At 45.0% G+C, this 287,219-nt stretch overlaps 7 protein-coding genes across 11 annotated transcripts; 4 read left to right on the top strand and 3 right to left on the bottom strand.

Annotated features, from left to right (window-relative positions):
• The first annotated feature begins 44,114 nt into the window (after nt 1–44,114).
• LOC111153350 (lactase like) lies at nt 44,115–57,076 on the top strand. Its single transcript, XM_022512333.1, has 13 exons — nt 44,115–44,232; nt 44,617–44,780; nt 45,387–45,474; nt 45,751–45,860; nt 47,280–47,408; nt 47,511–47,606; nt 49,203–49,257; nt 49,346–49,507; nt 52,475–52,749; nt 53,706–53,832; nt 54,019–54,218; nt 55,243–55,306; nt 56,781–57,076. The coding sequence occupies exons 1-13, from the start codon at nt 44,115–44,117 to the stop codon at nt 56,894–56,896; spliced, it is 1,704 nt and encodes a 567-aa protein (XP_022368041.1). The 3' UTR covers nt 56,897–57,076.
• LOC111153349 (zwilch kinetochore protein) lies at nt 55,082–94,275 on the bottom strand. The gene is made up of 19 exons (XM_022512332.1): nt 94,122–94,275; nt 89,619–89,670; nt 87,118–87,213; nt 83,887–84,005; nt 80,241–80,440; nt 79,010–79,080; nt 78,515–78,670; nt 77,031–77,102; nt 73,116–73,209; nt 72,574–72,623; nt 71,832–71,937; nt 71,237–71,316; nt 68,389–68,545; nt 67,206–67,234; nt 65,170–65,306; nt 63,922–64,017; nt 62,366–62,478; nt 59,076–59,190; nt 55,082–57,029 (listed from the first exon to the last, which is right to left on the bottom strand). The coding sequence occupies exons 1-18, from the start codon at nt 94,172–94,174 to the stop codon at nt 59,102–59,104; spliced, it is 1,770 nt and encodes a 589-aa protein (XP_022368040.1). The 5' UTR covers nt 94,175–94,275; the 3' UTR covers nt 55,082–57,029; nt 59,076–59,101.
• A 224-nt stretch (nt 94,276–94,499) lies between these two features.
• Nucleotides 94,500–99,407, top strand: LOC111153186 (ribosomal protein L4). Its single transcript, XM_022512042.1, has 10 exons — nt 94,500–94,730; nt 96,131–96,302; nt 96,490–96,596; nt 96,920–97,058; nt 97,509–97,633; nt 97,925–98,054; nt 98,325–98,481; nt 98,707–98,790; nt 98,895–99,015; nt 99,099–99,407. The coding sequence occupies exons 1-10, from the start codon at nt 94,728–94,730 to the stop codon at nt 99,321–99,323; spliced, it is 1,263 nt and encodes a 420-aa protein (XP_022367750.1). The 5' UTR covers nt 94,500–94,727; the 3' UTR covers nt 99,324–99,407.
• Nucleotides 99,408–101,363: 1,956 nt separating this feature from the next.
• Nucleotides 101,364–107,646, top strand: LOC111153159 (small nuclear RNA activating complex polypeptide 5). 3 transcript variants are annotated; one of them, XM_022511969.1, is made up of 4 exons: nt 101,364–101,471; nt 102,834–102,923; nt 103,748–103,876; nt 107,422–107,646. In XM_022511969.1, the coding sequence occupies exons 1-3, from the start codon at nt 101,382–101,384 to the stop codon at nt 103,868–103,870; spliced, it is 303 nt and encodes a 100-aa protein (XP_022367677.1). In that variant the 5' UTR covers nt 101,364–101,381; the 3' UTR covers nt 103,871–103,876; nt 107,422–107,646. The 3 variants fall into 3 exon arrangements, with proteins under 3 accessions (XP_022367677.1, XP_022367676.1, XP_022367678.1); XM_022511968.1 differs by lacking the exon at nt 107,422–107,646 and having other exon boundaries at nt 101,376–101,471; nt 103,745–104,528; XM_022511970.1 differs by lacking the exons at nt 102,834–102,923; nt 107,422–107,646 and having other exon boundaries at nt 101,376–101,471; nt 103,748–104,528.
• LOC111153158 (mitogen-activated protein kinase kinase 1) lies at nt 102,709–184,906 on the bottom strand. 2 transcript variants are annotated; one of them, XM_022511967.1, is made up of 13 exons: nt 184,422–184,906; nt 146,185–146,395; nt 144,685–144,831; nt 135,556–135,633; nt 134,948–134,999; nt 114,550–114,674; nt 112,360–112,561; nt 110,983–111,047; nt 108,420–108,481; nt 107,980–108,025; nt 107,524–107,637; nt 104,890–104,891; nt 102,709–102,719 (listed from the first exon to the last, which is right to left on the bottom strand). In XM_022511967.1, exons 1-11 carry the CDS (start codon nt 184,499–184,501, stop codon nt 107,524–107,526), a joined length of 1,182 nt encoding a protein of 393 aa, XP_022367675.1. In that variant the 5' UTR covers nt 184,502–184,906; the 3' UTR covers nt 102,709–102,719; nt 104,890–104,891. The 2 variants fall into 2 exon arrangements, with proteins under 2 accessions (XP_022367675.1, XP_022367674.1); XM_022511966.1 differs by lacking the exons at nt 102,709–102,719; nt 104,890–104,891 and having other exon boundaries at nt 106,609–107,637; nt 184,422–184,556.
• A 27,838-nt stretch (nt 184,907–212,744) lies between these two features.
• Nucleotides 212,745–228,333, top strand: LOC111153262 (TIMELESS interacting protein). The gene is made up of 8 exons (XM_022512173.1): nt 212,745–212,799; nt 215,489–215,629; nt 215,754–215,832; nt 216,255–216,330; nt 220,192–220,314; nt 220,542–220,605; nt 225,237–225,443; nt 227,784–228,333. Exons 2-8 carry the CDS (start codon nt 215,497–215,499, stop codon nt 227,963–227,965), a joined length of 864 nt encoding a protein of 287 aa, XP_022367881.1. The 5' UTR covers nt 212,745–212,799; nt 215,489–215,496; the 3' UTR covers nt 227,966–228,333.
• A 1,310-nt stretch (nt 228,334–229,643) lies between these two features.
• On the bottom strand, nt 229,644–262,403 carry LOC111153270 (DIS3 like exosome 3'-5' exoribonuclease). Of its 2 annotated transcripts, XM_022512184.1 has the most exons (17): nt 262,265–262,403; nt 260,743–260,896; nt 250,131–250,259; nt 248,110–248,245; nt 244,985–245,161; nt 243,763–243,841; nt 242,680–242,859; nt 240,441–240,610; nt 239,199–239,360; nt 237,290–237,537; nt 236,633–236,725; nt 234,474–235,007; nt 232,745–232,899; nt 232,465–232,643; nt 231,191–231,336; nt 230,322–230,496; nt 229,644–230,234 (listed from the first exon to the last, which is right to left on the bottom strand). In XM_022512184.1, the coding sequence occupies exons 1-17, from the start codon at nt 262,401–262,403 to the stop codon at nt 229,926–229,928; spliced, it is 3,165 nt and encodes a 1,054-aa protein (XP_022367892.1). In that variant the 3' UTR covers nt 229,644–229,925. The 2 variants fall into 2 exon arrangements, with proteins under 2 accessions (XP_022367892.1, XP_022367893.1); XM_022512185.1 differs by lacking the exons at nt 240,441–240,610; nt 243,763–243,841; nt 244,985–245,161; ... (2 more) ...; nt 260,743–260,896; nt 262,265–262,403 and having other exon boundaries at nt 242,680–242,733.
• Nucleotides 262,404–287,219: the final 24,816 nt, after the last annotated feature.

Below are 287,219 nucleotides of genomic sequence, written 5' to 3'. Positions count from 1 at the left end.
TTTTTTTTAAAGAATTTATTTATTTATTTTACAGAGAGAGAGTACAAGCAAGGAGAGCAGCAGAGGGAAAGGGAGAAGCAGGCTCCTGCTAAGGAGAAAGCCCCATATAGGGCTCGATCCCAGGACCCTGAGATCATGATCTGAGCCGAAGGCAGACTCTTAACCGACTGAGCCACCCAGGAGCCCCTATTTCCAGTTTTAAACACTATTTAATGATAATAATAGCTACCAAATATCGAGTAGTTAATACATGCCAGGCACAGACGCACACATGTTGTGTATATTACCTAATTTAACTCTCACGACTGTTAGGGGGAAAGTTCTAGTACGTCTTTTATTCTCTCAAGATCACACAGCTAGGAAGGAAGTGTTGAAGCTAGGATTCTAATCTAATCCAATACTGAAGGACTCAAAACTCTAAGCTCTTCGCCACCAGATGCATGTTCTTTAGTATTTACGAATATGGCGTGCGATAACCCCAGCTTTCATTTCTGTAAGGATGGAGAAAGGAAAATAAACATTTTTTATTTTCTTCCTCTACCCAAACCCTGTACTAGATGTGTCACAGGCTGTCTCCTATAATTCTTACGAAAGTCCTGGGAGGGGTGGGATTCTCCACTTTCCAGAAATGAAAAAGGAGATTCAGTGAGGTGAAGAGGATCACTCAGGTTTGTGGGTGACCAAGGTGTGTTCAAACCCAAGTCCCAAACCACTTGTATATTCCTACTTTGCACTTAGAAAGATAGGCGTACTAGCTTTACAAATAACACATTGATGAACCCGTAGTTTTTTTTTTTGTTTTGTTTTGTTTTCTTGTGCTGCTGCTGAACTGTTTCCTTGGGATCCATTCCCAGAAAGAGATTACTGAGTCAAAGGGTATGAATACTTTTATGGCTTTCCATTTATACTGCCAAATTGTTATTACAGAGGTCTGCACCCACATTCTCTGCACCGTGGGGGGGCCCGGCATGTTCTATGCTGTCAAATATTCAGGTGAGGAAACTGAGCTTCCAAGGGGTGCTGCCCTTAACACACGGAGCCCTGAGTAGAAGCGGTTTTAGAAAGATCTGGTAGATAAGCACTCTGGTTTCTCCGGACAGCCCTCCTCTACAGCGGGTGTAGAAGCTGGGTGCTTTTGTTTTTTGTTTTGTTCTGCATAACTTTGCATAATCCTTCAAATCGTGACTAAAATGGGGTTAAGCATAGTTCGGCTTATCTTTTAAGGAAAGGACAAATCTGACAAAACCCCTTTTCTGATGCAGTGCCCCTTGGGGACGGACTCCCAGCAGCGTGGCCCAGAGGGGGCGGCTTTGGGAGGAGCTGCTGGAGGAGGGGGCATCTTGGGGAGGGGGGCTTGGTGGGGAGGAGGCATCCTGGGGTGAGGGCGGGGGAGGGGAGCGGGCCCTACCGCATCCCCGGCGCCCGGGGGGCCCCCTGCGCCCTCGCGGGGGCGGCCGATAAGACGGGAGCGGCCCGTCGCCGCGGTGGCCCCAGCCCGGCGGGAAGGCGGGAAGAGGCCCGGCCGGGCGAGAGCAGATAACGCCCGGCGCTCGGGCGGCCGAGACTGGGAGACGCCGTGGCCGCGGGAGATAGAGGCGCCCCGGTCGGGCGCGGCTCCCGGCTCCCAGCTCAGGCGCCCGCAGCGGACAGGCCCGGGGGCGGCGGGGCGGCCCCGAGGGTCCGGGGCGGCGCAGGGTCCGGGGCCGCCGGGAGATCTCAATCAGCCCGGCCCCCCGCCCCCGTCCCCACGGGCGCTGGGATCCTGGCCGCCGCCCAGGTCTGCCCCCAGGGGCCCCAGACAGAAGTCATCCCTGGGACTCCACTCCCTCGTTGGTAAAACCAGGGCACTGCGGGATCGTTAGTAACCTCTCCACTCGCAGCGGCTCTCGGTTCCGAGCCTGGCCCCCCCAACAGCTCGACGGTGGTGACATCGCCCCATTCTCAGGGGATGGGGCTTAAGGAACCTGTCTGGGCGCCACGGGCAGGGTCCGGACCCCTGGACTCCACACTTGTCTTCCACTGCCCCACAAACAGGGGGCTTTTCCCCCTCGGAGGCTGACGAGGCAATCTCCACCAGTGGCATTTGCATTCTGCCTTTTCAAATTCCTCAAATTCCCCACATAAAATTCAGCTGGCTGCCAGACAGCCAGGGAGGAGGAGGGCTGAGAGAGGCCGCCCAGGGGCAGCCAGGAGCCATAAACGGGTGGCTCTCTGACAGAGAAACAACTTTGGGAGTGGATGGAAATTCACACACAGAGACACACACACACACACACAGACACACACAGGGAACCTCCCTGAAACACCCCATTGCCAGAATCACATCTCCAGACAGCAGCAAGCGGGTCCTGACTTTACCTGGCATTCAAGGCCCTGCGGGTCCTGGCACCCACCCTCCTATTCTGGCCAGGCCTGCACAGCACACCTTCCACAGTATACAGTCTGCCTACCATGATGCCTTGCTCACCGTATTGGCTCCTGGGCAACCCTAAACCCTTCCTCTTTCTTCCCCACTGAGCCCCCCAATAAGGATTTAACTTAATGGTATCTTTATAAAGGATTTTTTTTTTTTTTGCATTAAGCTGCCTTAAAAACTGTATCCCAAGTGAAATTCAACTCCTCTGTAATAGGGCTCCCATTAATCGCAGGCCTACTGGGTGCCAGCCTCTCTCATACAGCATCACATCTCGTCAGCAACCCCAGGAGATAGGAGATATCACTCCCATTTTGCAGATGAGGAAAACTGAGCTTAGAGAGGTTCATTAACTTGTCCAGGGGCACAGAGCCAGAAACTGATTTGGCATAACTTCAGATTCAGGCAGAGCATGAGTAAAATGCAATAGAGTAGGACACTCTGGTTGTCTTCTAGGCATTCTGGCACTCAGTTGACCACTATTGGGCAAGCCCCTCTCTTTCTCTGGGCCTCAGCCTACCAGGAGAGAAATGGAGATGACTTTACAGTTCCTGCTTCGCGGGCCAGTTGGGAGGCTCTGCAGGGAGATGGATAAGACTGGGCCTATTGGTCAACCCTTCCTGTTGGAGAAATTCTAGGTCACAAGAATGCTTCTTTCTCCTCCCCCTCCCCCACCCCATTACCAAATGACTCAGGGAGACTGAGTTGTCTGTGCCCTCTGCAACTCAGCCAGGCCTCTCCTGAAAGCAAATCTCCCATTTCCTTCTGGCAGGTGGGCAATACGGGCAATCTCTGGGGCTCTCTACTTCCAGTCTCTGTGCACACCCCCAACCCTCTGCCCTGTTCCTCCCCATCCCACTCCCAGGCTCTCAGGGCCCTGCTTTCTCTCTTCTTCCCCATCCAGTCTTGCTCAAGGAAAAGCCACTCCCTCGGCCTGTTACAGCTAAGTATGAATGAATTCAAGTTACTAGCATGTGCTTCCCAATATATGCACCTTATCAGCCTGGATTCTGGACAGTTACTAATATGGGGTAATGTGCACCCCTCCCCACCCCCAGGCAGGAAGCCTGGTCCTGCCCAGTGCATCTGGAATTCCATATTTTTATATTTTTATTGGTTTTCCCCCTGTGCCCCACATCCTGAGCTAGGGGAGAGGGTTTTTACATGAGCCCACTAATTAACAGAGAACAAAAGCCTTATTTCATAAATAAAATCATAGATACACTGTATGAATAGAAATGTAGCATGTTCCTGGAGAGTGTTTAAACTTTAAAATATCCCCCCCGCCCCCCAGGGTCTGGGCAGGTGAGCCCTGAGGGGTTTTTCCATGGAAGACCTGGGGTGAGGGAGGGCTGGAGAGGAGAGGGGAGGGGAGGTTCCTTGGGCTCTAAACTGAGCCCACTTGCAGCCTGGCCTCCAGGGCCTAGTGGCCCTCTAATGTGCCCATTTCTGCCCCAGCTGTATCAGCCCTTCCCCACAAGGGTTTCTTTGCTGGGTCTCCGGGCAGAGAGAAGAGTTCATGATAGCCATCCCCCAGGGTTAGGGGATGTGTGCTGTGGTGTGGTCAGGTGGGACTGTGAGACCTTGGGCAAGTCACTGGCCCTGTCTGGCCTTTCCTCAATTTGAGGAATGGATCATACGGGTGAGATGGGCCCTGGGTGTCCTGTCACTTATAAAGTAGAGTTTATAAGTGAGGTCGCTCCGGGAGCTGAAGGCAGGCCCAGAGCTGGGCGGCAGTAGCCTGGACTCTGATGTGCAGGCTAATAGCCTCACAGCCCTTGGATGTGGGGAGCCGTTCGTACCCGTGACAACATATAACAGCCTCTACCATTAATAGCGGTCTCTCAGTCGAGGCAACCGAGAGCCTGTGTTTGACCTGACATCCAGACAGACCCCCTGAAGAAAGCCAGGCAGAAGTGACTCGCCCTTTTCTGCACACCTGGAAATGGAGGTCTGGAGAAACCCAGCAACTGCCACAGTCCTGTGGCCTTGCTCAACCAAGGTAACAATCCCTGGGAAGCACAAAGGGGGAGCCAAGCGGCCTCAGCAGGTCTCTTCTCCTTGTGCTCTCCGTTTCCTTGGCTGCAGTGGAAGAATGAACACACTTGGAGGAGAGCGGCCACTCTCAGACAGACACTGGACAGAGGACAAGTCTCTTCCTTGACAGCACGGTGGCCTGTGTAGCGCCATCTGGTGGCCATACATCATCATTGCAGGATCTCCAGAGACCCTGGAGGCTCAGGGTCTTCTGGTCAGAAGTTCCTGGAGTTTCCAGAGACAATCTGCAAGAGTTTTGAGCCCAGATCATGAGGTGGCCAGAAGAACTCAGAGGAAGCCGATCTGGCCACTGAAGCAGCTTCCACTCCAGCCCTGTCATAGGAAGGGCTCCTTCCTACCTGGTCTCCAGATTCCTGGAGTGCTGGGTTGCTGCTGAAGCATCTCACATCCTACCCCAGAGATCCCTGTGCGAACAGCGCAACGGGGAGACTGAGGCCCTAGCAAGCCCAGGCTTTGATTGCAATGAACAGTGATTATATCTACCAGGGACAGGACAGGCCCGGAATTCAGTGCCTGCTCTGGGCAGAAAAGCCTAGCGTGGCGTGTGACAAATCACACACGGTCTCTGAGGCCGTTTCCTCGTTGGGAAAGGAGAGATGGGGTGCAGGCCGAATGACATAATGTGTGCAAGTTGCTTTGCACATGATAATGAGCCGTGCTTATTATTATTATTCCAGCAGATGTTTCCAGTTACTTCTCGTCCTCTCCACAGTGAGGGGCCCTCGCAGTCCTGTGTCACAGAGGGGGATGCAGGACTCGAACGGCTCGCCCTGGAATACACGGAGTCAGTGGTCAGTCAGAGATGCAAGTACTGGCTGTTTCAGGAAACGCACACTGGAGGCACGGGGGCCACAGAGGGGTGATGCTGGAAGCCTCTTTTTAGATGGTTTGGAATAAAAAATATGAGAAAAAGAATGGAGAAGGATGATGGGACAGAACATAAACAACTGATGAATCTGGTTACAGGTTATGCAGGGGTTTTCTGTCTGATTTTTTGCAACTTTTCCATAAATTCGAAATTATATCCAAAATAGGTCTTCAAGCCCGGATGTTGCAAAATTCTACCTAGCTTCTTCTACCACACTCCGGGGGGCAGGAGGGGGAGGATGAAAACGCAAGCCTTGCAGAGTTCCCTGCTCCAGACCAGTGGCCTAATTTCCAAGTCCTCTGGTAGAAAACGTGACTGCTGGCAGCAGCCCAGCAAAGCTCTTCCCAGCCAGAGATGCCCCTGCCCAGCAGCCGGCAACACCCAGGTGCCCCCCAGGGCATCCTCAGGGCCTTGCCACAGCCTCCCTGTTTCCCAAGACCCCCAGGTCCCGGCCGGGCTGTGGTACGAGGCTGTGGTGGGGTTTATTTTTAAGTTCCCGCTGATTATGAATCACTGGAGGAACTGCCCGCAGACTGGAGACAAAAGTCTGGGGCCGCCTGGCTAGGAGGAAACACTCTTTACATTCGACTTTCCCCTTGGCACGGGCCTCCCCGCGCCTGGCCTGGCCCGGCTCTGCCAGCCTCTTCTGTTCTCAGAGGCAGAAGCACATTTGCCGCCAAGTCCTGCCGGCCTGTCCGCCTTGCTGTGTAAACAGGACCCGGGGCTGGCGGCCCGGCCCCGCACTGGGAAATGAGCCTGCCTTCCGCAGCCTGGCCACTTCCTCCTGACATCCGGAGACTCCTCAGAGTTCAGAGGAGGGCTGGTGGCGGGAGTGAGGAGAAGCTGGGGGTTTGCCCTACTGTGGTCTTCATCGGTCTTGACAAAGAATCAGTGGACAAATGGAAGAGCAGAGGACTCTTAAGCAGCTGTCAAAGCCCTACATAAAAGACCCACCCTGGGTCTGCTGCCTATTGAGGCTCTTAGCTCACATTCAGTCAACATATACTGAGCACCTACTATGTGCTAGGTAGCCATGATGCAGGGGGCGTGAAGAGATCTTATTCATATTATCATTACTTCTTTTCACTCAACTGTAACCTTCTTAAGGGCAGAATTAATGTCTGATCCATGATTTACCTGATCCTACAAAGTACCTAGCAAAGAACCAGCACATTGTAAAAGCTCAGAGAGTTTCTGTTGCACTGGCCTGGATTAAACTAGGGTAGGGAAACCAGAAGGAGCCCAGGGTCCGGCCTACTCTCCTTTCAAGCCTCTGTCTCCAACCTGCCTGGGTATTCTGACACCTGAGAGCTATGCTCCTCCGTGGAGCAACTTGGTTTCGCTTGAGGAAGATCTGAGCCAAGTTTTCTGAGTAACTAATAATGCAGGTGACTCGATTTTAGAAGCTGCTAGAAACCCTCCCCCAAGCTTCACCACGATGCATCTTTCCCATTGCTCTGGGGTGCCACCAACTTTGAGGCATTCCTCTGGGTTGAATGTTACCCCCTCTATGGTGACTCTGACTCTCCCCTCTGTGGGTAACCCCTGCGGCTGTGCGAGAGGAGTTCATTCTGGCGGTGGGCATTATTTTGTAAACGAGAGAACTGCGGGTCACAGAAGTGACAGACTTGATCAAGGTTGGTACAAGAGAGAGTCGGGTTTTGAGCCCAGCTATGGGCAGCCAATGCCCCAAATTCTTGACGCAGACTTAAACCGCCTCCCCTTTCTCTGATACCATCTCCAAGCAGGCAGGGGGGAAGCTGCATTTCTTCAGAGGGAGGAGAGAATGGAGCCAGCTGAAGGGCTTTGCTGTGCCAAGTGTTTGGGGCTGTGCCCAATGCGATCTTCTTGTCAGCCCAGTTATCAATATCCCCACTGAGCAGATGGCAAACTGGAAGCTATGAGGTGGTCATGAGGGCAGCCAGAAGCCTGCTCAGGTCCCCAGAGCTATCCAGACAGTCTGAGGCTGGGGTTATTCCATGGAGAAGGCAGCCTGTCGGCCCAGGGGTTTTAGGGTGAACATGATGCGGGACTTTCTTCCTGTTTTATTCTGGTGACTTCTATTGTACCTGCCTCAAAGATTTTCCAAGAGCTCCACACCACTGTAAAAAACAAGGCCTTCTCTTTTTCTCTGAGGAGAAACTGCGGCCTCCACTGCCTGGTTCTGGAAGCCTCCCCAGGGGAGTCAGAGACTCCCACACACTCATTCGATCAGGGCCCTTGGGTCAGTCGGTCCAAGAGTCATTTTCCTCATCTGCTCATGGGTAGACTAGGGATGCTATCAGCAATTCACACAGCTGTCTTTGGGATAAGATGAGTTAAGACATGCGGTATCTTCACAAAGCAAAGTGGGAACAAAGCTGGTCATTATGGCGGCCGGCACCAGTCTCTTTAGGTCACATAGGATGGTCCTTTCTCATCCCCAACAACCTCCAGTACCTGAAGGAGATAGGAAGGGTGATGGGCTGCCGTGTCCTGCTCTTCAGCTGTACCTTCCTCCCTTCTCCCTCCTCCTCACCTGGCCCTTCCCAGTATGCCTAGTCAAATGGTCTACACTCTATCAAATCTTGCTGATGACCTGGTTAGACCTAGAGGCAGAGAAACGGGCTCAGGCCTTCTCCAGGTCCTATGTGGCCAGAGAGTTCTGGGAGGCAAAACCCTCTGAGCACAGTCTAAGAGGCTCCAAGAAGAAGCAGGGCTCCCAGGAGACAGAATGCCCAGGCAGGATGGAGATGGTCTCAGGGAAGCCACTTCGCTCCAGGTCCTACTGTTCGTGCGAGTGTGGACCCAGACTCAGATCTGGGTCTTTCCTGACTATGAAGAGCTCAGATACTGAAACCAGTGTTAGCTGAGCCCCCCGTCTGTTTGAAGCAACCTACTGGTCTAGTGGTTTGGGGTAAGCCGCTTAGTCTCTCTGAGGCTCAGTTTTCTCATCTATCAAATGGGGTTCATGGGGTCTCGTTGGTAGGACTGCTAAGAAGGTTGAGTGGGTGTAAAATGGGAGTCCACATTGCCTGCCCCCAGCCGAGGTGAGGCAAGAGGCCTCGACTGTGTCTCTGTAAGCGAGGGTGACCTATTGACTGTTGGGGGATACAGACTCCCCAGCGCAGCAACTGAGACTGAGTGGGGCCAAACCCAAGTTCGCAGGCCACCCTCCATCCCACCTCTCGAGGGCTTATCTACTCTAGGGACTCCTCCTCATCTGGGATGACCTCACTGCCCCCACCAAAAGAGCACACAAGGAGATCTGCCCAGCTCCAGGGGCAAGGGACTGGCTGGGAGAAGGTAGGCCCATCGGCCACTAAGAGCCGTTCTTTGAGAGCTGCTGCCTGGCATGGTGCCCGCGTGAAGTGGGTGCTCAGTCAACACTGTTGAGTGAAAAGATGTTGTTTCAGAGCTGAAAGGTCCACACTACCACCCGTTTGCGGTCCCAGGGGGCCAGGGGATGGGCTATCTGGCATGGGGGCTGTCCCCACATGTCTGAGGGGTGAGGTCACTGGGCTTGTGTGCACTGCTTCCAGGAAGCACGCTAACTCAAGAGCGCCTGATGCCAGCCGGCAGACATTTCCTGGCTGGCAACGGTCCCCTGCCTCCTCCTCTTCCTCCTCCCCTCGTGACCTCAGGCCTGCCCCCACCGCCACCCGGGGCAGGGCAGGCGTCTCTCCTCACATCAGGTCCCACCCTGGGATTGGAATGCCTGCGGGTGCCCCAGCATTCTCGCCTCCCTCCTCACCTTCTAAGGACTCAGGAGCCCCTTGCCCACAGCAGAGTCCAAGCAGAGACAAAGCCACAGTCCTCTCCAAGGCTACCTCCTCCCTTGAAGGTTTCTGGGACCCCTCTGGGAGGGGCTCCCCAACTTGACCCCTTCCACATTTAGTCTCATCCAACCTAAGCCTGGTTCCAGTGGGACCACTTTGATGGACCCTTGGGTCATTCCATGAGAGGTGCTCGTGCTTCAGAGGCAAGGCACTTCCGGCAGCTCCCTCCATATGACAGACAGAGGGAGAAACTGAGGCACCGAGAGGTTAAAGTAGTTTCCCAGGACTGCAGAGTACACTGGGAACTCCTGCCCAGAGCTGAGACAGGCTCCTCTTCTCCAATTTTGGGGCAAAACCCTGCTCTGGGCTACTTTCTCCTCCTCTGAAAAATGAGCGGGAATGGCAAGACCAGCAGAAAGACAAGTCTTCTGCCTGGAAGCACATCCCCGTCTCCCATCCCATGCCTGCTCCTGTGGGAGCTGCCAGAGCACCTCACGCACTCTCTCCTTGGGCTTTTCCTGCTTCGGTCACAGAGACTTGGGAGTTGGGCTCCGGTGTGTTAGTGATGCCTCCCTCGCATAAATCGGTAATCGCTTCCAACATAGTACTTGATTTAACTTTCCCTTTAACGCCCCATTTGACAGATAAGGAAATTGAGGTCCAGAGCTGTCCCTGCAACTGGCCAGAGCCAGAGCTGGGATTTGAACCCATGCCTGTGTAGAGACTGTGTCTGATTCATCCTCCCTGCTCTCTCAGCGGGGGCGCAGGGCCAGGCACAGATCAGATGCCTGGGAAACCTATGTGGGTGTGCGTTAGCCCTTGCAGGCTCTGGTGTGAAGCACCTTCTTCACACCAGAGTGTAAAGGTAAAGAAGCACCTTCCAGAGAATGTGTTGGACTTTCGAACTCACGGCGAATCAGGAGGCACTTCCGCCTTCCTACCTACCTTGGTGATCCCCAGAGCCGGGGAGCAACTCTCCTAGTTTCCCTATCGACAAAATGGGACTAACAGCCATGCCCATGTCTTAGGGATGGTGTGAGGAGCTACCGGTGCCAAGCTACCTCCCTCCACTGGCCCAGGGCAGCAGGGCCCTGCCAGGCTCTGGGGCTGAAGAGTAGGAGCTGGTCCTGAGCCACCAAGGCCAGCGGGGGGGGGCCCCACACCTCCATCTCCCAGCTTCAACACAACTCACATCAAAGCCGAGCCACTCGCCCTGCCCGCCAACCCAAACCTGGCAGGCCAGAGGGGCTGCATCCCAGGAAAAGGTGGGGCGAAGATATTTGCTCTCCAGCGCTCAGGGATCATGTGTAATGACCGCGGTGGCCAGGAGAGTCAAAAGGGACTCTGTTCTCTGAAGCCAGGAATCCCCCCAGGGTACACAGAGCTGCTGGCTCTGGGCCTGGCTCTGGCTGCCACACTTCACACACGTGGCCTCATTTAATCCTTATGACAACCCTGCCAAAGTGGTTTGACTCTCTGCACTGAACGGACCAGCAAACTGAGGTGCGCGGAGATGAAGTGAGCCCCAGTGGGGGGCAAATCAGGTCTGTCCAGCCTCCCTAAGCACAATGCGTGGCCCCAGCACCAAGATCTGGCCGCAACCTGTTTTCACAGGAGGCCCCCACCGAGGGCTGGATTGGCTCGACTTGAGCACCTACTATGTGCCAGGTCAGCTGCTCTGCTTGAAGGTTATTTGACCCAAAACTAGATAGCTTGGAGAAGGAGGCATCATTGACCCCACTGTACAGATGAGGAGACTGAGGCTCACCCAAGATCCACTTTAAATGTCCATGGGCCCAGGGAACTCCTTGGTAGCCAAGCTGGACCCCTTCAGTCCCTTCTTCCTTCTGTGTTAGAGAGCAAAAGCACACATCAGCATCATCAAGCCCTTGGTGCCCAAATACTATCTGTATGTGCATGCCCTGGACTGCAAAGTGCATTCACATCAGGGTTCCCCAGCCTTTTTGGGGTTTAGAATAAGCTGTCCCTTTCTCCTTGGCAAGATCATAAGTATACAGCTTGATGAATGATCAGAAAGCAAACACAACAGTGTAACTCCAAAGCCCTGTGTTTGAAGATAAGTATGTTTACCCAAGCAGCCCAGAAGCACTGTGGGAGCCCAACTGGGGGATCACTCCGAGATTGCATTTCTTTTCTTTTCTTTCTTTCTTTCTTTTTTTAACATATAATATATTATCTGTTTCAGGAGTACAGGTCTGTGAATCATCAGTCTTACACAATTCACAGCACTCACCATAGCACATACCCTCCCCAGTGTCCACCACCCAGCCACCCTATCCCTCCCCCCCAACCCCACAGCAACTCTCAGTTTGTTTCCTGAGATTAAGAGTCTCTTATGGTTTGTCTCCCTCTCTGGTTTTGTCTTGTTTCATTTTTCCCTCCCTTTCCCTATGATCCTGTCTTGTTTCTCAAATTCCTTATATCAGGGAGATCATATGATAATTGCCTTTCTCTGACTGACTTATTTCACTTAGCCCAGTTCCCTCTAGATCCATCCATGTCATTGCAAATGGTAAGATTTTGTTTCTTTTGATGGCTGCATAGTATTCCATTTTGTGTGTGTGTGTGTGTGTGTGTGTGTGTGTGTGTGTGTGTGTATATACCACATCTTCTTTATCCATTCATCTGTTGATGGACATCTAGGCTCTTTCCATAGTTTGGCTATTGTGGACATTGCTGCTATAAACATTGGGGTGCAAGTGCCCCTTCAGATCACTACATTTGTGTCTTTGCAGTAAATACCCAGTAGTGTGATTGCTGGGTCATTGGGTAGCTCTATTTTCAACTTTCTGAGGAATCTCTACACTGTTTTCCAGAGTGGCTGCACCAGCTTGCATTCCCTCCAACAGTGTAGGAGGGCTCCCCTTTCTCCTCATCCTCATCAACACCTGTCATTTCCTGACTTGTTAATTTTAGCCATTCTGATGAGTGAGGTGATATCTCATTGTGGTTTTGATTTGTATTTCCCTGATGCCGAGTGATGTGGAGCAGTTTTTCATGTGTCTGTTGGCCACCTGGATGTCTTCTTTGCAGAAATGTCTGTTCATGTCTTCCGCCCATGAAGACATGGATTTTTTGATTGGATTATTTATTCTTTGGGTGTTGAGTTTGATAAGTTCTTTATAGATTTTGGATACTAGCCCTTTATCTGAAGACTGCATTTCCAAGGATCAGCCCCGGGGCTGCTAATTGTCCTGGGTGGGGGGCCCGGGTGCCTCTGAGGTATGGAGAATGTTGGGAGACTCAGCTGTGGAGTCATATCAGAGTTGTAAAGGACTGGACCCTTCACCCTGTTCTACCTCCACCTTTTTTTTTTTTTTTTTAAAGATTTTACTTATTTGGGCTGCCTGGGTGGCTCAGTGGGTTGGGCCTCTGCCTTCAGCTCAGGTCATGATCTCAGGGTCCTGGGATCAAGTCCCACATCAGGCTCTCTGCTAGGCGGGGAGCCTGCTTCCTCCTCTCTCTCTCTCTCTACTTGTGATCTTTCTCTGTCAAATAAATAAAATCTTTAAAAAAAAATTTTACTTATTTATTTGAGAGACAGGGAGAGACAACATGAGTGGAGAGTGAGGAGGGGCAAAAGGAAGGGAGAATCAGACTCCCCGCTGATCAGGGAGCCCAACGAAGGACTTGATTCCAGGACCCTAAGATCATGACCTGAGCAGAAGGCAGTTGCTTAACTGACTGAGCCACCTAGGTGCCCCTCTACCTCCCCCTTTATGGAGGTCCAGAAATAATTCCCAAAAGGGGCAGCAGCCCGTCCGGGGGCATACCATGTGTGAACAGACTCATCAAATGTTAAAACAGGAAGTGACCTGGGAGCTAAATTTTTTTATCCCCCTCATTGTGCATTTGGAAAAACTCACACCAAGGGAGGACAGGGCAGCCAGGGAGAGTACTAAAGTCTGGACTTTTCTCCATCACCCCATGTGGTCTCTTGGCTGCCCTGGATATCTGCAGATCCTCTCTGCACCTCTTACTCTTCCCTGCAAATGGCAAGACACTTCCTCCCCTAAATCTCAATGTGCAGACTGAGGACCATCCCAGTTACTGGGGATATAGTATTAAAAATGCGACTCAACAAGAAACCAGGACTCCACAAAGAGAATTCTGGAAACTGTTACTATGTAGATTTTGGAAATAAAACATAAATCAATAAAACACACAGAAAAAGAAAAAAATATTTGCCAGTAATTAGGACAAAACAAAAATTAATTTGATGATGTCCTTCATATGTAAAGCTCTTTTATAATCAATAAGAATCAGACAACTTAAAAATGGGGCAATGGATATCAGCAGAAATATAAAGGCCCAAAATATAAGCAACAGTGCTCAACTTCCAGTTGAAGAAATGCAAATTAAAACACTGGGATACAAGGCTCTCCTATCAGATAGATACTGATTGGCAAGATAGCCTAGTCATCAACTCACTTGGTGCTGAATTAAGAAATTGCACACTGTGGTGTAAGCCTGATGATTCACAGACCTGTACGCCTGGGACTAATAATACATTATATGTTAATTTAAAAATTAAAAAAAAAAGAAATTGCACACTGTGAACATACAGATTGACAAAAATTTGATTTTGACAGTTTGGTGAGATCCATAAATATTTTATTTATTTTTTTCAAAGATTTTCTTTTTCAGTAGTCTCCACACCCAACGTGGGGCTCAAACTCTTAACCCCAAGATCAAGGGTCGCACATTCCACTGACTGAGCCAGTCAGGAAACCCTCTATGAATATTTTAAATTTATATATTCTTGGATTTAGTAATCCCTCTTCTAGAAAGTTGCCTTGCAGATAAATTCATACAAGTGCACAAAGATTAGGTACAAAGTGTCACATCAGCACTTTTTGCAATAATGGAAAACTGGAAATCACCCAAATGTCCGTTACTGTGGTCACGCAAACAACAGGGGAGACTCACATGTTCTGACTTGAAGGGCATATACGTTACAGAATGATATGTAGATTATTATTTTATTTGTACAAAAAATTACATAAATGTGTGCATAGTTCATATGTCCACAGAAACATCAGGCATGATACACCAAAATGTTCCTGTGACATGGAGAAGAGAGAGTTTTCATTTTTAAAAAATCTCATCTAATTCTGCAATGTTCACCCAAAAGCACATCCAACTTTTGTCCTAAGTAATTTTTTTTTAAGATTTTATTTATTTATTTGACAGAGAGAGAGAGATCACAAGCAGGCAGAGAGGCAGGCAGAGAGAGAGGGGGAAGCAGGCTCCCTGCTGAGCAGAGAGCCCGATGTGGGGCTTGATCCCAGGACCCTGAGATCATGACCTGAGCTGAAGGCAGAGGCTTTAACCCACTGAGCCACCCAGGTGCCCTGTCCTAAGTAATTTGTAATGCAGTCGGGTTGTATTTACTACTATTTCAGTGGTTGCTGGAGACAATGCTGGTTGGGGTGGGGAGTGGGCAACGTGCTAGAACTTTCTCAGAAAGACATTTCATTTTAATAATTGTCGGTCGCGGGTGTTATAAAATCCATGCTTTATTGTTGGTGAAATCCACTGCTTAAATTAAACAGCAAATTATGTCTAATTATAATGCCAGGTAGGTTTTTCTATCAGGCTATGGTCCCAGAAGTAACTCAGAAAGAGAAGACAGAGAAAGGAGAGCAGGGGTGAGGTTGGTACTGAGTGGCTTACAAACCAGCACAAAACTAACCGAAGGGGGTGGGGTGGGGGTGTCTGTGAAGACCATTTCAACCCAGGGCCAAGGCTGGAGCAGGGTCCCAGCTAGAGACAGGACCCCTTTCCCTCAGAGCTTCCAGCAGGACTGGTGTGGGGAGTGTTGGCCTTTGCCTAGTTTGCAAAAGGAAGAAGAGCCAGTGTTCCTAGAGCTCCTCGGGCTGAGCAGGTGAAGGGCTGGGGGCCCGTGAGGGAGCCCATCTTGTGGGTGGCAGCAGACAGCTTTCCGCAGGCCCCAGCTGCTAAGGTCCCAGTCTAGGTCTAACCACAGAGTGCCCCCCTGTCCTGTCCCCTCAGAATTCCTGGGTCCCTCATGCCTTCCCTGATTCCCTCTATCAAATCATGCTCTCAAGATGGTGTGGTCGTGAGGGCCTGAATGGAGCGTGGAGCCCCTCTGGGACAGCCCCTCATTTTAGAGATGGGAAAATGGGCCTGGAGAGGAGAAGGGCACCCTGAACCAGGGCCTTTGGATGGGAAAATGTTACGGCCCCTCCCCCCAACTTCTCCTGCTACCCCTTCCCCACAGCCCCAACTGCTGTTGGACAAATACTTACTGAGCGCCTCCTGGGTGGGACATAGTGTTCTAGGCCCTGAGTACAGAGCAGAGAGCAGGAGAGACAAGCTCCCTCCTGGTTAGCTCACATTCTAGCTTAATTCCACCACCTGCCTGTTACAGGGGGACAGATGCTTTCCTGCTGCAGCGGGGAAGGCCTGGCCGGCAGAAACACTCTGCTCCTGTCTCTGCTCTGCAGGAGGAGGGCCTGGACTCTGGAAAAGGAGGCTCAGCCAAGAATGGCCCAGAAGTTCCCAGGTATCAGCTCAGCAGAGGTAACAGACCCCTGCCCACAAGACTTAGCTTTGATGCTGAGAGGACGCTACAAAGCAGGCATTCACTTCTGCCCTTTTACAGTGAGGAGGCAAGTAAGCAACAGGGGGACTGGGCTTCCTTCTGCCCTCAGGCACTCCTCAAGCTGGGGCAGGATGGGTAGGGCGATTTCTGCAAGTCTCCCACTTTTGGAGAAGAGACTTCTTCTCAGCGTGCTTAGAGCCCCCAACATGGCCTGCCATGCTGGGGTGATGCCAAAGGGACCAGCCATGGTTGGGAAGGGAGCACTCCTGTCCTGGGATTCTGGTACCCAGAGCAGAGTTCCTAACCATGAAGGTCTACCAGCCTTTTCTGTGATACTTGATGAAAACTATGGGCTCTCTCCTTAGAAATACCCACGAGTCCCCCTCACTTCATTTTGTACAGATTCCCTGAAGCCCATCACTGCACCTCTCTGGGGGGAGCCTCTGCTCATGAGGGAGGAGCCATACCGTGGAGCCCAATGTTTGGTGTCCTACTTCTCCAGTATCTCCTGCCCCTCCCCCATTTCGCCACCCTGATGCTGTCGGGGAGGAATCCCAGGCGAGGCTTGCCTCCTGGATGGGGCGTGAGTGCCCCCTGGGGGCAGCCCAGCCACATGTTCCAGGAACTACAAAGCCAAGCAGTTTAATTTGATGCCAAGATTTGGTCCAAAAGGGCTGTCATTTAAAACACCGTTTTTAGGGGCGCCTGGGTGGCTCAGTCATTAAGCGTCTGCCTTCAGCTCAGGTCATGATTCCAGCGTCCTGAGATCAAGCCCCACATCGAGCTTCCTGCTCCACAGGAAGCCTGCTTCTCCCTCTCCCGCTTCCCCTGCTTGTGTTCCCTCTCTCATGTCTTTCTCTGCCAAATAAGTAAATAAAATCTTTTTTTTAAAAATGAAAAAAGAAAACACCGTTTTAAAATTAAAATTGTCACCACTGGGTGTTAAATGCAAACTCTGCCCTAAGTTTCAGAACAAGACCTTCGGCGCCACTCAGCCTCCTGGGAATAGGAATTCGAACTCGCTCCCTGCACCCTCCCATCTTCAGTGAAGTGACCACATTTACGTCGCTCTGCCTTTCTTAGCTGTAAAATGGTCACATTACTACTACCTGTCCCCCAGGGCTGTCGTGAGCGTCAAATGCACTCAAGCATTCAGAACAGAGCCAGGAACAGGGTAAGCACCCAATGAATGGAATCTTGTATTATTATTATTACCGCTGCCTTGCTATTATTACTGAAAGTATTAGGTATTCATGTCTGATAACCTCTGCAAAAGCCAAGCCCCCCACTCAACAGAAGGACCCAGATTCAAACCGCACAGCCATCGGGGCCCCAGGCTTTGCACTCCCTCCCCCAACTCCCCCAGCGGCTCCCTGCCTCCAACCTCCCCCATGCTTTGGGGCAGCATCTCCAGCAGCTGGCTCAGAGGTGAGCCACACCTACCACCCCCTTGTTCACGGGGTCCTGCCAGATCTGGGGATCTAAGTGCTGCAGCCTTGGGAGGCTGAGGCGTGGGTGTGCTGGGCAGGAGGGGACGTTCCACATGGAGAGCACTTCCTAACATTAGTGGTCCTAAGTAGGAGTCCAGACAGCCCTGGGGGGAAGCCAGGGGACCAGGTGTCTAACACCCCTTGGGTCACACACTTGCTGTGTTCCTTTGGGCAATTCGATCTACTTCTGTTTGCTTCCAGAAGTGAGGAAGGTCGGCGGACTCACTGGCTGAGTCCAAGTCCTGGGGGCCCTAGCTCTAACCACTGCCCTCTTGGTGCAGGACTAATTTATTTCCTTTGTCCAGACCATCAGGACTCTGTCCTTGGCTTGCCCTTCCCAAAGTCTAACGGCTCAAGCTGCTGGTCTCCTGCAGGACTTTCCAGGGCTACATAGCAGGATCAGGGTCAGAGTTCTCATCTGTGTGGGCTCAAAACAATATGAGAGGGGCCTCAGCAGACCTTCTAAACCCAACCCTCTGTTTCACAGCTAAGGAGACTGGGGCGAGAGGGAAGCGGAGTGACCTGCCCAAGGTCACAGAATGAGGCAGTATGGGCCCAGGGGCATTGGACTTATGGGCCTATGCCTTCAACAGGAGGCCAGGCTTGGCTGCAGCGCCGTATAAAGACAGGGAGCACCAAAAACAAACTTTACTCCTTTACTGGGACTGGAGGCAGTGGGGAGGGCTGGGGATGAACTTGCCAAGGAGTCTTGTAAGACCCCATGGTTGAGGGGTGCCTGGGTGGCTCAGTTGGTTAAGCAACTGCCTTAAGCTCAGGTCATGATCCCGGAGTCCCAGGATCAAGTCCAACATCTGGCTCCCATCTCCATGGGGAGTCTGCTTCTCCCTCTGACCTTCCCTCTCATTCTCTCACTCTCTCTCTCTCTCATATAAATAAATAAAATCTTTAAAAAAAAAAAAAAAGACCCCATGGTTGACCTAGAATCTTATCCCAAGCACAGAATATAGAAATGAAGGTCCTTTGACCTTTCCTTCCCTCCCTGGTCCAGCCATAGCAGGCTGAAGACAGGAGAGAGAGGAAGAGAAAAAGACAGGGTGTCAGCTCACCTCAGTTTACCCAGTACCCAATACTATCCTAGTTTTAGAACTGAAATTCCTTCGTCCTGAGAACCACCCCCCATAATTCTGGGCAAACCAAGACTCCCCACTCTCCTTCAGCGAAGCCAGTCTGCCCCTTGTGCCTAGGCTTAATCAGGGAAACCAGAGGCCCAGAAGGTTCCTGGAACCCAGCTGGGCCACAGTAACCCCCATGGCCCTGGGGACTCACAGTTGACTGATAATGGCACATGCCCCCCAAGAAAGAGAATGGAAGGCTACCTCAACCCCCAGGGACCCTCACAACATGCCACATTGCCCCCATCAGCAAAGCAGCACCCACTGGTGGTCAGTCCAGAGGACAACCTCTCCACATCCCTCACTGCCCACCAAAGCCCTGGGCTGCACAGAAGTGGGACGATGGAACCCACTGAGGAAATCTGAGACATCCCTGGAAACTGAGCTCGAGCTGTACCTGAGAGGCCAGGCATGAAGGAGAGCCTCCCTTAGAAGGGGGAATTTCTGGGGGAGCCTGTCTAGACTGGAGGAGATGTCCAGAAATCTATAGAAAGTTCTATAAGCGAGTCTCAGAGATTTCTGGGTCTCACCAAGTCTTCAGAAACACAGAAGGATCCTCAGGTCCCAACAGAAGCACTGATGTGAGGAACAAGCTGCCCACCAAGTTGAAACAAGCCCTTGGGGAAGGGCTGCCTGAAGTTACCTTCGCACCGTGACCCCTTCTGCTTCCCCCACTCCCCAGAGAGGGCTTGCGATGGACAGTATATAGAAGGATAGAAAAATAAAATTTCTTGCTCACCTCAATTTTTGGCCCAATACACACCTGTTACACTGACCAGGTCACTCCCTGATATCCCCCTCCCTGTCCCCAAACTCGGTCAGACAAAGCCCGGAGGGAAGAATAGAGAAGCTGAGGGAAAAGGGTTCCCATCGAAAGGCACAGCCGCGTCACTATCCTGGGGGGGGGGGAGCCCACCCTGCTACCCCCCTGCCCTGAGCCTCTGTCAGGCTCATGAAGCTTTGGGACCTTGATTTTTCCATCTGTAAAAGAGGGACAACAAGGCCCACGTCAGTGAGCTACTTCGCATAGACCGGCCCTCAATCAGTCTTCACCCTCCGTGCCACGTGGGGCCTCAGTTTCCTATCTGGACCACGAGCACCCTGTATGCACCCGCTGGTCACCCAGGTGATTTGGCTCTGTGGTCAGGTGCCTCAGGCTGGCTTTCTGCTCCCCACACAGGGTTCCAGTGACCCCTGCCAGAGCCCGACTCCAGCTCTCAGGAGGGAGGGGCCCACCTCAGGCCTGATTAAATCCTGCTGAAAGCTCTGGCTGGCCCTGGCCAGGCCTAAGCCCAGCACACACCTGTCAGGAATGAATGTCCCTTTATGCCAGACCGGTCCTGGAGACCCCAACCATCAGCCCTGTGCCCCAGGTGGCCCCACTCCTCCATCAGTCCCAGTCCCCTCTGCACACTCACACACATTTTGTGAGTGACTGAGCGGAAGGGGCTAGTGTCCGAAGCCACGGGCAGGTGGGCTGGGCCCCCTGCCCCGTCCCAGTGCCCAGGTGGGGAAGGGGCCATCTACAGGTGCGCTCAGGCCTCCAGGTGGCCAGTATCCAGCATCTGCCGGCCACCTCTCCCAGGACGCTCCTCTGGAGCCTACAGAAGCTTGGCCATTCAAGGGAGAAACAGGTAGACACAGACATTTACAGCGGGGGCATTCAGCTCATTAGCTCAGGGGGGCAAAGAGAGGAAAAGAGGGACCAAGGTGCTAAAAGGAGAAGAGGAGAGACCCAGCTCAGACACAGCCCCCTCCTCCAGCAACATTCCCCCCCCACCCCCCTAACAGGAAGTGGCAACTCCCAGCAGGGACCCCACAGGGTCGCAGAGCTGGGTTCAAAGCTTGGCATTGCAAGAGCCCATGGCACTGTCCTCCCGAGTCCAAGATGCCCCGGACAGCCACCTGGTTTCCTCTGGGGACCCATAGCACAGCATCTGGGTTTTGACTTGCCCCAAAAGGGCAGCCCATTTGCCACTTACTGGACATGACTTGCTTGTCCCCTGTGGAGCTTCCAACGGGCACGATCCCCCTGTGTCAAGGTACTACTGGAGTCCCAGCCTGGGGAGCACAAATTCCAGGCCGTGGTTCTCAGAAGACCAAGCATCACCCAGGAAGATGCGTTCCCAGCCACCTCGAGAGTGAAGCGAGAGAGAAGCAGATGGCGTTTCTCTGAAAGGAAAGTACATCCAGGTGGGGGAAGGGACTCGGGGCTTCCTGGAGGAGGGAGCTGTCTGAGCATGGGCTCAGCAGCAACACTCAGGCCACACTGAGAAGGGACTAGGGAGAAGGAAACAAACGGAGGTCAAGGGAGAAGAGGAAGAAAAGAGGGCTGGGTAGAGGAGACCCATCAAAAAGAGAGAACAGAGGAAAGAGGAGCTAGCATTCAAAGAAGCTTCTCTGGAGAGTAGTCCACGCGTTCCACACGGGGAGGCAGGTTTCAAAGAAAATCTCCCAGCCCCCTGTCTCCCAGAGGAAGGCAGTCCCGGGGGATGACACCGCAGCCTCCTGCAGCAGCGCCGGCAGGTCTCCCCTCCTCCCCTACCCGCCCTGCCACCACCTGAGCTGGCCCGGACAGGACCGGCACAGAGGCAGGTTTGGAACTGGTGGAGAACCGGGCATAAGAAGGGCAGTGTTTGGAGGCCACTTCCTGCCTCGAGAGAGAGCCCAGTTTCTGGCCAGATTTGGAAAGGTCAGGCCCTTCAGAAGGCTGGTTTCTTATTAAAAAATGAACCATGTCAGGACACCTGGGTGGCTCAGTTGGTTAAGCATCTGTCTTTGGCTCAGGTCATGATCTCAGGGTCCTGGAATCAAGTCCCACGTCAGGCTCCCTGCTCAGGGAGAATCTGCTTGAAATTCTCAACCTCTTCCTCTGCCTCAATAATCCCCCCACCCCGTTCATGCAGGCATGCACACGCTTACGCTCTCTTTCTAAAATAATATATCTTTAAAAATAAATAAATAAAAATAAAAATGAACCAGGTCTTCAGAAGGGGCCAGGACTTAACAGGGAACGGCCAGTTACCCCTTACCCCCTCTATTCTGGAGACAAGCATCCAAACAGTGAGGGGCAGGTGTTAGCCTTGTGGCTGCTGGTGTCAGGGGAAGGGGGGACAAAAACCCAGCCGGAGGAAGGCCTGAGTGCCAGTGGTCCCTTTTCTGGTAATCAGATCATTAGAGGGGTGGGTGGGATGTCCACAAGCTACAGCTCAGGTGCGAAGTACCACCAGTGCTCGTACAGGCTGAGCTAAGCATGCTTTTACATTTTTAAATGGTTGGGGGGGGGATCAAAAGAGGAATAAAATGTCACAACACATGAAAATTGTATCGCATCCGGATTTCAGCGTCCCTAAATTATTGGGACACAGCCCGGTGCATTAGTTTACGGCGTGTCTGTGGCTGCTTTCACGATACACCGGCGGAGTTGAGCGGACAGGACAGATGTCGAGTGGCCCACAAAGCCTGAAATAATTACTCTCTGGCCCTTTACAGAAAGCGTTCGCCAAGCCCAAAGTTACTGGGGAGAACTGGCTTCCCGCTCTGCACCTCCAAACCTGCTCCTTCTCCTGAGCACCCCGTCTTGGCTGGCCGGGGAACGGAGGGAAGAGTTGTTGAACGTACCGCACCCTGATTCCCGAACACTGCTAAGTCTGTGGTAGGCAGCTCGTATTGGCCAGTGGGCGAGCCGGCCAGGGCTTAGCAGCGAGATGATGAAGGAAAGATGAAGATGAAACAGGAGGGATGTGTGCAGCCCTGCCCTTTTACCAGGAAACCCGATGATCCTCCCAAGTCCGATGGTACTAAGGACATTTTACAGATGAGAAAACTAGGGTTCAGAGAAGCCAGGTGACTTGCCTACAGCCACACAGCTATCGAACAGCAGGATGAGGATATAGATAATACATTCACATAATTGGAGGGGCGCCTGTGTGGCTCAGTCGGCAAAGCATCTGCCTTCGGCTCAGCTCATGATCCCAGGGTCCTGGCTCCCTACTCTACCAGGAATCTATTTCTCCCTCTGCACCACCCCCACTCACACTTATGCACATGCTCACTAATAAATAAATAAAATCTTTTTTAAAAAATAGATTCACGTAATCCGAAATTCCAAATGTACAAAAGAGTGCAGTAAAAAGTCTGCCAGCCAACGGTGCTGCTCAGTCTTTTAACTCTCTGTCCTGCAGGGTACATCTTGTGTGTCCCTTCCAGATATTCCATGCATATACACACAAATATAAAAAAAAATACACAGATATATTTAGAGAGATATCCTCCCCTCCCCGCCTTTTTTCTTTACCCAAATGGTAGTAAATCCTACACACTAAGCTGTGCCTTACTTTTATCACCCACAACAGATCTTAGAGATCTTTCCGTATTAGTACAGAGAGAGGAACTTCCTTCTTTTTCACAGCATAAATACATCATTTATTTACTCAATCCTATATGGATGGACATGTGGGTTATTTCTAATCTTATTGCAATTCCAAAAATAATGCTGCAATAAACAGCCTTGTGTGTGCTTTGCTTCCCCCGTGCATGGGTATTATCTGTAGGATAAATTCCTGGAAGCAGACTGCTGGGTTGAGGGATATGGTGATTGTAGCTCCCGTAAATAATACCAAATAGTCTGTGACGGAGACTGACCCAACTATGACTCCACCAGCAACACGTGAGCACAGAGGCAGGATCTGAACCTGGGTCCATCTGGTTCCAAAGGGTTTGCTCTGCACCAGGGTGCCCACAACCATCACTAGAAAAATTTTCCTGATAATGTGGGCCACCTCCAAGTCTTGGGTCCTTCTGCTTCTTCACCTGGAATGCTTGCCTCCTCCTCTAGGGGAGCTCGGCCCTACCACATAGCCCCATGCCCAATGGCAAATTCTGCTTCCCCTGAAATCCTGTCCACCCACTGTCCACCCTAACTGGTTTCCAAGCATCTGACAGTTCCCCTGCCTTGTTTCCTGGGGGTGAATCTTTCTCCTCCAATGTCCCACGAGGACAGAGTTAGTGCCACACTTCTCCAAGCTTGGTACCTGCCGTGTGGGATCAAGTCCATAAACGCTTGCCAAATAAATGTGCCCAATTTCCATGCCGGATACACAGAAATTGCCCCAACCCCTCCTACTCCTTCCCCCTCAATATTTAACTAATACCAAATCCTATGGTTCTACCACCTAAATATTTCTTGAATCCCTCCAACTGTGGTTTCACCCCAGCAACCTCCTCCTGGTCCAGGCCCCCACGGCTCCTTACTTGGATTTTAGTACAGTAGCCTCTTACATGGCCTCCCTGCCTCCACACACAAGCCTCCAATCCACCTCTTGCTTTGTGGACAAAATGCTAATTGCTGTCCAGAATCCACTCTCGTTTTCTTCCTTTAATAACAGAATCCCTGTCCATGAGCCAGGCACCATCAGCCTGTCTTGTCGCTAGGTGGGACCACAGGATTGTTCTCTGGCTTCCTGGGCGTGAGCGCCGGTGATCAGCCCGGATTCCACCTGCCCTCGGAGAAGAGAAGCGCACCTTCTGCTCCCATCTACCTGCCCCACCACTGGGATGTGCCCAACACTCCGTTTAGAGCTTGGGATGGAGATTGGACATCGAGAACGGCAGAGCCACAAACTAAAAGGACCCTCAGGAGGCCTCTGGGCAAAGGGCAGGGTACCTGGTGGAGACACTCCGGACAGGAGCCCTGGCTAAGCATGCCAGTGGCGCTGCCCACCTTGCCTCAGTCCCTGAGTTCCAGGCAGCCAGCTGGTCATTCTCAAGGGCACTGGGAATCCAGCAGGAAGCAAGACCAAAAATAGTGTCTTTTAATTTTACATCTTCTTGGGAGCTGACTTGGAGCTCAGCCATTGGAATGTCATTCTCCTGGGTTTCTGCTATGCACACGCGCATGCATACACACACGTGTGCTCACGCCTGGCAGCTCTCTGCGAGGAAAGAATGCAGCCTTTTCCCTTCTGTCCATCATCACCATGATTTCAGACAGCTTGCATTCCTGCTTCCTGAGGTCAGCAGCCTCTCGCGCTGGGCTGTCACAGAGAACCCGCACATCCTCAGCGATCCACTCTGCTGGGCCTGCTCTCTACTCTCCGGGCCGAAAAGAAAAGACAGTCCCCAGATAGTTGATGAGTGCAGTGCGTACGTAGGCACATCTTCTTTATCTATAACTGTGAGTGTCTGCTAAGGGCTAGCAGCAGTCCCTGTTCTTAGAGGAGGAGGGGGCCCCCCACCGGTGACATCATGTCATTCAGAGCTCATATCTATGTATAAGCAACCCATCCATGTTTCCCAGGCTGTGGTCCCCACCTGCCAAGGCCACCTGTAGTTCTCTGCCAAGTTCTCTGAGGTTTTAAGGCTCCCAAAGCATAGCTCATGATCTCACAGGAAAGAATAGTTAATAAACGTGAATTCTCCACCCTTTTAAAAAATGTTCTTCCTGGGGTGTCTGGGTGGCTCAGTCGGTTAAGCACCGCCTTCAGCTCAGGTCCTCATCCCGGGGTCCTCGGATGGAGCCCCACATCAGGCTCCCTGCTCAATGGGGAGCCTGTCTTTCCCTCTCCCTCTGCCTGCTGCTCCCCCTGCTTGTGCTCTCTGTCAAACAAATAAATAAAATCTTAAAAAAATAAAAAATGTTCTTCCTCCATGGTCCTCTTGATCAGAACCAAGAAGTCTCCTTTCCCAGTGACAACCCGAGGACCCCCACTGTGCCTAGGTGACCCTCCTATCTGAGAGCCAAGCTTCGTCTTGGCCCACGTCCCTCAATCTGACTCCTGTCCAGGAGCCTTCTCTGTCCTCAGATGCCCATGTCAGCAGTCCCTGCCCACCACCCCGCAGCTCTCCATTGCAGAGTGTCTGGATCACAATGGAGCCCCAGCTCACTCTGGGGGCCCCCACCACATTGAACAGAGCCTCCCCATCAACGCCCAGAGGAACAGCCAGGATTCAGACTAGCCCTCTTCTTGCTCTGCTCATCAGCCAATTATTCACTCCTCAGACATCTGTGAGGCGAGGTGGAGGGAGGATTTTCTAGGACTGGGGAAATGGTGAGGGTCCTTGAGTTTGGGTGACAGCGGGCAGTGAATTAGGACTGGAACTGAATATTCAGGCGAGAAGGGCATCTGGGGCGGGAGGGGCGGGGGAAGCGGCAGATGTGCACAAAGGAGCCCTTTAAGTGGGACTCACAGGGAGAGGAAGGTGAGAGCTTAGGCCTTTAGAGCCACCACTTGAAAGCAAGAGCCTCTATACTGGCCTTGGTTTTCTCTAGGGTTGGTGGTGCAGGGGCCAAGGCTGAAACTGACAGGTCTTCAATCAGTTGCCCCCTCAGGCAACTCTTCCAGGCAGCCCTCTAGCCAGTGACCAGGAATGGCGGTAAGTTATGACCCCCCCAGTGGAGTGGTACAGGGTGAGGCGGGGGGCACTATGTTGCAAGAGAGAAGCAGGCTGGACTGTAGTCACCCAAGAGGGATCATGCCTCGCTGTGGGTAGTCTGGGAGGGCAGCCTGGAGGAAGCACAGCACATCGTGGACAGTTAGTAGGTATTTGTCTTAATCACTTTAAATATTCCAGGAGACATCTGCAGATGAATTCTCTGCATCCTTGGAAGGAGCTGATGGATAGAGATGCTGCGGCTGCCACCACTTTGCATGCCTGAGCTCAGGGGAGGCAGCCTGTCCTCCCAGCAGTTAGGAGATGTCTGCTCCTGGGTCCGGGGAGGGTGTGAGAGGTTGTGCCAGACAGCAGGGGGAGAGGGATGACGAAGGCATGAAACGTCAGCCCCAAGCCAGCAACTCTGTGACTGCTGCCCAAGCACAGGCTGAGTCGTGCTGCTGGCCCTTCCCGTATGTCACCTTCACCTGTCATGTCTGCATCTGGATGCCTAGTGCCCAGAGCGGCCCCCAGCTCAGAGAAGGTGCTTGGCAAATGTTTGTTCATATATATGGATAAATAAATTTAATTCTCACCATATGGTCATGTGATACAATTATCTGCACTTTGCAGAGGAGGAAACTAGGATCAAGGGCATTTGGACCCAGCCCTTGTGGGAGGGAGAATTCTAAGAATGATCCCCACTGACCCTTGACCTTGTCAGACCCCCTCCCCTCTAAGTATGGGTGGTACTTATGGATATGATGAGATATCACTCCTGTGATTATGGTGTATGGCAAAAGGGAGATTATCTGGGCAGTTTAATCTACTCACCCGAGCCCTTTAAAAGCAAGTTTTCTGGAGCGCTGGATGGCTCAGTCAGCTAAGCTAAGCTGAGGAACATAGAGGGGAGTCCATCCTGTTTCCTTTGCCTCCCCCTGTACCCCAAACAACCTGAGGACCACTGTGTTTGGCTCAGACCCCAGGAGCTCCACCGGAGTTCAGAGTGTCTGTAAATTGGGGGTGCCGTGGGCCCAGGCTCCAGTGCAGGGAGCCAAGCTGGAGGCTGGGGGTTCCGGGTTCCCCATGTGGCCTCCTTACGCTGACTCTGACAGAGCACATATGGCTCCAAGACACATTTTATAGAATTGTGGGTAGTGATGGGGCAGCAGGGCCCCATGGGTGGACAGGGGGATGGTCCCGCAACAAAGAACTGTCCCAGGAGCCCTACTGGTGAAAAACCTACTTACAAATCTCCAAGCCCAGACTCTAACTTGGTTTTACATATAAACACAAAATATAGTGTATGGCTCGAAAAGCATACACCAGGTTTCCTAGGAGGAAAACTACATAAATCCAGGGAAGACCTTTACTTTGTTTAGTTTGGAATTTTATCAAGAAATATTCCTTTTTCAGGGGTGCGTAGCTGGCTCAGTGGGAAAAGCGTGTGGCATTTGACCTTGGGGTCTTGAGTTCCAGCCCCAGGTTGGGGGTAGAGATTACTTAAAAATATAAACTTTTGATTTTTTTTTTTTTTTTACCTTTTCCAGAAAATCTTGGCAGGTATTTTACCCAGCTGAGCCACTACCCTGTACGCACCTGCAACTGACCTGTCACATTCAGTACTTCTGTCTACAGCTAAAAGTCAGAGGTAAATAATTACACATGGCAAGGCCTTCCTAGTGTAGCTGTGCCTAAATGTTTACAGACTGAAATACATTTCATTTTATTCTCAATTGCTTTCTTTTCATTTTTCCTTTCTATTACAATTAAAGCCATACATTTGTGTTTTATTTGTCTCTGGGTTGGTGGTAATATGTGTGAATTTCATTTCAGGATGGTAAAAAGGGCATCCACAATATTTTATATCAGGAGGTGGTGGGTCTGACAGATTATGAGCCTCTGACCTGGGTGGGTGCCCTCCTCCTGGGCCTGAACTTTACTCTAGCCTCATCGCATCACTCCCACCACCACCAGCACCGTGGGGCGAGGACGCCCTCTGCAGGCCAGCAGCCCCTCTCCCCAGGAAACAGGCCCAAAGGCGGTCTGGATTAGATGATTCAATGTCAGAGCCATCGGGATCCTTCCTTGTCTTGCCATGTCGGTTTCCAGAACTACTTCCAGAATCACCATCACTAATTCTGAGCCCTCCCACCATCCTGGAGACCTGGGCAGAGGGGTGGGCAGGCGGCAGCGGAGGGCAGGGGTGGTGTTTACCCTCTCCCCCTTCCATGGGAGCCTAGAGGGAGTCAGAGCCTAGAAGGAGGTCTCTCAGCCTGGCCCGCTTTATGAGGGCACCTTCAGGCTTCCTTCCCAGTCACTCTTCAAGGCAGCCACCCCTTCCTTGCAAGGTTTCCCTGGATACTTCCGCCACTGATGCTCTGGGCCCAGGTGGGAAACCTCCCAGGCAGAGGCAGAAACATCAGTGTGTCCACCAGGGGCATGAGCGTGTCTCAAAAACTAGGAAAGATGCCTGAGGCCTGGGCAGTAGGGTTAGCAGGTAAAATATAGGATGCCTGGTTCATTTAGATTTCAGATAAACAACAAGTAATATTTTCAGTGTAAGTATGTCCCATGCAAATCTTGGAACATACTTATACCAAAAAAAAAAAAAAAAAAGCCAAAGTTGCTCATCTGGAATTAAAATATAACTGGGAATTCTGTCCAAACCCCAAAGACACCGTGGGGAAGGCAGACCTGGAGAAGAGCACTATAACCAGCACTGGGCCTGAGGCGTGAGCCTGACTGTGAAAGGGGGTGTGTCAGGGGCAGTCCATGCAGACCCAGACTCAAGCTCTGAGTCTGTTATGAACTCCAGCGAGGCTCCAGGTCCCTGGGGATCCGATTCCCAGAGCTGTCACACCCTCAGACTCTGGTCCGTCCAGTTTAGTCTGGAGTCCCACATACCCCTCACCGGAGGTTGGTTGCCGGTTTTGTCACCAGTGCAAGTGAAGGCCTGGGTCGAGGCCTTGAGGAGGGGAGAGCAGACAAGGGATGTCCTTGAGGGGGCACAGGTCCCCAGTGGCTCCACTGGCTATAGTCAGACTTACCTCCCTAGACATACGCTGTCCTCCCTGCCCTTCCAGTGGCCTCCAGCCTCCCAGTGAAGAGGAAGGTTCTAGCATGAATAACGCTGTTTAGATGAAGAAACTGAGGCACAGACAGGTCTGGGACTGAAACCCAGCCTGCCTGAATCCACACTGATGGAGGAGCTAGGCTCCAGAGGGATCCCCACCAGCTCCAGCCTGGGTCTCCTCTCTTCCTCACCAAGGGTCCCCAAGACATGGCAAACTTTTGTTCATGTTTCCCAGCTGTCAATTTCAGTCCATGCGCTGTCCCTTCTCAGCCCCTGTGTCCCAGGTTGCCCTGACCAACCCTTCCCACCCTCCCTCCTCTGTGATGGGAAGAGGTTCCGCACGACTAGCTGTCCCTGCACGTACCACACCACATCATGATTGTTCTCTGCGGCTGTCACCACCCATGTCCTGGGGACCTGTCTCATATAATCGCTGAGAGAAGTGACGTCTACAATGGTCTTCAGGTGTCTGAATGTCAAAAAGCCCCAGTAGCTGCAGAAACCACATTCCAAGAAGCTAGGACTGTCCCCTGTAGAACATGAACCTGTCTGATTAGAAACAAACCCAAACGATCACGTTCAGTAAGTGCTTACTTCGTAGCCACACGGAATGAAGGATAGTGAGGAACAGAGCTTCCCATCTCCAGTGGAGGGTGCTGGGCAAACACAATTGTGTAGTTTCCCTTTATCTTGATAATCAGTTCTGTTGCTGCCATCATTCAAAAGTCCTTAAAATTCGATGGAATGGATTTTACATACCTTAGGCTGGTACTGAATTCAGAAATCTTAGGGTTAAGTGAAGATTTATATATATATATATATATATATATATATATATATATATATATATATATACTGTATTAGTTTCTTAATGCTGCTGTAACAAATTACCACAAACTTAGCAGGTTAAAACAACACAGATTTCTTATCTTACAGCTCTGGATGTCAGAAGTCCCAGATGAAATTCCCTGGGCTGAAACCAGGTGTTGGCAGGACTGCATTCCCGCTAGAGGCTCTAGGGGAGAATCTGTTCCCTGGCATTTTTTCAGCTTCTAGAAGTGGCTCTCATTTATTGGCTCCTGGCTCCCTTTCAGCCAGCAATCACATCACTCGGGTCTCTGCTTTGGCTATCACCTCCTTCTCTGATTCTCTTGCTCCCTGTCCCTCATAAGGACCCTTGTGATTACACTGGGCCCACTTGGATAAGGCAGGTTACTCTCCCCATCTCAAGACCTTACCTTAACCACACCTGCAAAGTCTCCTTTTGCCATGTAAGGTAACATATTCACAGGTTCCGGGGATGAGGCTGCGGCTCCCTTGGGGAGGGAGGATCTTATCCTGCCTATCACACCTAGCTTAAGTGTCAAATACAAAAACCAATCAGGCTGCCTGTTTGGGAGGAAACTGCACCAGAAGATCTGGGAAGTGTGTATAACATTTGGACCCAAGGATGTGGGCTACTTGACCCTGACACTGGTATTTTTGTGTTGAGGTAAACAATGTGTATTTGTTACTCTATAATGCTTGTAATAGATAAGGTAATGTGGTCTTTTAGAGCAACAGCCATAGAACTATTAATTGAACATATATAACTGAATAATTTAAGCTGAGCATCCTATGAGTTTATGCATCATATTAGAACATGTAAGAGAACTTTAAATTCACGGTATTTTTATCTTTATTATTTAATTCAGATTTTTTTATAAGTTTAACTGACAGTTTTATAAAGATTATTTAATACTGAGGACGAAAGCTCTTGTTGGTTCAGTCAGAAATTAGACTACTGGAATAAGAAGTCTAATTTTTGAATAAAGGTTAAAATATTTTAAGGGGCACCTGGCTGGCTCAGTCACTAGAGCATGCAACTCTTGATCTCAGGGTTGTGAGTTCAAGCCCTACATTGGGCGTGGGGGGAAAAAAATATATATGTATATATATATGCACATACATATATATGTATATGTATAAAATAAAATATTTTAATATGTTTGATTAAGTTTATAAACTGGACCAAAGGTGGGAAGGTAAGTGCATTCAAGACTTCCCATGGCCATCTTATTCAAAGATGTCTCAAAGGAGATTGTTAAAATTTAACGCTTATAGAATAAGATTTGCAAGTGAATTTAAAGTCTAGAAGGATGCCCCCAGTTTTATTTCCTCTGAAAGAAATAGCCTCGACAGAAGGATGTGGCCCTGGGGCACAGCCCCAGCAGCCTGAGGATAGAAGGGAGTGAGGTCCCAAAGAACCGCACAGACCCAGGCCAAATCACATCAGGTGGGTGCAGGGCTCATGCCCTGTTTTTAATCCATCTTGGTATTATTGTTTTGAACATTTTTTTTGTATTGTCAGAAAACGCAAGTAAGTATATGTAGTTGACTATCAATCTTTTTTATTTAAAAGAAAAAGAGGTACAATTATAGGATTAAACAATTAAGCAGGAACACAATCATGGTAGAATCAAATTAGAGGAGGATCTTTATTTTCACTAAAGGCAGATGTCTGGACCAGATCTGCTACTGAAGGCAACTTAGAAAAACTGGCCACGAGAGATTAAATAATCTTAAAAGCATCAAAGAGCCAGCAAGATATCAGGAAATTGCCTGGCCAGTGAGACCAGCATCAGGAGGCCACAGTGAAGTTGGCCAATCAGGAGAAGGTGACCAGGAAGCTGGGCAGGGCCTCTGAGAGCCGGGAGGGGGTCAAGGAACAGAAGTCAGGGCACAGAACTGGGAACTAGCCCCCATTCAGGACAGGGAAATCCAAAGGTTTGCACTTTCAGACTCAAGCTGACCCAGAAGCAAACTGGCCCTTGTAAGCTCTATACTCTGGCTTTGAACTCCCCGAGGGACGGGGTGGGGAGGGGCACGAAGTCTTAGGCTGGAAAACTGAACTACCGAGCTCTGAGACTACCAGTGCCCCAGGTGCCTGGCAGATGCTGACGGAAGGACCTAACGCAAGGATGGTGACATCACTTCAGGTGTCAAGTAATTTCCAAAGGTGACGTTTCAAACAAATGTTCAACCTACAATCAAAAACAACCAGGTACAAAGACTTAAAGAAATTTAATGGAGCACTTGGTTGGTGTCTGACTCTTGGTTTCAGCTCAGGTCATGGTCTTATGGGTCGTGAGATCAAGCCCCGTGTCGGGCTCTGCACTCAGCAGGGCACCTGCTAGAGATTCTCTCTTCTTCTCCCTCTGCCCTTCCCACTGCTCATGCTCTCTCTCTCTCAAATAAATAAATAAATCTTAAAAAAAGAAAACAACTTAAAGAAATTTATAAATAATTTTTAAATTTAAAATTTTTAATTCAAAAAAAAAAGGCACACAGGTGACAAGACAACGTAGCCAAGGGCCAGCAGAAACCATCAATATCAAAAACAGATACTAGAAAAAAAAGATACCTAAAATATGATCAGATCATGCCATAAAATAAATGTACTTCTTCATAATGGAATAATATTCCTTCATAAATGGAATAATACAGTATATACTTGTGTTCCCAAGGGAAAAGGGCTGGAAGGGAAGGCTGGCCTCTGCCCAGGTGACGGGCCTCCTGCCTTTCCTGTTCTCTCCATGCTCACTCTTGCCCCCAGGTGGCCCTGGGAAGTCTTGAATGCACTTTCCTTCCCACCTTTCTGCCTTTGTTCCTGCATTTCCCTCAGTCTGGAGTTCCCAGACCCTGCATGAGCCCCCTGGTGTAGATGCCATCTCCTACAGGAAGTCTTCCTTACTCCCTCCAGTGAGAACACATCTCATTGTCAGCTTTTATCTTCTCTTGGAACGCTTTTATCCTTCTGCCTTGTGTTTGGAGCCTTGCTTGTCTGCTCTTCTCCACCACTGGACCAGCAGCTCATTGGGGGCCAGGCCTGGAGTGACACCTGCTATTTGTCCCCTGCATTTCCTCTGCCCAGGTGCTGGGTGCTTTGGAGCACAGCCACAGGGGGACGGGAGACAGGCTTGCTTGTGCTCTTCAGCACATTCCTCGGTGTCTTGCCACTACCATCTTGACCTGGGTTCTTGAGACCAAGGGAACCCTCGGGGTAGCCCACTCCCACCCAAGCCTTTCCACAGGTGGGCACAGAAAGACTTCTCACACTAGTGCTTCCCTTTCAATGTGCCTGAACGCACCCAGGATACCTTGTTTCTCAGCAGCTGTGGAAAGTAGGCATCATGAGCCCTAGGGGACAGGAGAGAAACTGAGGCTCCGGGAGCGGTTTCCCAAGCCTGACTATACTTTGGAATCACCTGAGGAGCTTTTAAAAATTAAACTGGATCTCTGGGGCTGGAGCCCAGGGTTCAGTCTTTTTTTAAAACACTCTGGGTGATTTTAATAAATAACCAAGCTTGAGAGCCACCGGACAAGCCCAAGTGTCCACAGCTGTGGGGAGTGAGACAACTCTTCAACTCCAAACCTTGAGGTAGTGCTCTTACCTTTATCCCAAGAAGAGCTGGGGAGATTCCTAGCCCACAGGTCCCCCTGGCTGGAAGGCAGTGCTGGAAAACTGACATTATCTTTTCATTTTTGGGCTCCACAAGACAATTGGCATCTGTGAAGCCAGCCTCTTCCCTACTTGTCCTTCCCTGACTCCAGAACTCGGGCCCAGACAGCCAAAGCCCAGGGGACAACGGGTGACTCAGACACTTCCTGTTTTCTTGGCTGTGGTGACAGGGGGATGGAAACAATCGGGCTGGGGTTCATGGCCTAACAGAGGGGCTTGGAGAGAGGAGGAGGCTGGAGCCAAAGGGCCAACCAGCCTTGAGATGCAGGCGTGAGCCGGGGAGAGCCACAGGGGGAGTGGAAATGAAGGAAGGGGGTTGTCGGATAGCCAGAGCAGCAAAGGGAGAAAGGATTTGGAGTGAGCTTCTCTTAAATGTGCAGATTTTCTGGATCCCCAGGGAATGCAGGAGAGACCTACAGTTCTGCCTATCTGGTTCAGGTGATGTGAGGGGTGGAAGCTGAGTCCAAAAGAACAGCTTGAAGCAGGGAGGCAAAGGACCTGGGTTACCTTGTCCTCGCCCTGCCATGAATTAGCGGTGACACCGAGCACACCCGTGGTCATCTCTGAGCCCCTGCTTCCTCTCCTATAAAATGGAGGAGGCTGGGATAAGCAGAGCTCCAAGAAGTCCTATGATTCTGAGCAAAAACCATATCCTCTCCCAGTCTTACAGAGAACCATGTGGAATCCAGGGGACTTTTGACTGACATGATTTTGATTTCAGGTTGGACAATGACCATGGGAGGTAGGTGGGGAAGGTCTCATTACTATCTGATCACTGCTGGAAACACTGATCATCAGGAAGACTAAGGAAGGTACTGGCTAAAGCTGTATGGAAATGGGGACCAGGGCACTACTAATGACCCCATTTGGTCACCCCTTCCTTGGAGGACAGCAACTTGGGGATGTTGATGAAAAATTATACATGTCTCAATTTTGACCTCCATCGTCTCCTTGATGGAGTCACCCTCTGGAAATAATGCTACATTTGGAAAAGACTCATTGCACAGGAAGATATATACTAAAGTTAATTTTGTATTAATGAGAGGTAAAACACAGCCCAGATAGCCACAAAAGGAAAATTTTTCTGAGAGACAAATTACCCTCAAACTTAGTGGCTTAACAAGCATTTACTGTCTCAGCGTTTCTGTGGCTCAGCTGGGAGCCTCTGGGTCAGTGTTCCTCAGGAGGCTGCTGTCCACCTCAAAGCTAGGCTGGGAAAGGATCCACCTCCCAGGTCACTCATGTGGCTCAGGTTCTTGTTGGCTCTTGAGACATCGGGTCCTCAACTGTCGCTCCACAGGACAGCCCACAACATGGCAGCTGGCTTCCCTCAGAGCAAGTGAACAACCTGGAAGGCACATGGGCCTCTGTAACTTGATCTTGAAAGAGACCTCCCCTCATTTCTGCTATATTCTATTCATTCTAATTCAATTAGAATATTTCAACTCTAATTCTAATTCTGTTCATTAGAATGGAGTCACTAGGTCTAGCCCAGGTTCAAGAGGAGAGGGTTAAACTAGCATGTGAATACCAGGGAAAAGCTTTCCTCCCCCCTCAGGGTCCTTGGCTGGCTCTGAAAATTAAACTGAGCAGGACAGATTATCAGGAGAAGAGCATACAAATGTATTTAATATAAGTTTCATATGATACGGGAGCCTTCCTAAGGAAATGAAGACCAGAAAAAGCAAAACCTGAGTATTTCTATGCTAGGTATGATGAAGAGTGGGCAGGCATTCCTTCATAGGAGTATGATGGGTCAAAGAACGTAGTAAAATGGGGGAAACTTAGCAAGACCTGTTTGTTCAGATTCTTCGTGGTGTTTCTGTCTTTGCAGATAATGGTGGTCCTTTCTTCCCAGACGGGGAGGGCATCTCTCTCAGGAGGGTTTCTGACTTGTTTCAAGGGAGAGGAGCAGAGGGAAGGTCAGAGTGACCTTCCTGCTTCTGCTGTCTTCTCAGACTCAGCTTAAACTCTTCAATATGGCAAGGTGCCACATCTGGAACCCCATCCAGATCGCCCGGTGCCATCTTAGAGGCCGCCTACCATAAAGCATATGTGACATGTGGATGATCTTAAGTGAAACGAAGACAACAGGATTCAAAACTGGATACCCAGGGCGATCACATCTGAGTGAAAATATGACAGGGAAAAGGGTGGGAAGAAATTGGTTAAAAACACATTTACAGAGGCGCCTTGGTGGCTCAGTGGGTTAAAGCCTCTGCCTTTGGCTCAGGTCATGATCCCAGGATCCTGGGATCAAGCCCCGAGTCAGGCTCTCTGCTCAGTGGGGAGCCTGCTTCCTCCTCTCTCTCTGCCTACCTCTCTGCCTACTTGTGATCTCTGTCAAGTAAATAAATAAAATCTTTAAAAAATATATATATATATATGTATATATATATAAAAAACACATTTACAGTTGATCTTTGAACAACATGGGTTTGAACTGCGTGGCTGCACTTATACACAGCTTTTTATCAGTGTAATATATGAGAACATTTTTGGAGGTTTGTGGCAATTTGAAAAACATCAGTTGAACCACGTAGCCTAGAAATATCGAAAAAATTAAGAAACTTAGGTATGTCATGAATGCATAAAATAGATATGGATACTAGTCTACCATAAAGTACACATCAATTACAAAGTTAAAATCTATCAAGCCTTATGCACATGAGCACAGATCAGACATTATCTTTTCATTTTTGGTGCCTCACATCGGTATGTCGAACACTTACAGCACTTTGCATCACATAAGACACTACTGATGTAGGTATGGACAGATTATTCATCTTGTAAACAGTATCAGTAAACCCAGAACAGCACTCTTTTCTCTTCCTTATGACTTTCCTAACAACATTTTCTTCTCTAGCATACTGTATTATAAGAATAGAGTATATAACACATGTAACATACAAAATATGGGGTAACTGACTATTGATGCTATTGCTAAGGCTTTCCAATCAACTGTAGGCTATTATTAACTATTGAGTCAAAAGTTATACATGGGTATCTGGCTGTTTGGGGGACAGTGCCCCTAACCCCTGCATTGTTCGAGGGTCTACTGCACACACTAAAAACCTAAACGGGTTCTGCATGATGAAGTACCTTTATAACTTAGGTCTTTTGCTTTTCCCCATGTGTGTTAACCTATGCATCTCCCCCCAAACAATTATTTATTCTTCAAACTTAAATAATGAATTTTCTGGCCCTGGAGGGCGAAGAGGCTGGGTAGAAGAAGCCCAACTCCTACCATCTGTCCTTGAGCCTGTCTGAGCAATAAGAATCCGTCAGTTCGGGGCACCTGGGTGGCTCAGGGGTTAAGCCTCTGCCTTTGGTTCAGGTCATGATCTCGAGCCCCATATCGGGCTCTCTGCTCAGTGGGAAGTCTGCTTCTCCCTCTCTCTCTGCCTACTTGTGATCTCTCTCTGTCAAATAAATAAATAAAATCTTACAAAAAAAAAAAAAAAAGAATCCATCAGTTCTCACCCTAGGGACAGGCTCAGAGGTGTATTTCCGGCAAACCCTTACCAGCTCTCATCTCATTACATATTCCGGGGTCTGCTGGAGCCTGAGAATGTGGCTTGAGGATTCGTCCTAAAAGCAGCATTACTTGGGGAGGATTTGGTGTAGAGAGGGTTGCAAGAGTGGAGAGACACAGGAAGTGACCTGGACAGAAAGGAGAAAGCAGTTGAAACGGTAGAAAAATGCCGGAAAGTTGGAGTCTCAGAGCCTGAGCATGCTGGTCCCTTGAGTGTGACTCTTTCAACCTCCGTTTACTCATCCACAAAATGGGATGAAAATAGGTCCTTCCTCATTCAACAGGGTTAAGGGAAGCTTATTAGACACAGAAATACACTCTGTAAACTGTAAGGCTCTGGACCAGGGATGGTTTCTTCATGTATAGCTGGAGCAAATACAGCACTGAGCTCCCCGCATGTGCCAAGCCGCTCCCCAGCCACCAGCCACCAGCCACAGGCCGATTTGGCTCCCACGTACTGAGCCACGGTTCCGTTCTCATCTCTCTCTAGTTACGCTGGTTAAATGTTGACACTGAATATAACCGTTTATAAAGAATGAGGCTTATCTCTAATGAAGGACGAGTTGGCAACACCCATCAAAGTCACAACTAACTCGGCAATTCCACTTTTAGGACTAGATGTGCACAGGCAGGGATGAAATTACATGTACAGGCACATGCACTGCGGTGCTCTTGGTGAGAGCAAAGCATTGGGGAAAAAAAGAAAGTTCCCCACAGGGGACTGGTTAGATCAATCAGGGAACATCCATCTGATGGAACACTGTGAAGGCATTAAAGCAAATAAGCTGGCGCTGGGTGCATTGATCCAGAAAGATCGCCAACATACACTATAAAAAGAAAAAAACCCAGGCTGCCAAACACTTCTACCTATCTATCTCCTCTGATGTAAGTAATCAAAGCGACCTATATGTATAGGTACCTAGTTTGTACGAAAACACAGAGGAAACACAGGGAGAGATGTGGCCAGTTGCCGGAAATGGCCATCTCCAGGAGGGACGGTGGGAGAAGGGGACTAGGAGAAACCCATTCTTGTTCCATTTATTTCAGGGATGGTTGCCATTGCTTTGTATGTGAATCTATTTGGGTATTTTCTTTCTTTTTTTTTTTTTTAAGAATTTATTTATTTATTTATTTGACAGACAGAGATCACAAGTAGGCAGAGAGGGAGGCAGAGAGAGAGAGAGGAGGAAGCAGGCTCCCCGCTGAGCAGAGAGCCCGATGTGGGGCTCAATCCCAGGACCCTAGGATCATGACTTGAGCTAAAGGCAGACACTTTAACCCACTGAGCCACCCAGGCGCCCCTATTTGGGTATTTTCTATGTAATTTTTTAAACTTAAAAGTTATATATATTTTTACACATATATTATTTTTATACCACACACACACACACACACACACACACACACACACGCCTTAGAATCTTCCAGTCTTGAGCTGTCTGGGTGGCTCAGTCGGTTAGGCATCTGCCTTTGGATCGTGTCATGATCCCAGAGTCTTAGGAGCAAACCCCACGTCGAGCCCCATGTCAGGCTCCCAGGTCAGCAGGGAGCCTGCTTCTCCCTCTTCCCCCTGTTCATGCTCTCTCTCAAATAAATAATCTTTAAAAATAAAGAAAAAGAAGAGAAGAAGAAGAATCTTTCACTGGCACCCTGGCTACTGTTCCAGAAACTTTCTGAGATCATCATTGGGTCTCGTGGGTACTTCCTCCTTAGGAGGGAGTCACCAGCATCATTCCTTGACATGCTCCCTGTAGAAAGACCTAGGCTCTCCTTTCCTAAGCTGGTGACTCCTCCCCAATGAGGTTCTCTAAGCAGCCCTGAGGTCCATCCTCAAGGACACCATCCCCAGCCCAGGCCTTCTCCTGCCCAGGAACGATCCCCTGAACTTGTTCTCACACCATCTGTGTGGGGAGGAAGGCAAAACCCAAAACACCTTCATTCCTTCATTCCTTCAACAAATCATAGTCAGTCATGAATGAAAGTAGATGAGATTAGAGTCTAGTGAAGACAGACTCTGATCAAACAGCCTTCTCAGTAAACGTGAGGTGAGGTCGGTGATGCAAGTTAAGGGAGACAGACCCCGACAAGGTTCGGAGCAAGGAAAAGTGATGGAAGCTTTTCTCCCACTTTCGCTGAGAGTCTCCGCCTCTCCCCGCTCCAGTCCTCACTCTCTCCACCCTCACGGAACTAGAACCTGCTCAGCTGGGGTTTTCAGCAGCTGGCCCCAGGGCGCCCCAGGAGTGGAGCTGGGGGAGAAAATGCCAGGCAGGACCCGGGAAGCCTCAGCAGATGAGCTCAAGCCAAAGAGCTCTCCAGAGGGAAAGGGCTGGCCCATGGGGCAGCCTGGTTCCAGAACAGCCATCATCATCAGGACTTGTTTGCAGGTGCTGACCTCCAGCCATCCGAGGCTGGCCCCTCCCCAATGTCTGCTCTGCAAGGGTCCTGGCCCCTTTGGGTTTAGAATCGGCGGTTTCACAGTGAGTGCCAGCATCTGGACCACAAAGAGTATTCGTGTGTGTGTGTATACACACATGCACACTATACACACAGGTCCATGCTCTGTGGCGATTCCTTCCAAACGTACTGGAACAGCCTCAATTTCCCATATTCGGATACCACAAACCATTGAAAGCTCCTGCAGATTCCAATATGGTTATTTATGTAGCACTCCTTTGGTCTTGTTCCAGGAAAAAGGATCTGAGAACCAGCTTGCAGAGCTGTAGATACCTCAGGATTTAAAAATAACAGGCCAGGAGATCAGGGGAAGGGAGAGTGAGATGACACGGAAATGTATAGGTCAAGTTCTGGGCACAGGTTGAGGCGGGCCATAGATGTAGCTCAGCATTTCCAAGCGGTCAGAGCTCAGCCGGACAAGGCATGGATTCCTGCTCTTCAGACCTGCAGGAATTTCCCCCAAAACCTCTCAGAAGATGCAGCGACTGAGTCGGGAAGTGGTGATTTGGCAATACGCGACCGCTTTTGTCAAAACTCACAGGACAGTGCATATGAGATGCGTGCATTTCACTGGGAGCAGATCTTGCCTTGAAGAGAAAAGAGCCCAAAACAAATATAGTTGATGAGAGGTCTATGAAGTGTTTAGGGGTATGGGGACCCAGCATTGGCACCTTACTGGGAAAGGCATGGGAGAAGCGGAGGGGCTGGCTAGCTGGCAGGCAGAGAAGAGAACGAGATAAAGCAAAGCAAAGTAAAAGAGCCTCAGCAGACATTCAGCAGACACACAGTGTGAAATGTGCAATTCCTCCAACTTTCCTGTATGTTTGGACATTTTTATGATAAAGGGTTGGGCACTCCAAGAAGTGAAGTGGACTATGGACATTAACCATGCATACCCGAAGGCAAAAGGCCCTATGTTTTGTTCTCATGGCCCAAGCTAGCAGCCGCCCTCCAAGTCCACACCGTGGGTAGTGAATGGGGATCTAGGATGCAGAGGTCCCCTTCAGCGGGGACAGAGGCCCTGCAGAGCCCACAGCATGGCAGGATTTGGGCATCTTCCAAACAAACAAAGCCCTCAGATCATGGAAACCCCAGGTCAGCCCAGCAGGCACTGTGCCTCACCCAGAACACCCCCCTATGTGGGGTTCAGCCTTGAGAACATGATGGTGTTGAGGACAAGACCATTTACTGGGGCCTTTCTCCCTGCCAGGCGCCGCAGAAAACATGTCTATCATGCCTTTTAACATTTAAGTGATGCTGGGAAGCACGTATCCCCATTTATACATGAAAAATGGCTCAGAGATGTTCTGGGACGTGTGCGTAACACTCAGCTGCCCGGTGCTGAGCTGAGAAGCGAAGTTAGATTTGCCTCCAGATTCTCTGAGCCTAACCACTACCCTCTTCTGCTCCATGAGCTACTCACCCCAGCCCTTCCACCCTCCTCCCCAACCCCCTCCCCTAGAGGCCTCTCTACTCCAGCCTCCAAAGGAAGTCTGATTTGGGCCCAGAGTGCGCCTTATAAACCAAGCATCCCACTCCTGGCCCTGTGTTCCTGCTCCCCTGGCGAGATCTACACCCTGAGGTGGGCTCTTTTCCCCAACATTCCTTGGACACACGCACATGTGCGCGTGCACACACACACACACACACACACACCCCGCAACCTCCTGACGTGCTCCAGCAAAGCAGCCCCACCGTCATCCCTGCAAACCTCCCACCTCCATCCCAGCATCAGCAGCACTGCTCTGACCAGTTCCCTGCCTCCTACAAAGCCCAAACCAAGACAACCTGAAAATAGCCTATCACCTCTTTAATAGAACCCCAGAGCTAAGGAAGACCAGACAACTAGTGGCCAGACTCCTTTGTGGGGTTTTTTGTTTTCTTTTAAGATTTCATTTATCTATTTGACAGAGAGAGATCACAAGTAGGCAGAGAGGCAGGCAGAGAGAGAGGGGGAAGCAGGCTCCCCGCCGAGCAGAGAGCCCAACGAGGGGCTTGATCCCAGGACCCGAGATCATGACCCGAGCTGAAGGCAGAGGCTCAACCCACTGAGCCACCCGGGGGCCCCTGGATTCCTTTGTTTTTACAGGGGGGAAAACAAAGGCCCAGAGAGGGGCAATGGGTGGCCCAATGTCACACTGCACCTTGATTCCTGGGACTGGTTCCCTCAGGTCAGGGCTGAATAGGCTGAGTTGGGCTGTAGGGCCAGGGGTGGTGGTAGATGGAGTCTATAGACCTCTTTGGAGAGGGAAAAACTAGCCCCTATGGCCAGGGAAGAGAATTTTGAGGCCCTACAGTGCCAGCCAGAGGACCAAGAGAGACCTGTTCTCATTTGATAGATAGGGAGCCTTGGTCCCAGAGAGAGAAAGTCACTGTCACTGGATCCCACAGCTACTTCTTGGCTACATGGAGGCAGGGGTCTATTTTCCTGAATCCCCAGTGTCTTTCCCACTCCAGCCCCGCTGTTAGCTTTGAAGGGTCCTGAGCTACAGGGCAGGCTGAGCTGGGCCTCTCCCATATCCAGACCCAGAGGCCACCAGTGCTGCCCAGATATTTTGCCTTTATCAAGTCCCTTCCTAAAAGTCTCAGAGCTTGGGCTCCATGCTGGATCCCACAGGGGCTGTTGGCAAAGGGCCCCCACCTCTGTAGTCCCTGGTAGGGAGAGAAAAGGAGGAGCTACATGGGTCCAAAGGCCACCTGCCTCTCCCAACACACCTGCTTTTCAGCCAGGCCTGGCCCTCAGGGACCTCAGACCCAAAGGCAGGGTCCTGCCCTGGTTACTGCAGACCTCAGGCTGGACCCAAGCAGCCGGGGACTAGAGGGGGAGGGGGTTGGTACAGAGTCACCCAGCTGTGAGGCACAGGTCCTTCCAGCCAGAGCCAGGCTCGCAGCTGGTGGAAGGAGAGAGAACAGAAATAGGACAGTAGAGACAGAGCCCCCAAGCAGCCCCGGCCATGCCAGGCTGACCATCCCCTCCAACACAAACACCGGGCCCCTGGCTCTGCAGGAAGGGGGCATTTTTCAGAGATGACATCAGCTCTTAAAGTTTTATGTATCCTGCCTACCTCAGCCCAGCAAGCAGAGTCCCCAGAGCCCTGAGCCCGGTGAGGCAGGCACCAGCCCTGGCACAAACAGCACAGCACTGGCCTTGATGCCACAGCAGTCCACCCAGAGGGGAGATGGACACTCAGGTAGCCTGTCCAGCGGCCTGCTCGCCCTGAGGACACAGCCCTGCCTGCCTGGACACTGCATGACACATACAAGAGTAGAGAAGATACCAAGCTCCCAGTTCCCCAAACATACCTCAGGACCTTTCCTCAGGCTGTTTCCCTTGCCTGTTCCCATGCCTTCCTGGCTCCATGCCACATAGCCAACGCCTCTGCAGCCTTCAAGTGTCAGGTTCGATGTCCCCCTCCCTGTGAAGACAGCTGCACCTCCTTGAGACTCTACAATGTCCTGTCCATCCTTCCATTAGATTCCTTATCTTCGTCCCCCAACCCCGTATGGTGTTTAGAACCACTTTCCCTCCCTCCATCCACAGCCTTCCTCCCCCACCAGACCTCGAACCCCTGGAGGGCACAGGCCAAGTCCCATTCCACTCTGGCAGAAAGAGATTAATCAACCAAGGTCAAAGAGGCACCCAGTTGACAGAGACCCAGTGAAGCTCAGTTAAAGGCAGAGGAGCCAGGTGAATGGGGTGAAGGGAGTCGCACTGGGGGACCTGGGCAGCCAGGATGGGAAGCCAGAGGGGCTGAACCTCCAGGGAGGGTGTTCCAGCAAGCAATCCGGGTTAAGCGAGTGAGTGAAGGAATGAATGAAGGGCCCAAACAGAGGAGATAAGGTGGAAAAACCAACTTTACCTTCTGCCGTGAGTTTTCTCTGACAGCACAAAGAGGTGGACACAAGGAGGGGGGTCTGCAAATGCTGATCCCCACCCCGCCACCCCCACCTCCAGCTTCCCAGGCTAAGGTGAGTAGATGTGGCCCAGCAGGCCGAGAAAGGGTAGGGGGGCCTGGATCCCTGCCCCTCTGCCTTCACAGGGGGCCGACTGGATGTGCCAGGGCCCAGGGCCAAGTTGTCCCTGCAGCTGACTCAGGCCCCACCAGCCAGCTCAGCATTCCTGCCCTCCCTGTTGAATGGGGCTATTGAAGCTCTTTGCAGGGGGAGGTTAGGCCAGTGACCACACCCCCAACCAGAGCCTTCGCTGCACTGTGGGCTGGGCTCTCAGGGGCAGCACAGGCCCTGGGGTCAGTCTGAGAGCACTCTGGCTGCCACCGCTGCTCTGGGGGTGTCTGGGACACAGGACGATCCCAGGTAACCCAGCTTGGCTACATTAGAGAGGGAATCCCAGTGGGAGGGCATCGTCCTGACCCTCAGGACTGGAGGCCCTGGGATGGCAACCCTGCTTGTGATCCCCGGCTCGGAGAGAAGTCTGTCCCCCATACCCCAGCCACAGTGTACAGGTGGGGTGCTTCAGCGGATCTGTGGGTTGCCTTGCCTCCCTCGTCAACTGGAGCTGCCCTAAGGCAGAAGCGGTTTCCTCATCCAATCAGGGCCTCTCACAGGCTGGGAATCCCCCCACAGACAGGGAGCAGGGGTGGTTTGGAGCCTGGCACATCAGCCCCAGAGCCCACCCCCCAAGCCCCATGTTCTTCTCCTCCTTAAGTGCCCAGCATCAGCCTCTGCAGGTAGCTCCTGGGGGAGCAATGGACCAGAGGCCCTAGCTGAGTCAAGGTTGCTCTAGATAACCCTCCCCTCCTTCCCTCCTGGCCTTCACCCCCAAACTGGGATCCAGCCCCCAAGCCCTGGCTGTGTGGGCCTCCACCTGTCAGGTGTGCTTTTTCAGGAATGGGGGAGGGCCGGGTGCCATGAAGCCAGTGCGGGTTGTCACACTTTGGTGGGTGCTACTGCTGGTGTCCAGGCTGGGGGCCACCAGGAAGGGAGCCCCAGAAGAGGCCTCCTTCTACTATGGAAGCTTCCCACTTGGTATGTCCATTCCTCTGTTGGTCTGTCTGTCTGTTTGTCAGTTTGCCCACCTTGGCTGGCTTGCCAAAGACTTTGGTGTTTTAGTTTCCTGACAGGTAGGATGGGAAAAAGAACTCCACATAGCTGTTTTAATATAGAAGTTCCTAGCAGATTTTTTTAAACTTACACAGTGAATGTTAATCAGAGCTAAAACTGTGCAAATGAAAGCTTTAAATGTGTTAGGTCCTGCCCCGCCCTCCCCCACAGGCTCCCACTCCTGGGGAGACAGGGACAAGCTGTGGGGAGGGGGCCTGTCCTAGGGCCCAGGAGGCACAGCCCAGAGTCCAGGGACTGGGTGGGGAGTAGGAGGGGGCCCAGGGCCCAGCTTGGGGTCTCTACTTGCAGGCTTCTCCTGGGGTGTGGGCAGTTCCGCCTTCCAGACGGAGGGAGCCTGGGACCAGGATGGGAAAGGGCCCAGCATCTGGGACGCCTTCACTCACAGTGGGAAGGGAAAGGTGCTTGGGGATGAGACAGCAGATGTGGCTTGTGATGGTTACTACAAGGTGCAGGTGAGTGACCGGTGTGTGTTGGGGGGGCACATATGTACCCAGCTGAAGTGGACGGTGACATAGGAGGGGATCTGGGGGACAATGTCAATTTGGCTCTCTGCTAAGCAGCCCCTATCCCACTGCAGGAAAAACGGGCGGGGCCGTGGGTGCCTGGGGATTGGTGGGCTGATGGTGCAGGGAAGGATGTGCAGAAAGGAAAGGAAAGCAGAGCCCCACCTGAACGAGGGCCTTAGCCCAAGTGATGGACACCTGAGTGGCTGATACCATGACCCCAGGGTCTATAAGCCACGTGGCCTGAACCCTTGTTCTCTGCTTGTGAATCAGCCCCTGTGGAGGAAGTCCCTCTGCTCAGAACCCACTTTTCCTGTCTGGGCTAACTTCTTGGGGGATTCATCCCCCAAGTTTATTAGGAACACCCCAGTGGACATCTCAAAGCACCCCCCTATCCTTGGCAGGAGGAAGCAGGGCAGGTGCCTTTACCCCTATTGAATAGATGAGGAGCTACAGACAGGAGTGAGCATTAGCCCAGGCCCCCAGTGGGACCCCCGAACCCCCACCCTAGAGCTCTAGGTGACCCTACCCTGTCTCCCACCCCTGTCTGCACAGGAGGACATCGTCCTGCTCAGGGAGCTGCACGTGAGCCACTACAGATTCTCCCTGTCTTGGCCTCGGCTCCTACCTACCGGCATCCGAGGTAAGACGGGGCAGCCCCTACCAGGCCCAAGCATGGTCCCTTCTGGCCATGTTGGCTTTGCGGGGACACCACAGAGTGCTGGGGAGGGACAGCAGCCCCAGAAAACATGGCTACTTTGGCAGCAGCCCTCCCAGGTTCTGCAGGCGGCCGGACACCCACGCCGTCCCCCAGACCCAGGATCGGGCAGACTGGGGGCACCTTTAGGCCGGAGAAAGACCACAGGGCCAAGGAGCACTGCACTTAGGAAGGTCACGGCCCCTTTTATCTCGCCTTCAGCTGACAAGGTGAACAAGAAGGGAATCAAGTTCTACAATGACTTCATCGATGCCCTCCTGAAGAGCAACATTACCCCCATCGTGACCTTGCACCACTGGGATCTCCCACAGGTGAGGCCTGGGGGTAGGGAGGGGGTGGCTCAGCAGGGGGCACCTGAGTGGGGGATGGGGCTTGCCAAGGTGGGGCAAAGGCTGAGGCTGGACCCAGAGATGGGAGGGAGCCAAGAAATCTGACTCATCCACAGAGGGATGCGGTGCTGATTTCACTAATGTTTGTAAATAGGTGATAAGCGGATTTTGATGTTTTCCCAAAACATTTGGCCTAAAAACAAATCAAACTAAGATGAAGCCCTTTTTGAGTAAGATGTGATGAAATGGCATAATTAACAAGTCTGTTTGAGCCCCATCATCTGGGCACAGCCCCCCCAGACCAATTCCTACTAAGTCTCAAGGTCACTGTCAGACATCACTATTCAAGCACTTCTTCCCTTCACTCAGCAAGGCCTCATGGGATCCCGGCCTACTGGGAGAGGGGCTGTGTAGGTGACCCTCTGTGACACAGGCTGCAAGAGGTCAGAGAGTAGAGAAGTGGCCTCAGGGAGCTGCTGGGGAGAGGATGGGGTCCGGTCAGTGCTTTGAGGGTTTGGGATGTATGAAGTGGATGGGGTGTTCTGGATGGAGGGAGCACAACAAGGGGGCAGATGACTGGATTAAGAGTTTGGGGAGCAGACAGGAGTGAGAGGGGTAGAGGTAGGAGGTGTGGCTTGGGGCCAGGCCCGGGAGGTCTTGACTGCAGAGCTGAGGTGACTGGGATCATTCTGTGGGGAGGTGAGCTGCCAGAGGCCTCTCTAAGTTGGGGTTGGGGCGTAGAGCCGACTTTAGGGAGACAAACTGGAGACCACGTTCCAGTTTCTTCCCTAGTTAACGGCTTTCACTCACTGGGCCCTTTAGCATGTCCTCAAACCCACCAGGGAGAGCTCAGTAGGCATTTTCAATGGAATGCTGAATTTTGGGAAAATCCCTTCTTCACAAAGCAGATGGCTTTGGTCGGAGAAGAGTCCTCCACAGAAGGCAGAACCCACCCTCATAAGAGTTTCTAGGGTCTCCCATCTGCATGGCCCTCAAAATCCTAATCAGAGCTTCCATGTCCCACACCATGTCTTACTTCTTCTGCATGAGTAGTTGAGGTTCTTCTTCCAATAGAAGACCTCTCTGCCTTGGCCCATTTCTTAAATATTCAATCTATCACATTCCTTTGAAGCATGAGTCTTAAACTTTCTCTGTTCCCTCCCTCTTGATTGTATATGTCACATAGCCTGTCCCCACTGATGTTGCTTCATGGGGCTTCGCTGGTCACCATTCTCAGGTGGTAACGCCCAAGAACCCGCATTTGGCTCTCCGCTGCCCTCTACAGCCTCTGTGGTGGCCATTGCCCTATTTCTCCCACACACCGGGCCTATAAACTCCAGAAGTCTTTTCTCGAGACACAGCCCTGGGGTAGCCGCCTCCCTCTGCACTATCTGTCTGCAGCTACTCCAGGTCAAGTGCGGTGGCTGGCAGAACGTGAGCATGATCAGCTACTTCCGTGATTACGCCGATCTGTGCTTTGAGGCCTTTGGGGACCGGGTGAAGCACTGGATCACTTTTAGTGACCCTCGGGTAAGCAGGGCCCTTCTCCAGGTGGGAAACCCCCCTTCCTGGACCAGAGCACTTCTTCCCCCTTCTCACGGGTGCTGTGGTCCCCACTTGCTGTCCCTGCAGACGATGGCAGAGAAAGGCTATGAGACGGGTCGCCATGCTCCAGGCCTGCAGCTCCACGGCACAGGCCTGTACACGGCAGCACACCACATCATTAAGGTAAGGGGGGGGGTCCTTCTGGGAGTGAAGGCTGGGTTTGGGGTGGAGGGACAGACCGCAGCATCAGTTCAGCTTGCCCCGGGGCTCTGAGCCTGAGTTCAGTCCTCTGTGATTCCGGCATATTCCATCGCACCTTGGCATGGTTCCCTTGCATTCCATGAGGCTCTATGGAGGCAGTGCCTGGTCACCCAGTGCTGGACCCCACCACCGAGACAGTACAGTGGCAGCTCTCTACAGATGATGGTCCAGTCAAGTGGATGGAGCGCATGCGTGGGAAAACTTGTCACCTACAGCTCTAAGCAGTCTTGTGAGGAATGGGAACAGGAGGAAGGGGCGGGATGACAGTGAACTAGGGGCTGAAATCTCCAGTGAATGAGCAGCAGTAACTGGGGTTGTGAAGGACAGCAGTAAGAAGGGGTTAGGAGTGCTTGTCCTACAGGGTGGACTTCAAAGGCCCCGGGGTTGTGGAAGGAGAAAGAGTTTGCAAGCAGTAGTAATAAAGAACAAGGAGGACACTACCCACAACCGCGAGGTATGTGGGGGTGAGGGAAAAACAGCCCCTTCTTGGAAGAGCTGCAGTGGAGGTGGTCTTTGGGGCAGCCAAGCTCAGTAAGGGCTCAGAAGGGAAGGAGACAGAAGATGCTTCAGGGTGACTCGTGAGTTACAAGGCCGCTGGGAAGGCTTGAGCAGGGGGAGGGGACTGGGTCACAGTGTAGGACACAGATGAGGATTCGCATGCCTGGGGAGCAGGGATGTGAGGCACGAAGCATGGCCCCAGTGGACATTTAGCAGAAGGGCAACAATCTGATCAAGCAGGAACCGGGGCCCTGAGTGACATACTAGACTCTCAAATTCCTGTCAAGGAGAGAACTTCCTCATTCTTTCTCCATTTGGCTTAAGAGTTCCTAAACTGTGAATATTGTTTCTAAGATTTATTCATTTATTTGAGAGAGAGAGAGAGGAGAGAGCAGAAGGATGGGCAGAGAGAGAGAATCTCAAGCAGACTCCCCACTGAGCGGGGAGCCCAATGCAGGGCTCCATCGCAAGGCCCTAAGATCATTAACCTTAGCCGAAATCAAGAGTCGGATGCCCAAGTGGCTGAGCCACCAGGCGCCCCCTAAACTGTGACTATTTAAAGGGTAGAGCTCTGAAGGCCTCAGTGGGTCACTGATGGAAAGTATGGAGAGAAGGCAGGTCAGCACATTTTGAATTCCATTCTCAAGACTGTTTCAGATGTTTGGTATTTTCCAAACTTCCTGAGCACCTATGGTAAAAGTACTGCCTAGTTACTACAGAAGACAAGCAGGAACAAAGCAAGAAACTTTAGCAAAAGTCTGTGGAATAAGAAATCACACCAAGAGGTAGTTTTGTTTATGCCAGAATTAGACCAAGTTTCTCTACAGAACAAAGAAAACAGGTGCCTCTGGAGATCAGAGGAAGGGAGACAGGGGATCGGGATCATCAAGGCCGGACTCAGGGAAAAGATGGGACTCCATTAACTTGCTCTCTCGTCAGAGAGACAGAGGGACAGAGGGAGAGAAAGGCAGGGGAGAAATGTGCCAGCCCCGCACCTTTGATGCGCCCCTCCATTTTCAGGCCCACGCCCAAGCCTGGCATTCCTACAACAGCACATGGCGCGGCAAGCAGCAAGGTGAGCCCCACTGCCCAACCTCTAGGACACAGCCCCGGGGTGGGGGCAGCGCCATTTGCACCTGCCACCCCCTGTCCTTCCTTTTAAGGTCTGGTGGGGATCTCACTAAATTGTGATTGGGGGGAACCCGTGGACATCAGTAGCCCCAAGGACATTGACGCTGCTGAGAGATACCTACAGTTCTGCCTGGGCTGGTTTGCCAACCCCATCTATGCTGGAGACTACCCTCAAGTCATGAAGGACCGGATCGGTGAGCCAAGTCACATTTTTAAGCTCCAGGCACCAGAACAACAGTGCTGAGCACAAGTGAGGTGATGGAGAGGCGGGGGGATGGAAGAACACACGGGGTCTGGGCAAGGCACTCAAAGGGAGAGCCCAGTCCCCTAGGGACTGAGAATGGCAAATTTGAATTGGGGAGAGGGGAGGAACGACCCCCAGACAAATCCCCAAACGTGGAGATTGAAAATTTCAGAACCCATTCTCTGGACTGTTCTCTTTTCTGTTCTGCTCTCCTGTCTCTTTCTCACCACTCCCCTCCCTTACACTTGAAGTAGGAGAGAGAAGTCAAAGACACGGTCTTGGGCAATGCCAGTTCTAGTGTTGGTTCTGTCACTTGAGAAATGCTTTCTGAGCTCTGGTTTCCACATTGTCAGAGAAGAGAATAAAGATGCATAGAGCTTACAAGGCTCTATCCATTTGGGTGCCTTTAAGTGCCATGTAACAGAAAACACCAACTAAAATGGCCTGAAAAGTAGGGAATTTATCATCTCAGGTACCAAGTCCAGAAAAGGGTGATTCAGAGCCAGTTAATCCAGCCTTCAGGGATGTCTTTGAGGAACAAGGCTCATTCCATCTTTCACTCTGGCACCAGCCCATCAAACCACACCCTATTGTCACAAGATGGCTGCAGCAGCTCCGGCATCATATCTTGACACGTCAACACCCAGAGGCAGAAAAATGGAAATAGCTTGGTCATACCTATTTTTAAGAACAAGGAAAATCATCCCAGAAAACAGTCTCCACCCACAACTGACTTCCCTTCAAGGGAAGTCCTCCAGGGACGGAACTGTCACATGCCCCAGAATGTCCTAGACTACTAGGACTAGAGCCTCAGAGGCTGGGGGAGCCAGGACTTTCTAAAGAGGATGAAGAAGAGGGAGAGAGAGCCATGGGACTATTGATCGGGTGGGCAACCAGCAGTGTCTGGCCATAGGAATCAGAGTATTAGCTCTGTTTACTTAGAGGTAGCAGTCAGCTTCCCCCTATAAAGAGAGACAAAGGTGGCACTCACACAACCCCAAGGCTATTTTGGATGTTTGACTAAGACCTGTCAACATTCTGGGGCGCCTGGGTGGCTCAGTGGGTTAAGCCTCTGCCTTCAGCTCAGGTTGTGATCCCAGAGTCCTGGGATTGAGCCCCGCATCCGGCTCTCTGCTCGGTGGGGAGACTGCTTCCTCCTCTCTCTGTCTGCCTCTCTGCCTACTTGTGATCTCTGTCAAATAAATAAATAAAATCTTAAAAAAAAAAAAAAAAAAGAACAGTCAACATTCCAAAAAATTCCCTTTCTAAAGTACCCTTCATCAGACTTACCTGGAATAGAAGCAGCAGGTTCTAATTCCAACTCTGCTCTAACCAGTGAGCGACTCTGGGCAAGGGGTTCGACTGCATTGGGTGTCACTCTTGTCATCTGAAAATGAACGATCAGACAAATCATCTCTAAAAACCTCTCAGCAATAACCAGTTCTGGGACACCTCTATACTCATAGGTTCAAAGTCCTGAGAATGACATCAAGATGTCCGGGGGAAAAGCGCTGAGGATGGGACACAGCCCATCATTCCCCCAGCATTCACTCCCGGGCTCCTTGGAGGCCATGGCAGGAGCCACAACAGTATGGCACTAAAGAAGTCAAATTGATTGTCATACAAGAGTTCAAAGGCTTCAGGCCAATTGATTCCAGACCCTGCCAATGCCATCTTTGCGGTAATCCAAATGGAAACGGGGCTGAATTTTTCCCAGTACAAGGGGGATAGAAGGATCCTTTGAGCAGGTAATATTTTCTTCTGCTGGAAGTCTTGTATACCAGTTACTTGCAGGCATCTCATAAGTGCAATATATGAACAAACATGATTCTAGACCCATGTTGTCCAACAGAACTTCCAGCGATGGTGGAAATGTTATCTGTGCCGTCCAGTAGGTTAGCCTGTAGTCACTTGGGTCTATTTAAATTTTAAAGAACTAAAAAATCAGTCCTTCAGTGTGACTGAGGATGCATCAGCTACGGGCCACATGTAGCCAGTGATTACTGTATTAGTTCAGGGACAATGCCTTGTGGTTTTCAAGTAAAGTAATAACACACTAGGATCTTAAAGGTATCTAATAATACAAGCTCTTCACTCAGTTAATCTAAACCAACAGCCTCTTTGGAAATATGTTTATGGTTATATTTTAGAACAACTCCTACAAATGTTTCCTTTTTTTACTCATTTAAAAGCCCCCTCTTTTTCTTTTTGCAGAGATCATAGGAAGGTTTTATGCATGTTTCAAATTTTTTAAATTACAAGAGATAACAAGGTGAAAAGTCAAGTTTCCCTCCCTCCCTCTTTCCACTGCTCCCATCCTCCCCAGCAGGAAGCATACTTACCAAGGATTGTACACGTGTGAGCAAAAATACTGCCGCTCTGTGTGTGTACTTGCATCTTTCACTGAAAACATGTATCTTGGCATTCTTTCCAAGTTGGTATATAAAGGGCTGCGTCAGTCATTTCTCATGACTGCAATGTTGTACGGAAGAATATCTGATCATTTATTTAACCAGTCTCTCCTGATAGACGTTTAGGTTGTTTCCAATCTTTTGCTACTTAATCTACAATGACGGTCCTGGTACACACATCCTTTTACACATGCAAGTAAGACATAGGATAAACAGATCTAGGAAATAATACAGGAACCCAACCCCATTTTCCAAAACCATTTACTGAGTCCTCTATGGAAATACAACTTTCAAGCAACATAAGCTTTTAACACTGTGAATAGTATTCAAATGTCAAAATTCCAGATAAAAAGGCTAAGGTTATATTTTTCATACAAACCAATCCCAAAGCTCAGGATCTGGATAACAGTTCTTACGTCAACATGCCAGTATCGTCGTAGTACAGAACAGCAAAAGGATTGTGAGAAGGCCAAACTCTATTAAACTCCCTTTTTCTCTCTCAATAGGGAAAAAAAGTGCAGAGCAAGGCCTGGATATGTCAAGGTTACCAGTGTTCTCACTCCAGGAAAAGAGCTACATTAAAGGCACATCTGATTTCTTGGGATTAGGCCATTATACTACTCGGTACATCACAGAAAGGAACTACTCCTCCCGCCAGGGGCCCAGCTACCAGAACGATCGTGACTTAGTAGAACTGGTTGACCCCAACTGGCCTGATCTGGGGTCAAAGTGGCTGTATTCTGTGCCATGGGGATTTCGGAGGCTCCTCCACTTCGCTCAGGTGATGATCACATGAAGCTATTTAATGAACTTTTTTTCCTTTAAAGATTTTGAGAAAGAATGAGTGTGTGATTGTGTGTGTGTGTGCATGTGCGCATGCAAGCACGCGCTGGGGAAGAAGAGGGAGAGGGACAAGCAGACTCCCTGCAGAGCTGACATGGGGCTCTATCTCACTATCCAAAGACCCGAAAACCTTGACCCCAGCTGAAATCAAGAGTCGGACCCCCAACTGACTGAGCCACCCAGGTGCCCCTAATGAACATTTCTGACCTCAATTCATGACCTTCCAGCTTAGGCTCAGATGCCTACATTTTTTAAAGTTTTTTTTTTTTTTAAGATTTTATTTATTTATTTGACAGACAGAGATCACAAATAGGCAGAGGCAGGCAGAGAGAGGAGAAAGCAGGCTCCCCGCAGAGCAGAGAGCCCGATATGGGGCTCGATCCCAGGACTCTGGGATCATGACCTGGGCCGAAGGCAGAGGCTTTAACCCAGTGAGTCACCCAGGCGCCCCTTTTTTAAAGTTTTTAATTCCAGTTAGGTGCGTACCTTTTGAAGTCAAACTCAGTCACCTCCACTTCAGAGGCTCCTAGATATAGGCTTTAGGGACTAATGCTGGCTATGAGTAACCACCTCAATGTGGAGAACCATAGCTACAAATTCTCATCCCACAGTTACTTGGCTGCCCTTCTCACTTGAAATGAACTATGTGGGAAAGAATAAGCCCTGAAGTATATTTTCTCTATAATGATGCTGATTCACTGAGAAACGTAGTCTTTTGTACTTGCTCCTGTCTACATTCACCTCCAAATAAATGTGTGAACTGGAACTTACTGAACGCTAAATACACTCAATTCGAATATGGCGGCTTGAATACTCTGCTCCCCTATGTGCCCCAGACTCGGAAACTCACCTGTAGGGTAGAATTTTTAAGATATTCCTATGACTCACTTCCAGACTCAATACGGCAATCCTCCCATCTACGTGACAGAAAACGGTGCGCCTCAAAAGTTACACTGTACGCAATTATGTGATGAGTGGAGAATTCAGTACCTTAAGGGCTACATAAATGAAATGCTAAAAGGTGAGCTGCAAACCAAGACTGTCTTCACATATTTTCTACTTAACTTGGACAGAATTTGGTAATAGCCATGATTGACTGAAGCTTATTTCTGAATCTCATAAATGAATACATTAAAAATTATCTTTACAATGTTATTTTTCCAAATAAGTGAAATGTATTAAAAAATTGAACAAAATGTCTTTGCAGCTATAAAAGATGGTGTTAATATAAAAGGGTATACTTCCTGGTCTCTGTTGGATAAGTTTGAATGGGAGAAAGGATACTCAGATAGATATGGATTCTACTATGTCGAATTTAACAACAGAAATAAGCCACGCTACCCAAAGGCATCCGTTCAATATTACAAGAAGATTATCACTGCCAATGGGTTCCCCAACCCAAGAGAGGTAGGACTAATTATTGATGTTACTTTTTCTAGATTTTTTAAAAAAAATTTCTCCCCCCAACAGGGGGCTAGAACTCACGACCCCAAGATCAAGAGTCAGGTCCTTTTCTGTCTGAGCCAGTCAGGTGCCCCTTACTTGTTCTAGATTTTTGAAGAGCTAAGCATCTTGGGGTGTGCAGTGTAGCAAACCTCTCGGCTCTGTGGAGGAGGATGGGGGTTTGTGGGAACTCGTCCCTTATGACTTTTCCCCTAACTTTTGCCACCTCTTTGCTCGTTTGCTTAGAATATGGTAAACATGCCTTAAATTTCAGTCCTCACTTCAAATTCAATCCCTAACTTGCAGAGCATGAAGGACACACTAGAGTTATGTAGAAGTCCTATTTGTTTTAGGTTATGAGGTTATAACTAGACACTTCTAGTTAAATGTTACTTTAAATGTTATATCTTAATGCAAACAAATATTGCCTACTTACTCTTCAACATCCATGGAAAGAGAAGAGGTAAATTAAATGTATAATGACCATAACTTTCACTTCTTTTCCCACTAGTTCCAAAATGATATTAAAAATAATCAAACTTAGAATTGATAATCCTTTACAACATACCAAACATTTTCAGTCACCTATAAATTTTTCCATTCGTTCTCTATGTTGCTATTGATGGTAGGGAATAAAAAGCCTAATTTAGAATGTCTCAATAAAGACAAGTTCTAAAAATAAATCTCACTTGTTTACCAACACCCTTTTAGGATGAGCCCAGGGGCACCATAAATGAACAGTGACTCATAGGCATTCAGTAGTTTGGCACTTCTAGAAAAGGGCTAGATTCTAATCTCAAGAATAAAGACCAGTTTGGCTGTTTCTTTTGACTCCCTCACAATGATGCACATAGGCATTTAATAAATATTAACCAATTTAAACTCCAGGCAGATTTAAATTCTTTTAATCCCACATTATTTCAAAAATGATTTGGAACAGCAAAAATTAGTCTAAGATGACATTACTTATCTAGTGGGTTTTTATTAGGTGGAAAGTTGGTACCTCAAAGCCTTGGAAACTTGTTCTATCAACAACCAGATGCTTGCTGCAGGTGAGTATATTTTAATTTCTCCCTCTGATAATTAAGGCACATAATTATACCTATAAAGATATTACCAAAACCTCGAAATGTGGATCTATCCAAAGTTGATCATTCCAAAACATACAATTAAAAATGAATTTATTCCTTCACTTTGAAACAGTGTCAGATTTCTGTTTTATAAGCATTTCAAACAACATTTTAAAAATCTACCACAAAAGAGAAATACTTTATCCACCCTCGTTTTATTCTTTCTGAATCATACAGCCAGTTTATAAACCTATTTTTGTTATAGTGGGCTTTGTGGAAGGAGGGAAAAATACAACCATATTTGAATAAAGAAAAGGCAAAGAACACTCCAGATATGATATTCTCATCCAGAAAGTAATTACTGAACACCCACTATTAGCTAAGGGGTGTTTTAAGCTCAGCAATAAACTAAACAAAGTTCCTGACCTCACAGAAGCAAGGTTTCTTGTGCAACAGGATCAAAAAGGCTCAGAGATGTAGAGTAACAAAGATGCTTCTACACACCAACGAATGCCAGCATACAGCATTTATTTCTTTGAATTCTGTCTTTCCCTAAGAGCAATCAGAGAAATGTACTTCCTGTTTTAACAAACCCATCTTTAATGTGGTATCAGAGGTGGAAAATGCTAGATGAAACAAATCCTACCAATTCAGCTATTTTTTTTTTTTCTTTTTCCAGTTGAGCTATTTTTTTTATAGGCCAATTTTACAGGCCACTACCATGCCCTGCTCCCATCTAAATAACCAGGTAATAGCAAGGATGCATATTCCTTTAAACCAAAATAAACTTATATTTTATTACCTAGACACATGATGTGGGATCTACTGCTGAGTCTATGAATTCTGTGGGACCAGGGCCTCATGCCTTATTTATTATGGTAGCCAGGGTGCCAGGCACAAAACCTAAAAGTAGAAACTATATAAATGTCCACTACTATAATCATGTACGTGAACAGTGCTCATTGTTCAACTCTTCGAGATTATTACTTAACTACACAAGAGTTGCAAACTTTCACACAAACTTTCAATATGGAAATTCCTACACCTCTTAAGTTACACAGTGACATCTTTGAAGGGTTAGAGATGCTTCCCAAGGCTTTTCTTTCACAAACCCCCCCACAGTGAAAATTACAAAAACCAGGGAACATGCTTTTTAATATCTTCACATGAATTTATGGTAAGTATAACATACCGTTAGGCTTTATTCCAATACCTCTGGAAGAACCAAATGTAGGCATTCTTTAGCCCACACTTTGTGAAATATTTTATAAAGCCCTCACATATTTTTAAGAACATTTAATTCACCATGTTCTCTTTTGGAGCAAGTGAGAATAATTACAAAGCTTGATGATGCCATTTTCCAAATTTTTGCAAGTATGGTTGAATCTTTCAGGATGAGGCTATATTCACTGAAATGATGACCTGCTCATTTGTGGTGTTCTCCCTCCTGTTTCAGAGCCTCTACTAAGTCACATGCAGATGGTGACAGAGATCGTGGTACCTACAGTTTGCACCCTGTGCATACTAATATCTGCTGTTCTCCTGCTGCTCCTGCTTCGGGGCCAGAGCTGAGAGAGGGTTGCCCATTCTGTAGATTCATCTTTCATCAGGAATCTTCAGGATCTTCCTCCTTTCTCTGCTTTGAAGGTTTATATACGATTCTGTTTTCAGGCTTTGTGATAAAAAAATTTTTTTTGGTCTTGTGCTGGGATTTAAAAATTAGAAAATAAAAAGAAGCAAAAATGAAATAAAGACCATCTGTCAAAGTCAATGTTAGTATTTTGCTGTTATGCATCTATTTTCACTTTGCAAAAAAGGAATCCTAGTGCACAAACTGTTTTTGATACTTGGTATTTTTTTCCTTCTAAACTCTATTCAGAGGCGCCTGGGTGGCTTGGTCAGTTAGGCATCCAACCCTTGATTTTGACTCAGGTCATGATCTCAGGGTCCTGGGGATCAAGCCCTGCTACAGGCTCCTTAATCAGCACAATGTCTGCTTATTTCCCTCTCCCTCTGCCCCTCCCCCTGCTCATGCTCTCTCTCAAATGAATAAATTTTTAAAAAAATAAATAAAAATAAAAATCTCTTCAGAAACATTACTTTAATGTGAAAATAATTGTCATCCTAGCACTGTCCTACACACAATGGACAGAGTCATTCATCTACAGATAACAATCCCTTCAGGTTCTAAATTCTATCGAGCAACTAGGAAAATGCATTAGGTGGGTACCAAGTAAGTGAACACATATACTTTCCTGAGATACGCTAAACTCAATTAACCTCAGTGAAATATCTCAAAGAAATATATTTAATGTCTTTTCTGTAATTATATATTCGGGGTTTTTAAATAAACGTCCATTTTATTCTTTAATTATGCTAAAATGCAGAAGTTAAATAACATCTATTTATTTGGGGTTCAAACATGGCTTAAGAAAGAATGATATGGGGGCGCCTGGGTGGCTCAGTGGGTTAAAGCCTCTGCTTTCAGCTCGGGTCATGACCCCAGGGTCCTGGGATTGAGCCCCACATCAGGCTCTCTATTCCACGGACAGCCTGCTTCCTCCTCTCTCTCCCTGCCTGCTTCTCTGCCTACTTGTAATCTGTCTGTCAAATAAATAAATAAAACCTTAAAAAAAAAAAAAAAAAAGAAAGAATGATATGAAGCATTTTATTCATTACCTGATTCTACCGTTTCTAAAACACAAAAACAGTAAGACAGTAGAAAATGCTATCGCATTCATTTTCTTGGTTAATACTGTCTCAAACATTTTAAAAAATAGTATTTACATCTGGGGCTTTAGTGCTACAATCAGGCTGGGGTAAAACTGTTTTGTTCTTTTTGTTTTGTTCTTTTTAAAATTTTATTTAAATTCTAGTTAATTAACACACAGTGCAATATTGGTTTCAGGGGTAAAATTTAGTGACTCATCACTTACATATAATACCCTGTGCTCAACAAAACAAGTGTCCTCCTTAATGCCCATCACCCATCTAGCCGACCCCCCACACAACTCCCTCCATCAACCTCAATTTGTTCTCTAATGTTAAGAGTCTCTCCTGGTTTGCTTCCCTCTCTCTACTTTCCCCCACCCCATATGCTCATCCGTTTTTGTTCTTAAATTCCACGTAGGAGTAAAATCATATGGCACTTGTCTTTCTCTGACTGATGGATTTCACTTAGCATAACATAATCTAGCTCCATCCACGTCATTGCAAATGCCAAGAATTCGTTGTTTTTGATAGCTGAGTAATAATCTATTATATATAGATATCATATCTTCTTTAACCATTCATCAGTCGATGGACACTTGGGCTCTTTCCATGGTTTGGCTATAGTTGATAATGCAGCTATAAAATAGGGGGGTGCTGGGGTAAAATTATTTTTAACAGAACTTGGCTTTCAATGTCAAACTGACAGGCTCGTTCAGGGTTTTTCTCTCCTATCGTTTTTGAAATCAAACTCTCTACCACATATACAGATTTAAAATGAAAAGATATTACCACTCAAAAAATTGTTTTTATTTCTCTGGTTTTAGGATTAACCTGACCTATTCAGTTGACTACAGAAAGCAGAAAGGAAATTACAGACTTGCGTTGCTCAGTAACATCTGGTAAGCCTCTTGCAGGATTACTGAAAAATAATCCATATTCTAAATGGACTAAATCAACATTTCTGTTATAGAAAAAAACGGAAACATAAGCTACTTATACATGACAAAGTATTTGGGGGGAATACAAAGCAAACATGTACCTTACAGAGGACCCCATCAGCAGACTTCACTTGAAATGCACCTGGCCGCAGGTAACCAGGTTAGTAAAGGACATCCTTTCTTCCAGGCTACTGTTCAATGTCAATTCAGAGACATCTGTAACCAGACAGAGATCAGAACTGCTTACCAGCCTGCTGGCCTTTCTACTTTCTACTGCTGAATGTTATAATAATCAAGAAGTAATCTGAATGACATGTGTCTTCTACTTTGAATTTACGAGACAAAAACCAGCAGGGATGAGTCAAACCCTTTGAGATGCACTGAAAACATGATTGAAGGAAATACAAGGCAGATATTTTTTTAATCCTGTATTTCGATTTGGGAACCTAGTGCTTCATCTTTCTGCCTCATTCACTATGGTTAAACTCTTTTTCCAATCTTAACACATGTTTCAGAAAACAATTTCTTTCTACTTGGGATTTCTGGTCTTAGGGCCAGACACATATGTATTTTTTCATCTGAAGACAGCAGTATTTAAAAAAATAAGTGGTACAATTAACATTTAGATGAGATTATGAGATTCTTGTGGGTCAACATTTCGGTTTCCACATTCTCACTATTCTCAATAATCATTTGTGGAGAGCCCCGGGCAAGCAGCACTCTCCCAGATACTGTTCTCCTCTGTTCGCTCCAAATCATTATACTCTTCCCCATGACATTGCTTCTCAAGCCTTCCTGCTTTTGATCTCAATGTTTTACTAAACAGTATCACATTAGATATCTTGAAAAGCTAGTAGTTGACCTAAGTCTTCAGTCCAATGTGGCAGAAAGTCTAACCTCTGAAATGCGTATGATGTTTGGCAAAAATAAATCATGACTGGGCTTTAATATTTACAACTGGTCTTTGCATAGCCCATGATGCTTACAAAGGAGGGCCTCCTTCACCAGTGGGTCTTGCTTTGGGCTGGAGGTGACTGAATAATTTCTAGATAAACACACCAAGAACATAAGATGGGGAGAAGAGGTTGTAAAGTTATAGCCAAAATGGAGTATGAGTGCTTTTCCAAGCACAGAAATATATGATTTCATAAGAATTCTTAATTTTTTAAAAATTCCTTATTTTCATAGGCAGAGTCATTGGAACAATGCATCAATGAATTATTTTAACTCTAACCAAAGTAACTTTCACTCTTTTTTGAAGTAATCTGCATCAAAGACTCTAAAAGATATGTTCAATTTATTTCGCTTATTCAGCATCATTGAAAAAAGGTGTTTAATCTTGTATGAATTTCCTCATAAACAGGTTTGATTTTTATGTGATATTAAAACAGCATTTTCCAAAAATGTTTCACATATGTTCATAGCTTTAAAACTTTATTTTTTAATCATAAAAAAAGAGGTCTTTTTCAAAAACAAACCAACCTGAAACAACATATGTAGAGAAACAAAATGCTTAAATTAGTGGTTCTCAAACTAGTTGCCCAACAGAATCCCCTGGACAACATTAAAAATCACTGATGTTCAGGTACTAGATCCAGAGATTCTGATTTACTTGTTCTTGTTATTAAGACACTAAAAGCTCCCTAAATGATTTTAATCTTCACCCAAAGCTGAGAACAACCACTGCTCCCAAGAAGCCACACCTCCAGCTTAAAATTTCATTGTCTCCTTCCAGATCTTCTCTTACGCCCCATTCTCCGTACTTTTTCCAGGCTTTTGCTAATGCAAACAGTATCACACTTGTTCATAGGTCTTTTTCCACATGTCTGGTTTTATGTAAGGAATAAATCCCTACTAATAAAAGTACTGGCCTACAAAATGTATTTTAAATTTTGGTGGATATCGCTCTCCACAGGAGCGGTGCAACCTTACACTTCAACTGGCAATGTGTGAGGCCACCACCTGGCTCACATCCTGACTGTACTGTGACACCAAACTCTTTGATCTTTGCTAATCCGACAGGTGAAAGATGGTGTCTTTGGAATGTAAATGTGCATTTCTCTTACTATAGGTGGGGCTGAGCACCTTTTATCTTGAAGATGACATTTGAATATCCTCTTTGCTAAACTGTTCAAGTTACCGGACCATTTTTCTGAGTTATTAATATATTTTTCTTACTGATTTAGAAGTTCTTTATATACTAGGCAATTTTGTCCCTTTTCTGTGCATGAGCTGCAAGTTGATTTTCCTAGTTTATCACTTGTTGTTTTGTCTCTGGTATTTTTTGTCATGCAGAAATTCTAGTTTTCTATGGTTGATTTTCAAGCTTTATACCTTCCAGGTTTCATATCACACTTAGAAAAGACAGCATGACTTTAGCTGATGGTTCTTAGGAAAATTTTTCAGTTTCTTTAGGACTTTTACCATTCAGCCATACGAATTGAGAAGTTTCCATTCTAGCTGAGAGAAGTTTCCATTATGCTTGAATCAAAAAATATTTCAGGGAGAAAAACAAACATTTTCTGGAAATAATTTTGCAAGGTATCAATCTTTAAAACAGAACTATTTGCAGAGTCCTGCAGTTCAACAACCAGCAGTGGCTGACTATAAGCTTTTTGAAATCTTTTCAGATTCTGTCTTAAAACTATCAGATTTGGGGCGCCCGGGTGGCTCAGTTGGTTGGGCAACTGCCTTTGGCTCAGGTCATGATCCTGGAGTCCCAGGATCGAGGCCTACATTGGGCTCCCAGCTCCTCAGGGAGTCTGCTTCTCCCTCTGACCTTCTCCTTTCTCATGCTCTCTCTCACTGCCTCTTTCTCGAATAAATAAATAAAATCTTAAAAAAAAAAAAAACTATCAGATTTGATTTTGGACAATCATTGCAATATCTGAAATGCAGCCATTTAAGATGTACAAAATGAGAGGAGAGCACCATGCAATCCACACACATGAAGATAACAGTTTTACGGGTACTTGCCGAAGTAAAAATACTTGGAGCCAGCATATCATACCAGGGGCTCACACACATTCTCTGACTGATGTGGACCATCTTTGATAGAACATTAGAAATAGCAACCCTCTTCCAGCACCCCCAGAGAAAAGATATTAGGGCAGAAATATCATCATGAAAGAGTGCATAGAAGAATGAGCTGGCATTTCAACCTCATAATCTACTTTTACGCCCTGTATCCCTACTGCTCAACCTCTTTTAATAAAGGTTCCTCTATGCAGGATACCTCTTCCAGGTTTTTTTTTCCAGAATAAATATGTTATACACTTAGAGTTCAGGAAAATTATTTAAAACAGCGTGAGACTATCATACTATGCCAGTAAAGATTCGATTTCTCTTCTGTTAGAAGAATTTATCTGAACAGATGACAAACTATCTTTACCAGGTTTATGGAAACTCAGGTGGTCTACCGGTGCGCTGTCACTCAGCTGCCAAACTGTTTTCACCTTCTTCTGACCACCACTTATTTCCACTTTCCATTTCCGTGGCTTCTCACTAAGGAAAGAAGAAAACATCAAAGGGGGAAAAAAAGCCCAGTTAGTTATTTCCTCCCTCCCTCCCTCCCTCCCCACTCATGAGTGAAATCCTGGATGTCAGAGGCACGGAAGAAGAAGAAACGGGTAGGCCACAATTCTAAATTATGGGTTTTGAGTCAGAACTACCTACAGGACATTGACGTTGGGCATTCACATCTAACATGCATCTAGAAACATGACTCGAAGCTCAGAAGATAGAGACATGAGTTATGAATCATCATTAGCACAGAGGAAGCAAGGCCTTAAGTATGAATACAATCAACCAGGAGAGATGGAAAATAAGAAAAAGACGCAGAAGGTGGAGTTCTGGTGAAAACCCATATGAGAAGCAGGCAGAGGAGAAACACGAAAAGAGATCTACTCTCAGTCTTGGAGCTGGGCCAGAGAGATAGAATTAAAATTAAGACAAAAGCTACGTCACAGAAATGAAGCGGGGGGATAGGTCCAAGAAAGGAATAGTTTTAAATGCCAAACAGCCTTGTAAGTGCTTACTTATAAAGAGAACAGAATTGGTGGGCCAGCTAATGACACAAGGAGCTAAAACACACTCTTTTACTGGAAAGTTGTCCACTGGATTTGGCAATTAGGAGGCCACTGGAGACCTCTGTCAGAGCAGTTTCAAGGAATGACCGAGTTTGGCTGAGAGGGAACCAAACCAAGGAAGGGTATAATCAGAATGACTTCAGTAGAAGAGAAATTTTAAGTACACTGCATGCAGAGGGAAGAGCTGGGGAGACCATCATTGGAGGCAACCTCAGAGTCTATGTGGATGGCCAGTTTGTCACTTTAGCGTCACGGTCCTCATACCTCCTCAGTCCCAAATCCTCTCACTCCCACAGCCATACCCTTGACTTTGTCATCAATACCCTGATCACTTCCTTCCCAATCTGTCATTTCCCTTCTGGATACATTTTCTGCCCTATACTGTGAAGGAATTACAGACTGAGAGAAAAATGAAGACTAGAGGCCCACAGGAAGGAAGAGAAAAGACAAAAGAAAGGACTGGGAGAAGAAAGACGGGGAATTCCTATCAGATGATAGTCAAAAAGCAGGAGAGAAGGGATTAAGGTTTTGGAGGTGAAGCAGCTCTTGGTCATAAGATTCCCCAGGGAAAGGACACAGAAATTGACCAAGAATTATAGCCAGGCTTAGAGTGTAACTTTTTTTTTTTTTTAAGAGTTTATTTATTTATTTGAGAGAAAGAGAGAGAAAGAGAGTGAGCATGCACAAGTAGGGGGAGGGGCAGAAGAAGAGGGAAAGAAAGCAGCAAACTCCACACTGAGTGGGGAGCCAGGCACAGGGCTTGATCCCAGGACCCCGAGATCACAACCTGAGCAGAAGGCAGACGGCCACCCACACCGCCCCCCACCTTAAAGTATGATTTAATTATTAAATTGCTGACCTTTGATATAAGCTTTTTACAGCAGTTGGTCTGACTGGTAGCTGAAAAATGTGTTGTTCATCAAGAGGATTTTGTTTGTAGTATTTTACGCAGGACCTAAAACAAACAAACAAAAACAAACCCAAAAAAGGACATCTTTTGGGGGAAAAAAATGCCCCTTAGAGATAAAGGCTTTCTGATAATCTAAAGCTCTTAAGGGAAACATTTCATCCAGGACCACTAACCAAAACAATAACAAAAGAATAATTTCAGGGCCACAAAAGTAAACAAAAAATGCCCCCTCCCCCGACACAAAAGTTGGGTTGTTTTTGATTCTGAAAGCAAATCTCATTTAATTTTTTAAAAAATTTTCAAATCAAAAGAAGACATATTTCTCACAATGTAAAATATATTCAAGTTGAGCCAAAGTAAAGGCATGAGTGGGGAAGAAAGAGGTATCAGAGAAAGAAAAGCAAAAAGAAGCAAAAGAGAGACAATGATATAGCCTCCATGGTTTTCAAACTCTAGAGAATTAAAGAGTTAACTCATTTACACTCTTCATCTTTAATGACAATAAATCTTTTAGAGTCTGTAAACAACAACAATTTCAAACTTTTCCCTGTACAACTGAGACAAATTCTGATTTCGGGAAAGGCCCAGGGAAAAAGCCAGCCCTTCCACCAGATGGTTCACTCATTTCCAATCTGAGGCTTCAAATACACGTAAGACGCCAGCCACCCACGTAAGAGGATCGTTCCAAGCTGTTTCTAGTCAAACTCATCAGTGGAACCTCTAAAATTACAGCAGTGCTATTGACAGAGGTCTGGTAATAACAGTTGGTTCCACTCAAGTACCGTATGGAGATCTAGCAATGCTTAGTTTGGCTGCAATGTATAAGGACAGAAAGAAAAGAGAAGGAAGTAGTCAAGAAGCACCTATTAGGTGCTGGGTTCTTATACACATGCCATCATTTAACCCCAACAAGAAACACATAAGGTTATTAGTTCCTGTTTCTAGAGGAGAAAACAAGATGCAACAAGAGGAAACTTCCCCAGGAAGGCAGAAAGTGCTAGGCCAAGTGTTGAACCCGAGTCCTTCTGAATCCAGAGCCTTTCCCTTCCTCCGACCGGGACTGAGAACCATTCTGCTGTGGAGACAGGCTGTACAGAGTCTAGCCGAACTGATAATAAAAACTGCACACATTTTGGCTCCAGCTATTTCACAAGAGAATTCATGTGTATGTGACAGGACCAAGAGAGCAATACTTACTGTGTTAAAGCAAAGAGGAGCTCATGTTGGGGCTTAATGAAAAGCATGCAACTGACTAATATTTCTAGAATATGGTGGAGTTTTTGAACACGATACACCTGTTCTTGTATATCTACTGATGGAGTAATGAAATATTCCTGGAATAAAAAACAGTACAAGCAAAATAAGAAGTTAAAGAATGAGAACAATCTTTACAAAGATTGCTATGCTTGCTAAACCTTAACTATGCTTGATTTAGGGAAAAAAACTGGAGGCAGCCAGAGAATGTGCCACCTTTCAATATTATTCTCTAGACTAAACCATAAGTGAAGTCGTTACTGAGAATGTTCCCAGCAAACCGTTACATTCTTTGGTCAAATCAAATCCGAGAACTGCCCTACCAAGAAGGCCTGAGTGGGTAACTAATACCACCCTCCGAACTCTCCAGATGGAGTGACTGGCAAATCCACAAGATAATTCTTAACTTCAATACCCCTGCCCACCAGAACTGTCCACCTCTAAAAATAGGTAACAGTACCAAGAGATTAGTCAAGTGTGCTGATAAGCGTCCACTCAGCTATTATTGGCAAACTGGTACAACCAGTTTAAAAAAAAAAAAAAAAAAAAACTTGGCAATATATGTCAAGCATCATAAAATGCTCAGACCTCATCCTATTTTTGAGAAAAGATCCTAAGGAAGTACTCCATGGTAAATATGGAAAGTGGAAGTCTATGACAGCCCCCAAGATTCCCACTGCCTGAAGTACAGATCTTATATAATCCCTTCCCCTTCAGTGAGGCCAGAACTTGTGAATATGATGGGATGTTACATCCATGATAAGGTTACTAAATGACTGACTTTGAATTAATCTAAAGGGAGATTATCACCTGGTCATCACTATGATCTACCTAATGAGGTGAGCCTTTTAAGAGAAGGTGATGCATTAGAGATGCCCTCCTGTTGGCTCTGAAGAAACAAACTGCCCACCATGTTGTAGAGAAGGCCACATGGCAAGGACCCATGAGCAACCTCTAAGACCTGAGACTGGCTCTGGGTCAACAGTTAGCAAGAAAATGGGAACCTTCGTTATCGGACCACAAGGAAATGAATTCTGCCAACAACAAATGAGAAAATTTAGAAGAATATTTTTCCCTAGTCAAGGAGATGGCTGACACCTTGATTTCAGCCTTGTGAAACTCTAAGCAGAAGATCCAGCTAAAATGTACCCAGTGTCCAACCCCAGGAAACTGTGATCTAATACAGCTGTGTTCATTTATAGTTCTCAGTTTGTACTCCAGGAGTACCCCCTTATCCAAGGTTTCACTTTCCACGGTTTCAGTCCTCCTGAAAGGTCAATAGTGGTCTAACACTAGGTCATAACACCTACATCATTCACCTCAATCTCATCAGCATTTTATCATCCCACATCACAAGATGGGTGAGTGCAGTAAGATATTTTGAGAAAGACAGAGACCACACCATATAACTTTTATTACATTATATTATTATAATTGTTCTATTTTTAGTCATTGCTGTTAATCTCTGACTGTGCCTAAACTTTAGGATAGGTGAGTGTGTATAGGAAAAGACACAGTATACATAGGATTTAGTACTACCCATGGTAGTCCCCCATGGGTAGGTGGGGACTACTGGAATTTGTTATGCAATAATAGAAAACAAATACAGTAAGGAAAAAGCATCAGAATGATTTGAATTAAGAGAGGACTTGTTTAAAAAGACATATTCTTGAGCCCCAGGCCTATGGAGTCACTAGGGCCCAGGAATTAGTAATTCAGTAAGTCTTCAAGAAGATTCTCCAAGTTTAAGGACTATTGTGTCAAAAGTTTGGAGTCAAACCATATTAAAATAAAAACAGGCAAATGAAATTGCTAGGGGGTATTCATGAAAATAAAGAGTACTTTATCTGTTATTTATTTTTATACTTATCTGTTTCCTAGATCCTAGGACAGAAGCTGACACAGAATAGGTATTTAGTATCTATAGGTAGAACGAATAAAAGAAAAATCAACTTTAGAATAAAAAAAAAAAAACTCACCAAGTGATTCAAAGATGCAAGTTCCTGACCTAGTAAGAAAAAACACATAAATGCAAATAAGCTTCAGGTATTATCTATTAGTTGCTAAGGAACCTAAGTAAAAAAAAAATTTTTCAAGATTTTATTTATTTACTTATTTGACAAAGAGAGAGAGAGACACCACAAGTAGGCAGAGAGGCAGGCAGAGAGAGAGGAAGAAGCAGGCTTCCCGCTGAGCAGAGAGCCTGATGTGGGGCTCGATCCCAGGACCCTGAGATCATGACCTGAGCCGAAGGCAGAGGCTTAAGCCACTGAGCCATGCAGGTGCCCCCTAAGTAAAATTTTTCAGAGTTCATATATAAAAGGGATGCTCAAGCTAAATAGTTCCTCAGAAATGGCCAAATTTTATGGCACGTTACACCATAAATATATATTAACACTATTCTAGAACCATCACAGCTTGCCTCTAATAAAAACAACCAAGTGTTTGGTATTAAAACAGCATCCCACAAAAAGATTTTTTTATTTACTACACCAACCTTATAGGATCTCAAAATGTTTGAATTGAAAACACAAGCAAACAAAAACTAGAGTGCTATTTAATCAAGTATCTTTTTTTTTTTAAAGATTTTATTTATTTATTTGAAAGAGAGAGAGAGCATGAGAGAGAGAAAGCATGAGAGGAGAGAGGTCAGTGGGAGAAGCAGATTCCCTGCCGAGCAAGGAGCCTGATGTGGGATTCGATCCTGGTTTTCCAGGATCATGACCTGAGCCAAAGGCAGTTACTTAACCAACTGAGCCACCCAGGCGCCCTTAATCAACTATCTTTTTTTCTAAAGATTTTATTTATTTATTTAACAGACAGAGATCCCAAGTAGGTGGAGAGGCAGGCAGAGAGAGGAGGAAGCAGGCTCCCTGCTGTGCAGAGAGCCCGATATGGGGCTCGATCCCAGAACCCTGGGATCATGACCTGAGCCGAAGGCAGAGTCTTAACCCACTGAGCCACCCAGGCGCCTCTTAATCAACTATCTTTATCAAGAAGGAAATTAAGTGCCAGAAAACAGAAGTGCTGATTTCACAGTGAACCAAGGTGAAAGCCAGGGCTATAACTGACAGGGCCAAGTAGAAAGAGAACACCTGAGAATGCCTCTGGCTGAAGACTGTGAAGTACTTTTTAATTTTTTGAGCTGGGAAAGGGACTCACCTATGAAAAAACTGATATAATCTTTCTTTAGTTTGTCCAGACCAATTTCCAAAAGCATCTTGACTGGAATAGTCCCACTGAGAGCAACTGAGTCCATGGTTCCATGATAAGACTGATGGATAAGCTTACTTAGTAAACTGTTACTCCCGCTGTGGAGCTAGAAATTTAAAAAAAAAAAAATATATATATATATATATATATATATATATATATAAATGTATATATATATAAATACATATTTATATATATATATAAAAAACCATAAGTAAAAACAAACAAATCCAATAAACAAAAGAGAAGCAAACTGCATTAGCTACAAGCTGAAAATGATAAGCATTTTCAATCTCTTGATACCATAAACTGTTTGAATAAAAAGCCCCAAGTTATAAACATGTCTGTTCCTGAAGGGTCATTCCTGTATGATTTGCTTTAGCCCAAAGCAACTATGAAGAGGTTCAACTGATCACCCCCAGATACAATTCCACCAAGGAGACAGGGTGGTCCTCTGGCGCTTTGTAAGTAGGACTTATTTTCTCCTAGCTGATTAAGTGGTCCTGGGCATCCTTCCCAACACTGAACATCTTCCTCTGCACAGAACACCTGCTACTTCGGGACAACTTCCTCCCTCGTTGGTCTCTGTGTCAGAAGGAGCTCCTTGGCTACAATATTAACACACTAACTAGATCATCTGCAAATCAAGAGCTGTGAACATACAGAGCTAAAGCAGGTACCAAATACTAAACACTTCGTTTTAAAGGTTGTTTTTTTTTTTTAAGATTTTATTTGTCAATGAGAGAGAGAGCACAACCAGAAGAAGCAGGCTCCCCAATGAGCAGGGAGCCTGATGTGGGACTCGATCCCAGGACCCTGGGGTCATGACCTGAGCTGAAGGCAGACGTTTAACTGTCTAAGCCACCCAGGTGCCCCAACACTTCATTTTAAAGATACCTGAAATACTGGACGTTTTCTCACTGACGTCTATTTTCTCTAATCTCCATCATAATCTCTGGCATTTCCCTTGTTTCAGTAAAAACGATTTCCGTACTGTTTGCACTCATTTCACATGGCAGGGATATACTCGCAAACATCTCACAAACACAGAAGTCATATGAGAAAACCTCCATAGCAGAGGTCACACTGTCTACAGTCGCCACCGCCCAGTGAGGGGCAGCGCTCACAGGCCTTCGCTGTGCAGTGGATCTTTGCACTCACCCACAAAAGTTTCTAAGTTTTACAGTTATGAACTGGCAGCTACCCTAGTTCATAGAATTCCTATGAAATGAGGAATCTTTTGGTGTCCAGTTTTTCTTAACTTAGCTTTTTCTTGATTGTAAAAGCACAAGTTCATTGTGGAAAATCCATAAAGTATAGAAATGTAGAATGCAGTTGGAAAAATTCATTTGTAACCCTAGCACTAGAGGCGACTGCTATAACATTTTGGTATATTTATTCCCAGGTTTTTCTCTCCAAAAGTTACTTTCTTTATGCAATAATGTATAGTCCTTTCTTTCTACTGCAGATTGTAATCATTTCTCCACATCACCTGCTGGCACCATTTTAGCAACCATCACACATGCCAGTATGTGACGGGATCATTATTTACTTAGTCCTTTAAGGGGGAATTTAGGTCATTTATAACTTTTTGCTACTATAAATGAGGCTGTGGTGACTATTCCAATACATAAAATCTTGATATGTTCCTAGGTATGAGCTTAGGGTGGATCCTAAGAAAAAAACTAATGATTCAAAGGGCAAGCATGATACACTTTGAGGATCTCAATGCATTATCCACAGTTGCTTCATAAAGAACATTCCAATTGTGCTCTCATCAGTAGTATATGAGAATGGTCACAGCAACAACAATGACAGTACTAGTATCTTACACATAATGAACACCTAATTATGAGCTGGGTGCTAGTTGTATTACATGAATTAAATTATTTAGCACTAATGGGGCACTGGGTGGCTCAATGGGTTAAGTGTCTGCCTTCAACTCAGGTCATGATCTCAGGGTCCTGGGAATGAGCCCCACAATGGGCTACCTGCTTGGCAGGGAGCCTGCTTCTCCCTCTCTCTCTCTGCCACTCCCCCGTGCTTGTGCTCTCTCTCTCTCAAATAAATAAATCAAATCTTAAAATGAAAATTTTTTTCCAGGACAAACAGAAACTAAAAAAATTTGCAATCACCAAACCAGCATTATAAGAAATACTGAAAGGGGTCCTCTAAGCAAAGAGAGAGCCTAAAAGTAACACAGACCAGAAAGGAACAGAGACAATATACAGGAACAGTCACCTTACAGGCAATACATTGGCACTAAAGTCATATCTTTCAATAGTTAGCCTGAATGTAAATGAGCTAAATGTCCCAGTCGAAAGATAGAGAGTATCAGATTGGATTAAAAAAAAAATAAGACCCATCGATATGCTGTCTGCAAGAGACTCATTTTAGACCCAAAGACACCTCCAGATTTAAAGTGAGGGGGTGGAAAACCATTTACCACACTAATGGACATTTAAAAAAAAGCTGGAGTGGCAATCCTTATATCAGATAAATTAGATTTTAAACCGAAGACTATAGTAAAAGATGAGGAAGGAAACTGTATCATATTTAAAGGGTCTATTCAACAAAAAACAAAATTTTTAGCTCTACAACAACAGGTACTTTTCCTATCCCTACTGTACAGATGAGGATGTTGGGGCACAGGGACATAAAGAAACCCGCTCAAGTTTACATAGCTAAGAGAGCAACAGGGCTGGATTCAAATTCAGGCAGTCTGTTCCCAAGCCCATGCCTTAAGCTTCAGGCTATCCCGCTGAAAAAGTGTTCTCACACACACTACTAAACCTACCCACGGCTGGATATCACCACGCTGGAGACTCTGGATGACCAACGTGAAGCACTTCACCAAATCTTGATACGAAATCACGCCTTAGAAAACAAGTCAGTGCAACATTACTTTCATGGTATTGCTGCAGATCAAATATATCATCAATCTTAAGGAAAGACAAACAGAAGACAAGTATCTATATTTTATGGGTGGGGGAAGGGGAAAGAAAATACAGGCAAAAAGAAAGATTAAACACATTTCTAAAGAGAGTAAGCTCACTGTCACAAGGTAACACAGTGCAATATTAAGGAATATCTTTCCCTTTTTCTAATAATTATAATGTCACTAAGGTGGAGGTTTTGAAATTTAACATAAAAGCCACCTATGTCTTATACTCAAGGCAGGAGAAAAGAACAGACTCTATGAATTGCCTTCTCTTAATACAATTCTTGAGTAGAACGTGCCAATACATTATTAGGAGTGAATTTGAGAAAACAGGAACCAGCCTTCCATAGAAGACTAGTAGTACACTAGTCCTGTATGATCTTCAAAGACTTAAAAGTAAACCTAACAAATGCAGGAAACATTTTATTTCACAATCACGACAGACACGTACTACCACTCATTTTGAACCACAGCTGCTCGGCAAAATCCAGATCCCCCCGTACTGTGAAGAGACACTCAATGGAGCGGTCAACCGCAGCACTGTCATGCTTCACCGTCTGAAAAAGCAGTGTCAGAGAGTGACTCAGTTTATCAAACAAAGGAATAGTTTAAGCCAGTGAGCTTTCAAATGCTGCCCTGAGAAAATTGGGGATCCACAGATGGGAATGAATTTTCTATACCTTCATTCATTCATGACGAGATATAAATCAAGTGACAGTGAAAAATGGGACCCCTAAAATTGTTGTACAAGTATGATGCCTAAAAGCAAGCATTCGACTTTCCTTTGATGCAAAAATACCTAATGAATTGACATTTGTCTCCATTTTCCTGTTTCATCAAATGACAACCTATTTAGATGAATTTAATGATACCAAGAAAAGCATATTAACAAACCATCTCACAGAATATTAGTATGATAATACCATCTTATAGCATAGTGACATAGTCATTTCTGCTTCTTTGCAATTGATCAATTAATAATACATACACATTAGTTCTCTTTGAAAGCATTTCTTAGTTCTTAAGTAAAACAACCACCAGTGCTGACATTAAAGACCAACAAAAAACTACCCTCAAAATGCTGCCTTAGCTATCCCAGATCCACTTGAAATAATATGACATGAAGGACAGCAGTGCAACCAAATTTTAAAAGCTATTTCAGTGCACATTTCTAACTGGTAAGAGTCGCTTACCTCTGTGTCTTTTTTTGTAGAATCAGTAAATCCATCCAGCTTATTTAAGTCTAGAAAGTAGTAAAAGCTTGTTAACTCTAGATTTTATTTTCCTGCTTTCTAAATTAATTTCTATCCTAATCCTGTTTTCAAATGGTAAATGAGGACAGTAGAAGTATACCAGGGATTTTAGCAAATTATTTGACCCTCTACTGGCAGCTTTGAACTGAGATACAGTGAAAGTCACTGACACACAACATTGGGCACATGGTAGGTGCTCAAAGGTTTCTGTTCCATCCCTCTTTTCCTACAGTCTTAAATACAGCTGTGGTATATAAAATTTAAATTCAGTACTATTCTTAAAAATTACCTAGACCTCTACCGTTAGTAATTCAGAACAAATCTGTCCCTCTGACCATGAGAGACCTCACAGCTTTATAAATTTCCCAACCAAAAAGAATACCAAACCTAGAAAGACAACTTATTTTTAAATTTAGAAAAGTATAAATTCTCAACAAAGAAAAATCAACAATATACACAGCGTGAGTTAGAAAAACAAAGACCATTCAGAAATTCCTGCACAAGTTCAACAGCAGATTTTACTTCCAGAGGCTCAGGCCATTCGGTTACACCAGTCCGCAAACCATCAGCCAAAACCTAAGGGAGATTTTAAAAAAAGAAAAGAAATCCAATATTTTTTTAAGAAAAAAAAAAAAAAAAAACACTTCATCAGTAGGAATATATTTAATACTAATATTAGTCATTATAACATTTCTTGAACATTTCATGAACCACATGCCAGGAACAGTTCTAAATGTTTTATATGTCGTATGGTATTTAATCCTCACAAAAACCCTATCAGGCAGATATTACCATCATTCCCATTTCACTGAGGCCAAGGGAGGTAAAGTAACTTGCTCAAGGTCACACATTACTGATGTGCCAAGACACACACCCAGCAGTCTGGTACCTAAGATGGTGTTCTAAGGGTGATGCCATGTGCATCAGTGCTACCGAGGATTCCAGACTCATGAGACTGCCCTGAAGACACTCTTGTAATTTTGGTTAAAAAGGACCAATAATCCAGGTACAATAATCAGGGAGCAAAAAACGTGAAACCGAATGGAAGTTTATATAAAAATAATTTAAATGTATATGTCTATACATTTAATATCTATACCAAAGGAAAGGGAGACTGGAACAGCCAGGGGAACAATGTGAAGCATCAGCAGCACTCAAATGTGGGAAGCAGGAGCTGCAGAGAAGGAACATGGAACAAGATGGAGAGGGTGGGGCAAGGTCCAGCCACGGTGGAGAAAACACCTACGGAACAGTGAGAAATGAGGGCCCCAAAAGATCCTAAAACCTCTAGATTTTTTTTTTTTTTTTAATTTCATATGAAAGACAGTAGCCGTTGTCAATGTTTTGGCAGGAACATGGCATATCAAGGACTTAAGAATTTGTGTTAGAAATACCCAGGATGGATTCTAAGGAAAAGAGAAAGTACAATGTTTCTCAACAGAGGTGATATCAATTTCTACCCCTTGAAGGGGGGAGGTCTTTGGAAAAATGTGCAGATAGTTTTTGGTGACACAATGACAGGGGGTACAAGGGCACTTTGAGTATTTAGTTTGGTAGGGGCCAAGGAAGCTAAACATCTTGCAATGTTTACAATGGTCCCAAAGCACAAAGAATGGTTATGCCTAAAATGCCCATAGTGTCCCTGTTGAGAAACAATAAATGACCATTAGAGTGGTCCAGGAGGCAGGGGATAAGGGCTTTAACTAAGATGGGCAGTGAAAAAAAGCTTAAAGGAAAAAAAGAACAGTTTATTAGAGAGAGAGGGAGGGAGAAAGGAAGGGAGATGTGGAAAAAATAAAAGAAAAAAAATCCTAGGTATTTACAAAAATACAGGGGACTGACCTTGGGAGAGACTGTGGCCATGGGCACATCTAAGATTCTGTGAATTTACAAGGGAGGTTTTAACAAAACATGGACTTTCAAGTCAGACAGACAGGCATGCGTTTGAATGACAGACATGTATTTGAATCAGGTCTTCCACATAGCAACTGCTGATGCCTCCAGCAAAATAACCGAACCCTCCAGCACCACATCCCTGACACAGAGTGGCAGCTTCTAGTTGTGGCAGTTCTGATGAAGGGATAGTTGGAAGGCAGATAGGGGCAGGGACAAGGGGCCCTGCCTTAAGAGGAAACCACCTTTAAAAGGATTTTATACCACCTTGGAAGGAGCCCTCCACTCTTTCCCGTGTGACAGATAGGGACAATAACCCGAACCTATGACAGGCGTAGGGAGGGTTAGTCAGATTAACAGCCTGCTAACAAGCCCATAAAAATCCCTTGACTGAGAAACTCAGGTCCCCTCCCTTTTTGGGAGCTTTGTACCATAAACCTTGCTTTGCCGCCCACCACTCTGTCTACCTCTTCATTCTTCTAAGTGGTATGACCAAGAACCAGGGCACAGAAGGAGAAAAAATCCTTCTGTGTTAGTGTGGTGGTAGCAATAGTTCCTACTAACCTAAAGTAGAAGGATTTCTAGCCTGGGAAACTGAAGGAATAGTGGAACCACACACAGAAATGGGGGGGGGGGTTTCCTCTGAGGGGATCTCGCCCAGAGAAAATCTCAAATTTCATTTTGGAAATATTGTTTGAGGCAACAGCCCTCTACTCAACTGGGAAATGATTCGGTGGAAGTGGGAAGGAAGGGGAATGGTATCAGCTTAAAGAAGAAGAGTCTGGAGTTCCCTCATAAAAGCATTAGCCAAATCAGTGAATGACAGGGTTTGAAGAGAGAAGGGCAGAAACATGAGGATAGAAGTGTGATGGAAGCCCACAGGTAGGGTCCTAAAAGAGAAGTTTTCCAGAAAGAAAGGTGAGAAAAAAATACCAGGTTTTATACAAACAGGGAAATAATAATCGGAGGTAAAAGTATTAGAAATGCTTGGTACTGTGCTAGCTGCTGTAGGCACAGAGTACCTGGCTCTCAGGTCTAGAAGGGCAGACAGAGAAGAAAACAGATCACTGTGTTTGATAAACACTCTGACAAGAGGTGTGAGGAGTGAGCTTTCACAACACAAAACACAGGCAGCATAAGCCACTCTGGGGGACCAGTGCAATCACCCTAGCTAAGGACGTCACAGAGAGCTCAGGGTGCGAGAGGGACACCCCGGGCAGAGGAAGACGCACTTACCACAATGGGACAGCATGACAGGACCAGGTACAATAAGCAGGCCAGGGTTAGGGGATCAGTGGGAGCAAAAGTAGGGCAAGAGTTTAAAGAAAGAAATAAGTTGGAGCTAATAAGAACATGAAAAGAAGCTCCAAGTCGGTAAGCCATCCGGAAAATGCAAGTCAAAACCATCAAATACCACCTCATTCCCACTAGGATGGTAATAAAAATTAATAATAATCATAATAAAAAGACAATATCAAGTGTTGGCAAGGATATGGAGAAACTGGAACACACACTGCTGGTAGGAATGTAAAATCGTACAGCCACTTCAGAAAACAGTTACAGTTTGGCAGCTCCTCCAAAGCTTAGCAACACAGTTATCACACTGCCCCAGGAACGCCACCCAAAAGATGTGAAAACGTATGTCCCACAAAACTTATACAAGACTCTTCATGGCAGCATTATTTGTAATAGTCAAGTAGAAACAACAGAAACACCCATCAGCCGATGAGTGGATGAACGAGATATGCTATAGCTATGTGATGAACTGCTATTCACTGATGAAATGGAACAAAGTACTATAAAAGCAGACCAGCAGCTGCAGGGCTGGGGGGTTTGGGAGGTGACTGCTAATGGGTACGGAGTTTCTTTTGAAGAAAATGCTCTGAAATTATATGTGACCACAGTTATACAACTCTGTAAGTATATGAAAACCCACTGAATTATGTATTTGAAACAAGTGAATTTTATGGGATGTAATTTATCTCAAAGCTGTTAAAAAAAAAAAAAAAAGTAAGTAGGGCAAATGACTGAATGTAAATGGCTCTCTATCCCAGGCAAGGACATTTTGAATTTCTACTGCATTAAAATGAGGCACCCCTTTGGATTCGATTTGTAGAATAGAGTAAAACTCACTGAGACATAAAATTCTTGAAACATGCTAGCCTTTAGCATAAGTCAAAATCCCAGTTATTAATAAGCAGATTATACATGCATTTGGGATAAACTGGCAGCCGACCCACCTAAAGAGGGGAACCTACTGTCTGGATAAAAACTGAACACTCTAGTAAAAAGGCGGAAGAAGTGTAGCTCTTAACTAATGCTCCCTGTGATTTTAAGGACAACCACCATGCAGTAAAATCATATCATCCAAATTGCCCAGATTATCTACTGAATACACAACAATTGGAACAAATTTTGAAAAACTAAGTAACAATGACATTAGCAAATATTCTTATGAAAACATAAGATTTAATACAAGTCACAAATTCCAGAAGGATACTCACAAGGAGAAATTTCAGTTCTCTCTGAAGATGATTCAAAGGACCTCTGGGCTCTCCCGATTCCACTTTAATATTCTAAAAAGTTCCCAAAGTCAGTTTTCACTAGTAATCCCATCTTCTCTGCATAATAGTCACAGTTACTTGCATTTCAAGCTCCCCACACATTAAAAAATATATTTCGTAAAGCACTAATGAACTGAATAAGTAGAGTAATACTGCATTTAGAACATCCTCCCCAGAGACACCATAGATCCTGTTCATCCCAAGACAGTAACCTAAACTCATGCCACCAACCCCTCTCTCTATACCATGATTGTGCCTACGTTGAACGACTGCTCTCTTCATACCCTCTCCTGCCCTTTCCCACTGAATTTCCAAAAGAAAGAGAGAGAAATGTAAATAAATACATCTTAAGACCCAATGACAAATTCAGCATTACCACATACCCAAAATAACCACCCCTAGTAAATATGTTCAATAGACTCCTTCTAGCTAAACCAACGATGTGTTGTCTTAGCCAGAGGTCACAGTTTTACGAACTTTCTAAAACCTTAAAAGAAGTTGGGGGGGGGGAACCACAATTAACACTATCAGGCTTCTGTGTAGAGTTTTCAAAAACATAGTTGAGATTCTACTATATATGCAATTTTGTATATTTTCCTTTTGTTTGCCTAACAATAAGCATTTTTATCATTAAAGACACTTTAAATCATGATATGTAAAGAATGTATAATATTTCATCAGGGAGATCTATGTTAAGCACTTCCCTATTGAACATTCGGGTTTGTTTTTAATATTTTGGAAACACAGTCATTATCACGGTGTGGAATATCTTTGCACATATATTCTCGCTACCAATTCTGATTAACTTCAGACAGATTCCTAGAAAAGTAAATATAAGATGAAAAGCCTTAATAGTATAATGGTTCTGGATGTGTTGCCAATATCTGCAATCTTTTAAGAATAGCAGAGATCAGTCACTTTGATTATTTCACTTGGGTCCCAATTCAAGAGACTTTATTGGGGTGCCTGGGTGGCTCAGTGGGTTAAGCCTCTGTCTTCGGCCCAGGTCACGATCTCAGAGTCCTAAGATCGAGTCCCGAATCAGGCTCTCTGCTCAGCAGGGAGCCTGCTTCCTCCTCTCTCTCTGCCTGCCTCTCTGCCTACTTGTGATCTCTCCGTCAAATAAATAAATAAAATCTTTTTTAAAAAAAAGAGAGAGGAAAAAAAAAAAAAAGAGAGAGAGAGACTTTGTTAATCACTAGAAAATTCTTAAGTTACATAACCACCACCATGGGCAACTGACAGATGAGGTCACCTGGCCAAACCTCCAATGGCTGCCCCTGTGAGACTTCGGGAGTAAGCTGGGCCTCTCAGAACCATCCAGCAGGCAGGGCTGGGGCTGGAAGTATGCGGCACCAGCAACAAGCTAGTTAAAAGTCAATCCACACTGAATAAACTCAAAACAAAATACAGTTCACTCCTACCAGAGTTGCAGTTGAAGAAAGAGGAGGGATTTGAAGAATCTCATCAACGGGACTCCAGGAAATATCCAAAGTGATTGTAGTTTGCGACGCAGCAAGTGTGTCATCCAAGGCTGTGGACTTAAAGAGCTCATACTGGGCGAAGCCCCTGGCTGTTACCTGAAAAGAGCACACCAGCCACCATTAGCTACACTTTGACACAGCCAGAGGCCCATTACCAAAACTACCTTGGTTCTTTTCCCAGCAGAAGAAAAAGCACCACACTTTTCTCCCAAATGGAAAAATAAGACAATTCTTTTTCATCACAAAAAGTGGTTACAAGGCAAAGGCAGCATCTATTTTTAGTCATTAACTTAAGTGAAAATAAACATTTCGATACTTAAAAAAAAAAAAACAAAAAAAACTTGTCATATTATGAGTGAAAAAACCCACTAAACTAGGTTAACAGGTCCATAACAGTCTGAAGAAACTAATGTCACAGAAGAAAAAAATACTTACAGTAGACAAATGATGTCTTTTCTTATGTGAACTTTTCAGGTCTTCAAGATTTACAGAGTAATTTTTATCAGCTATAAGACATAAAAGAAAAACAATTTTAAAGGTACAATTCAAAATTATACTGTTAGAGTTGGAAAATGACAACCCCTCAAATTCTGAGGGCAGCGCAACTTCACACTAGTCATTGCTGAAATTAAGTTTTAAATCCAGATGAAATGTTGACAAGGGAAGGAAAGTGGAACAAAGGTCAATACTGAAACCATGCCCCGTAGGGTTAATGAGGTTGAAACACAGCAGAAAATTTAAAGCTGGTTTTTCAGAGACCTGTTTCTCTCTCATCGGCTATTCCATCTTTTCGGACCCCACTAACGAATCCACTAGCTGCTTGTGCAGAAGCCTGGACTCGAGGTCAACTGATAACGACTCCAGCCTACGAACAAGCAAGGATCTGCATCCCTTACCCAAGATAATGAGCCCAGACCCTGTCAAACAGTTTCCAGGGGCTCAGGGATGCCCATAGCTCCTGCTCCTTGTCCTAAGATAACTTCCTGGTGTCAGAGACAGAATCATGCCTTGTTCTGGTGTTAATCTCCACCCCCAAGTGATCATGGGATAGATGTTACCTATGTTTGCCCAATGCACAGGCTCCATCTTTCCACATGAACAGTCACAAGCTTCCCATGCCCTTTTCATCAATATGTATGCAATCTCAATCCCTCGGATCATAAACTTGCTCAGTCAGGAAGACAGATTTAGGAATATTCCCCTGTCCTCTCTACGGGCTGCCTTTCTGATAATAAAACATTCTCTGCTTCAAACCCAGTGATTCAGTAGAGATTTGGTTTACTGCACACTGGACACAAATCTGATGTCAGGGTTTAGTAAGAATGCTACTACCAAAAATATAATTAAACATCTACTATGAGATAGGAATTATATGGTTATATTCCATTTTTTTAATCCTCTGATGAAAATTTCCAAAAATACACACATATAAACCAAATGAAACCCAAAGAAAACTAACAAAGCCATAAATTCCTGTTCAAATTTTTGGAGCTCTGTTTCTGGAATACTTCCTATATGCCACAAGTCACACATCAGAGTAGGTTCCTGGTGGGTGACAAGTTCCACTTCTTTCTTCACAATATGTTTTCAGTAAAAACCACAACACAATAATAGTACCAATAAATAAATATACACCCCCACAAAAGTAAGATGAGTGAGCTCTCACCTTTACAACTGACTGTATATAAGACAATTCCTGTAATGCTGTGATTTGTGGTGATGAGCTCAGCTCCAAGCCAACAGGTCCCTTCAGGATCTGAACTGTCGCACCTTACCCACAGGGGAGGAAGGGCAGTAACCGGCTGATTAATCTTCAGGTGGGTCATATTAGGATTGTGAGCCATGGTGTAAAGTCCGATTAACTGCCTTGAAAACAAGAGTAGGAAGAACAAACTGTAAGTAGAAATTGTCCATCAACCAAGTTTTCATTTCCAAAGATATGATGAAGGGCACCTATGATTCTGACACTGATCTTCTGGTCACCAAATAAGATTCTGTCCCCAACTCTAATGTGTGGGGTTTTTCCTCATACCAAGTAGTTCTCTGACACCAGCTGGGTGTCCTACAATTCAACTCAATTCTGACATCATCTACCCAGAGACAGCATCAGATGCGACAGGTTAAGGTCTCAGTCCTATAAGACGCCCCCCTCCCCACTGCCACCCACCTTCCGATGACAAATGCAGGTCCAGGTTGTCACCTGTGCTTCTGACTGACCAGCTATAGTCCTCCTTGGGTTCAATTAATTTGCTAGGGCGACTTACAGAACTCAGAAAAACACTTTACTTACTAGATCACTGGTTTATTATGAAAGCATATAACTCAGGAACAGCCAGATGAAGAGATGCACAGAGCAAGGTATGGGGAAAGGGTGTGGAGCGCCCATGCCCTCTCTTAGTGAGCCACTTTCCCCAAATCTCCACCTGTTCACCAACCCAGAGGCTCTCCAAACACTCTCCTTTTGGTTTTCTATGAAGCCCTAGTCACACAGGCATGAAATGATTAACCACCAGCCATCTGGGACTGAACTCAACCTCCAGGCCTTCTCCCCTCCCTGGAGGTAGGGGTTTGGCTGAATGTACTAACTCTCTAATCACAGGGTTGGTACTCTGGCAACCCCACCCCCTCAACCCCCAAGTTACCTAGGGGCTTTTCAAAAGCCACCTCATTTTTTTTTAAAGATTTATTTATTTTAGACAGAGAGAAAGCATGTTAGCAGGAGGGCAGGGGGGCGGGCAAAGGGAGAGGAAGAGAGAGATAGAATCCTCAAGCAGAGACCCTGCTGAGCAGAGAGCCTGATGCAGGGCTGGATCCCAGGACCCTGAGATTATGACCTGAGCAGAAAATAAGAGCAGACTGTTCAACTAACTGAGCCACCCAGGTGCCCCCAAAAGCTACCTCACTAACATAACAGAAGACACCTTCCTCTTTCTCCTCCCTTAGGAAACTCTAAGGGTTTTAAGAACTCTGTGCCAGGAACATTGGACAAAGACCAAATATGTTTCTAATTATAAATTCCAATACCCTAGTATCCCAGAAACAAAAATCTGGAAATTAAGTGGCAAACTACATAAATATTTCATCCAGTGATGAAGTGGGAGAAGGACACACCAGGCATACACCAGAAAGTGACGAGAATGTAGCTATCTACAAGCAGGGAGTGCAATAGGGTAGGGTAGAGATTCAGTAGGAGTCAAAGTAGGCTGTGAGGTGAAGCAGAAGTAATAGGTATGATACGTTAATTATACCTCAATAAAGCTGGGGCAAGGAAAGAAAAGGAGCCAGTAAGTACATGAAAAGATGCATGAGGTCATTAGGCACTGGAACACTTAAGGAAAACTGAATAGTCTGTGAATGAGATAAAAGTACTGTAACTGTTAAACTTCCAGATTTTGATCATTATTCTGTGGTTACATAAGAGAATAACTTGTTCTCAGAAAATGCATAGTGAAGAATTTAGAGGTAAAGGAGCACAGTATCTCCAACATTCTCTCAATATTTCATTTAAAAAATGTGTGTGGGTGACAGGAGTATGTTATATAGGTGGCAGAGTGCGGGAGGACTATGAGGAGGAGGAGGAATGAGAGAGAAGATGACAAAGCAGATTCGGCAACATGTAAATAACTGGCAAATCTGGGTCAAGGGTATACAGAAGTTCCTGTGCTATTCTTTCAACTTTTTTGTAAATTTGAAAGTATATCATAACTAAAACTTACCAAAAACTGTAGCTGGAAATTTTCCAGAGATGAAAACTTAATTTATTACCAACAGATGTTCAACAAAGGAAGTTCTAAGGGATTGTGCTTCAGAAAGGAAATACAATAACCCCAAAAAGAAGGTCCAAATGCAAGGCAAGGCAATGATAAGCATAGGGATAAATCCAAACAAGCACTGGATGGAGAAAACAACACCGATAAATAATGTTTATGTTGCAGGGGAGAAAAGAAAAAAAGGTCAAACATGACTTAAAATCAAGAAGCCATAAAAGACTGATAAATTTAACTACAGAAAAATGTCAAAAGCTTCTACCTGGCAAAATAAACAAAAACCACCTCAGGGAGTCACTTTGTGAGTATTATTATTAGAGTCCTTATCATCCGCTGTTATTATTTATATAACTTATATCCTCCAGAACTCCTTGACAGCAGTAACTTTGGTTGTGGAAGTGAGGGGGGCCAGCTCGGGAGTGCTGCACTCAGCTACACAGCAGGTAGGCAGGAAGCGAAGGTGGGCTGGTAGACGGGGCAGCAGGCTTTCTAACAGGGGCACTGCTGGCATCGGGGTGGGATAATTCCTCCTTGAGCAGGAGAGCCCGGTACACTGTAGGACGTTCCCTATCCACAGCCCAGGCCAATCGCTCCCCTCAGACACTGTAACAACCAAAAAGTACCCCTGTGTATTTCCAAATGCCCACTGGCTATGGCTCCCCTGGTGGTGGAGCTCTGGAGTAGAGAGTGAAGGTTCCTATGTGTCATTCATAAGAAATTTGGATTGTATCATGAAGCAACAAGAACCAGCAAACGACTTTTAAGCAAGGAAGCAACACAACCACGCTTTCAGTGATTTCTAAAGATCTCTGGTGGCAGTGAGGAAGAAAGACCAGAAGGGAACCAAATACAAAGTAAACAATTAAAAAGCAATGGGGCACCTGGATGGCTCAGTGGGTTAAGCCTCTGCCTTCGGGTCAGCTCATGATCTCAGAGTCCTGGAACCGAGCCCCACATCGGGATCTCTGCTCAGCGGGGAGCCTGCTTCCCTCAACCCCCTCTGCTTGCCTCTCTGCCTACTTGTGATTTCTCTCTGTCAAATAAATAAAAATTTAAAAACACACACACACAATTAAGAAGCAAGAGCAAATGGTATGGGGGAGTGGAGAAAGGGACCAGGACACAGTCTTCTTGATCATGCTTCAGACACCTATGGGATATTCAAGTAAAGCCATCCCTGAAGATTTGGGTATCATGTCTAGGGAGAGGGTTAAGAAAGGAGGGAAGGACCTGGACTACATACATATTGTTTTCCCCAATGTTTCTAAGAACACTTCCATTTTTTTAAAATTTTTTTTTTTAAGATTTTATTTATTTATTTGACAGATCACAAGTTGGCAGAGAGGCAGGTAGAGAGAGGGGGGGAAGCAGGCTCCCTGCTGAGCAGAGCACCTGATGCAGGGCTCAATCCCAGGATCCTGAGATCATGACCTGAGCCGAAGGCAGAGGCTTAACCCACTGAGCCACCCAGGCGCCCCTAAGAACACTTTCATTTAAATCCAAGCTTCCAGCCCTTCACTTAGCCCAATGCTAAGAAAAACTTACCTTGCTCTCCCAACTGGTAAAGGAAGTGGTCCAACATTCTCCCCAGTAGAGAAATCAGAAATAGCTGTTTCTTCACATTGTGGTTCTTCAACATGACTTGTTTCTTCCTTGTCTAAAGGCTTAAAAAATATTTTTAAATTATTTAGTCAGGTGAAAGAACACTTACCAGCCAATTCTTCACTATGCTAGAACATAATGTACTGGTTTCCAAACCCTTAAGCACAAATGACTGGGTGATGGCAAGAAATCACAGCTACAAACCAGTCTGATACCACCAAATCTTGCCATCAGAAGCACTTCCGCTGTCCTGTAAAAAGATAATGATCTAAATTGCTACTGACAGAGGAAGCATCTGATGCCACTGGAAAAGGAAGTCTCCAACATGTATAAATGATGAACCAAAGACAAAACACCAAGGGAAACCCTGCGGAAGACTCCTGATTTTTCACTCCCAGAACTCAAAGGGCCAGAGCCCTTACTCATTAAATCTACTCCTTTTAGGACTAGCAGCTCTCATTTGTGTTACAAGGTCTGAACCTATGTGTTTCTAATATCTCCATGTTTAAGTAGTTACATAATTCAGCCTTGCCAATAATAACAATAACCCCAAGAGTTAATATTTCCTGAGCATTACTATGTAACACATACTATTCTAATTTTTTGGTTACTTTTCATAAAAATCCTGAAATAGCTACTACTATTAACTCTTTTTTAAAAGATTTTATTTATTTATTTATTGGGGGGGGGCAGGAGAGGAAGAGAGAGAATCTCAAGAAGGCTCTTATTGAGCACAAAGCCCCAAAGGGCTTGACCTCACAACCCAAAGATCATGACCCAAGTCAAACACTTAACCAACTGAGCCACCCAGATGCCCCATTAACAACTCTATTTTTTTTTTTTAAAGATTTTATTTATTTATTTGACAGACAGAGATCACAGGTAGGCAGAGAGGCAGGCAGGGAAGCAGGCTCCCCACTGAGCAGGGAGCCCAATGTGGGGCTCGATCCCAGGACCCTGGGATCACGACCTGAGCCGAAGGCAGAGGCTTTAACCCACTAAGCCAACCAGGCGCCCCAACAACTCTATTTTATAGATGAGAAAACTGAGGTAGCCAATGGCTAAATAACTTGCCTAGAATCACACCCAGTGAGTGGCAACTGCAACATTTGAATCTAAATAGTCTGACTTGACTTCAAAACTCTGGATCTTATCCATTAAGCTCTTCGGGCAGTAAATACTCTGCCCACTTAATAGGTATCAGACCCAGAAATTTCCTCAACTTTGAATTTCTTTTGCAGGATCACAGATCTCAGTCCCTTCTAGGCCTGGCTTTCCAAAGAGGTCCTAGAACAGGTGGTACCCAAAATGTCATTTTTTTTCTTCTATTTAATACCCTACTACCTAAAATTCGTGCTTTAAGCTCTACTGATCTTTGCAGAGACAATGGCCATTTTGACCTGCTCTTCATCCAAAAATGCCAGGTCCCCAGTGAATTGCAGGGACCTTCCCTAAACTGTGAGCTGCATCCTCACTAGAATCCTAACCCACATTCCCACATCCCCCTTGGCTCATCCTTATCTTTTCCTAGGTGACTCATCCTCACCTGAACATCTTAATTTTTTTTTGGCTTTACTCTACATACATTTTCCCTTCTCCCCATAAAAGAAGTCTAAATTCAACCACATAATTCACCTATAATTATTTTCTAAACATCTGTCTACTATAGATAAGCAGTAATAACGCCCTTTCATTAACATAAAAGACAAAGTTGCCCCTTTTCCTCAAAAGGAGCTTTTGTATGCATTCAAATGAAAAGCTCCCTGTTCCTTCACCAGACAGCATGAGGATCCTAAAGCATTAAACAGAAGAGTTCCTTCTAAAAGCACCTCCACTTTCCCCTATTAGAGTCTGTTCCAATCTACTTCAGGAAACAATGTAGTCAAAGGAATGGGTTCTGGCCCCAAAGCAACCGTGTAACCTGACGGCATTATCACCACTCAATAAAAATCATTATAATTACTCTGCCAAAACACCATAATTAAAACACAAAGGTTTCAAGCTGGAATTATAAAGTGATGCAAAAGATAAGACGTTTTCTGTTACATTTCACAAACAAAAATTCATGTAGAACTTCATGAGTCATAGCTACTTATGCTGTGCTGTTCAATACGACAGTCACTGGCCACACGCAGCTCCTGAGTACTGGAAATGGGACCAGACCAAATGAAAATGTTAAGTGTAAATACGCACCAGATTTTGAAGATGCAGCATAGGGGAAAAAAACGTAAAATATCTCATTAATATTTTTACATTAACTGTGCTTTGAAATGGTATTATCACATTTATGAGACTAAATAAAAAGCATTATTAAACCTAATTGCAGACAACCCCACGCCTCGGTATTTGCCATAAAGAAAAAACATGTTTATGCAAAAAAATGTGTACAAAAATGATTATAGCAGCTCTATTCATGATCATTGGAGACAGAAAAAAGCCCAAACGTCATTCAGAGGGTGACTAGATAAATAAATGATGGTCCATCCATACCACAGAATCTACTCAGCAACTACAAGAAATGAACCACTGATATGCATACAACTTGGATGAATCTCAAAGGTATTTATTATGCAGAGTGAAAGAAGCCAGACTCGAAAGGTTACACACTGTGTGAGTCCATTCACGACTTTCTTAAAAAGATAAAACTACACCAAGGGAGAAGAGATCAATGGTTGCCAGGGCATTTTCAAGGGATAGCATGATGGAGCTGTTTGGGGTGATGGAACTGTTCTGTGCCCTGATTGTGATGGTGATTACCAGAGTCTATACATGTGCCAAGATTCAAAGAAGTGGACAACAAAAGAAAAAAGTCAATTTTATTGTATAATTAATTTCACTTTTTTTTTAAAATCAGGCTACTATAAAATTTTAAATTACCTATACAGTTCTCATTATATTTCTATTGGACACCACTGTATCTACTTCTGAAAGAATTAGAATCCACTTTCCTAGTATGCTGATAAAAAAAAAGTGCACAATTGAGATCATTTGCAAACTGAATTTGGCTACTAGGAATTAAACACAGGAGTGCCTGGCTGGCTCAGTTGGTGGAGCATGCGACTCTTAATCTCTGGGTCGAGCCCCACATTGAGGATAGAGATTACTTAAAAATAAAATTTTAAATAAAAAAGAAAAAAAAGAATTAAACAAGTGCAAAGCCCAAGCACTACTTACCAATTTCTCCATGATGAATACTAGGTCATTTTCATTTAGAATATTTTTCAAAGGATTTGGTTGGCCTTTGCTGATCAACTGCACTTGAATATCAGCCTATTAAATATAGATAATGTCAAGCAACGTTACATATACACATATACCTATTAGTACGAATCTTTAAACACTTAAAGACTAGTTTTATGCAAGCGGCCGAGAATGAGAATTTGAACAAGACATAATGTTCTAAAGAGAAGATTGCATTTATTCTTTGCCGTGTTTTTTCATGTTTAGACAAACCTGGCTCTATTCACCTCTACACATGCTTCAAGGCCTCCCTAAAGTGCATCCCGATTGTAGAGCTTTCTTTTGATTAGGATCACACAGACTTATTCTTTCGTGACTCATACTGTATTTACTATATTGTACCATGTCATTAGCAGTTTATAAATATGATCTTTTCTTCTGATTGTACTATGGAACTTAGGACTTTTATCAATCTCTAGGAACTGTATATTTTTTCACTCCAATTGCAAACAAGTTTATTGCAGAAAAGTCTGAAAATACAAAGCTAAGTCATTTTTTAAAAATACACATATAATTCGATTAGCCAGGATAATCACTAGTCACTAGCATGGTTCACACCTATTTTGTCAGATCTTTTCCCAGACGCATAAATAAATCCCCTTAAGTAGAAATGTATTAAGTATTAAGATATCTAGATAAGATTTTGCTTAATAAAAATATGACATCTGTATCATACACTTCTTTCCATCTATTAAGTGTTCTTTGGCTCTACCATCATATAACTAATCTCATTTTGTTCAACATTTGGGTATTTTTAAGTTACCTGCTGCAATAAACAATAACAGACATCCTTGAATTGCTTTCTTAAGATAAATACTTAGAATCACACCAACTTTGCCAAATTGCCTTGCAAATATGCTGCCCCCATATATTTGCATTCCCATCACTTACGGCAACACAGAGTATTTTCACTGTTTATTTTCACCATCTCACAGCAAAAAATAGTGTCTTTCTTGTTACTGCTTTTTTCAAATTTATTCTATTATTAATGAAGGTGAGCAGTCTCTCAAAGGCTTATCATTGACAAGTAACTCTCATTACTTGGATCTGTTTCATTTCTCAGTTTGGATCTTAAAGCATTTAGATACCAAGTTCAGAAAGCAAAGGATGCTGTACTGTTCTAATCTACTAGGTTCTTGAGTTTCAAGTACTGTTGTGGATTGAATATGTCCCCAAAAGATACGGTGAAGTCCTAACCCCTGGTTCCTCTGAATGTGACCGTTAGAAAAAGGGTCCTGGCAAATGTAATCAAGTTAAGGATTAACTTGGATTGTGGCGGGGGGCTACTTCCAATGACTGATGTACTTATAAGGAGGGAAAGATTTACGGACATAGACACACATAGAATGCAATCTAGTAACAGCGGCAGAAATAGAGTGATGTGTCTACACAGCAAGAAACTCTAAGGATTGTAGGAAACCACCAGAAACTAGGAAGAGCCGAGGAAGGATCCTTTCCTAGAGCCTTCAATAGCAGCGTGGCCCTCCTGCCACCTCCATTTCAGAGTCCTAGTCTCCAGAATAGCAACAGAATAAATTTCTGATGTTTTAAGCATACCAATTTGTGGTTACAGTAGCCCTAGGAAACTAATATATGTATTAAGCAAGAATTCCAATGAGGAAGGATTAATACATTTACCTAGATATACTTAATTCCTGCGTTTGGTTAGTGAAAAGTCCAACAGTAAGAAATAACTCTACTTGTAATTTTCTTTCTGGGCTTATTTATTTATTTATGTCTTTTGTCTATTCTTCTATTACAGTTGTCATTTTTGACTTTTAAGAATTTTTTATGTATTTTATATATATGATATTAACCTTTATCTTATATGACTATTTCTCTACAGCTTATTTGTCTTTTAGCATGTAATTACTTTTAGTTCACTAGTTATTTTATAGATTAAACCTTACGGGGACTTTCGCTATGAAACACTTGGCATATATTAGATGCTTAATAAATCCAGGAATATTTATAGCAGCTTTATTCGTAACTATGAAAAACTGAAAACAATTCGTGTGTCCACCAGCTGGTAAGTAGATATGCATCACACATCCATATAATGGGATACTATCCAACAATAAAAGGGAATGAACTACTGATCCACACAAAACATAGATAAATCTCAAATGTACTACATTCCTTGATAGAAGCCTAAAGATTACATACTGCGTGATTTTATTTATATGACATCCTGGAAAAGGACAGAAACAGAGGGCTGATTATAAAGGTACATGATATTTTTGGAGGTGGCAGAAATGTTCTAGATGTTGGTCATAGGGCTGGTTATATGACTGAATGCATTTGTAAAAACTCATAGAACTGTACTCTAAAAGGGTGGGATTTACTCTAAATTAACTTCAATGAACCCAACTTTTAAAGAAGCAGAATGTTAGGATTACTGAGTTGTGTTTAAAAACGAAATAAATTGTTCATACCTCATAGATAAATGGATCTTTATGAACTCCTTTCTTTTCTTCATAAAACTCCCTGAAATGAAGAACTACATATGAAAAACAGAGCTACAGTATTCTGACATTTAAATTCAGTAGTCATCACTTTACCTTTGCATAACATGTGAGAAAAGCAAAATGCAAAGTAGTCATGGCAGCCCTAAGGCATGGTTGGGAAGAGGGAAAAAAGCAGGAAAAGAATATGAGAAGGGACTCCTGGGTGGCTCAGTCGGTTAAGCTGCCTTTGGATCTGGTCATGATCTCAGGGTCCTGGGATTGAGTCCCACATCGGGCTCTGCTCAGCGAGGAGTCTACTTCTCCCTCTGCCCCCACTGCCCCTGCTTGTGCTCTCTCTCTCTCTCTCTCTCTCTCTGACAAATAAATAAATAAAATCTTAAAAAAAAAAAAAGAGTATGAGAAAAAAAGAGATGTGGCAGAAATTAATAGACTGCTGCCCACAACTGGGCACAGTGGCTTCTCAGACGCAGAAGGAAATCAGGTTACCTACCTGTACTCTCTTATCTTATAAAACACATCATCAGTTACTATTGAAATGTAATTTAGCATGTAACTCAAGGTAAGTAAAAATCACTGGATTTTGATCTGCACTGAATCAGTGGGTAACCACAGAAAAGTTATTTAAGGTTCCCAGCCCTAGATTTCTATGGTTAAAATAGAAACATCTATCCTCCTCTATTTTTATGAGCTGTCACTAAAAACTTAGTATACTAATTTGATAAGCACAAAACTCTCAGATATAATTAATAATTATCATTTCATTCAAGAAAGTTCTAAAACAGTCATCCCAAAGCATCTGAACAATAAACCATTAAACATACCAAAATGCACATCAGCCTGATCTACACTCTGAAAGAGACACAATCTTTAAAGACCTAAAGAAGCCCAATGGAATTGTTTCAGGATACCGTTTGTTATTTGATCTACTCTGACTTACTGAAATAAAAACAGGAGAGCTAGGCCTGTGAATGATTCACTTTTGCCATTTTGGACAAGACAGTGATTTATTTTTAAAGATATCTGTCCTTTGTGTATAACTGAGGGATGTCATTCAATCAATTATTCAACAATCATGTATGTTATAGTCAGGCGCTCTTTATAGGAGTCCAGGATATACAACAAAAACATAGTCCCTGGTTCCTAGTCTTGACTGAAGCCCAAAGAGCCAACAGCTAGAATACAAGGTGATGGGCACTCCAACAGAGGTGAGTGGAGGGTGCTGTGTTGGCACAATGGAAGACATGTTGCTATACTAGTAGAAATTCATCCTGAAAGCCAAGAGGAGCTCACTAAAAGATTTTATTTTAAAGATTTTATTTGAGAGAGAGAGAGAGACAGCATGAGAGTGAGCATGAGCAGGTGAGAGGGGCAGAGGCAGAGAGAGAAGCAGCAGGGAGCCCTACATGGGGCTTGATGCCAGGACCCCGAGATCAGGATCTGAGCCGAAGGCAGACACTTAACTGACTGAGCCACCCAGATACCCCACTAAAATGTTTTAAATGGGAAATACCTTTCTGATCATGAGATGGAGGGCATGACCTTGGAGGCCAGAAAAATAGCTGTGAGTAAGTGACAATGGCCTGAACAAAAAAGCAGTAGAGATAGAGGGGAGACAAGTGCAAGAGGTGACTGATTAGATGGAATGGGGCAGGGGAGGGGGTCGGGGGGCTCGAAAAGACAAGTGAGAACCTTGGATTTGGAACTCTAGTTCAGAGAAGGGATTCAGAAGCAGAGTGTTGTTGTTGGGAAAAGATGAATTCGGTTTCGCAGATAGAGGTCTCATGGAAATTTCCAGTAGGGAGCTGGATATGAAGGCATTGTGAAAGATTCAAGAGAAGTAAAAGAGACTTTTATGCTTACAAGTAGAGAAAAAGACTAAGCTTCATGAAACAACTCGGAGCTATAAAGGGTCCAAATAAAACTGTATCAATGGGGAACTGGTTAAATAAACATAAGACAGGCATAGAATGAAATATTACACAACAGTTAAAAACAATGAACTAGAGCTATAGGGTTTCACACTAAAAGCCATCCAAGACATTATTGAAGAACCTAGTGCTCAGTCTATAATGTTCAAAAAATTGGCAAGCATTACTACTTTTTTTTAAAAGATTTTATTTATTTGACAGTGAGAGAGAGAGAGAGAGAGAGCACGTGCGCACAAGCAGGGAGGAGTGGCAGGCAGGAGAGGGAGAGGCAGAGGCAGGCTGCCCTGAGGGGCTGGATCCCAGGACCCTGGGATGGTGACCTGAGCCAAAGGCAGATGCTTAAGGGACTGAGCCACCCAGGCACACTACTTTTGTAGGAAAGGAAAAAAATCTATAAAGAACTTAGCAAACTCAACACCCAAAGAACAAATAATCCAATCAAGAAGTGGGCAGAAGACATGAACAGACATTTCTGCAAAGAAGACATCCAGATGGCCAACAGACACATGAATAAGTGCTCCATATCACTCAGCATCAGGGAAATACAAATCAAAACCACAATGAGATACCACCTCACACCAGTCAGAATGGCTAAAATTAACAAGTCAGGAAATGACAGATGCTGGCGAGGATGCGGAGAAAGGGGAACCTCCTACACTGTTGGTGGGAATGCAAGCTGGTGCAACCACTCTGGAAAAGAGCATGGAGGTTCCTCAAAATGTTGAAAATAGAACTACCCTATGACCCAGCAATTGCACTGCTGGGTATTTACCCTAAAGATACAAACGTAGTGATCCGAAGGGGCACGTGCACCCAAATGTTTATAGCAGCAATGTCTATAATAGCCAAACTATGGAAAGAACCTAGATGTCCATCAACAGACGAATGGATAAAGAAGATGTGGTATATATACACAATGGAATACTATGCAGCCATCAAAAGAAATGAAATCTTGCCATTTGCGACGACGTGGATGGAACTAGAGGGTATCATGCTTAGCGAAATAAGTCAATCAGAGAAAGACAACTATCATATGATCTCCCTGATATGAGGGAGAGGAGATGCAACATGGGGGGGTTAAGGGGGTAGGAGAAGAGTAAATGAAACAAGATGGGATTGGGAGGGAGACAAACCATAAGTGACTCTTAATCTCACAAAACAAACTGAGGGTTGATGGGGGGAGGGGGGTGGGGGGGGTGGGGTTATGGACATTGGGGAGGGTATGTGCTATGGTGAGTGCTGTGAAGTCTGTAAACCTGGCGATTCACAGACCTGTACCCCTGGGGATAAAAATATATTATATGTTTATAAAAAATAAAATTAAAAAAAAAAAGAATGACAAAATAGAGATGGGGAGGCTGGGGGATGGACACTGGGGAGGGTATGTGCTATGGTGAGTGCTGTGAATTGTGTAAGACTGATGAATCACAGACCTATACCGCTGAAACAAATTATACATTGTATGTTAATAAAAATAACTTTAAAAAAAAAGCAATAAAAATAAATAATGAAAAATTATGGCATTTAGAAAATAAAGGCTTAGATTACATCAGTGGTTCTCAAATGTGGTGTGAGGCCAGCAAGAGGTTTCACCTGGAATTTGTCAGAATTCTTTGGCCCCACCCAGATTTACTAAATCAGAAAGTCTGGAGATGGAGTCCAGCAATCTTGGGTTTGGACAACCCTCCAGGTGATTGATGCAAACTCAAATTTGAGACCTGCTGGATTAGATTTTAAAGTTGGATGCAGAACTAGATGGAATCCCCTTTTGTACTAGCAATTCACTTTAAGAATACTCTTTTTTTTTTTTAAGATTTTATTTATTTGACAGACACAGATCACAAGTAGACAGAGAGGCAGGCAGAGAAAGGAGGAAGCAGGCTCCCCGCTGAGCAGAGAGCCTGATGCGGGGCTCCATGCGGGGACCCCGGGATCATGACCTGGGCGGAAGGCAGAGGCTTTCACCCACTGAGCCACCCAGGCGCCCCTAAGAATACTCTTAAAGCACAGTGAAATAAAGGTGCTTAAAAAAAAAACAAAAAACAAAAAACCAACACACTATTACGTTATTATTACAGCGGCAGCACGAACAGTTATTCTGAATAAACACTACGTTACACTCCGGAAAGGCTTTAAACAGATGAAGGAGGCCGACATCTATTTTTCCATCTCCTGAGAGGTGTCGTCAGCATATCCTAAATTCCGTGCACTACCCGCATGAATAAAGCGCCTCTTGAAAAACTTGTCACCTCCCACCCCGACTGATAACGTAGAGTTGTTTTCTTCTATAGGAGACTACAAGCAAGCCCCCACAGGGCCAACCCCACAACGGAGCAGATAACCGACCTTCCCCAATTCCCAGACCCCAGGAAAGCTGCCTTAGTAACTTAGGCGCCCCCGAGAACTGACTAGGCGCCCCCGAGAACTGACAAGGCGCTTCTTCCCAAAGCAGGGGCAAGGGGCTGGGGGCGGAGACCGAAAAACATGCAGCGGGAGAAGTGCTGCCCTCGCACCCTAGGCAACATCACGGGCTACAACTCACTGCAAGAGACGAGAGTAAAACTCCTCCGCCGCTCGGTTTATTCGGGACCACATCACGCCCCACTTCGACTGCAAATGCGAGACCGCCAAACTGAACTGCGCGCCGACCGCTGACGTCCGGGGTCATGACCCTCTCGCCGGGACTACGTTTACACCCCACCCACGCCCGCCAGGCCCCGTTTGTCCACAAAGTTAATCTTTTGTTCTAGAGGACACAGGGGTCTTTTCCGTCCCCGCAGTTTTCCATTCCCTAAAGAAAAAGTTAAAATAAGTTGCAGTGGTCGAAAGGGAAAGGAAACCTCTTCTCGCGAGAGTTGCCACGCCTCCTTACGGATTATTCCGCGAAAAGGAGTCCCTTGTTTCTAAGCGCTTTTCTTGGCTTTGAAAGTCAGTAGATACCGTAATTTGATACATATAAAGAAATAATGCTCTATTTTTTTATTTTTATAGAGTGGAAGAATGATATTTTGTGTCTCTGGATTGGTTCTGAGGCGGGGCGTGTTGGCGGACGAGTGGAAGCTTACATATGGAGCGGAAGTGGTAGGTACTTCCTTTTCCTATAGGAGCCGCCGGGTTGAGAGGAGCGTGGCTCTCTCCTCTCCCCGAGATGGTGAGTGGAAGCTCTCTCTGGTGGGCTCTTCCCTGCTCTCGGGTCCCGGCGGGAATGGGTTGGGGGCTTGGGGCATAAAGTCTTCAGAAGAGAAAGCGAGGAAAAGGAGACGAAGGTCAAAGGCATCTTGTTTGTGGCTCGGAGTTGACTAGGGCGGCTTTATGGCAGCCATTTTAGAGGCAACGTGGGCGTCCCAGCACAGGGCGATTCCAGATCGCTCTCAGGTGCAGAGGAACCTTTGGGATTTTAGCTTTCCGTGGATCGTAGAAGGCATGGGTTCTATTGACAGTTCGGAAGTTCTTGGGGCCTAACGCTAAATCGGAGTGAAAATCAATTTGGGGCCTTGAATTTTCACGGGTGGTTCAGTAAGGACTATTGCTGTGTTTCGAGATTTTTTGAAAGACTTGCATATCCACTTCTTAATTCTTGTCTGTGTTCATCTAAGAATAGCCTCTACAAAAGCTTCCCGACCCTCTTACTTTAAAAATTGTTCCGTTTGGTGCACCATAAATCTTTGAATTTTTAGTTCATAGTACGACTGTCACATGTACTGCATTCCACAAATAATGTGTAGTGTTTTGTGCCATGGAGAGTTCAGTGAAAAAAAGGGACAAAAAACACTTGTGAAGTTTGGATCATAATTTGAACAGAATAACACCTAAATACTTGTTGGTCATGATTGTTGGGAACATGGGGAATGGGAGTGGAGGCAGTAGTTGGGCCTTAAAGTGATCAGAGAAACTTTCCAAAAGGTGGCCTGAAGGAGTGTGAGGAGGCATGCTGAGCCTTTTTAGGATGAAGACCACTACTTCTGAGGCAGAAGGGCTGTTATGGCCCTGAGTGTAGGAACAGTGATGTCTGGAAAAGATTATGGGAGATGAGGTTCAGCAGATCACATAAGCCATCCTCAGAACTTAAGTAGGTTTATTTTAAGGTGGTACATCTTTGGAAAGATTGAGAAAAAGTAATACGACCAGTTATTTTTGCTGGTAAGTTTCTTGTGATGTGTTGGCAATGAAGGGGGCCAGGGGCATAAATTTTAAGTAGAGCTGTGGTAGACTAGATTTGTTGACACATGGTAAATATTCAGATGGTGGCATTAAATAGCATTTTTGCAAACCTTCCAGTATGCTTTTGATCATTTTGTACAGTCTGGGTTGAAAGATGAATGGTAAATTTTGTGGTAGATTTTGAGGTTCTAAATGTCCTGTAAGTGTAAAAATTTATTGAAGTTAATAAACCTGATGTGTTAGCAACAGCCTTGGTTTCAGCTCTGCGTGTTGTGTACCAGCCCAAATACAAATCTCTTCTGTAATTCAGTCTTTAAAGGTATTGTTGATAGGGGAGAATAGTGTCTCTGACATCGTCTGTCAACATAAACATCTTTTTCTTTTTCCCAGGCGTGTGCTCGCCCATTGATATCTGTGTACTCAGAAAAGGGGGAATCATCTGGCAAAAATGTTACTTTGCCTGCTGTGTTCAAGGCTCCCATTCGACCGGATATTGTGAACTTTGTTCACACCAACTTGCGCAAAAACAACAGACAGCCATATGCTGTCAGTGAATTAGCAGGTATGGATTTTTTAAGGGTTGATGTTTTAAGACCTGCTTAACAGCAGTGATGAAATTCCACTCCATTGGTCCGTGTTTCTGAATCAACATGATTTTCCTGGATGTTCTGATGCTGTTGCTATCATGCATGATAGTCCTAGATTGGTATGGTTGAGTAGCTAAGACTTGTATTTTTTCCCAATTTCAGGTCATCAAACCAGTGCTGAGTCTTGGGGTACTGGCAGAGCTGTGGCTCGAATTCCCAGAGTTCGAGGCGGTGGGACTCACCGCTCCGGCCAGGGTGCCTTTGGAAATGTATCCTTTGTTTCACTCTGGATTGGTCAGCTGTTGTGGAATTTATCAGACATGACCTGGTTAATTCATATGAGCAGTTTTTGAAATTTTTTTCAGCATACTAATAGTGTTCAAGTTAAACCTTGCCCTGGGCAGATAGAGGCTTAGTGTGAGGAAGTTCTGCTTGCAATGATGTCGTAATTTGCGTCTTACTCTGTTCTCAGCGACAGTTGCCTGCTGTCAGTAAGCTGGTTCAGAAGGGTGACGAAAATTCTTACTGAGCAAGACATAAGTCTTCTAACCCTTAAATTCCTACGAAATGTGATTCTTAACTGCGAAAATAGATGTGTCGTGGGGGCCGCATGTTTGCACCCACCAAAACCTGGCGCCGTTGGCATCGCAGAGTGAACACCACACAGAAGCGATATGCCATCTGCTCTGCCCTGGCTGCCTCGGCCTTACCCGCACTGGTCATGTCTAAAGGTTTGGATATTTTGTATTCTAGAAATCGTACAAAATACTGTTACTTTTCTCTCTCTCCACCTAACCCATTTTATTCATGCTAATAATTGTATGGATTCTATTCATCCCAGAATCCCTATATTAAATAATAGTTCTGACTACTTCAATCTATAGTAAGTCATCGGTGAATACTGTGTAATAACTGGTGAACTAAATGGAATGTAGTGATTTCATGTATTAGAAAACTTTTCCACTCAGACTTCATCATGTCCATATTCTGTTTTAAATGGCCAAACTGATTAGATTCCACTTAATTGGTCCGTGTTTCTGAAACACATGATATTTGTGGAAATTCTGATTTGGCATATTGTACGCTATTTTGCTTTCGTGGAGTATATGAAATGTTTGTTGATTTTTTTTCAAAACGTTCGGGGTAATCAGATATTTCTTGGTGTTACTTGGCATTGTCAGGTCATCGTATTGAGGAAGTTCCTGAACTTCCTTTGGTGGTTGAAGATAAAGTTGAAGGCTACAAGAAGACCAAGGAGGCTGTTTTGCTTCTTAAAAAACTTAAAGCCTGGAATGATATCAAAAAGGTAGGCTTAATGAACAAATTTCTATTTTGGTGGTCCTTGACACAAATCTGCTATCAGATTTTTAAATTTCAGAAGGTGTCTGGAGGACAATGTAACTTCAGTGGATAGGAGAAAAGGACTCTAAAACCTTATAATTTGGGTTTTGAATCTTGATTGCCATTTGCTGCTGTGTGTTAATGTTGGGCAGTTAGTTGTGGCTCCTTTTCATCATCTGTAAAGTGCAGTTTAACTTTGAAGTTCAATTGCAGGGTTTGTATCTTAATCTAAAAACTAAATGTTCTCACTTTTTAGGTCTATGCCTCTCAGCGAATGAGAGCTGGCAAGGGCAAAATGAGAAACCGCCGTCGTATCCAGCGCAGGGGACCCTGCATCATCTACAATGAAGACAATGGTATCATCAAGGCCTTCAGAAACATTCCTGGTAATTGTACTGCTTATTTCAATTGCCCATATGATGCAAGCTTCCTCAGCTTTTATTATGATGAGATTCCACTTTATGGTCCGTGTTTCTGAAACACATGATTTTGTGGAACTTCTGATACTCAGCTGAATAAGTACTCCAGTGATGGTTGAAACTGCCTAATTAGTGACATAATTTTCAGGTACCTTATGTAACACATAAGTCATAAACATGATTTGTATTTCTTGTATTTAAAATACAGGCTCCCTAACTCTGTTTTCCCTTCAAAAGGAATTACTTTACTTAATGTAAGCAAACTGAACATTTTGAAACTTGCTCCTGGTGGGCATGTGGGACGTTTCTGCATTTGGACTGAAAGTGCTTTCCGCAAGTTGGACGATCTTTATGGCACTTGGCGTAAGGCTGCCTCCCTCAAGAGTAACTACAAGTGAGTGTTCTTTGTGTTCATTATGTTGAACACAGATGTTCGTGCTGTGAATATTTACATTCAGAATTGGTTTGCATGTTTTCTAAATAATGTGACCTTTATGTTCAGATTCAGTATTGTGAAATGGTGAGATACTCTGAACAGCGGTAGTGTAATGGAAATTCTGAGGGAATTCTGAGAAATAGGAATTAAGCATCTTACTGTTCAGCATTTTTTTCTTTTCAGCCTTCCCATGCATAAGATGCTTAATACAGACCTTAGCAGAATCTTGAAAAGTCCAGAGATCCAAAGAGCCCTCCGAGCACCACGGTAAAGTTGTGATACCTTCTGTTGCTAAAGCCTCATATGCATATTGTTGGCTATTTCAGAAATGTGGGTAATGTGAATAAGATACTAATGTTCATTTTTAACAGCAAGAAGATTCATCGCAGGGTCCTGAAGAAGAATCCACTGAAGAACTTGAGAATCATGTTGAAGCTAAACCCCTATGCAAAGACCATGCGCCGGAACACCATTCTTCGCCAGGCCAAGAATGTGAGTGAGAGTTTGGTTTTTGATGATAGATTAACTTTTTTTGAAAGATAGGATTCTTAGGTTTTTGTGTTAATTTGTTGCAGCACAAACTCCGGATGGATAAGGCGGCGGCAGCCTTAGAAGCCAAATCAGATGAGAAGGGAGTTCCAGGCAAGAAGCCTGTGGTAGGGAAGAAAGGAAAAAAGGCTGTTAGTGTGAAGAAGCAGAAGAAACCTGTGGTGGGGAAAAAGGCTGCAGCTACCAAGAAACCAGCAGCTGATAAGAAGCCTGCAGAAAAGAAACCCACTGCAGAGAAGCCTGCTGCCTAAAAACTTAACGTTTATTCATAAAAGTCAAGTAATTTTGGACAGCTAATTTTGAATAAAGACATGATCAAAGCCATTGAGAAGCAAGACTTGTTGGATGTTTGTGAATCTTATTCAGAATTTTGTTTGTTCCCTCATAATTTGGGCCTCTTGTTTTCCATTTTAGAGTCTGGTGTAAAAACTGGTTTACAGTCCATGCCATTGGATGGGAAGAAGAATGCTGCATAAATCCAGATTAAAAAATCAGTTTGTAATGTTTTGAGATGCAGGTGGTTAAAAGACTTCTTAAATGTGCAGAATCTGTTAGAAGATTTAGCACTCCTCCAGGCACCTGGGTGCCTCAGTGGGTTGAGCATCCATTCTTGGTTTTGGATCAAGTCAAGAGCTTATGGGTCATGGGGTCAAGCCCCAAGTTAAGTGAGTATTCTGGGATTCTCTCCCTCTTCCCTCACTTGCAGGCTTGCTCTATAAAATCTTTAAAAAAGATATATCACTCCTCCCTCCAAAACCAAAAACTACATCTTGGAAACAGGTAAAATTACATAAGAGGTTTTTTTTCTCAATACCACAAGAGGGCAGGATCTATGTACTTCAAGGCACAGCAATAAGAAATTGATGGTTCCTGGGGCGCCTGGGTGGCTCAGTAGTTGGGCTCAGGTCATGATCTTGGGGTCCTGGGATCAAGCCCCAAATCGGGCTCTTTGCTCGGTGGGGAGCCTGCTTCCCCCTCACTCTCTGCCTGCTTGTGGTATCTTTCTGTCAAAGTATTTTTTTTAATTGATGGTTCCTCCACAAAGGTTCCTATTAACTTGCTGTGATAGAGTGCAGTTATTAGAGGAAATGCTACCCTCAGTATTTTGACCCATAGTATAGGGTGTCAGAAGCATTTTCCAGAACTACTTGGGTTTTTGCAGTTTTAGTGAAGGGATGGGTACGTTGAGTATATCGCAGAGAAGTGTGTCCAAAAGGACATTGTGGGGGCGCCTGGGTGGCTCAGTGGGTTAAAGTCTCTGCCTTCTGCTCAGGTCATGATCCCAGAGTCCTGGGATGGAGCCCCGCATCGGGCTCTCTGCTCAGCAGGGAGCCTGCTTCCTCCTCTCTCTGCCTGTCTCTCTACCTACTTGTGATCTCTGTCAAATGAATAAATTAAAAAATAAAACAAAAAAAAAGGACATTGTGGGGGTGCCTGGGTGGCTCAGTGGGTTAAAGCCTCTGCCTTCGGCTCAAGTCATGATCCCAGAGTCCTGGGATCCAGCCCCACATTGGGCTCTCTGCTCAGCAGGAGGCCTGCTTCCTTCTGTCTCTCTGCCTGCCTCTCCAACTTGTGATCTGTCAAATAAGATCTTTAAAAAAAAAAAGGACATTGGGGTTTTTTCCTACCCTGTTTCGTCAGCGTATCTTGACCACCTTAAGGGTTGACCTGTCTTGACCTATGTTTCGTCTCTTACCAGGGTGGTTTTGCATCTGGTTTCCTTTGATAACCTTAAAATCCAGATCCAGGTTATCTATCTCCATCCCTTAGCGGTGAAAGGCACCGCGTCCCAACTGAATGTTAGCAATGGTTTATTTTCCTGTTATAACTGGCGTTGCCTCCTGGGAACCACTATCCTGTGACCAGGAATCCTTGCCTGCAAAAATCAACAGGGCTCGTGCGCCTCTGCCTGCAGGTGCGTCTGCAGGTTTGTGGAGTTATAAAGAGCCATCTGTTGCAAAAACACTGAAAGTACGATGCTGGGAGTACTGCTCAAAAGCAGCATTTAGAAGTGGGTACTTGACCGTTTTTACCTCTCAAGTTCTTTATTGCTCCACGCCCTGTGCTTTAGGATTCCTGATGATTACTGAACTCCAGTGTTTTCGGTTAAAAACCCGGGATTGTGCTGGGCAGAGCGGGCACACCCACACGCAGCAGGCGGTAGCAGCGAGCGGTAACGCGCAGCGAGCCGGAAGCGCCTTGGCGCACGTGGCTCCAGCCCCGCCCAGCCCGCCGCTCGGTTTCCGGAAACGCGGGGCTCGTGACGTAGTTACCGAGCGCCAGGCGGACGGCGGGCGGGAGGGGACGCCATGCTTAGCCGGCTTCAGGAGCTGCGCAAGGAGGAGGAGACGCTGCTGCGGTTGAAGGCGGCCTTGCACGACCAGTTGAACCGGCTCAAGGTGACCCCCAATTCTCTCCCACCCCTCCGCCGCCGCGGGAACCCTAGGCGTCGGCGGCGTCCACCTGGTGGTTGACAAGCCCTTGGGGAGGGTGTTTGATATTGCGAGCCCACTCGTGTCAGAATCTGGATCCTGCAGGTCTAGGCTGAGGTCCAGCGATGTGTACGTGCGGCAGAGTCCCCGCCACGCTCCCAACACCCGTAAATGCAGGTTCTCCGCACACCATGTGCGGACCGCTTCCTCCCGAGCTCCTTCAGTATGTGCTAGCCACCGTTAACTGGCTCCATTTGGCACTTGAAACAGCTCCAGTATTGTTAAGCCAGAGGAGACTCGTAGATCCGTTGTGCAAAGAAAGCAAGCGAGGCCCTGAGGAAAGAGACTTGTCGCGCGCCATTCCCAATAGCTTTTCTTCTGGCAGCTGCTGCGGATTCCACGGCCCGGACGAGATTTAGGTGCACCAGGGCCATTTCCCACACCTGTGCCTAATCCACCCTCTGTCCCAGTGAGATGATGTTGATAAGGGCGGCTTAGAACTCTTCTTCAGGATCTTAAGTCCAAATGGGATGCAGGTTATGAAGGCCATTTTTAAGCTGAAAAGCACAGTACAGCTGCGACGTAATCTAAATATTACTTTGCTCAGGACAGTTCTAATAGGCGGCACTTAATTATGTTCTTGTATCACTAGTACCTGTATTAAGTACCCGGTGGGTGTGTGTCCTGTATGATGGTGAGGACGATCTCCAGGAAACACTTGTACTTTTCTATTCTTTGTGTGTGTGTGTGTGTGTGTGTGTACTTTTTATTCTTCCAGCCTTCCCTTTCTCATTACTGGGTAGAATTCCATAGTCTGGGGGCGCCTGGGTTGCTCAGTGGGTTAAAGCCTCTGCCTTCCGCTCAGGTCATGATCCCAGGGTTCTGGGATGGAGCCCAGTCTCTACTCAGCAGGGAGCCTGCTTCCCCCTTTCTCTCTCTGCCTGCCTCTCTGCCTACTTGTGATCTCTGTCAAATAAATAAATCTTTGGGGAAAAAAAGTCTGGGGAATTGGCCTTCTGTGGAATCAGAAGATGGCTTGCTTTTTTAAGGGCACGCTTGGCTTTTCTACCCAGATCTTACCTATCTAGGGGAATGAACGTCTTGCCACAGCTGAGGTATCTGTACACCCAGGGGGAAGGGGCTGGAGGTTTTTCTTGGCTCCTTTCCTTAAAATGTGGGAAAAGAGTAAAAGCCCCATCCTTCCCTCTAGAATCGCTGTTTTCACTTCTCCTCATGCTGTAAGCCTTTGACAGCGTGTTCAGCAAATTTTACCCATGTCAGTAGTCCAGTGAAATAGTAAGCAAAGTGTCCTCACCTCTTCTTTTCTAGGTTGAAGAACTAGCCCTCCAATCAATGATTAGTTCTAGGAGAGGGGATGAGATGTTGTCTTCTCAGCCTGCACCTGAACAGTCACCTGATGTAAGTTGAATCAGGTGTGGGCCTAGGGAGAGAATGCAAAGTGCATTCTGCGCTCGTGCTGCCTGGAGACCAAAACTTTTTGTAAATTACATTATCACGCCCAGAGGACTCGGGGAATTGCTTGTAAGAATGTTCTAGTGTTATAAACTGGCTATTTCAGTATCACTGTTTTAGACAGGGAACAGCCTCTTTTCTACCAGCTAGTCAGACCTTGATTTCTTAGGTACTGTGGTATTGCCTGCACCCTCCTAGTCATCTGACCTCTGTAGTTACTCCAGTGAACCCAGGGAGAGTTGGAGAGCTTTGCAGGAGTTTGTCAGAACTTCCACTGCTTCATGAATAAGTAAGCCTGGGATTTAAGAACAGATTGTAGCTTCAACTACAAAGCATAGTGCTAAAAAGTGAGTTCCAATCCTCAACATCGCCTTCTACTAATGCCCTCAAGTAAAATAGTATAATATTCTTCTTTCTAAATTTATATCCCATATTTGAGCACTTTGTCTCCCAGGTGTATTTAAGCCATTTAAAACCATTTGAAAGCACACCTAAGCCAGCATAATTCTTAATGCACGAACCATGGTTGTAGACATTTGACATTCTGTCAAATCCACGGCATTTAGTCTCCTCCCATTTTGGCAGTGGGGCGGGGTGGGGGTAAGAGGGTCAGGGTAGAAATTGGAAAAATAGGAAGTGGCCTTACCTCCTGATGATAATTGTTGGGGATGAAGGTGCAACTGAAATCTGATTTTAAAACATATTTAAGAATTTGCTGGTTTGAGGCCAGTGTCTTTTCTACTAACCCATAATGTCCTTGCCTAAAGCAGATGTTGGTTCATGTTGACAATGAAGCATCAATCAACCAAACGGCACTGGAGTTGAGCACAAGGAGCCATGTGCCTGAAGAGGAGGAGGAGGAGGAGGAAGAGGAAGAAGAATCAGATTCCTGAAGCAGGGTAGGGAAGAACCAAGCTTAGTTACAGGAACTAAGTTACTGCATCTGAGGAACTTTTGTCTCTTCAAGAAAATTTTCTTTCCATGGGCCCTCTGGTCGGCTTTAAAAGGAACAAGAACTTTAGGAAATGGTTCCATCAAGAACTCAAGTTTCAGAACACTAACAAAAATTAGTGCCATGTGGAAAAGCAGACATGCAGTGTCTTAGCATTGAGCAATACGGGTGGTACTGTAACTATATTCTGGTCAGATTTAGTAATTATGCTCAAAACAAAGTTTCCTCTAAAATACTATTGAGAAAGTCTGGCATTTGCACAAAGGGCAGAGTTTAAATACAAGCCAGCCTTTCCAGTCAGCAATACCTCTTTTAAGAAAACCAATTAAAGGTTCTGTGGATGCCACTGAACTATTGTGAGCAGAGCAAAGCTGAGGTCTAGGAGAGAAGGATGACAAGTGAGGAGCCAGAGGGCCACTTGAGAATACAAGCTGCTGCCAACTATCGGTGGAGCAGGTAGGAACTCTCTACTGTAGAGGGCTTTGTGGGGGCTGCCATTACCTGTAGGTTGAGACATCACAGTGGAAAAATGTGCTTAGAAATAAAGTACAGATAGGGGCGCCTGGGTGGCTCAGTGCCTCTGCCTTCGGCTCAGGTCACGATCCCAGTGTCCTGGGATTGAGCCCCGCATCGGGCTCCCTGTTCAGCAGGGAGCCTGCTCCCCCCCCACCCTCCTGCATGCCTCTCTGCCTACTTGTGATCTCTGTCAAATAAACAAAATCTTAAAAAAGAAAAAAAGGAAGAAAGTACAGATAAAGAGCTGTCCGCGCAGCTTTCTGGTTTCCAGATAGCAACAGAGGAAAGGATTAGTTCTTCCCCTGGGGCAAAAAAGTAAAGCAGAATGGTTTAAAACCCATTTCTGGACTTGGGGAATGTGCCATTAGATCACTGTGCTTGGGAGATTGGGGTTTCGTACTGATGACAGTTACAGAATAACAGTTGTTAAAACTTGCTACTTACAGCTGAGATTCACTTCTCCATACTGTCCCTCTTCCAGTGAATATATAGTTAAGTAGTTGCTTAATTTTATAAAAGTGATTTGCCCTGCCCAAGCAACAGAAAAGCCAAACAAAACAGAAAGAACCTCCTCAAGCAGAACTTGTTCTGTAACCGTTCCAGAAGAGAACATGAGTGTATTTATTAATCAACATTTCATTAAAAGTTATTTTGAGCTACTCTTAAATAGAAGTTTGAATGAGCATGTTTCTTGGAGAAGACAGTGTGCAGACTGTTGTGCAATGAAAAGCAATCAATCTATACACTTAGGGGTTTTATTTAAAATAGGAGCGTGGGATTCTGAGAGCTAGAGAAGTTGGCTCTGAATTGTAGGTCTGCCGCTAACTGGTTGCTTGTCTTCTTAACTCTTTGCAGCTCTCAGAGTCCTGTGGGTAAAATGACTATTCCGACAAGGCAGTATGTAAAAATCCAACTATTGTCGGTGTCTCAACAAGAGGAAGTCTAAGGGAGGGACTTGACAAAGGGAATGCAAAACAGCAAGACTGAGGCAGGTGACCTCATTCTTGAGAACAAGATCATTCTTGGTAAAAATTACTAGGAAGAAACCTCTTGAAATATGTAACACACATTTGCATGTAAATAGGGAATTTAAAACACCCCTCAAAAGACACTGAACACAAAAGCATTCAGATCCTGATATTAGACTACAGGTTACACCTTCCTCCTAAGATGAAGTTTGCACATTTTAATGAGACCTTCTCGGTTCATATCCTCTCCATTAGCAAAAGACGTAAATTGTGAGTCTTAAACCTCGGTTTGAATGGATGTTGAAACACGTAGGTTACTGTTGACTTCGAACATATGTTAGCCTCCTGGCAAGAGAAAACGGACTGGCCAAAGCTGCCATGTATATACCACAAAGCGGTTTTTAACGTCCTGGCTGCCTTCCAAGCTCTAGGAGATCCAGAGTGGAACTACCTACTCAGGAGATTTACCCAGGTCCTGTTTTTAGTCTAAAAACAAAATGGGCCTTTTGTTTTTAAAGATGTGTTTATTTTGGTTTTCTATAACCTGCCCTCTTGAAGAAAATGAGGAAGGAGGTGCTGACCAGGCATCATCACAAGTATCTCAAGTTCTGAAAGTCACTTGGGCAGCAAAGGTCAGTGGGATATGGCTTTGTTTTCTGTGACTTCACTGCTACCTCACAGGCAGGACAAAGCCAGTATCAGGTCCATTCCTCTCCAAGAAAGTGTAAAGAAGTCACTGGTAAAAGACGGGAGAGTACTGCTCAGTGGAAGAGAGCAGCACAGGATTGGGTGTCCCAGGCAGAGGCTCCCACACCAGTCAGGCACGGCAAGCCAAGAGCAGTGTGCCCCTGGGAGCACACCGGTGACACTGCAAGCCCCACCTCGCCTACTGCTTTTCCCTGTGTTGAAATGGCAGGAAGAGATGGGATCTATTCACAGGTCCATAGGAAAGGTAGCTGGAAGATTCACACATAAGTGGAGGAAAGGGCTGGACAAAGTCCAAAGCCTGGAATCACAGGAAGATCCATTAGTCCAGAGCACGGAACTTGTCCTCAGTGTGGCATTTCTGCCTTCCAGCCTCCTTCCTGTCTCCACCTGTGCCCTCACTATAAGGCTTGGCCAAATCGTCTGACTTTGTGTATGTGTATGTACCAGAGACACTGAAAATCCTACCACAAAAGTAGACATTTTTCCATCCTTTTAACTTGATAGTATATTTATTAGAATAAGAGATTAGATTTGTTAAACATCTGGACTGAAATGGTTAAAAGGATTTTCATACAGTTTTTAGGCACTATACACACTTGTTTACAATAGCATCAGTGCTTGGATTTGGGGAAAGAAATCTCATACATTTTAATGCCTTGATCCATTTGTAACATTCAAAGTAACCACCATTTTAGAAACACTAATTCAAAACTCAAAGAGACATAAACCACTAAATATCCCACATAATATATTTAAAAATAAATATAGAAATACAACCAGAAGTCTACAATCATCCCAGTAGACAGACTGGTGAAGCCCCAGCTATCATGGCAGTGAAGGGCTCTGGCTAGATTTTGATAGAAATTGCTTCATTCTACACCAAAAGCAAAAATATAATAACATGATATATACTTTCTGATGTTCTTTATCGTAGCAGCAAAGCATGCTTCACATGCACTGCCTGTGAAGGATCTTACAAGGCCCCTTCCTGCTCAAATGGAAGGTCTGCCTGGCAAGAATGCAGTACCACCAAGTGTCAGAATCCTGAAAATACAGGCAGCTAGCCAGTCACGGTGAAGAAAGAGCAGTGCAATTTTCAGTAAGTAAGAATGACTACCCACAGTCACCAAAGTTTCACTGTAATTCCACATTGCGCGTGTGTTGATCGACATACACAAAAATAGCCCCAAGCACAAAGCCAATCCACTTAGGGAGAGAACAGGAAGAATAAAGACAATAATATTAAAAATGACACAAATAGAATTTTGGCACATGCTGTGTTCTTCATCCCTTGTCATAGGTGAGATGCACGTCTGAACAGAGACAGGCACGGGCAAGAGGCCCGGAAGCGACATGGCACACCACTGGGCAGGGGACTCGCTCTCTACCACTTCCCACATACTTAGACGCCAGCTGCGTGGGTTGGTGTGCTGGGCTGGTTAAGGCCAATGGTGGAGCAGAGCCAACCTGCAAAATCCACTTCCTCCCCATCAGATCTCTTGATAAAGGCATGAACCTGTGTGCAGGGAAACGGAGAGTAAGTGGTGTTAAAAAACCTTAAAAAGAAAGGTCAAGAGTCCTGGGGCTAGAGCTTCGCTTGGAAAGTACCCCTGGAGCCCGTCCTGGGGCAGCAGTCAGGGCGCGCTAAAGTGGCCAGCTGCTGCCAGAGGGGCCCCCGCTTGGCCTTTACACTGCTGGGGGGACACAAGAGGCTGACGTTCAGGATCCTGCAGCCCCTGGGGCAGCAGGAGCACAGCAGTGAAGGCAGAGCAGGGAATGGGCTCAGGGAGTAGTGGGCAGATGACTGACCGAGAACAAACGAATAATTTGTGTACAAATTGGAAATCCGTGGCCTTACCATGAGTTGCTTCAGATCTGCTCTCTCTGCTGGGTTTTTTATTAAGCTGAAAGAAAAAGATAATGTGAGAGAGACTGCCTGGCGCTGGTTCCCACTCCAGTTACTTAACATTTACATGCCTGCCCTCCCCACGCCTTGTAGCTTCTGAGGGCCTGAGCCTTCTCCAAGGCCTTCCTGTTCAGCAGAGTGGCCTGCCTGCAGGTTAACGGATGCTTTTGCTGAAGTAAACCACCCAAAGGCAACCTGCCAGTCCCTGTAGAGCAGGTGCCAAAAGCAGCAGTTCTGACCCACTGCTGTAGTCAGACCAGTCCCTAAAGTTGGGCACCCCAAAGTGCAGGGAAAAGGGCAGAGCTCTGCTCCCCCAAGACCGGGGGCTAGGGGGGTGGTGTGTGTGTGACAAAACCAGCATAACTCTTCTAGAGAGCAAGTCGCAGACTTACCATTTATTCACAAAATCTTGAAATTCCAGACTGAACACTCCACTGGGCAGTTTTGGAGGAGGCTGCAAATACATGTCAAGACATAAGAAAGGCCTGGCTTCCTTCTCCAGCCATATTCCCCACCAGCTCCCTCCCCGCAGACCTCTGGGCAGCACTGCCCTTCTCCAGCCACGGGAGGACAGGGCTGGGGGGGCCGGGGGCTGCCTGCGGGGTCACCCAGGTGGAACCGCTGGACAAAGCACACTCAGAATTGGGGCCCGGTTAGTGCTCTGCCACTCACTTGTCTAGTGACTGAACAAATCACTGTTTCTCTGTGAGCCTTAGTTCATCCTCCTGTGAGATGAGCAGGGCCTCAGGGTCTCTGGGACCCTTTCCCACCGACACTGCCAACTGTAAACCTTGGAGTGTGGCATGGACACACACCAGCAATTACTAGCGGCAGCAGCTATAGGGGGGCTGTGTGGACGTAGCCCAGGCCGGTCAGCACTGTGCATGTCCCAGAAGCTACCTGAAGAGTAATAAAATGCGTCTCCCTTTTCTGAGCCCCGAAGAAAGGGTGCAAGATGGATAATAAAACAGTAGCAGACAGAAGGCTGGGTCTGCAAGACCAGCCAGGAATGCAGCCGTGTGCAGGCATCAGCGCGAGGACACAGGGTACGCAGTAGAGGCCACGCAGGGTCACTGGGACAGAGCCCTGGAACAGGTGGCTCATGCGCTGCACCCTCACATGACCTGTGCCGGGTCTGAGTGGAGCTCCAGGAGCCGACTCCAGACCGTGCCCGAGAGGTCGCTGCTTCGATGTGCAGCCCAGATGAGCAGGCGAGCTGACACTGAAAAGCAGACACCGCCACTGCCTAGAAAGCCCTGCCTCTCCCCCGCCCAGGCCTCACCGGCACAGCAAGTCAGCAAGCCTCATCTGAGGGACTCAACGTCCCAGCTCTCAGGCCACCCTGGAGAGCGTCATGCCTGCTGAGGTAGAGGGAACACTCAAGGAGAGACGGACAGCTTGGCCTCCTGAGGCCAGGCTAGTAGGATGGGGGACAAAGGGGTGACAAAGCAGAGGCCGTGAGGCTCCTGCACCTGCTGCCGTGCAGCCCAGCGGCCTGGGACGTGTGGCTGGTAAAGACGGAAGAGCACTAGGTGGGAAGGACCTGAGCTACTTTTCATCCTGGAGCCTGAGCTTTCTCACCTGTGTGAAGAGGGTAATGAAGCCAGCTGCGCACCCCTCCCCCAAGGCAAGCAGGGCCCAGCAGGAGACTGGCAGCGGCTTACGGGACCAGCTCCTCCCTTAATGTGGTTCCCCCCACCACCCCACCCAGCACCCGGCTCAGATCCCAGCAGTAGAGGGTGGCCTTCGAGAACACCACGGACACAAGGCACTTAAGCAGCCGAGGTCACATCCTGAACTTCTGTTCCATGTCCCAGGGTGCCTGGCATAAAGCTGGACAGTAAGGAGAGGTTAGTTAACCTCCCTGGTCAGTGATTTATTAACTGCTGGAGGGAAGCAGGATTTCCCTGTTGAGTTTGTAAGGGACAAGGGGACCTTTCTGAGGTCTGGTTTTAGAGCACAGTAGGAAAAGTCACTCTGCTAGTCTGAGGAAGAAGAGCACAGGGCCATGCCTTTGACCGTGCACCCCAGCAGCTTCCCCAACATCACAGAACTGGTCGTTTCTCACCCACTATCCATGCTGCCCCTGAGGCGGCTGTGCTGGCCTTGCCACCCAACATCCCGTCCTGAAGCCCTGCTCCTCCAGCCCTGCCCCACCCACCCCTGCCACACCGCTTCCCACCCCCTCTAACCCGGGTTGGAGGACTGCTGGTCCTTCTCTTCCATCCTCTGTCCTCTTTTCACTTAAACCTACTGGTGTAGGTGTTACACAAACAATGTGTTCTTTGCATTAAAGTCAGTCAGCAGCAATAAGTCAAAAGAAACTTCCGTCACCCCAAGAAAACCACTGTTTCCTAATTTCCAGACTTCATATGCACATACATGCATAGATTTTTTTCATAAAGACTTTTTAAAGAATTGACCACAGTATACATAGTACTTTGTAATATTTTCCACACAGTCTATAGTGAATATCTTCCATTTCTACACTGTCATTTTTTTTTTTTTTACACCTACTGGTTTTTAAAGGCACTTACCAGAGAAAACCTTACCCTACAGGGATGTATGTATTTGCCTTTCCTCCCAATGGAGCTAGTGGTCTTCGCTACCAGGGACTTCTGTTTTTCCACCTGTGGACCCCGCCTCATCCCTACCTTCAGCCCGCAGTGCCCAGCCAACAGTAAGTGCACAAGAACTTCCTGATGAATGCAGCCGCAGGCATGGCATGGGCACACTGGGGGCTCCTGACTGAGAAAGGGACAAACTCAGAGCTACCCAGGGCTGTTCCCTGGGGAAGGGACACCTGCCCCCGACTCCAACAGCACGATGCCCCATGAGAAACCCTCAGGGCCCAAGAAGCCCCACTGCGCAAACGACTAACAGGAATCCCAATCAAATTAACTGTTTGCTTAAGAGAAGCAAATACAAAGGTCAAAGAAACCATGCAGCACTTACCTCGTTGACTATGTAATCCAGCAGTTCAAAAATCGCCATGGGAGGTCGGCTGTCCATTCCATAAGCTACATATTTCACAAGAAAAAAGAAAACACTTCTCAGAAAAACAATAAGTTATTTGTCAACATGAGGCTAGGGATTGGAGCATGGGTCCTGGGGACCGGAACAGGGTCATGGATAATAAGCAGAGACACAGATAAGGCCGAAAAACAGAGCGGACCAGCAGAGGCCACAGAGTTGGTCAGCCAGGGTAGGATTCTGGGCTCTCCCACCCCCCAGGTCTAGGACCTCGAGCAAATCCACTGACTGCTGAGAATGGACTCTGCTACAGTGGAGATGGATAATCATGCCTGCCCTTCTTCCCTTCCTTACACTGAGAGAGGAGAAAATGAAGTAATAACTAAGTAACTCAAGGACTGTTTTAGTTCTCCCTGAACTTGGGTCTCTTCCTTCTATCCTCCAGAGTCCCAGTCCAGCCTCAAAGGCCACAGCCACAATCCCTCCAGTGACCCACCACCATCAGCTATCCATGCCTTCCTCTATTTCTCCCTTCATATATGCCCTCTCCTATGAGGGCCTCCCAGGGACAGATACCAGGTCGTCCTGGTCACAAATGTCCCAGCAGGAAGTACATCAGAAGATGGTGGCTGGGCCAGGATCTTCCGAATACCAGGTTTAATTCTCAGTATGCATGATCAGAGAGGCAGGCCGTGCTGCACAGCGCTCAGCACCTAGGACTCCGGCTTGGCCACTTATGGTGTGCAGTCTTGACAAGCCAGGCACTTTGTGCCTCAGTTTCCTTGACTCTAGAGGTTATAATAGTGTTCATAAACATTCACTATTAAAATTAGATAATACTCAGCAAATCCATGGAGACACAGAGTAGATCAGTGTCTACTGGTCCACTGGGGCTGGGGGTAGGAAGAGACGGAAGTGATTGCTCATGGAAGTGAGGTTTCTTTTAGGGTGATGGACATGTTCTCAAATAACACAGTCATGATGGGTGCATAACATGAAGAATATACTAAAAACCACTGAAATGTACACTTCAAAATGTGCATTTTATGTTGTATGAATTCTATCTCAAAAAAAAAAAAAAATCTACCTAAAAAAAAAAAGTCATGGTTTTTAAAAATCAGACAGCACCTATAAAGTGCTAAATGCCATGCCAGGAACACAGCCAACACTCAACAGAGGGGGAGAAGATGTTGCTAGTAACAATAATCTAACACCCACCTGGAGACCTCCGCCTACTCTGCCTCCCGCCCCAGCCCAGCATCCAGAGACAGGCAGGCAGTCTCGGAAGAATATCCAGCGAATCAGCCCTCCCGAAACCCAAGCCCCCAGTCCAAGCGGGGGCCACACCAGGCCACTCACAGCTGAGGGGCCTTCCAGGAGTCCTGGGTCTGGGTGGTGTCTCCGCCGCATCTCCCTCCACTGGGCACCCAAACACCAGCTCCAGCTCCTTGGCGTCTGGGGGAGGGATGGGATACCTCCCCACCGCCATCTCAACCAGAGACAGCCCCATGCTCCAGATGTCCGACTGCACCGAGTAGTGAGTCCCCTGGAGTCTTTCCGGCTGCACGAGAGACAGACACAGTTCTGATCACCTGTGAGCTAATCCGGGCCCGTGAGGCTGAGGGAGAGGCCCACCCCGTGGAGGCTCAAAGGGGGGCCTCAGGCCTCCCTGCCTCTTTGAGGCCTGTGTGCACTGTAGGGAGTGGGCTGCCCTGCTTGGACTGGGCCCCAGCCCTGGATCTACTGATGCATTTTATCTTCTTTGGGACCTCCACTAACTGCTTTAATCTGGTCTCTGGCCTGCCTCCAACCACTGTGTTCAAATCCTACCTGGCTCCCATGGCTCTGACCCATGCCTCCTCCTGGCCCTCAACTAACAGCCTCCGGCCTGCCTGGACCCCAGCTGCCGCTTCAACTGTACCCACAGTTTTGCCCCGCCTTGTCACTGTCTTGGACATGCAGAGTAGCTGGTTCAAAGCCCAGCCTGCAAGGCTCATCTTGTCACCTGGGTGTGGAACATGCTTCCAGAACATGGGTCATGAACAAATTGTGCGGTGGGTCGAAAGAACAGTGGCCTTGAGAGTCAAGAAAGTTGAGCTCTAAGACCAGATCACCACAGACTCACTGACTGTCCTTGGACAACATGGAACAGTAGAAAAGGCAAAGGATCTGGGGTCAGGTTCAAGTCCCAATTCTGTGACTTATAAACTATGTGATCCTGAGGCTCAGTTTCCTTCATCTATAAAGTGGAGCTGATGAAGGTGGTGGTGAGGACAATACGGACATCAGAAAACACCCGCTCTCCTAACGGGGTTATTGAGAAGGCCAAACCCAATGGGAACAGATGTTAGATGTCACAAAATGCTATACAAATAAGGGCTGTTACTGGCAGGAAGAGTTAGGGGGGAATGTACATATTACTATACAAAGCATTATTTTTATCCAGCGTTAACTGAAATAGCACATGTTATTTCAAGAACTCCACAAAAAAAAAAATCTCATCCTGACCACTGTATGTGTTTTTGGACATCATTAATATTAATATCTCCCATAGGAATTTTCACTAACTCAAACACTGGACTATTTTGGAACTGACCACGTAACCACAAACACCTAAACCACTAACCCTGATCAACGGGTCCCAGGGCCTCCTGACAGATTTTGAACTTTGCAGCGGCAGGTGAGTGGCCCAGAACGCTAGCTGCTCAGTTCTTAGACACTGAGGGAAGAACCTGAAGAGCCCTGTTTCATGTTTCTGAAAGACTGTGTCACTCGAGTGGAGGGGGCAGAAATGTGGGTCAGCGCTGCGCCAGTCATGCGGACATGGCTGCCCGGGTGGGGGCAGGGGACGGGCGAGAAGGAATGAGGATGTGGGCATCAATTTCCACACATGGAGGCCGGAAGCAGGTGTGGAATCAGACCCAAAGGGCAAGTGAGGGCGTGCTGAGCACAGGGGACTAACTGGCAAGGAGAACTGGCTTTCAGTCCAGGCTCTGTATCTGCCTTTCCTCATCTCTAAAATGGGAGCGATAATCTGCTCTTCATGGGGCAACCACACAGATCAGATGAGCTCACTCAAGGATGTGGAAGAGAACTCAGAAAACACCCTGTGTGCCAGGATGCCCCAGCCTCTGCCTCCCCACCGGATTAATCCACGCCTGGATCTCCACGGAGATCCCCACTCACCCAGAGTCACATCTCCCCCTTTCTGAATCCTTCTCTGGAGCACACTAGCCAACTACCACCTGTTCAGTCAACCAAACATTAGCCTACTTGCCAAGCACTCCACGGGCACCTACCACATGCCAGGCCCCAAGCCAGCCCCTAGGGACAACTGAGACCCCCCCCCCACAGTCCCATCCCTGCCCCTGTGAAGCTTGTGGCATGGGGGTGAGAAGAGAACATGCCGATGCAGCCACCGATGCCTCCTCCCTCATTTCCTTCTCCTCCCTGCCATCATCCAGCCCCTGGCACCATGGGGGAAGCTACCCGCTTGGCTCCTATCCCCACCAGGCAAGATGCCAGAGAAACGGAACCCACTGCTCATACCGACATGTAGGACCTTGTGCCCACGAAGGAGTTGGCCATGGAGTCGATGAGTTGCCCACTGACCCCAAAGTCACAGAGCTTGATCTCCCCACGGGAGTTCACGAGGATGTTGGAAGGCTTGACATCTGCAGGGGAGAGAACACGGAAAGGGAGGGAGTTGACACGGGTGGACTGGGGAGGGAGAAGGGTCAACATTCTCCAAACAGTCCAGCCCTGACCATAAGTCCAAGCACCTGCGACCTTCACAGAGCCAGCCCCTGGCTTGCAAACGCTGGACACCAAGGTCTCTTATGCCCCCTTATTCAGGGTTTGGGAAATGATTCTCAGGAGAAGAAATGGCCACCTGTTGTACAAGGAGGACAGAAAGGCAGCAGATTCCCACTCTGAGAATCCGAACTTGAACACATGACCCATAGGAGGTAGTCAGTTATCACGAATAATCAAGATTTCAAACTTCATTGCTTCAATCACCCTTACTGGCAAGACTGAATATCTATGATTGGATCATGAGGCAGGAAGAAAAATAAAACTAATAAAACCTGTATGCTTGCTAAGGCTACAGACCAGAGACTAAAGGGAGATGGGATGGGGGCAGGAGTTTCAATGCTTGACCTTGATACCAAGCACAGAGCATCATTTTCTGAATACGTGTGGCAGAGGCTGGGAGTGAGGCCTTATGATTGCCTTTCTCGGAAGTGATTTCCCAAACAGCCTACAGAGCTGAGGCCCACTGTCAGTCAAGGAGAGCCCCTCGCTGCCCTACTGGGGCCAGGCAAGGCAGTGCCTCCAGAATCAGCCCCAACCCCTTCCCTGCACTTGGACCCTCCCCACTTCCCACCGGCTGCCCCCATGACTACTAGTTCATCAGCCTTTCCCTTTGCAGAGGGAGGTTAACTTTCAAATGTTTTTCTTCCCCCACTTCCCCTGATTCAAACCACTGCCCTGTCAAGTGGGCAGAAGAGTCCAGTGTTCTCATTTACAGGTGGGGAGATGAGGCTGGGACTTGGTAAAAATCCCCAGGCCAGGGTTCTGTGGGCAGACATCAGCAGTAGGAGCCACGCAGTACGCAGGTCATACCCAGGAGCAAAGCATAAACCAGACAGACAGTCTTTGACAGAAGTAAGAGAGACACTATTACAGAAATTATAGAATATCTGGAAAATAGAGGAAAAAAACCAATCCCCATAAGCCAAAACTGCTAGAACCACTATTCCCATTTTATTATTTTTCCCTTCAATACTCAGATGAATGCAGGACAGGAACACTTCTGAGATCTGGCAGGTTCAGTTCCAGGCCACTACAATAAAGTGAGTATCACAATAAAGAAGTCAAATAATTTGTCTGGGTTTCCTGGTGCATATAAAGGTTATGCTGGGACACCTGGGTGGCTCAGTTGGTTAAGCAGCTGCCTTCAGCTCCAATCATGATATCAGGGTCCTGGGATTGAGCCCCAGGTGGGGGGACGGGAGCTGGGGAATCCCTTCTCAGCAGGGAGACATCTGCTTCTCCCTCCCCCTCTCCTTCTGCTCCCCACCCATGCTCACTCACTCCCAAATAAATTTGTTTTAAAAGTTATGTTTACACTAGATGATAGTCTATTAAGTATACAGCAGCATTATGTCTTTTAAAAAAAAGATGTACATACTTGAATTTAAAACGTTATTGCTAAAAAATGCTAACCATGGTTAACCTGAGCTTTCGGCAAAGTATAATCACTGATCACAGATCACCGTAACAAATATGATAACGAGAAAGTTTGAAAAATTCAAGAATTACCAAAATGTGACCAAGAGACATGGAGGGAGCAAATGATGTTGGGAAAATGGTATAGACTTGCTCAACACAGGAATGATGCAAACCGTCATTTTGCAAAAAGTGCAGTATCTGCAAAGCACGATGAAATGCTACATGCTTGCATTTATCCTTAAACAGTTTCGAACAAGTCTTTGTAAGTTTCTTTCCAAGGGTAAAGTGGGAAAAAACACCACAAAAACACCCTCTCCTGGGGCGCCTGGGTGGCTCAGTGGGCTAAGCCTCTGCCTTCGGCTCAGGTCATAATCTCAGGGTCCTGGGATGGAGCCCCGCATCGGGCTCTCTGCTCAGCAGGGAGCCTGCCTCCCCCTCTCTCTCTAACTGCCTCTCTGCCTACTTGTGATCTCTATCTGTCAAATAAATAAATAAAATCTATAAAAAAAACAAAAACAAAAACCAAAACACCCTCTCCTATTCCAGTAGGTCCTTTCCCTTGCGCCTCCCACCTCAGCCCTCATTCCCGCTCAAGCGCCTCTGTGCTCACCACCCCCTCCACCAGAGGGCCTCACCACTGTGGGCCAGGAGCCAGGACTGTAACCAACATGCACCAGGGGCTCCAAAACCCTTGTGACAGAATGGCTCTGAACTCACCGTGAACACACACGAGCACTCAGAGCCACTGGTGTGGTCCTCCCAAGATCCAGCCCTCACCATGGCACAGGACATGAGACCTTTCCCAACCCCTGGCACCCTCCCTGTGTCTCCTACATACAGACTTCTAGAATGCAGGCATCAGAAGTAACGTGAGAGGGAATCTGGCTTCTCCCCTTCAGTCTAATGCCCAGAAGGGTCTAGGAACCTGGCCCAGGTCCCACAGCAGAAACTGGGTGCAGCTGGAACCAGAAAGTCAGACCTCTGATACCTAGGCCTGTCCTCTTCTCGCCCACCCCCCTGTCACATGACCCAACTCTACTCCCCTCAGCCACTTCCTGTCGTGTAGCCTCCTGCGCAACCCCTTCAAACACACTGGTTAATAATGTTCAGGATGCAGTGGGCTCCGTGGAGTGGCAGGACAGAGCTGGGGACAGATAGCTGGGAGATGGCGCTGTGGGGACAGCACACACCGGACACTCCAACACTTGCCACCGGATGCCCCAGCCCTTCACTCCTGTGCCTCCTTCACCTCCCAAATGTGCCCAAGGCAGGTTGGGCCTTGTTCTCAAGTCGAAGAGCACCCCTGGCTAAAGGGACCTATATTCAAATCCCTGCCCTGCCTGTCCTCCCACCCCCTCCGCCCCCCTCCACTTGCAGCCTTGAGCAGGTCCCTCTGCAGCCCTGGCACCCACCCGCCTGTCAGTGCCGCGGTGCTAATAGTCACGGCGCTTGTGACCTCACCCGATGGTAACCAGGACCGACCTGGTGCAGGGTGGGCATTTACATGGCACACGGCACCCCTGCCCCTTACAGGACAAAGGATTCTTTCACAGGCGACCCTCCACAATGAGCACGATGAGCAGTTCACGGCACCAGAGCCCTGCTTCCTCCCTCCCCAACAGAGGGCAGCCCCCACCCACTTCCACCCAAGCTTTTTCTTTTTTTAAGATTTTATTTATTTATTTGAGAGAAAGAGAACACAAGCAGGGGGAGCAGCAGAGGGAGAGGGAGAAGACTACTGCCCGCTGAGTAGGGAACCCGATGCAGGACTCCATCCCAGAATCCCAGAACCACAACCTGAAGGCAGCCACTTAACCACCTGAGCCCCCCAGGTGCTCCCCACCCACTCTTCCTTCCTCTGCTGGCTCAGAGGTTCTCTCCAGGCCTCAGATGCTGCTCAGGAGTGGCCACATGGCCTCTGTCACTGCTGGGATCTGATTTCTATTCACATGGCAAGCAAGCCTCTTTTTCTCCAAACTTATGTAACACGGCTTTCCTCCATCCCTGGCTGTCAGCTCCGGCCTCCCCCACCGCCAGGGAAGGAAACTGCCTGGGAGGCTGCAGAGACCATGGGGGATGGGTCGAGGAGCAGAGGGAAATCCTGAGGGCTTTTCCCTGCCTGGACCACACCCTGGGGCCACAGGCAAGGCACACAGCCCTGCTTGGTGACCTGGAAGGGCAGACAAGAAGCTGCTTGCAGACCTGGGCCTTGAAATCACTCAACTCCAGAGCAAGCGGCTGAGCCTCCAGGCCAATGCATGCTTCCCCTGGCGGCCCCCGCCCCATCAGGCTCTTCTCTGGGGGCAGAAGAGGTCCATGTCACCCAAGTCCAGACAGACTGTTTCCTCCGCCTGTCATCATCCCCCCCTTTGCTCTCCACAATGGCCGCCCTCCCTCCTCTGGCCTGTGCTCACTGTCCTTCTCTGGCAGGACAGCCCCTGCCTCTCAGCTGGTCTTTCCCAGCCTGCCACTGCTCTGGCCTTACCTCCCCAGCTTCCTGCTATGACCCAGGCCCCAAGCTCAGGCCTGCCCCCCTAACTGTGCTGGTCCCTGCAGGTGAACCGTGCACCTTTCCCACTCACCCTCCCCTCAGCTTCCCGGGTGCCGAGTTCTTCTGCACCCCCTTCCTGTCCTGCTCCTGGAGCCCTGGGAGGCTTGCTTCATCTTGCTTCCCCCCACAGCTTTCCCAGCAGCAACCTCAACCACTGCTGAAATCACAGGCCCAGGTCCCCTCTGCTTCCCAAGGCCCTTTCTCGCCCCCAACATCAGGAGGGCGAGGCCGGGAGGAGCCCCAGGACCTGGTGGGCTAGGCTGCATTGTGAAGGAAGCATCCAGCATCCATGAGGCCCGCAGGCTGACAAGCTACCCCAGGAAACCTATGAGAGGTGAAGGTTTGTGGCCCTGATCCTGCTCAGCCCCCACAACAATGAGAACAGGTAAGCCCTTTTTCAAACACAAACAAGGAGGTTTTATGAAACCTCCTTTTAGTTTTTCATGAAAAAACTAAGTGGATGAAGTATTTTCTTCTCTCCTATTTTCTGCCCCAGAAATAACTACTGTGCAAAGCCTTCTGATTCTTCCCCCAAGAGCAAATGATTTTAACTTAATTTCTGAGCATTCTCTACCCCTGTAAAACAAAGGGTTTGGATTAAATAATTCAGTGGGTCACTGGGTTATTCTATAAACACTTACAACTGAGCTATGAGTAAAAAGGGACCCAGTTCCTGTCCGTGTCCTCAAAGCCATCACCACTAGGGGAGACAGAACACGGAAAGTAACAAGAACATGTGCCTGTGGGTATGATGGTAAGGGCAAGGAGAGAGGGATGCTCAGGGCACTGGGGACTGTGCCCTGAATTCTCCCAGCCAGCCAGGCTCAACGCCAGCCTGACTAGTGGGCAAGGTCCTTCGCAGGCAGATGGAGCAAGGAGAGGGTCAGCCCACCAAAGGGTACTATATTCGAGGAACCTCCTTTTGTTTGGCAGAGAAGACTATTACAGGAATCTGCATTCCCTATGGGGGCGGGGTTGGGGACACAAGATGGAAGGAGATGGGGCGCGAAGGAACAGAGGGCAGAGATGCAAGGGAGGGACTGGGGAGCACAGAAGCAAGAGGAGGAAGAGGAAAGAAAAGAGAGCTCCGGAGAAGCAAACCGAGTGACCCCTGGAAGCCACACTCTGGCTCATCTGTGACAAAGGCTAAAACCAAAAGGGAGAGGACTTTGGATAAGTGAGGGAGTCAAAGGTTAAAGAAACAGAGGCAAAGAGATTTTTAAATGGTTCCTTTCGGCCTCAAATGACCTCTTCTTAGCAACACCAGCAGATCCCTATTAACCCTTCTCTTAAAGGTGAAGAAACAGAAGGGAAAGGTGGCTGACCCTGGTATGTCAAATAATGGTCTCCACAGAGCCACCTCCAGTTACCTTATCCATGACCTCAGGGAGCCAATTAAAGAGCAAAGATAATTAACATTCAGAGAGAATCCCAAACCTTTCAGTTAGCCATGAACTGTAACCTTCTGCCACCCAACCTTCCCAAGAGCACAGCTTTCCCCCCTCGCTGCCTTCCCCAAGCAAAGGAGGACGGATGTGGCTGCAAGGCTAGGGTGGGGGGATGGGGCGGGTGAGCCCAGGCCTGGGAAGACCCCACAAAAGCTCTGGTTCCACGAAGACCTCCTATGCCAGGGCTTTTAAATACACAGGCCTCTCTAATCCTCACAACAATGGGGAGAAGCAAGCCCCATACACCCCTGTGTACAGATGAGAAACACAGAGGCCCAGAGTCAGGGAGCCGTCTCTCAAGATGACATATGAAGCCAATGGCAGAGGCTACAGTAGCACTCAGGCTCTTCATTATCCAGAGCCTCGATAATTAAGCTCTAAATGACAGGGCAAATGTTGAGCTGTACTCCAAAGTTCCAGAAAAGTCCTTATTCAGGTGCAGGGGACGGTGGTCAGAAGGTACAAACTTTCAGTTGTAAGAGAAATCATCCTGGGATGGAACGTACAACACGGTGACTAGAGTTAACAATACGGGACCGTACACTTGGAAGCTGCTAAGACAGGACATCTTTTTTCTCTCCACCCAATCTGGGGCTCAAACTCACAAGCCCAACATCAAGACTTGCATGCTCTACTGACCGAGCCAGCCAGGGAGCCCTCCAAGGACATCTTAAAAGTTCTCATCACAAGAAAAATAAATGTAATCATGTCACGACGAATATTAGCTAAACTTACTGCGGTGATCGTTTCCCAAAAGATGCACCCATTCCATCGGCAGACCGCACACTCAAAACACAATGTTCTAGGTCAATCTTATCTCAATTTTTTTAAAGTTGTGGTTGGGCAAGGGGAACACTCACGTTATAGACATAACAAGCTCTATCTAGGAATGTGATCTGACTTTGGGATGACAAATCCTTTAAGTCTGGCAGTGAGGAAAAAGGCTTCTCTGCTCCTGGTGAGGAAGAGTTCACTTCCTTCTCCTGCTCTGGGAAGGTCCTGCCTGCAGAAATTTGCTAAAGGGGAACCCGAGGCTGCTTCCTACCTCCTTCTGCCTAACAGCAGAGTTCAAGCAGGGAACTTTCAGAGCACAAAGTCCAGGTCCTAACATGCAGCTCTTTCCTCTCTCCACTTCTTACAACCAAGGCCACCAAGTGCAATTTAATTTTTTTTCTCCCCTCCCAAGATTCATTAGTTTTGAAGTGCTTTCATTTTCTACCTTTGTGCACCCCTTTCTGCAAATTCAGTGTTCATCTCCAGACCCAAAAGGCATGCAAATGTTAACAATTAAATGAGACATTACTGGGAGCGTTCTGTATCCATTTCTCTTTTTCAGAATTTGGTTTTCATTAGTACATGCCATTCTAAGAAATGATCAACATTTTTAAAACAGGATGTAACAAAAGCCACAGCAAAAGGTATAGGATTATACTCAAGAGGATGGGGGGGCGGGGGTAAGAGACAGCAAAAGGAAAAGAAAAAGGGGAAAGGCAGTCATGGGAAAAGCTGATTCTTAGTCTCTTATTTTCAATGAGCCCTTAATAATAATTGACAGAACAGCCCCATTTTACAGACAGAGAAATCAAGGCTTAAAGAAATGTCCCTTCCCAAAGATCACAAAGTAACTTTTCCATTAAAAGAGAATGCCTCTGGGTGCCTGGGTGGCTCAGCTGGTTAAGCGTCTGCCTTCGGCTCAGGTCATGATCCTGGGGTCCTGGGATTGAGTCCCGCATAGCATCGGGCTCCTTGCTCAGTGGGGAGCCTGCTTCTCCCTCTGCCTGCTTCTCCCCTTGCTTGTGCAAACCCTCTTGCTCACTCTCTTTCAAATAAATAAATACATAAAATCTTTTAAAAAAAGAGAGAGAGAGAAAGAAGAAGAAGGAAGAAAAGAAACTGCCTTCAAGCACACATTTCCCTTTGCAGGATGCAGGCCAATTCAGAGGCCAGACGATCTGTGGTCTATCACAAAGCCAATCACCCACCTGCAGGCAGGAAAACAACACTGACTTGGATGCTTAGCATCCACAATTCAAGAAAGGGAAATTAGCTAAAAGACCTGTTCTGACCTGCTGAAGGCTAACTTGCTCAGCAGCAGGAGGTGGGGGGAGAAAAGACACTGGAAAAAGGAAAAGTAGAGAGAGCCGGAGATCTGCTCGTTTTTAAATACCAAGTGAGAGAGAATTTCTAGTAACATCACTGTATTTATGGTAGCCAAAACTCCACCAGAGTAAGGCACAACCGTGGCGCCTGGGTGGCTCAGTTGTTAAGCAGTGGCCTTCAGCTCACGTCATGATTGGGGGTCCAGGGATCAAGAGCCATATCCAGGCTCCCTGCTCGGCTGGCTGCCAGCCTCACGCCAAGATGTACCACTAGATGACGTGGTCACTCTGTGGTGCGGGGCCGCAGAAGCTGGGCTCCATCCTGAGCTACAGTTAATGACATCTGCTCTTCGCCTGATCACCTGACTTCTGGCTCAGGCATGCTCTCCTGGGCCCATGGTCCTCCTCAAGAAGTTATCTGTAACTGAGGAGAGTGCCAGTCCCAGCCCCAGGCTTCCCTTAGAAATGAGGCTTTGTGCCTTTGCCTTCGGCTCAGGTCATGATCCCAGGGTCCTGGGATCGAGCCCCACATCAGGCTCTCTGCTCAGCAGGGAGCCTGCTTCCCTTCCTCTCTCTGCCTGCCTCTCTGCCTGCCTGTGATCTCTGTCTGTCAAATAAATAAATAAAATCTTTAAAAAAAAAAAAAAAAAAGAAAGAAATGAGGCTTTGTGACGTGAGAAGGAACATGACACAGCTCTTCCAGGACCCTCAGCCTGGCCCAACAGGACTCTCCTAAAGGGATCAGGTACAGCCTTGAGGCACAGGCTTGGGCCTCATGCTCCCTTGCACCACAGCCGGCTTGGGACCAGTCCCTGGGCAAGTCTTCTAACCCTTCTCCCCCTTCCCCATCTGAATGCACTGCACGTGCCCTTGGCTCTCCAGGGGCTTCCCAGAACAAACCCTGACCACATCCCCCTGTACCTGTTCCCCTCTCCCCCCACCGAGCTACTGTCCTGACCCACACTTTCTCTTACTAGACCATGCCAACGGCCTCCTAACTGACCTCTCCCCCCTCCAGCTCATCTTAGCCACAACAGCCAGGGCTCTCTTCTTCAAAGGATAGCTCACCTGACTTTCATGTGTAGGACCCCTCCTTTGTTCTCCGCTGCCTAGGACAATGTCCAGCTCCTGGGCAGGACCGTGAAGAACCCCCTTGAGTGCTTCAAGCATCCCTTACCGGACTCCCACCACTTGCCATCAGGAACCCTAGACAACCCAAACAACTTGCTATTTCCTGTGTTTTCTGCCTCAGTGCCACGATCCTGGGCTCCACTCCACCTGGTATTCCTTTCCCGGATGCTGCCACCTGTGTACCATCTCCCTGCTGTAGAGCTCGGCACACATGACACCCCCTCCACAGTGCTTCCCCCAGGGGACTGAGGAAGCACTCTCCCTCCTCCAGCAGCCCATCTGCCTCTCCTGAAGAGCTAAGAGACACTCATCTGGAGCCATCATCCATCGCCGTGGGTCTAGCAGCTGAGGTAATTCTAGAGAGAACGTGACTCACATTTCTCACCAAGAGACCAGCATACTGGATTCTAGCTACTAATTAGCCACTCTCTGTTTCTCTCCATCTGTAAGGTAGAGCAGTCTAGAGCGAGTTCAAAGGAATCGGTTATTCCCGTAAATTCACTGCCCCCCCGAGGCTGTCACCACATGACTGGTGGATAAGACTGGCCAGCAAAGGAAGCAGGAGCGCAGCCCGGCCACTTCCTGGACGCCCGGGACAGCCTACAGATGGAGGCCACGGGACACACCCTTGCCACCCAGACAGGGACTGTCATCGGTACAGAACCCCGTGTGCAGCCTCAGGGGCCACTGTGAAACTTTGTGCTCAGGGAAGCCTGGCAGGATACCAGAAGAGGACCAGCAGGTAGGACAGTGTCTGCCAAGGGTCACAGAAGAAGCCATTCAGAAACTCGCCACAGGTGAGTCCGCCGCAAACAGCTTGCAAAATGACAACAACCAAAAACATATTTGGGCCACTTCTGGTCTTGCCTATCAGTGCCCACAGCGACAGGAAGACGTCAGGGGTCTAAACCCCGACCCTGGCTGAGGACATGGTTCCTCCAGGGACTGTTGCTAACACACCCACAACGTGCTCTGGAGACCCCAGCTGTCCCCAGGACTGAGATCCAAAAGCACTCTTGAAGTCTCGGCAGAAGACTTAACTCTCACTCACACCTGACCGCTCCCTAGGCAATAAGGAACTTGCCCAGAGTGCCCTCCCAGCAGGAGGGCCCCCAGTACAAACTACTCTAGCTTTGAAGAGAGCCACTGGCCGTGCACCCCCCTGAGAAATCAAGGCTGGCTGTGCGGGGGCGCTGCTGGCCAGGGTCCTCATCCAGCACAGCATATCATGATGAGACAGGCACACTGCCCCATCTGACTGAAGGAAAAGAAAAACGAGTTGAGGCAACATTTAAAACTATTCTTGGCATTTATTGATCTTCACTAGCCAGCAACTCCGAGGGACAAACAATTTATGGGCTAAGCTGTATGAACTGTCTATCACTTTAACTTACATAATGTTTCTTCAGAGTCTCGATCAAAATAAGACCTTGATTAGTGGAGCAGGCTACGAAGAACAGGCTGGAAACACAAATCACTGCTTTAAGTGGCATGAAGTGGAGCTACATCCTTAGGACCCAACCTTCTACCCTGGAACTCAGCCTAACCACAGGAGCCAGCTTTTACATGCACCAGATCTAGGAGCTCCTTCCACAGGGACTGGAAAAACTGCCTCAAAACCTTTGTGGTTAATTCCTTTCTGAGCTTCAGCATCAGGGAAAAACCCTCTCTCCTACCTACGCCATCCATGTTTTCACCAAGCACTCAAGGCTGAAAACCTTAGAGCTGAGTCTTGTGCTTAAATTCTAAAGTTTCTTCAATCGGGGAATTCATCTTCCCCTTAAAACTCAGTAGTCAGGAAGCTTTTTCTGACAAAGATCACAGAGCAAATATTTTTAGGCTCTGAGGGCCATACGGTCTCTTTCACAAGCAACCACTCACCTTTGCCATTATGGCACAAAAAGTCACGGAAAACACTTAAATAAGCATGCTATGTTCCAACAAAACTTCATTATGGACACCGAAATTTGAATTTCACACAATTATCACATGTCACAAAATTCTGAAAAACAATTCTTGGCTTGCAGGCCCTACAAAAATAGGCAATACACCATATGTGGCCTGTGGGCCACCCGTCTACCCACCTCTGCTTAAATGTGTAATTACTGTTTTGATCTGTTAACAGTTTTTGTCTCTCTGACCCAGGGCTTAATCGTTATTTGTAGCGAAAAATAATTTTTCTTCCTAATTTGCTAGCTTTCAGCATCTGTTCTTCCTCCCCACCCTCCAGTAATCAACCCCCTCTTTTCTTTTGGGGTTTCTGCTAGGGAGTCAACCAAGAAGCCCCATCTATCTCGCCAGCGGGTGGGCTTATAATCCCAGATGGCCAACCAGACTACGCTAGCCCCTGGAACACAGTGATTGGCCCAGTAGTGGGCGGGCACTGCTAGCAGACCCAATCAGTGATTCAATCCCGCAGGAGAGGCAGATCTCTTTCTGGGGAACACAGTACTAATCCCCGGGGCTGGGGGCGTCTATGTTGCCCCCAGTGAAAAGATTCCAACTATACAGGGGGCCCACAACACGAGGCTTAAGGCCGAGGGGTAACAGGGTCCTAAAACTGTCATTTCAACCCCATGTTCATCCCTGCCTTCTAACAGGTAACCCACGCCAATACATACCCTCTTTTCATTAAGTGATCTTGCATTGGATTTCTGACACAACCAAAGAATCCTGACTAATTATATCACATCAAATTCTATTTGAAAGTTGGCAGGGTAGCGATTCATGCATAAAAAATGACACTGGCTGTGTTCCACCATGTATTTAGAGTCACTTTTCCCCTGTTAAACTCCAAGCTGCTGGAGGACACAATTATTTTTCTGAGCCATCTTTATGCCCTCTGTAGTGATTCACTCAGTACCTTAAACTTGGTAGGTAGTCTATGAATATTATACAGATACTACTTTCCTTGGATGGAGGAAGCCAACGGGGAGAAGGGCAAATAAACATGGAGCAACATGAACACGTACCTAACCATGACCATACACCGGGACGCTACTCAGAGATTCCAGACACAGCTTATACTCCCAGGGGACTCACACAGCTAACCCCCACTCCCCAACCAACAGCCCACAAACCACATACACCAGGCTGAGCCACACAGGCTTCTCCGCCCTTTGAACACCCAAGGGTCTCTACCCAATGCCAGGACAGACTGACAGAGGACTTCTACTACCTCTCTGACCTCAGTCTGTTCTTTCTAATAATGAAGTTCTTCTTTCCAGCTCCTCTTCTAACTCAGGCAAAAGACCTGGAGGGAAGAGCATCCTGACATGGGAACTATCCCCTCAAGCAATAAGGACTGCCCTGATGCCAACAAGACCCTGTGTGACTGACCCCAAGACAATGGCAAACCTGACCTCTGTCCCACATTTTCCTTACATAAACCTGAAAGTGGAGCACCTGGGTGGCTCAGTCAGTTAAGTCTCTGCCTTCGGCTCAGGTCATGATTCCAGGGTCCTGGGCTCGAGCCCCACATGGGGCTCTCTGCTCAGCGGGGAGCCTGCTTCCCCCACTGTTTGCCTCTGCTTACTTCTGATCTCTGTATCAAATAAATAAATAAAATCTTAAAAAAAAAAAAAAAAGACGAAGAAAGAAAGAGTTTCCAGCACTTTGGACACGCTAGTCCATTGTCCTCCTGGTGTGGCCTCACTGGAATAAATTCCTTTCTTTTTTCACCACCAGTCCTCTCTCTGCCCTTGATTTTGCCAGCGGCCAGTGACCAAATCGGGTCTGTTTGGACCCCCCAGAGCCCAGTGCTCTTGCACCCCTGTGCCCTGGCTACAGGATCACAGCACACTGCTTCCCTACCAGTCTTTTTTTTTTTTCTTTGCCACCCAGCATCCCAGGCGAGGGGGCAGGGGGCAGGCAGGGAACTGGATTTGTGGGCTGGTCCCAGGACTTAGTGCCCCTCTCCACCACCCACCAACCCAAAGGCAAGTGGGACAAGCACAGTGATGGGTCCTGAGCTCCCTTTACAGCCTAAGGCTGTGCGAGGTACAGGTGGCTCCCGGGGTGGGAGGCAGGGTAGGGGGGCAGGGAGTTTGCCTTCCGAGCATTCCCTACAAATGAAGAGTCCAGAACAGCTGGCCATCACTTCAAACACTGGGAATATCAGCTGTACCAGTCCTGCCCACGAAGTCCCACTCTGTGGCAGCAGAGACAAATCACTCCAGGAATGAGGGGGAGAACCTGGTTTGCACCTAGCATGGACACATCAGTAAGGCAGGAAAGCTAGCCACATGCAGGCCCAGGCAGGGTATCCCACTAGCACCAAGGGTCCTTCAATTCACCCAGTCGACTAAAGATAAACAAAAAACTTTCAAGAGACTGCTACCCATCTGTAAAAGCAGGACCTAAATGGCACGTGAAAACAGTCAGTTTCTCCCCAACTAACCGTATGGCTCTTCCTCTCCCTGAAAAAGCAACTGGTGAGTATTAGTACCACACCCACCATGAGGCTAAGAAAGCCGAAGCAACCCATGGAAGCTAGCGGCTTTTCTGCTGACACAACCCAGCCTCCCACAGAGCAGCCCGGGTCCCTGCCCCACAGGTGTGTGGGTCCAGCTCTTCAAAAAATTCTCTGAACTTTCCCAGGATCTCAAAACTTTTAAGTGTTTTGAGATGCTTAAACCAGTGTCTGGCAATCATAAAAACCTACTAATTCATCTGCTAAGCGGCCGTAACATATATGTCAACTATGTCGGTCAAGCACCTTTTTAAGTGCGTGTAGGCATCGTCTCAATCCTCAGAGCCCAGGAGGAAGGCTATTCTCTCCATTTCCCTGAGGCTTGGAGAAGTTAAACAACGCGCCCAAGGTTTCACAAACGCTGAACTTCTGGCACCAGGATAGAGTGAAAAAACTGTGGCCATAATATTTTGTAGTTGCTTGCAACAAGACAGAATCTGTCCCTCTACATTTTAAGCCCTGACTTGATCACATGACTTTTTCTTTTTTTTTTTCCCCTCAGCCAAGAGGACATTACCAAACCTGACGGAAGCAGAGCTTTAAATCGTGCTTGACTAGGGTTAGCCCTCCTTCTACATCAGTAGTAGTTTCAACCCCAAGGCCACTGTGGAAAGAAGCCAGGGCATTAGTGTCTCAGAGGATGAGTGAAAACATGAGGAGGCCCAACCAACCCACAAAATAACAGAAAGTAAGACACTGCTGTTTCTCTCTCTCTTTTTAAAGATATTTGAGAGAGAGAGAGAGAGCAGGGGGAGAGCCAGAGAGAGAATCTTGAGCAGACCCCACACTGAGCACGGGGCCCCACATAGGGCTGGATCTCACGACCCATGAGATCATGACCTGAACCAAAACCAAGAGTTGGATGCTCAAATGACTGAGACCCCAAGCGCCCCTATACACTGCTATTTTTAAACTACTAAGTGCTGGGACATCTGCATGGCTCAGTAGATTAAGCACCTGCCTTCCGCTCACATCACAATCCCAGGGTCCTGGGATCGAGTTCCACATCGAGCTCCCTGCTCAGTGGGGAGTCTGCTTCTCCCTCTGCCTGTCGTTCCCCTAGCTTGTGCTCCCTTTCTCTCCGACAAATAAATAAAATCTTTTTTAAAAATGAAAAAAAATAAAAAATAAATAAACCAGTAAGTGTTAGGCTGGTTATTCCACACCAAAAGCTCACTGAAATAATCACTAAGTTATCACCAGTAAATCAATATCGACAAGTGGGAATAAAGAATGTGAGGCAAAGAAAAAACCTCTTCACTTCTTCCCCATTTCTCTCAAGGGCATAATGAGAAGAAACGGAGTTTAAATTTCATCAGGAAAAGAATATATTTAGACCAGAGGGAAAAAGTACTGGTAGCAAGGAAGCCTAAAGGCAGAGGCAGGGAGACTGAGTTGTCCCACTGTCACCCTTACTCAGGTTTCCAGGAACCATCCACTCATTGTTCTTGCTCAGGAATCACATTGTGCAAGAATACCATTCCACAGCCCAGGGCTCCCAGTGAATTCTTTCAGAGCTTCTGAAGAAGACGCACGACAGCGGGAGTCTGAACCGCGGAGAGCCAGGCCAAGCTGCCTGCGCACACGGCTCACTGGAGCCAAAGTCCCAGTGACTTCCCTTTCTTGGCTGGGCAAGGAATGAACTCTCCAACAAAGGTATCTGTCCAGAGACCCGTCTGGCTCACAGAGCAGCTCTTCATGCCAAAGAGCGGTAACTGGTGGAGCCAGAAAAGAAATTCCAGAGAAAAGTGGGGGCAGCACCAGACAAAGGGAAAAGCAAGTTGGTTATTCCAGGAATAAGCTGAAACTTTCCTCTCTCTGGAACGGACATAAAGTTAGAGCTCTCCATCAAACACACAGCATATGGTACGTGGAAGGCAGCGGGAAGAGAAAAACACTGGCCTAGATGAACGACTGTGTTAGGAGCAGGAGACACGGCTTCTTGGCCCGGTTCCACTGTTGATTCCTGTGTACAAGTTAATCACACTTCCACCGGTTTAACAGCCCTTGAAGGGCGAGCCACTCTCTGCCGTTCCGCTAGGGGCTGCGGACACAGAAAGGAATGAGACATGGCCCCTGACTTGCAGACACTCACAGACCAGTGAGAGGAAAACAAACACCGAGCCATGGTTTCCACATGTGGAATACAGGCAAAAGAGACCTATCACAAGGTCGGTGTGACCAATAAATGAGAAAAGTAGCGAACGCACATGATACAGCACTTGGTACATAACAGGCCCTCGATAAACAGTCATTACTGATTATAGTAACAAAGGGATGGACACTGCCAGAGGAATACAGACGCAAAGCCCTTCATCTGCTTTGGGAAGGGGTTGGTTCATGGGAACACTTCTTGGAAGAGATGTCTGAACCAGTCACATTATTACTATAGTAACACTGTAACTAAGCTAAACAGTAACATTATTTATTAATGATTTATGTGAGGCAGCCCTTTAAGCCTCACAAATATACAAAATATGTGTGTAATTTGCAATTACTGCCCTTTAGCATGAACTCTTCTCATTTTACAGATGAATAAATACCTCACAGTTTATACACCCTGTATGTAAGAGACTTAGGATTTGAATTTTAACTGGCAGAGTCCCAAGGCTCGGGGCTATACTTGAAAAGATGAGCAGACTTAGCCTAGAAAAGGTATGAGTATGAGGGAGGGGGTGGGGTTGGGAAGCAAGCATTCCCAGGAAAGGCAGTAACAACAGAAGGGAGCAGCACACAAAGGTCCAGCTCATAAAAGGAATTCCGTCTCATTGGGTCTCCATTTCTTCACAAACTACATAAAGGCAGAAGGAAGGCAATCCACCTTTGTTAGGCCCCTCTTTCTGTAAACCATTGTGCTAGTTGCGTTCTGTGATTTCCTAAATCCTCACAGCAGCCGAGGAGGAGGCAAGAGGATTCTGTTTTATAAATGACACAATGGCCTTCCTCCACCAGATCCTCTTACAACACTGATGGTCCCGCATGGGTCCATCTAAGTGAGAATTTATGTCATTTGCAGCCCTCAAACACAGCACCACACGCAGGAAATGTTCACTTCACCTCTCCTTTCAGCTACTCCTATTTCCTAGAAGTAAGTACACTAGAATATTCTATCCCGGAATTCAGAGGTCTGGGAAAAAAACAAAAAACAAAAAACACCCCAGATCAAGGTCTATATACTGCTGGAAAACTGTTCCCCACACAAGTCGCACTGTATCTCCTTACTGCTACTAAAAAGGACAAAATGGTAGATAGTGGTTAAAAGTAGGAAGCCTTCTACAACTTTGCATTTTAAGTGTAGAGTTTGACACATTCCGAACGAAGTGTACATCTGTGAACCCACCACCAAAATCAGGATTTAAATTTTTGATTACTCCAAAAAGTTCCCTCATATCCCTTTGAAGGCGATCCCCACTCCAGCCCCCCACACCTTCAGGCAACCACTAATCTACTTTATTTTATTACTGTGTTACTGTGGATTAATTACGTCTGTCCTAGATAATCACATATGTGGAATCCTACAGTCTGTATTCTTTTGTTTAGGGCTTCTTTACTCAGCACATTTTTGAGATTCATCCAAGTTGTATCAACGGTTTGTTCATTTTTATTGTTGAGTTGCATTCTGTTGTGTAAATATATCAAAATTTGTTTATTCACTCGTCTGGTGATTAATATTTTGTTTGTTCTAGTTTGGGGCTACTGTGAATAAAGATGCTATGAACATTCGTGCGCGAGTCTGTATGTGGACAAATGTATTTATTTCTCTCTCTCTTTTTTTTTTTTTTTTAAAGATTATTTATTTATTTGACAGAGATCACAAGTAGGCAGAGAGGCAGGCAGAGAGAGAGCAGGAAGCAGGCTCCCTGCCACGCAGAGAGCCCAATGTGGGGCTCGATCCTAGGACCCTGGAATCATGACCTTAGCCAAAGGCAGAGGCTTTAACCCACTGAGCCACCCAGGCACCCCTGTATTCATTTCTCTTAAGTCAATGCTGAGATGTGGGGTTGACGGACTGGTTGTATGGTTTAACTTCAAAAGAAACTACCAAACTCTCTCCCAAAGTGGTTGTCCCTTTCCCTAGCTGCTTTTAAGAAACTTGCTTTATCACTGTTTTCAGCAACTTCACTGTTTTGGCGGGGGTGTTTTGTTTTTTGTTTTTTTATTTTTTTGCTTCTTGGTTAACAGCTTATTAGTATATAATTTTCTTCTTTTTTAAAATATTTTTTTATTTATTTGACACAGAGAGATTGAGCATAAGCAGGTAGAATAGCAGGCAGAGGGAGAGGGAAAAGCAGGCTCCCCAATGAGCAGGTCCCAAAATGGGACCCGATTCCAGGACCCTGGGATCATGACCCAAGCCAAAGTCAGTCCCTAACCAACTGAGCCACCCAGGAGCCCCTACAATTTTCTTTTTTTAAGATTTATTTACTTGAGAGAGAACGAGAGAGAGACTATAATTTTACTTTTTTAACATTTATTTACTTGAGGGGCGCCTGGATGGCTTGGTGGGTTAAGCCTCTGCCTTGGGCTCAGGTCATGATCTCAGCATCCTAGGAGCGGGTCCTGGGAGCAGGTCCTGGGATCGAGCCCCGCATCAGGCTCTCTGCTCAGCAGGGAGCCTGCTTCCCTCTCTCTGCCTACTGCTCTGCCTACTTCTGATCTCTCTCACTCCGTCAAATAAGTAAATAAGATTTAAAAAAAAAGATTTATTTACTTGAGAGAGAACGAAAGAGAGAGAGTGAACAAGTCTGTGAGAGGCAGAGGGAGAGAGAGAATCTCAAACAGACTCCCTACTGAGTGCAGAGCCTGAAACAGGGCTCGATCCCACACAGGACCCTGAAATCATGACCTGATCTGAAACCAAGAACTGGATGCTTAACCAACTGCGCCATCCTGGAGCCCCTACTGGTATATAATTTTCATACAATAAACCCCACATGTTTAAAGTGTATCATTTGAAGAATATATATATGTGATCATCACCACAATCAAGATTATAAACATATTACCCCCAAAAGTTTCTTTGTGCCCCTCTAATTCTTCCCTTCCCCCCTACCCTCACTCCCCACACGACCACTGGTCTGCATTTCATCACTACAGATCAGTTTATAATTTCCAGAGTTACATAAATGGCATCACACAGGGGGCGCTTGGGAGGCTCAGTCATTAAGCGTCTGCCTTTGACTCAGTCATGATCCAGGGTCCTAGGACCGAGCCTCGCATTGGGCTCCCTGCTCAGCCAGGAGCCTGCTCAACCCTCTGCCCCTCCCCTGCTCAGTGCTCTCTCCCTCCCTCTCTCAAATAAAATTAAAAAAAAAAAAAGTACAAACTATTTCCACTTATATAAAATAGAGAAAGCAAAAACAAGTCTACAGTGATAGAAAGCACATCAGTGGTTGCCCGAAGGTCTAAGGAGAAATGAGCATCAGAAGCGCAAGGGTACATCTGGGATGGTGGAAATGTTCTATCCTAATTATGGTGGTAGATGCAAGTGAGGATTTATCAAACATCACACATCAAACCTTCCGCTAAAGTGGCTGTCTTTTATCCAATATAAATTACACCTCAGTAAAGTTTATCAGGAAATTTAAAAAAGCTGAAGAAGCCAGAGGCCAGAAAAATGGAGAACATAGGGCTGTGGACCACGTCCGTTCAGCCACGGTGTGTTAATGGTGACAGATGTGAGAAGGGAGGGCTCAAGAGGAGTGAGGGGGGCTGATGGAATCAACTGGCCAGCTTAGGAGCCACTTCTAAAATTGGCATTTTTTTCAAAAATTATAAAATATGAGTTAACATAAAATTTACCATTTTAACCATTTTCAAGCATACAGTTCTGGCAGTGAATACATTCATGTTGTTATGCAACTACCCCCACGGTCAGGGTTGTTAAGGTGTCAGTTTTGCTTTAACTGATCTGTAGATTCAAGGCCATCCCACTGAAAATCCCAGTAACCTTTCTGTGTAGAATTGACAAATTATATCTAAAACAGAAATGGAAACACAAAGGGCCTAGAACAGACAAAACAGCTTTGAAGAAGAAAAACAAAGGTGGGGCACTCAGACTACCTGATTTCCAGATTTATTACAAAGCTGAAATAATCAGCAGTGTGGTGCTGGTGTGAAGCTAAATATAACAGATTAAATAGAACAGAAGGAAGAATTCAGAAACAGACACGTACACATGTAGTCCATTGAGTTTTGACAAAGATTCCGAGGCAGTTCAATAGAAGAAGAATCATCTCGTCAACAAACGTTGCCCCAACGGCTGTGTATTCTTATGCAGAAAAATATACCCATAAAGAAAAATGAGCTCTCGGTGGATCACAGGTCTAACTCTATGAATTAAAGGCACAAAGTACATTCTGAAAGAAGACAGAAGACTATCGTGGTGACCTCTGTTTCAGCAGAGTTTTTATACGGGACACCAAAGGCACAACCAAGTCTAAAGGGAAAAAAATCAAGAAACTGAGCTTCATCTAAGTAAAAAACATTTGCTTTTCAAAAGACACAGAAACGAAAAGGCAAGTCACAGACTGAAACCAAATATTGGCAAAACATTCATCTGTCAGATAGTCTGTCTAGAGGATATAAAGACCTCTTAAAATTTAGTAATAAAAAGATAACCCAATTGCAAAAATGGGTAAGCCTTTGAACAGAGGCCTTACTAATGAAGATATCTGGGTGGCATAAAAGCACATGAGAAGACCATGAACACAGTGAGTCACGAGGGGCAGGTCAATTCAGATCACGGTGAGACACCCCTCCACACGTACTAGAATGTCTAGAGACTGCAGGTCAGTAGAACATGCAACTCCATCTCAGGGTCATGAGTTCAAGCCCCATGTTCAGTGTAAAGCTTACTGCAAACTAAATAACTAACTAGTCAAAGACTTGTTATAAAGATTAAAAACACTATTCAATAGCTTTCACACCAAAATAACACACACAAGAGCATGCAACAACTTTTCAATTTCAGCTAAAATTCAAAACATAGTAACTAGCAGGTACTTCTCACCTCTGTGCATAATCTTGTGCTTCTCCCTCAGGTACGTCAGCCCTTTTATTACCTAGAAGAAAGACAATGTCACAAGACGGGAAATTGAAATGATGGTGGTTAGTCAGCCTCCGTATTTTAAAATGATCTAGAAAATATTTCATCTAACATCACAAATTTGCCTTCTTTCCTTATTTTGTATTCAATTTTTAACCTGTCTTACCAAGAAACCATCTTTTCACATGGTACAGAGTTAGTTTAAGCAACATTGATTATTTCAGGTTTAGACAACTTTAAAAACCCTGGTGCTTGAAGTCCCTTTTTTTCTAAAGCTGCAATATAAAAAGAGGATTTTTCATGCCACAGTGGGAATTCTTTTGGACACCCTGTCCTATTTCTGTAGACACAGATTTTAATATAAAGAAAGTCACTTTTCAGGTTCTGACAAGAGAAAGAGAGAGAGATATTGTATCTAGAATCTAGACAGGGAAAATTCTAGCAAGAAGACCCGACTCTTCTTACAAACTTTCCCTTGATTGACTTACTATCTTCCTCCCATGTCCATTTCCTGCCAACTCATTAACTTCCTGATGAGGAGGCTTGGAAGAAAAATTGCACAATATACTCACAGCAATGCTAACTTTTCCTAAAATTTGCTCAGGAATTCTTCCAGCTTTCTTCAGGACTTGATCCAAGGAACCCCCATCCTAAGAAAAAGAAAACCAGCCCATTTAGTGACAGTGTTTCTAACTATTCTTTCAAGTGTTAAACTTCAGCAGGGAAGGATATGTCACATGTGGCAAATCCCCCTGGAAGGGTAACGTTTGATTTGTTCCAGACCTCAAAGACAGAAATGCAAAACATTGTGGGAGGGATCAAGTAACCAAAAACTCAAATCATATGAATAATCATTAAATGAACTACCAATCCAGGAATCAAAAAAAGCTGTGTTGGGGGCACTTGGCTGATTCAGTCAGTAGAACACATGACTCTTGATCTTGGAGTTGACAGTTCAAACCCTACATTGGGTGCAAATATTACTTAAAAATAAAATCTTTGGGGAGATAAAAAAAAAAAGGTTTGTGCTGAACTGAAGGAACAGTATATGGTTAGGACCAGAGGCTCTAGAGGCAAACTGTCTAAATTCACATCCCACCAACTCTGCCACTTACCATCAAGGGAACTTTGACCATGTTACTCATTTGTAACTTGTAAAATGGGGGTGATATTTTAAGGCTACTATAATAACCACAGGGTGACTATAAACATTGAACAAGCTAATACATGCAAAGCACTCAGGACAACATCTAGCCCACAGTAAATGCTCAATAAATGTCAGCCATTTTATCACCAGCATATAAGTCACAACTTGTATTTGATATTATCCTAACAAATCATAGTTAATAAAATCAAAAGAAAAATGCCACAGAAAGTAATAATTCATTCCACAAATCCTACCAAGTATCATGAAGTGGTATTAAGTTCTATGGAGGATAGAGATATAAAAAAAGACCTGTTCCCATCCTCAATAAATGTACAGGGGTACCTGGGTGCTTCAGTCGGTTAAGCATCCGTCTGCCTTCAGCTCAAGTCATGATCCTGGGGTTCCTGGGATCGAGTCCCACATCAGGCTCCCTGCTCAGCAGGGAGTCTGCTTCTCCCTCTCCCTCTGCCCCTTCTCCCCAACCCCCTTCCCCAATCATGTTCTCTCACTGGCTCTCTCTCAAATAAATAAGTAAAATCTCTAAAAAAATAAAATGTACAAAGTAGAAGAGTAAATATACAACTCCTAATAAAACAAGTGCTTAAGAAAAGTGTTACAGGGGCACCTGGGTGGCTCAGTGGGTTAAGCCTCTGCCTTCGGCTCAGGTCATGATCTCAGGGTCCTGGGATTAGCCCCACATCGGGCTCTCTGCTCAGCGGGGAGCCTGCTTCCCCCTCTCTCTCTGCCTGCCTCTCTGCCTACTTTTGATCTCTGTCTGTCAAATAAATAAATAAATAAATCTTAAAAAAAAAAAGTGTTATACATGCAGAAGAGAGAAGTAATTCTGATTTTGCTTTATAGAATGGCATTTGTTGGCTAAAATTAACAACTCAGGAAACAACAGATGCTGGAAAGGATGCGGATAAAGAGGAACCACCTTTCACTGTTGGTGGGAATACAAACCGATGCAGCCACTCTGGAAAACAGCATGGAGGTTCCTCAAAAAGTGAAAAATAGAGCTACCCTAGAACCTGGCAATTGTACTACTAGGTTTTATCCAAAGAATACAAATAAAGTATCTTGAAGGGGCTCATACCTCCCACTGTTTATAGCAACAATGTCCACAACAGCCAAAATATGGAAAAAGCCAAGATGTCCATCAGCAGATGAATGGATAAAGATGTGTCTGTGTTCCCACCATGTGTGCACAACCACACATGCTCGAACATTATGCAGCCATCAAAAATAATAATAATAATGCCATTTGCAATGACATGGATCAAACTAGAGGATATTATGCTAAGTGAAATAAATCAATTAGAGAAAGACAAATATCATATGATATCACTTACGTGGAATTTAAGAAACACTGATGAACATAGGGGAAGGGAAGGAAAAATAAATTAAGACAGAAACAGAGAGGGAGACAAACCATAAGAGATTCTTAACCCTAGGAAACAAACTGAGAGCTGCTGGAGGGGAAAGGAGTGGAGGATGGGGTAACTGGGTGATGGGCGTTAAGGAGGGCACATGATGCAGTGCACCAGGTGCTATACACAACTGATAACCCCTCAATTCTACCTCTGAAACTAACAATACACTATACGTTAATTAAACTGAGTTTCAATTATAAATTGTAAAAAAGAAAAAAAGGCACTCGAGGGGCACCTGAGTGGCTCAGTTATAGGTCCAACTCTTGATTTCAGCTCAGGTCCTAATCTCCCTCTTCCTCTTCCCCTCACCCTGTTCACACTGCTCGTATGTGCATGCACTCTCTCTCAAGATAAAAGTCTGGGGTGCCTGGATGGCTCAGATGGTTGGGCATCTGCCTTCGGCTCGGGTCATGGAAGGCAAGGGGTAGAGGGAGAGGGAAAGAGAAACCCAAGTTGATGCCCCCCTGCTGAGCGCAGATCCCGCTGGGCTGGATCCCACAACCTTGAAATCACGACCTGAGCCAAAATCAAGAGTTGGAAGCTCCACCGACTGCGCCATGTAAGAGCCCCATTTTTTGTTGTTGTTTAAGTATCTGAGAGAGAGAGAAAGAGTTAGACTGATTTTTAAAGTATCTCATCTACACTGAGCAGTTACCAATGTCATTTATTAATCACCTCTGTGAAAAGCATAGGCATATGTGAAAAACTAGGGATGGAAAAAACTATAAATACAGAAACAAACACCCTCTGCTTGGGGAGAAAGAACATTCAATGAGGCAGGGCACCTCAAATCCTCCTCTGAAACAAGGCAGGGAACAAATGGTTGAATGAGGAGAACAGACATCACTACAGGTGCTCAGAGGAGGAAGGGGCTAAGGGAAGAGCTGGCAGCAGGAGGGACATAGAAACTGCATCTGAGGCAGCAAGACATGGCAAAGCAGGGGGACATCTCTGTAAGCTTCCTGCCTCCAAAACCACCTAGCCTCGGTGACACACCGAGCATAGGTCACAGAACAAGGCACACATGATAAACAGAAGGACAGAACATGTTCCCACTTTTTTTTAATATAAATGTTATTTTTTAAAATTTTACTTATGTACTTGTCAGAAAGAAAGAGGAGAAAGCATGAGTATAAGCAGGGGGAGCGGCAGGCAAAGGGAGAAGCAGGCTTCCCACTGAGCAAGGCGCCGGGTGTGGGACTCGATCCCAGGACTCTAGGATCATGACCTGAAGGCAGACACTTAACTGACTGAGCCACCCAGGCACCCCATAGTCCCACTTTCATACACATAAAAAAAGTGTTTGCATACACACACAAAGCCAGAACATCCAAAATGTTACCAATGGTTACTTCTAGTCTAGATGGTAAGACAATGAGGGATTTCTGTTGCGTGATAGTTCCTTCTTTGTGCTTTTCTTCTGTTTGCAAATTTTCCACAGTGAATAAATGTTTTACCTTTTTAAATTACTGAACTCCTTTATGAAAGTGGAGTATTAAATCTACAAATCAATTAACTACAGTATTTACTAAATGTCCAGTTTGTGCAACAGCACTCTAAGATAGATAGAACACCACTTTCTTTCTATGGGAGGTGAGAAAATAACTAAGATTCATTCAGGGATACAGACCCCTCAAGAAATGTCTCCTAAAACAACGCTAAAAACAGATTATCCACTTAAAAATCCTAGGCTTATAGAAAGGAGCATTTAGACCAATCACTCTCTATCACAGTCAACTCTGAATCACAGATGCTGAGGGAGAAGAAAGCAGTACAAGTGCGAATTCCCAAATACCCTCGAGTACCCCCAAACAGGTTGTTTGTTTGTTCTCCTCAGAATTAATGGTGGGTGGGTGGGTCAGTCAACCCAAGAGCACGATGGAAGATTCTGAAATTCAACCTAACATTTCCTATGTGCCTGAACTCCCACTCACACATGAGAGTGCAATCATTAATCTAGAACCAAACAGAGCTCCCCTGTAGAGCCATTTATTTTCTAAGAATCCTTGGAAGAGCCCTACCCAAGCTGTGATCCAGGCTGAGTTTCGAGTCACCCTGTGGACCTGGCTGCCTTCACAATGCCGCAGGCCCCTGGTGGCCAAATCAGGACATCAGAGCCCAGGTAACCACATCTAAGTCAGCGGGCTTCTAGAAACATGAGTGCACCGCTCAATTTCCTTTACCAGTGGGAAGAGGGACTCCGTGCAGAAAGCTTCCAAGCCATTTCTCTCCTGTTTCCAGTTGGATGTGGTTTCAGATCCTTTGTCTGATCGGCTTTGCCTCTAATTATCAGGGAGGACTATGGAGTTAAAACTAGGTAACAAAGCAACTCTGTCAAAATCGGACTCAAATAAGGTAGAAATGCTAACTCCTTGGTTCTCAAGTTGCACAGCCTAAGACAGAGGGCAGCCTGGCTCACGCTTTCCCTGGGGGGTTGGGATAAATATTTCTATTAAAAAGGAAGAAACCCTGGCTCTCTTTCCTTTCACCTCCTTCCCAGCTGTGAGCAGAGTTACAGCGTGAACGATGGGATTATTAGCAACATTTACGAAGCATGAACCACAGTCAGAATTACCCAGAGCTGCCTACAACTCACCTTACAACCTTTTAATTTCACTTCACTGTTGCCAAGGACTTGCCTTCCTTGACTAAAGCTGCTGAAATTGTACTTATTTTTAGAAGCCAATTATTAAGTAAATCAATGGTGCTTTTGTGAAGGTTTTCTATAGAAGAGACAAATGCTTTATGGAAAAAAGGAGCTCAAAAGCTTTTACTCCTGCCTGAGAACCATTCCCCTTGAATCCTCAGGTCCCCAGTTCCTCAGCTACCACGTGAGCAGGAATCTACTTCCCCCAGGGCAGGAGATTCCTATCCTGATCAGGGGGCACCCATTCACCCCTGGGGTCTCAACCATCCAGACTGGGCAGTGCAAGCACAGCTTCTTTCTAGCAGAGGTCAGCCCTAGGCTGAGCGCTTTAGAAGATGGGTGAATTTGTCCCATGGATGCCAAGGACACAAATTCATTTTAAGATGCATCTTAATGATGTGGGCCAGGGATAGATGGGCAATATGTGGTCAAGCAAATATGGCAAAACCGTAAGTGCAGAATCCGGGCGCTGGGTTTACAGTGTATACTACACCTTGCTGTGTTTAAAACTGTCCTAATTAATGAAGTGTTGGGGGAAATGTTAGCCACAAAGAACACACAGAGACAGTGACAAAGACAGAAGCCAAGAACCTCTGAAGTTGGGACATGGCTAACGCACAGGGTCTAAACAACACCACCTTTGAAATGTGGAAGCTGAGACAGAAAAGAAATCCCCAAAGAGAAGTGGCAATGAGCAGTCAGAGAGCTCTTCTGTCAGAGGAGGCCAGGATAGGCGCACTCTTGGAGGAAGGGCTGCTTAGGGGCAAAGAAGGCATGAGCGGGTCCGGGGCTAGAGCAGAAAGCTACTCTGGAGCGTGGCTGCTTAGACCTCAGGCCATAGAGCCTCACCACACGGTCCTGCCTCTGGTCCCTCTGAGCCTCTCTGTCAGCATTAACATACTGTTCCAGCTGCTCTCGGTACCTGGGGATACCTAGGAACAGAAAACCCCAGGCCTAACTCTCTCCCACCATGCCCCAGGCCTGACCATGCCCTCCACATCTGGGCCTCCTTCACTCAGCCACTCGACACATTTCACTCAATGGGCACCAGACACTGTGTTTGACCCTCAAAAGGTTCTGACCCTCCCAGCTTCTGAAAGCCAGGTTTCTAGGCTCAGGCTCCCTGGGTAACTCCAGAGATATCTTCTGTTTCTGTGGGAGGACCCTACCGTGCCCACAAAGCCAAATCCATGAGAGGAAACCTGACCTGAAGATACTGGAAATGGACTGAGAGGATGGGAAACCGACCCTTGTCCCGTCCTGAGTCCTTGCGTCCTCCTGGAGGGAAAGGTTGGGTGGGAAGGTCAGAGCAAGAGGCACAAATGTTGTGATCAACAGCCAAGAATCCGAAGTGAATAAAGGGTTCCAGAATAAGGAAGCCTCACTACGGGTACATTGAAGACAAATAAAAAGACTGAATTCCTCACAGCAAGAGGCGACAGAAGGCTAACAGAACAGGTTCCAGCAAGTTCTGAATAAACGAAAAGGCCGCTGCCTATCAATGTCTGGGGCCTAATCCTAACCTCTGAGGCAAGCACCCTGGAGTTCAACCATGCTCACTCGACACATAGCATCCTTGTTCCTCTAACAAAGGGAGAACGCTGAGTGGCACAGACGTGGAGGGAATTCAGGAAGTTACCTGATGGCTCAGAAGACAGCAGCCATGAGATGACATAGAGCCGGTGCTCAGGAGCCCTTCTGTCCACACGGACACTCCTCACCTAAGAATGCCCTAGAGCACAGCCATCCGGCCTGCGACCAGCTCTGGAGAAGAGAGAGGCCACTCACAGGGTCTCCATGCCCCAGCGGCTCCTGTGGCACCCTTCACATCACAGGCAACGCAAGTAAGTGAGTGTGAAGCTGAACCCATGCTAACTAACATAAACCCTGACTGGCTATAAGCGCCAAAAACCACAGAGACACAGGTGTTAGCGGGAGGCAGGACCCCTAGAGAAGAGCTGCCTGCTCCAAACATTTCTCGGCACAGACGAGAAAATCCTGAGAGAGCCTAAAATTTAAAGAAAGCAGACCTGGTCAGAGACACTAGTCAGAACTGAGCTCACCGACATTTACTCGTTATAGAACTTGGACTAATTACTAAACTCTCAAGGCCATGTTCCCTGCATCTACCACCTTAGGGAGGGTGGTCCACACTGTGCCTCACAGGAGAGGGCTGATGGGATTAATAATTTCCACGACATGGAAAGGACTCGCCAAGTGATGGAAGATGGGAGAGCTAGTCACTATTATGTCTAGCCATGCGGCCACCTGCCTTCCATTATTGCAGTAACACCTACGAGGGAAAAGTCTCCTCTGGCCATTACCCCCAGCCTCTCCCCCTTCTAGTTCTCAAGGACCTCCCCTCCCAGTTACCCATCTTCATCCAAAACTCCGGGCAAGAGCTAGAAAACCAACCATCATCAGCACAAAGCACCCAAGAAACCCAAAGCATAAGGGACAGCCCCCTCCCCCTGCTCCACACCCCGCCAGAGGGAGGCTAAGACCCAAGGGGAAAATATCAGCACCCCAAGATTGAGGGAGGACCAAACCAGACATATTTACGTGCTTCCCAGAGGCTGCTGCACTCCCGTTCAAGCAAGAGGAAGGAGAGCTTTCTCAGTGACCTTCAGGCACGCAGAAGATGTTTCAGGGTCTGCGTTCCACACGGCTCCCCACCAGTCAGCAGATGCCTCCAAAAGTGTGCACGGCACCCCCCAATCGTTCCCATGAAGAGAAGTTCAAAGTAATGGGGCACCGGCAAGGGACAAACCTCCCTGGCAGGTGCTCCTGGAGTTCATTAAGGCCAGGCCCCGGGGCTGTCCTTCCAGAGGTCAGGGCAGGAAGGAAGTGCAGCTGCTGAGGGACACTTGGCCTGCCCAAGAACTGAAAGCACGGCAGCCAGAAGTGCGCAGACTGGGTCTCGTCAACCCTCGTCTCTGAGCTGTCAGCTCCAGTGAGAATGAAGTGGGCGCTACTGTTCGCAGAAGCCAGGCCTGGAGTCAGTGCCCCAAGACTGACTCCGTTATCTTCCCTAATCCTTGAGGACTCATCTACTAAGAGGGAGGTAGACGAATGGCCATTGTACAAAAGGAGGAAACAAGAGAATCAGAAAGAAACATGCCCGAGGTCCCGAAGAGAAGGTGACAGTCTGTAAACAAGTCATTATTGAGCACCTGCTGTGTGCCAGGACTATTCTGGGCGCTGGAGACACAGTGGCAAACAAGACAGTGTCTACTTGGATTTTTGTGGAGAAGGGAGATATGAATAAACATCTCAGATTCCAGGGCACCTGGATGGCTCAGTCACTAAGCGTCTGCATTCAGCTCAGGTCATGATCCCAGGGTCCTGGGATCGAGCCCCGCATCAGGCTGACTACTCAGCGGGGTGCCTGCTTCTCCCTCTCCCACTCCCCCTGCTTGTGTTCCCTCTCACTCTGTCCAATAAATAAATAAAATCTTTAAAAAAATAAAAAAAAAAAAAAAACAGCTCGATTCCAAAGTCCCCTGTTGCCTCATGGGGACAGGGAAAAACAGCGATCACAAAGCCAGCTTCTCTCTCTGAAATTCTAGCATCCAGGATGGAAACAGAGCCTCAATCACTATCCAGGGGATTCAACAAAGTACTGGCGTTGGGGTCCAACAGCCTTGGTTTAAATTCTAATTCCATTAACTAGCTGCAGGACCTTGGGCTAGTCATTCATTTTTCTGGGCCTCAGTCTCCTCATTTGTAAATCGCAGATGATCTACCCAGCCAATGAGGTTGTTGAGAAAATGCAGTGAAGTATCAATCTGTGTTAGGCAGTACATGACGGGATATATACCCGACACAGTAATCCGTATTAGTACTGCTAACATTATTATTGCTGTGCACTGTTACTGTTACTATTACTATTACTGTTAGGCACTGGGAAGACAGGAAGGGACTCCAGGCAGCTAATGGTACAAAGACTGGTAACTCAGGTCCACACAATTAATCTCTAAGCGCCCCCTTATTTGCCCCCTCTGATGTGTACCAGGTGGTGTTACTTCTCTGCACGCCAAAAGAACCCCTCCAGACTGTCCTTAAAGCAGATTACAGTCTCTGAGCATGGGAATTTCTCATCTCCACAACCCCAGAACTGGGTGCCTAGCACACAACACTGCACATCATAAATGGATTTAAACTACACTAACCAGATTTTACAGACATCAAAATCTTGGGGGCAAGAAAATTGGGAGATGTGCTCTGGGCATTCCCACCAGGGTTACCTGGTTGCTGTCACCTCTCTTTGCAGAGAGGAGGGGATCTCAGAAAGAGGCCTGTTGTCTTTGGTTATTATTCCAGGTTCTACAGTCACACTTCCCAGATGTCCAAGACAGGGATATGGATGCAAGGAGGAACAGGGAGGCAGCCAGTCACATCCCAAACCAAAGACGAGCCCAGAGCCATCCGACTCCCAGGCCACTGCCCCAGAGCCTGGAAGACTGCCACATACCATGTGCTCCATGCAGATACTGATCTCGCCATCGCTGTAGAATGCACCGTAGAAGCCCACGATGTAGGGGGAGTTGCACTCGTGTAGAACCTGCAGCTCCCTTATGATCTGGTTCCGGATTGCAGGTTTGATCTCCAGGTGAATGAGCTGGGGAAAGAGAGGTGGGAGGAAAAGAGTCTTTAAAAATACACAGAGGCATGAATGCATGGATGGATGGGAGCGTTCTTCAATGCTTAAGCTCTTAAAGGCGGCAAGAGAGAAGACGGGCACGGTGTAACTAACAAGTTTCCACCTGACCAAAGCACTCAGTGCCAACCTATCAAGGCAGGTATTACTACTGGAGTAGCTGGAGCCAGGGGAAGGCGGCTGTGCCTCTGCTCCTAAAGCCAAGAGTGAGGAAGAGGGAAGGAAGCTTACCCCTCCCAAGAACAAAGCTGAATGGAGAGTTCCCTCCAAAAGGACCTGTGAAGCTGAGAGATGAGGGGGAAAGCAGCCTTGAGGACCCGGGTGACACCCAAGGGCTGTGGGAGTGGAAGGGTATAAGGAACTGGGTATGTGGACCTCAGCTGCCCAGGAGATTGCCCCTTAAGCTCTGGGGCCTGAGGTGGTGGACAGCCAGCCGGGGCCTCAGGTGCCACCTTATGACCCCCTCACATTGTCCCTGGTTTCATCCAGGAGACAGGTTGACAGACACATCCGCCATATGAAATGGGTAAGGAGTAAGACTAAGCCACCAGCAAGGGTCACAGACAAGGAGTGCCAGAGGACGCGGGAGCCGTGGTTATCGCGGTGGGCTGGAGCAGCTAGCAGAAGCCAGACAGGAGGTGGGCTGCGGAGAAGCCAGACAGGAGGTGGGCCGCAGAGACAGGCACTGCTTGAAAGAAGGAAGGAGGGACCCAAGCAAACATTTGCCGACGGGATTAAAGCTGGTGGGCCAGGAAACACGCAAGAGCCGGGCCTTCCTATAGCAGGGGCCACATTCGGAAAGAGGAGGACCACGGGTGGACAAAAGTCCACCTCCAACACCGCGGGCTACATGGGGCCATGGCAGGGAGCACAGATATCACACTGCAGGGAGATGCAGGAGAAGTGCCCACAGGGCCGGAATGCAGGCAAACAACTTGAAATCAGTGTCTAGTGCATCGCTTCCTGGCTAAATGAAAGTGTTTTCTCCTGCACGGGAAAATGGCAAAGAGGCGCCCTGCATTCTTTCCAGAGCACGCAGAAGGCTAAGGAAGGTCACCAGCAGTTCTTTTCCAGTCTGGGGGTGGGGATGAATACACTGACATGCCACCAGTTCATTTATCCTATCAACTCACAGATAACAGGAGCTCAAAATTCAAACAGCACAAACAGGTACTGAGTGAAAAGTCAGTCTTCCTCCCACTGGCCCCAGGCCCCAGATCTTTCAAGAGCTAATCCAATTACCTATTCACCAAGGCCAACCTGATTCAGCACCCCCACCTTTTTTAAATTTTTTTTAATTTTAAGTGGCCTCACCTTTCTGGCCATGACCAGGCCTGACGGCTTGTGGGAGACCTTGAACACCACACCACCATTGCCCGCACCCAGCTCACTGATCTTCTCGAAGTCGTCATCCTTCAATTCCCCGACCTTCTGCTTCTGGGTGAGAAAGGCCTCAAGGCGCTTCCGCTGCTGCTCATCAAGCTCCAGCTCCTCAAGCTTCTTCTGCAAGGCCTCCAGGTTGGTCCTGTCCCAAAGTGGGAGCGTGAGTTAGAACCGACATCAGAGGGGTTTCCCCCAGAGAAGTATCTGTGTGGTGGAGAGTTCCAGCTCTGGGGCCAGACGGAGAGCGGACGCAGGGGTTCTGGGGGAGGGTTCCATGAGCGGTGGTTCTGGGGCCTTCACTACACCACCTGACACCCCTCGCCAGTGACACCCTTCTCCTTTCAAGGCCTCAGTTTCCTCATTTGTCAAACGAGGGAATTAGATCTCTCTCACTATGCTGCAAGTCTACAGAAGGAACCAAAGAATCTGCTAAAATCCTGAACGAGCCACCTTCATCTGCTTTAAAATCCCCCTTCCAAAGGTCCTTCTAGTATTGGATTTATTAAGCTAACACCCATACACAAAATAAAATCTATTTCCTAAAAAAAATCTATTTCATTAAACTGAAATCAAACCAAACCATAAAAACAGGCTCTAAACTGAATGGCAACAGCAGAAACTCCTCTCTAATGCAACCAGGTCAGGAGCCAGGTTAATCAAAGCAAGGAATCCTAAAAATATATACCTAAAGTTTTTATTTTTGCATAATATATATAAATGTGCATTTATTCACCCATCTTCTAATGTAGGTAGGACAAGGCCCTCTCTTTGAATAAAATTCCACTGGTAAGAGCCCCAGACCATCCTCTCACATGAACCAGAACAATACACTATCATTTCCAATGCCTGATTCTTTAAAGTAGAGTAAAAACGTAGACACAGAATATCAAAACAAGGGGCGCCTGGGTGGCTCAGTGGGTTAAAGCCTCTGCCTTCGGCTTAGGTCATGATCTCAGGGTCCTGGGATCGAGCCCCGCTTCACATCGGGCTGTCTGCTCAGCAGGAAGCCTACCTCTCTGCCTACTTGTGATCTCTGTCAAATGAATAAATTAAAAAACCTTAAAAATATATATATAGCAACACAAAACTGTTAGAGTTTTAGGATTTCCCCCCATCTTAATGCTCACCTAATTGTATAATAATATTTAGTGAGCTAGACTTACTTAGTCTTTCCAGGGCTTTTAATTAGTGGTCAAAGGGGGTGGGGAACCCACTTCACCTACAGGTGTGTTTCACCAGTTTATCTAATATTTAAGTATGTTACATAATTACAATGCCAGCCACAACCATACAAACGACTCTGGGAACAAACCAGCTCTTGGTAAGCACATAATTTCACCAGTGGGTGCAGAGGTGAGTGGGCAGGGCAGAGTGGCCTGCGAGCTGTGCATTCAGCACGCTGGTGGGCAGTACTGAGTTTACAGAGAACAGAAAAGCATTCGTTACCCCGGGGAACTCGTGAAGGAGACAGTGGTAAAGAGCTTCCACTGTGTTTCGGGTGATTTTAGCCCTAAACAAACACGGCAACAAGACCATCATTACACATCAGAAGGCTGGAGCCTGCTCCCAACATACACGCCCCACTTCTGAGCTTCGTGGGTGGGAGTAAGCATCATCTTCCACCCTTCATTCATCCTCTTTTCCAACTCTCAAGAAGGCAGGGAGATCCAAACCCTCCTGCCTCCCTGGTCTATGGGAAGATGCAACACACCTTACAAATAACAGTGTACTAGCCACAGAGGGCACCAGGCTGTTCTCACCAAGCGTCCTCACTAGGGGCTCTTGGGGAAGGAAGGCTGGTGCCATGGACTGAACTGTGTCTCCCTCAAATCCGTATGTTGAAGGCCTAGCCCCCAATGTAAGTATGTTTAGAGACAGGACTTTTAATAGGTGATGAAGGTTAAATACGGTCATGGGGGTGGAGTCATAATCAGATAGGACTGGTGGCCATTAAGAAGAGAGGTGGCCTCCCTGCCTCTGGGCACACACCAAGAGAAGGGCGCTATCTGCAGGCCAGGCAGAGAGGCCTCCCCAGAACCCAACCACACCAGCACCCTCATCTCAGTCTTCACGCCTCCAGGACTATGAAAAAATACCTGTCATTCAAGCCAACCAGTCTATGACATTTTGTTATGCAGCCCCAACAGACTAAGACAGCTGGTAATTCTCATCCTGCTGAAAGGCTCAACTATGTCTCACAGCTGCCCCGGCCTCTTAGGGGTAGGGGCCCAGAACCAGTATGGCTGGGAGGATACTGTGCACACCTTCAGGTTTCCTGACTCTCAAGAACCCATCAATGACAACGTCTGGAGACACCTGTCAAACGCGGACAGACCCCACAGCTAAAATTTCAATGAGGTTCCGGCTGCCTATAGGGCTCAGCAGTCTACTCCAAGGGCTTCTGTTAAACACGCATGCATGCTGGGCAGGTGATGGGGCGGGGACTGAATGGAAGGAAGACATTCTCCTCACAGCACTGTGTACTGTTACACTTGCTCATGCGTTTAAACTTCAACAGAGGCCAAACGCAAGCACAGATGGGTAAAGTGACTTGTCTAAGGTCACACAGCTACTAAGCAACAGAGCAAGGATGGAAACCTGGGCAGAGAGAATCTCTAATTTTAACCATAATGCTAGACTACCTCTTCAAAAAGTTCAATACTTTCAAGGAAGGCAACGTGTCGACAAGGGTAAGATCCTAGCAGGGGCCTCTGTGACAGAAGGGCTCGACTGCTCATAAAGATGGGGCACCTCCACAAAGCGCCCTTTGCTCCAGATGCCATCCTGCCTACCCTGCATGCACATCAAGTTCAATGCTGCCTTGCAAGTTAACACTGGCCACAAGAAACCCCACCCAATAGGCAAAAAGAAGAAATGCTAACTCTGCTCATTTTCCCGACTTTGTAGAAACCAGTAATTCTCCCACCATCCGGAAGAAAAACTTAATCTGGCCTTCCTCTCTCCTCAACCTGTCTAACCACCTACCCCACCAGCTAAGGAGCTGGCTCCTCACTGTTGCATTCAGAAGGCTGAGCCACAGAAGGACACAGTAAAGACTCCACACTGAGTTGCCCTGACTTTCCTGATGACCGGGGGTGAAATAGCACTGCCAAGCTGACAAGTCATTAGTAATTGGGAATCCCAGATCCTTACCCTGACTGCTAGCTATGCGAGCACGGACTGCTCATTTAACTCAGACACATCTCCGTCTTCTCTCCTGTCAAATGGAATCACAACTCTATGCTTCCTTCACCAGGGGAGGACCAGAACAGAAAACCATGGGGAAGAACTATGGGATTCTGGCACGCTTCTACACTAGTGTCAGGGCAAGTGCGGGTAGGCTGGAGGTCGAGGAGGGGCTGCCAAGGCAGCAACAATGGAATCCAGAAGTTACTACCTTTTCCCTTAACAATTCTTAAAACTCTTGAAAAGTTTCTTAAAAGAACTGTTGCAGAGGATGAAAGACAAAGGGTTTTATCTGAAGGTGAAAGGACAATCCTGGCATCTCAGCAGCTTTCAGTACTCATTAAGTAAGAAATCAATCAATAACGTAGCTGTGTTTAGTACTGTTTCCTCCCGCTCGGGGAGTCAGTGATGTTCCACATGGTTCCTGCCCCGCCCTACCCCAAGCTGAAATGCTTCCAGCAAAGGAAAAGGGGGGCCTGTCACTCCTCAACCACACCACCAGTCTCCACATCTCGGAGGACCAGAACCTGTCTCTTGCACAATCTTTGGTTTTAACTGAAATCAGCAAAATCAGGACTATGGTTCAAAACAGGGCACTGGAGCTCAAAACAATAAATATATCTCTCTATCTCACACTCACACACACACACACAGTCCTCCAGGGATCAGCTGTGATGTCTGCCTCCCAACACCCCATGCACCACAGCAGAGAGAAAATAACTCACAGCAACATGAATTCTGCACCGTGGCTGTCTTACAATAAACACAAGTGCATCAAGATACAAGAAAATTATAGGTTTGAAATGGGAAGGCAGAGAAGAGCAAGAAATGTGGAGAAAAACAAGGGTTGTCATTTGTGTTCTGAAAACACCAAGGAGGCACAATGAAGTGGGTGGAGAAAGGACGATCCTATGGGCAAGAACATCTCCTTCCCTCTCCCTCATCCCACCCATCTGCTAAGCCTAAGGGTGCTGCCACAACTGGAATCTTGCATTTGTGGCTCCTGCATTTAAACCAGGAAGCAGCATAAAACGTAGCACAGGGAGGGACCTCTAAGACCCTACTGGACCCATTCTACAGGTGAGGAAACAGAGGTCCAGAGAGGACAAAGTCACACGACTTATGGGCAGCTAGCTCTCCCAATTCCTAGAACAGAGCACCTTTCAAGGCCCCACACTGCCATCGCCAACCCTGATGGTCACTGAGATGGAAAGCTGACCTAAAGGAATGATTTAAGGGGGAGGGAGATAACATCTGGACAACAGAAAGGGGTCGTCAAACTGCCACACCCCAACAGAAATGGGCCACAGCAGCATGTCAACACCAGCCAGTGGTCTGTCACCAACCTGAGCCTTGCTCTAGCCTGGGTGGCAGGCCCTGCCAGGAAGGAGTCCAGAGGGAAGAGCAGAAGATGACAATCCGTGACCGTGCTGGAGCAGAGAAAGGGTCCCAGCACAGGCAGGGGGTGTCCTCAGGGAGCTCAGGGACTTGGGAAGTTCTCTCTCCCTGTGACATTGGGCAGGGAGGAATGCTACTGTGGCTGGGAAGAAAGAGGGCAGGCAGAAGACCCAAGCCAAGGGCAAACAGCATCAAGAGACTGACTGCAACCCCTCCAACCTCACCCTGTATGACCGCCATCTGTGAGATCCTGGGCAAGCTACCACCCTTCCTGGCACTCTGTTTCCACACCCAGTTAAAAAAAAAAAAAAAGTACAAGGGGAGGAGGAGAGAAGGGAAGGGGAGAGTTGTCTAGTTTGCTGTCTCTGGGATCAAACCACGCCCGTCAATGTGACAACCAGCTGAGGAAGTAGAGTAAGACTGAGTGCGTGTTCAGGTTGAAAAGCCAAAGATCTTCAAGAGAAGGGATATGGGGGGGAGGGGAGAGAGAGATGAACTGGCTTTGGGTTCTCTACAGAGTCGAACATGGATGGAGGTATGTGGGGGTTACAAAGAAGGTGCCTGGGTGGCTCAGTTGGTTAAGTGTCTGCCTTTGGCTCAGGTCATGATCTCAGGGTCCTGGAATGGAGGCCCACAATAGGGCCCCTGCTCGGCAGGGTGTCTGCTTCTCCCTCTCCCTCTGCCCTCCCCTGATCATCTCCTCTCTTTCTCTCAAAAATAAGTAAATAAAAGTATTTTAAAACAAATAAACAAACAAAACAACAAAGAGTCTAAGAGAGGAAAGAATGGGCCTGAAGGGGGAAGGCAGCGAGGGCCAAAGGCACAGCTAACCGATTCCAGACTCCACCCCAGGCTAGCCCATCAGTGTTAGGGAGTGCAGTTTAGGCTAGCCCCAAAGAGCACGGTGGAGAAGGGGTTCTATACCCTTACCCCTCAAACCTACAGGCCGCTCTGGGAAGGGCTGCTCAGCTCACTAGACAATAAAATTCTAGGGTTACATAAGAAAGAAGCCAGATGGAACAACAAAATATGTGTTCTTCTGCATCTATGTCAAATTCAAGGAAAGGCAAAACTAATCTACGCAGTTATAAAGCATAAAAGTGAACACGCTTTTGGGTGGGGGGAGTAACCAGAAGGGGACATATAATGGTTAATTTTATGTGTCAGCTTTGGCAGGGCCACAATGCTAAGGTATTTGGTCAAACTTTATTCAGAATGTTTCTACAAAAGTGGGCTTTGTGGGGAGGGGAAAGAGATAAGAATAACATTTAAACCGGTCAACTTTGAGTAAAGCAGATTACTCTCCATAAATGTGGAGTGGGACTCATCCAGTCAGTTTAAGGCCTTAAAAGAACAAAAACTAACCTCCCCAAAGAAGGCAGTGTGCCAGCAGACTGCCTTTGGACTTCTGTGCAAGTCTTCCATGGGTCTCTAGCCTGCCAGGCTACCCTGCAAACTGTGGACTTCTGTAGTTCCACAGCCAATTCCTTAAAAAGTTGCAGTCAGGTCAGTGTCTGTCTGTCTCTAATCCCTCTCTCTCTCTCAATTTCTATTTCTTCCTCTATATATATGCATATATCTTGGATGCTGTGGTCTGATTTCTTTTTATTCCTTTCCTCCTTGTGTCTCAGTCTGGATACTTTTTTTTTTTCCTCCAGTTTAGATTATTTCTACTAACCTATCTTCAGGGTCACTGATTCTTTCCTCAGTTGCCTCCAGTTGGCTGACAGACCCGCTGACCTCCAAAGTCATGTTTTTAAAAATTTTCTAGCATTTTCACTCATCTTTGGTTTCCATCTCTTCTGAAATTCCTCATTTGTTCATGCATGTTGTCCATAATCATAGGTTATTTTAAAGCCCCCGTCCATTCATTTCAACATGTGGGCCACCTCTGAGTCTAGTTCTATCAATGGTCTTATCTCTTGTAAGTTGTTTTTCTCTCTCAATTCCGTGTCTTTTAACATTGCACTAAATGGTACACACTGTACTTGGAGAATACAGGACTGAGGGACATCCTCTTTACGCTCAGAAATGGGCACATTCTTCTGTCGTGCTGTTAGCATGTATTCGCTGGGAGCTGAACTAGGTTTGGGTTTTCTGGTGAACACTGGTAATCTCCATACACCACAGGCTGCCGATTTCTCCAGCAATGAGTTTTATCTTGCGCTCCAAATGGAGCCTGAGCTGCAGAGAATTCTTACCCCCACTCAGCGTTCCTAATCCTCCCTCAGCTTTAAACCGTCCCGTGATGCCTGGCCACAGAGTGAGATCTTTCCTCATGCCTCTGCCCCTCCTCCAGAGATTGAGCGCAATTACTTTTACATAACGCCCTCACATCATCTCTGTGACCACCTTTTATTTCTTATCGCATCATTGGCTTGAAGTGCCTTTAGCTGTCTGTATTCCTCTCCCTGTGTCACAAAGGACCTTCTGGTGCCGAAACGCATGCATCCTCAGAGAAGGCCTGCAAAGATAAAACAGTCCATATCATCTCAAACAAAAAGGCAGTGAGGATGAGAAAAGGGTCAGTGGGTTGTACATGTGGACAAGAAGAAATGACCAGGGCCTCAAGCTGTACAGCCTGGGAAGCCAGACACCATACCTATGGTAGCGATAGGGAAGTTCTCTCCAGTCCTGGGTCAGCCTCAGTCTTAAACAGGCCAGGCAAACAGGGACTTGCCCTCCTCTCCATGGCAACCAAAACGACCTACCATCTGTGGCAGTTCTTGGGCAGGAGAAAGCTTCCTCCTCCACCTCCAGCCATAGACCTCTACTTTGTGTTGGTGTTGAACCCAGCTTTGGGCTTAGACTCTTAAGCGCCTATGGGAAGACAAACTTTAGTACAGCCGTTCCCCTGCCTGGTTCATAATGTGCTTCACTGAATTTAGCAGAAGTAATTTTTTCCCTTTTCCTTGATGCTGGCTGCTAATGTAAATCGTTTCTTGGCCGCCTACTCTCCACTGCTTGCTGACAGACATATAGGTGAGCAAAGTCTCACAGTTGTTCTGGAAAGCAGCCCCCAGATCCACCTCCAGGGCCAGTGACATATGTAGGAATCAGCTGCTTCTGGGTCAGCACAGAGCTGGTCTTTCACAGTGGGACATAAAACTACTAGAAAGAATAAAGAAAAAAAAAAAAAAAAAAAAACATGGCATGTGGCTGCCATTTACTCTTTGCTGCAGAAATTAAGTGTGAAGGCTCTGGGAGTCAGAAGACTTGGGTCCAGCTCAGAAAGCACTCAGTCTGTCAACTATTCATGTTACTTTACCCTCGCCTGTTCTCACAGGTAAAACTAGATGGTCTTTAAAGTCCTTTTCAGTGCTAAAGTTCTCTGATCCTAAAACCAGATTCATCCTGCAGTTTTCGAAGAACAGAACTTTACAGCTAAGTCCAAGGGCCATGCGTCTCTGCGAACATGGCGGCTGCTGGCTTCCCAGGCCGTACAGCTTGAGGCCCTGGTCATTTCTTCTTGTCCACATGTACAACCCACTGACCGTTTTCCCATCCTCACTGCCTTTTCCTTTGAGACGATATGGACTGTTTTATCTTTGCAGGCCTTCTCTGAGGATGCATGCGTTTCAGCACCAGAAGGCCCTTTGTGACACAGGGAAAGGAATACAGACAGCTAAGGGCACTTCACGCCAATGACGTGATGAGAAATAAAAGGCTGTTGTTGATGGGGTGCCTAGCTGGCTCAGTCGGTAGATCTTGTCTTGGGGTCATGAGTTCAAGCCCCACAATGGGTATAGAGCTTCCTTAAAAAATAAATATAAAAAACAGTTGTTGCAGAGATACTTAAGAATGGAATGTAAAAAAATGCTGAAATCATTTAAGGTGCTAAACAAGTATTTAATAGTATTGGTTAGTAAGGGTAACATTTAATTTGCTAGTCCTCCCTATTGATTTACTGAGTACTGTGCGGCCAGTATTCTGCTAAGGTAGATGAGGCCCTTTCATCTAACACCACCATGATGTGATCACCACTGTCAGCCTCATTCTACTGATGAAATTCCTGCATCTTCATGTTTTCATGTAATAAATAATCTGGCAAAAACATACAATGTAGTTGAATACTGCCCTGGGGCGCTGGTGTGGCTCCGTCAGTTGAGTGTCTGACTCTCCAACTCTTTGATCTCGTGTGAGTTCAGGCCCAGTGTGGAGCCTACTTTAAAAAAAAAAAAAAAAAAAAAATACCGACCGTACGCCTTTCACTGGTTTCACCACCACGCCCAAAAAAGGACTGGGGCAAAGACAGTTTTGCAGGTCCCCTAATTTTCTCCAGAGGCCTGGGACACAGCTCTGCAGTGCGGGAGATGCTGGCATCATCAGCCTAAGTCTTATAGGAATAGAAGCCCTGAACTGGTTTGCAACGATAAATAAAATTTAGATAGCAAAAAAAGGAGAGGGGCGCCTGGTGGCTCAGTGAGTTGGGCCTCTGCCTTTGGCTGGGGTCGTGATCTCAGGGTCCTTGGATCGAGCCCTGCATCTGGCTCTCTGCTCAGCAGGGAGCCTACTTCCCCCTCTCTCTCTCTGCCTGCCTCTCTGCCTACTTGTGATCTCTGTCAAATAAATAAGTAAAATTAAAAAAAAAAAAGAGAAAGGGTGTTCTAGTGTGGTCTGCCCTATAGAAAATGGAGAGTAAGGCTATGATGAACAAAAAAGTGTTAGAGGAATGTCACGTTAAAAAGAGGGTCCTGGGGGGCGCCTGGGTGGCTCAGTGGGTTAAGCCGCTGCCTTCGGCTCAGGTCGTGATCTCGGAGTCCTGGGATCGAGCCCCGCATCGGGCTCTCTGCTCTCTAGGGGAGCCTGCTTCCTCCTCTCTCTCTCTGCCTGCCTCTCTGCCTGCTTGTGATCTCTCTGTCAAATAAATAAAATCTTTAAAAGAGGGTCCTGGGAGCACCTGGGTAGCCCAGTAGGTTAAGCCTCTGCCTTGGGCCCAGGTCATGATCGAGCCCCGCATCAGGCTCTCTGCTTAGTGGGGAGCCTGCTTCTCCCTCTCTCTCTGCCTACTTGTGATCTCTGTCAAATAAATAAAATATTAAAAAAAGAAGAAGAAGAAGAAGGTCCTAAGGGTCAGGGTCAGGACAAGTGTTTCTCTTTAATTTCATTTTCAATCAAGTAGCTTCCAGGCCAATCAACAAATGTGCTTCAAAGTCAAGAAAACAGGTTTAATTAAGAAAAGATAAACAGGGGCGCCTGGCTGGCTCAGTCGGTAGTGTGTGCAACTCTTGCTCTCACGGCTCTGAGTTCAAGCCCCACACTGGGTGTGGAGCCTACTTAAAGAAAGAAAAGAAAAAGGATAAATAATCACATATTCCTACCCTTAGAAAACCAAACAAAAGCAAACAAAACCCAAAAACACTTCCTGGAATCAAAGAGCCTTCTGAAATGATACAAACTGCCTTTCCATAGCGTGTTTCTGCAGAGTCACGCTGAAAAACACACGCACACACCCACACAGAGGAACCTCTGGAGTGACAGGACCACCCACTCACACAGACTCTTCTCAAATATTGAACAACATCCTGAATCGGAGAGGGGGTGTTGTATTGTTGCTTAGAAGAACTGACAGACTATGGTTTCTTCAGCTCCAATGGACAAAATTTGTTTCTTATTAGCCACATATGAATTAATTTCTAAAGGATCAGTCTTTCGGAGAAGTACCAAAAAAAAAAAAAAAAAACAAGTGATGAAATTTGGAGACAGGAGAGTGGGGTTGGGGGAGGCGGTGGGAATCAGAAGATGGAGGATGAAAAGGAATAATGCTGTTACTTGATGAGGACAAAAGAGGGACATAACTGTCTGATAAAGAATGAAATTTAAGAGATTCTTAACTGCTCACCATATTATTCCCATTAACTCACTTTTTTATTATCCTCACAACATTAAAAATTATCCTCAACATCCTCACAACATTAAATTATCCTCACAACATTAAAAATTATATATGTTGTTCCCATTTTACAGAAATGAAATGGCGGCCAGGAATGGTTAAGACCAGGTAGGCCTGGAACTCCAAAAGTTATCTTCTCTCCACACCTTGGGCAGAAGAGTTCAGGTCCTTCAAATCATCAGCCAATCACACCTGTATTTCCTGTTAGTGACTTATTTCCTTGAGGTTCCTGGAAAGGCAACAAATTAAATCTACCCAGAGAGGAATTCCTTTCAGAGGAACATCCAAGGCTGAGTCATCTGGAGGGGGAAGGGAAGGACATGGCCCAGGTGAAGCACACCAGTAGAATGAGTAAAAATTCAGATGGCCAGAAGACAGCCAGGGGCCTACTGAGGGTGGTAGGGTGGAGAGGAGGGGCAGGAAGTCCTGGAAGAGAGAAAACACCATGGACAACCCAAGTGAAACATCCATGAAATATGTGGTCACCATCCGAGGAACAAGGGTTGCCTTGGGTCTGGTGGTGGCCACACAATAGGTGTGTTCCTGAAAGGACCAGCTGGTTGATTGTGGCCTTAGACAGACGATGTATTTGACCCCACCCAGTCCCTCCTCTTAAGATGACTAGGATAAAGACCTTTTTGAAACTGCCTATAGGGGTGCCTGGGTGGCTCAGTGGGTTAGAGCCTCTGCCTTCCGCTTGGGTCATGGTCCCGGGGTCCTGGGATCAAGCCCTACATCGGGCTCTCTGCTCAGCAGGGAGCCTGCTCCCCCCACCCCCCACCTCTCTACCTGCTTCTCTGCCTGCTTGTGATCTCTGTCTGTCAAATAAATAAATAGATAGATAGATAGATAGATAGAAAGAAAGAAAGAAAGAAAGAAAGAAAGAAAGAAAGAAACTGCCTATGTAGGGGTGCCTGGCTAGCTCTGCCAGGAGAGCACGTGACTCTTGATCTCAGGGTTGTGAGTTCAAATCCCATATTGGGCATGTCACCTACTTAAAAAAAAGAGAAAGGAAGAAAGGAAGAAGGAGACCGCCTATGTAGTAATAGCCCATGCCACTCTATGACTCAGCAGTGCAAAGCTGCTCTTCAATGAGAGACAGAAGTACAGGACCCAATGTGACAGTCATCTTGGACCTCATAACCCAGAACCATCAGATCAGTCAGGTCCCCAGGACAAAAAGGGACAGAGCCAATGCTCAGAAGCACAGCTAAGGCAGGAAGATACAGTCAGAGGAAACACAGACTGAAAATCTGTCTCCAATTCAAGTCCACACAAAGAAATCATCAATTCTCCAGACCTGTTCCTTCCTTAAATACATGAACACACGTTTATGACAGCTTGGCCCTTCTCCTTAATCAAAGTACCCACAAGAGGGGTCAGCAAACCTCACCTCTGAGAACACATCATCTCTGGAGGAAAAACCCCACTCCCTACATCACTGTCTGGCAATGAGCAACAGAAGCTGGTCTCAAGACCACAACTAGAAGTCTGTACAAGTGCTCGCTCTGGAGAAAACTACTAGTCAGGCCCTCAAATCAATAGCAGTTGGCCTGTCAGGGTCAAAACCTACCTGGCAGAAGGAACATCACAGACAGAGAGAACCAAAGCTGACTGCGCTGGCATCTGTATTCTGAAAGTGGGGGAGGTAAATGTTTGTGCTAACAAACCCCCACACAACAGAGGCTACCAGAGGACCAGAAGGCTTGCCCATAGTTTAAAAGGGCCTGATCCTCAGCCACAGCACAAGCAGAAGCAGGCCAGAACAGCATGTAGAGTGGAGCTGGAGAAATGATTTATGCTGCAGAGTAAGATGGGAGAAGCCTATTTGGAGAGTGGCTGTAAAGTGAACCAAGAGGAAAGGAGGCACCACAGCGAAGGGGCAAAGGTCATTTAAGACCAAAGCTAGTTACCACCACCAGATGTTAAGCTGTCTGTACTGCTAGAATGTAATACACCCTCCCTACCCCAGACCCTCAGTCCAATCTGCTGTGCACGGAAATAGCTTTGTGTTTATTTCATTCTTATTGTTGTTTGGTGGAAACCAGGAAAAAAAGGGCCAAATTCCAAGCTGATTCAACACAGAGCAACAAGAAGAGAAAAAACAAAAAACAAAAACAGGAACCACGGGTCCCAGAAAAGCAAAAGTGACCATGAGAATGTAAAGCTGCAGGACTGCTCCAATCTAGAGGAGGGCAGGGGAGGTCGAACAGACATCTGCCTTATACCCATTGATACCCACAGCTGTGAAAATGCAAGGCGGCTTTATCACGGAGCCGCCACTGTGGGACAGGCACGGTCTGCTCGAGGCTAGGAGGGTACAGATGAGGAAGACTTAGGTCCCTGCCCTCACCAGGCATTGTGCGTGAGTGTGCGTATGTGTGTGTGTGTGTGTGTGTGTGTGTGTGTGAGAGAGAGAGAGAGAGAGACAGAGAGAGAGACAGAGAGGGTGACTTGACTGGGAGATAAAGATATAGAGATGATGGAGCGCCTGGCTGGCTCAGTCAGTTAAAGTATCTGTCTTCAGCTCAGGTCATGATCTCAGGGTCCTGGGATCAAGCCCCACACTAGATGACTCCCTGCTCAGCGGGGAGTCTGCTTCTCCCTCTCCCTCTGCTGCTTCCCCTGCTCATGCTCTCTCTCTCTCTCTCTCTCTCTCTGTCAAATGAATAAATAAAACCTTAAAAAAAAAAAAAGGTAAAGATGAAAGAAAGAAACAGGGATCACAGTGCAAGCCAAACACATGGAAGGATACCAATGACTACAGGGTAAGGTAGACCATAAGGCTGAAAGTGAGGAGGGCAGAGGGGCCTTTGAGAACAGAGGTAAGCCTCCCCGTTTCATATAAGACGAGGAAGGGAAAGAGAAGGTCAGCAAATGTAATGCCCAGGTTTAGTCCTGAAGGATAACCCAACTGTTTGCAGCACGAGAAAAAGCACTGCAGGCTTGGGCACCAGCACGAAAGTTACAGGCCATTCCAAGTGGCCAGAGAGTAGATGCATCCATCCAGAAGGGTGGACAGATGAGGCCAGAGGGTAAGCTGGGGCTAGACCACAGTACACCAGGCTAAACAATGAGGTTTGAGGAAAAGGAAGGGATGTTGGGGAGATGTTGGTCAAAGGGTACAAACCTGCAGTGGAAGATGAATAGGGCCTAGAAACATCATGCACAGCATAGTCAACAATATTGTATTATAGACAGCAAAGTTGCTAAGAGATTAGATCTTAAATCTTCTCACCACAAAAAAGACATAATTATGTGATATGATACATATGTTAGCTAAGGCTATGGTGGTAATCATATCACAATACATGTATCAATCAGCATGCTTATATGTCAATTATACCTCAAAAAAGTAAAAATCTTATGTTTAAAAAAAAAATTAAAAAGAGATGGTCCCAGCACACCAGCCTAGAATATTCGCCTCAGGGTGTTCAGGGTTCAGCAAAGAGCAGTCTGACATCTTAGCTCTAAAAATGCTACAAGTTTTTTGTTTTTATTTTTGTTTTAAAGATTTTATTTATTTGACAGACAAAGATCACAAGTAGGCAGAGGGGTGGGGGGGGGGGTAGGCAGGCTCCCCGCTAAGCAGAGAGCCCGATGCGGAGCTCCATCCCAGAACCCTGAGATCATGACCTGAGCCAAAGGCAGAGGCTTAACCCACTGAGCCACCCAGGCACCCTTTTTTTTTTTTAATTTTTAAAAAAAAAAAATTTATATGCCATAAGAACACTTTTTATATATTTAAAAATCTAAAATACATGCAAACATCACAATGTGAGCAGGATGCAATTTAAGTGCGTGGTTTTGGAGTCAAATCACCTATAAGGTATACTGTGCTTGGGCAAAATAGACCTGCGGATAAGTGCGAAAATTCTATTTTGGAACCTTCACAGAAATGGAGTCAATAGCTCTGCATCTCAGAAGACATACAAGTTTCCTTGAGACAAAGAGTATGTAGAAATCTGAACTTTAAAAGCAGCTGAGCTCAGCTTTCCAAATCCTTGGAAGCCCACAGGGCTCCTCTTCCAGATAATTAAACTCTCATTACCTTGTCCAAAGACAGACTCAAAGAAGCCTTTACTGGTATTTCTCACACTGATCTATTGTCCTGGATCCAATTCCTAAACCCAACAGTGATCTGCATTACTGCTATTTATACAATCCATGTACAAGTGGTGGCTGCTTTTCCAGTGATGCCTGAAGCTCACCAAATTCAGTTCACCTGTTTTCTTTCCTACATGCCTTATGAATCCCAGAGGCTATTTTTATTCGCAAAATTGCACTGTGAGTAATTTACCTCCAATGTACAAACCATGCTTTTACCAAAAGGAACCAAGATTATGGAAACAACCCTAAACTTGGAGTCAGGAGCTCTGGAGCCAGTTAATAGGCCATCTAACCCTGAACCTTGAAATAAGACCACACTCTTGTCCCTGTATCATGAGGGACTGTTAAGAGCACCTGGACAGACAATGGGTGAGAATGTGTTCTAAAACAAGTAAGTAAACACATCAAAGAGACAAAAAAAAAAACCCAAAAACCTTTCTTCTAAATTACTCTAGGTTAGGGGTGGTTGGCTAGAACGTGTGACTCTTGATCTCAGGGTTCTGAGTTTGAGCCCCATGTTGGATGTAGAGATCACTTAAAAATAAAAGCCGATAAATAAAATGATTCTTGGTTAGAATTAGAAGACTGTGACTGTGATGACATTTCACATTAACTGTGAATCCTCAAATAGCATTAAATAACCGATGATCAAGATTAGAAAACAAAATCTACTAAGACAACACTCCACTGTGTATTAAATTTGAGGTATTGTGGAGAAAAACCAGAAAACTGCAAGACCATCATCATTCAGCATTCTTTGGGCCTTGGTCGCCTGGGGTTAAAATTCTACAGGCTCTGGCTGGCATTCAAAGGAGAAGCTTGTTCTTACAGTAGCAGATAAAAAGATTTGTCCACCGAGCTCTTCCTCTTCACTTCTCCCCACCCACTTCCTTTTCTTCCAAAGGAGAACGCGCTCATTTACACACTGGTTTGCCACATCCTGCCTCGGAAGCTACTTCCTAGGAGCTGCTTGGGCTATTCTGAGAGGAGCTTTAACTCCTTCAGGCCCCCAAGCCACTAATATATTTATGACATCCTCACCCACCACAGTCATTTACAGTCTAGTAACTAGAATCCATACGATCATATAATACTCCCAACTTCCTTCATGCTGTGCACTAAATGTAAACATTTGACCTACAGCAGAGTCCAGCAGGAGCCACATCCCTTGGTCCCACCTGAGGGCTCCAATTGGTCCAGCTTTGCTTAATCAGTCAAAAAGGACAAAAAGAAGAAAGCAACTGACTCTTGATTTCGGTTAAAGTCATGATCTCAGGGTCCTGGGACCAAGCCCTACATCAGGCTCTGCACTCAGTGCGGAATCGGCTTGAGGGTCTCTCTCTCTTTCCTTTTGCCCCTCGCCCCACTCACACGTGTGTGCATGTTTACTTTCTTTCTAAAATAAATAAATAAAAATATTTAAAAAAAAAAAAAAAAGGATTCAAGAAGAGCTATAAGAAACTCAATGCACATAACATTTTATTTGATATCAGGGAAAACCCAATGAAGCAAATCCCCTGTCCCACATGAGCTCTGTAAGCTAATACCAACATTTATTCATTCCACATTTACAGACCACTCACTACACACCAGACCTGGACTACAGATGGGGCATCAAAACAAAGCTATTAGTCTCCAAAAGCTCACAATGAAGATAATGAAACAACAGATATACATGAAGATCACACAAGCACACACACACTCCCAAGTAGTTCATGGACAGTTCCACCAGAAGTTTTTTAAGGGAGACCAGGCAAAGTTTCATGGACAGGATAATACTGGACTTCAACCTTAAAGGAGAGGGTAGACTTACAAACAGTGGCAATAAACTTGACAGAGAAATCCCAAAGGAAATGTACAAAGTCATGGGTAACATTTTATTGAGTGCCTACTATGATTTAGGTGTTATGCTAACGACTTTACACTTAACCCACAAAACAACACTGTAAGTTAGGTATTATTACCTCCCCCACACTTAACTAATGAGGAAGCTAGGGATGCCAGACCTTAGAAGTCCAACTGACAGAGCTGCTCAGGGGTGGAGGGCTCCAGCCTCGGCAGTCTGCCTCTAAGGATCACTCCTCCAGCACAAAGCAAGAGCGCCCACTAAGTTCCAGAACAGAATCTGTAACTGTGGGGAAGCTGGTCACAGAATTAGAAGAGGAGCAGGGCACAATAAAGCTACTCTTTTCCCCTTAAGGAGGCTTGAGATCTTTGTAGTCAAGAAAGAATAGAAAGATACATTTTTTTAAATCAAAAAACACTAACTACCTCTACATGTAAGATCCTGTACAGAGAAAATTATCTTCTGCTGTGTCACAACTGGCTTCCTGCTACACACATCACCCCCGTGCAGGTCGACTGGGCCCCACTGGCTGGCCAGGCATGTGTGTCCCTCTCAAAAGGTTTCCACTTAGACAAAGAGTATTGCCCCGCCCCCCAACAGGGGAGGACCAGAGAGCAGTCAATGGCACACCAGTTGCTGAGCTCCCAGCACACCCCAACTCCAATAACAGGAGAACATAGAACAATGAAGCTTCTATGAGAAATGAGAAGTATTTTTCAAGCTCCAGGCTTGGACCTTTTGTACGTTTTAAAAATCTTCAGCAGTTCTTGGGCTATATGTCTTATCTGCCGTATTTGAAACGTCAATATATGGTGATTTTTAGAGTCGAAGAGCCAAACATATACTGTTAAGAGAGAATTTAACAATATATTTTTCTCTCTCTCTCCACATAGTCTTATCATTCCTCCTTTTCTTTTTTTTTCCTAAAAGCTAAATCCTATCAGTCCAACCCGAACCAGGTTACCCCTAGGCTGCCGGTGACCATACAGAAATCTTCAAGACTTTCATGGCCCTTACCAAAGACATGTCAAGAGATGCTGTTAAGGGTTTAGAGGAAATGAATTCACTCTGTGCTGGGGGCATTTAACAGTAAAGAGGTCCCCTTTATTCACTCTAAACAGAAAACACAGACTCTCCCCCAGCGGTAAAACAGAATCAAAGGGCAGTAAAACAGAATCAAAGGGTGGGTGGTAGGGCAGGGTTGAAAACAGGAGCCCGGCACTAGAGAAAAGTCAGGAGTCCTGGATCTCCATTCAGGCTGTGGCTCAGTAGCCATGAGCCGCCTGGCCTCTCTGGGCCCCAATCCCTTCATCACACATGCAGGAGGACGACTATGAAGACCTTCTCCATCTGTAACATTTAAGGATAGACAAGCAGTGATCCTCAGGGGAGAAAGAATGAAAGGTGTTGGTGGTGAAAAGGATGATTAATACAATGTAATGCTATCCTGGGTCCAGAAATAGGCTGGCTTAGAGCTGCATTCACCTTATCAGCCTACATTTATTAGGGGGGTGGGAGGGCTGGTGGGTGGGAATCACAGCCACCCACAGTGAAATTAAACTCTGTTCCCAGATGAGTTCTGCTGAAGTGTGATTTATCCGGAGAGTGTTAAACAACTCACCGGCAGTATGAAACCCTGTTACCGAAATTGCATTACTGCACAAACTTCATTTTTCCCCAAATGTGATTTGCAGAGAAGATGCAGAGCTGAGAATCCTGTGTCCATGACCATCTGTCCTATCCCAGTCCCTGGAGAGGCGTGGGGGGAGAGTGTGAAAAGCCACAGGTGCCGTGTATATTCAGCCACCAGTGTCACATATCCATCAAGGAGCCCAACATTTGCTGGGGATAAGTGTTCAGCCCAGCAGGCAAAAGAGGCTCGCTGATGCATCCGGCTCCAAACATTCCCTGAGCCTGCCCTCTGTGCCAGGCAGGGGGGTGAGGGAACATCAGAGAATAGGGAAGATGTCACCGCGAGTATATGCTCCCCAAATGTCTCCCCTCTGGGCAAGGAAGGGGCTGTTGGCTGAAAAGGAAGTATAGAGGACTATATGCACTCTTTGCTGCTGGTGTGAAATAGACAAGACCCTTAACCAGAATCAGTTTCCTATCTGTTGAGTAAAGGTAACACACATCCCACATGCCTCATGTGGCTGAATGAGGAAACAAAGGGATTAAAAACGATGAGGAGCGGGGCACCTGGCTGGCTCAGTTGGTAGAGCATGGAACACTTGATCTTGGGGTCATGAGTTTGAGCGTTGGACAGAGAGATAACTTAAAAAAAAAAAAGGGGGGGGGGCGCCTGGGTGGCTCGGTGGGTTGGGGCCTCTGCCTTTGGCTCGGGTCGTGATCCCGGGGTCCTGGAATCGAGCCCCGCATCGGGCTCTCTGCTTCGCCGGGAGCCTGCTCCCCTTCCTCTCTCTCTGCCTGTCTCTCTGCCTGCTTGTGATCTCTGTCTGTCAAATAAATAAATAAAAAATTAAAAAAAAAAAATGAAGATTATACAAAGCCTCATGGAACAAATGCTATGATTATTACCAACACTGTGACCTTCTTGTGCCAAAATATTAAACTGAAAATAATCAAAATAAGTCAAAGTCAGGATTGCAAGGATTATGAGCAGAGCCTTGACCTCTGGAGGAGTGTCAGGACTTAGTCGCTCGGCAAAATTTCACCAAACCAGACAGCAGGGAGCATGCCATGCACTGGAAATAAAGATGAATAAGACCTAGTCCCAGGTTTCCCTACTTTCAGTCCAACTGGACAGAAGTTCCACACACAACTATAGTGTGATGGGATGTGTACAGAGCACCCTGGAGGGTGGAAAAATGACCACTGCCTGGAGTCAGGGGGAGGCCAGGTCTGTGATAGATTTTCACAAAAGGTGACCTATGGGCACACCTGGATGGCTCAGGTCGTGATCTCATGGATTGTGGGATGGAGCCCCGCACCAGGCTCAGCAGGGAGTCTACTTGAAGTTTCTCTCCCTCTGTCCCTCCCCCAACTCATGCTTGCTCTCTACAATAAGTAAATAAATCTTTTTAAAAAATAAGATGAAAGGTGACCTACAAACTGAGTTTTGACACAAAATTAGGATTGCAACATGGACTGAAAGGTAGAGAAGGGAATTCCTAGAAGGCAGTCTGAGCAGAGCCCTGGATGCACTGGGGAAGCCGTCTGGATGAACTTTGAAAATATAGAACTCAAGAGCCACCTAGAGCAGAAGCCCCAACATCTGGCTTGAAGCAAAGGAGTATTACCTTCCTTTTATGTCAGTGTCTACCCCTCCCTATTCCTACACATACACACACATACGTGTGTGCGCACGCGCAGCTCAGGAAATCCTCTTTAAACTCTCGAAGAAAGCACAGCCGCTTCTTGTCAGGCAGATGGTGGATGGAGAATAAGGCACCCTGCCAGGGAATCTAGTCCTGGCCCTTATCATCAGTCCTAATAATCATAAAAACCAGTTTACACACATGGAGTGTCTACAAGTCCTTTCTGCTGGGTATGTGTCATTATGCCCATTTTACAGATATGCAAACAGACTCAAGGATGCGAAAGAACTTGCACAAGATCACTCAAGAGAGTAATAGGCAGGGTCAGGATTCAAAGGGACGCCTGCAGGCTCCAAAGCCTTTTCCCCATGTCACATTGTCTCCAGGCCATGATTACTGTAAAGACACCTTCACAGTAGAACCTACTGTGTGAGAAGCCCAACTTCCCTTAACCCTTCTTTGCAGTCCTGGATTCTTCATCTGCCAAAAAAGAGGACTGCCAAGAGAGACCTCCAAGATTTCTGCTGATAATAAAATTTAATCCACTTGATACCTACTGTGAGCTTGGAAATGTGCTCACTGGTGACCTGGTATGGTCATGTGGACTCATTATATAAACCCTGAAAGGTAGGAAGCCATTCCCATCAGCCCACTTGGAAGAGAAGCAGGCACAGGGTGGTCACGTGGCAAGTTAACAGCTCTCCCAGGGAAGGAGCTGAGCTCTCACTCTCCCTCCACAAAAGGCACGGTTATTCAAGAGTACTGCAGCCTGACAATTCTCAAGCCTGCACACTTGCAGAGCCCTCTGGAAAAGAGGTTAATTTCTGGATTCAAATGAAACACCTGGAGAGGTACAAACAGTTATTTAAAACCTGACTGGGAAGCTGGGCTCTTCACTACATGGCTAGCATCCACAACTCCAAGAAGGGACTAATATGTGCTTCTCAAACTGCCCTGCCTTTGGGGCCTCTTCACTCCAAAACTCTCATAAGCTCATTCCCAACCTTCTAGAAATGAGACCATACTCTATAAAACTAGACAAGGAGTCGGCTGGGTGCTCTGCCCACACACTCCCCCCAACACCACCACTACCACACCACCTCAGGCAGTTAGAGAAAGACTGGACATCAGGTCTCCCTAATACTTCTTCCAGCTGTGCCCACCATCTTTAATGTCCTGTCCACCTCTGCCTTCCTACTCTCCGAAAAGACAGGCACTGGAATATCTTACCATCACTTCAACTTGTTTTTGATTTCTGACCATACTCACACATGTGACTTTAACATTTCTTTAGGTAAAAAACCAAACTTTGTTTCTAAAAGACAACTTTCTAAACCAATGAGTGTGATATACTGAAATCAAGTATTACATTTAAGGCTTCCTAAAAATAATACCACAGTACAATGCCTCCTTATTGTTCCCACGTGCCCATCCCCCCCTCCACACACACATACACTTTAGACTGTCATTTAGACACTGGCGTGTATAATTTAAATGGCTTTAATAGCATCTACTAAAAGGACATTTGCACATGATTCTTCACTTTACTTCAAACCAATGATCCAAGCTGGAGCTTTCACTGCATTTCAGGACTAAAACAGTATGTAAATAGACGGATGGCAAATGCTGATAATAAAATTCAGGTAAGATTTTAAAGTGCATTAGACTCGCCCAGAACACTGACATCTTTTCCATCTTCAGCGAAAGTCCATTTCATCCATTTCTCAGCCCAGTGCCTGGTCTATACCAGGTACGTAATAAAATACGTAATAAGTATCAGTTAAATGAATGTTAATACATCTCAGTCTTTTTTATTTTACAGATTATATTTATTTGAGAGAGAAAGGGAGACAGCAAGAGCAGGAACACAAGCAGGGGTAAAGGGAGAAGCAGGCTTCCCACTGAGCAGGGATCTCTGTGCAGGACTCCATCCCAGGACCCTGGGATCATGACCCAAGCTGACGAGAGACGCTTAACGACTGCGCCACCCAGGTGCCCCTGAATATTCTTTTTTTTTTTTTTTTTTTTTTTTTTTTTTTTATTTATTCGAGAGAGACAGAGTGAGAGAGCATGAGAGGAGACAAAGGGAGAAGCAGACTCCCCATGGAGCTGGAAGCCTGATGCGGGACTCGATCCCAGTACTCCGGGATCATGACCTGAGCTGCAGGCAGTTGCTTAACCAACTGAGCCACCCAGGTGCCCCGCCCCTGAATATTCTTAACCCAGAAGTATGAAACCTACTGTTGTAATTTTAGTCATAATCTAATCTATTTGACCCTCACATAAAAGCCATTCGAATCACAGCAAACAACAAGCAGCTGCTTCTATTCAAAGTATACATACCTCTGTCATCTGAACCGTTTTGAAGCTGGCCTTGATTGGAAGACAAATGGCAAGCAGCTGCAAGTTCAGCTACAAAGTGCTTGGTAGGAAGGCAGAGCACGAACGGGGGAATCAAAGTGCTGTTTCAGACATTTAGTATGGAATTCCTTTCCAACAAACCTCTCTCATTTTCCTAGAGGCAACTAATCCGGATATGCCCTTTGAACTTAGGAAAACACGGGGCTGCACTCTGGGAGAAAGAATCTAGTTTGAAGGCTAGGCAAGGCTGGGACAGTAGGGCAGTCACTCCTCTTGCACACCTCGGGCCTGTTAACTGTTTTTAAAGGAGAGTGTGGACCATGGGAAAGCCACCTGGCAATCAGCCCAAAGGCCAAGATTAATCAGACAAAGGACAACGAACACGTTACCTCCTTCCTTTGTCCCTCATTTTCTCCTTCACAAAATAAGAGGCAAAAATAAATAAAAGGGTAAAATTGGATGACCACTAGGCACTCATTTTCTGCCAACAGTGGGAAATACTGGAGCCACTAGTAACATGCCACCCCAGTCCCTTCAAGTGTGGCTTGTGCAACTTAGGAACTGATTTTTATTTTTAAACTTCACTGAATTTTAATACACTGAAATTTCAATAGCTACATATGGCTAGTGGCTCCAGTTTGGGCAAGTACAACTCTAAAAAAACCTCTAGTAAGGTGCCTGGCTGGCTCAGTCAGTAGAGTATGCAACTCCTGATCTCAGGGTTGTCAGTTCAAGCCCCACACTAGGAGTAAGGCTTACTTTGGAAAAACAAAAACAAAAAACAAACTGGTTTTTTAAAGACCTCTATCATTTTACATGATCTTTGGACAGCTGTGTGGGAGAAACGTGGATGTTCAAGTAGGCCAGACCTGGCTTCTAAACTGAGTCCCACCACTTTCTAAATGTGCGAACTTCGTAAATTACTTAACTCCCCCGAACTTCATTTTCCTTATTTGTACAACAGAATATTAGGACCTTTCTTGCAGAATTTTAATGCAAATTCAAGATAATACATGTAAATAGGAAACAGACAGGCTCTCAATAAATGTTAGTTCTTTTTTGAGTTATGGTGTCCTTCAGGGATACAAGTTTCACGTCTTTGGACTTCATCCTATTGTTACTTCCTGATCTTGACCCATTCTTAATTATTACCCCGCAGATTAACAGCTGTGCTCCTACAGATGCAGCCCTTGTCTTTCCAGACTGCAACTTGCTCAGGAATTGATTCAGGTCCTCATCTGTGGGCGAGCCAGCAAGCCAAGTCCTCTGCGCCTCCGGAACCGCTGACTTCCGCTTACTCTGGGTCCGCCCCCCCACCTCACACCAGCATTCAGGAATTCACAAAACTCTTCCCCATGATTGCATACCAAGCTGACACTTTTTTCAATGCAACCAGAACACCTGTTGGTGGTTCTGGTACTTCCCTCCTTAACTCTCCCCTTGACTTCCCCTAATATTTGATGGTTTCTTTATTTGGAAACGCTTTAGGATAACCTTTCATTTTGTAATTGCTCAGTGATTCAGAATACTCAGAAATAGAAAAGCAACAAACTACATTTATGGCTAACCCAGCATTAGTTTAGTTACCAAAATAAAACAAGGCAAAAGAGACTATGTTTTAGAAGGTAGTGTTCCAATAAAATTTTTAAAAATGTTGCAGTCCCTATCTAAAAAAAAAATTTTTTTTTTTAAGATTTTATTTTTGAGACGCCTGGGTGGCTCAGTTGGTTAAGCATCTGCCTTTGGCTCAGGTCATGATCCCAGGGTCCTGGGATGGAGCCCTTGTCGGGCTCCCTGCTCAGCAGAAAGCCTGCTTCTCCCTCTGCCTGCTGCTCCCCCTGCTTGTGCTCTCTCTCTGAAAAATAAATAGTATCTTTAAAAAAAAATTTTATTTTTAAGTAATTTCTATACCCAACATGGGGCTCAAACCTACAACCTCGAGATCAAGAATCGCATATTCTACTGACTGAGCCAGCCAGGCACCCCAGTCTCTACTTAAATTAATATGTGTTAAAAGCCTGGTCCAAGTGTTCTACTGGCCTGTCCTCTAGTGAATGGAACCTTTCCACGGCACCAATGACCAAGTTTTATACTGAACCTAAATGAATGCCTAAAAGCAGGATTAATTTTCTATTAATAATTATTGGAATGTTAAGCTGCTGCCTTCTTCCTGTTGGGGGATGGGAGGAAGAAGATGAAATACAGGCTGGCATTTTGGTAGGATTGCAGTCTGGGTTCCAGTAAACCATCAGACAAAAGGTTTACAGTTGGCTTGGAATTCTTGCTAACCTCTGAGGCCTCCCCCGACAGGCCATTCTGGAAGGACCGTTTTCTGAAGGATGGTATGAAATCAAATTGGGCAAATAACTTTGACTCTAGACTCTCAAACGTGGTGAAGGTCTAATTTTTTAAAACTAACTTGGAAATGTAACTTACAACTCAATAAAGAAGGGACTATAATTATCCTGGATCCAGACAAGCCTGTAAGTACAACAATACGATTGGCCCGTCATGTCTGCTTTCAACCTCCCATATTCCTAGATTTAACCTGAATCTGGAACCCATGCACATCATTCTCTCAACTTACTGTTCTACTTTGTCTGAAAAGTAAATGCACGTAAGAGCATTCAAGATTCTGAACCTTTCTTGGGAACAGTTAAACTCAAAATAGGTCAATTCCAGAACGGCATTCATTTCAAGGGGACTTTTGTCTGTGGTTATTTTGAAAACCACTGCTTTTAAAACTGACATTATGAAGCTTAAAAATAGGCCCTCCTACTAAGGATCCTGGACTAAAATACCCTTTCCTCCCCTCATTTCCTTATCCCCTTTTCACTCAAACACCTAAGAGAATGGTGATACAGAGGGGTGCCTTCTCAAGAGCTTCAGATTATTACCTGAAAATTTTTCGATTATTTCTTTAAAAAATTCCAATTATTAGTTTTAAAATTTTTTTTACAATACCGGATACAGTTACCAAAATTTAGTGGTGGGCAGACCTGGTTAGAACATCTTCCAACCAAGTATCCCAAATGAAAACATGTAATATATACACCATAGAAAAATCAAAGTCTGAAAACCAACTCCTCCATTCCAGCTGTGTGAGCTCCCAGCAAGTTCTTTCTGCTCTCTGGGTCTGGTTTCATCTCGCAAATGCAGGCAGGGGGGCTAAAGGATCTGTAAGGTCCCATCCCGCCCGAACAAGCTCTGCTTCTATGAAGCTAGGCAGCTGCTTCCTATTTGCATGGCTCTTTGGAAAAAGCAGAAATGTTCCTTGCCCAGAAGGTCCTTGGGAAGCATCATTATACTTAATAATGTTCCCCTGGGACACAAGAACTGCTATTGAGAGCAAAGCAAGATGGTTATAAAATATAAAGATGTTCAGAGGAAAAAATAAGTTATGTTTTAAAAAGGACACCAATAAATCTAGAAATGCATATACAGTCAACCAAAAAAATTAGTAGCTATGAGTGAATTTAACAAAGCTGCAGGACATAAACAATTCATACAAATCAAATCATGGTCAAGATAGAAAATACAAATTAAAAAATGTTCAGTCACAATGGCATTAAGAAAAAAATGACATCAAAATGTTAAGCCTTTGAAATATTAATTCAGGACACACTAGAGTTACTCAGAAGAAACTAACACAATAGGAGAGAGAGAAGAGACATTAATAAATGGAAAGGTACACCATGAGAGTTGTTAAAGTTTTCATTAGGGGCACCTGGCTGGCTCAGTTGGTAGAGCATGCCACACTTGATCTCAGAGTCATGAGTTCAAGCCCCAAGTTGGGTGTAGAGATTACTAAAAAATAAAACCTTTGGGGTGCCTGGGTGGCTCAGTGGGTTAAAGCCTCTCTGCCTTCGGCTCGGTTCATAATGCCAGGGTCCTGGAATCGACCCCCACGTCGGGCTATATGCTCAACGGGAAGCCTGCTCCCCCCCACCCCGCTTACTTGTGATCTCTGTCAAATAATCTTTTAAAAATTAAAAAAAAAAACTTTAAAAAACTTTTTAATTAAGTTTTCATTAACCCTACCAAACTGAAAAAAAAAAAACCTATCAACACTACATAAGCGTTAAAAGGCAATTTTATAAATACATCAAAATACCACCACTACCAAATAAAAGTAAACCTGAAAATACAATAGATAGATATTTAATAAATTCCTATAAGATACTAGAACACACTGTGGAGAATAACTAGACCCATTCCTCACACCAAACACATTAATAAATTCCAGATGGGACAGAATTAACCATACGAGAAAGAAATGGCTATAAGAAAAAGAAGCCACATCCTCCCGCAAAGTTGTGAAGAGATATGTCTAAATACTAAAGAAAAGTAGGGCTATCTCATACAAGACATGTTTTTAAAGAAAAAAAAAATGTTTTTCTTAACACGACATAAAAGGAAAACCTCACCAACGAGACAACGTTGCAGCCACATAATTGATAAAACTTTAAAATACAGAGCATAATTACTTCAACAAACCACCAGACAAGTAACTGAGTAGATTTTAATAAAAGACATGAATGAACAAATAAAATACAAAGCACATAAAAACTGTTTAGACACACCTCTTGAAAAATCATCAGAGAAGAAAAGTTTGCATGTGACTTTTTCGAAATATGTAGTGGGTATCAGAAAACCGGCCCACCTACCTCTCCAGCTTCATCTCCTCCAACCTGCACCCATGCACCAGCGCACTCAAAAACTTCCCAGCTCCTCCAGGCATCCCAGGCTTTCCCACTTATGAGAAGCCACTCATCCTCTGCTCTCTTCCTGCCATGCCCTGCCCCCCTCCATTCCCATGGAAATCCTAGCTATCCTTCAAGGCCCAGCTCAAATGTCATCTCTTCCGTGATGGCTTTCCTAATCTCCCCCACTGGATGTGCCTTCTTCCTCCTCTTCTTGAGCTCTGACAGTACTCTCTTTATACATCAGGGCACTTTCCTTCCTGGGCAGCCGTCTGTTTCCTTCCTGGGCCCCTGCGACCTCTCCCCGTCCTCCTAATGGGGTTTTAAAATCCCTAGAGACAAAATCTTACTCAACTGCCCGCAGCTCCTAGCACAGCAAATTACAACAAGCATTCAATAAATATTAGTTCAAACGAATTGGTGAAATATAGAAAATAATCCCATTTTAAAAACACAGCCTGGCTAACACCTGAAGTAAAGCAGATTGACCTTCAAAGGAGCCCTTTCCACCAACCAAACTATCAAAAAATCAGAGCTTTAAAAAAAAAAAAGAAGGAAAAAAACCTTTCTGCAGCTTGAGGAAACAGTTAAATATAATTGGTTCCATCTTTTTTTGGAACATATTCTGTTAATACGTAACAAACAGCGGCAACATGGTTCATTGCCTCTGATTTGGTGTATGAATTCATTTAAAAGCAGAACAAAACAAATTGGTTCCGAACATTTGCCAGACTATCAGTACATAATGAAAATCTGGGGGAGCCTGGGTGGCGCAGTCGGCTAAGTGCCCAGCTCTTGGTTTCGGTTCAGGTCATTATCTCAGGGTCTCGGGGTCTCGAGATGGAGCCCCAAGTCAGGCTCTGCACTCAGTGGGGAAATCTGCTTAAGATTCTCTTTCCCTCTGCTCCTCCTGCCCCACCCCCCTGCACCTTCTCTCTCAAATAAATAAAATCTTCAAAAAACAAAATCTGGAAGCCACCTCATCAACAAAATATCATTTATAAAGCCAGACTCAGCCAAAAATATACGACAACCAAGAGGATTATGTCCATGAAAAGTTGAGAGGGGGCTGGAGGGTGGAGGGAGACTTCATCAACTGATCACAGCCACATATACAATGGAATGTCCAAAAAAAGTTAAACTGGGAAGTTTAAAGTCTGTAGTTTCCTTCTTTAAAAGGTGTTAACAAATATTCAAAGAAGAGGTGAGGGGGAAAGGGGTCACATTACCCTTCTCCACTTCTTCTTAACGCCCTGTAACCTCTTCTTAATCTGACTCCCTTGCTGACATCAAAGCAGGATGCCCCTGGGAACTACACTGAGAAATCAGAGGCAGGATCAGCAATTAGAGGCTGTCCTGCGCCAGAATCCAGAGAACACCTGCTGCTTTAAAACAAAACACCATTCATCCTGGGAGGGGTTAACTCAGCAAACAGGTATTGGAGTCTCCAAACAGCTCTCACAGGCTTTTGGGCAACAGAACGAGGACACCGGATGCGAGGTAATAACACAATCAAGCAGCAGTAAGACAGATGATTTTTGAGAATTGGAAGCTTCTGGAAGAAAAGAGAAACAAAACTGGGACTTTAAGCTTTCCTCTCAGGCTCAACCTCATTTTCTGCCCAGCCTGTGGGTTCTCAGGGTTTGTTTTCTCCACATGTCAGAAACATTCACCATTTGCTTGACCTGTGCTTCCTGGGGAGGTGGTGGAAATAGGACCAATTCATACTGAGTAAAGCTAGCAAAGAGGTTTTTTGTGGTTGTCAGTTTATTTCTGATTTGTTGTTTTGGGTTTTTTTTAGATTTTATTTATTTATTTGAGGGGAGGGAGGAGCAGAAGGGGTGGGAGAGGGAGGGGGAAAGAATCTCAGACTCTGCACTGAGCCCCACGTGGGGCCCAATCCAGGACCCTGAGATCATGACCTAAACCAAAACAAGAGTCTGATGCTCAACCAAATGAGCCACCCAGGTGCCCCAGTTTCATTGTCTAAACGTAATTTTGGGCTCCCTGAGTGTTGCAATCAGAATCTGACAGCTCTTGATTTCAGCTGGGGTCTTGATCTCCGGGGGATCCAGCCCCACAACAGGCTCTAAACCCAGCATGGAATATGCTTAAGACTCTCTCTTCCTCCCGCTCCCCACACTCTAAAATAAAGAAAGAAATCTTTTTTTTTTTTTTTTTTTTTTTGAGTGAGAGAGAGAGCAAGCGGGGAGGAGGGTCAGAGAGAGAGGGAGACAAAGATTCTCTGCTGAGCAGGGAGCCCAATGTGCAGCTCGATCCTACAACCCTGAGATCAGGACATGAGCTCAAGGCAAACGCTTACCTGACTGAACAGCCCAGGATCTGCCCCTAAATAAATCTTTTTAAAAAATAAATAGGGGCACCTCAGTGGCTCAAGGCCTCTGCCTTCAGCTCAGGTCATGACTCCAGGGTCCTGGGATCGAGTCCCAAATCAGGCTCTCTGCTTGGCAGGGAGCCTGCTTCCCTTCCTCTCTCTCTGCCCGCCTCTCTGCCTCCTTCTGATCTGTCTGTAAAATAAATAAAATCTTTTTAAAAAAATTTATCTTTAAAAAAAAAGACATAAGGGGCGCCTGGATGGCTCAGTGGGTTAAGCCGCTGCCTTTGGCTCAGGTCATGATCTCGGGGTCCTGGGATTGAGTCCCGCATCGGGCTCTCTGCTCGGCAGGGAGCCTGCTTCCCTCTCTCTCTCTCTCTCTCTCTCTCTCTGCCTACCTCTCTGTCTACTTGTGATCTCTCTCTGTCAAATAAATAAAATCTTTAAAAAATATATATAAAAAAAAGACATAAAAGGCACACTTAGTGAATAAGAAAGCATTATGACTTTAAAATGATACTATTTAATGTGATATTCATTACACAACATAGACCAGAAGTACAAAAGGGTTAAGAGAAAATGTGAGTTAACATTAAAAAGGGCTTAAGGGCGCCTGGGTGGCTCAGTGGGTTAAGCCGCTGCCTTCGGCTCAGGTCATGATCTCAGAGTCCTGGGATCGAGCCCCGCATCGGGCTCTCTGCTCTCTAAGGGGAGCCTGCTTCTTCCTCTCTCTCTGCCTGCCTCTCTGCCTGCTTGTGATCTCTCTGTCAAATAAATAAATAAAATCTTTAAAAAAAATAAAATAAAAAATTAAAAAAAAGGGCTTAAGACTCAGGATGAATTTTGTTCTTTGGGAACTCAAGTATTTTTTATTAATTTTTCCAAACATACAGAAAAATGGAAAGAATAAAACAGGGAAACTCATAAACTAACCAACTAAACAACTGCAGACAATTTGCCTCATTTGCTTTATCTATGTGTGTATGAGCATTTTTTTCCTGAACCATTTCAAAGTGAGTCTCATGCATCACCTATGAAGAACTTTTTCCCACATAATAATACATAACATCTAAAAAGTTAGTAATTCTCTATTCAAATTTCCTAAATTGTCCCAAGAACACATTTGGTCACTATTTCATTTTTGATCTGGCATCCACCTGAGGTTCATGCATGACATTTGGTTGGCATGTCTCTTTAGTCCGTTATTCTAGAACCACACCACTCCCCCTGCTTATGCCCGTGACACTGACTTTCTAAAAAGACTAGGTCAGTTGTCATAGAGAATGTTCCACATCCTGGATTTGTCAGATGGTTTCCTCCTGGTGTCATTTAACTTGTTCCTCTGTCCCTGCATTTGTTGTAAACAGGAAGTTAGGTCTCAAGGCTTGATTAGATGCAGATCTGGCTTATATTTTAAAAGACAGGCAGCATATAAAATGTCCAAATTAACATGATTTATCAACATTTGTAATTTGGTATTAAGAGCAAAAGATAACAGCTTTCTGAGAAGGAAGAATTCAAAGGGGCATCATTAACAACACTTCCCCCTTGAAGAGCATTGCAGTAATGTAATAAAGTGTTTTCATATACATTATTTCAGATGATGCTCATCTGCCAGCCTACTTCACAGGTTTGTTACATTATCGCCCTTACTTTCCTAATAAGGAAAACCGAGGCTCAGTGAAGTTAAATGACATAGCCAAGATTAGCAATTAAGAAGCAGTGTAAGTCTTGAAGACAAGTCCTAGAATAACATGGAGTTATTCAGAAAACACTATATAATCTCAGGATTACCTAGATGTATACGTGGGAGATGAAATTTATGCCAGGTCTTGAAAGATGGGACAGCACTCACTCATTCCAGGCACCTTGCTAGATGCTGGAGAAAGATCAGTACACAAGATAGTCATGGTCTCTGCCCTCACAGAAGCTAAAGTGTGATGGCAAATAAAAAACAAAAATACAATCACACAGGAAAGCAGAGGAGGGCATTCCAGACAAAAGAAACCATGTGAGCAAGACAAGACAGAGGTAGGAAGCAATTTGCTGGGGTGAAGGGAAGACAGTAAAGGGGTCAATGCGGACCACAAAAGGTGAACTGGGAGAGAGAAAAACCAATCTAGGTGGGGAAGGCAGGGCCAATACCTACTCTACTAACGTATCCTCTCCCTTTCTTTTTTTTTTTTTAAGATTTTTTTTTATTTATTTGACAGACAGAGATCACAAGTAGGCAGAGAAGCAGGCAGAGAGAGAGGAGGAAGGCTCCCTGCTGAGCAGAGAGCTCCATGTGGGGCTCAATCCCAAGACCCTGGGATCATGACCCAAACTGAAGGCAGAGGCTTTAATCCACTGAGCCACCCAGGCGCCCCCTCTCCCTTTCTTTCAAAGACGAACTAGTTCATGAAAGTAGAACGTTCTAAGCGTTTATGTTCAAACAAGGGCCCCCCCACATCTCCTTGCCACGGTGAAGTCATCTGTAGGAATCTGTGTGCCCTTTCTGTATCAGCTGCGACAACAGCACAGGCATTCCTCCCAAGACCGCAGACTATTCACCTGCGGCTGTTCTCAAATGACAGCACCAGTATTCGTTACTGCAGCAACAAAGAGGGAGACACGTCCAAGTTCAAAACTACAAAATGAGTCAAAACCACCTGAAAGGCTCCTAGTGATCATGGTACACAGCCCAAAAAGGCCATCAGAGACCCCCGAAAAGCTCATCAACCTGTCGTAACCTTGCTGTCCCCTTCCTGAAGGGCCTTCACATCCTAACAGACGTGCGTCCCAGACAAACCTGGCGGAAGTGCTGATGCCAGGAACTATGCTCCAAGAGCGCAATTGTGAAGTCAGTCTGCATGTTTTAGGGTTATGGTGAAATCGTTCGAAAGCCAAAATCTAAGGATGCCACCAAGGCCAAGCAACGTACCCTCCCGTTTCTTCCCCACTTTATGGCCTTCAAAGCTCTTTTACATGAGTTTTACATGAGTTACCTTGTTTAATCTTCCCAATACTCATTCAGGGTAGGAATGCTTCATTTCATCAGCAGGTGTCTACTGAAGAGCAGACACTGTTCTACTGTTCTACTGTTCTACTCACTGACCAAGGCAAAGCCAAGCCCCACCTTCGTGAAGCTTCCACATTAGCCGGGCAGGGACCACAGAGGAACACACACCGTGCAATGTTAGTTAGTGGTTAAGTGCTTGAGGAAAGACTGGGCACAGCGAAGGGGCAGAGACAGGAAGTGCTGTGTTATAGACTAGACAGAGTGAACAAGGACAACCTCCGTGAAGAGACATTTTTGCAGACAGAGGTCTGAAGGACGTGAGGAAGCAGGTTTTTTTTTAAGAGCTTCCAGGTAGATGGAATGCCAAATGCAAGAGCTCTGAGATGGGAATGTGCCCCACTCACCACGGACCAGATACCAGCGTACAGTGGGGCTGAAGGGCAGGTGTGGGGGGGGAGGGGCAGAGGAAGAACACAAAGGACCTGATAGGGTGGGACCCTGTAGGCCATTAAGGCCAAGATTCTGTAAGGCCCGCCTTCTACTGAACACAGAAGGAAACAAAACAGTCAGGAAGTACAAAGGACTTGCTTGAAGTCAACCAAAAAGTGACATTTTGGGAAATGCCCTATGCTGGGATTTCTTCTCAGGGCTCAAGCTTCTCCTCATGGAGATGAGAAGTGCTCTTTAAGGGGCACCTGGCTGGCTTAGTTGGTATAGCATGCAACCCTTGATATCGGGGTTGTGAGTTCAAGCCCCATGTTGGGTGTGGAGATCACTTTAAAATAAAATCTTAGGGGCACCTGGCCAGCTCAGTCGTTAGGCAACAGCCTTTGGCTCAGGTCACCATCCCAGGTTCTGGGATAGAGCCCCATACCGGGCTCCCTGCTCAGTGGGAAGCCTGCTTCTCTCTCTCCCGCTCCCCCAGCTTGTGTTCCCTCTCTTGCTGTCTCTCTGTCAAATAAATAAATAAACTCTTTTAAAATAAATAAATAATAAATAAATAAGTAAATAAAATCTTAAAAAAGTGTTCTTTCAGAAACAAAGAAAGAGATAAAGCAAGTGCTTCATCATGGTAGGAGACACGTGGCAGGAGACACACCCCAATCAATCCCATTTAAGTACACCCTAGGGAACTCTCACAAGGGTCCAAAGGGAGCCATGCGCAAGGATGGTCATGACTGTACCGTCTGATGCAGCAAAAGGCTGAAAACAGTTGTCTCATTCTAGGGGAATTGACATAGAATAAGTAAAATGTGGTACATGTCCAAGACTGCTCTGCAAAGACAAATAATGAATAGTATCATGTAGCATCATGAATAGGTCAGAAACATGGTATTTTGTTTAAAAAAAAAAAAAAAAAAAGTAAAGACAAACTGGAAGAAAAGCTGGGGGTGGTCACTGCTTCTGTTTAAATATTCCTGGTTCTCCTTCCAAGAAGCCCCCGCTCCTTTGAAGGTCAGCACAGCCGTATGATTTGCTTCAGCCAGTAAAATGGGAGCAAAAGCAACCTGTGTCACTTCTCAACAAAAACTTTAGGAGCCAGAATGCGATTCACAAGACGCCCTTCTCACGTGAGCATATATCAGAGATGGTACCTCCATAAGCCTAGATCCCTAATGGAATCCAGTGAACAGAGACTCCCACTGACCTGCAAGTGTGTTCAACTACTGATTTTCTGGTTGTTTGTAACCTCAACATAACCTAATCTATCCCAACTGAGGCATATTTACAGCACGAAAGTAATTTTTACAAAATCTGAATATATTTAGGGTGTACAACATGAGATTTGATACACATACAGAGAAACAATTACTATAGTCAAGCTAATTAACAAAAGTATTTATTTCCTTACATAGTTACCATTTTTTTATGTGAGCACCTGAAATCTACTATGTTACCAAATTTCCAGTATTTAATACAGTGGTATTAACTATAGCTGCCATGCTGTACATTAGATCTCTAGGTTTATTCATCCTACATTAACTACAGCTTTGTACCCTCTGACCAATACCCCCACCTTTCCACCCCAGGTAACCACCTATCCACTCTCTGTTTCTACTTATTCCCCCCTTTTTTTAGATTCCACATATAAGTGAGATCACACAGTATTTTTTTTCACCTCTGTCTGGCTTATTTCATTTAATCTGTCTTCCAGGTTCATCCATGTTGTCACAAATAGCAGGATCTCCCTTCTTAAGGCAAAATAACAGCACAATCGCATTCAGCATTCTCTGCACAGAAACACACAAAACAATACCATCTACCTCCCAAAGGTACATACCAACAAATGGGTGGAACTGTAAGACCAAATATTAAATACCCTAGAGTGGGTGAGTGCCTGTGAAAGAAAAGGAAATGGGGAGAGGGAAATGACAGCAAAGGGTAAATAAATGAAAAAGTACAAAAAGATGTGTTAAACACATTGTGCAAGTATTAGAAATTTAAGACACTCACTGTTTTACTCAAGCATTTTTGCACTTACTATATGCCAGCTACTGTGTCCCAGGGACTACTTACAGAACACTGAATCAGAAAAAGGCAGTACTGGGGTGCCTGGGTGGCTTGGTGGGTTAAGCCTCTGCCTTCAGCTAGGGTCATGATCCCAGGGTCCTGGGATCAAGCCCCATGTCCGGCTCTCTGCTCGGCAGGGAGCCTGCTTTCCCCTCTCTCTCTGCCTGCCTCTCTGCCTACTTGTGATCTCTCTGTCAAATAAATGAGTGAAATCTTTAAAAAAAAAAAAAAGAAAGAAAGAAAAAGGCAGTACTAACCTTACAGTTTATGGTGTACAAAAAAGAGAGATATTTAAGATATCCTAGTAAAAAATTATAGACAGTGAATAAATGTCATTAAAAAAAAAAAATCAGGTGATGGGGTCGTAGCTGGCTCAGTTCGTGAAGCATGCAACTCTCCTGATCACAGAGTCATGAATTTGGGTCCCACACTGGGTGTGGAACCTACTTAAAAAAAAAGAAAGAAAGAAAGAAAGAAAGGCACTCTTAAATGCCCTGTCTTTAAAAAAAAAAAAAAAAAAAAAATCAGATGACATGGGAAAGTGACCTCCCTTACAGATAAAGTGGTCTGTGAACACCTCGGGGCAAATGGCATTTAGGTAGAGATGATGATTACTTCCTTCCCAGCTTGGGAAGAGGAAGGAATGATTCATTCTAGGCTAAGGGAACAGCACGTGCAAGGGCCTGGAGGGGGTACAGACCATCCCCAGGAGGAAGTGAAAGAGGACTAGAATGGTGGAAGAAAGTAGCAGCAGGAAATGTGGTTAAAGAGATGGGGGGGGGCTGCTACAGGGGGCAGATCTCTGGGTCTCACAGCCCAGTAGGAGTCTGGATTTCATTCTAACTGCAATGGAACCATGAAAACATTTGAAACAGGGGGCTGATATTATCTTATTTCCAATTTATTTCATGCTAACACTTAGTACCCGTGCAGTACGCTCAGACATTTTTGCAAAAATTTGCAAAAAAGGTACTTTTGCACTCTTTTTTCTTCAAGGACCCTGGCAACTTGCATAAACTTCAGGTCCCATGTACCCAGCTCCACCTGAATGTGTTAAGTGCTAAATTAGAGGTAAATCCAAAGTGCCAAGGAGCCACAGAAGAGAAACAACCTTGCCAAGTTAGTACCAAGAGATCCTTTATGTCTACGGATTTTTTTTTTTTTTTTTTGCTTCCTTAGTTTACTTGACATGATAATGTTGAAACCGTGCCCTGGTCTAATCACAGAAATCACGAGAACAGCAGCCTTACTTGAGAAACACTCTCGAAGGTGAAAGATGAATATGTGTACAGCTTTCCTCCCTTTAGTGCCAGGAAATGTAGGGGAACAGTCCCTGTTTGTCTCAGGCAGCCTACACAAAGATGCCTCCTATTGTAACACAGCAATGAGTCATGGAGGTAGATGCAGATGGCACAAAAAACTAAGCAATTTTGGGGATTCGCTTATCCAGAAGCGAAGGCACCTTTACACACATATCCACCACCACGAATGGAAACTACCTTCTAGTTTCTTTCAGCTTTCTCAACATTTATCCAGTAGCAAAGGCACCAGAAGCTAACATTTATGGAAAGTTTACTACGTATTAGCTCATTTAACCTTCAAAACTACCCTAAGTAGGTTCTATCATTAGCTCCATTTTTACAGATGACAAAACTAAACCTAACTAAGCTGCATCTCTAAGATAAGACTGATATTTGTCCCAGATCACAAAACCACAAAGTAAAAGAGGCAGGCATCAAACTTAGCCTGATTCCAGAGTCCAACCTCCTAACCACTGCTGAGAATCTCCCAGTCCCACCAAACTTTTCTGCCACCAACTCCAGAGTATTCTTTTCCTGCCTGTATTTTTTCCTTTTTTTAAAGATTTATTTATTTTAGAGAGGCAGCATGAGCATGAGGAGCAGAGAGAGAGAAAAATCCTCAAGCAGACTCCTCATTGATCTCAACTCGGACCCGATACCAGGACCCCGAGATCAAGCATGACCCGAGCTGAAACCAAGAGTCGGACACTTAACAGTGCCATCCAGGCGCCCCTGTATTTTTTAATGAGATTCCTTCCATTTGCAAGAATACAGGTGTAGCGCCACAATTAACAAGCAAATGACAACAGGTACTTCCACTAAGTACCTACTTCCAAATCAAATAAGGGCAGGATGGTCAGGCCACAACATTCAACCAGGCACTGTGGTCAAAATTTGTCCTGCCCTGTGCTGGGGGGATGTCAATTTGTTTTAAAGGGGTAAAATTGTGTACAGTAAGCCTGAATGACTGTCTGCATAGACTCTGACCTGTGCAAGTCAATATCACACAGAAGAGACTTGACAGTAACTGAAGAGCATCTGTTGGGAACAGGTATGAGGAAACTAACTGAGTTCACAACACAGGTCCTCCACTGGCCTTGTGATCATTACAGGGATGGAGAGAGTCACCAAGCCAGCAGGTCCCCAGGCTATTAAAATCTAAAGAGAGAAAGGAAGGTCATAGAAATCACCAAAGGGCAGACAGTTCAGGCCTACGCCATTCATTTCATCAGCTAGCTTCCATGCATCTCCAGTGTGCAAATAAAGATTAAGAACCAAATCTTTTCTGGTTAAATCTGCAGCTAGCCGGGTCTCTCTCCCTAACAGTCTTGTTCCCTATTAAGGGCGCAAAAAGAGTTGTGGGAGTTCGGAAACACCCCCACGAAAGAGCCCTCATCACTGTTTAATGAGATAAAGTGCCGGCTTGTGAGCAACACTGGAAGCTGCGGAGATGGAGCACCTTGCGCTGGTTTTCATGGCTACGGGTGTTCACGTCTCAGGTCAGTTTAGGGCTCATGGTAAAGTACGGAAAGCCAGGAGAGTCACTGGTGAGGAGGGATTTGTTAATGAATGAAGAGTGAGACGAAGAAGAGGAAAGCTGCTCCCTTGGAGACAAGATAGTTTCCAGGAAGAAGGCCAAGGACCCGGAGGCCCCGAAGTCGGCAAGAGAAAAGCCACCGGGATACCCGTGCGCACACGCCCCAGCCAGCCAGCCAGCAGCCGCAACGAGGCGGCACTCCCGGCCCACAGGTGTCAAGCACAAAGGTGAGGACGCGGCTTGCTCGTCCCAACTCCACATTCCATACCCCGAGCCGATCTCAAAGACGCAAATGCGATCTTAATTCTTTCCAGGACATTTGCTCCCTTCTCCCCTTCGCAGGCCACGATCCCAGACGATCTGGAGGAAACAGCTTGGGGTTGGGGGGGGGGGGGGGACGGGAGATGAACCAGTTTTCATCTTTCAGAGGGAGAAAGCGAATGGCCAGTGGCCAAGGATGACTGCAAGGGTCGGGAGAGGGGGAAAACTGGGGCTCGTTAGGTCCACTGACGGGTCTGAATCAGGAGCACAATCTGTGCTTAGTCACCGATACCTCGGCAGCCGGGAGTTCCTAGCCCCTGCCAGCCTGAAACGTACGTGACGAACCCGAGCGGAGCCCGGCGCGCCGCGCACACCCGCCTGGGCTCCTACACCCCAGCAGTGGCCTCTGCAGCCCGGACCGGCGCTCGCCGCCCACCCCAGACTTACTCCGCCGAGCTGGTCCCGTTAACCGCGGAGCCGTCGGGGGCCGGGTTCAGCTGGATGGGCGTCGGCTTCTTCTTGGGCATTCTGGACCAGGGAAGGCGCTTCTAACTCCGAGGGGAGGGCGGCCCCTCTCTTGCTTCCTCCCTCTGAGCTGCCCCACGCCCGCCGCGCAAGGCCAAGTAGGGGCCGCGAGCCCCGGGGCTGCCTTCGGGGGGCGCGCCCCTCGTGGTCCAGTCAACGCCAAGGGGCCGCTGGCGGTTTCGGGGGACCCCCGCCCCACTCGCCTGGGGCTCGCCTTGGCGCGCAACGAATCGAAGGGCTTCCCCGCCGGCGCAGCTCGGCAGCCCGGGATTCCCTCCCTCTCTCCCTCAGTCAACCCGTCCTTCAGGCTCGACCGACACAGCCACAGCCCTGCTCCAGCTTCAGCCCGGAAAATACCGCCGCCGCCGGCGCCGCGCTCCAGCCGCTCCGCGCAGCCGTCCCAGGGAGGGAATGGAGAGCGGAGCAGGGGCGGGGAAGAGGGAAGCCTCGCCCCTCCACCGGGGCTGCTGCGCTTTCCACACACCCACTCGGCTCCGCCCCTATTGCCTCGCCGACAGCCAATGGGAGCACGCCTCGGCGGCAGATGACGCGGAAATACGTCACGGGGGCGCGGCGTGCTGCCCTGGGGGCGGGGTCCGGTGCTGACTCCACAGCGCCCTCTGCTGCCACGCGGCACTCAGGTGGACCCACCAGGAAAGGAGGTGGTGCATCCTGGTTCACGGAGCTAAGGTGGGTTTCACGTGGCGGGGCGCCGGGCTGTCTCCTCTTCTGCGGTGACTGGAGCGCCCTCCCCGGGCCGAGTCACGTTGAAGGAGATGAAATAATAAAATGAGTAAGGAAAGACTTCCCATTTCTAGAAGAGAGGGAGCCTAAGGAACTCGAAAACTTGTCAAAACACTCCTTGAGCCTAACAAACTATCAAATAGATAGATTTATATAAAAGTGTATTGCACACAATTGATCTACTGATGAGGGTACTGATGAGGGTACTGATGATGGTTCTAAATGCTGATGAGATTGTAAGTGGGCAACTTTTTTTTTAAACATTTTATTTATTCATTTGAGGAAGAGAGAGAGAGAGAGAGAGCGAGAGCATGAGAGGGGAGAAGGTCAGAGGGAGAAGCAGACTCCCCATGGACCTGGGAGCCCGATGTGAGACTCGCTCCCCAGACCCTGGGATCGTGACCTGAGCCGAAGGCAGTCGCTTAACCAACTGAGCCACCCAGGCGCCCTGGGCAACCTTTTTTGAGAGCAGATTGATAATATTTTTTAAAGCCTTGAACACCCCCCCCAAAAAAAAACCCTTTAAACCAATAATTCCAGTTATATGAAACTTAAAGAAATAAGATGAATAAATAGCTTTAAAAAGTAAAAGAGGTACCATAGATTTTTTTTTTTTTAATGTAAATTCAGGGGTGCCTGGGTGGCTCAGTTGGTTAAGCATAAGACTCTTGATTTTTGCTCAGGTCATGATCTTGTGGCCTGGAATCATGGGATCCCCAGCAATCATTGCCACTCTGGGAGTAGAGCCTGCTTGAGAGTCTCTCCCTCTCCCTTTGCCCCACCCCTGCTCTGTCTCTCTCCCCTCTCATAAACAAACAAATATTCAATCCCTCTCTTTCCCCCCTCTATTCAGTCCTAAAGGTATTAAGTATGCAGAACAAACTAAGCACCTGCACCTGCTGGTCCAGAGCAGAGTGTCAGCCACCCACGTGTTTGCTGTATATAGAGAATAAGGTTTCCTCTTCATTTTGTAGTCCTTGGTACTTTCTGAATTTTTTATTATCCATATAACTTAATTAAAAACATTTTTTTAATTTTTAACATTAATATGGGAATGTACAGTAGTGCAGACAATTTGGGAAACAGTCTGGCAATTCCTCCAGTTAAATATAGTTACCGTATGATCCAGAAATTCTACCCCTAACTATATGCTCAAGAGAAATGAAAAAAGTATATCCATACAAAAACTTACACACAGATGTTTATGGAAGCATTATTCATGATAACCAAAGAGTGGAAGCAATCCAAATTTCCATCAAATCATGAATGGATGAACAAAAGGTGACATACCCATACAACAGAATATTACTCAGCCATGAAGAGGAACGAAGGGCTGATCCATGCTACAGCATGAATGACTTTGAAAACATGATGCTAAGTGAAAGCGGTCAGTCATAAAATGTCACATATTGTACGATCCCCTTTAGAGGAAATGTCCAGAACAGGCAAATCTATAGAGACAGAGTTGATTAGTGGTTGTTTAGGCCTTGGTAGGGCAGATGAACTTGGGACAGTAAAATGACAGCTTAAGTGCCTGAGTTTCTTTCTAAGGTGATGAAAATGTCCTAAAATTGACTGTGGTGATGGTTGCTCGTCTCTGTAAATTTATTAAAACCATTGAACTACATACTTTAAATGAGCAAATTATATGGTATATATGTATTGTCTCTTAATAAAGCTGTCATTAGGGACGCCTGGGTGGCTCAGTTGGTTAAGCAGCTGCCTTCGGCTCAGGTCATGATCCCAGCGTCCTGGGATCGAGTCCCACATCGGGCTCCTTGCTCAGCGGGGAGCTTGCTTCTCCCTCTGCCTCTGCCTACCACTCTGTCTGCCTGTGCTCATGCTCGCTCGCTCTCTCTCTCTCTCTCTAATAAATAAATAAAAATCTTTAAAAAAAATAAAGCTGTTATTAAAGCAATAACATCAATGATAAAATTCAGGAGAAAGAGCCAAGAATAGCCGAGAGAGTCTTGAAGAACAAAACTGGAAGATCCATGCTACCAGATATTGAGATCCATCTGAGTATTTAAAACAGTATGGCACTAGCATAAGGACAGACAAGTAGACCAGTGGGGTAGAATAAAGAGTCTGAAAACAAACCCATATTTGATCACCTAATTTTTGGCAAAGATGATAATACAGTGCAGTGGGGGAAAGGATGATCTTTTAAACAAATGGCGATGGGCCAATTGAATCTCCATAAGAGAAAAGTAAGTCTTAATCCCTATATCACACCATATATAACAAATCAACTCTAGGTGGATTATAGAACTAAATAAAGCTTCTAGAAGAAAATACTGGAGAATATCTTCATGATATTATGGTAGGTGAAGTCTTTGGGGGGGGTATTTTTTAGGAGTTTTTTGTTTGTTTGGGGTTTGTTTTTTTGGTTTTAAGTAAGTTCTACACCCAACCTGGGGCTTGAACTCACAACCTGGAGATCAAGAGTCACATGCTCTAATGACTGAGCCAGCCAGGTGCACCTCAGCAAAGATTTCTTAAAGAAGACACAAAAAACAAATCATGAAGGAAAAATACAATAAATTGGACTCTATTCTTATTAGTTACTTCTGACCTTCAAAAAGGGTAAAAATAGAGAGGACATTTACAATTCATATGTTGGGGGGAAAACCTCTTGTCCATAATATATAAAAACTCCTACACATAGGGAGGCTGGATAGCTCAGTTGGTTAAGCATCTGCCTTCAGCTCAGCTCAGGTCCTAGGGTCCTGGGATTGGGTCCCACATTGAGCTATCTGCTCAGCAGGGAGGCTCCATCTCCCTCTCCCTTTGCCTGCAGCTCCCCCTGCTTGTGAGCTCTCTTGCGCTCTCTCTCCGTATCAAATAAATAAAGAAAACCCTTCTTAAAAATTAAAAAAAAACCTCTTGCACATAAACAAAAAAAAGACAATCCGATAGAAAAATGGGCAAAAGACTTGAACAGACCCTTAATAAAAGAAGATATCCAAATGGTTAATAATCATGAAAAGAGGATGGCTCAGGTAATGATCCCAGAGTCCTAGGATTGAGTCCCACATCAGGCTCCTTGCTCAGCGGGAAGACTGCTTCCCCCTCTCTCTCTGTCTCCCTCTCTACCTACTTGTGATCTCTCTATCAAATAAATAAATAAATATTTTTTTAAAAAACACCAAAAAAGCCCCAAAACAAATAATCATGAAAAGATGCTGAACTTTCTTAGTTATGAGGGAACTAAAAATCACAATGTAAGTACTTATTTCCACTAAAATGTACACTTTAGAATGGTCAAAATGGTGGGGTGCCTGGGTGGTACAGTTGGTTAAAAGTTGGGCTCTGCGCTCAGCACAGAGTCTGCTTATGACTCTCCCTTTCCAAATGAATCTAGATGAAACCAGAGAGAGAGACAAACCATAAGAGACTCTTAATCTTAGGAAATGAACTGAGGGTTGCTGGAGGGGGGCGTGAGGGGATGTGGTGGCTGGGTGAAGGACATTGGGGAGGGTATGTGTTGTGGTGAGCTCTCTGGGTTGTGTAAGACTGATAAATCACAGACATGTGCCCCTGAAACAAATAATACATTATATGTTAATAATAAAAATATAAAGATAATAAAGTGGGGAAACAGACTGCCAAAAAAAAAAAAAAAAAGACTCTGTCCCTCTCCCTCTGCCCCTCCCTCCTGTGCATTCTCTCTCTCTCTTAAAAAATAAATAAATCTTTTGGGGCACCTGCATGGCTCAGTGGGTTAAGCCTCTGCCTTTCGCTCAGGTTACAATCTCAGGGACCTGGGCTTGAGCCCCACATCAGGGTTCTTGCTCAGCAGAGAGCCTGCTTCGCACTCCACCCACCACCCACCCCGCCTACCTCTCTGCCTACTTGTGATCTCTCTGTCAAATAAATAAATAAATAAATACAATCTTTAAAAATAAATAAATCTTTTGAGAAAAAATGGTCAAAATGGTAAAAACTTCATGTATGTTTTACCACAATAAAAAACACACACACAATGATACCACACCCAATATTCTGGCTAAATTGAAAAGGATAGGGGCACCTGGGTGGCTCAGTGGATTAAGCCTCTGCCTTCAGCTCAGGTCCTGATCTCAGGGTCCTGAGATCAAGCCCTGCATCAGGCTCTCTGCTCAGTGGGGAGCCTGCTTCCCGCCCCCCGCCGCCTGCCTCTCTGCCTACTTGTGATCTCTGTCTGTCAAATAAATAAATAAAATCTTTTAAAAAATAAATTGAAAAGGATAAATAATAGCAAATCTTGTTAAGATTTAGAGCAACTAGAAGAGGACTTTCACCCCAAAGGTGGGAGTAATAATGTGTGAAAACAGTTGCAAAAACTGTTTGACCTTATCTACTAAGGTTGAACTTACTTCTACCCCATGACTCAGAGATTCTACTCCCAAGCATATATGTGGAAAAATCAATATATACGTTCTTCAGAAAACATGTACAAGAATGTTCATAGTAACACTATCTGTAATCGTTATTAGGGAAACAACCCAAATGTCCATCAGTCATAAATGGATAAACTGTGGTAAATCCCTGCAATGAAATATTCTATAGCTTTGTGAAAATAGACTATGACTACTTGCAACAATATGAATGAGTCTCACAAACATCCTGTTGAGTAGAAGTTAGACAAAAAGAAGTAATATGTACATATATATATATGTAAAAAATATATGTAGTACAAAATGGGCAAACCTAATCTATGGTGTTAGAAGCTGGGATAGTGGTCATCCTTGAGGAGCAGAGTAATAGGTAGGTGAGTCAAATGGGCTTTTTGGGTGCTAATAATGTTTGCTTTCGTTTTTTAATTTAATTTAATTTATTTATTTGACAGAGACCACAAGTAGGCAGAGAGGCAGGCAGAGAGAGAGGAAGGGAAGCAGGCTCCCCACTGAGCAGAGAGCCTGATTCGGGGCTCGATCCCAGGACCCTGAGACCATGACCTGAGCCGAAGGCAGAGGCCTAACCCACTGAGACACCCAGGTGCCCCTAATGTTTATTTTCTTGATCTGGGTGTGGGTTATACAAGTGTATCCCATTTATGATTTATGTACTTTTCTGGATATATGTTAACCCTTCAATAAAACAATTACAAGAGAAAAGAAAAAGAAATTCACTCAACATTACTAATCATCAGGGAAATGCAAATCAAAACTTCAATGAGATATTGTTAGAAAGGCTGTCATCAAAAAGACAAGCGATAACAAGCATTGGCAGGGTATGGAGAAAAGGGAACCCTTGTATACTGTTGGTGGGTATGCAAATTGATACAGCCAGTATGGAAAACACTGAGGTTTTTAATTTATTTTTGAGGTTCTTCAAAAATAAATTAATTAATCAAGTCAAAATTAAAAAATAAATAAAGCCACCATATGACCCAGCAATCCCACTTCTGGGTATTTATCCAAAGGAACTGACATCAGGATTTCAAGGAGATAACTGAGCTCCCTCCCATGTTCATTATGGTATTATTCACAATAGTCAAGACACGGGATCAGCCCAAGTGTTTGTCAATGGTTGAATGTATAAAGAAGATGTGGTATGTATACACAATGGAATATTATCCAGTCACAAGAAAAAAGAAATCCTGACATTTACAACACGGATGGACCATGAGGCTATTAGGCTAAGTGAGATAAGTCAGGCAGAGAAAGAAAAATACTGTGTGAAACCTTTTAGGTGAAATCTAAAAAAGCCAGACTCAAAGAAATAGAGAATAAAGTGGTGGTTACTAGAGACTGGGATGAGGGGGAAATAGGGAGATAACTGATTGAAAGTTACAAACTACCAGTTATAAGATTACGAAGTTCTGGGGATGTAATGTGTAGCATGGCGGTTACAGCTAGCAATACTGTATTACATACTTGAATGTTGCTAAGACAGTAAATTTTAAATATTCTCATAACAGAAAAGAAATGGTAATTATGTGACAGAATGAAGGTGTTAGCTAATGCCGTGGTGGTAATCATTTTGCAATATACAAATGCATCAAATCGGCAGCTGTAGGACTTAAACTTTTTTTTTTTTTTGAAGATTTTATTTCTTTTTTGACAGAGAGAGAGAGACCCAGGTGCCCCATATAGGCCTTAAACTTAACAGAATGTTACATGTCAATTATATCTTAATAAAGCTAGGATTAAAAAAAGAAATCATGATAAAACCTTTTTTCTCAGAAAATCGGTCAGACCAAAATGTGTTTTGTTTTGCTTTGCTCTTTAGATCGAAAGAGTAATAAAGCTTTTTATCATCTTAAAATATTATATCTTCTTAACATCTTGGGTTTTTTTTGTTTCAAATGGCATGGGTTTAAAAAAAAAAAAAAATAACTGGTCGCCTGGATGGCTCAGTGGGTTAAGCTTCTGCCTTCAGCTCAGGTCATGATCTCGGGGTTCTGGGATTGAGCCCAACATCGGGCTCTCTGCTCAGTGGGGAGCCTGCTTCCCCCTCTCCCTCTGTCTGCCTCTCTGCCTACTTTGGATCTCTCTCTGTGTCAAATAAATAAATAAAATCTTTAAAAAGAAATAAAATAAATAAAAAAGTATATAACTAATTCCAGTGTAATATGTGGGGGGAAAAAAGTAGAAGGGGCACCTGGGTGGTTCAGTGGGTTAAGCCTCTGCCTTTGGCTCAGGTCATGATCTCAGGGGTCTGGGATGGAGCTCGGTATAGGGCTCTCTGCTCAGCAGGAACCTGCTTCCCTCTCTCTCTCTCTGCCTGCCTCTCTGCCTACTTGTGATCTCTCTCTGTCAAATAAATAAATAAAATCTTTTTAAAAAAAACTAGAAAAGTGTAAAGAGGAAATTAAAAACCGTTCCTGAATACACTACTGAACGATAACTTCTGTTTACATTACGGAGTCTGGTATTTAGCTTAGCCATACTCACATGTGGTTGATATTATAGGATCAATGAACTTGATCAATTTATGAGCTTTATTTTAGAGGCAAGTCCAGATTTGTTCCTTACAAATTAAGCTTTTATTCGCTTATGAAAAATTCAGTTGGGAGGTTCAAAATTAAAAGTGCCAAGGTATTGGGGCACCTGGTTGGCTCAGTCAGCTAAGTGTCCAACTGTTGATTTTGGCTCAGGTCATTTTCTCAGTGTTGTGAGATCAAGCCCAGAGTTGGGCTCTGTGCTCAGTGGGTAGTCGTATTGGGATTCTCTCTCTCCTCTCTCTCTACTCCTATCCCAGTTCACACGCACATGCTCTCTCTCTCCCTCTAATATAATTAATAAACCTTTTTTTAAAAAGAAAGAAAGAAAAAAGATTTCCTCTTTTCCTTGTCCTCTGCCCCTCCCCCACACACTCTCTCTTAAAAAAAACATTAAAAAATTTTTTTAAATGCCAAGGTATTGCAAGTAGAAGTTATTCTATATGAAAAAATTCAACCTTCCACATTCTTCTCGTTAATACAACAGTTTCCTACTCTTTAGCCAAAAGTGAACTCTGATTCTTTATCAAAGGCCAATTTTACCAACATTAACCTTGCCTATAATTCATTTGTTCAGGGTGGGGCTCATTCTTCAATGGTTTAAATAAATAGCTAAGAAATAGAATCCATTGTCTAGATTTGTAAGCTCCTGTGAGTTTGGCAGCTGTTCCTACTGAGTAACCGAGCAAAGGATCACAGTGCCAAGGGTAACACTACCCTACCCCCCACCCCCCCCACTCCCCCCCACCGCCCCCGCCCCCGCCACCTCCGCCCCCTTCGGAGGAGGTACATCCGCTTCCTCAATTCTGGATGTCGGACATTCCAAATGCAATGAAACCACTGGGTTATTTTGGGAACCACTTTTAATGGTCACTTGCCCTTCATTTAAAGGAAAAGAGGCCTCAGCAAGGTGAGGAATGATGCAATGCAATTGCTCTCTAAGGATGTGGCTTAAACCAGACAGGATGTCAGATCTGTCGCTTTTTTTGGAGGGGAGTGCGGGCAGGGACCTCACCCTGGCTTGGCATCCGAGAGATGTGCTACTTTGCTTTTCACATTTGGGTAGCACAGTGAAAGAAGATATACCCGGGACATACCAGCTTCCTACAGGGCAGCTGTGGAAAAGGAAGTCTGGACTTCCTTTGGAATCACAATCCAGGATCCCGGATATTCTTTTTCTCAAATCTGGTCTGAGATTAAACAAACCTCTTTCCTAGGACATTCATTTGAATGCTTGTCATCACTGGCCTTTTTTCTTTTCTTTTTTTCATGCTTTTCTCTACTCAACAGAAAACCCCTGCATCACCTTTTCCTGCCAAGTGCTTAGCAAAGATTACAAGCAGGAAGTTTAAAATGAAGAGTGATCATTTGATCTCCAGTGATCTGGGAGCTGTGATAAGAGTATATAGGGCTTCCACAGGCATAACCATCCTAACATCTGACTGGCAATCTTTTTATAATTCACATTCTTGCTCAAAGGCCAGGTCAGCTTGCAGAAAGCTGAGAATTTGCCTGAAAAGAGTTTCATCTTCAACAATGAACTGTGCCTGACATGTAGCCCTGGGGTTATATAAATTTTATGATATCTTGAGCTATAATTATTGACACATCAATGTATTTCGGAGTTGTATGTATTTCCCAAGGAGCAAAGAATCTCTGGGGTGTGCCAGCTGTTTTAATTGTTCAGCCTCATAAAATACAAAGTATTGTTTTTGTTATTATAATGATAGCTTCGTAGTGTCATTATAATTACTACTAAACCAAAGGGCCCTTTATCCTTGCTCCTGTGTGCTTTCTCTGAATAGATAGATCTTTTTTTTTTTTAAGATTTTACTTTATTTAACAGAAAGAGAGCACAAGTAAGTAGAGTGGCAGGCAGAGGGAGAGGGAGAAGCCTCCCCGCAGAGCAGGGAGCCCCATATGTGGCTCGATCCCAGGACCCTGGGATCATGACCCAAGCCGAAGGCAGCCGCTTAACCGACTGAGCCACCCAGGCGCCCCTGAATAGATAGATCTTTATAACTAGATCCTAGACTGGCATCTGACCTGGGGTTTCTGCATACAGAGAATGGGATACTGAATTCCTTTTAGAATTTTAGCTGGACCATAAAAGACATGGTATCCAATCACCCCATTTTATCCCTTCTAGAAATGGGAACACAGCCTCAGACGGTCCAGTGGTATACTTCAAGGTCATGTAACTAGTTAGGGTTAGAACAGGGACATGTCTCCTGATTTCCTGTTCAATGATCTTTTAAGAGTCTTGGTATTTTGCCAAATAGCTGATAGGTAAAATTAGTTGTTGTTGTTTTTTAACTAAGCTCTATGTCCAATGTGGACCTTGAACTCAAGATCCTGAGATCGAGAGTGTATGCTCTACCCAATGAGCCAGCCAGGCACCACCAAATTAGCTTTGTTTAAGAGTCATCAGGTAAGTCTGTTTGGCTATGAAGTTATGTTTCCTTACCTTTCCTTTCCTTTCCTTTCCTTCTCTTCCCCTCTCTTCTCTTCTCTTCTTTTTTTTTTTCTTTCTTTCTGTAGGCTCCACACCCAATGTGAGGCTTGAACCCAGTACTCTGAGATCAAGAGACTCAAGGACCCCCAGCTGTGATATTTCCAAGTATCTCCAATTATAAACACATTAAAGATGTTGGTAATGCCATAAATAACAACATATGATTTTTTTTCCCTTTTCTAATATTTTCTCTGATTTTGATACCTTCAGTGTCAAGGGATGTCGAAACATATTTGGCATGTAAGTTCAGTATATTTGGACAGATCCACACTTTTTTTGAGTTCTGTGAATTTGGGGCCAAACTTAGAAAATGGTAAATCTGGATATCATTCAAACTCAGTGTATAACTGTTAACAGAAAAAAAGAAGAAGGAATTTCATGTAAAGTCCATAATGCCTACAGTCTAAATTTGGGAATTTATTTTAGGAAAATAAACAGAGATATGCACAAAGATTAATGTACAAAGGGATGTTTGCTTCACCTTTACTCATAACAATAAGATGTAGATAGAAATTAATTATTCTTTTATACTCATCTTTTATTGAATTCAGTTTTTTTCTTAGAAGAAACTATGTAAGAACTTGTTAACAGTAATTACCATTTATTTATTATTCCTTTAAGATTTATTTTTAAGTAATCTCTACAACCAATGTGGGGGCGTGAACTCACGACCTTAAGATCAAGAGTCACATGCTCTATGACTAAGACAGCCAGGTGCCTCCATAGTCATTGCCTGTAGAAAGACTTGCTGAATGGAAAGAAAAACTTTAACTTTTTTTCTTTAATTTAAGACTTTTTATTTATTTATTTGACAGACAGAGATCACAAGTAGGCAGAGAAGCAGGCAGAGAGAGAGAGGGGGAAGCAGGCTCCCACGGAGCAGAGAGCCCAATGTGGGGCTCGATCCCAGGACCCTGGGATCATGACCTGAGCCGAAGGCAGAGGCTTTAAGAGACTGAGCCACCCAGGCGCCCTCACTTTTTATTTTGTATCTTTTTGTATTGATTGATTTTTCTGTCCATATAAATGTACTACTTTATTTTCTTCAAAAACATCAACAGATATTTCCTAGGTGGGAAGCTTATGGACAATTTTTGGTTTCGTTCTTTGGATTTCTGTGTTAAAAAAGTAATTCATTGTATTATCTTAAAAATTAATGTGTAAAACTAGAGAATTCTATGGTATATCGGCATGATAGAATTCATTGCATTAGTTTAAAAATATCTATGGGGCGCCTGGATGGCTCATTCAGTTAAGTATCCAAATCTTGGTTTCAGCTCAGGTCATGATCTCAGGGTCCTGGAATCGAGCCCCGTGTCTGGCTCTCTGCTCAGCGGGGACCTTGCTTCCCCCATCCCCCGCCTGCCTCTCTGCCTACTTGTGATCTCTGTCTGTCAAATAAATAAATAAAATCTTTTAAAAAAAGATATTTATTAATTTTGAGAGAAAGAGAGAGCATGGAGGGGAGGGGTAGAGGGAGAGGAGGAATCTTGAGCAAACTCCCCGCTGAGCATGGAACCCAACTCAGGGCTGGATCTCACAACCCTGAAATCAGGACCTGAGCTGAAACCAAGTGTCAGATGCTCGATTGACTGAGCCACCTAGGAGCCTCTCAAACTCACAACATGTAAGCTGAAGTGCCTGATTCCACTCCCGCACCCCACTCTGACCATCTTGATTCCTCTATTTCCAGCACCACCCACATCCAAACTGTCCCCAAACTAAGTTGTCCTGCTCTGACCATGAGCTTCAGAGGCTACATACCCTGGCCCTTGTCTGGCCGCACCCTTTCCCACACCATGAGGAGTCCACAGGGCCAAGAGATTATGCCTGCATAGGGCGTGTATCCCCCCACTTTCTGACCATTCTCTAGTCACCCAAGACTCCAGAATTCCATGTCCAGTGGAGAGCTTGCTCCAAGAGCCTGCAGGGACCTCTTCTCTGTCCATCCTCTTAAGAACAGAGTGTTGTACCATATTGAGGCATAGACTCCCCTAGATGCAAGGGGTGGTTAAGAACCTATTTGACAGAGGGATAGACAGAGTTTGGCTGGTGGGCTAGGTGTCCACATACCTCTGGGTGAGGGCCTTTGAAACGTGGGGTACAATTGGAGGTGGGAAGAGCAGTGGGAACAGACAGAGGAAAGAACGCTAGGGGCCAGTTCTCCCCATATTTCATTACGGCATTCTAAGGAATCTGAGAAATCTAAATCCCAACTTGGACTTCCATCTTGTTATGAAAGTCTATTTTTTCAAGATAGGAGAATGGAACGTATTTTATTTAATGATCTCCCCTGTAATTTGTAACTTTGACATATGTAATCATGGGTTTGGCGCCTCTATTTATTCTCTTTCCCTGGGCCCTACAAACATCAGGGGTGGGCCTGCCTCTGAGTTCTAACTCCCAATCGTATAAGAATCCTAACTGGCCTTCCACTTGCCCTCTGAAATCCTGATAGTCCATTTTTCATAGAGCAGCTAGAGGAGCTTAAAAAAAATAAACAAACAGGGGCGCCTGGGTGGCTCAGTGGGTTAAGCCGCTGCCTTCGGCTCAGGTCATGATCTCGGGGTCCTGGGATCGAGCCCCGCATCGGGCTCTCTGCTCAGCAGGGAGCCTGCTTCCTCCTCTCTCTCTGCCTGCCTCTCTGCCTGCTTGTGATCTCTCTCTGTCAAATAAATAAATAAAATCTTTAAAAAAAAAATAAACAAACAAAAATCAGTTTACTGCTTATGGCCCACCAAAGGATCCAACTCCAAAACACTTACCAGAGCTCTCCACCTCTGCTCCTCCACACCCCACCTCATCCTACTTTCCCCCTTAGTCACTAGACTCTGGCCACTGTGCCCTCTCCTCCTTCTGAACACACTTGCTGGTTCCTACTCTGGAGCCCCTGTAATTCTTGTTCACTCAGCAGGAAGCCATCTTCCCTTAGCCCTTTGCTTGGTTGCCTACTGCTGGCCTTAGGATCCAGCCAAATGTCACTTCTTCATCCTTCCTACACTATCCCTCCAGTCACTCTGTCACATTATCATTTTATTTTCTTCTTCATTATCTTCCTTGTTTATCGACTTATTTATTTTCTGGTTCCCTGCTGGAAGAGAGGGACACATGTCTTGTTCACCATCTCATCACTGGCTCCAAGAACAATACTTGGCATACAGTCAGTCCATAAATATTTTTGAATGAAGAGATCTCTCCCTTTTCTTTCTGACCAGATCCTGTAACAGTCTCTTGAAGCACATAGATGAAGTGGTATGATCTGGTGTGATCTCTGTTTTATAGAAGAGACTGGTTGTCAGAAGAGTTTGGGTTATGCCAGAAATCAGTAGCAAATACTGGTCAGGATCTAGGTCTACCATTTCAACAGCCCCAGGCTCTTTCCATAGCAATGAAACACAAAAAACAATCCTCATGTGTCTTCCTATAGTCTTTGTAAAAGCTTTGTAAAAAAAAAAAACAAAAAAAAAAAAAACTACTAAATTGTACTTTTTTAGAGAAGGAAAATCCTTAGTAAGTTTCTAGAAAACTCCATTGGTAATGTGCTGCAGTGTCCTCTTACATAAAAATAAATATTCCCTCTCTCATTCTCTCCCTCAAATAAATGGATAAAATCTTTAAAAAAATAAAATAAATATTCTGAAGCTTTTACTCAAAACTTTTTGTCATAACTTTTCTACCCTTATCAGCAATAAAAACTGTATGGTTTCTTTCCACATGAAATTATTTTGCTTTATTTCAAGCCATTTAATCAGTTTGCAATGTAAACATTAAAAAAAAGCATTCTCACTCTGAAGGTTTAAAACCACTGGAGAGGGGTGCCTGGGTGGCTCAGTTGTTGAGTGTCTGCCTTCGAATCAGGTCATGATCCCAGGATCCTGGGATCGAGCCCCGCATTGGGCTCCCTGCTCAGCAGGAGGCCTGCTTCTCCCTCTCCCATTCCCCCTGTTTGTGTTCTCTCTCTCACTGTGTCTCTATCAAATAAATAAACAAAATCTTAAAAAAAAAAAAAACCACTGGAGAGAACAATTATAAAATGGAATAATCAGCTAATTTACATGGCTCTTTTAATTCTGCTCCTAAAAATTGCGGTACTTCTTCTATTCACTGTTTCTGTTTGTTTGTTCTTTCATACAGAAAAATTAGAAGTAACAATGAGAAAAAAGCAATTACTCATTCAATTCTGGTAAGCTAAGAGGAATTCAGTGGTAGATACTCTGGTAAAGGGCGCCTGGGTGGCTCAGTGGGTTAAAGCCTCTGCCTTCGGCTCAGGTCATGATCTCAGGGTCCTGGGATCGAGTCCCGCATCGGGCTCTCTGCTCAGCAGGAAGCCTGCTTCCCTTCCTCTCTCTCTGCCTGCCTCTCTGCCTACTTGTGATCTCTCTCTGTCAAAAAAATAAATAAAATCTTAAAAAAAAAAAGGTACCCTAGTAAACTGAGAACTCAGTGAGTATAATGAAATTAATTTAATTGTTATTGAGGGTATTTTCTTCTATATCTTAAAAACATCTCTTATACTTTGAACATTTTTTTTAAAGATTTTATTTATTTATTTGTCAGAGAGAGAGAGGGAGAGAGAGCAAGCACAGGCAGACAGAATGGCAGGCAGAGACAGAGGGAGAAGCAGGCTCCCCGATGAGCAAAGAGCCCGATGCGGGACTCGATCCCAGGACGCTGGGATCATGACCTGAGCCGAAGGCAGCTGCTTAACCAACTGAGCCACCCAGGCATCCCAATACTTTGAATATTTTTAATAGATCTATTGGGACTTGATCATGTAAGACACATGGCACACATTGACAGTATAAAGTTTGGGGGCCCTGGGTGACTCATATTTAAGCATCTGACTCTTGGTTTTGGCTCCGGTCAAGATCTCAGGGTCTTTAGATCGAGCCCCACATGGGGCTCTATGACCAGTGAGGAGTCTGCTTCTCTCTCTTTCTCTCCCTCTGCCCCACTTCCCCCCAAATCATGCTCATGCTCTCTGTTGCTAAAATAAATAAATCTCTTTTAAAAAGTATAAAATTGTAAGTAAATAAAACCTTTTAAAAAGAAAAAAGGGCACCTGGGTGACTCAGTCCTTAAGCATCTGCCTTCAGCTCAAGTCATGATCCCAGGGTCCTGGGATCAAGTCCCACATCGGGCTCCCCACTCTGTGGGAAGCCTGCTTCTCCCTCTCCCACTCCCCCCACCTCCGTTGTGTTCCTTCTCTTGCTGTGTCTTTCTCTGTCAAATAAATAAATAAAATCTTTAAAAAAATAAATAAGAATTAAAAAATAAAAAAGCATAAAATTTGAACACTTTTGTTATGTGTGGAGAAACCATCAATACAACCAAGACAAAAAAACTCACCCATCATATCCCAATAGTTGCCTCATGCCCCTTTAAATATTTTATTTTTATTTATTTGTCAGAGAGATAGCCCACACAAGCAGTGGGAGCTGCAGGCAGAGGAAGTAGCAGGCTCCGCACTGAGCAGAGAACCCGATGTGGAACTTGATCCCAGGACTCTGGGATCATGATCTGAGCCGAAGTCAGATGCTTAACCGACTGTGCCACCCAGGCATCCCACCTCATACCCCTTTAGAATCCTTTTCTCATCTGCCCATCGCCTTGGTATAGTTCGCATTGTCTGGAATTTTATATAAATGGAATTTTACATCTGGCTTCTTTCACTCAGCATAATTGCTGTGGTTCACTCATGTTGTTGTGTTTGTCTGTAGTTCATTGATTGCTGAGTAGTGTGCTATTTTATGGATATTCCACAATTGGTTTTCCTTTTTTTAAAAAAATAGTTTATTTATTTTAGCAAACTCTACCCAACGTGGGGCTCGAACTCACAACCCCAAGATCAAGAGTCACATGCTCCATGGACTTAGCCAGTTAGGTACCCCTCTATTCACCTTTTGATGGATATTTGTGTGGTTTCAAGTTTTTTGGCTATTACAAATAAAGCTGCTAGGAACATCTGTGTACAAGTCTTTTTTTTTTTTTAAGATTTTATTTATTTTTTTTTTGACGGAGGAAGACACAGAGAGAAAGGGAACACAAGCAAGGGGAGTGGGAGAGGGAGAACAGGCTTCCCCAGCAGCAGGGAGCCCAATGCAGGGCTCGATTCCCGAACCCTGGGATCATGACCTGAGCTGAAGGCAGACCCTTTACAACTGAGCCACCCAGGAGTCCCCGTGTACAAGTCTTTACATAGATAGGTTTTCATTTCTCTTGGGTAAATACCTAAGAGTAAAACAGCTGGGTCATACAGTAGGTGTATTTTAACTTTTTTAAAAAATTTCAAACTATTTTCCAAAGCATTTAAACTATTTTCCATTTCCCATCAGTAGTGGGAGAGTTCCAGTTGGTCTACATCTTTGTCAGTATCTGTATGATTGGTCTTTTCATGTTTTAGCCATTTTAGTCTTTTTTTTTTTTTTTTAAAGATTTTATTTATTTATTTGTCAGAGAGAGAGAGAGAGAGAGCGAGCACAGGCAGACAGAGTGGCAGGCAGAGGCAGAGGGAGAAGCAGGCTCCCCACAGAACAAAGAGCCCGATGTGGGACTCGATCCCAGGACGCTGGGATCATGACCCGAGCCGAAGGCAGCTGCTTAACCAACTGAGCCACCCAGGCGTCCCAGCCATTTTAGTCTTATTGTGTGGGGGGCGTGTTTGTTTTGTTTTGTTTTGCTTTTTAGAGAGAGAGAGTGGAAGATGGAGGGGTGGGGAGCCACACCCAGGGCCAAGCCCAATGCGGGACTGAATTTTGCAACTCTGAGATCAGGACCTGAGCGGAAATCAAGAGTCAGATGTTCAGGGATGCCTGGGTGGCTCAGTTGGTTAAGCAGCTGCCTTCGGCTCAGGTCATGATCCCAGCGTTCTGGGATCGAGTCCCACATCGGGCTTCTTGCTCGGCGGGGATCCTGCTTCTTCCTCTGCCTGCCATTCTGTCTGCCTGTGCTTGCTCTCTCTCCCTCTCTCTCTGACAAATAAATAAATAAAATCTTTATATAAAAAAAAAAGAGTCGGATATTCAACCAACTAAGCCACCCTGGCGCCCCTTTGCCCTGCTCATTGTGGCATTACTGCATTTCCCTACTGATTAGTGATACTGAGCATCTTATTTACGTGCTTATTTCACACCCACGTATCTTTGAATGTTCAAATCTTTCACCCATTTTGAATTGGGTTGCTTGTCTCATTGTTGACTTGTAAGAGTTCTTTACATATGCTATACAGTATATAAGTCCTTTGTTGAATATATGTTTTACAGTCAGTTTTTACCTGCCTGTGGGTTGTCTTTTAATTTTCTTTGAAGAACAAACGTTTTGTTTTGATGAAGTCAAATTTATTGATTTCTTTTTGTAGTTAGTGTTATTTGTGTTCTAAGACACTTTTGTTATTTGAACACACTCAGGGAAATAACACCTCTTCAACCCTGAATCTTGAAAACATACTCCTCGCTCATGAAGATGTTTAAGGAACAGCTCCTCAGCTCCCTCACCTGGTGACAGTGCTTCTATGAGGTATTTGAGCATAAAATATTTTAAAATTATGAAAGTCAAAAATAACCTAAGTGTATTTCATTTTTCAAATATTTTAAGAATTGCAAAATATCTTACTATTGGGAACATAGAAGAAATAACTGGAAACATGAGACATGAAAATCAAATAGTGTTGGTCTCAGTGTGTGAGATGCTTCCACTCCACCCCACCTTGGGAATATTTTCTGATCACTCTTCATTTCCATTCAGTTCTATGTGGATGGAGGTGAATAACATTTTACTACCTTCATTCATAGCACTAATGTCCTCTTATGGAGAGAAGTTTTCTCTTTGAGAAATCCTGTACTTTTTCCCTCCAGGTTTTTATTTAAATTCCATGTAGTTAACATACAGTGTAATATTAGTTTCAGGTGTAGAATTTAGTGATTCATCACTTATATACAATACCCGGTACTCATCAAAAGTGCACTCTTTAATTCCCAACACCTATTTAACCCATCCCCCCACTTACCTCCCCTCTGGTCACCATCAATTTGTTCTTCACAGTTAAGAGTCTGTTTCTTGGTTTGCCTCTCTTCCTGGCACCCCCCCCACCGTGTTTGTTTGTTTTGTTTCTTAAATTCCACATATGAGTGAAATCATATGGTATTTTCCTCTGACTGACTTACTTAACATAGCATAATTCTCTCTAGCTCTATCCATGTTGTTGCAAATAGCAAGATTTCACTATTTATTTATTTATAGACAGAGATCATAAATAGGCAGAGAGACAGGCAGAGAGAGAGAGGGGGAAGCAGGCCCCCCACTGAGCAGAGAGCCCGATATGGGGCTCGATCCCAGGACCCTGAGATCATGACCTGAGCCAAAGGCAGAGGCTTTAACCCGCTGAGCCACGTAGGCCCAAGATTTCACTCTTTTTAATGGCTAAGTAACATTCCATTGTTTTCCAGAGTGGCTGCCACTTTGCATTCCTACCAACAGTGCGCGATGGCTCCCCTTTCTCTACATTCTCACCAATACCTGTTGTTTCCTGTGTTCTTAATTTTAGACATTCTGACTGGTGTGAGGCCATATCTCATTGTAGTTTGATTTGCATTTCCCTGATAGTGAGTAATGTTGAGTATCTTTACATGTGTCAGCTGGCCATCTGTATGTCTTCCTTGGAAAAATGTCAGTTCATATCTTCTGTCCATTTTTTGGATGGATTATTTGTTAACATTTTGGGTGTTTTGAGTTTGAGTTTTCTGAGTTCTTTACATATTTTGGATCACTAACCCTTTATCAGATATGTCATTTGTAAATATCTTCTTGCATTCCATAGGTTGCCTTTTAGTTTTGTTGACTGTTTCCTTCTCTGTGCAGAAAATTTTATTTGGATGAAGTCCCAAGCATTTATTTTTGCTTTTATTTCCCTTGCCTCAGGAGACATATCTAGTGAGAAATTGCTTGGCTGATGTCAAAGAGGTTGCTGCCTGTGTTCTCCTCTAGGTTTTTAATGGTTTCCTGTCTCACATTTTGATCTTTAATCAATTTTGAATTTATTTTTGTGTATAGAATAAGAAAGTGGTCCAGTGTCATTCTTTTGCATGTTGCTGTCTAGTGGGAAATTTTGTATTTTAATAAGTGCTTGAACTTGTGAGCACCCATGTACACTGCCTCCCAGTCCTATCCTGAAGGTGTCAGTTGGTCTCAAACTTAAGAAGACAGAACACAGATATCATCTACAACAGAGGAGATGGGAAGGAAAGAGGAAATTTGGAAAGGTGGCATCAAGATGAGGGTTTTGCTAGATTTAATGTAACCCTCTCTCCAGGAACCCTACAAGAGTGTCTACATCTACTAAATGAGTGACTTTTATTGTTGGAACTGGAGAAAGGGCCTAAGTTGAAATGGTTCAGAACAGAAATAATACATGAGATTCAGGCACTAGGAAGCCCAGATAATCCTGGGCCTTCAAGTTCTTTGACTCTGAGGGGGCGCGGGGCCGGCCGTCCCGCGTGTCTGACTTCTGCGAACTGGGGGCCCGCTCCTGGGAGGACTTCGAGGAGGAGCTGTACGCCAGGCTCGGGGACAGCGTCCACGGTGCCCACCTGCTGGGCCCGGCGCCCCGGGCCAGCCACACGCACTGGGTATTTACAAAAATCTTGGGAGGGCCTTCAACTTCCACAGGCAGTGGAAGTGATCTGAATCAGATGTACTTAACCTTTGAGGAGTAAGAAGACCCAGGAGTAGAGAGACTCCGGGCTTCTGCATGACACGCAGTCTTCAATATCACAAATTCAGACACGTTAACCTTTGACCACAATGGGCTGACTTGCTCAAGAGCTCTCCTGGAAATAACCTGAGGAACCATCCAGAACTCAGCTTCCTTTAAGCCTCTGTCTTCATTCAGTCTCCTCCTGTCATTATTCCATTCAGTGCAGAGTCCAAGGTCTACCACCTCCTGCAAATACTTCAAGTCCCCTGTCCTTTTCTCTTCCCACTGTACTTATTCGGATAACTACCATCATGGAGTGACCCAGTCATCCTCTCCAATCCTTAACTTCCTATCACAAACCTAATAACACATCTACGTCAAAGCTTTTCTCTCTCTCTCTCTTTTTTTTTTTTAAGATTTTATTTATTTATTTGACAGATGTTACAAGTAGGCAGAGAGGCAGGTGGGGGGTGGGGGGGAAGCAGGCTCCCTGCCGAGCAGAGAGCCCGATGTGGGGCTCAATCCCAGTACCCTGAGATCATGACCCAAGCTGAAGGCAGAGGCTTTAACCCACTGAGCCACCCAGGCACCCTACGTCGAAGCTTTTCATCCTTCATATTAGAATGGAAAGACATGCTGTATTCTCCCATCAAAAGCTATCTCTTCCCTCTGTGATCTGGATCCCATTCCACCTGTCTTTTCAAGGTCTTTGCTCCTTTGATTTATATACATTTATATACATATAAATCAATATGCACATAACAATACATATGTAACAATACATATGCGTATGTGAGAGGCGCCTGGCTGGCTCAGTGGTTAAGCGTCTGCCTTCAGCTCAAGTCATGATCCCAGGGTCCTGGAATCGAGCGCCATATCAGTCTCCCTGCTCAGCTGGAAGCTTCTCCCTCTCCAGCTCCCCGTGTTTGTATTCCCTCTCTCACTATCTGTCATAAATAAATAAAATCTTAAAAAAAAAAAAGAATGCATATGTGACACAAATATAAGAACACTCAATGGCAGCACTATTCATAGTTGCAGAACGCTCAAACCATTTCAAATGTTTATTGACAAGAAAATAAATAAATTATGGCACATCCAATAATAAGAGTAATATACAGCAGTGAAAAATTTCTAAACTACAACTGTATGAAACTGTATATGAACTGTATGAACTCTATGAAACATCACAGAACATCACATGTATATGAACTGTATGAAACATCACAGAACAAAATATGGAGTGAGAAAAGCAAGCCTAAACAGATTACATACATCTTGTTATCAGTTGTATAAAGCTTAAAAAGAAGCAATATTAAACAACATATTGCTTACATTTTTAGGTCTATACATAGATACTAAAAATAGCTTTTAAAGGAATTATAGGGGCGCCTGGGTGGCTCAGTGGGTTGGGCCTCTGCCTTCGGCCAGGTCATGATCCCAGGGTCCTAGGATCGAGCCCCACATTGGGCTCTCTGCTCAGCAGGGAGACTGCTTTCTACCTCTCTCTCTGCCTGCCTCTCTGCCTGTCAAATAAATAAATAAATAAATCTTTAAAAAAAAAGGAATTATAAATGTAAAATTCAGGGTAGTGGTGATCTCAGTGGGATGGACAGGAGATTCAGGGGAATGGGAGAAGGGATAAACATATAGCTAGGAATAGTTCTTAGGTTGGATGGTATGCTGACAGGTGTGTGTATTCCATTATTATGCTTTTTAACACACATGAATATTACATATATTATTTTAGAGGAATAAAAATTTATATACCAATAATATTTAAAATCTTTAGGGGCTATGAAAAAAAGGAATCTGTAATAAGACTCCTCTGTTCAAAATAGCTATCCTAACCTTGTTTTTCATTCGTCCTAACAACACAATCTGAGGCAAGTTGATCAGTTTCTTTATGGAAGCTTAATAATTTTTTTAAAATGATTTTATTCATTTATTTGACAGAGAGACAACGAGAGAGGGAACACAAGAGGGGGGGTGGGAGAGGGCAAGCAGGCTCCCCACTGAGTAGGGAGCCAGACACAGGGCCCGATCCCAGGACCCTGGAATTGTGACCTGAGCCCAAGGCAGATGCCTAACTTCTGAGTTACCCAGGCGTCCCTCTTTTTTTTTTTTAAAGATTTTTTATTTATTTATTTTACAGAGAGAGATCACAAGTAGACAGAGAGGCAGGCAGAGAGAGGGAGGGAAGCAGGCTCCCTGCCAGGCAGAGAGCCCGACGCGGGACTCGATCCCAGGACCCTGAGATCATGACCTGAGCCGAAGGCAGCGGCTTAACCCACTGAGCCGCCCAGGCGCCCTTTTTTTTTTTTTTTTTTTTTTTAAGTAGACTCCATGCCCAACATGGGGCTTGAACTCAAGACTGAGATCAAGAGCCACATGCTCTACAGACTGAGCCAGCCAGGTGCCCCTAGCTTAATCATTTTTTATGCTTCTACCACTTTCCTTATCTTAGGGCAACTTCCCATACATATATCCAAATCTGAGTTGATTCCAAGATTCTGCTCATGTTCTAGATCTTTCCAGGAGTCTTTCCTGACTACTCTAGCTCTTGTTCATCTTTCTTCTAGCACTTATCAACTTTTGGGTTCCAAGTAAATCAGCCTTTACTTGTATATTGTCTTCTACCTTTCTTTTTCTTTTATCATTTATAGTCCGTCAATGTGTGTTAGCTGGGGTTCTTCATTACAAATAACAGAATCCAGTATCATCTTATTACTAGTTTAAATAGAAAATAAATGTGTTAAAGGATATAGATGGCTCCTAGAATCTGAGTGGGCAGAAAATACGGCTTGGGAGCTATATAGTACTAATGCCAAAATTGTGTTGTTCTGCTGCTCCACTGGAGACCCCAGAAGCCTGGGGGTAGTAAGTCCATGGTTGGGTACAAGTGCCTCTACCTACTTAGCAAAAGTGGACTTCTACTCTCACCACTGATGCTAGATGCTGAACGTGGCCACTAGCACCTCTAGCCCGGCTGCCCTTGTTATTGTGTGTGTGGCAGGGGTGGTCAGAATACATTGCAAGCAATACCTCTGTCTTCACTTTACCCTCTTCTGACCTGAAATCTCACTCATTTGTGGAAAATGGGGCAACCAGTGTTGGTAACAAACCATGAAGTAAGGAACCTAGAAGTAAGGAACCTTGCAGAGGTAAATGTTCAACTTTTACCTCGGGAATAAACTCATAAAAAGATGGGAGTCCCCAAACATAGCATATTCAAAGTTTATCTTATATTAACTCTTTTGATTATAACCTAAAACACAGAGCATTAAAGAGGTACCTTTTTATTACTATTCAGTGTCCTCCATTAAAACAGTACCTTGGGGATCAAGTAATCCACACCTTTTGTATTACAGAAGAGCAAACAGGCTCAGAGCAATAAAGTGATTTGATCATGTCAGACTTTTAAGTTCTTAGTAGAGCTGATAATGTGGCTTAAGAATGTATTCTAGGTGGGGCGCCTGGGTGGCCTAGTGGGTTAAACCTCTGCCTTCGGCTCGGGTCATGATCTTGGGGTCCTGGGATAGAGCCCCGCATCGGGCTTTCTGCTCGGTGGGGGGGCCTGCTTCCCCCACCCTCTCTGCCTCTCTCCCTACTTGTGATCTCTCTCTCTGTGTCAAATAAATAAATAAAATCTTAAAAAAAAAAAAGAATGTATTCTAGGAAAGATTCCAAAACGCATAGCACAATGCACAGTGATGTAATAGTCTTCTTATGCTAAGAATTGTTTGTGTGCATTATTGTGAAAGTACTAGCTATTCATGTTCTTAATATTTTTGGACCTATCCCAAAATTGTACATTTGAAAAATAAATGTGGGGTGCCTGGGTGGCTCAGTGGGTTGGGCCTCTGCCTTCGGCTCAGGTCATGATCCCAGGGTCCTGGGATCGAGCCCCACATCAGGCTCTCTGCTCAGCAGGGAGCCTGCTTCCTCCTCTCTCTCTGCCTGCCTCTCTGCCTACTTGTGATCTCTCTCTGTCAAATAAATAAATAAAATCTTTAAAAAAAAAAAAGAAAAGAAAAATAAATGTATTAGTCTTATTATTTCTATTTTGCTATTTGAGGCAATGTGCTATGTCCCCCAACATCTTTTTACTCCTTCCACAGTAACACAAACCCTAAATTTTTTCTGGGCCATGACCACTAACAATAAAGATTATGTTCCCAGTCTCCTTTGCAGCTGTGTGTGGCCATGTGATTACATTCTGCATAATGAGATGTAAACAGAATTGTATGCAACTGCTGGGAAATGTTCTTAAAATGTGCTGTTTTGTTCCTCTTTCCTGCTGAGTGGAATGCAGCTGGAGTGCTAGAAGCCATCTTGGACAATAAGGTGAACTTGAGAATGAGATGCTTCTGTGGTAAAGGAAGAAGACAGGAGTCTGGATTCCTAACACCATGGAATCCCTTTCCAACTGTGGACTCATTACCTCCAGATTTCTTTTCTTTTCTTTTTTTTTTTTTAAAGATTTTATTTATTTATTTGTTAGAGAGAGAGACAGCACAAGCAGGGAGAAAGGCAGGCAGAGGGAGAAGCAGGCTCCACACTGAACAGGGAGCCCGATGTTGGGACTCAATTCCAGGACCCTGGGATCATGACCAGAGCCAAAGGTAGATGCTTAACTGACTGAGCCACCCAGCCATCCCCCTCCAGATTTTTTTTTTTTATAGATTTATTTTATTTTATTTTATTTATTTATCTGACAGAGAGAGAGATCACAAGCAGGCAGAGAGGCAGGCAGAGAGAGGAGGAAGCAGGCTCCCTGCTGAGCAGAGAGCCCGATGCGGGGCTCGATCCCAGGATCCTGAGATCATGACCTGAGCCGAAGGCAGCGGCTTAACCCACTGAGCCACCCAGGCACCCCCCCCTCCAGATTTCTTAAACATGAGAAACAAATAAGCTTTCTATTTTGTTTATTGCTATTTCAGTTTATTATCGTTTTTTTTTTTTCTGTTATTTCTGGCTGAATCAGATCTGAATTTATTATTCCTGGCCTTGGCCACCTTAATTGCTAATGCTGATGTAACCCTGGTTGGGTGATACGATCTCAACTTGGGCAATGTCATGTACAAGCCAGGGACAAATCAATGCCATAGTCTCGAGATGTAGTCCCCAGATACACAGCAGACCACTACCACCAGCCAGCCCAGCACTCACCTAAGTGTTAAATCCAAATAACACCAACCAGTCAATAAGAATCTGAGGTTTCCCTTTTTTAATGTGAGATGGAAATAGTTCATAGTCTTTTGGTTGTAAAAGATGTACTCCATTCCTCTTTCTTCAAGACTCATCTCTGGACTGGGTGGGTTCTCTGCTTGCCAGAGAAACTTGTACACTCCATACTCAACCTTTGCTCTTTAAAAGTCTGATTTTTTTCCTTTAATACTACTTACTTTTAAAAACATTAAACTCCTGGGGTGCCTGGCTGGCTCAGTCAGTAGAGCATGCGACTCTTGATCTCAGGGTTTTTAGTTCGAGCCCCACGTTGGGTGCAGACATTAAAATAAAATCTTTAGGGTGCCTGGGTGGCTCAGTGGGTTAAAGCCTCTGCCTTCGGCTCAGGTCATGATCCTGGGGTCCTGGGATGGAGCCCCATATCGGGCTCTCTGCTTAGTGGGGAGCCTGCTTCCTTCCTCTCTCTGCCTGCCTCTCTGCCTACTTGTGATCTCTGTCAAATAAATGAATAAAATCTTAAAAATAAATAAATAAATAAAATAAAATAAAATCTTTAAAACAAACAAAAGACCATTAAGCTATTTTAAAAATGTGCTAATGATATGGTCCGTGGGAAAGCTATCTTTATGTCTCTGGCAAAATTGCTACAGAAAATAAACTTCTAGTATTCCTCACATATGAACAAAAGAGACAATTAGTCTTTGACAATAATATGTCAAGTCAATGGTAGTTATATTCACATGGGCCCACAAATGATTTACTAAAGTCTTTACATTTTCTCAAAAGGTCAAATATTCAAAAAATTATATGGATAATAAAGGGTAACACTAAGTACTATAATTTCATCCTCCTCATAATCCTATTTAGTAGGTTCTGTTAGTAATACTGAGAAAACGGAAGCAGAGTCCAAGGTCACTAAGTAGTAAATAATGGAACTGAGGTTCAAACCCTCAGAACTTCTGCTCTGGGCTTTTTGGTGTGGGAGTGGGTGAGGGGATAGATATAAATTTTCAATTTCTTTAAGTGCTTTTACATTTACTTTATTTGTGTGAAATACAGACTGTTATCTGGATAATTAGAAGAATGCCTTTTGCCTCAGTTATTCAGACTTTTAAAGTTGACAGTCCCTTTTCAAATTAATGTTAATTTTCTTTTTTTAAAATATTTTATTTATTTGGGGCGCCTGGGTGGCTCAGTGGGTTAAGCCGCTGCCTTCGGCTCAGGTCATGATCTCAGGGTCCTGGGATCGAGCCCTGCATCGGGCTCTCTGCTCAGCAGGGAGCCTGCTTCCCTCTCTCTCTCTGCCTGCCTCTCTGTCTACTTGTGATCTCTCTCTGTCAAATAAATAAATAAAATCTTTAAAAAAAAAAAAAGATTTTATTTTTAAGTAATCTTTACACCCAACATGGGGCTCAAACTTACAACCCTGGAGATTAAGAGTCACATGTTCTACTGACTGGGCCAGCCAGGCACCCCACTGTTCACTTTCTTAATTGCTTAATATTAATACATATTATCTTGCATGTATAGATATAAATAAATGCATTTTATACATATTTTTATGTAAATAAATGTATAGAAATAAAATCATAAAATTAAGGAAAATGTTGTATATGTACACATTTGCATACATAATTTTAGACAATATAGCTTGCAATTTATTTTATCTTATCCTTCTCACACATATGATTTATTCTTTTAGAATTTTACTAAAATACTCCAAGTTATAGAAAAGTAGAATAATGTTGCAAAACACTACTCATCATCTTTTGTCAAATCTTGATGCTGTATTTGCTGCAGATAACTATTTTTGTTTTTTGAATAGCTAATGTATTTATATGTTCAAAAAAGGTACAGGGCTTCTGGGTGGCTCAGTGGGTTAAGCCTCTGCCTTCAGCTGGGGTCATGATCTTGGGGTCCTGGGATCGAGTCCCCCGTCGGGCTCTCTGCTCATCGGAGAGCCTGCTTCCCCCTCTCTCTCTGCCTGCCTCTCTGACTACTTGTGATTTCTCTCTCTGTGTGTCAAATGAATAAATAAAATCTTAAAAAAAAAAAAAGAAAGGTACAGCGGCTCCTGGCTGGTTCAGTAGGTAGAGTGATTCTTGATCTCAGGGTCATGAGTTCAGACCCCATTTTGGGCTAAAGCTTACTTGAAAAAAAAAGGTACAGAGTTAAGTCCCCAACCTACCTCACGTCATATGCCCAGTTCCCATCCCCACAGGTATTAGTTATATATTTATTTTCCTCACTTGTGTGTATGTGCGGGAATAGAAGTAAATACGAATATATTTGGACTCACTTTTTTTAAGTAAACTCTACCAAGTGGGGTTTGAACTTAACTACCCTGAGATCAAGAGTCGCATGCCCTATGAATTGGGCCAGTCAGGGGCCCCTTAACTCACTTAAAAAAATAATAATAATAAAAATAAAAATTAAGGGTGCCTGGGTGGCTCAGTGGGTTAAGCCCCTGCCTTCGGCTCAGGTCATCATCCCAGGGTCCTGGGATCCAGCCCCGCGTCGGACTCTCTGCTCAGCAGGGAGCCTGCTTCCCTCGCTCTCTCTGCCTGCCTCTCTGTCTACTTGTGATCTCTGTCTGTCAAATAAACAAATAAAATCTTTAAAAAAAATAAATAAAAAAGGCAATTTTTTACATTTTTTGTAAAATGTTTTACATTTTGTCATAACTCCTTTTTTCCCATTTTTAAGTTAACATATAATGTATTATTTAACTCTTTACCACCTCTTTTCTCAGCTCATTATTCAATAAACAATAAAACTCAGTGTTCAAGGAATTGTTATTAACTCTGAAGAATCGGTAGTTTCTTACCAAATTCTTTCGGCCCTATTCTCTCTGCTCCGTCCACAAGCCAGTTTTCTAGAAAACAAACCTCTCCCGAAACTCTCAACTGCCTAGAGAGTAACAAATAATGAGCTTGAAGTAAGTAAAGTCCACCTCCTCTAAAGAATTCCGGAGGGCGGAAGCTGCGGGCGCGGCGCGGTGGAAAGGCGGGACCCTGGAAAAGCTGGACCCCGGAAAGGCAGGGACGAACGCCGGCGGGCGACACCTGGGGAGGGCGGGTAGGCGGGTCCCGCGGGCTCCGCCCAAGCCCTGCGCAGATTTGGCGCCAAACTCGGAGGCTTCTTCTCGCGGCGCGATCTCCAGAGTCTCGCGATCAACGCGGTTTGGGGCCCGCGTCTAACCCCGCGCTGTGGTCGCCGCAGCAAGCGTGAGGTGAGAGCCGGCACGCGGGCCAGTGGAGGGCCTGTGGGGAGCCGTGGTCGAGCGAGGGGGCCGGGAGGGCAGGGGTGCTGGGGCGTCGCGGGGTAGGAGTGTGGAGGTTGGAGGAGAAGACTGCGACGGACCTGGGCAGAGGGGGACTGGAGAGGCCGCGACCTGTGGGGAAGAGGGCGGGCACTTCTCCCTGTCGTTTCTCTTTCGGGTCCGCCTCTTGCCGAACTCAACCCTGTAGCGGGAGGGAATGTGCGTCGTCAGTCCACCTCTACGTCCCGGGCTACTTTCTGTCCGGGCGCTTCTAGACATAGAAGGCGTCCTGTAAATGTGGGATGAATGGATGAATGAAGTTGAAGGGAGACTAGGGCAGCGGGGATGGTAGGGTGGAGAAGGGAGATAGGGTGGCTGGCAAAGGAGGACATGGAGTCATCCCCTTTCGATACGGGCTCCTGTTTTGATAATTTGGATGAAGTTGGACATTGGATCCCTTAAGGGTCTGGGGACGAATTGGAGTTTGGATATTAAATTTCGTTGTTACCTTGACTTTGAGAGTTTGAGGACCAGAGCGGGGAAGCTAAGAGAATTAGAATTTCATCAGTGTCTAAAAACAGTATGCAACCACCGTCAAGAAGTGAAAGACCAGAGAGCAGCCTTATTCACAACCAGTTTACTGACAAACGCCACCCCCAAGCTTGGCCAATTCCTTACGCTGCGTCTTGCTACACTTAATATAGTTTGTGCCCTGCCATCAAACTCACGGCTCCCTGTTCTCAAAAGTGTGAACCCCATTTCTTCCCAAAGAAACTTGACTAGGATCAAACTTAACCTGACTATACTTACTGTAGCTAGGAAGCCACTTTAGATTATATAACCTCTGACTGCCTTTCCAATTTTGGAAAATCTATGGTTATTGAGCCTTACTTGAAGATAAAAGGTGGGTCATCATCAGGAGTTGATACGTTGGTTTTTTGGTTTTTTTGGGTTTTTTTGGATCTGTGGTCATGGAAATTTAGAATTGGAGAGATTTTAGGGATCATTTAGCTCTAGTAGTTTTACAGTTTGAGGGAAGCTTTGGAATCTTTATTCCTTCATTCAATAGATATTTGTGGAGCCCCTGCTGTATACCAGCTTTGGGGATACAGTGGTGGAGCACAAAGAGACTCACCTGGTTTTTGCCTGTTTAGAGCTGCAGTCTAGTATGGAAGACAAACATTAGTCAAATAATCACAGAAATGGAAAATAATATTGAAACTGGATAAGTGCCATGAAATTGGTACTTGGTACTTTGAATGCTTATTACAGGAGATTTACTTCAGGGACATTGGGGTAGACTTATCTGAGGAGGTGAGAGTTGAGATCTGAAAGAGACAAGGAGTCTGGGAAGAGCCTTCAAGATAGGAAACAACCTTAGCAATGGACTTTTTCCCCATTTTTTCCCATTTTTCCCATTCCCATGGCCTGAGGGATATGGCTCTTTCAAGATAAAGAAAAGAGCATGAAGAGTTGTTTGAAGTGAGGCTGGAGAAGTAGGAAGGTGCCAAACCAAGCAGAGCTTTGGTGTTTTCTCATTAGCCCAAGAGCAGTAGGAACCCATTGAAATATTTAAGCTAAGTGGTAATGTGATTGGCTTTACATTTCCAGAGCCTTAGTCTAGGTATAGTATGGAGAATGGTTTGAAAAAGGCAAAAGTGGTTATGAGTAATGGAGTAACGAAAAGAAGGAATGTTAGGAAGTGGTTGTGGAGATAGGGAGAAATGGAAAGACTTAACTGATGCTTAGGAAGTAAAATGGACAGGATAAATAGGATGGATGGGGAAGGAGGTATCAGGGATGATTTACAGTTCTCTTACCTGCATGGATGGATAGATGTCACTCACTGAATTGGGAAAATTTAGAAGTTTGGTTTTGTACATGAGATGATATAGTTGCCTTTGAGAAATTGAAGAGCTAGCTGTAAAAGGAGATGTAGGATCTGGAGCTCAGATTTGATGCCTAGAGTAGAGATAAAAAACTAGAGATAAATATTCATCTAGCAATGATTATTAAAACCATGCACATAAACAAGTGAAGAGGGCCTGGGATGGAGTCTTGAATACCTACTGACCAGGTTAGGGGAAGATGAATCTGCACAGAAGATCTAGGAGCAGTGTTCAGAAAGGGAGGAAACTAAGTAAGTGCTGTGTTTCAGAAACCAACAAAAATACCTTTCCAGAAAAAGGAGAAAGGAACTGATCAAAAGTGTTAGATGTCAAGTTTGATGGCACTGAAAAGGGTTCTTTCAATTTATCAGCCTTAGGATTATTTCCCTTCTGTCACAGGAAACCTTAACTAAAAGATGAATATGTAAACAGATTTTTTAAAAGCTGCTCTGTTTAAAGTGGGGATGAGGTACCTGAACCCCGCCTCTTTCACACCCATTTGAACCATAGTTTGAAGCCCTCTGAAGGGAGACTCAACAGTTGAGGGAAGATGATTTGCTGAAAATCATGCAGTTATTGGGTGATAGGGTCTATGTTAGAACTCACTTCTGATTTCTAACCAGTAGTTTTTTCCCTGTAACCAGTCTCCACTTCTTTTTATGATGTGTTTAACTGATGGAAACACATGCATTTTGCTGCAGGTAGAACTTAACTGTGTAATAGGGAGACTACTTGGATGAATAAACGTGCTTATTTTTTCTTTCCTGTAGAGGAGAAGATGCTGGAGCCACAGGAGAATGGCTTGATTGACCTACCAGATTATGAGCATGTAGAAGATGAAACTTTTCCTCCTTTTCCACCTCCAGCCTCTCCACAGAGAGAAGATGGTGAAGGAACTGAACCTGATGAAGGTCTTTATAGAGTTCCAAGAAAGTGCCTGTGTTCAGTTATCCATCTATTAGCATAGAAATGATATGTTTTATAAATGAGGCTTAAATTATTTAAGTAATATTAAATCTTGGTATATTTCACCAGAGTCAGGGAGAGGAGTACCTGTTCCTGTACCTCCAAAGAGAACAGTTAAACGGAATATACCCAAGCTGGATGCTCAGAGGTACATTTACTATTTCCCTAAACATTTCTTTCTTTCCTTTTTTTTTTTTTTTTCCTTTCACGTTGTTTTTTACTCCTTATATAAAAAACTTTCAGTTGGTATGATTTGGAGTTTAGTTATTTGTCCTTTAAAAAAAAAAAAAAGATTTATTTATTTATTTATTTATTTGAGAGAGTGATGGGGGTGCAGAGGGAATGGGAGAGAGAGACTCTCAAGCAGATTCCCCACTGAGCATGGATCCCACTGTAGGGCTTGATCTTAGGACCTTGAGATCATCACCTGAGCTGAAATCAAGAGTTGGATGTTTAGCTGACTGAGCCAGCCAGGCACTTTTGTTTTTCAGTTCAGTGGATAATAATGGTTTTGCTTTGGCCTTGGTGGTTCTAGAAAACTTGAAATTAAGAACATATTTCTCTTCATAGATTAATTTCAGAGAGAGGGCTTCCAGCATTAAGGCATGTGTTTGATAAGGTGAAATTCAAAGGTAAAGGTCATGAGGTAAGAATTGTCTGATTTTTATTCTTTGTTCTTTTGAATATCGTTAGAACTGTGGGCCCATTATCATGTTCTGAGGAATCTTAGAATGTTTCACAGATACTGTCTTTTATCATATCTCTTGAGAAGCTAAGATGTAGTGGAAAGGGCACTGCTTTAAGAGTCAGAAAACAAGTCTTATAGTCTCATTTTTGCCACTCTATGGCTTTGGAAAATCACATCTAAATCTGTAAGTTTTGAGTTTGTACTTTATAATTCCTAGGAATGAAATTGACTTAGTCACCTGAAAGAGCAATTTTAGGCTTCAGGAGAGCAAGGCCTTGACTTGTATCAGTTACATGTCCCCAAGATATGACACATATCTTGTCATATGTGTCTAATTCATAATAGGCATCATTTAAGTTGAAAAATGAAGACATTTAAGAACTGTTGATCACTGTCTAAGTGTATATTTTAAAAGTCTCTTATCTCTCTCTTTTTTTTAAAGATAAGTCTCTTATCTCTCTTTTTTTTTAATTGGGAGCCCCCAATATGGGGCTTGAACTCATGACCTTGAGATTGAGACCTGGGCTGAGATTGAGTCATAGCTTAACTGACTGAGCTACACAGGCACCCCTAAAAGTCTCTTATCTTTGAATAATGTAGAGTGTAGATATAATTTTTTGCAGATATCTTTATAGAGCTTTGCAGTTCATGAAGTATTTTCAAATATATTCTTTAATTCTCAAACCTGTGGGGTAGGTTTGTTGGTCCCATTATCTAGTTAAGGAAATGAGATTTTAGAATTCTTTTAAAGATTTTATTTATTTATTTGACAGAGAGCAAGCATAAGCAGGGGGAGCGGCAGAAGAAGACTCCCCACTGATAAGGGAGCTCGATGTGGGGCTCCATCTCAGGACCATGACCTGAGCTGAGGGCAGACGCTTAAGTGACTGAGCCACCCAGGTGCCAGGAATTTTAGAGGTTTAAGTGTCCAAAGCCAAGTTAAGACTTCCCCTTTCATAGTCCGGCTAGAGTACTGTTAATGTAACAGTGAGCACCATCTTAGTGTGGTATGCAGGATAATGGGAAAGAGGGAAGAGACTGGAAGCAGAGGACAATTCAGATACTGTCGCACTACCAGGGTGAAGATGAACAAGGTCAAGATAGCCTGATAGGGTAGTAGTAGAGACATAAACAACATATAGTACTTATAGGCAGTTGGATATAAGGACGTAAAAAGAAGTAAAAAAATAATCCCAGGAGGAGTGCCCAGCTTGCTTAGTTGGTAGAACGTGTAACTCCTGATCTTGGGGTCGTGAATACGAGCCCCACATTGTATGTAGAGCTTACTTTAAAAAAAAAAAAATTAAAAACAAAAAAACCCAAGATTTTAAAGCTGGGAGGCTGAAAAATTGTAGTACCTTTGCTCAGCTTCAGTGGATGGGAAGAGAGAATAGAAGTCTGTCCTATTTTGCCAGAAAACTAAATGTAAATCAGGATATTTTAAAAGCATACCCATCTCAAAAAAAAAGAGGGACACCTAGCTGGCTCAGTTAGTGGAGCATGAGACTCAGTCTTGGGGTTGTGAGTTAAAGCCCCATGTTGGGTGTAAAGCTTACCTAAAAAGACCAAAAAAAACCCAAAACAAAACACAAAACCATCCCAGTTAATTCATTGCCCTTGTTGAAATTTTCAGGCTGTAAGGATAAATTGGTGCTTTGACTTTAATGAAGTCCTCACCATTTTCATACTAAGTACTTTATTAAAATAAATGAGTTTATATGAAGGATACAAATTTTGTGTTTCTTCACTGGGTGAGGGTGAGCTCCAGGAGTTTATGCTGTTTAGTCTTCTGTGCTTTGCCCTTGGAAATTCTTCCTGTTTTGTCACAGAGTTGAATCCTCGCTGCTTTTTTCTCCATGTGTGACTTAGGACATATTTAGGTGTATTTAGGTGTTTCTCTTGTGACCCTTAGGTCTAACATGATATTGTGAGGTGACTGACCAGCTACCCCCCAACAATTAGAAAATAATCTTAGGTGATTGAGTTAAATACGAACAAATAACTTACCTTTATTATCAGAACGAGAAGGAAAACACATACTCTCTGTATTACTTTAATGTATGTGCTGCAAACACAATGCTGTTGGTATTACATGTTTAGTTACTGGTCGGTTGACCATTGCCTTCTTAGACAAGATCAGATAACAGGAAAGTAGCCAGTATTTGACTGTATACTTTGTATCAGGCACTTTACTTGTATTACTTATTTCTCATAACCCTACAAAGTGTATAAAATATTCTCTTAACGTGAAAAAGAAGGCACAGCAGTAGAGTGATTTGCTTAAAGTCACAGAGCTATTAGGTAGCAGGATTGAGATTTGATTCTATACAGTGTGATCCAGAGCCTGTGCTTTTGACAGTTCTATTTTTTTTTTTATTATTACTATTTATTTGAGAGAAAGAGAACACATAACTAGGGGGAGAAGCAGAGGCAGAGAAGAAGACTCCCTGCTGAGCAGAGAGCCCAGTGTGGGACTCCATCCCATGATCCTGAGGTCATGACCTGAGTCAACTGAGCCACCTGCACCCCTTGACTATTCTGTTTTAAAATATTGTTAAGGGACACCTGGGTGGCTTAGTCGGTTAAGAGTGTCTCACTCTTGCTTTCCAGTCAGGTCGTGATCTCAGGGTTGTGAGATCGAGGGAGCCCCACCTCTGGCCCTGTGCTCATTGGGGAGTCTGCTTGGGGATTTCTACTCCCCTGCCCTTCTCCCCACTCATGTGTGCAAGCGTCCTCTCTCACATACACTGTCTCAAAAATAAGTAAATAAATCTTTAAAATCCTATTAAGAGAAGAATAAAATATTTTACATTAAAACCAGGAATTTGCAATTTTGTTATTCCTTAGTCCAGTTTATTAAACTTTGTTTTTCATTTTCATTTTAAAAAATTTAAATGTTAAATTAAAATTTCATATATAAAGAGGAATTGTGCCCTGAGAACATTTTAACTGTTGTTGCTAGTCTTTGTACTTACCTTGGGATTTCTGAATATATTTTTGTAGTTTTGAATTCTCGATGCTTTGTTCTCTATGTATGATTTAGGGACCTGTCATTTTGTTTAATTATTCCTAAAAGATATCTTGACGTATTTTATTAAAGCTTATTTTCACATATTCCTTTACAGTTCTGAAAAGGTACATGATATCCATCTGCCTTCAGCTCAAGTTATGATCCCTGAATCCTGGGATCGAGCCCTGCATCAGGCTACCTGATCAGCAGGGATCCTGCTTATCCCTCTCCCTCTGCTGCCCCCCTCCCCCGCTTGTGCTCTCTTGTGGGCTCTCTCTCTCTCTCTCTAATAAATAAATAAATTCGTTGTTAAAAAGATATATGATTATCTTTTAACTTTTATCATGTTTTTGTACTGTTTTTTGTTTTTTTTTTTTAATCTATATCCAGTGCTCTTTTAGACTGCAGTCCTCTTAAACTCAATGAATATTTCCTCTTCTTAAAGTTTCTTCAGAAGTTTCTTAACCTTGGGGTGCCTGGGTGGCTCAGTGGTTTAAGCCTCTGCCTTCAGCTCAGGTCATGATCTCAGGGTCCTGGGATCGAGCCCCATGTCTGGCTCTCTGCTCAGCAGGGAGCCTGCTTCCCCCTCTGTCTGCCTGCTTCCTCCTCTGTCTGCCTGCTTCTCTGCCTACTTGTGATCTCTCTCTCTGTGAAATAAATAAAATCTTTAAAAAAAAAAAAGTTTCTTAACCTTATAAATATAAAATGACACCAGTGACTTTGGCATTACTATTCAATTCTGAAATCTGCTGACAAGGTTAGTTCTGAGAATGAGTCTTCTATTTAGCATTTTTATTTTTATGTGCCAGGCTGAAGACTTGAAAACGCTAATCAGACACATGGAGCATTGGGCACATAGGCTATTCCCTAAGCTGCAATTTGAGGATTTTATTGACAGAGTTGAATACCTGGGAAGTAAAAAGGAAGTTCAGGTAGGTGTTGAGATTATTATGAATATCATTCATGATGCTAAATAGTGCCAAGGATGGATTTTATTTGAGGCTAAGTCACTGTTTGGTGTTTTTATTTTGAAATCTGTCATGGTAGGAAAAAAAATAGTTATTTGAAGAACAACTTTTTTGAAACTAAGAATTGAATAAATTCTCATTTTATCCCAAGTGTTCCTGATGAAAATGTAAAAATATCTCTTTATTTTCAGACCTGTTTAAAGCGAATTCGACTTGACCTGCCTATTTTACATGAAGATTTTATTAGCAATAATGGTAAGAATACAGGTTTATTTATAACAATTTCGCTGTTAGAAATAGATCTGGTTGGGGCAGGGGTAGATTAAGCACTGGATTCTTCATCTATATTGAGTAATTGAGTAGACATAATTATAGTAAATAGGACTGAGTTAAAATGCCTTGGTACATCTAGAATATTGTTTGACACTTGTTTCTTAAAGATATGCCTGCAGTGCCATTGAGAGATGTAGAAATATATTTAGTTATAGAACTTGAGCCTTTGGGAACTGATCCCCATTTATCCTTTGTAGTGCTTGGTTAATGAAAATAAATAACACTAGTTCATATTCATACACACCATTAAAAGTGGCTCTGGGGAATTAGAATACTTTGATGGTGAAATAGTTTACATTTCTCTTAAGAGTATAGATCCTGTACATAGATGGTCCCCAACTTAACAGTGGTTTGGCTTATGATTCTTCGACTTTATGATGGTGCAGAAGTGATACACACTCACTAGAAACCATACTTAGAATTTCAGATTTTGATTTTTTTCCCCCCAGGCTAGCATATGTGCTGTGATACTCTTGTGATGCGGGGCAGGAGCAGCCACACATGAGGGCAAACCACCAATAAACTCACAACCATTTTGTACCCATACAACCACTGTGTTTTCCACTTTCAGTACAGTATTCCATAAATTACGTGAGATATTCAATACTGTATTATAAAACAGTCTTTGTGTTGCATGATTTAGCCTAACTAGGGTAATGTTAGTGTTCTGAGCACGTTTAAGGTAGGTAAGGTATATTAAATCCATTTTGACTTACTATCAACTGATGAGGGCTTATCAGGATGTAACCCCATTTTTAGTTGAGGAAGATCTCTGTAGGTCTTCCGTAAGACCTGTGTGACTGTTCCTGGTACTGGTTGCATTTGTTAGTTGTACAGTGCGACCATAGGTAGTCACACACATCAAAACATGGTTCCTGCCGACAGGGTCTGTATAGTTATCAGATTCTCTGTGCGATGGCTCCATACATGTTTATTTTTGTTTTTTAAACCTTTAATAGATGTGGTAGAAAATACAGGCTCCCTGTAGAATCCCCCCAAGTTATTTATAAGTTATTAAAAATGAAAAATTGTTATCATATGATCTCTCTGATAGGAGGAATTTGAGAGGCAAGTGGGGGATTTGGGGGGTAGGGAAGGAAAAAATGAAACATGATTGGGAGGGAGACAAATCATAAGAGACTCATAATCTCACAAAACAAACTGAGGGTTGCTGGGGGTAGGGGGGGTATGGAGAGGGTGATTGGGGTTATGGACATTGGGGAGGGTATGTGCTGTGGTCAGTGCTCTGAAGTGTGTAAGCCTGACGATTCACAGACCTGTACCCCTGGGGCAAATAATAAATTATATGTTAATAAAAAAAATTTTTTTTAAAGAATCTCTTTAAAAAAGATTTTTAACATTAAATAGCTTTTATGAAAATACATTTGAAAAATGAGATATCAATACTAAAAATGATTGATTCATTTTTAGTTTTGAAATGATTTTTATTCTTTACCAGTGTCTTGGAAGAAGTGTTAGAATTCAAAAAATACACTAATCAACTGAAATCCAATTTAAAAAAATGAAAAATTGTGATTCATATAATCCAAGATTTAATATTTTGGTAAGATATGGTTATGTATCTGTGGGATAGGATTTGGTATATGGAAAGGAATTAGTAACTAAATTCCATAGCACATACCACTGGGTCAGGTAGTTCATTTGGTAGGAGTTTTTGAGGGGCATAGTGTGTGCTAGTGTTTCAGGGATAAAGATGAATAAGGGGCGCCTGGGTGTCTCAGTGGGTTAAGCCTCTGCCTTCTGCTCAGGTCATGATCTCAGGGTCCTGGGATCAAGCCCTGCACTGGGCTCTCTGCTCAGCAGGGAGCCTGCTTCCCCCTGTGCCCCTCACCCCCGCCTGCCTCTCTGCCTACCTGTGATCTCTCTCTCTGTCAAATAAATAAATAAAATCTTTAAAAAAAAAAAAAGATGAATAAGATCAGATCCCTTGGTTCATGGGCTAGCAGACTAGTGGGTGAGATATAACATCACCTCCATTCTGATAGGTGCTGAAATTAGAAACAGGGCACAGGGTAAGGCGTAAAGGAGAGCATAGTTGCTTTTACCCAGGGGAGGGGAAAGCAATCCTCACAGAAGACAAATCACAAGTACTTTGAATGATAAGCAGGAGAGTTCAGACAAAAGTGATTTTGGAGAGAGGGACTCATTTGTGCAGAGGCAATAAATTAATGGGACTATTGATGGGATTATAGGCTTGCTAAAATACTGGGTACTTAGAAGAGGCCTCTGTCACACAGCCTTGTTTGTTGTTGAATCTGTCTTCTCTGTATCCTAAGAGAATGGTCTTCAGATCTTTTGGATAAGGTACTACAACAGTAGTGTTTTGAGCATTTTATTTATTTTTATAATACATGCACTACTTACTTGATAAATAACACATTTTTAAAAAAAAGATTTTATTTGAGAGAGCGAGCATGAGTGAGCATGAGCCGGGGGAGGGGCAGAGGAAGAGGGAGAAGCAGATTCCCTGCTTAGTGTGGAGCCTAATGTGCGGCTTGATCCCAGGACCCTGAGATCATCACCTGAGCCAAAGTCAGACACTTAACCCAATGAGCCACCCATGCTCCCAATAATGCACATTTTAATTCTCACTAGAACATTATTACCATGATTTAAAGTGAGAACAATATGACTTAATGCTCTTTGGAATATTTTCTTTCCTCCAAAATTTTGGGCTGATAGCCTGATTGATGATTTGAAGGTGTGGTAGATACAGTCTCCCCTCAACAGATCTTAGTTTTATCTTACTAAGATTCATCCAAGTAGAAGTGGAGTATCATTAATGGCACTTAACATTTTCCCATTCCATTCACTAATGCAAGGATTCTTGTTGAAGTTCACAAGCAAATTATCATCTACCTTTTTTCTTTTCTTTTTTTTTTAAATATATATTTTTTTAAGATTTTTTTTTTTAATTTATTTGACAGACAGATCATGAGTAAGCAGAGAGGCAGGCAGAGAGAGAGAGAGGAGGAAGCAGGCTCCCTGCAGAGCAGAGAGCCCGATGTGGGGCTCGATCCCAGGACCCTGGGATCATGACCTGAGCCGAAGGCAGAGGCTTAACCCACTGAGCCACCCAGGTGCCCCTCTCCTGCCTTTCTGCAGCGTGGAGCTGTCTGCTTTTAAGGTAGCATCCAGGGCACACTGTACCTGTCATATGGATAAATGACAGTTTGTCATTGCCTGTCTTTAAGTTAGTTCAGCAGTTTTTCTGAATCCTTAAATAAAAATGGAAGATCCAATATTTACTTTCTATACCATTGTGGTTCATTTTAGGGGTATCCTACTTGGAGATAACTGGCATATAGGGCTTTAAGAATTTATTAGGCCTAATGTAGAAAGCACAGTTTTGTTTTGTTTTTTAATTAATGTGGAAATCTGTCCATAGATCTTTAAATTTTTCTTTCACTATTTGGAAAAGATTTTATTTTCAAGTAATTTCTACACACAGTGTGGGTCTCCAACTCAACCCCGAGATCAAGAGTCACATGCTTCGCCTGAGCCAGGCACCCCTCCTTTTTCACTTTGTGTCTGAGTTTTACCCTATTAAAAAATAGCTTATATAAAATTATTACTGTGCTATATAGACACTATAGCAAGCTATTAAAATTTTTTTTTAATGTTTTTGTTTAATGTAAAGCAAGAATATGGTTTGGATTCTAAGTTCATTAGCCCAAGCAGAAAAAAAATTTTTTTTTCAGAAAATATTTTCTAATCATAACTAAGAACTTTGCTTTCTATTCATGCTTTTTAAAAAAAAATTTTTTATTTAAAAAAAATTTAATTATTTAAAAAAAATTTTTTTTAAAGATTTTATTTATTTGACAGAGAGGGATCACAAGTAGACAGAGAGAGAGAGTGGGGAAAAGCAGGCTCCCCGCCAAGCAGAGAGCACGATGCAGGGCTTGATCCCACGACCCTGAGATCATGACCTAGGCTGAAGGCAGAGGCTCAACCCACTGAGCCACCCAGGTGCCCCTGTTTATACATATTTTAAAACTAGTATTTCCATTTGACTTGTCTCTTTAGAATGATTCATAAGTATTCCTTTTACTTGCTTGAATCAAGCACATACAGGTGACCCCGTGAAAAACATGGGTTTGAATTGAGCAGGTCTACTTACAGATTTCTTATGGTTCAGTACTGTAAATGTATTTTCTCTTCCTTATGCTTTTAATAACATTTTCTGTTCTCTACCTTACTTGGAAAGTGCAGTATATATATATACATATAATATAGATAATATATGTTAATTGACTATGTTATTCATATTGTGGTCAATAGTCGGCTATTAGTAGTTACGCTTTGGGGAGGCAGAAGTTCTCTGTGGATTTTTGACTGTGCTGGGGGTCGGCATCCCTAACTCCTCTGTTGTTCAAGGGTCATCAGTATTTAGAACATTCTCCCAGAACAATTTGAAGAAACAATTTCTTCAGTTCTGGCGCCTTGTTACTTTAAACTGGCTTTTAACTAATAGCTGCATTAAGCTCTTTTTCTAACCACAGATGTAGTAACTTTCATTTCTACTGCAGATGAAGAAGGAGAAAATCATGGCCATGATGTAACGGCTACCCAATCAGATCCCTTCTCGACAAACTCACTGGGAAGTGAGAATTTTGCTTCTGAGTCAAGTAGAAGCCTAACAGAAGAACAACAACAGAGAATTGAGAGAAATAAACAACTGGCCTTGGAAAGAAGGCAGGCAAAGCTATTGAATAATAGTCAGTCCCTTGGAAATGGTAAATTTTATGCTGGGTTTTATGTGCTACCATTAATGTATCAAGGGCATGTTAGAAATTTTAACTTTTCTACTATCTGCAAGATAAAATGCCTCTAGGAATAGGAAAATCTGATGTATTAAGTTAAAATATATTTGAGAAAGAGCACACGCGTGTGTCTGTGTGTGTGTGTATGTGAGCTATCTGGAATCCTCAAAGAATAAATGAGTCTAAGATGGTTTTCTGGATAGCTGGGGACTGCTTTAAAAATTATTTTAATCCCTTCAACTTGATTCTGAATCTTTCTTCTTCCCTGACTCCTTAAAGTGTGTGACACATATTTTATCTTTTTTTTTTTTAAGATTTTATTTTTTTTAAAACATTTTATTTATTTATTTGACAGAGATCACAAGTAGGCAGAGAGAGAGGAGGAATCAGGCTCCCTGCTGAGGAGAAAGCCCGATGCGGGGCTGGATCCCAGGACCTGAGCTGAAGGCAGAGGCTTCAACCCACTGAGCCACCCAGGCGCCCCCCCCCCCTTTTTTAAGATTATTTATTTATTTGACAGACAGAGATCACAAGTAGGCAGAGAGGCAGACAGAGAGAGAGAGGCGGAAGCAGGCTCCCTGCTGAGCAGATAGCCTGATGCAGGGCTCCATCCCAGGACCCTGAGATCATGACCTGAGCCCAAGGCAGAGGTTTTAACCCACTGAGCCACCCAGGTGCCCCCCCCTTTTAAAAGATTTTAAAAATTTGGGGCACCTGGGTGGCTCAGTAGGTTAAGCCTCTGCCTTCGGCCAGGGTTATGATCTCACGGTCCTGGGATCGAGCCCCACATCGGGCTCTCTGCTCAGCAAGAGGCCCGCTTCCCCCCCCCTCTCTGCCTGCTTCTCTGCCTGCCTCTCTGCCTACTTGTGATCTCTCTCTCTGTCAAATAAATATTAAAAAAAAAAAAAAAAAAAAAGAATGAGCTGAGCTCAGATATTCTAAAAATTTTAAAAATTTATTTGAGAGAGAGAACATAAGGAGGGGAGGGGCAGGAGGAGAAGTAGGCTTCCTGCTGCGACTCGGGGCTGGATCCCAGGACCCTAGGATCATGACCTGAGCCAAAGGGAGACACTTAACCAACTGAGCCACCCAGGGACCCCATATTTTATCTTTAGGATCATAACTTTGAACATTAATTATTATGGTACTTTTCTAAACCTATAAAATGCCTTCTGCACCTTTTGAGGATTTTAGAGCCATTTGCTGTGACTTAAATAGGTCCTTAATTTTTATTGTATTGTGTCACTTAGCTGTCAGTTTGCTTATCTGATACATTCTCTTCTTTTTAAAACTGTTAAAATTTGCGGTTTTTAAACAGACTGTGAGTTTGGAAACTAGACAAGATTATTAAAACTACATTTAAAAATAATCCAGATTGGTTTTGAGTGAAGCACACTGCGTATGTCTTTCTCCATTTCCAATGTAGTTTTCCTTTTGAAATGGAAAAATAAGAATTATGGTTAAATAGTGAAGATACCATGTTATAAAACAAGTATTCACCCAAGATATTATGAAATTCACAAGTGAAAATTAATGTGACTACATTGTTATTCTTTCCAATTAAAATGAATTTAATAAAAAAAAATGAATTTAATCTTCAGCTTTACAAATGGGTATTTTATTACTACCAGGTGAAAAATGACATGAAGATCCAACTATCATTGATGGCAGTTCCTTTGCTGTCATTATCAAAGTATACCTGGCAAAAAGCATTTTAAGGCCCATCTTCTATTTATAATGTATGACTTTAAAATTTGCCCAAATAGAAATAAGGATCCTAAATTTTCTTTGCTAGAGATCACTTTGATGTATAGCTGTTAAGAGCACTTGATTTTTAAAAATTTTCATCTCATAGCTGCGATTTTTGAAAGAGAACAGTTGCATTTGGGTACAATTCAAGAGTTTGAGTTTGGTACCTTTCAAGACTTGCGGTTTTTTTTTGTTGTTGTTTTCTTTTTTTTAAAGATTTTATTTATTTATTTGACAGACAGAGATTCCAAGTAGGCAGAGAGGCAGGCAGAGAGAGAGGAAGCAGATTCCCTGCTGAGCAGAGAGCCCGATGCGGGGCTCGATCCCAGGACTCTGGGACCATGACCCGAGCTGAAAGCAGAGGCTTTAACCCACTGAGCCACCCAGGCGCCCCTCAAGACTTGCGTTTTTGAATGAACTTTATACATCTATACAAGTGACTATTGGAAGGAAGTGATCATAGATTTCATTTCTATTGAGATAAGTTTGTGGAGAGATTTGTATTTATCAGGTAAGATTGGATCAGGCGCTTATAATGAGTAGCAATGATGATTTCTCCTTTAGACTTGTTAATAAACACACTGACCACTGAAGAGGTTAATACAGATGAGGATCAAGAGGAGTCATTGGATGGATTTAACAAAGACATTCTAGATAGTCCACATGCTGCTGCCGCTGCTGCCAATACTGTAAGTGAAGACGACGAATTAAAAACAGAGACAACACAACTGGACCCTTCCTTTTAAAATGTATAATCATTAACTTTATGCTTTCTCCAGAACTGTTACTGAGATTGGATAGGCTTCAACTAAGAGAAAATCTATTAACTTCTTACCCTCTAAGTTTTAGATTAGTATATATTTTGTCTACTTGGAGTGAAAATTCTTATGTAGTAAGACTTTCACAGATTCCTGTTTAAAATGTTGTATTATTTGTATTTATACTTGTTTCTTTAGTTGAGCCTATTTATTTAGTGTTTATTTTTATATAGATGTGACTTTATAAAAGTGATTAGTAGTTAAGAAGCACCTTCTGCTGCTAGAGTGCCACTGAATGTCGTTTTCACTAAATTGGGGATTTTGAGATGTAAATGTATAATAAATATTAACGTCCATTAAAAAAAGAAATCTTATAGACTGTCTCTAGAGGCTTTATGAAAGTTTCTTATTGCTATTTAGTTCTGTCAATTTACACTTTTGGTAAAATGTTTAAGGTTTCTGTATGTGTTTACATGTGTTTGGAGAAACTTAATACTTAAAAGGGTCACCTGACAGGCAGCTGTATTGCCTGGCCTGCGTCTGTCCATTCTAAGGGAGTTCAGATGCTCCTTGGTACCTTACCGACAAGTGGGAGAAACTTGCAAAGCATTATGGGGAACACAGAACACCTAGGAGGATCCACACAAGATGGGGAAGGACATGTTCAATAGTGATACAGAAATGGAAATCCTAGGAAATATGAAAGACTTGGGAATGGCAAATACGAAGTTAGAAGTATTAGGGCCAGATGGTGAGAAGATCTCATTGGAGTTTTTCCTGCCTGAGTTTATCAGCCTGGTGGAGGAGTGAATTACAGATGAAGTGACACGTTGACAATCAAGTTTAAAGGTCTGTCTAGTTCATGGCAGATTCCAATGGGCAACAAGGAAAGGCAAAGCTAGTTTTTACAAACTAGGAGATGGGAAGGTTGCTTTTTTTCCTTCTTTAAGATTTTAATTTTTAAAGTAATCTCTACACACACGTGGGGCTCAAACTTAAAACCCTGAGATCCAGAGTCCCATGTTTCACCAACCGAGCCAGCCAGGTGCCACGGGAAGGCTGCTCTGTGTGTGTGAGACTGGCACAGTGATGCTGCTAAAGTGGCTTTTATCTCTGAAGTGGGGACACACAGGCTTCTTAATGCTATCGGGTCTGCTGACTTCTGCTGGTGATGGAGGGTGACAAGGATGGTTGGGCTGAAAACCAGAAGTTGAGCACAAGAACATATGGGCTGGGGTGAGGGGGCCTCTGGCTGGCTGGGGACTGGCCTGGTGGAGGACTAAAAAGTTTTTTTTCCAGGAGTGGGATACACTGGCAAAGTAACAAGTCTTCCACAAGGGCAAGGCCAATGCAGCTCCATCCAAGGAGTACTCAGAAAAATGAGAGGGTGGAAAGGGGAAGTTTGAGGAAACAGACCTTACCTCTGCCCTCCACCCCATTCCCTGTGCTTTATCCCCAACTGGTATGGGGACAGCAGGGGGGGACGTTTGAGTCCCATGAAATAGGAGTTTTAAAGTGAGTAGGTGGACAGAACTAAGTCTTACCTGAAGACAATGTGAAAAGTTAATCTGAAAGCTGTCAGAGGGGCCTAGGATCCAAATGGCCCAGAGTAGCTGTTACTAGAAAAATTAAGTTATTTTGGAAGAATGGATTTGAGATAAGCTAATCAAAAATCAATTCTGGATTTATTAAAAGGAGACTGACAATCTGACTGTAGAGTCACCCGTCATGATCTATCCATTTCCGAAAAATCAGTTTCCACAGGGACCTAACTGCTCTTTAATGAAGCTCTAATTAATGATGAGAAAATGTTCTGCGTCTTGGTGAACTATCGACTGAATCCCAAATGACTAGAACATTAGGTGACAAAGAACATTAGATGTTAATGTAAAAAAGAAGGCTGAAAGTGTTCACAAAACAGTTCTTTTAATGAAGCAAAAAGAGTATTTTACATTCCATAACTGTTGGAAACATCCAGGAGAGCTAGGTCCCTTATCTCCTCTAGGAGTGTGTATAGGCTTCTTCCCTTTGTTTGACAGTATTTCTGATAATCTTCCTGAATGACGTTTACTTTGACTTCTTGGGCAAGCTGAGCCTCCTCCACAGATCTAGTTACTTCCTTCACTAAATCACTCTTTAACAGGAGGGAGCTCTGCTGAAAAAGGTCTTTATCTGGTATCAGGTATGGTTTATTGCTTATTATTTCAAGCCTGATTGTATCAGAATGGCAACGGGAGGCCTGTACAGATATTCTCACCTATCACGGAGGAGAAAAGGCATGTTACCAAATCTCATTCTTCATACACGACATTGAAAGCAAGGCTTAATGTAAATACGGACTTACTGTTACATGGTCAAACAAATGGAACGTAACAGACTCCCCGCTTGTTGTGGTAGAGGTGATTTTGTTTTGAAATCGTTGAAGGGATCCTGGTTTCCATTCAGAACGGCTGTCTGAGCCACACGAGATCACCAAACCATCTTTATTTCTTAGATAAGCGGCACCTTTAATTCCAAACCTGAATCATTGCCAGAATAAAAATCCAGAGATAATGTATTCTCAGTATACAAATCTTGTACCCTCAATCTAGAATGCTAGTTTTTATTCTAGATTAAAACCAACTTTTCCTCTCACCTCCAAATATTTCACTGAGCAGGTGGAAAACTATTTTGCTAAATAAGGAAGTAAAATCCTTTCTTAACACTAATACAGATGTACTAGATGCTAATCTCCTTTTATAATTTTTTTTAAGTAGGAGCCCAACATAGGGCCTGAACGCAGGACCCTAGGATCACAACCTGAGCTGGGATCGAGTTGGATGCTTAACTGACTGAGCCATCCAGGTGCTCCTCCTTTTATACTTTTATAGTGCATTATTCTCTTACAGTACATACATCTGTACCTACAAACAGTTGTTATATTTTAACAAGTTACATCTGACACAGACTTTGTGTTCTACACTAATTTAACTGTAATTTCTTTTTTTTTTTTAAGATCTTATTTGATAGAGACCATGAGCACAGCGGGGGTAGGGGCACAGGGAGAGGGACAAGCACACTCCTGGCTGAGTAGGAAGCCCAACTCGGGGCTCGATCCCAGGACCCTGAGATCATGACAGAAACTGAAGGCAGATATTTAAACCAACTGAGCCAGCCAGGTGCCTCTATTATGACTATGATTTCTTAACAACTATTATGTTAGATGTAACATACCTTGGTATAAATACGAGTACGCCATTTGTTCTAATTGAATATATAACCCCATCAGATATGCAACGCGCCTCATTCTCTGGGTCTTTGTCTTTAAAATACATGCACTGGAAGAGCTCCGTGGATTGCTTCTGAGAATGCTGGGCTGCCTGGAAGAAGCAGCACAACCCAAAGCAGGCTAAAACACCAGGACATCCCCAGGGGAAACGCAGAATTCATACTCGCACAGAAATGACGTCTTTAAAAAGGCTGGACTTACTAAAGTATTAGTAACTATTAATACAAATATTCTTCCCTATCATGAATTCTGTCAGTTTTGTGGGAACCTAACCATCCAGCAAACATTGCCTAAAAATGTCCTTTAGAAAATTAATTCTTTAAGAAAATAACATGTGACTTAGACTCTGTTTACAGTTCATTCAGGTACAGGAAAGTATCTGAATCCATGCATCCCCTTCATTTTGTCTGTCCTACCACAATCGTGCTGGTGCAAGTATAAATTAGTACTGCTATCCCGGAGGGCAATTTGGTCATATGCACCGAAGATTTACTTAAGCACACCTTCTAAGTCAGCAATCCGGGCAACTGTCTGAGAAGTCGGTAAGGTGTATATACAAGGAGGGATGTCAACTGGATTGCCCAGGACAACAGTGCTGCCCAACAGAATCTGGGCAGAACGGAACACTAGCCTACATGGCTAGTGACTATAATACTGCACAGCAGTGAACTAGAATACAAGAAACAAAAATTGTATTAAATACTGAAGTAGTTTCCAATTTTTCTGTATCACCAAATGCTCTCTTCTATGCTGTACAATATTGTAGCCACTAGCCAACAACAGGAAATAAAATACAAAGCAGCTTCTGAAAGAAACCTGTCATTACTCTGAGATGATATTGTCAGTAACAGATGTATCACGTGCAAAAGACTTCAGAGAGCAGGTATGCTACCCTATTTGTCATAAATAAAAATCACGGTCTGGAACAGTGAATAATGGCTATCTTTGGGTGGTGAGATGATGCGTGGTCTTTTACAGTCCTGTTTTGGGAAAAACATCTGACCTATTGTCAAATCTCCTAAACCCACATTAAGTGACTTTGTAACATCTGTAAATATTGAGAGCAACACAAGAGACATTACAATTTTTCACCTTATTTCCTTGGGTAGAATAATGCTAGAATATAATGTGCTAGACTCTATGGCCCTTCATTCCATCACAAAGCTGATACTCTCTAAGCAAAAGAGATGATGGAAGAGAATTTAAAATCCCTTCTTACTCGGTTTCTGTTGTTGATATGTCTGCATAATTCCTCAAGATCTTTGTTGCTGAGCAAATTGTCCTTAATTTCCATTTTCTTATCTTTTGAAATGGCTGCCATCAGCAATCGGTGTACTACGATATCTGAGTATCTTCTTATCGGAGACGTAAAGTGAGTATATTTATCTAATGCAAGGCCTTCAAAAAGAAACCAAAAGATGGAAATCAACAACAACAAAAAATACTTTTTAAATGACCTGCTCAAGGTTATGGCCACACAAAAGAATGCTATCATTCACCATAATGATGGAACTCTTCCTCCGCACACGACCCAGTAGAGAAATACAGTGCGTTAGACATGGCCTGCGTGGCCATGGATCGCAGCAATCTGTTTACGATGGGATCGTTGGGGTCATTCGCATTATCCAGAGAATCAGCCAGTGTTTTATTGGACCTGACAAAAAAACCCAAAAGACCTTTATTTAGTCCCCAGCAACAATGTACAAGTCAATACTCTAAGGGCAATCTTTCATTCTGAAGAAATTTTATTTTGGATATGTTTTAGATGCAACTCTTTTCAACTACAGAAATCTAGTCTGCTTTTAAGGTTGAAACTAAGAAAGTGTATAATTTTAAATAATACTTCCAAAGTAGTTAAGAACCATGTACTGATACCTATGTGGTTAGGTTAATGCCCAGCACATAGTAGGTGTCAAATACTTTTGTGGAACTGAATTCCTAATATGCTTAATCCCTTACAGATCAAAGAATGGACTTTTTGAAAATCAAGAATTACTGAGCCAGGGACACCTGGGTGGCTCAGTGGATTAAAGCCTCTGATTTCAGCTCAGGTCAAGATCCCAGGGTCCTGGGATCGAGCCCCACATCGGGTTCTCTGCTTGGCAGGGAGCCTGCTTCCTCCTTTCTCTCTGCCTGCCTCTCTGCCTACTTGTGATCTCTGTCAAATAAATGAAGAAAATCTTAAAAAAAAAAAAAAAAAAAAAAAAGAATTACTGAGCCAGAGGGACTTAAAAAACAGAACTAAACCAAACCTGAGGTGCAGTCCCTTTTTTTTTTTTAAAGAGAAAGGGACGGAATATTGCTTATTTACTCAAATAATCTTTAAAACCCAGAAATATAGAATATTAAAAATGAAACTAACAGGGGTGCCTGGGTGGCTCAGTCGTTAAGCGTCTGCCTTCGGCTCAGGTCATGATCCCAGGGTCCTGGGATCAAGCCCTGCATCAGGTTCCCTGCTCGGTGGGGAGCCTGCTTCTCCCTCTCCCACTCCCTCTGCTTGTATTCCCTTTCTCACTGTGTCTCTATCAAATAAATAAATAAAATCTTTAAAAAAAAAAAAAAGTCACATTGCTCTACTGACTGAGCCAACCCCTGTACAGCATTTTCTTTTTTTAAAGATTTTTTTTTTTTAATTTATTTATTTGACAGACAGAGATCACAAGTAGGCAGAGAGAGAGGAGGAAGCAGGCTCCCCGCTGAGCAGAGAGCCTGATGCGGGGCTCGATCCCAGGATCCTGGGATCATGACCTGAGCCGAAGGCAGAGGCTTCAACCCACTGAGCCACCCAGGCGCCCCTGTACAGCATTTTCAATAGGGAAAATCTTTTCTTCTGGAAGAGGGGCAGATAAAAATGTCTCATTCTATGAAGGGATGGTATACATTTATCTTTGGTGTGGTATTTTAGATGTTGCCTCAAAGATAAGTTGCATTTTTAAAGCACTGAAATAAACAGGATTACTTCTTGGTATTTGCCAAAGGGGTCTATGAAATTAAACCAGGAGTAACGGGTCCCTTACTTCTGCATCACAAATTGTAGTGGATCAAAATTATGTCTAAATAAACTTCTTTTAATTTTAATCTCTATACCTACATTGTAGTAAATGAAGAGAGCCAAGAAGTTTTCTATTTTTGGTCAAAGATCTGGCTGTCCCATTTTAGGAACTACTATAAGATAAATAAGTGTACAGAACTCCCTCCATTCCTCTGCCCCCTCAAGAGAGGAGTTACCGTGTATCTATGAAGAAGCCTTTTGCTTTAGCACATTCTCGCAGTTCAGAAAAAAACTCCTGCTGTGGAGGAGGGTGTTGGCGCAACAAGGCCTGATGAGGGAAACTCTCCCAGATCTTCTTGGCTACCCAGTGGTTGGCCAAGATCATGCATTCAGCCACCGTCTTGTGGACTTCCAGGGGCTGCCTGGGGATGAGGTCATGGATGTTCTTTTTTTCATCCAGCTGAACACGAATCTCTACCCCCTCTAATTCCAGGGCCCCGCAACGGTCTCGCTTAGCCCGGATGTGGCGTGCTATTTCAGTCAACTTTCCAATGGCCCACACCAACTCCTCTAGCTTGGCTTGTTTGCTCTTCTCTTCCAAGTCTCTGAATTCTGGAATATCATCAACAATGTGGAAGTTTCCGTCCAGCAGTTCCTGGGCTGCTTCATAAAACAGTTTGTATGCTGATCGAATAATGGTTCTGCCGTACCACACTGTCTTAATTTCATAGGAGGTTTTATCCAATTCCCATATGACACTTACGGCATACCTATAAAACCAGTAACACTGACATCATTATTCAATTCTTCCATTTTTGAAGCACGTAGAATAGACCCTAAATGTAACTTAAAAGCAATGATAATGCTACAGGTTTTTGGACCAATGTCTCAATTCAAACACTCCACCATTAACTCAAAAATTATTTAAAATTAAAACAACAAAGTTAGTCTAGGTTCTGTTGAGCTCTGAGCAAATCTGAAACGAGTTCACATGTAATGTTACAGTGTTCTCCATTTTGATTAGACTAGCGTAGCACTGAGAGAGTCAAGTCTGGTGGGCTTGCTAGTAAAGAAGAAAGCCTTTCAAATCCTACAGAATAACAATGAACTATCATATCACTTTCAATGGAGGGTTAATTAGCAAAAAAAATTCACTTAATAAAGACCCACTTTACCATCACTCTGTTTAAAAACACATGCAACATTTGCACCTCATATAAAAACAAAAGGCTAATTTTCCTAATATGTAAAGAATTCTAACAAATCAATAACAAACAGATGGAGGGCACAAAAAGAAAGGAACGGAACCTGAAAGAGTTCCTTTTATAGAAACAAAAGAATACATACATACATGAGTGTTAAATATACACAATAATGGTTAACCTTATTCATAATAGGAAAAGTGCAAATTAAAACCACCTAAGTAAGATACCATTTTCATCTCAAATTGGCAAAGATAAAAAAAATACAACATATTGTGTTGGTAAGGCTGTTGGGGAACAAGCATTCTCATACATCAGTGGTGGGAATATAACTGGTGTAATCTTTATGGAGGGCAATTTGATTACATCTATCTAAACACAAATGCATTTACCCTTTGACACAGAAATGCCACTTCTAGGAATTTATCTGTCAGTTATACTCTACTTTTAAAAATATGAAATGACTTATGTTCCATGTAATTTAGTACAGTTTTGTTTTTAATAGCCAAAGACTGAGAACAATCCAAATTTCCATAGACAAGCAACTGTTATTAATATGGAATGATCGACAAGCTACACTGTTAAGAGAAATAAAAAGCAAGCAGCTGAATGGCATCCATACACATAACGTCACAATCTGTGTATGAGAGAGAGACCACATGTCTACATTTGTGTGTATATGCACCATATCCAGAAAAATACATAAAAACTTGGTACTGGGGGAAAGTGACAGGAGGGGAGCGTTTCATGAAATATCTTTTGGAACCTATAAATTTTGGACTATATGGTTTTATTATGTATTCAAAGACAGATATAAATGTTAACTACCACAAATAAAAGACTCCCTAAGTTCATGGTCCTCATACAAAACAGCCTCAGCCAGGGAATATATATGCACAAAGTCGTCCACGTTTGTTCCTAGCCTTTAGCTGAGTTTTAAAAAGCCAACAACAGGGGGAGAAGCGGCCCCACAGCTAGACGTACAGAAAAGACGACAGGAAGGGCAGGGAAGTCTAGAGAAATAAAACCGCCTACAAATGAGTGGCACTCTAGGCACAGGGGAAAAACGGGGGTAGGGAACGGGGCAGAGTGTATTCAAAAGAGGAGAAAGACCAGAAGCAAAGCACTGGGCAGCACAGAAGAGCCAAGACAAGCCCTGGTGATCGAAGAAAAAAAATCATGAACAAACTCACCTATCAACGCTTCCCAGAAGGGAGCACAGATCAGCGCTGAGGATGGAGGGCAGCATGTCATAGCGACGGTCCGCTAAATAGTAAGTGATGGCCCTGTGAACGACACATACGTGGGTGTGTGACCTTCAGCTGGCCGCAGGGGCCGTGGGGAGGGAAACCGCCAAGTCCGCAGTCCAAATCCCCCAAGGCTGTTGCTTTTTCATAAAGCGCAGCAGACTGGGTAATGGAGCTATTCCCACGTTCCCACTTTTCTAAGGGAGACTGCCTTGGGCTGAATATTTTTCCACTGATATAGAAAAGAAAGAAAAAGTGACATGAATCTTAGCTGTCTAAGAAAAATTAGAGTGTAATGAGCCGGTATTTATAGGAAAGAGTATCCATCCAGGAAAAATTTAATTCATCGCAATTTGGAAGGAAAGTGGGTTTGAAAAGGTTCTGTTAAAAAAAAAAAAAAAAAAGGAAAGGTAAAGTGATCAAGGAACTATTTCTCTATAGGGAAAGAGGAAGTGGACCTCCTTTTCCCTTTTTTTCTAGAAGGGATTTGCAGAATTGCACAAAACTGGGAAATCTTTGGTTTGAGACTCTGAAAATAGGGAGTTATGAACTAGGTGAGGTTCTCAAATATGAATTCACACCGCTGGTCTCAAAACGCATTACCTTGTCCTAGCTTCAATGTCGATGTAAGAATTTGGTGGCACAAAGTGCGTTACGTCTGCAATGTGGACCCCAAGTTCCAAGTTGCCGTTAGCTAAGGTTCTGACTGAGAGCGTGTCGTCCACATCTTCGCAGCCTTTTGGGTCAATGCTGAACACGAGATGGGTTTCCCTCAAGTCTTTCCGTTCTTGTTCCTCTTCGGGACTCACCTTCCAGGGATTTTCTGGTGTGTTGACTGGCATTTCACACATCTGTATGATGACAGTCTGATACTCAGCAATTCTCACACCACAAGCTTCCTATGAAACTCTGCTCTGGAACATTCTCACTACAGTCTCACAGAAATCCCATTCATTCCCTGTTACCTTTTGCAATTAACCCGTTTACTTCTTTTGATCGATAATTATTTATTAGGTGCCTAATGTGTGTCAGGAACTGTGCTAGGCTCTGGAAAGGTCAGGAGCCAATAGGAAAGACGCAGTCCCCTGTCTTTGAGGACGCTTACAGTCTGCCAGTTTCCAGCAGCTTCTTTAGTTATGCAGGCCAGAACAAGGATGAATGGTGGCTTAGAAACAGTGCAACCTCTTGCCCACTTTCAAATGATCTACTTTTTAAATGCAGTGGAGCTTTTAATTCAAGTCAAGCTCTGAAAAAAAACCTCAACATGTCCCAAGTACTAAAAGCCTGTTCCTTAAAGATAATTTACGTTGGACCAATCTAGGGCACTTTCTCTCTACTATTACCTGTTTAGGCCATCAATTTGCAGTTAAGTAGGCTAAATGGGAAGAGGAATTTCTAGTCCTGTGAAGTCTACCCCATGCTTTATTTGATTCTAACATTTTCACTAAAAGCTGTCAAAACAAGTCAACAATAATTTCCAGAAACTAATGTTAAGCATAAAAATTTAATAATGTAAAATATCCTAAAATATTTTACTATTATAGCTCCTGTTCTGTCAAAGACTATAATGAAAATAAGAACACCCATCCGTTCTTGATGGCAATGCAAACTGGTCCAATTTTTCTGGAGAATAATCTGCCGATACAAATAAAAGCCACTTAAATTTTTTATGCCCTTTGACTTGGTAATCTTACTTTAAGGATTACATCCCAAGAAAAATGATGCAAAAGAAAAAAAAAGCAATATTTAGAAAAATGTCTGAAGTGGCATTTCTTCTACTACTGAAAAATTAAACAGCCCCATGCCCAAAAACTAAGGAAGACTTAAGCAGAGTACATTGATATGCAATAATTTGCCATTAACTAGGAAGACATAGCTGTATCAATACACAGAAATAGTCGGAAGTGAAAGAAGCAGAACAGAAAATAGCACAGGCACACTATGGATCTAGTTATGCAAGAATGATAAACAAGATCTATGAGGATTGTAAAAGATCATAAAGTGATGAACATAGCTAATGTTTTAGGTTTATTGAATGTGTGTTTTCTGCAAAGGTTACAAAAACTGTTTCGTTAGCATGACTTGGTGACCCGCAGGTCAGAGATGTATGGGATCCTAGAAGCTACTCCCTGTGGCTCTGTGCAGGCCTGTGGGTGAGTGATTAGGACGGGGAGTGGAGCCCAGTAGGGTCTGTAACCAGGCACCTTTGCAGCTGGGGGCGATGGATGTATACTAACAATAAGCCACTGACATACCATTTTTAAGCACAGTTGGAAAATGTAAAAATTTGAGAGCTGTGAGGCTCTGGGAAACTATGCACTTGAAGCTGACTTCAGTCTGGTCCACACACAGAACAGAAAGGAGTGAGCTGCTTCCATTATCTGTGACTTTCGTGAGTGGTTACACAGTACAGAGATTTTTCTTCTTAACAATGAAACAAACAACAAACAAATGCAAAAAGAAACTGTACAGAATGTCTTTCACTAGACCAAAGGACTCCGGGAAACCAGACCTGAGCTTCGGAGAAAGGGACAACCGAAATGCTGTTTTCCACCAGGATGGTTGCGATTTCCCCTTCCAGGTCCCCGATTCTGCCTAAAACACGCACAAAATGTCCATTTGGGTACAGGGATGTCGACTCCCAGGAATCAATGCGCACAACCACCCGGAAGTCCTGCGCAAAAAGAGAAAAGAAACCCCACCAGCCCAGCTCCAGGAATTAAGTGGGTCAGTCAAAGGCACCAGACACACAAGATACACAGCATCACGCTCCAAAGAGAGTGGCCGACTGAACAGTGGGCTTTGCTTTTTGTTTTGGTTCTTGCTGTTTTACTAAACTGCCAGATGGTCATGTAAGTGTTCAGCCCAAGGCTTTGGAAGGAGGCAATACCCCTCTACATCCAGTAAGGAGGCTGCAAACTTCTGTTAAAGAAAGCCAACTGCGACACATTCTAGTTAATATTTGCAACACAAAAGAAAACCCCATGGTGCATAGTACTAATTCCGTTTCAAAACAAAAATCTCAATTTTGCCAGCGTGGGAGTTACTTTCTACTTTGTTTGAAGTGACTTTCTAAGTTTCATGGGCATCTTTCGGTGGGGAGGGAGGGATCGGTGTGAACTGAACCCCACCGCCCCCAAGTTCCAGCAAACCAGCGAGGGCTGCAAGAAGCCTCCGACAGCCCGCAGAAGGCCTCAGGGATGCGAAGGGCGCGCCAAGACCCGGTTACTGGCTGGGGACGTCCGGCTACGAGGTCTCGTTTACAAACTGCAGAACATCAGGCAAATGAAACTGGGCCTGCCTGTGCGTTTTGCCACAGTAAAGGTTAATTTCTAACTTCCTTGTTTATATCTTCCCTCCAGTGCTATATTCCTTTATGGATAATCAATTTGGTGAAGTACCACTAGATCATCCCTACAGGGCAGAGAGATCGTATTTCTGTATCGCTGGCTGGAAGAAAGCTTGTTAGTGTTGGCAAAGCGTATCTATTGAAAGTTTCTGTGGACAGCCAGATAATGTATGGACTCTGTAGCTGTCCTACACGGCTCTTTCTAGGACAGTTTCTCTCTGGCTTTCATTTATTAACCAAGGACTGCTTAACAGATGGTTCTATATATTTAGAATTTTTTAAAAGCAGGATCTTGAATTGCCAGATGCCATCAATAATTTATCCCTTCTTATGCAAAGGCACTAACTGTGTTTCCTGGTGGAGTGGGAAGGCTGGCAAAGACAGGAGAAGTACAATGGCAGCTACCTGTAGCGCTTCCGTTTGCTGAGTGCTGATGCGGATTTTGGGAATTCTGTTATCCCAAGGTGTAACTAGGATTTTCTGAGCATTTTTGCCCTGAGACTGGACCTCTTCTTTGGATGGAAATGTCACCACGTAATCCCGCCAGTTCTTCTGAAGGATGCCCACCACTTTGCCTTTGGGAAAACAAAACAAAACAAGGCCTTCAAGGGTGAGATGTTACCTCTCTGGATGTGGACTCTTTCAGCAGTGAGGAAGGAAAACAGGAAACACAACGTTCCGTTTGTCTCAAGCACATCCACGCAAGTTGAGAGATGCTTAAACATTCGCCTTCCTGGTGTTTTTACTGTTAAGATGGCTAATTTTTTGAAAAACATCTTTTTTTTTTTTTTTTTTTTTAATAACATCATCAATTTGACCTTTCTGTTGTGGGATCTGATGTGACACTTAGCATCCATTAGTCCCACTTTCCACTTTTGCCCTTCCCTTATCAATCTCAGGATGAGGGTGTCAGGAAAAGCCAGTGATTTTTATTTATTTATTTTTTAACTTATGCCCTCTCTCGTGCATTTTCACTGTCTTGCATTTTCCCACCAGCCAAGATCATCTGGGCCAACACTGTATACAGTGAAGTTTGCACAAATTGTTAAGTCTCATATACAACACTACCCAGCATTACTGACTGAGGTCAAGAAAAAACAAACTTCAATAGTTAAAAGTGCTATCTATTAACTATTTAAGTATTGATTGACTCATTAAGCCCCTACCAGGTATGAGCCCTGTTCTAGGTGCAGGAAATGTAGCAGCATCAGAACAAAATCCTTGATTTTAGAGTGGATGTTCTAGTCTGGGTGTCCGTAGGGGTGGGAAACAGACAATAAAAAGTAAATACAGGAAAGGTAGTGATGTTTGCTAAGGAAGATACAAAACAGGCTGAGGTGACTAAGAGTGACAAAGGGTCAGCAATGGCAGCTATTTTAAGTGAAGTGACAATCTGAGCAGAGAGTTGAAGTGAGGGAGGTTGGCGTGAGGAGGTTTGGGGAAAGCCCGTTTTCAGTGGTGCAGAAGTCAAGATGGTCAATGTGGCAAGAGCAGTGATGATGAGGACAGTGACAGAAGGCAGCCCAAGCCGGTGGGACCCTGCAGGCCATTGTAAAGACTTTTTGGATTTTATTCTGAGAGAAACAGGAAGCAGTTACTGGAGAGCTTTGAGCAGAGACATGACAGGACCCAAAGCCCTTTAAAGGGACTCCTGTGGCTGGCTCCCATGTGGAGAAGAGGCCATTGGGAGCAAGGGAAGGAGCAGGGAAACCAGTGAGGCGGAGACTGGGGTGACCACACCAAGGGGTTCTAGAGGACCCTATCAGGAGAGATCCGGCGAAGCGTGGGAGCTGCCCCATTCAGGCCACATGGGACTTGCTGATGAGTGAGAAAAATGTGGAGGGTTATCCCTGGGCCTTTGGGTTAGCCACGCGTAGAACGAACCTGCCATTTATTGAGATGGGGAAGACTCGGGGAGGAGCAGGTTTGGGGTTAGAAATCAGGAGTTTGTTATCAGGTGTGTTAAGCAGGAGGTACCCATTGGACATTCCAGGAAGATGCCAAACAGACAACTGAGGAGACGACACCAGAGGCCGAGCAGGGGGGCTGGGTTGGAGAAGCAGAGCAGGAGTGGAGGACATTCAGCGAGCCACCCAGGCACATCCCAGAGGTCCGTAAGATGGAGAAGCTCCAGCAAAGGGACCGAGAAGGAGCACCCAGCAGGGAAGGCAAAGCACCTAAAGCCAAAGATGACACAGCAATCTGTTGGCCAAATGCTGCCAAGGGTTACAGTGCCCGGGGCTGTAGGCAGTGAGGTCACTGGTGCCCTTGACAAGAGATCAAGGGTTTCTGGGCGGTGGGGACACCTGAATGTAGCAGCTTCGGGAGACAATGAGTAGAGAGAACACAGTGGTAGTGGTCTCCCTGAGTCTTGCCACACACTGAAGCAGAGGAAAGGGCAGCAGCTGGATGGGATGAGGGACTTGAGAGGATTTTGAGTTTTGTTCTGTTCTAGGATGGGAAAAATGATGACTTATTTGGATGCTGAGGAGAATAACATCAATCAGCAGAGATGGGGAAGTGGGCAATGGAGGAAAAGAAACGATAGCAAACCTTAATAACTGGTATTTCTAGATCGTTCGAGAGAGAACAAATCAACGTCCTACGGAACACCAGAGACCAAGAGGCCTGCCGGCGGGCTCACCTGTGGGCATGGGCTCACTCGGGGGGTCTCCCAAGGCCTTGTCATCACTGTCATTCTCACACAGGGCAGCCGTTCTTCCTTTCCACTCATTTTTAGGCAGGAGTTCCACAACTACCGCATCTCCATGAATCGAGCGATTTCGAGCCTTCACTCCATGGACAAGGATGTCACTGACTAAACCTGTGTTTGGGCAGGCACACAGAGACCCCATAAAGCTGTGGGGGCATGCCACATGCAACATACTGGCCCCGCGGAGAAAAGCTTCCTCCTTCAAAGGGGAGGCCACACTTTGTCCCACAGGTTAGGAATGAAGAAACACAGCCAACACGTCCTCATACGCCGCGTGCTTTTAGAAGAGCTTCCTCTGCCCATCTCTATGGCAGGTGACCATTCCCCACACAAGCCTATGGAAGCCCACGCTGGAATTCTGTCAGGCCTACATGGGCCCTGCAGCCTGGGAGAGGCGAGCAGCCCAATGAACCACAGGCCCCGCCTGACTCCTGAGCAGCAGCCAGCGGGAGAAGTTCTCCTTCTCCTCCCATCCAGCCATGTCCCCTCAACTTTCAGAGTGTTTGTACCCTGCCATTGAAGACCAGGACCTATACGCTATTATGATACAGCTCATTTACACATTTTCATTTTCATCACTTTTAAGATTATTCCAGTTAGGCCGCACTGGGCGGTGTCTTGAAATCACAGTGACATTGCCTCCACAGCACAACCAGTGTCCGCCTGCTTGCCAGGTGTGAGAACTCGGGCAAGCTGCTTTGTTTCTCTCTATTACACTTTCCTCCCAGTAACCTTGTGGATCCTCAGGAAGAAAAGGGGCCAGACAATGATGGTATCTACTTTCAGTGCTTAGAACTGTGCCTGATGTAAAGTGGGTACTCAATAAAATCTAGCTCTTCTCATTTTTACAAATAGATTGCAATAAAATCAGAAACTATGGATAAAACAGGAGAGGGGGGAAGGGGGGTCATCTGACCGGCATTTTCGATGCAACAGTTTCAGCTTTGTTTTCTTCACTGTGTAATACCAGAATAGAGATGAAGTACGGAAATTTAAGTAAGGCTTATACTGAACCTGAATCTTTACAGCTGGCTCCTTGAAGTCGAACGAAAGCTTCTATTTGTGCCCTGTGTTTGTTGACATTCAGGACTCCCTAAAATCATAATAAAAATCAATTGAAAAAATTTTTTTCTGCCCACTTTGCCTCCAAAGGTACAGTTTGCAAAAAGTGTGTGAAAATATCCCCAAAATATCCTTTTAAGGTCTGGGATCCCTTCCTTTAGGAGAAATATTCATCAGTAACGTTTCTTTTCTCCAGAGAACATACCATCATTTTGAAGTATTCTTGGCTACACCAGGTGTTGAAAGTGCCAGGATCTATCTTACCTAAGTGACGAGTGGTCTTTAAAAAATGTTCTTCCTCAAACATCCTCCCTGGAATGCTGTAAACTTTACTACCCAGATGGAAGCATTAGCCGCTCTAGACAGGCTCATTTAAAATACCCACCTAGGGACGCCTAGGTGGCTTAGGCAGTTAAGCGTCTGACTCCCCATTTCCTGCTGGGCGTGGAGCCTGCTTACAATTCTCTCTCACCCTCTCCCTCTGCCTGCCCCTGCCCCACCCCCACGCTCTCTTAAAAAATAAGAAGAAGAATAATAATTAAAATGCCCACGCTTTAGAGAAGGACTTCAGCGTGTTCTCAAGCTTTGGACTACGTAAAAACTGAGCTGCTTGTCCAAAATGTCAGCTTCACAATGTAACAGTTCTGTATCTTGATAGTGGCGGCAGTTACATAAATCCACTGATGTAATCAAACTGCGCACGCACACATGTCAAACTGTCAAAATCTGAATAGTAATTTTACCTGATTCCTTCTCAAGATAGCTTGACAGCTTCCAGGTTCAAGGTTCTGGGTCCTGGAGGACCACAAAAGACTCCCTAAAAGGGGCAGGAGAATTGCAAAGGAGCGAAGAAGCCAAACTTCACCATTTTGTCAGATCTCCATACCTTGATTCAAAAACATCTTCTCTTTACAGAGACGTGGAGGCATTTACTAGGCTAATTGTGTGATGCTCAATATCCAACCTGATTAAGATGAGAGAGTAGCACCAGACCAGACAACAAGGTGTCCACAGGAAGAACGACTCCCCGATCATCTTAGGACATGGACAGCCCTGGCTTACTCATGCCCATCTCGTTTATGGCCTTTGAAATTAAAGGCCCATGACAGGCCAGTAAAGCAGAGAAGAAAACATGCCGGCCGGGCCGACGCCCTCGCTTCATGACGGCCCTCACCTGGATGTAGCGTCCAGATTTAATGCCGGCTTCTAACACTTCCAGGGGAAGATGTTCTGTGTACTCCTTCCCGTGGCTCTCCTGACTCTCGTTCTCTCTTTCCCGTCGAGACTGAAGGATAGAGTCACAGAGCTCGTGGGCAGCCTTTAAGTCGGGCCAAAAATTGTCCAGGTAATTCTGCATTTAATAAAGGCACAAGAGAAGCATGGTCAGAAGATAATGGTGCTGGGCTGCCTGGGTGGCTCAGTGGGTTAAAGCCTCTGCCTTCAGCTCAGGTCATGATCTCAGGGTCCTGGGATCGAGTCCCACATTGGGCTCTCTGCTAGGCAGGGAGCCTGCTTCCTCCTCTCTCTCTCTCTCTCTCTCTCTCCTTGTGATCTCTCTCTGTCAAATAAATAAAATCTTAAAAAAAAAAAAAGATAATGGTGCTACCTTCCAGCAGGATCACAGAAAGTCTTGCACAGGGAACTGCGGGCATGTGGGCTGGAGGGGGTGTTCGGTGAGCACTGCCTTCCCGAGCCTCACATTCCTGGAGCTTTCTACCACCTCACACTAATCCCCGAAGCGGGCCAAATTACACCAGTGAGGACCTTCCTACCATGGAATGCTTACTTTGCACTTCCGAATCTCCTCCCCCGCCCCCAGCACGCACGCACGCACAACTGTCCTTCCTTTCTTCCCATGCGTCTCACTGCTGCAGACAATGGCCTGCAATGAGAGGACAGCTCTTCTGTGCACACTCTCCTCCTGTTTTTTGTTTTTTTTCATCTTGAAATGTCTGAATTTCTAAGAAACTTAAGTAAGCAAGTAAAAATAGAAAGGAGGGAAGTGTCTGTGGAAACGTGTCCCCGCCCACTGGCTATGTCAAATAAGCAGAGAGGGGCAAAGTAAAGGCTTTCTATTCTCCTCAGGCCTTCTCCTAAGCTCCCAGAGTCTTGGTGACCGTCGACAGATGTGATAACATTCCTCAGGTAGTCGTTGCTATTAGTTGTGATGACCTGGTACGAAATGTATCTTTGAAACAAGCAGCCAGGGGTCCCCTCCATGCAGACTTACTGAGTGTTACTGCACCTCTCGGTGTAATGTCTGTAAGAGAGACCCTTGATCAAACACCCAGCACCACCCACAAGAGGATGGTGTGTTGAGGCCAGCTGTGCTATGTCTGGAGTACACTCCCCCAAACGGCTGGCTCTCACTGAATAACATCAGTTTTACGGGTGTTTTTTAACTCAACTTTAAGGTAGAGCCTTCTAAGGTAGAGTCTAGCACATTCTCTTTCCCCAAACTGGAAAGAAAACACATTATAGGGGTGCCTGGGTGGCTCAGTCTGCTAAGTGTCTGCCTTCAGCTCAGGTCATGATCCCAGGGTCCTGAGATCGAGTCCCGCATCAGGCTCCTTGCTCAGAGGGGAGCCTGCTTCTCCCTCTGCCTGCCTCTGATCATGATCTGTCTCATGATCTGTCTCTCTCTCTCTCAAATAAATAAGTAAAATCCTAAAAAAAAAAAAAAAAAAAAAAAAAAAAAAAAAAGAAAACACATTATCCTTCTTGTCAACACTGGCATTTCTCCCACTGACTGCAGGGTCCTATTCAAATCATTTCCTTTCTCTCCCAAGTCCTTTGAGAAGTTGTACCTGTGCTAATCAGTACCCTGATTCCATGGTCGCTTACCACCACCAAGCCTTTGCCACTATAAACCACCTCTCTGTGAGGATTTATAGTCTTCACTCTTCCCAGCTAACCTCAAGTCCCCAAAGGAAATTCTGGCTTTCCTTCTCATCTGAACTCCACAAGTATCTCTTTTTTTCCTGTCATCATTTGCCTCTATGAAGCCCTTGGTCACACAGTTTGCTTAGGAGATCTAGACCCAAGAAAACGGTACTCTTGGACTGGACTACAAAGAAAAGTAATTTTAACAAAAAGTAGAAAAATGTAATTTTAGTCAACTGTCCTCTGCAGGAACAAGACATGATGTATTGCAACAGAAAAAACAAGTGACACTGCCATTAATATCCAGCGCCCCCGGAATTCTCTGCCATGCCAGAACACTTTTTTATAGCAGGGCCAAGAAAATTCTATTGGCAAATCTTTAGGAGTACACGCACCTGGGAACTCTTATAGAATCTACAATTCAAAATCCAACTTGACTTTCTGTAAACGGACAGGGGTAATGGAGGGCCTCATTCGAGGTTCTGAATCAAAAACCAATACCAACCACAGGAACTTGATGCCTACTGGGCAGAACACAAGACCAGTAACCTAATGGGAGATTAACAGCCATCCCACTTTCCCAAAGGGTCCCTCCAAACCAGGAGAACTGTGTTGCTGATACAGCCCAAGAAACGGTCACCAATAATGCTACTCCTGTCTATGATCTGGATACCAAGCTGATATGACAGCTTTGCTAACCCCTTCCTCTATCTCTACTAACCCCAATGCACAGTCCTAAGTGGGGAAGAGCAAGGAACAGCAGAAAAACAAGGCTGGCCTATACAACTATGCGGCATGGGTACTCAGAAAAACAGAGCAGGGTGGGTAAGGGAGTCAGAGTGCTGGGGTTCTAATCCCAGCTCCACCACTCGCTACCTGTGTGACTTTGTGTGAGCTGCTTAGCCTTTCTGTGCTTCAGTTTCCTCATCAATTAAATATGGACAGTAACATCTAACTCACGGGGCTGTTGCAAGAATTAAATGAAACAATACACTTAGAACGGTGCCTGGCATAGATGAATGCTGGCTATTACTATTAGGTGGAACCATGTAAAACTGCCATTTTGTAGGTCAAGAACAAGAGAATCCTGGAAATTTTATAAGATCCAACCTATTCTCACCATCATCATTCCTAATACTGTTACTGTTATAACTATGTATAAGTTCACGGTCAACAGGGGGCTTTCGGGGCTGTCTCAGATGCCGTGGATCCTACAGTCACAGGGAGTCTGCCTAAATTTGCTGACTTCAAGATCGCTTACTTGGAGAGAAACAAAGACAGGAACTCCTTTGCCACAGTCTTCCTTCATTCTTTAATTCCCCTTTTCAGTATTGCCACTGGGATCGAGAGCATGATGGGTACCACGGAGCACACGAACACACACAGACGCACTTAGGGACACAACAAATGAAGTACCTTGAAGGAAATCACAAACACTCCTTCCGTTTCACTTCCGTACTGCTGGACTGCCTCTTCGTTTTCTGTCACCATGACGATTGGCATCTTATCCTGGCAGTGGTGATAGTACCACACCGCGGCGCGGTATATGCTCCTGGAAAAGCAAAGTGCACGTAAGCCCACCCAAGACAAGCTGCTGATCAAAGCTTCACACCTGGCTTTTACCCTGCTCCCCTTCAGCATATGCAGACAACCATTTGTTCATTCAAAACTAATTCCCAAGCACCCACTACACACATATCCTGGGGTGGGCACCCTGGGGATACAATGATGAATCAGAGACCCTGACATCTCTTCTTCCTGAAGCATCCAACTCCACAGCAGCCTCCTTCATTTCTTGATATGGCCTAGAAACCATGTGGCTCTGCCATCTTTTCATACCATTGAGCTGGCATGCCGTGACACGTGGCACCACATGGGTGACAAGCTGTACTATGTGAGGTTTAAAAGATGAAGAAACAAGTCTGGCTAAAAGCAAAATGAGGCTGCAAAGAGCTGAAGACCATAATCTAGTAAGGTCTGCCATGGAATCACAGGAAATGTCTGAAAATCTTCCTGATAAGAACCGGAATTGGAAAATGCAGCCTAGGCCTGAAGACGTGTGTTCGAAATTTAATTAGGTTTCTGATGATGTGTATAAACTCGGACGGCCAGTTTCCATAGGCATTTGTTCCCCTTTCTGCAAAGTAAGACGCCAGGAAAGGTTCCTATAGTTTTAGGTAAAAAAAAAAAAAAAAAAAAAAAATTTTAGCCAGGGACGTCTGGGTGCTCAGTTGGTTAAGCATCTGCCTTTGGCTCAAGTCAGGATCCTGGGATCCAGTCCCACATGGGAGCCTGCTTCTCCCTCTGCCTGCCGCTCCCCCTCTTATGCACTCTCTCTGACAAATTAATAAAATCTTATAAAAAATTCAGCTAATGTATACTGTACAAGCCTGTGTAGTTAGTAGTTAGGAAGCACGATCATTCTCAGTACTCACATGTGACCTAATCTAGAGAACGATTTGTTATCCCTTTCTGGTACCGAGCCCTATGGGAACTTAGGACTATAATTAAGGACTCCGTACGTATCAGTGCTTATTTCACTTTAGAGAGTTTAAATATTTAATGGCTAGACAGATAAAGAATTACAAGGAGAAAGACAATTTAAATGTTTTGTATGGATAAGACAGTTGAGAGCTTAAGATCTCAAGGGCTCTCTGCAGAAGAGTGTGGCAGAGGCTATAGGTACTCAGCACCTATGCCCCAGGCCCACTTCGGACTTCAGCTGGAGTGGGGCGGCCCTCCCATCCTACCCCCGGCCCACTGAGTGGAGTCAACACCCCTGCAGAAAGACCAGCTGAAGGCGGAAGTCTCTTTACCACCCTCGCCTCTTCCCTTCTAGACGCCTTCTGAGGCACATACTATACAGCTTCTCAGAAGTTCCCAGTAGGACTGAGCCTCTGTTTCCCACATCTTAATAACTGCTTTCCCTCTTTCTGTCTCAGGCCCTGCACTTCCTCACCCCCGTTTCAGGGAACTGCCCCCTACATCGACAACCCACACGCAACTCCTTGCTTCAGGCTCTGCTTATAGGCGGTTCTAAATGGTGACATTATACTTTCTAAAACAGCTTTACCAGAATTAACCTACCAGTTTGTTTAACAAGACTGGTTGGGATATTAGAGCAACCTATACCAGAAAAACTGAGATGATCTTAGCTTCAAAGTGGACCTCTTCCCCCCCTTATACACACACACACACACACACACACACACACACACACACACACACAAATACACAAGCATTAAAGTTATAAAAGCCAGCTGTTAAGATCTAGGACAAACTCACTCTGAGCATCTGTGACTCCCTTATGACAATTTCTAAAACACGTATGTATTCAAACGATACATCTAAAATAGTGACACAGTCAGCAGTTCAGTATCAGTCAGAGTTCTAGAGTAACTGCTGGTTTAGAGCGCCACGCAAACTTACAGCCATACCTGGTCTGCCACTTTTCCATGGATTCTCCTCTCTCTCGAGGGTGATAGCAGTGCTGCTGGAACTCATTAGCAAAGAGAACGCAGTCATGACGCGTATCCTTCAAGAGATGTCGCAATTTGTTATACTGTCTGGGACACAGAGAAAAAGAAATCTGAGATAGCAGGCAATCATCTACTGCCAGCTCGTGCTAAGGATCAAAGATGAGGCATTTTAGGACAAAAGATTGAGTATTTAAAACCCAAGAAACACTTATTTATATTGGTCTTAGTGCACGTAGTACTACTGGGCTGCTGTTTCTCGGTTCTGCCTGCTAGAATGTGCTCAGGCAGGACCTCATTAATTAGCTTGTGGATCAATCACCCCGTCCTTTCCTTTCTAGACTTCTGGCCATTTGTTATGGAATTATATGACCCTGCCCCACACAGCCCCCTCTTCAAAGGCTCGTGCGAGACCAGAGGCAAGCAGGGTTTAGTGCTTTATTTCTGTACCTCACTTTGTTCTATAAATGGCATTAGGCACAAGTACCTTTTACTTTTTGCTGGCAGCCTGGAAAAGGACATGTGAAGGAAATAAATTTGGGGGTTTATCTGTGAATTCTATTTAGGCAGCCCCCTCACTCACACGAATGAGGTCTAGCTTCATCTGTCAGATAAAGAATAAACTTTAGGTTTCTCCCATCAGGAGATCCTTCCAGTAATGCTAGCCAAAGTCTCACACCAAATATGCAGCCGCATGTAGGTCAGTTTCTAAGATGATGCTTTGCTTTGTTTTTATTTTAAGAAGGTGCTTTTCAGGGGCGCCTGGGTGGCTCAGTGGGTTAAGCCTCTGCCTTCTGCCCACGTCATGATCTCAGGGTCCTGGGATCAGCCCTGCATCTGGGATCCAGCCCTGCATCAAGCCCTGCATGGGCTCTCTGCTCAGCGGGAGGCCTGCTCCCCGCCCCCCCAACTCTGCCTGCTGCTCTTTCTACTTGTGATCTCTCTCCCTCTGTCAGGTAAATAAAGAAAATCTTAAAAAAAAAAAAAAAAGGTGCCTTTCAATCTTGCCATTTGCAATGACATGGATGGAACTGGAGGTTATTATGCTGAGCGAAATAAGTCAATCAGAGAAAGACAATCATATGATCTCTCTGATGTGAGGAATCTGAGAGGCAGGGCAGGGGGTTGTGGTGGGTAGGGAAGGAAAAAATGAAACAAGATGGGAGGGAGACAAACCAAACCGTAAGAGACTCTTAATCTCACAAAACAAACTGAGGGTTGGGGGGCGGGGTAGGGATAGGGTGGCTGGGTGATGGACATTGGGGAGGGTATGTGCTACGGTGAGTGCTGTGAAATGTGTAAGCCTGATGATTCACAGACATGTACCCCTGACACTAATAATACATTATATGTTAATAAAAAGAATAAATTAATTTTTAAAAAGTGCCTTTCAATAGTCTAGGTAATATGGAATACAGAAATGTTCACTTACCTTAAAGGAGGCCTATTGTTTATTTAAAACTGGACTGATATTAAACCAGACGTTAAATTAACATATAAATTATCCAAGGCAGATGATTGGCATTTAACATGTGTTTTAATATAACAAAATTTGTGCCCTTCTATTCCCACCTCCAGCCCACTGCTGTGGATTTAAAAAAGAAAAAAAAAAAAGAGCCTTCTCATTAAAGCAAAGGCAGAACTCTCCAACTTCTCTTCTTTAAATAAATGCTAATCACCAATATCTGTGTCATCTTAGCACTTAATTAGAAAACAAGAAACACTGATTTTATTTTCTTAGTAATTCTAATTTTGAGCTATTTTAAAAAGAATCACCAAGTAATAGCACTTCTACAATTTCATAACAAACAAAAGGATTTAGTTTCAGGTCTGTGAGCGGCAGCTTTCCTTAACAGCATCCCACATGTACAAATAAAAGCCACCCCGCCCCCCGACTCAGAAATGCTTAGGACATGTACCTGGTCATTTTCCCACCTTCACAAAGATATATTTAAAGTCAGTTTTAAAACCTCTAGAAAGGGGCACCTGGGTGGCTCAGTGGGTTAAGCCTCTGCCTTTGGCCCAGGTCATAATCTCAGGGTCCTGGGATTGAGTCCCAAATCGGGCTCTCTACTCAGCAGGGGAGCTTGCTTCCTCCTCTCTCTCTGCCTGCCTCTCTGCCTACTTGTGATCTCTCTGTCAAATAAATAAATAAAATCTTAAAAAATAAATAAATAAAAATAAAACCTCTAGAAAGACGCCTGGGTGGCTCAGTTGGTTAAGTGTCTGCCCTTGTCTCAGGTCATGATCCCAGGGTGCCGGGATCCAGTCCCACATTGGGTTCCTGGCTCAGTGGGAAGACTGCTTCTCCCTCTGCCTGCTGCTCCCCCACTGCCTGTGCTCTCCCCAACCCCTGACAAATAAATAAAATCTTTGAAAAAAAATAATAAAACTTCATAGAATATGCATAGAAGAGCCTACACCACCCTGTTTACAGCGAACCGTCCCTGCACAATGGTAAGGTGAAGACTTTCTGCTTTACACATTTCTGTAATGCATGAATTTTAAATGAGCCTTACTTTTTAAGCAATAAAAGATTTTAGAAGAGATTTTATAAGCAACTGTAATTATTTCAGAGAAAATGCCGAAAAAATATTGCCTATTTTTCCTGATCTTATCCTCCATGGTTTTTGCTCCCTTTATTGACCATAACATTTTTCTAGACCCCTAAAAAAGCACCTGAACTTAGTGCATTCATTTGTTTGCTAATTTTCTTCCATATTAAGCATCCTTCATTTGGCAAATGTTTGCTGTGTTCCTTCTTTTTTTTTTTTTTTAAGATTTTTTTAATTTATTTGACAGACAGAGATCACAAGTAGGCAGAGAGGTGTGGGGGGGTGGGAAGCAGGCTCCCTGCTGAGCAGAGAACTCATTGCAGGGCTCGATATTAGCCAAGGCAGAGGCTTAACCCTCTGAGCCAACCAGGGGCCCCTGCTGCATTCCTTCTATGTGCCAGGTCTTGTGCGCCACTGAATGACCTCAGGGGACTCCATCTAGGCATCTCGTTCCTGTCCTTTATCCACAGCACCCTGCTCACAGTGAACATGACAGAATCACACATTCCTCAAAAAAATTAAAACAAGGGGCGCCTGGGTGGCTCAGTGGGTTAAACCTCTGCCTTTGGCTCAGGTCATGATCTCAGGGTCCTGGGATCGAGTCCCGCTTTGGGATCTCTGCTCAGTGGGGAGCCTGCTTCCTCCCCTCTCTCTCTGCCTACTTGTGATCTGTCTGTCAAGTAAATAAATAAAATCTTTAAAAAAAAAAAATTAAAACAAAAACTACTGCATGACCCAGCAACCGCACTTCTGAGCATATACCCCAAAGAACTGAAGACAGGGTGTCAAGGAGATGTCCTTATTCCATTGTTCATGGCAGCATCTTCACAACAGCCAAGAGTTACCAAGAAGGCAACCTAAAGGTCCAATGACAGACAGATGGATAAACAAAATGTGGGGTATACATACAAGGGACTATTATTCAATCTTTTTAAAAAAGGAGGTTCTGACACATGCTACAACATGGATAAACCTTGGGGTGCCTGGGTGGCTCCGTCGGTTAAGTGTCTGCCTTCAGCTCAGGTCATGATCCCAGGGTCCTGGGATGGAGCCCTGTGTTGGGAATCCCTGCTCAGCAGGGAGTCTGGTTGTCCTTCTGCCCCTCATCCCGCTGGTGTTTTTATGCTCTCCCAATCTCTCTCTCTCTCTCTCTGAAATAAATAAAATCTTCAAAAAGAATGGATAAATGTTGAAGACATTCTGCTAAGTGAAATAAGCCAGACACAAAAGGGCAAACACTGTATAATTCCATTTAGATGAGGTACTTAGTCAAATTCATAGAGACAGAAAGTAGAATGGCTACTGCCAGGGACTTGGAGGAGGGGGAAGTGGGTGTTAATGTTTACCAGGTGGAGAGCTTCAGTTTACAGAGATGGAGTAAAGTTCTGGAAAGGATGGTGGTGATGGCTGTATGAATGTGAATGTACTCACTGCCACTGAGCTATTCGCTGAAAAATTGTTAGAATAGTGAAGCTGACACTAATTGACTACAATTTTAAGAAACAGCTAGACTAAGTGGCAAAACAAAATAAAAAAACAAAACAAAACAAAAGAACCACCACTCATTTCAGTGGGAGAAGTGGCATGAAGGGGAAAAGTGCAGGGTGCAGAGAACACAGGAGGGCTGGGGAAGGCCTCTGGGAAGAGCGGACACCTGAGAGAAGGACCTTCGAGAGTCAGTGAGACAAAGCACCCAAGGGAGCAGAGGGAGGCACAAAGTTCAGGAGAGCAGACAGTGTGATTCACATGCCTGAGAAATGTTTCCCAAATGCGTAAGTGAACTCACAATTTCTTGTGACAACAGCGACCCAAATATAAGACAGCAGTGTGTCAGGACCCACCCTGACATTTTCAGAGCCCTGTAACTGTTCTGCCAAGCTCTGCACACATCCCCGGATTTGTCCAGACACCCGCCCTCTGCACCCGGGATTCTCCAGCCCTGTCCTCCCCCAAGGACTGATGTTCCATAAGCCAGACCCCGGGTGTTTACCACCAAATTAGAGGAATGACACAGCAAAATATGGAACTTAACAAAAAGGATGTTCTCAATTTAAAGTTTTGCTCCCATATATTTTCCTTGGACGTGTCCTGCATGCTTCCATTTGTCAGCTACCTATCAGCCAGATAAGACGAATGAACAAATGGCACAAGAATATTAATGGGGAAAGCAGGAAAGAGTGAATCACTCGGAGTGTGACAGTTGGGTTTCCTTGCAGGCATGTGGGCTTACGGTTGTAATTTAATAGGGCATGCATACAATATAGTCATATTTTATGCCAGTCAGGGCTGGTGGTGCGTACGATGGGGTTAGATGTATGAGTACGCCGCCCGGAGCTGGCAAAGAGTGTCATGGTGCCTTCAACAAGTTTGACCTGGATGACAGGAGAACAGCAGTTTCAGAGAGTCAAGTACAACAAAACGATCTAAAACTTTAAAAGGTCCAGTCTTACAGAAGAACCCTAGTTTCCCTGGACTGGCTTAAGCATTCCCCAGAGCTCTATTATTTAAAGAGTTCAAACAATTTCTTAGCGGTAAGGCTATGCTTACCTTCCTTACATTGATTTTTGTACTATTTTCACTCAATGGTGAGCTTACCCACTTTGGCCTGCTGACTGTATGCTCTGCGGATGAGAGGTGGGCTCCCACCAAGCAGTCGGCAGATGCACAATACTGTGTTCCTTCCATCAGTTTTTGCAGAACCCTGCTAGGTTGTTTTTGGTGGACTTATTTTCAGAGGTCCTTCAGTTTTCCACAAGAATTTTAAAAGTTTGTGTTTTCCTTTATAATAGGTGTATTCATTTTTTTTGTTTTGTTTTTTTGAAGTAAGCTCTATACCCAGTGTGGGGCTTAAACTCATGACCTGGAGATCAAGAGTCACATGCTCTACTCACAGAGCCAGTCAGTTGTCCCAGGGTGGTACTCTTAAAACATTCTCAATGGAGTATACTTTGGACCATCTGAATGCCATTTAGCTGTTCTGCCATTTGGAAGCCTCAAAGACAACCTCAAACTCATGACCTCTAGCTCCACCCCTCTAGACCTCCTCTAGTGCTTTCTTTTATCACCCCGAAAGAGAAACTTAGATCCATCAAGCACTCATTCCCCATTCCCCTGGCAATCACTAGTCTATTTTCTGTCTCTTGGATTTACCTATTCCAGGCATTTCTTTTTTTTTTAAGATTTTATTTATTTATTTGACAGAGAGAGAGAGAGAGAGAAAGAGCGCACACAAGTAAGCAGAAGGGCAGGCAGGGGTTGGGAGCACGGAGCCCAATGTGGGGCCCGATCCCAGGACCCTGAGATCATGACCTGAGCCGAAGGCAGAGGCTTAACCCACTGAGCCACCCAGGCACCCTGGCATTTCGTTTTTTAAAAGATTTTATTATTTGAGAAAGAGAGAGAAAGAACACAAGCTAGTGGAATGGTAGGCAAAGGCAGAAGCGGGCTCCCTGCTGGCTGAGCAAGGAGTCTGACGCAGGGCTGGATGGCAGGACCTGGGGATCATGACCTGAGTGGAAGGAAGATGCTTAACCCACTGAGCCACCCAGGTGCCCCTCCAGGCATTTCATATAGATGGAATCATACGAAAATGACTTTTTTTGTGTGGCTGATTTCTTTCACTTGGCCCATTTTCATGCTATAGCACATGTCAATGCTTCATTCCTTTTATGGCTGAACAATATCCCACTGTACGGATAAGCACATTTTGTGTAACCATTATCAGGTGATGGACATTTGGTTCCGTTGCCATTTGGGGGGCTATTAGGAATACAGTTGCTAGAACATTCTTGGACAAATTCTGCATGGATATGTTTTCAATTCTCTGGGTTAAAGACTGAGGAAGTTCTACGGACTTTTACCTACTAAGATGCTGTTGGAAGTATCTATTTCTTTCCATCTCTAAGCTACCAACTCCTCTCATGTGAACTAAAGGAACAGCCTCTTCTCCACAGCCTAGTTGTCTTTTCAAAATAGGCATCTGATTATATATATTACCATACCCAGCTTACGACTGTGCACCAACATCCCTGAGACCCCCTCATCCACGCCAGGGGCTTTTTTCAGTTCCTTGAATGGAGCAAACCTCCCTCTCCACCACCCTGCACAGCAGCCGACCTCCCCGGCAAAGCTTTTCTCCTTTCTCTGCCTGGTTTACTCCTACCCACCCTGGAGAGCCCAGCGTAGGTCTCTCCCTCGGGAAAGCTTTTCCTCGCCTCCCTAATGAACAGGGGCTCTCCTGAAAGCAAGCCCCTATCCCTTGGGGCCTGTGGCACCGTGACAGCTCTCCACAGCTCACCATCTGTTTGTGTGATTATCTGAGGACCACTGTTTGCCCCCCAACACTGTGTCTCCTTCTGTTCAGTGCGGCAGCCTCGGTGTGAGCACACACCGCCTCTCAGCAAATGTTTGTTGAATAAACAGACGAACACCTGCATACAGGAATGAACACAATGGACAAGACGGCCTCCCAGAGGCATCAAGCGATCCCTCATGGAACAAGAAGGTGTGATTATCCCGAGTAATCAAAAAAGTGACTTCTTTCATAATGTCTTCTGGAATATACTTAGAAAAACAGGCATTTCTGCACTGACAGTATCAAAATCAAAATACAAAATCATATTAACTACAGAACCAGACTGCAGGCTATGTCTTTTTAATGGGAAACTCAACTCTGGTGATTTCATTTCAGTAGAACAATGTCATCTGTCATGTTAAATTAACGTTCATTTGCAATCTTCTTATTTTGTAAGCTTTGCTTATTTAATTTGAAGGTCTGATTTAGGTTTAGGGTTGCAGGAAGTACTTAAGCCTGAGGACTTTACATCCAGATTTATGTTAAAACATATTTAAGTAACAATAGAGCAAATTAAGACTGGGTGTCCAGGGGAAAAAAAAAGTTGATAAAAAGTCTTATAAACAAGGACTGAGTAACACTGATCTGTTGGATGGGGAGTTAGATCACTTGACTTCTTAGATCTCCTCCAACTGTAATATTCCCTAATTCTAATCTTATGTTACATACTGAGAAACAGAGGTGTGAACTGCTGAGAGTCTAACAAAGAAGGAATTCCGAAGGGGGCAAAAGGAGAGAAAGCAAGGCAGCCTTACACCAGACACTAGTCCAACCAGGTTTTTTTTTTTTACTGACAAGACTTTTTTAAGCAAAAATGTTCCTCAAAACATATCAAATAGAATGAATTATTTACTAGCATCTCAAAAATCTCCAAAGAAGAACGGAAAAACATAAGACATTTCCCAACATTAAATGAGACAAAACACCAGAGGGCCTCTGCTAGGCCACTTATGGTTAAATAGAAAAAGTCCAACGACTTACATGTAACACTTAATGAAGTCCAAACTAATAAGGTGAATTCCCTGGGTCTTCTACATTCAAGGGCTGTGATCAATTATAAAGTCAGCTTTGGACACAAAACATTTTTTAGGGCTTTGGTAATTTTGGTCATTTAGTTCTTTGAACATGAATATAACTGCTGGCTGCTTACGAGGTAAACAAACGACCAAGCCCCAAACATTCCAATTCCTTTGCCTGCCTCTTCTTTCCCTTCATCAGTTACATTCAGTACCCCTGCTTTAAACCAATCTCTCTCTCTCTTTTTAAAAAAGACTTTATTTATTTATTTGTCAAAGAGAGAGAGAGAGCGAGCACACAAGCAGGGGGAGCAGCAGGCAGAGGAAGAGAGGCAGGCTCCCTGCTGACCAGGGAGCCCCATGTGGGACTCGACCCCAGGACCCTGGGATCATGACCTGAGCTGAAGGCAGACGCTTAACTGACTGAGCCACCCAGGCGTCCCTTAAGACCAATCTCAGGGGCGCCTGGGTGGCTCAGTGGGTTGGGCCGCTGCCTTCGGCTCAGGTCATGATCCCAGGTCCTGGGTTCAAGCCCCGCATCGGGCTTTCTGCTCAGCAGGGAGCCTGCTTCCTCCGCTCTCTCTGCCTGCCTCTCTGCCTGCTTGTGATTTCTCTCTGTCAAATAAATAAATAAAATCTTAAAAAAAAAAAAAGACCAATCTCAAACCTACTGCCTTCAGAGGGCTTTGGGCTGAACCCTCACACACTGTATTCACCTCTGCACTTTGCGTAGTCCACATTAAGTCATACTGCCTACATGAAGGGTGTGCGACCATCACCTTCTCACACCTAACCCACCAAGACAACATGTTTGTTGAGAGGGACTGATACAGCTGACCCTTTAACCTGGGTATGACCTACAAGGATCCACTGGCACATGGAATTTTTCTAGTAAATACAGTACAGCACTGTAAATATATTTTCTCCTCATTACGGTTTTGGTTTTTGTTAAAGACCTTATTTATTTGAGAGCGACAGTGTGTATGAGCACACAAGCTGGGGGCAGATGGAGAGGGAGAAGATGCCTGGGGGCCGTGGACTTGATCTCAGGAACCTGGGACCATGACTTGAGCCAAAGACAGGTGCTCAACTGATGAGCCACCCAGGCGTCCCTTCATTATGGTTTTCTTAATGTTTTCTTTTCTCTAGCTTACTCTATTGCAAGAATACGGTTTATAATATATAATATACATAACGTATAAAATATATGTTAATCAACTATTTACGTTATTGGTAAGGATTCTGGTCCAAGTAGACTATTAAGTTTTGAGGGAACTGAAAATTATACATGGATTTTTCTCCGTCCAGTGCTCTGAGACCCTAATCCTTATGCTGTTCAAGGATCAACTGTACTTCTTTTTGTACTCCATAAGGCCTGGAACTCTGAGCTCAAAATGTGCTGACCAAATAGGAAAACCAGGGTGATATCATATCGGCCTATTTCACAACTGCTCATCCTTTGTTCTCACATTTAGTATTTTTAGAGACACGGTAAAGCGGTGGAAATCCAATAGTTTCTCATCAAGTTAACTACTTTTGAAATGTTCAGGAGAAAAGACATTTAAATTCCAATTCTTTGCTTTTGAATGTCCCAGGAATTGGTTTTTAAAACCACCCTTAATATTAAAAATATTTCAGAAAACAGAAGTTGAAAGGGCTCGGCAGAGTGCTTGTAATCCGAATGATAGCGACAAATTGATTTTTGTAGCAGAAACTGAAATACGACCCCTGGAGCAGCATTCAAACCTGGATGTGTATAAACATCTATATCTTTGTGTCTGAGCAAAATCAACTTCAAACTCATTGAAAAATATTCTATCTGAAAAATCTGCACTCTAGTTAATGCACATTTTTTGAACTGAGCCTATAATAAGGACAACTCATCATTTTTATATACAAATAAACACACTTCATCTTTTACCACCAAGTCTGAGGAAACCACAACATTTAAAAAAGAATAAACACACAGTTTCTGCTTTTTAAATAACTAGGGGTGCTAAGAGGTTGGATGTATAATTCTAATATGCTGTTTCTATGCAGTCTTCACGTTCAAGTCGTAAATCCTTTCCCAATGTCAAATGAAGCAAAACAGTTTTTAGGTATTTGTTTAAAAGGTGAACAACTGTTCTTCATTTAGGTATAAGGTAAGCATTTTAGACTGATTTCAATCAGAAATCCTTTGGCAAATACAATGAGTATGGCTGGCAGTTATTCCAATAATGTAAAAATAAAACAGGTTACTTCTGTTTTCATTAAATAAATCACTACAAGTACAATTTGCATCCATAATAAACAGCTTAAATTTTAAAAATAAAATACTCCCCCCCCCAAAAAAAAGTATAGGCTTCTGAAACAATATAGCTAAAAAATACATGCAAACCCAAAGCCAAGAATCTTAAATATCCATATACTGGGGACACTGCAGTTTATTGATCTACAGTCAGATCTCTTGGCCAGGTGTTGAAGCAGAAATATAAAATAATGTCACTGCATTCCTCACCAGCGAAGAGAATACCAAATATTAGTTCAAAAAGTCCTTTCAGACAAAATAATGAATTCCTCCCCATCCCCTCCAACGACGGATCTTTTCTAAAGGGGAAAAGAAAAATATGCCATATAGAAATAAATAAATAATGCAAAACGGATACCTGCGGCCTCTTTGATGCTGCAACGTTTGACAAGCCGTCTGCATGAAAATAATTCCCTTCAACTCTGGGAACTCAAGGATCTCCAGGTAATCTTGAACAACTTTCCAATCTGGGATCATATAATGAGTCACATCACTAGACAAGAGTTTCCCATCTAAAACATAATTCAAAATGTAAGCAATTAGACAATTGTGAACCTGGCTTATCAGTGCAAAATAACTTCCAGTCTTAATTACATCCTGAAGTTTTTAAAGGACACAACAAATCTACTTGGGTAGAGGCCCAAAGCTCAGGTCAATTCAGCATCTGCATTTGTTTGAAGCTGTGCTGAGTAAAAGCTCAGTGTGGTTTATGGTGTTGCCAGTGGTGCAGAAGATGACTGATTTTAAAAAAAAAAAAAACAGGCAAATCTTCAGCACAACCTAAATATTTCTGTTAACTCGCTGACCTACACTCACATTCAAATGGGGTCCCGCGAAACAGACATATTAACCACGTGTTTCTGCCTAGCAATTTCAGGCTGGTTCTGAGTCAAGCTTGGGTACACGCTCCTAAGTCCCCAGGGGCCAGAAAGCCGGAATGGACTGAAAAAGATGCTCAATGAAGGCAAGGGCAGTGGTTAGGCTTTCTACTCAGCCCGCATCTCAGAGAGCTGCTTAGCCAAGGTGTACCTGAAATGTTGACTTTAACCTTAAAATGAGGACTCCAAATCCTAAGGACCCCCCAGGCTCCTCTCCCACCAGAGGGTAGAGAACCAGTAGTCATCTTCCTCCTTCAATCGGCCACCCTTGCAGCCGAGAAACCAAGTCGCGTAAGGTCTAGCACACGGGAGCTCCAAATCCAACTTCCCCGTGACCTTCCCGTGCAACGAGGACCCAAGACATTTCACAAATTTTAGTGCAGAGGGCTCTCCACCGGCTAAAAGTCACAACGCCTGGGCTAGCAGGTCGGAACCTTAGTGGGAAGTATAAAGTGTCAAACGAGAAGCAGCAGGACCTCTCGGCACCGCAGGATGGGGCCCCACCTCTCCACGTGGGGCGCGCAGCTCGACACCCCACTCCATTTCACTTCCACACCATCCTGGGGTTGCACAAGGGGCAAGTTCCTGCGCCCCTGGGCCCGTCGGGAAGCCCCGCTCGCTCGGCCTCCAGGCTGAGGGGACGCCAGGCTCTGGGCCCTTCCATTTGAGAGGGGGGGCCGTCGGGAGGGCGGGGATGGAGACCCCCAGGAAGCAGCGCGCCGCGGCCGTCGGGGCAGCTCCGGGGCCGCGGGCCTCTCGCTCCCCGCCCGCAGCCCCAACGCCAGGCCCGAGCGGCTGCTTGGGCTAGCGGAGGCCCTGGGGCCTCCGCCTCGGCGCCCGCGCGACTTCGCGCTCCGCCCCCAGCAGCGCCGCGGCGTCTCCCGCCCCCGTAGCCCTTGCTCCGGTAGCCCTCGCTCCCGCCGCCCAGGGCTACACTCCGCGCTCCGGCCCGGCCCGGCCCGGCCCGACCCGGTCCGACCCGGCCCCGGCCCCGGCCCTGACCGTTGCGGCAGGCGGCGGGCTGCGGGCAGAGCGGGCTGTTGCAGGGCACGGTGGGCCGCAGGTAGTGCTCCCGCACGATCCGCAGCGTCCGGCCCTGGAAGGTCCTCAGGAGCAGCACCTTCTCCCGCTTCTGCAGCATGCCGACGCGCTCGGCGGCTCACGGCTCCGGGCCCCGCGAGGCCGACCCAGAGAGCGGCCGGGAGGTGGCGGGCGCCGCGCAGCGCGGGCGGAAGCGAGGCCGCGGCTGCGGGCCCGCCCCCTCGGCCGGGCGGCCTGGTCTATGCGGGCTCGCGGGCTCCCGGGCTCTCAGGCACCCCAACACCACTGGCAGTCGCCAGAGCGCCCCGAGGGTTCTCGGAACCTCCTTAACGGCGGAGGCCGCGCCTGAGAGCCGGAGGCAGCGGCGGGAGGGGTGCTCCAGCCCCGCCTTGGTCTCCCCCACCCCCGCGGCCTGGGGGCAGGGAGAGGTGGAATCGGCCCAAACGACGTAGGGAGATAAGATGTGTGGAATCTGTGGAAGCTGAAGTCTTGTGAACAAGGTACTGGTCCAACTCTGAGCAATTACTAGATTTTGTTTCTACCCCGAGGTCCTTATGGGCATGGGGGCTGCTGGGTGGATAATTACTGGTGTTTTCTCTTCCTCGTTCTTGCTTTCCTAAAAGAGCTAAAAGATTCAGCGAGCAAGCCAGAAACCCTGCCAACCCAGCAATTTTTTTCCCTTTAAAAAGTCGTATATATTTTTAATTTCATGCATTTTTAATCCATATAAAAATTCAAACAATGCAGATAAAAGGAAAACCAATCCACTTCCTTGAGGTTAACACTATCCAATCTCAACTCTATGGCGTTTGCAGCCTCTGGCAAAGCAACTTTCCTTTAAACCTGGAGACTCAGGCACAGTTTCTTATGAGATCACGCACTCTTGGTTGGATACCAGCCGCTGTTCTTGAAAGCACTCAACAAGCATTTGTATTTTGAGTTGTACCAGAAGCATTACATACAAGTGTCACATTTAATTTCCTCAAGTCAATGGAGTCAAGCATTATTATCCCCATTTTACAGGCGACGAAGGAGGATTAGGGAGGTTAAGTGGCCAAGGTTACCCGGTTATTAAATGGTAGAATCAATATTCAAGCCAGAATCTGGCTGAATTCAAAGCAGGCTCTTAACTAATTACTGTGTTACTCACAGATGAGTAAAATATATGAAGTCCCACATATAAGGACTTTATAGTCTACTTGTCGAGCTCTAGTTAATGCAGCTTACCCTGGTGGCTGGGAACATCAGAGCTTCCTTTTGGTTAAAAGAAAAATCAAGTAAATTTAAAGATCAAATTGGCTTTACTTAAGGATTTATGAATCATATGGCATTGCATCTAGCAAACACAGAAAAGGAGCACCGAGGAACTGTGCAAAGCGGAAGGGCTTTTTAGGCAGAAGGAAAGTGGAAAAGGAAGTTTCTAACAGAGTGGATTGTTTCAGACAAGGTTACCCTGCTTTGCAGAAAGGGTGGGAGTCTGTCATGCGGACTACCTCACTGGTGCTGATTAGATAATTCCAGACAGGCTGAGTAAGGTCACATTCCTGGGAGAGGCTGAAACTGCAATTAAGGCTCGGTTTGCTGTCATGGGGGCAATTTGGGGCCTGTTGTTCCTTTCTTTTTCCCTCTCCCTCCTCTCTCAACTGAAAAGTGTGATAAAAATTGAAGGCATTAGCACACCTCTCAGCTACCGCTCAGGGAGTTCTCACAGCTTTTAACTGATCCTCTGTGTGATTCTCACAGGTCAGGATGTTTTTGGCTGAATCTCTGTGGTATTTGCCGATCAGGACTCCAGGTTCACCATTTTCTAGGTGGTCGTTCTCTTCATTCCTTTTTTGGAGTTCCAGTCTTAGGGAGATCATTTGCTTGGTGGTTTGTGGCTACACACCTGCATTTAAAGCCCCCCCCCCAAGATTTTTATTTATGTATTTGAGAGAGAGAGAAAAAGAGCAGGAGGAGGGGAGAGGAGCAGAGGGAGAAGCAGATTCCCTGCCAAGCCGGAGCCCGATGTGAGGCTCTATCTGGGACCCTGGAATCATGACCTGAGCGAAAGGCAGACGCTTAACCGACTGAGCCACCCAGGTGCCCCGCATTTAAAGCTTTTGAGGGAATATAGTGTGCCAGGGAGAACACTGTTAATTTTTTTTTTTAAGATTTTTTTTATTCCTTTGTCACAGAGATATCATAAGTAAGCGGAGCAGCACAGAGAGAGTGAGGGGGAAGCAGGCTCCCCGCCGAGCAGAGAGCCCGATGCGGGGCTCGATCCTGGGACTCTGGGACCATGACTCGAGCCGAAGGCAGAGGCTCAACCCACTGAGCCACCCAGGTGCCCCTGTTAATTTTTTTTTTTAAATTTTATTTATTGATTTGACAGAGATCACAATTAGGCAGAGAGGCAGGCAGAGAGAGAGGAAGGGAAGCAGCTCCCTGCTGAGCAGAGAGCCCGATGTGGGGCTCGATCCCAGGACCCCGGGATCATGACCTGAGCCGAAGGCAGAGGCTTTAACCCACTGAGCCACCCAGTCACCCCACCACCGTAATTTTTATAAGCAGAATAATTCTCAGTGCTTAGAGTGCACTTTGGAGCCATGGTCCCTGTAGGGGCCTACTTAGCCAGAATGACTCCATCTTGGCTAAACAGCCATTTTGTTGTTTATGCAATAAAACTTAAAGTGACCCTGCCGCCCCTCCCTGAGGGGAACTTAATTAAAAGCAAGTCTGGGGGGGGCACCTGGGTGGCTCAGTGGTTTAAAGCCTCTGCCTTCAGCTCGGGTCATGATCTTAGGGTCCTGGGATCGAGCCCCGAGTCGGGCTCTCTGCTCAGTGGGGGGCCTGCTTCCTCCTCTCTCTGCCTACTTGTGATCTCTGTCTCTCAAATAAATAAAATCTTAAAAAAAAAAAAAAAAAAGCAAGTCTGGGAAACCAGTAAAATATGGTCAACCAGTCCCTGATAACAGAGCCCAAATACAGGGACAGGTCAGGTCAGGTGGAGATAACAGAGCTCAGAATGCAAGGACGAGTCAGGCCAAGTGGAGACATCCAATCGGTAAAGCACACATACTATCTCCCTAAGCACCAAAGAATGTAAACCCTGCCTTTTGGGCGCCAATTCTGACCTGAGTGATAGGCTAGTTCAAACAGCTACTATAGGGTAAATTGTAATTCAATTGGCCACCCGTGTGTGACCTAGCATGACTATGCAACTTTCTCTGTGTATTACAGTCTCATTGGCCAGTTTCAACCACATGGCCTTTGCTCTATAAAAGCTAGTCTGTGAGGCTGGGGGTCGTCGCATAAGAGATGGCCCCAGCCGGTCGGTTTGCTTCTTGGTGCTGGCGTGAAATAAAGCTTTGCTTGACCTTCGCTTTGTATCAGTCTCACTCCTTTGATCACGGACCCCATCAGTCCCCAAGACTCAACCCAATCAAAATCAAGAAAGTCAAAGAGAGACCCCAATTGAAGCCATCACCTTTTTAAGCCACGTGGCATGCATAGTGCTCATATGTAATTGTTTTAACTTCTCCAGAAGTGTTAATCCAGTACAGTACGTGATATTGGCCACAGCACAGACAGTTCCTTGCTCAGCTGCAAGAAACTTGAAGGCCACCTTATGATCAAGAAGAACTTTGGCCACAGAGTCTAAGGATTTTTATTGGGCAGCTCTTATCTTAGCACATTCTGCAATATTTTCAAGAGTTAAAGGCAGGTTCCTGATCATATTTGTATTTACATGAATTCCTAACTGAGGAACTAGGGCCCTGTGCAAGGAAGCAAATCCTGAATCCTAAAGGCTTCTTGGAAGGTCCTTTCTAACTTGACAATAAATTTAGGGGTGCTGACTAGTGAGGTAGCTTAGTTTGTTTGGGAACAGTTAGGGGCACAGTTAGGGAACTTCAGAGGTATTGCCCAGCTATGTGATCCAAGGAGAATGATAACCATCACAGACAGAGATAAAGCAGCCCATTCTGGATTCGGTGGTACCATCAGTGGAGTCACACACAGGGACTGTTGCATTTGCCGGTTCAAGCCAGGACTCGGGTGGATTTTCAGTGTATTTGGGAAGTAAATCTCCTAGCGCCACATAGTTGTTGTTCTAATTACCTTGCAAAGATGGGTGCTGCTGGTGAGTTCTTTTTGTGACTGGAAGCAGATCTGAGTTAGATTATCACGAGAACGTTAGAGTGCCAATGCCGATGTGCTGAGATTTATGTAGGTATTTGTGTATACTTGGCTAGGAACAGTTTATAATTAGAGAAAGGTAAAAACAAGGCACTGGATTTCTGGTCATAAGAGTTGAACTAGATAAGAGACTTCTAAGGGGGGTGTCTATTGTTGTGGTGGCATTGGGAATAGAAGAGAACTTGGTCACAGGAAACACCAGAGGGTTTCTAGACTCAAGGACAGATTGGAGTTTTGGATGACAAATTCAGTCATTGGAAAGGTTACCCTCTGTCACAGTGTATCTGGGAGATACAGATGATGATATTATCTTCCCAGGCCAATGCCAGAGTAAAGGAAAGAAAGAGAAGAAAGGATTTCATGTTTAAAGTATGAAGTCTTGGGGCCCCTGGGTGGCACAGTTGGCTAATTGTCCAGCTCTTGATCTTGGCTGAGGTCATGATCTCAGGGTCATGAAATCAAGCTCCGCATCCGGGCTCCTGGCTCAGCATAGAGTCTGCTTAAGATTCTCTCTCTCCTGGGGCACCTGGGTGGCTCAGTGGGTTAGGCCGCTGCCTTCAGCTCGGGTCGTGATCTCGGGGTCCTGGGATCGAGTCCCGCATCAGGCTCTCTTGCTCGGTGGGGAGCCTGCTTCCCTCTCTCTCTCTCTCTCTCTCTGCCTGCCTCTCTATTTGTGATCTCTCTCTGTCAAATAAATAAATAAAATCTTTAAAAAAAAAAAAAAAAGATTCTCTCTCTCCTTCTGCTGTTCACCGCCCCCGCCTCCACTGCCCTACTCTCTGTCTTTCAAATAAATAAATCTTTAAAAAAAGTAAAGTATGAATTCTTGATCTGGCATCTTGGAAGCGGTCTATCTCGATGTCAGCTGCTTGTCTTCCTCACCAATTTGATTGGGAGGTTTCCAGCATCTGCATAGGACCAGATGTCACATGGGGCCTTATTTACCTGGGAGATATGCACCCAAGGCTCAATGCCTTCTAGTTTCACAGCAGCATAGGGAGCTCTTGGGAAGGTCTCTTCCAGTAGGTTTCAAGAGCTGTCTTCTTCTGATGCCATTTCCAGAATACCCAGTCAGCAGGTTCCAGACTATGGTCAAGAGGACCCTTTGAACTGGGATCTGGGAAAGCTTCCTTAACCTGTTCATGACAGGCTTTGGCATAAGATGTTACAGATTTACAGTAATTGGTCATACTAGCATGAGAAAACAAGGGATCAGCAAACCATTGTATACCAATAGGCATTGGTTGGCTGGTAACCCTCTTAATGGGGAGTGAGTTTATGTTTCCCAAAGGGGGTCTGCAAATAGTCCAGAGGACCAGAGGCAATACTTCCTGCCCACAGAGTCTAGTAGTTTCAGGAAATTAAGATTTTTTAAAAAGATTTGTTTATTTATTTAGAGAGATTGGTGGGGAGGGACAGAGGGAGAGGGAGAGAAAATCTTAAGCAGACTCTGTTACTCAGCACAGAGCCTGACACGGGGCTCAATCTCAGGACCTGATCACAACCTGAGATCACAACCTGAGCGCAGAAACCAAGAGTTGAACACATACAACTGTACTGCCCAGGTGCCCCAAGTTTAAGAGATTTTCAAGTTCGAGGATCCCATTTGTTCTCTTCACCTTCTTGAGGGTGCTAGCAACTGTGATAATGCCCAGAAGTCTAAGATTTTTGTTAAAGCTTATAGATCGCCCACTGAAGTGTAGATTGCCTTGATCACTGGAGATTATGCAAGGTGAACCCCAAGTGGGAAACATGTTTTCCAACAATATCTTTGCCCCTGTAAGGGCATCAGCTCTGTGGCAGGGGGAGGCTTCAACCCATTCAGAAAATATACAATAACAAGGACGTATCGATAACCCCTACTAGGTGGCAGTTGAATGATGTTCCGCTGCAGGTGCCCAGAGGGTCCCCGGGGCAATTTTGAGGCCTCTGGGAATAAACATAGTTTTCCCAGGATTATGGATCTGACAGGTCAGGCATCCGTGGTAGAGGTCCACAAGCAGTAAAGCAATGCAAAAACAGGAAAATGAGATTTGTTGGAGGGTGGGGGAAGAACCAAGCGGCCGTCTTGGGTGCTTGTTTACCCATTGTGGTCTCTGATTCAGGAGCAGACTGCCACATTACAAGGAGGACGTCAAGATGGCAAAAGTCTGGCAAGGAGGAGTCAGGAGCGGAATGAACTTCATCTACGTCTGTTGCTATTGCCTTTCCAAGACAGTGAACCAGGGCATTTCTCTGGTGCTCAGGCTCTGCCTTTCTAGTGTGAGCCTCAATTTTGATGACAGCAGTTTCAGAAGATAAGAGAATAGCAATAAGAAGTCATTTATTTGTTGTACACTTTTGATTGGGGTCCCAGCGGATATAAGAAAATCCCTTTGTTTCCAGAATATCTCCAAATCATGGATGAGACCCCCAAGGCATACTGGTTATCAGCATAAATATTAACAACTCATCCTTTTTTTTTTTTTTTTTTAAATTTTTTTTTTTTTTGACAGAGAGAAATCAAAAGCAGTCAAAAGGGCAGGGAGAGGGAGAGGAGGAAGCAGGCTCCCTGCTGAGCAGAGAGCCCTGCATCGGGCTCTCTGCTCAGCAGGGAGCCCGATGCAGGGCTCGATCCCAGGACCCTGAGACCACGACCTGAGCCGAAGGCAGCGGCTTAACCCACTGAGCCACCCAGGCACCCCATCATCCTTTTGATGATAACTGGCAGGCTCCAATAAGCGCACGGAGCTCTGTGGGCTGGATTTAGCTTGTGGGAGGTTATCGCTTTCAAGTAGCTCCTCTTGGATAGTAACAGCATAACCAGCTTGGAAAATCCCTTTTTCATTTTTATAGTGTGAATCATCAGCACACAAAATTAGATCAGGATTAGTCAAAGGGGTGTCTTGTAAATCAGGATGAGGTTTCACGAAATGGGACATTATTAGCTCACAGTCGTGGGGCCCACCTCCATCAGGCAGGGGTGGTAGAGTTGGAGGGGTTAAGGATGTTGCAACATTTAAGATGTAAATTAGGTGGCAAAAGCAGAAGGATTGAGGAGCAGAAGGATGGAGGAGGAGGAGTCCGCTTGCAGAGAAATACTGAGTCAATTCAGAGTTAAAAAGGTATGTGAAGTATAAATCAATGTCATTTCCTAAGGCTTCTACCAACTTTGTAGTTGAGACTGTAGCCTAAAGGCAGTTGGGACAGACGGGAGCAACTGAGTCGAGCTGTATGCTGTCCAAGGCAGTAGGTCTGTGTTCATTGCCATGTTCTTGCACAAACATTTCCGGGCTCGTGTTTTCTCATGCACAAATAAGGAGAAGGGTGTTGAATAGTTAGGTAGCTCCAAGACACGCGATTCTTGCAGTACCTGTTTTAGTTTTAGAAAGGACTGCTCCTGTTATCCTCTCAAGGCAGGCATTCAGGGACTGACGTTTTAGGATGTTCATAGAGTGGGGAAGCCAACAGAGAAAAATTAGGAATCCATAGTCTCCAATAGCCAGGCAGGGCTAGAAATACATTCACTTTAAAGAGTATGAGTAAAGGCAAATGGCTGTTACGGACTTCGGATGGATAAAGGTTTATGACAGTGAACCACCTTGAGTCAGGTAGAACTTGCTATAAAAGGATGCTTGGGCTTGGAAAAACTGAGAAATGGGGAATAACTGTCACGCATGCGTGCGTGTGTGTGTGTGTATGTGTGTGTAAAGATATTACTTTTAAGGTGGGGCACCTGGGTGGCTCTGTGGGTTAAAGCCTCTGCCTTCCGCTCAGGTCATGATCTCAGGGTCCCAGGATCGAGCCCCGCATTGGGCTCCCTGCTCAGATGGGAGCCTGCTTCCCCCTCTCTCTCTGCCTGCCTCTCTGCCTACTGGTGATCTCTGTCTGTCAAAAAAATAAATAAAATCTTAAAAAAATACATTACTCTTAAGTTATCTCTACATCCAATATGGGGCTTGAACTCACAACCCCAAGATCAAGAGTCACATGCTCTACTGACAGAGCCAGCCACAGGCCCTGAATAGCTACCTTGTTAATAGTTCTCAAGCCCTGGACAAATCTCAAGTCCTCATTAGGTTTCTGGACTGGCAAGTTGGGCATGTTACAGAGGCTGGGACAAGGAATGATTAGGTCTTCTACTATTGGTATGAGGCTTTGTGTGGCCTCAAACTTTAATGGATATTGAGGCCACTTGGGAAGAGGTTTAGTTATGTCTATCTGAATTTTTATATGCTCTGAACTTTTTATTCTCCCAGCGTCAATATTAGAAGTAGCCCATAGAGGGGCCCCTGGGTGGTTCAGTTGGTTAAGCATCCGGCTCATGATTTCGGCTAAGGTCATGATCTCTGGGTCGTGAGACCGAGCCCCACGTCAGGTTCCGTGCTCAGTGCAGAGTCTGCTTGAGATTCCGCTTGAGATTTTCCTCTGTCCCTCCCCCAACTTGTGCTCACTCTCTCTCTCAAGTAAATAAAATCTTTATTAAAAAAAGCAGAAGCCCACAGACTTTTGGGCACCTTGATTAAATCAGGGACTTTGTTGAAATTTCCTCCTCTTCTGTGTCAAGGACATTGTAGGGAACATAAAAGATCAGGCTCAGGTTGGTCAGGAGATTCTAAGGTTAGGTTTCCATTGGAGGCAAAACATATTATCCCTTTTAATTTAGAAGGGAGATCTCTACCTAATAGATTAACTGGGGCTGTATTACACGGCAAAAAGGAATGTTTTTCAGTGAAAGGTCACAGAGTCATTTATACTGCTTGAGATAGAAACTCTCTCTGCATTTTATTAGATAACCTTCCTATGGAAACCTTCTTTTCATTCCGTGGGATTTGCTCTCCTATGAGAGTGGGGCTTAAAATAGAAGGGATAGCTCCAGGGGCGCCTGGGTGGCTCAGTGGGTTAAGCCGCTGCCTTCGGCTCAGGTCATGATCCCAGGGTCCTGGGATCAAGTCCCGCATCGGGCTCTCTGCTCAGCAGGGAGCCTGCTTCCCTCTCTCTCTCTCTCTCTGCCTGCCTCTCCGTCTACTTGTGATCTCTCTCTGTCAAATAAATAAATAAAATCTTAAAAAAAAAAAAAAAGAAGGGATAGCTCCAGTAGCGACCAGAATTTGGCAAGATTTCCCATTAATTTTATTTTATTTTATTTTTTTTAAAGATTTTTATTTATCTATTTGACAGACAGAGATCACAAGTAGGCAGAGAGGCAGGCAGAGAGAGAGGAAGGGAAGCAGGCTCCCTGCTGAGCAGAGAGCCCGATGTGGGACTCGATCCCAGGACCCTGAGATCATGACCTGAGCCGAAGGCAGAGGCTTAACCCACTGAGCCACCCAGGCGCCCCTTCCCATTAATTTTAATTTGAGTTTCCCATAGGCTGTTGAAGGGGATTACTGCAGCAGTTTGGAATCTCATCTCCTCTGGACAGGGACCATATGGGGGCCTTCTTTGGGGGCAAATATGAAGGCATTTGAGTTGATGTGGAGAATTTATTTTGGGCCTTGGAGGACAATCTCTTTTCCAGTGTCCCCCTTGATTACAGTAGAGACACTGATTTCAGGCCCAGGGTTTGATAACGGACCCCTAGGAAGGTATAATGCTGGAGGCCCAGGGATCATTTTAAGTCTCTGGCCTTGGAGCTGTTGTAGCCGTAAGGCCAAGTAGTTCTAGTGAACTTTTTCATGGTCTTGCTTCAAAGTCCTTTCAGAGTGCTCAGTTGTGGTCATGACGTCATTCTGACTGGTGGCTTCACATCCTATTTTCTGCCTTTTTATCAATCCGCTGATCTCAAAGGATCATCCATTTATAAATAGGGCAGCAGAGCAGGTTAGGTGACCTAGTTTAGTGCACGGAACCTAGAGGCTTCCATGGTGGGTTTTCCCAAGTTGGCCACAGGTTTATTTTTCTTTTGTTTGTGTGTTTGAATAATAACCCAATCGATGTGGCCAGGGAAGACTCGAGGAATGGCTTTTTCTAAAGATGTATTATTGTTATTATTTTTGAGAGAGAGATGGAGGGAGGGGCAGTGGGAGGAGAGAGAGACTCCCAAGAAGGCTCTATGCCCAGAGCAGAGCCTGACACGGGCCTGATCTCAGGGCCCTGAGACTGCGACCTGAGTTGAAGTCGAGTTGGATGCTCAACCATCTGAGCCACTCAGGTGCCCCTAGATTTTTCTGATTTTTTATTATTTTTAAGTAATCTCTATAGCCAACATGAGGCTCCAGCTTACAAGCCTGAGGTCAAGAGTCTCATGCACTGCAGCCTGAGCCAGCCCGACACCCCGGGAATGGCTTATAACTACATTGCAAGCACTGAGCGTTGCAAGCTTTTTCTGGTGCATGAGGGGAACATATTGAAGATGGAGGATCTCGAATATCATCCTTGAGGTTTTGCCCTTTTGCTTCCTGCATCCATTCTTGGGCTTCATTAGGTCCTACCCACATGCGTACAAGCTCATAAGGATGTGGCCCCCTGGGTCGCAGGCCCCAAGAACGACTCTAAATTTTTCAAAAAAACATTTGGGGATCTTCCCCAGGGTTGGGCAATTTGTTTAACTGTGACCCTTAGTTCAGCCTTTGACCAAGGAGTGAGAGATACCGAAGGAGGATGGCTTGTAATACCAGTTGGCTTTATCTGTAAGGGGAATTGTTGAATAGTCCTTCAGAGAGGAAAGGTAATTCAGCCAGAGAAATAGTAGAACATAAGTATTCAGATAAATGAGGGCAGAAGGCGGCAGTAGGAGTCATGTCGGAGGTACCCCTTGTGTCTTTAATTTTTCATTAGCCATTTGCCAAGAATTGTTTTTTAAAGATTTTATTTATTCATTTGTCAGAGAGAAAGAGAGCACATGCACAAGCAGGGGGAGTAGCAGGCAGAGGGAGAGGGAGAAGCAGGCTCTCCACTGAGCAGGGAGCCCAATGTGGGACTCGATCCCAGGACCCCGGGATCATGACCTGAGCCGAAGGCAGATGCCTAAACAATTGAGCCACCCAGGTGTCCCTGCCATGAATTTTTTTAATGAAGCAATTTTGAAATCTTGAAGACTTTTTTTTTTTTTAAAAGATTTTATTTATTTATTTGTCAGAGAGAGAGAGGGAGAGAGAGCAAGCACAGGCAGACAGAATGGCAGGCAGAAGCAAAGGGAGAAGCAGGCTCCCTGACGAGCAAGGAGCCCGATGTGGGACTCAATCCCAGGACGCTGGGATCATGACCTGAGCCGAAGGCAGCTGCTTAACCAACTGAGCCACCCAGGCGTCCCTATCTTGAAGACTTTTGAAAGCTTCTACATACCAATGAAAATAGGTATCCCATTCTATTTGGTTAATTCAGGAATCCTTTCTTATATGAAGGATCTCGTCTAATTGGAACATTCCCCATAATGGCCATGTAATTCTAGTTTGTTTTTAGTGAGATTTTTCCATTTTTGTAGATATCCACAGCTTCCACAACTATAGTTCTTAGACAGAAAATAAATATGTGTGCTGGAAAGTGGGTATGTTCAACTTCTTAGAATTTAAAGACCTATTCTTCTCCTCCTCCTTCTTCTTCCTCCCGCCTTCTTCCTCCTCTTCCTCCTCCTCCTTCTTCCTTCTGCTAAGTTTCTAGGTGTCTCGGAATCAAGCCAGTATCTAAGAGGGATGTACTGCTGGGTTATAGGTTATGTGGTGTTTTACTACCTTCCTTGCACAGAGATTTTCTTGAGGTTGGTGGGTAATCTAGTGTCAATCTATGTTATTTCATGACCAGCTTATCCTAACCCAAGAGTCTTTGGGTTAGCTGGCAAGTGCTCTAATAACTTTTAAGTGCTCAACCCATGCCCACTAAATTTGTGGCTTTTTGGCTTCCGAGGTCCCTGTTAACAATAACCTCTATTTAGACAAACAAACACGTGCACGAAAACACACCAGCAATAACCAAGAGATGTTACTGTGGACTGGCCAACAGAGGGTCCTGTGTGCACCACCCGCAATTCCCAATCTGGAACTGGATACTGGGGAAAGGACTAAAATAGCAAACCCCCCAAATGAGGACTGCAGACTGGACTGTGTTTTGAAAAAGGGGAATCACAGACTGGAAAGCCAATAAGGTTGGGAGCTCCATGCAAAGACAGTGGAGATCAGAACTGAAAGAACTTACCCACAGCCCTTGGAAACAGCAAGAAAGAGCACTCAAAAGGGTTCGTTGGTATCATGCTTGTGTTTCTTTGTTGTCAACGTCGTTGAAAGTGTCTTTTGATCCCCCTGATGCCCAGATCTGTTAAAAATGAAATTCAAATATGTAAATTATCAAATTAACTTTATTCGATCATTTATGACTTGGGCAGTATCCCATATAACAAATAGAAAGGAGCTCTGAAGGGCGCCTGAGTGGCTCAGTTGGTTAAGCATCTGCCTTGGGCTCAGGTCATGATCCCACGGTACTGGGATCAAGTGTCACATCAGGCTTCTTGCTCAGGGGGAAGACTGCTTCTCCCTCTAGCTGCCCTTCCTGCCACTCCTCCTGCTTGTGCTCTCTCTTTCCCTCTCTCTCTGACAAATAAATAAATAAAATCTTTGGGGGGGAAAAAAACTTCTTCTAAATTGGGACTAGTGATCTTTTTTTAAAAAGATTTTTATTTATTTATTTGACAGACAGAAATCACAAGTAGGCAGAGAGGCAAGCAGAGAGAGAGAGGGGAAGCAAACACCCTTCTGAGCAGAGAGCCCGATGTGGGGCTCAATCCCAAGACCCTGGGATCATGACCTGAGCAGAAGGCAGAGGCTTTAACCCACTGAGCCACCCAGGTGCCCCGGGACTAGTGATCTTTTAAGGAAGAGAGTCTAGCTGGAGCTCTCTTGAAAGTTGATTTTATCAATATTTAAAATAATGCAAAGCCCATAAAGCACTTCCTTTCCTTGCATTGAGGCAATAATATACAAATTATTCCTTAAAAGTGTGATCCCTTTATTCTTAGAACTGATCTAAAATGGACAAGAATGACTTTTTGTTGATTTGTTTTTTCACAGACTTATCTGATGCCTCTTGCCCCAAAAAAGATTTCTGTATCAGTCAGAATAAATATGTTATGGTGCAGTAATACACAACTTCACAATTCCCAACAATTTAAAACAACACAAGATATTACATGAGTGCCGAGAGGTTCCACTCTGGTGTTGCCCTTCTGGCCCCAGGCTGATGGAACCGGTCCTCTCCAGAATACTTTTTGCTGTTCATTGGCAAAGGGAGAAGAGCCCTCTAGACAGTCTTACACCAGCAATTAAAAACTCAGCCCAGAAGTGATACATGTCCTTTCTGCCTGTTGGTTGGAACTAGTCACGTGACCACACCCTCAGCAGTGTTGGTGGAGTCCTGTGGGAGTGAGGGATGGAGGATGGAGAGGTAGAGGATTGGAAGTGGGTGCGGGATGGAGGGGGTGGGGGGGAGGGACAAGGGGAGGGGGTAGTACATTCCTACCTTATAGCTTGAAGGCAGAGAACTGAAACCCTTTGGTGGGCAGCATTAGTGACAACCCGAGGACCCCCAACTCAAACCCCTTAGCTCTAATTCAGCCTGCTCTGCCATCACCTTAACCTTGTGTCTCTGACTTCTCCAGCTCATCCCAGTATCTACTACCTGCTTGGGCATTCTACTGCTTACCTCTGTTTTACATCCCTACTCTCCTCCCCAATAACCAATGAGCCAAGCACACTTCCCCACGTCATCTTTAATCCTTATCACAACCCTTCAAGGTAAGTGTGTAATTTCATCTGTAGAGACTGGCTCTCTGTTCACCAAATCCATGTCCTCTTTTCCTCTGAGCACACAGATGAACCACATTTCCCAGTCTCCCTTGCACATAGATAGGTAGGGCCACAGAATGTAAGAGCTCCCTTTCCAGGCCTAGCCCATGAAAACCTCCCGTGAACACTCCTCTCTCCTGTTCCACCAGCTGGATGCTAAAGCCCAGGGGATCTTGGAAGCCAGGACTGAAGACAGAAGACCTGTTCCCATCCTCTCAACTTGGGTCCTGTAAGTACTGTACAGAGCAAACTCCTGCTTCTCCAATCCAGGAACATCCACAGGCCACTCTTGTAAGGGAGCCATGAACTTTTGTTACAGCAGCTAGCATTACCCTAATACCCTCCAACTTTACAAAGGAGATTAAGAAACTTGCTGAAGAGCTGCCTCATTGTTTAAACAACCTCTCACTGGACATTAAACATCCTGGGGAAGCTGCTCAAGGATTCTACAGCAGTCATGAATCGTACTCTCCTCTAGGAGGTCTGAGAGCAGCGGTGGTCTTTGGGGCTCTGGTTGGGGCTGGGCTACCGTGCCACAGTAGGGCCACACTGGGAAGAATGCTTGGCGCTTGCTTCTCTTTTCTGTTTTCCCTTTCCTTGTCAATCCAAGCACTGATGGACAGCCTGGTGCCCAGATAGCAGAACGCTGTGACAGCTTTCAGCACTCTATTGCTGATGGAAATCTCTGCCTATGGCTCGGTTTCCCTGGCACATGACTGCGGTCTTCTTCAAGCAGAGCCCAGTGTGCTTACACTGCAGGAGCTTGCTGTATTTGCATGCCTTTTTGCAGATGCGCTCTAGGAGTGCAGACATCAGCAACCACTGGATTATAATCAAAAGGTCTCATCAAAAGGTTAGCCTGCAGAGGGTGGGGCATCTTCACAAAGGGCTAAGGGAATAGAGAGGTTAAATGTACAAAAGAAATTCTGGAAGGTGACCTCCAAGGGCTCAGGGGTTTCCTGAAGTGGGCTTTGAAATACTCTGTATTTATTTAAAATTAAAATAGCACAAGATGCTTGTTGCAACACAGTCCACCAATTTTGAAGTATAGCAAGTAAAAACATTGAAGTTCAATTTATATCCAACATCTATTCCTCCCAAGTAATTTACCATCGTTGGTAGTTGGTGTGCATCCTGGAAATGTTTATTTATTTATTTATAAAATTTATTTATTTTGGTGGGGAGGGGGAGAGGGAGAGTGAATCTTAAGCAGGCTCCATGCCCACCATGGAGTCCAACTTCTGGGGATGGAGTGGGGAGAGAAGGAGGGGCTTCATCTATCTCACAACCCTGAGATCATGACCTGAGCTGAAACCAAGAGTTGGATGCTTAACTGCACAACCCAGGCGCCCCTTATTTATTGACTTTTAAGTAATGTGTACATCCAATGTGGGGCTTGAACTTGCAACCTCAAGATTGAGAGTCACATGCTGTACCCAGGGAGCCAGTCGGGCACCCCTAGAAGTCTTTAAATAGAGCCCAGCGTTTGCAACTTCTTGAAGAGCTTGTCAATCTATGCTGTGTCAGCTAATTGTAGCTGATGCTTCTCAGACTTTTACTGGGTGCCAGGCTCTGCTCAGGCAGTTTTCCTGTTTTCCCATTTAATCTGAAAAAAAAAAAAAAAAAAAAAAAAAAAAAAAAGGCCTTGACCATGATCCTGTTATCAGCCACATGTTCTAAGGGAGGGCCTTGAAGTACACAGGGGTTGAATAATTGCCCCAGGCCACACACACTCAATCCATGGTAAAGGTGGACTTGGAACCCAAGTGGTTGGGCTACACAGCCAAAGCAGTAATAACTCAGCCATGCCACTTTTCAGCTAGTAAATGGGGAGAGTTACAGAATGGGGTACATTCCACATACTGGACCATGGATGAACCCAATTATTTTAGGTTTAGGGAATTGGAAACAAGGACATTCAAATATTGACCCTACTACTTTTCTATCTTCTGGAGCCTTCATGATTTCAACTATAAAATACGGCTAGCAGGACAGATGTTTCTGAGTATTAGTATTAATGAGTCGACAATTCTAAAGGGTCATGGAAGCGTCTAAAATTATCCCATTTATCTGAAGAATCAGCTTACTTTCATTGGCACTCCACCTCAGCAGAAGAGTCGTTGGAGGATGAACGGCTGCTGAGACAACTCTGCTGCTAGTATTAGGGATAATTCCATTCCCTATATGTTAAAGGCTGTTAATCTTTGATTTTCACTTTTCACAGCAGATACAATGGCTCCCTTTTGGCTTTCAAAACACCCTATGACTCCCCATAATCCACTTTGCAATAATTGCTCTAAAGTGTTCTGCCTTACTCTTTCTAATTTTTTTAAAGAGAAAATTATTTTGTACTTAACCAATTTTTATCTCAGCAAGATTTTTACTCTACTGTTAACCTACCGACAATTTTGCTCTTCTACCACTAAGGGGCGCTGTTTCATTGATTTTTGGGGGGGGGCGGGAGGGGAGGGTGCTTTAGCTAAAGTCCCTTCTGTGTTGTTATCTGAGTAGTTGGAATTTGGCCTTTCACATACCACCATTAAAATGCATCCAGTTATTTGAGACAAAAAAATAAACAAGAAACCCTAGTATTAAACAATACCTTTATTCAAGGAGCTCAAAGGTCTGGATGCTCTGAAATTAATTAGAAACTAAGCTTCATTGATTAATACAAAAAAAAAAAAAAGAAAATCCATCATGTCTTGAAGCAGACTAGAAAAAAATTCAGTTATATGGATAGTCATTTATAATTCAAAAATAGAAACATTACCATTTGTCATTTATTTTTGTTTTGTATTGATGTTACTTGATGAAATTAAATTTTCATCCATCTTGTAGGATTATTATTACCAGTGGAACACCAGTCATGGCATATAGTTATTTCATTGGATGAATGTACTACAAGGAGTTTTCCTGTTTTGTTACTGCATGTGTTCGAATTTGTCCTGATCCATGCAAGGATGGACTTTGAATTCTAAAGCCTCCTCATCACGATAGAAAGGTTGTAGAAAAATGGAAAAGAGAATAAGAAGTACTTAGCCATGACCCTAGCCTCCAGGAAGCCTTCCAGGTTTGGGATAAGTATAAACAAAGTATTAAATACTTCGATTTAACCTTCATTATTTAATAAAGAAAAGGCATATGAAACTACATGTTTGCATCCAGTTCTGAAGGAAGAAGCACCAGGGCTAAAAGTTAAAATTATATTTATGCTTAAGTCCCTTTGCATTTTAGACCAGAGCAAACTCGCTCTGTCTGCTCGTGTTCGATTTCCATTGCCACCTAACAAATTGACGACAAACTCCGCAACAGAAAAAAACACACTCATTTATTATCTTGCAGCTTCTGCAGGTCAGAAGTCTGAGCTTGGCTGAATTAGGTTCTCTACTCAAGAGTCTCCCAAGACAGACATCAGGGTGCCAGCTGGGCTGATTCCTTCCGGGAGCTGGGTGGGGGGAAGGGGGTCTCTTCTTTCAAGCTCACGTGGTTGTTGGCAGAATTCAGGGGCTTGCAGGTGGGGGGCTGAGGCCCGAGCAGCTCCTGGCCACGTGGCCACTCCCTGGGCCCTCTCACACGTCCAGTCTTCTCACCGGAAGGACTCGGGCCCTTTAAGGGCTCACCTGATTCCGTCAGGCCCCACCTGAGGATGATCTTTTACTTTCAGGTCAACAGATTTGGGAACTTAATTGCCTCAGCAAAACCCCTTCACAGTGGCATCTAGATTCGAGTTTGAATAACTTGGAGAAGGTGCCTGTGCACCAGGGCACAGCAACCTGCGGGGATATCTTGGAATTCTGCCTGCCGGTCTTAGTCCTTCGGGCTGCTACAGGGAAATCCTACAGACCAAGGGACTTACGAACAAGAGAAATTTAATTCTCACAGCTCTGGAGGCTGGAAGTCTGAGGTCAGGGAGCTAGCATGATCCTGTGAGGCCCCTCTTCTGGTTTGCAGATTTCTCCTTGTAGCTTCATAGGGTGCAAGGGGGTAGCCGGCTTTCTGCTTGAGCACCTCCCAAAGGCCCCACCTACCACCGGTACCATCGCCTTTGGGGATCAGGGTTTCAACATAATTTTGGAAGGACACAGACTTTCAGACCCTAGCATTACCATAATGACTTATAATAAACATTTGAACTCAATTTAAAACCATGGTATTAAGTATCTGAGAGCAGTATGGATGATGTTCTTTAAAAAGAAGAGGGAATGCCTGGGTGGCTCAGTCGGTTAAGCGTCTGCCTTTGGCTCAGGTCATGATCCTGGGGTCCTGGGATCGAGTCCTGCATAGGGACTCTTTGCTTAGCGAAGAGCCTGCGTCTCCCTTTGCCTGCCACTCCCCTTGCTTGTGCTCTCTCTCTCTCTCTCTCTGACAAATAAGTAAATAAAATCTTAAAAAAAAAAAGAAAAAAAGCAAGAGAACCAAGATTGTGATCTAAAACCTATACAAAAATGAATGAGATAATGCCATGCTGGCTTTGTTAGTGAAGCGAAGGAGGGGAAAAACTCCACCAAAACAAACCCACCTTGTATTAGTCTTAAGTAGCACCTGTTTACATGGGGCCCAGGATTCACTGCAGGGAGTCCAGCCCCTTCTGCTAACACAGGATCGACTTGGAGAGGGCAGTGTGTCCGGCACATCCTGTGGGTAGGAACCATCTTCTTCTATTTCCCCCTTAGTTGCACCTAAGAGGAGTTACGTTGTATCCCCCAGATTAGGATCCTCTCTTAAAACCCCACTGTGACAGGTGGTAGAGGCTGTGGCATTTTTTGAAGATTTGAATTTCAAATGCAAGATGTCACGATCATGGGCGTCTTTCATTGCGCAGTAGCCGCCGTCATCAAACCCGGGAGGGTGGAGGCAGCCAGTGTTTGCTGCCTTGCTTCCCTGTAGAATTGCAGTGGGGTCAGAGCTGTGATTAAGGAAGCTTCTCTGATTGCAGTGTTCGGATGGAGGAAAGCAGGAGGGTTTTCTTTTCCTTTTTTTTTTTTTTTCTGTTAAATGTGATGTTTTAAGAGATATCATTAAAAAATATTCTTTTGCCCAGGAGAGAAAAGGCTTGGATCTTCAATATCTTTCATTGGAACTATAAGGCTCTTGTTAATGGTTACCATTTTAGCCTTCAAGGCCTTATCTTCTCTGACTTGGAGAACTGAAGGCGTTTTGATCCTCTTCCAGTTCCACAAACAATGTTCTTTAATCAGCTTGAGGCATCACTGTTGATCAGAGAAAAGCACTTCCTCCCTCCCTGAAACCAGCAGCACCTGCCAATCCCCCCTATCCAGAGGCAAGAGAGAAGGGCTGTTCTTTGAGCCCACAGAGTACTGTTATTTCAAATGTACATAGAGAATAACCTGAAACCCATTGCCTCATTAATAGACGCAGAGCATAGTGGTATTTATAGACTTAAAAGCAAGACCGTGGACCCCCCTATTCACCAAACATGTTTGTTAGTTTATGGCTAGTGTGAGATTGGTGATATTGGAAACATGATGTTTCATTTCCACTGGCATTCAATTCATCATCTTGGTGAAAATGCAAAAAGGATAAAGAACTAAACAGGATGTAGAAATGTATTATTAGTCATATCGTTGATTACTACTGAGCAGACTGTAACAAACCACACTTTCCTCTTTCAAGCTACTTGTTTTAAGCTTTCTTCAATCTTAGAAGAATAGGACACATACACACACACACACGAATATATAGGACAGATATATCACATATATGATACGGACATCACATATATGTAATATCAGTTATGATTGTCTGGGTTCGGCTGCAGTAAGAAATACCCCTCAAATCTGAGTGGTTTAGAGTGACAAAGGTTTATTTTTTTTTTTTGTTTACATCATATGTACCTCTTCTCTGTGTTGTCCCTACCAAGAGACCTAGGCTGATGGAGGCTCCCTGTAGTACTTCTGCAATTGGTCGGCAGGGGACAAAGAATCAGACAAATTGTGTGTGCTTGCTCTTAGAGCTTCTGGTTGAAAATGATGCACGTGACTTCTGCTAACCTATCACTAGCCCAAACCAGTTGCTTGACCACACTCAATTCCAATGGCAAGAGATAGAGAGCCAGAATGGAACTAATGACACACACACACACACACATTTTAAGGTGAAGATTGTGAAGGAGGGAAATAAATTCTATTATAGCCAAGTGAAGAGAGTCAACTTGGATTTATCACTGTAATATGGTGACATCAATAATTTCAGAATCAGTGAAAATGATGACATCGGCGATGTTCGTAGAATATACTGCCATCTCGAGAAGGCTAAGTCAGAGCTTTATGTACAGACATGCAAATTTCCCCCAAGAAATCCTGAGTTTGAAAAAGAGCAAGTAGCCAAATACCACGATCTCATTTATTTTAAAATACACAAAAATATATAAATACATTTGTTTGTGTGTGTTTGTGTGTGTGACTTTGTGTGTGTTTGTGTGTGTTTAAGTGCATAGAAAAAAGGTCTAGAAGGGTTGTTCCCAAACAGTTACTATTCATGGGGAATACAGAGGGATTTGTGTGGTGTGTAAGGGACTATCACTCTTTTCACTTTACATAATCCTGCATTGTCTGAATTAATTACATCCATTTATTCATGTATTACTTGTTGTATTAGTTTCCTAGGGCTGTCTTAACAAATTACCACACACTTGGCAAAACCGAAATGTACTCTTTCATAGTTCTGGAGGCCAGCAGTCCGAAATCTGTCAAAACCATACTCCCTCTGAAGGCCCTCGGGAGAATCCGTTCCCTGCCTCTTCCAGCTGCTGGTGGCTATTGGCATTCCTTGACTTGTGGCCACGTCACTCCAGTCTCTGCCTCCACGATCTCATTGCTTCCTCCTCTCCTGTGTGTACCCTCTGTGTGTCTCTCATAAGGATGTTTGTCATTTTAGTTAGGAGCCACCTGCCCAGAATGATCTCATCTCAAGATCCTTAAGACTCGTTTTCCAAATAAGGTCACATTCCCCGGTTCTAGCAATGAGGACGGGGACATATTTTGTTGGGGGGGTGGGGGGAGGAGAGAGCATCATTCAGTCCACTCCGCATGTGTAATATGAAAACACTTCAAAGGAAAAGATTGAAGACAAGAAATCATTATGAACAGTGATTACTTCCAGAGGGAAAAATTTCCAAATTTTCCATGGTGGACTTCTATAATATTTAGAGTCAGAAAACACAGTCAAAATGATAGATCGAGAATAACAGTCACTAACACAACGAAAGCAAAACATGGCGGATCCTACTTGCATTGACCCTATTAACAAGTGCCCCTGACACATCAGAAAGGAGTAGAAAGGTCCTATTCTTAAACTCCATGATGGAGTCAAGTGGGGGAGCTAGATGTAGGGCCAGGGGCCATACAGCAACCGTGGATCCTTAGAACCCCAGAGACATAAGCCTTCTCTCTCTCTCTCTCTTTTTTTTTTAAAGATTTTATTTATTTATTTGACAGACTGAGATAACAAGTAGGTAGAGAGGCAGGCAGAGAGAGAGGAGGAAGCAGGCTCCCCACTGAGCAGAGAGCCTGATGCGGGGCTCGATCCCAGGACCCTGAGATCACGACCTGAGCTGAAGGCAGAGACTTTAACCCACTGAGCCACCCAGGTGCCCCCATAAGCCTTCTCTCATGCAAGGTAGACACTTACCCTGGGACCAGGGCCTGGGGAAGAGCCATCACCCACCTCCCCAGAAGAGCGGTAAGACTTTCTGCTGTTGGCCTGTAGAAATTAATTTTCCCCCCCAAAGAGCAATGTTATTGAGTAGTGGTTATTTGGGCCAGTTTCAGCCCACTGCTATGACTCGTTTCGTCTGCATTGTGTATACAGTTTTTCCAAGTTAGTTGCCAATTATTTTCACATAAAATGTTGATTTTTGCCTTCTCCCGATCTGCCGTATGGAGCACGTGTTCTTCCATAGCAACCATCTGCTAGAGCTGGGGGTGGCCATTCCCTTTAGATGGGAACATGCGCAGCACAGTCTCTACCATTCTGTATTTCCCTGACCTGACTCTTCTCATTTTCAGTGTCCGCTACAGGCGTTTGAGTTTGCAGGCCCTTGAAGAAGAGCGTAAAAAATTGCTTTGTGGTATTACAGTGCAGTACACTACGGGTTAAGCGGGCCCATGTACCCTCTTGCTTCAAGGGAGAAACGTGTTCTAAGTTCCAAACAGCCGACAAATGAACTTGAAGCACATAACCTGTCCCCAAACTGGCGCCTCCTCTACAGCGATGTTTTATAGTCCGCCTGAACAACTAATGGAAAATGCGCTCAGATATCAGAAATTCAATTCCATGGGCTATTCAGGAACGAAGTTTCAAAATTCTGCTGAGAATGATTATGTTGTCTGAACTTGCATACTGGGGTGTTGTGTGTGCATTCCTGGGAGCAAGCGCGTGCCCTGCCTCCGCTGGCCAGAGCCTGTCTGAACCCCAACAGTGAGGATTCCTAAGCCATGAGCCCAAACCAGCCTCATCATTATTGGGTCAAAACCCAGGATCTCTACCAGATATTCTTGCTGGGATCTGCGTTGACTCATGGCAGGTGTTTCCAGTGAAGCTCCTGGATTCTTTTTTTTTTTTTTTTTTTAAGATTTTATTTATTTATTTGACAGAGAGACAGGGAGATAGGGAACAGAAACAGGAGGAGTGGGAGAGGGAGACGCAGGCTTCCCACTGAGCAGGGAGCCCGATGCAGGGCTTGATCTCAGGACCCTGGGATCATGACCTGAGCCCAAGGCAGATGCTTAATAACTGAGCCACCCAGGCGCCCCTAGCTTGTGAATTCTTGATTTGAGTTGAGCCATTGAAGTGCGAGGAAGTGGGTTGGAGGGAGTGTTGGCTCATCTGGGGCAGGAGTCTTTTGGGGAGATGTCCCTTTTTTTTTTTCTTTTTTCTTTCTTTCTTTCTTTTTTTTTTTTTTTGTAACTTCCAGAACAGACTGCTAACTTTCCTGGAGAGAATGTTCTTCCAGCTCTCATATTGGTTATTGGTAATGTATTCAGTGAGCACCTACTCTGTTCGGGGACGAGGCTAGGACAACAAGAAAGTGGGGACCTGAACGGAGCTTGCAGACCAAAGAGCTTTCAACCCGATCAGGAAGTGGAGCCACAAAGAGGCAAAACATTACAGTAAAGCAAAGTGTCACCTAAAACAGAAGAGAAGCCACAGGTAATGACCTGTAAATTGCTGAGTGGATGGTAGAGACGTTGGGTGTACTGTATGCACTTTCAGGAAAGAGGAATATTGTTCTGGGCCAGGTGAGGGCCAAGCAGGGGAGGTCATGACTGAGCTGAGTCCGAAGAGCAGAAGGCAAAACACCAAGCAGACGTAGCAAACGGAAGGTGGCTTGGGCCATAGAGAGGTCAGAGAGGATAAGACAGCAGGACTGTGGATGGACTTGAATGCCAGGATACTCAATCCTTGACTTTGTTGTCCAGCCAGTGGGGACCCCAGAAAGCTTTGAGCAAAAGAGTGGTATGATTGAAGTAGTGCATTAGAAGATCAATCAGGAGGTGATATCAGGATAGTTTGGAGGTAGGAGGAGATGAGAGCGGGGAGCAAGGCCAAAGGGGCTTGAAAAGAAGGGATAGATGGGGAGAGTCTTAAAGGGCTCAGTGGCAGACAGGTTGCAATGAATGGGGAAGAGGAGGGATGACTATAGGTCTGGAGCCAGAAACCGGGATGGCTGGGGTACCATGGGCTAACAGAGCCACATGGGCTGGTAGGTCCACTGGGAAATGACAAGAGGAGAGGATTAATTTGAGTCCTGTATTGAAGTTCTGATGGGGCCCCCAGATGCTATGATCCAGCTCTGGTCCCACATTCTCAGCTGCTTGCTGGTGGTTTCTATCTACTTGCCTTTATTCTTGATTTCCAGCTCAACAGGCTGGAAATTACATGCCAGTAATTGCATGAGACCTGTTGTGGATGCTAAGCACGTGGTAGACCTCCAAGCCCCTCGTGCCTCCTCCAGCCACTGGCCAGTAGTCTCTGACCCAGCAGACCACCCACCGTGTCGCCTTGCCAGATTGAGTAAGTGTTTTGTACCTGAACAATTTGAAAGACGGGCAGTGCTTATTCCAACCCATGTTTCCACCTTTGGGAAAACCCAGTGGACCTCTAAAGTTCCACAAGCTCTTTTGACTATGCTTCCAGGGTTCCCCACGCCCGCTCTCAGGAAGTCCAGTACTCACAGGGAACTCTGACCTTCACAATGGAGTTTTTTTTTTTTTAAAGATTTTATTTATTTATTTGACAGAGAGAGATCACAAGCAGGCAGAGAGGCAGGTAGAGAGAGAGGAGGAAGCAGGCTCCCTGCTGAGCAGAGAGCCCGATGCGGGGATCGATCCCAGAATCCTGAGATCATGACCTGAGCCGAAGGCAGCGGCTTAACCCACTGAGCCACCCAGGCGCTCCCACAATGGAGTTCTGATGAGTTACCCCCCCTTTGTCCCCCGCCTGACCTTTCAACTAAGCCCTCTTGAAGTCTATGAGCTCAAGTGTAGATGGGGGGTGGGGTAAGTCAATTAAAGGAAATACCAGCAGTGACATCATTACGTTTCTGCTGCGTACTTGTTAATTACTGCAAAGCCTTCACCAGCATGGGGGGGAAAGCAGAGAAATGGCACCCTGACTATTTGAGTTTGTTGCTAAATGCAAAGACAACATCACCAAAGACATGCCCAGGCTTCCAGAGGAACGGAGGATTCAGAGTAAAGCAGTCCTCATTCCTTTTTCGTCGTCCTATTCCTTTGTCCTCTTCAATTTTCCCCCATCAGGCATCAAGTCCTTTTTCTCTGCCCTTTGTGCCCCCTCCACTTCGATCCGTGTCTCCCCTCTTTGCCCCACAACCAGTCTGTATTGATAGGCATTCCAGAAGAATTACCCAGCCTGTTTTGTGGTGGAGAGCTGAGACTGGTGACCAGTGCAACTGCTGGAATATATAAACATGACTTTTTTCAGGTAGCATCTAAGATGCC

Source organism: Enhydra lutris, unplaced genomic scaffold (genome assembly GCF_002288905.1).
Source record: "Enhydra lutris kenyoni isolate GAN:26980312 unplaced genomic scaffold, ASM228890v2 scaffoldscaffold31, whole genome shotgun sequence".
Lineage (NCBI taxonomy): Eukaryota > Metazoa > Chordata > Mammalia > Carnivora > Mustelidae > Enhydra > Enhydra lutris.
The sequence above is the reverse complement of the archived record's forward strand: the minus strand, read 5'-3'. Positions and strand labels throughout refer to the sequence as shown.

Coding starts and splice junctions, on each gene's coding strand:
- LOC111153350 (XM_022512333.1), top strand. CDS start 44,115: ATGAAGCCAGTGCGGGTTGTCACACTTTGGTGGGTGCTACTGCTGGTG. Junction 49,508..52,474: donor AGTCATGAAGGACCGGATCG/GTGAGCCAAGTC, acceptor CTCTCTCAATAG/GGAAAAAAAGTGCAGAGCAA. Junction 55,307..56,780: donor CAACCAGATGCTTGCTGCAG/GTGAGTATATTT, acceptor CTCCTGTTTCAG/AGCCTCTACTAAGTCACATG.
- LOC111153262 (XM_022512173.1), top strand. CDS start 215,497: ATGCTGGAGCCACAGGAGAATGGCTTGATTGACCTACCAGATTATGAG. Junction 215,630..215,753: donor AGGAACTGAACCTGATGAAG/GTCTTTATAGAG, acceptor ATATTTCACCAG/AGTCAGGGAGAGGAGTACCT. Junction 215,833..216,254: donor CCCAAGCTGGATGCTCAGAG/GTACATTTACTA, acceptor TTCTCTTCATAG/ATTAATTTCAGAGAGAGGGC.
- LOC111153159 (XM_022511968.1), top strand. CDS start 101,382: ATGCTTAGCCGGCTTCAGGAGCTGCGCAAGGAGGAGGAGACGCTGCTG. Junction 101,472..102,833: donor ACCAGTTGAACCGGCTCAAG/GTGACCCCCAAT, acceptor CTTCTTTTCTAG/GTTGAAGAACTAGCCCTCCA. Junction 102,924..103,744: donor CACCTGAACAGTCACCTGAT/GTAAGTTGAATC, acceptor CCTTGCCTAAAG/CAGATGTTGGTTCATGTTGA.
- LOC111153158 (XM_022511967.1), bottom strand. CDS start 184,501: ATGCCCAAGAAGAAGCCGACGCCCATCCAGCTGAACCCGGCCCCCGAC. Junction 112,562..114,549: donor GCACAAGGTCCTACATGTCG/GTATGAGCAGTG, acceptor TCTCTCGTGCAG/CCGGAAAGACTCCAGGGGAC. Junction 107,638..107,979: donor CAGATCTGAAGCAACTCATG/GTAAGGCCACGG, acceptor CCCTGCACACAG/GTTCATGCCTTTATCAAGAG.
- LOC111153270 (XM_022512184.1), bottom strand. CDS start 262,403: ATGCTGCAGAAGCGGGAGAAGGTGCTGCTCCTGAGGACCTTCCAGGGC. Junction 248,246..250,130: donor ATGGAAAAGTGGCAGACCAG/GTATGGCTGTAA, acceptor TTGCTTTTCCAG/GAGCATATACCGCGCCGCGG. Junction 236,726..237,289: donor GACATTGAAGCTAGGACAAG/GTAATGCGTTTT, acceptor TGTCGTTCACAG/GGCCATCACTTACTATTTAG.
- LOC111153186 (XM_022512042.1), top strand. Junction 97,059..97,508: donor CGCACTGGTCATGTCTAAAG/GTTTGGATATTT, acceptor TGGCATTGTCAG/GTCATCGTATTGAGGAAGTT. Junction 98,791..98,894: donor AGAGCCCTCCGAGCACCACG/GTAAAGTTGTGA, acceptor CATTTTTAACAG/CAAGAAGATTCATCGCAGGG.
- LOC111153349 (XM_022512332.1), bottom strand. CDS start 94,174: ATGTGGTCCCGAATAAACCGAGCGGCGGAGGAGTTTTACTCTCGTCTC. Junction 89,671..94,121: donor TTTTACTCTCGTCTCTTGCA/GTGAGTTGTAGC, acceptor TCTTCATTTCAG/GGAGTTTTATGAAGAAAAGA. Junction 78,671..79,009: donor AAAGACATCATTTGTCTACT/GTAAGTATTTTT, acceptor TGCTCTTTTCAG/GTAACAGCCAGGGGCTTCGC.